General features: G+C 39.3%; 4 protein-coding genes and 2 long non-coding RNA genes across 15 annotated transcripts; 1 reads left to right on the forward strand and 5 right to left on the reverse strand.

Annotated features, from left to right (window-relative positions):
• Positions 1-4,387: 4,387 nt before the first annotated feature.
• On the reverse strand, positions 4,388-54,558 carry RFX7 (regulatory factor X7). Its single transcript, XM_039557598.1, has 9 exons — positions 54,260-54,558; positions 32,233-32,266; positions 25,023-25,105; positions 24,072-24,194; positions 17,938-18,054; positions 16,053-16,137; positions 15,172-15,379; positions 12,623-12,918; positions 4,388-11,719 (listed from the first exon to the last, which is right to left on the reverse strand). The coding sequence occupies exons 1-9, from the start codon at positions 54,406-54,408 to the stop codon at positions 8,408-8,410; spliced, it is 4,407 nt and encodes a 1,468-aa protein (XP_039413532.1). The 5' UTR covers positions 54,409-54,558; the 3' UTR covers positions 4,388-8,407.
• Positions 54,559-56,358: 1,800 nt separating this feature from the next.
• On the reverse strand, positions 56,359-81,453 carry LOC109143429. Of its 2 annotated transcripts, XR_005602766.1 has the most exons (4): positions 81,170-81,446; positions 77,027-77,785; positions 62,228-62,304; positions 56,359-57,599 (listed from the first exon to the last, which is right to left on the reverse strand). It is a non-coding gene; the product is annotated as an uncharacterized LOC109143429 (long non-coding RNA). The 2 variants fall into 2 exon arrangements; XR_005602765.1 differs by lacking the exons at positions 56,359-57,599; positions 62,228-62,304 and having other exon boundaries at positions 70,360-77,785; positions 81,170-81,453.
• Positions 81,315-105,317, forward strand: TEX9 (testis expressed 9). 3 transcript variants are annotated; one of them, XM_039557599.1, is made up of 12 exons: positions 81,315-81,408; positions 81,495-81,581; positions 82,399-82,462; positions 83,638-83,708; positions 87,461-87,509; positions 88,449-88,534; positions 90,028-90,206; positions 93,974-94,056; positions 96,361-96,534; positions 100,354-100,488; positions 100,977-101,111; positions 102,758-105,317. In XM_039557599.1, the coding sequence occupies exons 1-12, from the start codon at positions 81,365-81,367 to the stop codon at positions 102,833-102,835; spliced, it is 1,185 nt and encodes a 394-aa protein (XP_039413533.1). In that variant the 5' UTR covers positions 81,315-81,364; the 3' UTR covers positions 102,836-105,317. The 3 variants fall into 3 exon arrangements, with proteins under 3 accessions (XP_039413533.1, XP_010389160.1, XP_039413534.1); XM_010390858.3 differs by lacking the exons at positions 81,315-81,408; positions 81,495-81,581 and adding an exon at positions 81,654-81,747; XM_039557600.1 differs by lacking the exons at positions 81,315-81,408; positions 81,495-81,581; positions 87,461-87,509; positions 88,449-88,534; positions 90,028-90,206.
• On the reverse strand, positions 101,572-112,658 carry MNS1 (meiosis specific nuclear structural 1). The gene is given in 12 exon segments (XM_010390861.3): positions 101,572-104,399; positions 106,019-106,144; positions 107,043-107,300; positions 108,157-108,264; positions 108,343-108,559; positions 109,283-109,512; positions 110,331-110,433; positions 110,914-111,041; positions 111,243-111,332; positions 111,482-111,610; positions 111,613-111,662; positions 112,652-112,658. Coding segments are annotated over 12 exon segments (1,545 nt in total). The 3' UTR covers positions 101,572-104,300.
• A 1,814-nt stretch (positions 112,659-114,472) lies between these two features.
• Positions 114,473-120,769, reverse strand: LOC109143428. The gene is made up of 3 exons (XR_002043579.2): positions 119,386-120,769; positions 118,375-118,602; positions 114,473-117,194 (listed from the first exon to the last, which is right to left on the reverse strand). It is a non-coding gene; the product is annotated as an uncharacterized LOC109143428 (long non-coding RNA).
• A 16,176-nt stretch (positions 120,770-136,945) lies between these two features.
• Positions 136,946-187,012, reverse strand: ZNF280D (zinc finger protein 280D). 7 transcript variants are annotated; one of them, XM_039557551.1, is made up of 18 exons: positions 186,921-186,990; positions 185,930-186,160; positions 182,056-182,207; positions 178,232-178,297; positions 177,753-178,126; positions 171,838-171,955; positions 164,685-164,794; positions 163,579-163,808; positions 161,341-161,498; positions 160,791-160,891; positions 160,550-160,696; positions 159,840-159,974; positions 158,067-158,311; positions 156,743-156,883; positions 155,004-155,066; positions 154,327-154,445; positions 154,112-154,148; positions 136,946-139,460 (listed from the first exon to the last, which is right to left on the reverse strand). In XM_039557551.1, exons 3-18 carry the CDS (start codon positions 182,198-182,200, stop codon positions 138,824-138,826), a joined length of 2,826 nt encoding a protein of 941 aa, XP_039413485.1. In that variant the 5' UTR covers positions 182,201-182,207; positions 185,930-186,160; positions 186,921-186,990; the 3' UTR covers positions 136,946-138,823. The 7 variants fall into 7 exon arrangements, with proteins under 7 accessions (XP_039413485.1, XP_039413484.1, XP_039413486.1 ...); XM_039557550.1 differs by lacking the exon at positions 185,930-186,160 and having other exon boundaries at positions 186,921-187,012; XM_039557552.1 differs by lacking the exons at positions 185,930-186,160; positions 186,921-186,990 and adding an exon at positions 186,824-186,914.
• Positions 187,013-216,965: the final 29,953 nt, after the last annotated feature.

Raw genomic sequence — 216,965 nt, forward strand, 5'->3', positions numbered from 1 at the left:
ATGCCAAACGACACTTAATAGCCCACTATCCAAGAAATGTCCACATATCTTCAGGTCTGGCTGGCATAGAAAGTAATCCCACAAGAAGGTACTCCTAAAAACCAGGATGACTGAGAAGAATGTAGGGTTTTGTGCATGCTGTAAAATGATATTTATTAATTATTAGAGTATTACCTCTGCCAAAAGCAAAGGGAAATGCAAATATCCTCCTGTTATTATACAGCCACTGTTTTTGATAAAAAGGTAACCTCAGATAATTCTTAAAACACTAAAGTAATTTAAAGTTACGTGCACCGTAACAGGTCTCCAGTAATTCCTTATTAGTAAGCACTGAGATCTCCTATTTTGCTTTTGCAGAGACAGCCATTTTAGGCCCCAGCATTAGTTTTGCTGTCCACAACTAATCCTTGTCAGAGTAGATTTTAGTTATGCCATTGGTGCAAGAACCAAGAATCTTTGAGCAGGGCCTCTTGGACACAGGCACTTCATCATCCTTCTCATCTCTATATATGTAGCAGGAGAGATGGTTTTAATTTTTCAAAGCAATTTGAAATAGAATCAAGGAAAATTTTTTTCCAGTCAGAAATAATCATTGCTTATACACAGCTTTTTAAACAACACATTTCAATATGCCTCTTCTTGTCTCTGAGCAAGGAGTGATTTGGCTTGATCTCTCTGGGAAATTATCGTAGCCCTTGGAACAAGTGTTGCTTTGAAGTACTGATACACTGCAGGCAAATAGAACACTCAAGGGTATTCTTGATAGGGAAAGGAAATGACCAAGTCCTTATCAGTTAGTTTATAATGTAATATAAGTTACAGGGCTGTGTTTTCCCCTCTATACTAGAAACAAAAGGAGAATATTGTCAAAAAGAGAGCTCAACAGCTCTCTAAAGTAAGTATGTTGAGAAGTACAGATTTGAAGCAACAGGTAGGTTGGCTACCTGAGGAAGGCTGCAGGGACAGATTCTCTTGATTCCCACTAGCCACCTCCTCCACAAAGTGCTTCGAAAACTTGAGGCTACAGATGGACTCAGCCCCAGCACCAGTCAGGTATGCCCTGTTCTGTTTAGTCATCGCAAAAATCCACTACCAACAAGTTAATAAGTGGACATAAGGCTATCAACCCCTGAAGAAATAAAAATGCATTTTCAGTTTCCTATGCACCTTCTTCTTCCTACCTTTATCACATATGAAGGTTTTAAAAGCACATTCAGCTTATTAGGTATAATATATACACAACTTTAAAAATAATTCCATCAAAAAGTGGCCCCTTGTATGCCTAGGTAGGCTAAAATGAAACAAGCTGCTGAGGCTCATTTCTGTCCTTGGGCCAATTTTTCAAGTACAATTTTAACATTTGACTCAAAACCCCCCTACACAGCAGCATATGCTTTGGATCAGTAGCATACTGCTAACATTGCTTGAACCAGCAGCTTGAGATCCACTGAAAATTTTATTCTAATAGGCCTCATCTAATTAGGTAGTGTGGATAGGCAAAGTTCCAATGATACATAATTTATTATAATCCATATAAAAGCAGTTTATTTAAAAGGAAGCTGACAGCAGAGAAAAGATGAGCCACAGGGACAAAAATGGACCCTTTTAATGATTTCAGAGCTGAGGTATTACCAGATATAGAAAATGGGTAGGCAGGCCCAGGAAGAACAGATTCAGGAGGAGGCACGACAAAGCCATTGGAGAATAGATATGCAAATGTTCGAACACATTTAATGTATTTACATCACTAGTAGCATATTTCCTACATATCCAAAGCACATAGCAGAAATGTTATGACCTATCACGAACTATAATCATTCAGTTATGTATTCTGCATTATATCAAGGTGGTCTTTTATTTGGGGTATTTAAACACTGTAATCTGCAAGAAACAGCTGTCTTTTTAGCACTAAATGCTTTCTAAACAATTTTTTCCATGTCCTCAGTTCACTTCCAACTTAATTGATCTGGCTTTCCTGAGTTTATATTTCACTCTTCTTTTTTAACAAGTTGGGTAGGAAAAGCAAAAGAGACTGAAAGATTTGTGATTTCATCAGGTAATGTTAATTATGCACTAGGAGGTGTTGGTTTGTTACAACAGCAGTAACAAAGGCGCTCAGATCCTGTGAAGTAATGCTTAAAATGCCATTTGCTGGGGTGAGCACTACAAAGAAAGAGAGGACAGTAGAAACAGCCTTACACCCCTTCATATCCCCCAACTGTGCAGCACGGAATGGGCCTCCAATCCACACACACATCTTGTCCATGGAAGGGCTGTCTTATTTGAGCTTTTACAGGACTTTGCTACCAGAAAACAACTCTGCTCATTACTTCAAAGGTCAAGCAGAAAGGATATTCACATGAGAACTTCTAGCTGCACTTTAAGATAAGAGGCAAGGACACACAAGTGGCATCACTGCTGGCACTGAGTGGGAGCTGCCTGCAGGCTCTGCTGCTATGGCTACCTAGCCGAGGTTTCCCTGCAGCCAGAGGACAAACACAGCACAGTACAGGGACAGCATAGCCCAGGCCTGGGCACATTCGGGTTAATTGTTAACTATTATGTGGATCCCCAGCTCAGAAGCAGCTTAAGCATACAGTCAGGTCACTGCTCCTTCCTTAAGTTTGGAATAACTTCCCAGTACTGCTCCAATTTGTAAGCCTCACTATGTATCTTTCTTCAATTCTGTCTCTTTTCAAGCTTAACTGGTACCATTTTTAAGAGAGGGAGAAGGGCAGCAAGATCCAAGCCTTGGTTAACTCTGACTTAATGCATCAGAGGAGGCCCAGATATTTACAAGTTTTCTGTCAAATGAATTTGATAGTCATCAAATATTATGCTTAAACTTTACCTGAGAGCAGCCATGCTGCACAGTCAGATCCAGTTAGGTTTACTCAACCCTCCTGCCTAGATGCACATGCTGCTAAAGTGAGGTTGTAAGGGAGCTCCAGAGGTCTCCTAACCCATTTCCCCACCCTAATGCCAGCTCTAATGCACTGTCTTCAGATGGAGCTTCTGTCTCTTGAGTCTAGAACAGTTTCCACAGAGGCCACTTACTCTGTGACCACCTAATAATGCAGGTCTTCTTCTCTAGAGAACATGGTGGTATCATTTGCAGAGACACTGTATGGACTACATGAACCACTGCCTCATGTGACACAGCAATCCTTAATCCCAGAGGTGGAATTCTGTTTACTGGAATACCAGTTGCATTCATACATACAGATTTGTATTTCTGGAGATGTAAAAATATTTCAAAGCAATTGTTTAGGACTTACTCTGGATGTCTTTGTTAAGCATGTAAGCATCTAATAATTTGAAACCTACAAAGCTCATTATTTCAGTTCCAACATTTCTACCTTCTTAAATCTTTCCTGTTAGGACATTTCCCTTCACAGATTTGTTTGTTATTTTGATCTTTTTATTAACCATTAAGCCATATTCTTTCAAATTTACAGCTGAGAGGTGCCAATTAAAACCCATTATCACTTCAGATGAACTATACATTTCTAAAGTATTCTTCTATTATCTCCTACATTATATTTCATCTCACACTTTGGGGGCTTTTAATTTGCATTTTTTATGACTGTGGAACATAAAGAGTGTCTGTCAATTGGTCATTGAGAACTCTTTGTAAAGCATGTTTAGAATCCAGTGAGATATATTAACAGTATTTCCTCCAATGACATGTTAAAATTCATCTCCTTCTGATTCTCTTTCATGTATGTTGTCTCATGTCTCCCTGGTAATTCTTTTTCTTTGTTGATGAGCCTAAGTGATTCTATGCCACCATCAAATCTTGTTGCCCACCAGCTCATCTCAGCACCTCTATAGTGTGGGATGTAGTCTGTCAACCAGTGCCATCTCTTTGGCATGAAAACCTGAATATTTATCCTCATTATTTTGTAGCCAGTTCCTGCTCTGTGGCAATGCCTTTCCATCCTGTTCTCACAGACTGTGCTGGGTACACTGATGGGTTTACATGCAATTTTACAATCCAAATACAGGACTCCATAGATCAAAGCACACATTCTCCTTTTTATGTCAGCAAGTCAAGCCACCCTAACACCATCTTGTAAGAGTGCCTTACCAGCAGAGTAAGCATGCAAGCACCAACACAGTGGATGGCAACACCAGCAATGGGATGTTGTATGTCATAACAGCAAGAGCCAGCACCCAGGCATGAAACCAACACTTAGGCTAAGACAGACTGACCAAGGCACCCCAGCGAGGAAGATTTACCTTCATGCTCAGCTTTACTGGGCTCAGCAAATGCAGAACGGTTCAACTGGGCAGCTGTCATCTGTCATCGCACAAACTAGAAAGTTTTGTATTTTAGGTCAGCCCTAAAGCACATTTTCCACATAAAGAAAAAACTCCACAAATAATTTTAATATAAAATGTTTTTATTGTTTTTGAAAACATTTAAAAAACAATTTTTGAGCACTTTCAATAAAAAAAATAACTGAAATGCTACTGCAATATTCAACTACTGTAGTTTCAGCAGTACAACAGACAACAAAACACTGGGGAAGAGGGGAGAAACTGGATTTCCTGCACTAAATGAAAATGTGGAACAGGGATTTGTCTTTCCTTACGGTGCAGTAAATAAAGCACAGTATAGTACAAGACTATTATATGATCCTCAGATGCACTGCACAAGAAATGCTTTCCTTCTTTTCAGTTCGGAAGTCAGTGCTTATTGCAATTATTTGCAAATTATTTACTTCATGAATTCTTATCATGATAAAATGATGCAAAAATGTTTTCAACACCAGAACAATAAAAAATAATCCAAGAAAGGAACATATTCAACAATAACTAAGCTGAATTAGTTAACATAAAAAAAGTAAATAACTTGTGAATAACTATGCTCACCTGGTTAACACTGAACCAGCTTCAATACAGCAAAAGAATAAAAAAAATAAAAGTGGTTACAGGAATATATCTAGTACTGTACAAGATTAAGTCATTAACACTCATGCACGTTTTGTGATCATGTATTAACATGGTGAAGCAAACTAAACTTAATTTTTCCTGCTGCAATATTCTCATGTAAGAGAATCAAAAATAGAAATATCTCATTGAGATCAATGCACATTGCTACATAAGACAATTTCACCTGTCACTTTTAATGACATTTTGCCTTTTAATAATGAAACACATTAAAAAGTTTTTTTTGTTGTTTTGCCTTTTTTTTTTTTTTTAAATCTGTGGGCCGTATTTGTTGCATTTATCCTAAGGAATGTGCCTGCCACAGGTTCAACAGAATTTTAGTGCAATATATGAACCCAGAAAGTTTGCTGGACTAACCAAGCAATCAAATTTAAAGTGTTTGCTGCAATACTGTACACAGGGTACAAATTCACTAGTTTGTATACTTCAAAAACTGCTATCAAAATAATTTATTTCTTATGTTAGTCGGAAGCCAATAATGTAAACAAGGGGTCAGAACTGTCTCAAATTTATAGTTTTGGAGTATCTGACAAAGACAGGCTTCCATTTGTTAGGATCACAGAATTTTCCTTTGGGTATTGCATACTTTGGTGTGCAGTAGTGCTCTGTCTCAATGTATCATAAAGAACTAACTAGCACTAAGTACAGGGACCTAACATTAATTATAACACCAACACACAAACATCTCTAAAATGATACATACCAATGTACAAAGCTGTGCCTGTGCCTTGGATTTTACTTGAAACAATTCTTAACGAATTTAATACTTTTAAAATTAAACATATATTTGCTTTAAACTCACTGATTATAGAATATTTCTGCTAATTAAGTCACATGTTAGGCCCAATGTAATGCTTGCATTTAAAGATACTTTTAAATGCACTTTTAAAAACCTTTGGTGATGGCTGCATAATTTAGAATGCATCAACATTAAACCTACTCTTGCTTTTGTGAGAAATCTTCTTAAAAAAACTAGTAGTTAGGCTAAACCTTCCTTCCCCCAAGCCCCCCTCAGTGTCAGCGTCAGCGACCCGAGGTGAGGCCAGCCCGCCATGGAACACGGGCTGCTGAAGCACCCGGGCAGCTCCTCCCGCAGCGCTGCCACTGAGTCACAGAGTCACACAATAGCCGAGTCGGACGGGACCCTCCCCCCTTCAGCGAAGCAGGTTTCACCTATTCACAGTAGTGCTGGCACTTCACACAGGGTCAGGAAACAGAAACAAAAAGGTGCTGAGTGTCTCTCAGACCCATCCTCCCACCAGGGTGAGAGTATGTTCAGCACATCTCTGTCAAAAGGCCATGGGCAAGTACAGGATTCAAGCCCTGCCTTCAGCAACTTTAGTCTACAAGAAAAATGGTTCAAGTCTTACTGACAGACACCTAGCAGGACAACAAGCAGAAGGTTACTATGCAGCTTTTAGTCTCCTCCCCATTGCCTTGGAAGAATCACTTGGTCTTAAAGCAAACCACGTTATCGCAACATCCTTGTGCTTCAAGGAGGGATCAAAACTCTCCAAGTTTGTTCCTGATGAAGTGGCAAAACTTCTCATGCAAGCACAGTGAAATCAGGCCCCCATAAGGTGCTATAGCTTGGCACAACTGTTTGTCCCTGCAGAAGAGGCCATGAACTGGTGATGAACTGGGGCAAGGGCAAGAGAAGCCATGATATACCAGCACCTCCAGTGCCAATGCAGCAGCACAAATTGAATCAGCACTGATAAAAAAAATTGACTAGTACTGGGATCTTGAGTCATTTGCCAAAACTGAAGAAACAGAAGACCACTGAGACACTTAAAAACACCAATCACATGAAAAATCTGAGCATCTTCCCCTTAAAGAAATCTAGGGGGGGCTCACTGCATCTCCCCCTTCATAAACTGATGACCACTCATTCAAAGAAACGTAAAAGAAGAAAATTTTTCCTGCTCTATTTTCTACTTTGATTACAGGAAAAGTAATCCATTTTATACTAGGCTTAAGGGACGATATTGTAGCATACTCAGTGCACCACTTCTTTTGTAAAAACCTGCCTTTGCAAGTCCTCCTTGTAGCATCAGGGCCATGGCTGGTTAAATACCTCTCTTTTTTGACCATTAGAGAGATCCATGTGTGCCATGCTGATAAAATAAAAGGTCTTTTTGGTTTGAGTGAACTAGTGAGGCAGAAGTCTAATTCTCATTTTCTAGAGGGGCAGCAGGTTTTTTATCTTAAAAAAATAAAAATTAGACTCATCAACCCTGTCAAATCACTTTTGAAAATGGAATTCAGGCTTCTAAAACAGTAAGTACTTTTAAAAGAAGTTTTACCAAAAGAAAGAACACGTCTTACTGTGTATCTGTAAAGTGCCTGGCAGTATTATGGCTCTATATGAAATGTTTTTAGATTAACCGTATTTTCTAATATTTTAATAATCTTTTGTTTGAGAGAGAGTGAGCAAGAAAGACAGAAAGGCTCAACCTACCGAAAGAGAGAGAAAATAACATCTTCCTACACCCTCCACTAGGTTAGGAAAGAGCAAACTTAAAAAAAAAAATAAACCTTTAGAAACAGTATTTTAATGAGCTCCAGCAGCTCTCTATTAAAAAAAAGGAAAAAAAAAAAAAAAGAGGGAAAATATCATGTTCCTTCTCTAGCATTGATAAACAGTACCTATCACTTTAAAATAGGGTGTTATGCCTAGATTAAATCTCAGTGCTCAAAATATTTTTGCATTAATTTTACCTAATATAAAAACATTGACATGAGAACTAAAATATCAAGTATGTCATGAATATTAATGAATAACTACATAGATTTATTTCTCTTAAATAAAAAAATTTAGTGCATCTTTTTCCTTGATCATTCCTGTTAGCTTTTCCCATCTCTGTGTTTTACTGGAGATGCCAGTGGCACCAGTGCTACAGAGATTTCCCGAAGTTCACCATGAAGCAGTGCTCCAGACAGCTACACAATGATCAGGCATCTGCATGTCACCTGGTCCACTTGTACCCGCTCCCCACCACCTACCTACCTGCAGGCACCCTGCATTGCAAACCTGGATGACAAAGGTCAGTAAAGATCACCTACTAAGAAGTAACTACCAATACAAAGTATGGAAAGCCTACTAAGGAGCTTGAATTAAAACCCTCCCAAAGCATCAACCAGAGCTGTAATCACTGGCTGCCATTAACCACTTCTTTATTTGCTAAAACAAGAAATGTTGAATGGGAAACACTCCAAAATTCAAATTTTAATACTGGCTCTTTGATAGCCTATCAGCTTCAGATTTGTTTAAAATTGGTAAGACTGCCTTTTCCTTACTGAAGAATGAGCAAACAGGTACAGCAAACTTTTTTCAAAAATGCCACAATACATAGCAAGTGTTTCTGCTGCAGGAGGCACTTCCATTAAGACAAATACAATACGTCTGTCTTTTAGATACAGTGTGCTACATACATATTATAAAACAAGATTAACCCAACATTTCAACAGCAGGATGATCCTTACTCTCCATCCACTCAAAACCTGAAGCAGTCATTGAGTTAATGGACTCATTGCAGATTTGTTGAAACAAGGGGTCATTTTTTAATTCCTCCAGTGTAGCATCATCATCTTGTCCCTGCTGACGACCTGGATCAAACAGTAGATTTGTGTCTAAAGTGTTCAGATCGTTAATGCTGCCTGAGAGCTCGGAAGACAACCTGATGTCGCTGGGAAAGACAGATGCAACGTTATTGAGATCTGATGCCACCTGATTCACCAGCTGCTGGTTTGTTGGCAGACTGTCCTCCCCTAAAAGGTCTTTTACAGTGCTGCTAAAATCTAATTGCTGCTCTCCGATGTCTGATTGTGCTTGGTTATCTCCAGAAGAAAAACTGATCTGATCGGTGCTGCTATTTTTTGTGAGGTAATTTGGTGTTTGGAATTCATAAACTGAAGTGCTGGAATTGATCATACTTTGTGGGTTGGCACTAGGAAAAGCAGTGGATGTCTCCAAAATCTGAGTGAGATTCATCCTGGCTGTGTAATTTGAGGGCATGTTGTTCATTCCCAAACCTCTCACTGCATCATCGCTATCAGAATCAAGTTTGTTTAACAACACATTGGTTATTTTTTTAGTGTTTGTTTGTTTCTGAAGAGACGGGAAGGCCGTCTGCATCATCACAGTCAACGGGACTGACTGGCTTCTCTGTGCTATATTATTGGCACTGGTGTCTGCATGGATATTAGCAAATACATTGTGAACTTCAGGAGTCACTGGACTTCCAAAAGGTGTCAGATTAGAGCGTGGTATATTTGACACAGGGTAAACAGTGCTTCCACTGAGATTACGCTGGCGATGGACAGCAGGGCTCACACTTCGGCATCTCAGACTGTTGTTGAGAGATGAACCAGTTCCTTTGCTGTCCAAAGGAGCAGGAACAGCAAAGCCCTCCTGCTTGGTAGTGCTACTGACAGGGGCTGCCTGGTGCTGCACAGGTGAAACAGGAGTCACGCGACCGAAGTGAGTGTCGTGGTGGCGCGGCTGAGACTGGTATGACTGGCCGGGAACTGCAAAAGCGTGAGGTTTCCTGAAGCGATCTTCCACCAGCTCCTGGTAGCTCGTAAGGATGCCATGGTTTGCAACCGATGAATTACTAACCCCACTGTAGCCGTTATTCATCCACTCGAGCTTGGTTTTGTCGGGATGGGTAGCCATAGGCCGCTGCATTGGCTTCACAGGGCTACTTGATATGATGCTGGCATCATGGTAAGCCATACTGGAGCTGATGGGAGTAAATGCAAATGGGTTTCGGCATTCCACAGGACTTGGAGGAACACTACTGCTGCAGTTGGAATGGGGCGTGCCAATGGGTGTGTGCCGGCTGCTTCCTAGGGCACTGTCTACAGGAGTCGTCTGAGCCAGTCTTGAACAAGGGCTCTCTCGAGACATGGTCTGAGATCCAGCAATCATTTCGGAGGTGGGTGTTGGAGTCGGGGTGGGGGTGGGAGTTGGGGTGGGGGTGGGGGTGGGAGTGTGAATTGGAGTGCTGTTGTTATGGATCGAATGGTAAAAGTGCGTGCTGCTTGGATGAGATGACACAGGAGCTCCTTGAGCTGTGGCCTGACTCTGAAGTGCCATTCCTAGACAACCACCATAAGGATGGGAATTATTCATGGACATTTGCTCCTCCATGAGCACCAGCTCCTCCACAATGCTGTCCTGGGTAAGGTCATCATCAAATGAAAAGAAGTTTTCATTTGACTGAGGGACTGTATGCTCAAACTCTTTCAGCTCAGACTGCAGAGGTAACTGATTTGAAGACTGTGCTTGTATTTGATCCAAGGAGTCCTGGATCTGGCTCTGTAACTGCTGGCTGTACACATCCTGCTGTATACCTTCGCAGTGCACCGGCTCCCACGCCGATTCCTGTAAGTCACTAGAGCCAGAGTGGCCAGCAATAGCCATAACACTGATATCTTGCTGCTGATCACAATTCACAGATGCAAAGTCAGAGGTTTTGGTGATATGGTGCCATGTATTTGGGTTAAAGCTGCCATCAGATTTTGAATCATTTTCTATGATAAACAAGTTTCCTTCCAATTTTACTTTTATATCTGGAGATGATGCTGATGCAAGCTGCTGTTCTAAAGCAGGATCACAGGTATTTAAATTGGTGCTTAGAGAAAGGTCTGTTGCTAAGTTTGCAGCAGCTGCAGAAGGTACAGATACTGTCACAGGTACCTTGCCGGGAATTTGAGCAAGTGTTGCTGTATTGTCACTGTTAGCTAATGATCCAACCTTCAGAGCCTTCTTAACATTGTTAGCTTTTTGACCCTCCACAGCATTACCAGTCGAAAACTGCTCCACTAGTGGTTTCTTTACAGGTGGTAACTGGGAATCCTGAAGTGTGGAAGGTTGTCGCTTTCTTGGACTTTTAGTGCATGTTTTGTCTTTAATCATAGACTCACCAGTAGGAGGTGAACTGATGCTGGTGCTGGACAAGTTTTGACTGGCAACTGTGAGTTTATGAGTGCTTTGATTATTGCCTGCTGAAGAAACTGGCGTGATTTCATTAGACTGTGTCTTATATTTGGTCCCTGCTTCTTCAGCTTCCTGATCACAGCCCTTACCTGGTTTTAGGTCCATGACATCATCTGTTGAAACCTTCAAGGCTGCAACCTCAAAATTAATTAGCTGTGCAGGAGGCAGGTCAGGGGTTGCCTTTATGGATTTAGACACGTCAGAGCTCTCTTGGCCCTGCACCGAGTTCTCATCCAGCAATGCTTCCGGTTCCGTTTTGATCTTGACTGCAGGTGTGGCTACAACAGTACTAGGCTTGGATCCTGGAGACTGAAGTGAAACAACAGATCCATTTTTGATCTGTGGACCAGTCCTCCCTTCTTCCACTGCTCCTGCACTAGTGCTAACTGAAGGCGACTGTTTAACGGGCACACTACTGCTGCTCGGGGCAAGAGATATTGCTGTCATTTTCACCACATTTAAGGAATTCACATGTGGAGCTGGCACAACAGTCTTGATTGGGCTACTGGCAAATAGCACCGTTGTGGGAGAGCGGATGGTGAGAGCACTGGTGTTTGCTGGCTTCGGTAAGATCTGCTGGTAGCGATGCCGGGCAGAGCGGTCACCAACAGGGCTGGCAGGAACGTTCTGGGGAGTCTTTGGTGGCTGCTTGACTGATTGCATGTGCTGAGTGACCACCTGAACATTGAGCGGCAGGACCTTGCTATCAGATGATCCCATAGGACTTGGAGATGTCACCAATTGCCTGGTCCTTGGCACCTGTAGAGAGAGAAAAAGAAAAGGTGTGGCAGTGAAGCAGGAATTCCCCAAAGCCCACACACCACCTCAGCCCTAAGCATTTCAAAGGTGAGAAAGAACACAGCTCAATACACCAAAGCTAGTGCATGTGAGTTTGAAACAAAATAAGCTCCTCTTCTTGTCCAAGACGATTTCTATTTCTCTGCCTAAGGATTGGCAGTCAGACACATGCCTCCTATTTTTAAGGTGTGAGGCACTGGTCTACACACTAGTCTGCTCTTCTGCTAATGAAAGGGTCGTTCTCATACAATCCTTCACCACCTGGGACAAAAAGACAGACATACGAAGGCTAAAGAGGGGAGGATGTGTTCAAAATACTGCTCATTGTTAAGGTTTCAAAAGTGATTTAAATACAAACTCAGTCAGGCAGAAGAACTGGCTTACCTATCGAAATGAACAGCACAGTGAACATCTTAAAACCAAATAACCTTGCTGTGCTCCCCAGCCCTATTTTATATGACTGAAAGACAAAAATGTTCTGTACTACAGAAATTCATTCAAAATAAAATTGCACCTGTCACTAAATGCACTGGGCCAATGAAAGGTAATTTAGATTCCATATTAGGGTCTCAGTAACCCACACAACTGGTGTCAGCTCTCTCATCTGGTTAAACTTCATCTCAAGGCTCACTTTAATGCCTTCAGAGATGAACTTGGCCTATGTTATGTGATCAGAATTCTGCTGCCTCTGTATCAACCCTGTAACTAATGTGGTACAACACAGCCCAGACAGAGAAGCGTCAAGGCACCCAAGCCTTTGAATGGAAATTGTTCTTCTATGCCACTGACATCACTGCTTAGGTACTGGCAATGTACAGCAATTTCATAGGGTGGATTCTCTAGAGAACTGCTGGAGAGCATTACCGGTATGGGGCTGGGGACAGCAGCCACAACAATGCCAATAGGTGGAGGGGACAGAATGGCAGGACTTCCATTAGATATACTGGTCACACCGTTGGTTGCAGCGCCTTCTGTTTTCTTTACTGGAGACTCTCCTGGCAAAGGAGACTGCAGTTTCTGTTCTTGCTGCTTCTTCTGGATCTTACGCTGCAGCTGCTGCTTAGCATCAACAGGAGATGGCAGAGTTTTCACTTGTGGTTGAAAGGAATTACTTTCAGCAGTAGGTATAAAAGCTGAGGGCTGGGGGATCCCTTTTATTCCTGAAAACAAAAGAAGGAGAATGAATTACGACCAAACATACCCTGTCCGCTGTGGTGTCGCTTCTGTCTCTAACAGAGAATACATAGCAGGCATCTCCAAAACCATTCTGAGAACACCTCCTCCATGAGGTGCTCCCATCCAGTTCATGCTTAATTCTATTCAGCTTCAGTTTATTTCCACATTTGTGGCAAAATCTCTGTCTGTTAGACAAGCTGGGCATTAGCTGCTAAAATACTTTTTATGGGCCTCTTGTTTCTAGTACTGTCAAATGGCAACGTGTGCCAGCACAATCTGAGCCCGGTGCACTTCACTGAACTGGCAGCAGAGGGCGGCGGGCACGTTTCAGATGAGCCTTTAAAATCCATCATCTGCCGTGGTTTTGTTTTGTTACCTCTTCTAAGGCAGCTTTAAATGAAAAATGTTTCCAGAAAGCTGTGGGCCTGTGTCACAGAGGAGCAGCTCTGAGCAGATGACATTATCTGATGGCCAAGGCATTAAATACGGTGCATCTAATATCAGAATGGATCAAAGCCTCTGTGTTATCAGGGATAATGGTGAAAAAAGGGCAGTAAGAGAAGTGTTCAGGAAAAAAAAAGAAAAAAGATAAGAAGAAAAAGTTGAAAAAACAATGAAAATTAGAACAGAAGAACATTTTTTTTTTGGAGAAATTACTTCACTGATCACATAGCAAGCAAGTGCTGCTTTCAGGGAGAAAACAGAGAATTAGTGTCCTCTGTGCAGCTAGTAATAATTTCCCTTACAAAATCACATCACATTTATGATCTTTTGTTTATTAACAGTCAAGAGGATTAGCGTGCTCTTTAGAGACCAAATAACCTTGCTGAAATACCCCTTTAGAAATGCTCCAATATTGTTTCATTTACACTTTGAGGTTACACAGCTTTAAAGTAACTCCTAATTATAAATGAATCAACACCATTTTACTACTTTACTAGTTTTACTAATACTAATTTTACAATACTAAACCAAATTGTTTGGTTTTAGATGCCCAGCACATGCTTAGCAACCGTGGTCTGGGACCCCACTTTCTCAGGAGCAGTCTGCATGTACCACGAGGGGTTGAATGTCACAACACATCTCCACTTTCACAATTTCTTCTTCACAGAGCAGTGAAATGCCCAAATATATTGCAATTACTGGCACACAATTCTTCTATATGGGCAAGCAATACTGATAAGAAAAAAACCTCAAACTTTTCTTTGAGGGTAAAAGTTTGCTTTTTCCTCAGTTAATGCACAGAGACACTGCAGTTCCCTGCAAGAGGAATGGAAATATTTTGTTTGCCATGCCAGGAAGAACGTCTTCTAAAATGACTATCCAAGCCATAGAGGCATGCACTGGAAGTAAGTGCCCTTTTCCTTGAAGGAAATCATCTTGTCTTGAAGGAAGTGAGGGGGAGAAGCTACGTGAATACACTGAGTGTCCCTTCTAGCAGCACAGCAAGCAGAACCAGTGTAGCCAAGCAATAGGTCACAATAGAGCACACAGGCAGCAAAAAAACCACCCAGCACTGCCACCTGTCAGGTCCAAGTTGGAATAAAGGAAAGAGAGCCGGAAGGAGAAAGGATGTGATCCAGAAGGGGATCATCTGAACACCACTCCTCCATTTAAAATTACCAGTCTCAAGAGGCTGGCCTTGATCTGAACTCATTTTGCTTGATAGGCCTAAGCAGAACTTCTCAGAGGCAAGTCTGGGGGCATGTTGTGCACCTGCATTTCCCTTCTCATCCTTCGTTTTTGTATCCACAGTCACCAAAACACACTTTAAATGATTAAGCGACTGATTTCGAGCATGCAGAAGGAAACAAACCACAGAAAAAATCTGCTCTTGACAGAAAATGTTTTCCGAATTAGGGCAAGTTATCAGACAGAAACACAGCTACACGAGCAGTCTGTCTACAAACCAGCATTGTAACAGCACCAAACTCCTGTTCTAGCCAAGTATATAAATTCAGCAAAAGTACTCACATGCCCTGAAGACCAGGGTCCTCACCAGAGGAATGGGAGGATCATCAACTAAACCTGAGACCAGTGTTGATTTTCAGATCTTTATCCAGACTACCAGCACGAACAGTAATTTGCAGCAATGTGACTAAAATCAGGTAAATGAATGCTCAGTGCTCAGAGTCAGTGTTAAAGTTTGCCCTGAAGAGAAGTGCTTCCTCAAAGCAAGCTGTTACTACTCTCAGTAGGAAGATCCCCCATTTCAACATCCAGCATTATCTCATTACCTGCTGGTGCCCCTGCCATTACTGTTAAAGCTGCCATTGACTTGGTACCAATATAGTGACTTTTGACAAGAAAACGAGCCAATTCCAAGACTGTATCAAAAGGCTGGCTCAGCACTTTCTGGGCCCATTCACAAACAAGCCGACAGGCTGCAGAGACGACTTCCTCATCAGCACTTTGCAGCTGCCCAGATGGCTCTGCTCCATCCAACTAAACCAAACAAACAAAGGAGGAAAGGTTACTTTAATTAATAAGGGTCATTAAGGCATGAAAACAAAAATAGAAAGCAAATTATTATCAGAATCACACAAAAGGTTGAATAGTATGTTCACAGTTTTTTTTACATGAAGTTATGAGAATGAGATCACAACATCAATATCCTTCAAAATTAAATGTCTTGACAATAATCTACAGGTTGTTTCCAAAGGCATTATATGGAACTGACATTTCTGGAAGAAAATCACAGACAGAATCCTAATATTTGGACCACCAACAATTGATTTTCCCTGTATCCAGAGTCTTATCAAATCAGTAATCACTGTTACCCAGGAACTGCTACTTTCACTGGGGTATCTCTTCCCTAGCATTGACTTAAAATAATACAGTAAAAGCAAAAGAGAGTCAGAGTTAAAAACATGTATATGGTGGATGGGAACACTGTGGAAGTCTACTTCACTTCCTAAATTAGTTCAAGAGTATTGCAATTCATTGTGAACTTTACAGAAAAAAAAAATCAAACAATGATTCAGAATATAAGAATCATAAAGAACAATCTTAAAAGCTGCAGAGATCTTCACTTTGTTTTGAAAAGTTCTGACAGAAAAACAGCATAATAAATGTTAACTTGCAGAAAGATATATAAATAAGCAAATATATATCATACCCCATCTCCAGTTTTATGAAAGTCAAGGTTGGGCAGTGTTGGCATATGCACAAAAGCCTTCTTCCTCAGTCCACTGTAGCAATATGTGAACAACAATTAAGGTCTAAATTGTCTGCTTGTTAGTTGGGGGATAGGAGAGAAGAGCAGTAATTATTCTGATAATCCTCATAAGCTTTAAAAGCAAACTCAACACAGAACTAAGAATTCCTGTCATTAGCATGATCTCACAGCCAGCCAGAATCAAAAGCCTATCAATGGCTGCATTCTTGGCCAGGTCATTGGGCTTCTCCATCTATGCAAAGATGCTAGGTATGATGAATTTCATGGGATGACTTAGAACAAGCACTAAACCATGCCAGGCAATTTCGATTAGCTACTCAATATTCAAATCATTAACATAAATTTGGACTAAACTCTCTTTCTAAAACAAAATGGGAGAAGAAATTTCCAAAAGTTAATCACTACTAAAAAATGCATTCTCGAATTTAGGTTCTACTTTATTTCCTTCTCCTAAAGGACTTCCTCAAACTGGAGTTTCCCAGGACAAGACAAAGTGCCCGATGAGTACATTTCTTCCTACAATTTCACACAATTTTTGAGGCACTCTCTCCTCACTCATGATAATTTTTCTGTAAAAACACAGACATAAAGACCCAGACTTTTTCTTACACTGATCTAATCAAATTGGTACACAAAAATATACTCCCTTTATTAATTGTACTCACTTGTTTATAGGTCTAGAAATCAAATCAGCCTTTTTTTTCCTCTCCACAACATTACTCTGGGAGTTGACACACAGTGTCTTTTTGCCATGACACACAAATCCCTTCCAGGATCACTAATTTTTCACATTCTGAAAACATGTCTGTATTCTGTCCTAGGCCATGGAGCTTGACATTGCTTGCATTAACCTGGATGGAGCATAATTACAGTAAAAGAAATCTAAGGAGCCTGGGAATTACGGTAGGTGTGAGACAAGGTCACACTTCAATCATTCTGAATTAGAAACAGTGGAAATAGAACTTAAAGAGATCCCCTGGGTCAAGCTACAATTACATCATATGATTTCTTCCTTAACATTTCTCTAGCTCTATCCAGAACATGAGTACTGAGTTTTGGATCTCACTACTAGATAATCCAACACTGTATTTTATGAAACAGTTTAACTGACACGTAACTTTTCCATTTACTATGACATGGAAGGTTTTTTTTCCCCTCAATGGAAGACAAGCAATTCCGGGCTGCCCGCTAGAATTTAATTCTCTTTTTAAGTGCATGCTTCAAGTGAGACCTGGCAAAGACCAGTATTACAGCACACCCGTATCATTGCTGTTACTTCTTTTGAGTGGTTTTTAATTAGAACCTACGAACACCTCAGTGCCTTTTAGCCTCTTCACGCTCTCCCTTCTCTGCTTACTGCAGTGGCTTTGCCTACCCAGCATGTCAGGACGCAGCAAGAGCCAGTCCTGGGGAATGCAGAAGGTAGTACATTACTTCACCACAGCTTCTAAGGGTTTTCATGGGAAGGTGTAATTCTCAGCTTGGAAAAGAAAAAATTGCTGCCAATGAAAAAAATGGTTTGAAAATCACTAACAATTTTGGTTCCTTTATTCCAGTATCTCTTTGTACTAAATTATAAAACTTTCTGGATGCCTCGCTGCTGTGACAACTGAGTGTCAGAATCTAAATATAAGTACTCGTTTCCAAAGTTGTATCTTGCAACCTAACACTACTGCAATTAATAATTTTTAAAGAACGTTGGAAAAGTGTCGGCATTTTTTATTCAACATTACTTCTACATTTAGCTGGTAGTTAAGCCATAACGACAGATGTTCTCCAAGCAAGTGCAGAACAAGTTACTGAGAAGCGTTCTAGCAAAGGATATTTTGATTTGCCTCTTGTGCCTAGACGACGGGCCTTCATATTTGGAAAGACATTTTTCATGATCTTTCCAAAGTCAGCAGCACTTAATGGGTGGTAGCCAAGATTGTCACAATAGCTCCTGCAACAAAGAGAAAGAAAGCGTGAATGGAATCGAAGTTAATACAAGAGGCCAGCCTACATGCTAGACTCCAAAGGTTTTCAAAAGAAAACACTTATCCCCGTCCATATTTAGAACCACATTTAACATTAATGAAGCTATCCACAACGAATTGAATGCATTAAAAATGTATAAACAGAGCTATTTATACCATAGTTTTTGCCTTGTTCTCTACTGAGTTCAAAGACAAGTCATGTGAAGAAATAACAAGTAGTGGCATTATCTAGAGCACAGTTAAGATTTACTTCCACAATTCAGTTTGAAGCATATGTTTCAATTCACTTATTTCAGGACATGATAAAGTAGAGACCCTGTTCTAGCCAGAAGCACAACTTGAGTGTGGTAAGGCCTGAAGTCCTGCAGGAATATTTGAAAAGCAGTAGGTAAGAGATGTGTCAGTGTCCAGAGAAAGATTCTGCATATACAACTTCAATTTAATAGACCTTAACAGAACTAAACTTAAAAGATGCCTTCCCAGGGAACCAGCTTTATAGGTGTAACATAAGCACATACTGAGGACCCAGTCCTCCTACCACTGTGACCCCTACTGAACCATGAGAGCTGCTTGATTACAGGACCCTATTTAACAGTCCTAAATTAACAGAGATTCCAACTGCTGCTGCAAATGAACGTCATCATGCGCCTCAGTATACAACCCGAAGATATAGGGGAATAAAGAAACAAAAAGTAATTATTTCGCCAACTTTACTTATTCTAGTCAAATGGGCACTGTTTTCTGTCTTCAGTTCTCAAAAGCAGCAGGAAGAATTTTGTTTCAGCATCTGAGACATTTAAAAAATACCTGAGGCAGAGAACAAGAACTGTTGATTTTGCTGCAGAAGGTGAATGTTCTGGAAAATCAGAAACATAAAGCAAAGGAGAAAACCAGGACATGAACTGGAAGTGCTTAAGGCTGCACAAAGACAGCAACTCCCTGCACTGTTTCACGTTGATGTGCTGTGGCCTAAAACGTACCAGTAAAACCTTCTCAGTGAGATTTCCAACAGCCACAGCATCAGCACCAGATAGCAATGACCTCCTTTCCTGTGAGAAATCCTACCAGCAATATACAACAACAACCTGCCTCTGAAAAGGTGACTGTACATGATCCAGTGTGGTTATCAGCAGGAGAGCAGAAAAACAATGACTTCACACCCCAGAGTTGGCTGCTGCTCTAATCAGGTACATACACACAAACAAACCCCTGGAAACTCAGGCAGATGCAAAGAAAAAGCAGCAGTCTGAAACAGATACTTCATCCCCAGCATCACCTAGTCACAACCTGCATCCAAGGAGGCCAGTCAAAATGTTTTCTCTTCAATCTGTAGCTCTGTAGAAAGCTGTATATATTTCTTGAGATACTTCCATTGCCTTTACTTTCTCAGTAAAAACACTAGTTACTACAGAGCAAGTATCTGCTGCTTTTACCCTGGCTGTAGGTTGGTATCCTCCGCTCAGAAAGCGCCACCACAGATGTAATGATTTTGATGATGACCAACGCTCTTTGGTTCTGACACTCCTCTGTAGAGCCTCCCCCCATGTCTTGGGGCCACTCTGTCCAAACCAGGACACATTGCCTACAACCTGGTACACTAGTCAGGCATCAGTCTAGCTTTTATGTGGAACATCAAGAAGCTCTATATCCAATTTATATACCTACACATTTCAATGAATGTCACTCAGAAGCTGGATTCTAGATATGTCCCTCTGAAGTTATCACAAAGGAATTCTCTTCCTGCTTCACTGTATCCTCACAGGAATCACACTGCTTTCTGTGTAAAGATATGCAAATAGATCTCTGTGTGGTTTTTGTCCCTTGCATCTTGCCAGGCCTCCATGGATTCAAACTTTGGTCTGAAAATTCCTGGAAGGTGGGTCTCTGTTGCTTACTGATGCTGATTACAAGACTTTAAGTCTCAAATACCATTCAAAGGAGGACTCTCCAAATTTCTCTGCCACAGTCAGCAGTATCTTTGAAACTCAACAATGTCAGCAAAATAAAAAACCCAAAAGAAGAAGCTAGTGAAACACCAGGATTAGGGACCTACCAATCTATTAACTTCAAAGTTAAAATTAATCCCTCCCTAGGAGAAAATAAATAAATAAAAAGGGAATAAAATTATCCATTCCTCAAGTCTAGCACATCTGGTTTAAGACAATCACTTGCCAGCAGCAAAAACATACAGTCTACACAGCCCCCTTGTATCCATAGTGGCAGCTCCTGCAAGCTTGTAATTTCTGAGCCATCAGTATTATAATGGAATTTCAGTTTTCAGACAGATCATCCCACATCACCCCTCCCCCTCCTGGCTTAGCTGAGGACCTCCATGTCCATCTGTGGTCTCTCATTGACTTGACAACACATACCAGGAGTCTCTCCCCTGAAGCTCTTCTCTCTGCTACTTGCACTCTTGGCACATCGCTGAGCCCAGGAGCTGTTTTGCTCTTTGAAGGGTGGGTGGGAGGGAAACAGACCGGGGCGGGGTGGGGGGGGGGGTTGGAGGGAAGGTCTAAGCAGAGACAGGAATGACAACAGACACGTGGACGCTTTGTTCCTTTGTATAGAGCTCTCCTACATGATAAGAAGAAAATGATTTTTTTTTTTGGTAAGATGTTTGAATTGAATGTACTCCAGACATTAAATACTCTGGCAATGCACCTCAATTAAACCACAAGAAAAAAAAAATTAACCAAAAAGCTGATAAAGACAGGCTATGCAGCCCAGCTTACACAGCTTCCTGGGCAGAAAAAACCAGCATAAATAGCAAATGATTAAGAACCTATTAAATGAAACAAAACAGAGTTCTTGGTTTATCCAATCCCCAAAACAACTGGTCTCCAAAAATGGGTTAGAGCCAAGAACCTTAGAAAGAGGTAGGCTCTCATTAAACCGACAAACAATGCTGGCACATAAATCAGTCCAAATAATCAGGTAGGATGAAAACCATATGTCTGAAAACCGTAAGAGAAATGAAATTGCAGGTGGACTCCCAAGAACAGCAGCAGAGGTGAGAAACAACTGCTTTAGATGGAGTTTGATTAGCTTTCAAAGGAATATATGGATAGTTGCTTATGACATGGGACTAGACTTTGCAACACAAGAGGTCCCATCCTATTCCTATCCGGGAATTTTATATAAAAATACTGGATAAGCACTAACCAACAAGATTAGTATGTACCTTGTGTCCTTTATGTGTTCAACAGACATGGTATACCTATACCTACTGCCCTTTTCTGTGTTAGCTTCTGAATGTTCTTCTAACTTGTTGGTTAATATTCCTAACACTTAGTACATGTAATCTATGCATCAGGTGGCACCAAGTGGCCCAGCAGCCAGTAAAGCAAGGATTAATGATTTACAGACTAAAGGAAAGAGATACAGGACGACTCAAAGACCTCCTAATCCATATTAAGCGTATCAAGTGAATCTTCAGGACACCACACTTAAATATGAATGACTTTCTTCCCTTGCGTCATGGCAGTAAAGTAAGATAAGAGGACTCAAGTGTTTACTGAAGGCTCAACAAACTGTTTTGTGGGCAAATAGGGATTTTGGCTGCGTAAGTACTGCAGGACTGCATTTAGACTTGAAATAATAATTCTCTAAACTCAGCTAAATCTATACATGGCTATGTGCAGAAGAATGTTTTTTAACAGGGACAAGATATCCAAGTAAAATTGACTTACAAGAAAACATTGAAAGGATCTGATGGGAAGCAGCACCCATTCACTGCAGACTGGATAACATGCTGGGCACTTCCCCTTAAGCTCCCACACTTTCCAGCCTGTATTCCCACATAACTCCCAGAGGAAACTGACAGAACTGTGAGCACCCAACAGAAACCCAGCTTCTTACAGCTCAATGTATTCTGTCAGTACAAGCAGCATCACAGCACCAACAAGAGGTGAACCAGCTCTCATCTACCCCCTTTCTAAAATTCAGCTGCAAGCTCTCAGCCTTCCCAAGTGCTACTGCCTTATACTGTGATGCATTTTTAAGTTATTTTATCCCTTTCAAAAGAAAGATGAATCCACTCACTTTTATCCAGTTAGAGAGATGAATTCACACTTAAATTGAAGAGCAACAAAACAGAAAGAAGAGTTGCTGTACGGAATAAGCCCAGTGAGAAGAGGCTACTGAAATGTGGAGGAGCTGAAAATACTATCAACATTTGCCAAAGGTGAACCTGTGTGGAGTGCAAGCTTCTGTCTTTCCCTCTTCATAAAAAAACCCAAACCATATGAAAGGTGATGCAGAAGGCCAGTAGTTTTGCAAAATTTATTTCGACCAAAATATACAGCAGGAATGAAGATGCTGGTATGATGCAGCACTCTTCTGAAGCCTTGCACTTTTGATTTACACATGCAGAGTGCATAAGCTTACTCACTGTGAGCTCATGCAACATCCATCTCTGCACACAGAAGAGAGAAATGGTAACTGGTTAATATAACAGAAATGAATTTTGAGAGGTCTTAGCACCCTTAGGTAAAGAAAAAGGACTTATCAAAACTAACTCACATATTTATATGCCTGTTCCCCACATCCCACTCCAAGACTACTTCTCCTTTGGTGTGTAAGAATAGCTCATGAAAATATTCAAAGAAACTGAATGTTTTAAAAACAGAACAGAAGCTTTCAAAGGAGAACAGATTCCAAACATTTGATATTTTCCTGAATATTTGCTTACCACCCTTATTTTGTTAGGGAAAAAAATACAATACACAAATACTTGATGCAGCTACATACAAAGCCATCCAAATTTCACACTCCGCAATCTGTAGATGATGATATTTCCGGGCATCTGCAGCTTGGCACAGCATGGAAGCCAAGCAGATTTGTTGCTGAAGCAGGCCATAAATTATTTAATAAGAAATATATTTAAGAATAAGGCTCCCATCTCTCTCCCGCACAGCAGCTGCCGCTGTTGCTGTGTCTGTGCGAGCGGCTGCTGCTCAGGGATTGGCCACCCCGGCACGTCTGTGCCATTGGCTGCACTGCCAGGCTGCGTCACCGCTCCCGGCCATGGCAGGAGCTCAGAAATAGGTGTGTGCATGTTTATCAACCCCAGGCAAGCCAATGCCATCATGCTTCAGCTCAATCAGAGTAAAACACTTCAGCAGAGAGAGTTAATTAAAACGAGATATTTGCAGAAGGCAACCCTGCAATAACAATTACTATGGGGTGAATCCTGTAGGCACTTAGGAGGTGAAGGGATTCAGCTCCCTGCAAATTACTGTAATCGTTCAGATTATGGAAATACTCATACTAGATCATAAATCTGTTACTCATCTTCAGGCAACTGGGCTGAGGATGATTATTTCTTTCCCCCTCCCCCACAGGGTACATTCTGTAAATGAATTCAAATCCAGCTTTCATCAGACAGCTCCCTCTCCCTTGCTTCTAATTGCTTTCTCATTACACGGTAGCTTTGAGACTTGACAACATAGACTCACAGTGGCCTTGGTTACTGGTTTCATACATATTCAGATACATTGTGCCTCTGTAGAAATCAGGCTTGCTGCAGGAAGGCCCAATATTTATGCATTATTCTGGAAAGAAAGGTGTGATGGGCAAGATTGTACGTGCAAAATAGCTGCATCTATAGGGAACAATTCAACCCCTCACCCTTGTTAAGGCAGTCATATACGTATGCAAACAAGCAGACCAACACATATTGTAAGATAGTAACCGATGCTTTTTAACTGTGACACTCTGCCCACAAAACCAATATTCATACAGATATTTACTTGTTAAGAAGTACTTCCTTCAGCAATTGTACATGTAATGCACAATTTAAACACCACAGTCTTATCTCCAGAGGCAGTAGTAATGAATATAGTTTGCCACAGAGCAGCTACCGTATTCTCAGGTACAGCAGCATGGTCCATCAGGCTGCATCCACGCACACCAGTGGGGTACCTGCAGAGTCAGTGTCACACACCGCTGCACTGGCTAAAGTCCTATGTATGGCACTCACTTGTATTCATCATAAACCTCCTGCTTGGGAAGGGATGTCTCGGGGTGCTCTTCCAGGGTGTTGCGTATCCACGAGAAGGCATGCATCTGCTGGGCACGGCTGGACGACATGGAGATCTGATCACTGGGGAGAGAACGAGAAGTGCTGATGAAGACATGGCTCTACAGCTCCTCCTCACTTACAAGACTTAATAACTGTCTGCCCACACAGATGGAGAGACACCAGAGACAAAGAGGGCCTGCACCTCCTGCATTTACCTATTCCTTGAGCCATGGGCAGCAGTTTCTCCCTCTTTCATCCACAGTTTAACAAAGAGACTCCATGCTCCACTTCTTGACTGATACACAGCTCCCAGTACACAGTGACAGGTAAGAGTTCTACCTCCCCTCTTAAATTTATTATTCCTTACTGGCCACCTCTAAGCTTCTGCCCCCTTAGTTTGCCAGCTGTCCTCTGGAATCACCCAGTTTTCCCAGGAGATATTCAATGTGCTTCCTATAGGCACCTGCCTGCCTATAACCATCCTACCAGGAACACGTTTATTTTGTGACACTGATCTGCAGGTTGGTTTTCTAGAACTTCCTTTAGTCAAACAAGCATTACCAGAAATACCATCAGTTTTTTCTTTCACCCACCATCACATTTGTGTTGCTATTTTATGACTTCATACATAAACAGTGAAGGAACAATTACACTTACACTGTGAAACACTTTCTCTGATGACTCTTGCATTTTAGGAGATTTATAATTACACCTTTTCATGCAATAAAATAACCTAAAGTTTTAAAAAAACCCCAACACCTGATCTTCAGGAAAACAAGAGTACTTAATGTTTAATAAAGGTTGCTTCTGCTACCAACGTCATGTGAATGACTCCTCAGCAGTTAAGTGCCACAGGAAGTAAAGCAACTCTTCAGTACTAGCTGCTCACCCTTCCACTCACACACATACCTTTTGTCTCCATTGTTGGGACCCGAAGGCAGCTGAAGGTAGAGGTAGAGTTTCTCTAGATCTGTAAACTTCTCAACTTCTTGCTAGATAAGGTGTTTTGGTTTGGAAAAAACAAAAGGTGGAGAGAGGCAGGGGAGAAAAAAGCAAATAAGAATAGTTGAGCTTGACAGCTAAAAACTGTCATCTGACAAGTGTATTCCTAAATAATGTAATTTCAAACAAGAATATATTTACTTACATGAAAGAACATGACTGTGAGCACTATGTGACTAGAAATGTGATTTCCTATTTTATTTACACATCATCACACACCAGAAAGCACTTGTTACAATTACAAAATTCACATGCAATAAAAGTAGAATCTGAAAAAATGTCAACAACGGATCACTTCTGTAACCAGACATGTAACACGAAAACTTGGTCTTGTCAGAGCACACATGAAGCACCTCTGAGAATCCAGCTATGATGTAACAACATGGAATACCAGACCTGACACAGTGATCCACTATATTTACTAATAGTTAAGTGTCACAGGCTTTAATGAAGTCATTTTAAAACCTATCTATATACACATGTATTTCTTTGTTTCCTCTGGAAATCAGTTATTTGAAACTGTTAATGCACACAAGCCCTTCAGTTAACATCCATCTCAGTGGTGCCAGAGTCCTCCAGAGGACACCAGCTGAGGATCAGACATGAGGGGCAGTTTTACCCAGTGTACGCAGCCAGTGATTCCTACACAGAGACCAGCTTTTGGTCATTTGAAACCAGCTACATGGACTTAGAAATAGAAGGAAAATCAGTTGAGGTAAGATGCTCAGGGCTTGCTTGGCAGCAGTGCAAGGAAAGCCATGCAGCAGGGAGCACAGGGGGTTTCCTTCGGGAAGATGCTACAGAAGCAGTGCCCAAGGCGGTGCACCATCAGTAGAGTTGGAGACTCACATGATCCTTTTTTAAGTCAGAATGCAGCTTCTGGATTACTGCTAATTCTCTTTGTCTTTACTGGTGTCTTACTGCCAATTTAACATTTTCCAGAAGGAAGAGAAAAGAGGTGGGACCAACATGTAGTGGCTCACTTCAGCAGAATGGAGTGGGGAAACTAAAAACATAAACTTCACTTTAAACTGGGGCTCCCTACCAGACCCAGTCATGTCCAGACCAACCTTACTGGGACAAAACTGACAACAGTACCAGAAAGAGGAAGTCCCACTTCCTCCTCCCTAACCCCAGACCCTGGGAAAGGACTGGTGGGACACAGTATCCAGGGAAGGATGCTGGGAGAGCGCAGGGCCTCAATAATCCCGGCGAGCAAACCACACTGCAGAACTGCTGCACAGAATGGGGCCACCAGTGATGCAACAGACCTTCCCAGAGCCAAGAGAAACACTTCCAGCAGCACACAGGTAACAGACACTGGATGTGCTGCTTTTATAAGCTGCATCAAACCACACCATTTGGTTGGGGGTTTTTTCCTCAAACTCCTGAAATTTGCTGACACCAATTTCTGTGTGGCTCTGCAGCAGCTTACACCGCAGTGGTACTCAGACCACCAAGTATCCAGAGAGGTATTTCTTAATAATGGGTGCATTTTGTCAAATTCTCTGTTCTTCCTTTCCTGTATGAATCACAGCATTTAAACTGGTGGGTGTTACTTTAGCAAGCCCATTACTGCAAAGTCAATGTTCTCCAAAGAAAGAATTTACAGAAAATTAGTAATTTTTGAGAAGACAGAAATTTAACAAGAAAATTTTTACTTCATTATTAGACATTCTCTTGTCCAAGGAACTTAGCTCTTTTTGTTTTAAATGGCAAAAGCCCAAGCAGCACACCAAAGGGCACTCTCTGGGTAGGATTACCTTGCATGGTAAGCACTAATCCATGAGACAAAAGCATCCCAGGCAAAATAAATCCTGCCCCCTCCCCCCCCCCACCCCCGCCCCATGACTCCAACACTGAAGTGGAAGACAAGTTCTCCCTTCCAAATCTAATGTGCCCGAGCACAACACAGAAGGCAAGGGTTTAGAAGAAATATTAAACCTTTTATCAAAATACACTGCAGTAGTCTCAGTGCCCACCGCAGTTGAAGCCATTTCTGTGTCATGGCAGGAGGAAGGGGCTGCGTGAAGGGCCCTGTCTGAGCCACTCTACTACACAGGTCCCACCTGTCAACCCCCCTAATTAAAGAAAAACAAAACTTCAAAAACCCCCAACAAAAAGGGAAAGATTTGACTGGGATTATGTTAGCAGAACCTTTTTCAAAGGATGTGAGTGAGCTGGTGACTCTCCCATGAGCAAAACTGCATCCCTACAGATGAGGTGGCTGAGGATTATGGCTTCCTCACATCTTTAGCAGAGGCAGCTGGAGAGTGATGGTATCTCACTGTTTGCACTCACACCCCACTCCTTTCCATGCCTGGCCCTAGGCAGCACTTTCTGCACAAGTCCTTCAGCTTTCAGTAACAGTAGCAGAGAAGCCCTGGGAAGGCAGGACCTCCTCAGAACAGGAGAGTTAAGAGAAGTCACAGGCAGTTCACAGAGGTAATCCTACCTGGGTGATAATTAGATAAACCTAAGCTTATTAGATGAGACTGAATCTATTTAGAGAAAATCATCTTAAAACTGAAGAAGTGGCAGCAAGGAGATGGAGTGTGACAGTCAGTGCAAGTACATTCAGGAAACACTGCATTTTGTTTAGTTAAAATTTGTTAAACGTTGTTTTGTTTAGGCTGTTTTCTCTACACATTTCTGAAACCCTCAAAACTTGGTTAGTCTTGTTAAGTACAGTTTCTTCTTCAATCTCAGCTGACATCCACCAGTTCTCAATGCTAAAGGTCTGGTGAATTCAGTAGTAACTGCAGTTACTGTTACTGCAATTGTTCAAAGCATCAAAACTTTCCAATTTTTTAATGTAATCAGAATCACAGAATTTGGGAAATTGGAGGAACACTTCAGCTGGCCTACTAACTGACCAAGAAAAAGGTTCATTCATTCTGAGCTTTTCTTTGTGCTAGGTTGCATGCATGTGGAAATAAATAAAAAGAAACAACAACACAAAATATACTATAAATTCCCTCCCCAATCTCCAAATAGGTCAATAGAGTGGAAAAAATAGGTCATTAGAGTGGAAGAGGGTCACAGCATCAAAAGGAAGAACGTGATGCTGGCACCATCTTGGACAAACTCCCCTTTGTTCAGCCCGTTGAAGTTTATGCTACTGTTCTAAAAACCACAGAGCCTGTGCAACGTCTGGGGAAACCTTTTCTGCTACTTAAAAGGATCTAAGTAAAAATCCTGCTTGAAGTATCCTGACCTTAATTGACAGGTTCTATCACATCAGATGAAGACGGTCTAATTCTCCAAAGGCTACTTATAAATCATATTTCTTGAAGTTGCATTAGAAAAATGCACAAGCATGCTAAACTGCTTGCAGGACTGAGGTATAAAGCCAGCACAAAGTATCGCCTCTGGTACTCTTGCTCTTCACATGTTACCTTTATCTCCTGCAACTGCAACCATATAAAACAAAGGAAGATTCAATGAAGATGGGGAGAAGGCAGTGCTCATACTGATTTTCCCAACTTGGCTTCAATGTAGCCAAAAATCTATCAAGTACTCAAAATATCTCAGTGATCTTATATTCTGAGACAGAAAAACTAAGAACAAGGAATTAGAAACCTCAAGTCACAGCTAAGCAAAGACTTTCAGTAACATATAAAGGAACAGAAATATCTACTATTTCTGTTTTGACAGTTACCAAATATAGATAGGTAACTACAGAAATGCTTAAAATAAGCAGCAAACAAATTAAACCACAAATCAGTGGCCACACAGATCTGCTCCAAATGAATGTCCTTTTGCTGCCTAAGACTGACATAGAACAAGATTTTCATAGAAACAGATGCAACTTTATTTTTCCTTCTAACAGGCATTTTGATTGAGCTAAATAAACACCTGTGAAATAAACCAGGATGACCAAAATGTTGTGGGGTAGGGGTTTTTTTAATGAAAATACCAGGTTTTGATATCTGTTTCCATTCTGGGAGACACTAACTTGCCACTGCAGGTTTCCGCAGCACAAAGAGACAAAGACCTATTCAGCGTAGAATGAGGTTAAGGACTTCATCTGTGTTTCAGGAAACAGAATTTATTCATGTTTCTGCTTGAACCAGAGAACCTAGAGATTTGAACATGAGTCCCCAAAATCAACTAATATCTTTCAGGTTTCCTGACCTTGGTGGATTGGTTCTCTCCTTGTTTTCTCTGACTGCTCATCTACTGTTAGGTCACAAACATTAGTCAAGCTTCATTTTAAAGTTGTCAAAAGGGATTACCATAGGACAACTCCTATGTTGACAAGAAAATAAGCATGTGCTTTTTCTGGATTGTTTACCTAGTCAGGCCAAACTTTAAATAAGATAGAGGAAGAATATACTAAGGAACAGTCAGAAGACCTGCAACTTCTGTAATGTACACAGTGCAAATGTCATTCAAATTTGAACTATTTCAAATGTCCATAATGAAAGCAGAATTACAGGTTATTTCTGCCCTCGAGTTTGGGTAAGGAGAGCTGAAGGCCAGGGGGACTCTGCAAGCTTTACACAAGACTACTGTTTTAGAGAGCATGGACTGCTCTATTTCTTTCCACATTTTGAGTATTTATAGTTACACTCTAATCAAAGTAAAAAAGGCTGTGCCAATGGCAATGTAACCTGCACCTATGGGCGGAAAGGCCCTAAAATTTGTCATACTTCAGCAGAACAAACATCTATTATTTAACAACTAGAACTAAAAATAGCGAAGTAGTCAAGCAATCATCTCCCCACTCTATGAATAGAGAAACAAAAAGCAAAGGTTAAATAAGTTACTCTAGGTCAGATGGCTTGTCTGAAATATTACCAAGACAGAAAATAACTAATACTGTAAACACCCTTTTATTCTAGAAAGCATCTAACAAATACATTTGATATGCTTTATCTGAGCAGAAGCAGGAACATATTTCAGGTGCTAAACATTCCAAACAAGCCCTAAAAACACATGGCAGCTTTCTTCTGACAGTGCCCAAGCATAGCTGCCAAGGCTTCATAGAGCTTCTGCCTGTCTCCTGTAGGGCCCAACAGACAAGTGGCACCTTTGCTGCCACAGGACCGATGGACGCTGACCCAACACACCCTGCACCACCAGCAGCTCTGGTTTCCATGGCCATCGATCCAGCACTCTCACACCAGCACTGACCTCTTTCCAGAGGACTAAGGAAAGAAACCTTGGCCTTCTTGCTGAGTGATTATATGGAGCAGCCCAGTCTAAAAATCGGGTTCAAAAGTTCACTTAGTATGTGGCTACAAATATAACAAGCAAAGTCTTAAGAGAATCTACTGCTAGACATGTTTACTACAGTTAAAAAGATGTTATAATGAATTTTTAATGACTGTTTACACCACAATTCTTGCTAATTATCTTTTTTGGATTGCACAGTATACAATGATTTTCTTATGATGTCCTAGAAACTGACAGTATGTCAGAATGTGAGTGGTGCAGTGTAACAAGTGAAAGGCAGGTAACTCTAGACTCTTGTATGAGCAGTTGCAGTCCCAGTGCCCTTGCACTGGCTGCTTTCCACAGCCCTCTGCTATGGGCAACCTCCACAACAGACTGTTGCCACCAACCTCTGTTTCTTCCTAGTTCTCTCCTTGCTGAACTGTGTTGAACTTGGCAGCCTACAAACATTTGTGTGTGGCTCTGTACATGGGGGCTGTGACTGGTGCTACCAAAAGAGGGATTCAGAGCTACACAGCCACAGCTTTTCAGTTCAACGTGCTTTTAGATTCTGTCTTGCAGCTCGCAGCTTTCCAAAGCACCTAAAAACACAGAAACCATTTTGCTAGAATTCAGCTAAATTTTGATTTCGTCAAACTATTCTGATCTTGGATTTTTCTTTTTTAAACTACCTGAACAGCATTAGATCTACCTTTGCTAACCTAGAGTGGCTTTTCCACTGTTGACACGACTCCTCTGAACTCATCAGCAGGACAGACAAGGAGGCATCTGGAACAGAAAATTAGATCATCAGGACACTGCTGCTCTGTTCCAAGTCAAGCCATGGAGACGGCTTTGTGTCCAAGACTTCTCTGTCAATCCAATGGATGAGACCTACCCAGTACCCTCACACAAACTGATAATCCCTACCTCAGTACATAAAGTCCATAAATCTGCATAATTTAATGCAAAAATAGTCCTAGTGTAATTCCATTTTCTTAAAACAGACTGACAAAAGCAGATGACTGGTTAATCTCCTATTTATTTACTCCCTCTCCAATGCTACTTAGAAACACCTACACCAACTCCCATCTTTTTTCTACAGAAATACCTGGTGTTAAAAGTTTTACAAATGCACTGAAGACTCACATACAAAACAGTTAAGATCTTAAGGCACCTGCTTGGTGTTCACAAATGTCAATGAGGAATAAAGTTGAAAAAAATTACATTCTGCATCCCTATTTACATTGGGTGCATCCAAGAACTTTTAAACAGAGGTTAAATGGCGTCCAAAGTTTGTTTGCAACACAATACAGCTTTAAATCTTATACAACAATAAATTAAGACATTTTAAGGCAAGAGAATTCAGTACTGTCTGAATTAGCCTTTGATAATGTGACTTTGAGGAGTACTCTTAGTTAACTCAGCCATACTATTTGATAGTATCCAGGTGGTTGTCTATCACACTTTTTTATCTTATCCACTGGTACTTCTGGATGAAGTGCTGAAGGCAGAAAGTCAGGATAAGCAGTCCCTTCCAGTCCTAAGATTTATGAACTCCAGACTCTGATTTAAAGAAACTCGCAACCTGCTCACTATTAAAACCAAATAAAACCTCTTTGTGAACTAGTGCTTCCCAAAAATAATCTCTTATCACTGCCTAGATCCTGTTATTTTAATGCACAAATGAAGATGATGTTTTTGCAATCCAAGGGCCTTTCCCCTCTTCAAAAAACGATCTCTCTGCCCTAAGCAGCACAGCAGAGTTAACAGGACCTGTAGTGTTGCACATTTCTGGGAAGGTACCTGAGATGGTAACTAATTTTGATCACATTTAGTGGTAGTACCTTGAAGTACTGTTAAGGAAAGGTTTCATAATAGCTGTCAGTCTCCAGAGTCATCTATTTTGGTCCTGCAGCTCATTAAATATTGAAAAGCATTCTGGAGTTGTACTTACCAAAATGCAGTCCACTTTAGATTGTACAGTTTTGCTAGATGTGAGGGAAGAAAGAGAGAAAAGAAATACTGAATTAGTCTAAAATCAATGACAAAACCATTACATATTAGAATTTCTATCACTGCACTACAGGCTTTATATCTTGCTCTGAAATATCCTGCTAGTCTACAGAATAATACTCAGTCAGCTATTTTTACATATAATGTCACCCAAACATAACTATTAGAATTCTTGCTGTTCTGTTCTTTTACATAAGAACTGTATTTTTTTAATGAAATACCATTGCAACTGGGAGCTATTATCCCAAGTTGCAATGCATCCAGGATGGATATCACTATTTTTATTGTAGCTCTTACACAATTCAAATGCATTTGACTTGTTTATCCGTAAACACAATTAACATCCCCCTCTCCCCATATTACAGTAAATCCCACCACTTCAAGGCACTTATTTCTAGCTTTCCAAAGAGCTGCTACAAAGCACACAACTATTATTCCACTGTTAACTTTGGAGTTTTCCAAGTTAATCTCTCTACCTCCCAGTTGGCTTTTTAAGATGACACTGGGTGGGGACTGAATTGAAATGTGCCATGAATGACCTCAGTGCATGTGCCAAGGTGGGCAATCAGTATGGAATTTATTATACTTCCTATATCCACACCCATGAGCAGCTTTTGTGCTTCTTAAGGGTGCTGTACTTCACATGCTTGGTCTGACAGCATTAGTTGAAGGCATTTTATCACTGCTCTGAAGGGGAGCAGGAGGTTTCCCATACAGAAAACCCCAGTCTGAACACCTGAACACTGAACAAGCATCAACCAACCATCTTTTTGAGTTCAGAGAGCAATTCTTTTCCTAGTGAAATAAAACATAATTCAATCTCCTCACACAACAAAACACCTCATGGAAGTTATTTTACTTCTGTATGGATGCTATCACATACAAAGCTAGACTAAGGCAGCTGATGGATCTACTAAAATTGTAAGAAACAAGCAAAACAAACGCCTCTAGTGTCTGATGGTGATAGGAACCAGCATCTACTGTTGCATTAAATGCTCAGAGGCAGGAGTTTGGTTGTCCTGCTTGTTACATGACTTCCATTTTGGAACAAGACAGTCTAAAAATCTGGTTTGTAGAGGCTGCTAATAGTGATGCCCCTTCCCATACAAGAATTGCTCATGTTAGAGTGACAGAATACAGTAAAATATTTCAACAGGTAAAAATATTTTACAAGTTCACTGAAGTAGATACGTCAGCAGACATCCCCTCCAGCTGACTTTGTGTAGGAGAAGCCATCAGGTGGGTAGACACTCAGAACACCAAAGAGACAGTAAAGCAGAGCTGCTGGGGATTTTTAAGAACAGGGAATACTAAGGATGGTAAAATGGAAGCTTTGCCTTGCCTTGGAAAAGATGCTCACATATACTGTAGCAACTGAAGAAGGGAACCTAAATGTCATTTCACTCATCAAAAACCACCGTTTTACCAGAAAAGTCAAAGGACACCAAGCACAGAAACCTGCTGCTGCTGAACTTTGCCAGGGTGTGTCTGACCCAAAGCTGACCAAATTCATGGGGACACAGCTGCTCCAGCAGCACTTCTTCACCCCAGACTCCACCTATTCACTGCCTCCAACCCCTAGCACGGTCCCACAGTCCCCATGCTGCTACAGATCAACAGCCTCTCCTACAAAGCAGCAGGCAACAAGAATCAGGCCTGTGTACTCATTCTTCTACCTAAACCTCTTCTACAGCTTCACATGACAGCTTATGCAGAAAGAGTGCATAAAGGACAAGGGGATGCAGGGTAAAGACATAGCAAACTTAGCCCAAATACAGCCTCTACAGACTTGCAGACAACACCATGCACTGGGCTTTTCAGGAGAGCACACTCCAGCCAGCACAGCTTCCCTTCTGCCAAACTGAGCATCAGCATGCCTATTTGCATTAACATTTTCTTCTTGCAAAGAGAAAGAGGCAAGTTGCCAGAAGGCAGCTGGACAGGAGATCCCTAGAGCTGTCCTTTTATCTCCAAATATCAGTCTGAGTCAGGAAATATAAACTCTCAAATTTAGTTCAGTCTCTTCCAGCTGTGATCTCTGCTCCTACAGCACTGATCAACAGTGTTGAGAAGCTGCAGCAGAGGAGCAATAATAGGGCCAGTAAGTACAGCTTCGCTATGTTTCCTTTTCGTCAACTGGTGGCACGAAAAGGACAGTCAAGTTCATGTCCTCCAATCTGCAAGCAGATATTGTGACATTTTAAAAGGGAAAGGTCCCACTGCTTCAGCAGGGATAAGTGTGATCTCTATTTAAAAAGCAATTTTTTTCATCTCCTGCTCCATGCTCTCGAGTATACTGGGAGGACATAATTAAAATCTATTAGTGGTAAACTGAGGTTTCTTGCTTCCTAACCAGAGCACAGGTTAACATTGTTTCATTTTATTAAGCTTGTGCCTAACGATTAAAATGCTTCTTATTTCCCTTCCAGTGGAGGTGATCCACATCAAAATCAAGCAGTGGCAACTCTGAGGAATGAGCCCTTTCACTGGGATGGTACTGGGACAGTGACCTTCTCATGGTCCTGAGCACTGTACAGAAACACTCCATTTGGTGACACTGCAGGACATCACATCAGGAGATAAAAGGACACCAAGTGATAAAGGTGGGAAGGGGACAGCCATCCCAGATTACACCTGCCACCTTTGTTTATTTTGCCCTGCTTCTTCTTCACTAATAGGACATACATGCTTTGAAAGCTGAAGTTTCATTTACAAGTAAGTCTGCTTCTGTCTCTGTCAAGTGCATCCCTTACCTAATTACTACTGCAATTACAGTGCCTGCAACCAGCAATCCTAACAACCAGGCTGAATCAGGCCCTACACAGAGCCATTTCTAACATCTAGAGGCCATTACCCACATGCTTTGCTGTAAGCCTAGGAGTAGCTGCAGGAGAGTAGCAGGAATGATGTTCTTTTCTAATGAAAATAACCATTTGAATCTATTCAGAACCTGAGCCCATTGGAAACTCACAAACTGCACCTTAAGCCCACAGCCAGCATTGCTCCTCCTGAAGCTGCTCCTGGGGGCTCATTGAGATTCACCCCCATCTAGAAGTGCAGCTGGTGTTACTCTCTCTTATGTAGCTCTTCATGATGACAGTCTCCCTCCAGTTAAACTAGTTCACTTACTTGATACAAAACTTAATTCAGGCTACCTCATGCAGTTTTATCCAGGACAAGATTTATGATTCTGGGGGTAGCTGTCTCTTGTGAGTAGTAACAAAGGTGGCTGCTTTTACAGCTGCCTTGGATTTACCAACTTGTGCCCAATGACGCAACACAAGAACCTTGGAGCATAGAATTTTATATCAAAACCTTGTATGTGCCCCTCTCCAACCAAAAATTAGAGATGCTATCACAACAATGATACATTTATTCAGTGGGTACCATCCTATTGACTGTTTCAAAGTCAAGGCACACTGAGTGTGCCTTGTTGTACTGTCTACAGCAACGGTCCTCAAAAAATGTCAATTCTGCTCCAAACACCACCAGTGTGAATCAATCTGGTCACCTTTGGTCACCTCTAGTCACCGACCCATCAGCCACTCAAAAACATGCACCCCACTTCTACTAATTAGTAAAACAGCAGAGAAAGGAGGTTTCTTAGGCTGTGCTCGAAAAAGCCACGCAGGGCAGCTCCCTGCAAAAGCTGCGGAGTTTTATGGAGAACCCCAGACCTACAACTTCCCAGGGAACATGTGTTGGCTGCTTTGGGTCTGCAGAAAAAGCCTTACAGGAAAGGCTCCAGCCCACCTTAAAAGCCTCAGCTTTTGACTTTTAGGACCAAGACCTTTGAAGGATTCTTGAAGGTAATTTTTGAAGGCTGTAGCAATTAAAGTTTCTAAATGCTAAAGACAAACTCCTGAAATTATCTTTGGGAGAATGAGACAGGGAGAAATCAGATGAAAGTATTTCCTCAAACTCCTATCTTCTGCCAAAGTATGCATTTCTGTTTTCCCTGACCTATTTATGTATTTCTGCTCAGAACAGCCCTAACTTGGCATGGGCAGAATGAGGAGTGTGTTCTCTTCCCAGGTGAGCTGCTGAGTTTACCTTGAACTGATGGAGAGAGAGGGGAAAAAAGCAGGAAGATAAGGCAAGGAGATGCAACTCTTTTTTCAAGCGGCGTAAACCAGATGCTGCCAACCTTCCTCTAATTAAGCAATACTTTACTTTCAGGAATAGGCAGCTGAATTGCACTGAGCAATTTGGGACTATTGTATTACCAGAAGTGGCAGAATTCAGTTCCTCTGAGCACACCAAGTACCTCCTTAATGTTGCAAATACTAGAAGCCATATAACCACAAGGGATAAGAGAAGCCTTATGTCTGTAAGAGCAGAAGGGAGGTCATTGGAAGAAGTAAAAGAAAGCCCTCAAGTTTATTAGCTACTGCCTAGCTAACCCTGAGCCTTCCCAAAGCCTGCACAGCACTGAAAGTAACCCTTAGCAGCTTTCTAGTTGGGAGCATTCAGCCCCTATGATAGGCAGCAGCATAACCAACACTGTGGAAGCACAGTGAACACACCTCTCAACACCCACCCCGCAGCACAGCTCCTTTCCTGGGACACGTGTGCAGAGCAGGATGCTGCCAAAGGGGCTCACGGGCTGATGAGGGACAGCAGCACCTCCAGGACACCACTGTTCTGTTCAGTCAGGAGAGATCTCCCAACCCCAAAAGTCACACAAGACCTGGCTCTCACCATTCAGGCACTGGCAGTGGACTCATTCCTCAAATGGAGGAATATGTCAACAACAGATCCAGTTCAACCAAACTCAGAAGAGCAGTGGAGCTACAATTTATTGCGCAAAATTTAGTAATGGTTTGAGTGGGTGGTCAAATGTTGGAAGCCTGGAGTGATATTACCATTAGAAGTTTGGTGCATTCAATGAAATTGCCGGAGATACTCTGTATCCCATTCAGCCCAAGACTGAAAATATTTGCATGAACTGAAAAATCCTCCCAAAACCAGCCTCGGGATAGCTGTGCTTCATGTGCTTGGCACTCATTGGACAGCCCAGAGAAAATATTATTTCTGCCAAACCATAACACAATTGATGAAAAGGAACTACTTTCCATCACTGCTGAGAGCTGAGCCATACATCAGGAAGGCAGGGCATAACTCCTGACCAGACAGCAAGGGTTCCCCCTCTGCAGGGTTCCAGTTTCCAGTACTGGTGTATTAAGTTACATTATTACCCAACATGCAGGACTTATAGCAAAAAGTTGCAACTAATGGAAAAGCCTAGTGTGCAGTTACTTACTGTGGGCACAGTTACCTAGTTATCGTTAAGACTGCAAACCACCCTTTCAGCCATCTGAGAGAGAAAATGTTTACAAAGTTATAAAATAAACTTTCTTTGGAAAAATGGAAAAACCAAAACAAAATCAAAAACCCACCAGGATCTGTTCAGGCCACAGAAAACCTCTGAGTGGCTCACATGCAGCGCACATAACCCTGACAGTGCATGGTGACACTGCTGCCCTGGTATTTTTCTCACACCTGAAAACAAGCCTTCCACAACAGAAGGATACCCAAGACAGCAGTTAGAGCTGTCTGCCAAGGAGGATTGTCTTGGCCACATGGCCTTTCAAAAATTACTGAGGAAAGCCTCTAAAAAGCCTCCATTTCCCACTGTATCAGTCGTTCCCCCAAACCATCCCCACAGGCTGTTTGTCAAACCTCTTAGCAACAGGGCCTGCAGGTAGTCTGGAAGGGCTGCTCCTGTCGGGAGCAGTAGCACCTGAGCAGCACTGCCAGGCACGTGTCTCCAAGGCACAGGAGGCATTTGGGTGTTGACAACACCCGGGAACTCCTTCTCCTGTGCAGTGTCCTGCTGCCTCCTTGCCTCTTGCAAAAACCCACTTAAGTCCCCAAGGAAAGCAAGTCAGACTGCACTACAAAGTACCAACAGTGACAGTTTTGGCAAAGTCATGTTTCTAAAAGCCATGTTAAAATAGGGTGGGTCATTATTAAACTGACCACGTATCCTTTTGGAAAGATTCAATCTGAATTCCACAACTCTGATGACATCAGGTGACATTAAAAAAAAAAAAAAAAAATCTCTCTATTTACTCTGCACGCTGTGAGAAACCACTCAATAAAAGGATTACCAACCCCATTACAGTAAGTGGTACTATCAGAAAGGTACTATTATCACATCCTTACCACGACAAGCACTGTGTCCCAGCAGTGCCTGCAGGAATCAGCTCTTAATTCTTAATCTTACTGAATTAATGCTTCTCTTTCTTAGACTAACAGCTCTAAATATATCTTTATATAACCTTCCACTCAGAAGCACAAAGAAATGTTAAACTGGAGCCAAGGATCATCTAAGGAGAAAATTATGAAACAGCCGCCTATGTGTGCTGCTACTCAATTAACATCTTAACATATGCCATGTTACATTGTCTGGCTTGGCTCACGGTGATAAAGAAGTAAAATGGCTGTAAAAGCATTTCAATTAAATATTTAGAAAGCAGAGCTGCACAAGGTTGAAACATGTTTGAATTAGCAAAATGACGACTATCCATACTGCTCAGCTAATGGTGTAAGAGCTTTAGCACAGGGCACTGAGAAAGGAAAGCACACCCCAGCCGGGCAAGGCCCTGCACCCCAGGGCCAGGACTCCCCTCCCATCCACATCTCTCACCCTCGGGCGTGCAGCAGCCAAAAATCAGGTGGCTTCTGATGCCACCTAGGGGCTCTGTCCCTGCCTGCACTGCTCCCTCCCCCGGGAAAATCCAGTGTCATGCCCCAGACACCAGGCACTTGAGCCTAGCACAAACACAGGCAAATAGCGGCAAAACATTTAATACAGGACAAATTAGGTCTTTCAGGATTCAAATGCAGATATACTTTTATTCCATATAAAAGCCACAGGGACCATAATTGCATCCTAGAATCATGATGAAGTATCGTTAATTCCCTGAAGTATAAAAATAGAGCAGTGTTCACTGGAAATGTAGAAAAGTGTCCAACTCGCAGGCCTCAAAAAATAAACAAAGCAGGTATTCACCAACTGGTAAATATTGTCTCTTTCAGTTTGAAGGCAGATTCCTACTCAATCCCAGGCAAACCACCCTCCTCAGCAAAATCAGGAAGCAAAAGCTCAGCAAGCCAATAGAAGAGTGCAACGAGAAGGGTGAGCTGCAATTACTTCATCCTCCCTGTAACCTAATCCACCTCCTTCCACTTGCCAGAGAGAATAAGCCAGACCAGTTTTCCATCAGACACAGGAAGGAGCAATGCTATATCACAGTGCTGAAAAATGTAGTGGTTAGGCATGCCTTGAAGTTAATGCAGGTTAAAATGTGTCAAACACGTGACTTCAATACTTGTTACTAAAATAAATGCAATTAAAATAGTTCATAGAGGATAAAAATTTAATCCCTTCACCATTTCTGACACTATGATCATTTTATGAGTATAAATAATGCCAACTATACAAACAGCTGAACAAAGAAGGAAGATAAGGCTGCTAATGAAATGCCCAAATCTCAAATGTAGCCCATTGTAATGAACTGCCAAGAAATAATTAGCCAGCAGACATCAGAATACCTGCGTCTGAAATGTAGGTCTATAAACATCTCTTTCAGCTCTCTGAAGAAATCTAGTTGTATTCAATGCTAAAGGCTTGTTCCACTGTTCTTAAAATAACTGGGAAGAACTTGCAACAACCACACACTGCCAGGTGCTCTATTCCAACAAGACAGTCATTTAAGTTCCTGGAGTTGGGGGTTTTTTTACATTTATTTAAATGTAAAAGCCACAAGTTACTGTAATGAACTCTGAGAAGAGACAAAGAAAATGCTTTTACACCGCTCTCACCCTGGTTCTTTCAGCACTGCTCTGAATTAAAATCAGTACATATTGTTACATTCAGGCAAGAGATTCTGTTCCAAGGATGCGGTGCCCTCTGTACAGGATGTGGGAAGATAATATGACTTCAGAGGAGCCGCAGCCTATATTTATTACTAACAATCTACGATCTCAACAAAGCAGTATGAAAAAAGATTGTTTCAGTAGAAATTTTATCTCAGGAATGTCCCACTGAAAGCAGAAAGACAGAAACAGTCACCAGACATGCAGGTTTGTGGCTAAGCAGCAAATAATCCATTCCAACAACTCACGTATTCCACAATGAAAACTGTTGGGTTTAAAACTAATTATGAAAAAACAAATCAACCTTTGGTTGCTTCAGAATCCAGTCTATAGATAGCTAAGAGATCTGCTGTGCTATTTTCAGCCATGGTCAGCAGAAGCCCCATCACATTATTACTGAAGGGTCTGGACTCGAGGTGCTGTAAAGCCAACTATGAGACACCGGCATTCTTCTCCAGCCTTTGTCCCACATGGCTCCAAAAAGGATGCCTAGTGAAACCAAGGGGGTGACACTCCTCAGCAGCACTTGAAAACCAAACAGGAAATTAAGTGTACCTATAAAACACATGCACAAAATTGTTTCCCTTCCATGCCTGCAGAGCCAACAAGCTGAGGAGGAAGGCAGCACCTTGCTGTGCATCACAGCCAGCCACGGGGCACAGACCTGGTCCTCTGCTGCCTTTCCCTTGGGAAATGGTGGCTACAGACAGCTGATGGCAAAGCAAAACAACACTCATGCGAGAAAACAGGAAGAGTTCTACACTGTTTACACGTAATACACACCCATGAATGTACAAGTCTGCATAGGGCTGTGTTTGTCGTACATAGCTCAGAGCTCAGCGGAATCCAACAGAACAGCAGAACAGCTCCCAGTGTCAGCAGCTCTGCAGCAGCAAGGCTTTCCTACCACACGTTTTCCAATGCTGGCACAGGTGCCCAGATGGCAGATTTAAGCCTGCTGATAAAAACTGTGTTTCTTCTTTATTTCACATTATTTCCTTCAACATTTTCATGACCCACAGCTATCCTAGTTATGTTCTATTAACAGAGAGATTTGCTGCTACTGGTTGTACCTTTTTATTTCCCCTATTCATTTGATACCCAGGGGGGTGTCATCTGTTTTGCAGTGCCACAACCCAGTCCCCTCCAAGCCCTTCTGTGGCTTTATCCTGAGGGAGCAGACAAGACCCCCCTGCCCCGCCGAGCCCACACACCGCTCAAGTCACGACAAGCCAGCACTCAAACACCGCACACAGCCATCCCCTCTCCAACACCTGCAGGGTCAGCAGCTGCAGGTGTCCCACTGTCAGGCTGGAAAGGAGCCCCAGCCTCCACAAGGCACTGCCATCTCGATGCTCCCTGGGCCTGGCACGCACGGGGAAGCAGAGAAGCAATCCGGGGCTGCCCAGGCCTTTCACAGACACTGCACTGAGGAGGCCCAGCTTAACCCACAGGGTTTCCCTGGCACACTTTTCGTCCCTCCTCCATGCCACAGAGATCCATCTCTCCCCTCCATACTGAACGGCTCCCCCATAGGCATCAGCCTGTCTTTCTGCAAGCAAATCCAGCTTTTATCTAGCCCTCTCCTCCCAATGCTGCTTGCAACATCCTATTATCCCTGCTTCTGCCCTGATTTCTGGACACATGCATTCGTCTTTCTCCTTGCTCCCTTTTCTCTCATAGCTGCCCACCACACAGCTCCTCTGCACCCTTTTTTCCACTTGAGGAACCTGTACCCGATTGCTGACTCCCACGGAATGCAATTCTTGCAACCTCTTAGGTTTCCCTGTGCTGAGTAATGCTCTGAGTATCTACATGCACTCTCCAAGCACCTGCCTACTAAAAGGGTCACTCACTTCTTTCCTGCTAGATGGACATGGCTTCACTGCCATAGGAAAGGCAACTCCCCTCTCCAACCTGTGCCATGTTGCTCACTGGTACATTGCAGAACCCTCTCCTGTCCTTGACTTTTATCGTCAGCTGAAAATTTAAAGCTGAACATATGCAGGATGAACATGGCACTGCTGCCTGATGGTGACCACAGGTTCTTACAGGCATCCATCCTTCAGCCTTGCACCTGCACCGAGGCACTTCTCACTCACCTCTGCTTATCAGCTTCAACCCACTCTAGGCACAGAAACTGTCTGGTCTTGGCAAATAAAGAGCTGCAAGTAGCCAGAAGACTCTTGCCTATCTCAAAGGTCAGTTCACTGAATGCTAAAGCAATGTAACTCATCAGCTTTCCATCCTCTACTTCTGGGGGATAGAAAAAATAATCCACGTGGCAGCTTTTTAAATGGTTTGAAACCCTAAACTAGTACCTTCAGAAGAGTTACAAACACATGCTACTCCAATTCTCATGGATTTATTTTGAAACATTTGAGTTCCCCTAGCCTACAAACCAGGTAAACTTTAGTTTCCTTGCAGACTCAAAGGTTGTCTAAACCTGTAAGCTGCACTTGCTTAAAATTAAAGCTGCACAAAATTTAATTAGCCTAAAGCCTTGTCAGCTCATATGTGCATGCATCCGTATCAGTTTGCACCTACAAAGCTGAGTTTAAACACAACTGCACTCACTCCTAGGTGGCAAATTAACTGTCCAACAGGTACCTTACACAGCCCTGCAAGGCAGGACTGGCTGCTCCCACCTGGATCATGTTTGTCAGCTCTGGGGCTGCAACCATCAGGCCAGCCCAGCTCCACAGCAGCAGCACAGAGCTCCAGGGCAGCACTGCAGAACCTGCAGCGTGGGGCAGGCCAACACCATCCACTCCACCCACTGCCTCCTTTCCTGCCAGGCTGCCTCTGCAGCCATGATGAATGAACAAGTGAGTCTATCAGAATACTTCATCTAAAACCTGTTAACGAATGGAAATTACAAACAGCAAGCATCTGACGAGTATTTAATACCCACAACTTTAGCGTTCAGTTCTCTGAGTCCTCAGAACAGGGAACAATGCGTGCAGCCAGTTTGCTGCCTCTACAGGCAACCAGGGGGACAGGACCCAAAAACCTCAGAACTTAGCCATTTTCTTCTCAAGTAACATACCTGCTTTGCAGGCACAGCCTCATCCATAAGCATTTTGATATATATTTCAGAAGTTTTCATATTGTCATGGTTTTCTTTTGAAAATGCAGCAGAGGGCATGTGACCCATTCTAGTACAAAGTACTGAAGCCACAGCCACACAGGCCACTGAGTTTAGCACCCTATTCAGACAACTTACAGAACACTTGCATAGATTCATTATTCATAGCATTTATACTCCAAACATCCCAGGGAACTGCACAATTACACCACAACTTACTTAGTAAAAGAGTCAAAACCAGAAAAGGCTGTCCTTGATTAAATCTAGATCAGATTTCAGAAAAGCTGTACTAAACTTCTGACTTTCCAAAAATCGTAACGCCAGAGAATTATATTTAAGATATATGTAGACAGTTCTAAAGCAATACTAACTGAGGTCGCCACACTGTTGACATTCACCTGTAGGCTGCAGCACATTTTCAGCATCTAACAATACACTGAATTATGTTTCTGTAAAAGTTTCATGCTAATGTCACCCACAATTACTTGTCTGAGGGGTCCTTCCAGAAGGAGACATTGCTTAAGAGCACAACAGAATTAATCAGTCTGGATTTTCATTCCTGTGAATCACATCATGTGTAAACATTCCAGTGGGAGAGCAGATGTCCGCATTAAGAGAATGAAAATGTCCTTTCCTGATTATTAACACAGTTTGATTTCAATTTTCAAGGTGAACTATATGCTGCTTTGCCACTCCTTTGCTCAGCAGCTGAACTAATCAAGACAAAACTGCAGCTCACCTGAGTTTGACAAATTCCAGCAGAATACAACACACTCAAGCTATCTCCTGATCCTACACTGGACCTCACCACAAAGCTACTGCTATTTAAAGTACTCAGCAGTAACTAAGAACTTCACTAAAGTGACAAGAATCACTGTGAAGTGACAAATAACAATTATTAGTTTTGCACTGCAAACACTTACCCACTGCAAGTATTTTCACCCTGAACAGCTGGAGCTACTCACCAACAGCACCCCAGTGCACACATGGGTGATTTAAGCGTTCACAGAAGGGCTTCCACACATGTGAACCATGGTACGCATGACCTAAACTTTGGTTTTCAATTAAGTTACAAGTCTCACCAACTTTATTGTACAAACCATGGTGATATATGAACCCACATTCCTAACTCCTCCAAGAGAACCAAGCTAGCAAGAAAAAGAAGCAGTCCATGCAGATATGTTCCATGAGAGCTAAATGGGGACTGCTTAAACTCACTGGTACTAAATACAACAAAGTATTTTGTGTTTCGTTTTTATTCTTAGCCTTAGAGCTCAGGACTATTACCATTTTTTTAGCTGCTATTAACTGAAAACTGACTACTCAGTACATTCAGGCATGGATCTACAGGGTAATCAGACAGCTGGCTTCTACTCAGAAGTAATCAATAAGAGATAGGTGTGTGGATATCTTTGTGGAACACAGACTTAATTATATAGGTTACCAAATCTTAAGGGTCAGCATTTTGGCATTTTTTTGAATGATAAAATGATGTTCAAGATTAATTTTTAACTGAAAATTCACTATAAACTGCATTTAGACAAACCTTTGTCCAGTGTAATTAAACACACACAAACCACCAGCATTTCCAAATATTTTATTTGATTCAGCAAGCTATCTCCCAAAATTTGATAGGTTATGTTCAAAATATCCTTTTCCAGGGATATTTTTAGCATTTTAAAACTATATCTATCATTCCAATTTCGCTCACTTGTTGAATGGAAGAGGAAAATACACTTTTCCCTCAGCTGCCACTTCATTTCTCAACTTTTTAGGAGTCAGTGATTGAACTATACCACTGGAATCAAGCATAATGAAGGTAATGCAGAGCAGGCTCCTGGAGCCAAAAGCTGGTTTAGCTCTTCAGCAAACAGTGGTTCCAGGTGTGCAGCTTCCAATTACTGCCAGTGAGTAACCCGACTGTCTTTTAAATATCAACTAATTCATTTAGTTTATATGACCACTAACAGCAACTGTAGGCCCTCATCGTTTATCATGCTAATACATTAAAAAAGTCAAACCATAAAGAAAATAGACCAATTTTTTATACGCCCTTAATGAAAGGAATTTTGTCACACTTTGTCAGAGCTTGGATAAAAGGTTTTTGTGGCCCAGTCTGACTCCCACAAGATTAGTTCAAAATTATTTTTGGCCTTTTCTTCAGACAGTCCCATCACAGCAGAAGGAGCTGCAGCTTTCACCAAGGGCTGGCTGGCCTCACAGATGCCTCACCCACAGCAACCAGCTTCCACAGAAGCAGCGCATGGACCACAGAGCAATCACTGATCTTGCACTGAAGCACAAGGCATCTGAACCAAGCAGGGTGTGGGAGATGGGAGCCCTGAGTGGATGGTGCCAAGCACCAACAAGCACAGCTCTCTTTGGCAGAGCATCCTGTGTGCTCTTCCCAGGAAACTACTGCCTTCACACCCTCAGCACAGGCAACAAACTGGTTCTGCCAGAGGATGTCCAGCCCAGAAGTAGAAGCTTTGAGTCTCAATTTCAGATTGCCTCCAGACACCGAATTCACACAGGATCCAGAATCCCCTTGCAGAATTCTCCCCCTGGTTTAATAAGCAGCCAAGCCTCTTGAGTACTTTCCTCCAATGAATTAGCAATAAAACTAACATGTGGTTCTGGAAAAAGGAGTTGTCACCATTTTTCAGAGCAGATTAAAAAACAAGACTAAAATTCCATCCACAAAAAATATTAAATAAATGTTAAAGCTTTTCAGTTTAGAGGCCTTGAAAGAGTTACCACTTGTGGTACTGAGTAAGTGCCTTTCCAGTCTGTATTTTACTGTAGCAGTGTCTCTGAAGAGGAAGTCAGAAAGACTACTCCAGATATTTTCAAGAAGGCAGTAAGGCAAACACAGGAGAACAAACTCCCCATCCTATTACAGAGCACACTTTGCTCACAAACTAATTCTTGTTTGTCCAAAGGATGCTTGTGGTAGATACTTACAAGGCAACCTCGTTCATACTAAGAAAAAGTTCCAACAGTTTGTATTGCTGACCACTTTAAAAACAGTTATAATTCACTGCTTTATAGGCAAAGTCATGAACTGTAATTCCTACTGTCCAGTGCAATCCAGCTTTTTTATGCACAGGTGTTCCAACAACCTTATAATGGCACTTTGGAATTTCTGACAAAGAAATACAGATTGCCTGCATGCCTGTGAGGCCATCCATCAGAAAGGACAGCCATCGATCATGGACCCTGACATTTAACCACAAACTTCCTCTCAGGGGGAGATACAAACATGCCTCATTTAATAAACAAGTTCTCCCCAGGAACAAGATTTTCTTCCCAAACTTGAAGTACCTGACAATGGGCAAGTGATAGCACTCCCGGCCAGCTCCAGGGAAAAGCTAAGCAGGACTCATTGCTGCGGAGAAACACAGGTACACCTCCAGAAACCCACGGACACACCCCCTGCCCTGGAACAGCCAGTGCTGCCCATGCAGGGTGTCTGTGCGTTACAGCTGGGGAGAGACAACAGCTCACATCACACAAGCAATAAAGACAATAAATACAATAAAGACAATGCCCCTCACTGAGTGCAGGTCCCACCAGCTAGAGCCACCCCATCCTCAGCCCTGCAGCAACACCCGGCCTCCCCTCCCTTTGACAGGTACAGTGTCACCACAGCAACCACAAGCAATTAAAAAGAAGCAACAAGGAAAATATTTGGAAAGTTTTGAATGGTTTTTTCCACTGTCTTAATGATTAAACATTCAACAACACAAAACACTTGGCAGCTTACTGAAAGCCTCTTGATGGCACAGCAGCCGATAACAAGCATCCTACTTGATGAAAGATAATCCTTTTTCCATTAAATCAAGAAAGCATTAAAATTGAGATATGGCTAACTCCATTCGGAACAAAACAAAACAAACCCTCAAAACTCCCAAAGATCTAATGGAACACCATAAAACATCCCGCCACTTCCAGAATTTTTAGATTTAGGGGATTCTTCTTGCTGGCTTGAAAGCACCAATTTGTGCTGGCCTTTTGCTCAGGCTCTTGCTGGGTGACAGTGCACTCACTGCTTTTTCACCTATTCAATTTACCTTTTGAATCACCTGCTGATAGCTTTGTAACACACAGTCCAGCATTCCACCTGGACTGCTCCAGAGGAAAGCCAGGAAGCTTCCTCCCTATCCCCGTTGCCAGTTTAAAAATAAAGAGTTCCTTATTTATATAAGAGGCTTTGTAATATTAGATATTAGAAAGGCTTGAACCAAAAATCCAAATTTGGATTCCGATCTGAATTTTGCAGCTCTGGCCCTTCTCCAAATACTTCTGTTTGGCAAGCGGCTGAGGAGAGTAACAAGAGAAGGCAACATACATAAGTTATGGGATCTGTATAAAAACATTAAGCTCAACCCCTGCTCTCAAAACTACACACACACACACACACACACACACAGAGAAAAAGACTAACAAAACCACCCCAAGCTCCAATTAATTAAAAGATTAATCAGTGCTTCAGTGTAAGTCTGATTACCCCAACCTGAGCAGTACTGTCATCTCACCCAATTATACAATTTTTTTCTGATTAATTTATACAGTACCCAGAAACTTTTAGGGAGGGTTTCCAAGTGTTCTTCTCAGGTAGACATTTGGATTCCTACTTGGCAAGGGCATACAGACACATGTAAATCACACAGAACTCTCCCAAGTGGCAAGCAACCCAGTTACAGAGGCCTGGGATGACAATCCTGCAATTCTGTGCTTATTAAGAACTCATTAGAACTGCTGCTCTGAATCACAAAGTCACACCATCTAACTTGCTTCAATGAAGAAACTCCTGCAGTGGAAAGTAAAATGTTTATGAAACAAGGAATTGCGTATGTTTGATGCTGTGAAGTCAACAATTCCATGCACTCCAATGCATTCCAAATGAACAGCAGTAAAACTTCTCCAAATCTTTTATTACTTGAATAGTGCTTTCCCCCTGTATAGTTTTTAGATTCTATTGTTTCAAGAAACAAAGACAAACAAAACCCACAAACAAGAGTGAAAAATCCACTCTTCCTAAAAGCAGGTTTATAAAGACCTTTTTTCTGCAAAGCTATTCCCTCCAACTTGGAGCCAGGATATTCAATAAAACCTCAGCTCCATTCTCCAAAGGTTACATAAAGGTCACCATTCATTTTACTCAGGTTTATTTTCTAACCTTGTAAAAACGCCTGCAGACCAAATTGGCTTCCACACCTGCTGACCTAGAAACTCCACCACTGTGGCGGCCGTGCCCCGTTTTGGAAAGTTGCTTCTCCTCCCACGCCGCCCTGGCACCGACTGCTGCACCGCTGACCTGCCCGCTCCTGGCACCCGGAGGCTTTCCCAACAGCACAGGGATGCACTGCAGCAGGGAACAGCAAAAGCATCTGAATGCTGCTTTGCTGAGAAGGAATTCTTCTGGAAGGCTTCTCCCCAAAAGAAGAGTTTCCTGTACACAGGAATGTGTAGTAACAGGTAACGGGTGCACCTGGCCCTTGTTCAGAGGAGTGGAAGGTCTCCAAACAACCCACAGAGGCCATCTTCAGGAGAAGTCATCGAGCTGAGAAAGTGACAAATGGTGTAGGATTTATTCTGTCCAATTCATGAGTTCTGCACCACAGATGGCTACACCCCGGTTTAAAATTTGTTTGCAGTCAGAGAATTAGGCACATGAAGTGATGGGATGGATTGTTTTATGAAAACATCTTTCCTAAGAGCTGGCCCTCACCTCAGAAATGCATTTTTTTTTCCTCCACAATAACTACATGGGAACTTGTACAGAACAAGGTGGAGTGAAATGAAACAAATTCCACTTTCTGTTCCTATCCATTTGGGGAAGCAGAGTGTGAAGGAGAACGACAAGCTCCTAAATGCTTTGCCCAAGGAGGGGTGACCTTCCCTGAAATTTCCATGAACTACTCTAAAATATGGTCCACAGGTCAATTTTTTCCTATGTATTTGACTGCTTATACACCATAGCAGGCAATACATTCAGGACAGGCAAACCTCCCCATCACCTGGAAACAGTGGAACCAAAAAGCCAGGGAAAACTGAGTTAGTGACAAGAAATCTTTGCAGTTTTACACATCATCTCTCAGCTGAGGAGCTCAAGGTCCTTTTTCAAAGGAGATAAACACACTTCTGATGTCGCATAGATTTAGTGAAATGAGTGCAGCCTGTACACCAGTCAATGATAATGATTTGATTTTCCTCACAGAAATCAGTAATCTGTAATTGAAGAATTATAACCTGTGTTTCTCACCTCCAACAATGAATTAACCAGGATGAAGGAGGGAATGACGGCCATTGCATTTTGGGCTGAGGACACAGAATAACCACAATTACTCTGTAATCAGAGGAAATTTTGAGTTCTCTCAATTTTGACAGGCTACTTAACAAAATACTGAAGGTTACGTTGGGGTTTTTTTCCTTTATTTCCTGTCTCCCTCTCCCAAGCTACGAGAAAAAATGCAGATGGATTGGTTTACATGTTAATCCAACTTGACTCAAGAAATATTTGTTTTAAAAAAATACATACAGAAATTTCAACTGCAGAAAAAAACTACCAGAAAGGTATATCCACCTGCATTTGCTAAAAGCCTGAAACACATACCCCTCAAGCTTCCCTCTTCATTGCCAGGCATTTTATCAAAAATATCAAGACTGATATCAATTTTTTCTGCTGACCTAACTATACAAATAAGTAGCAATTCTTATTATGAAAAACCTTGACTGCATTTCCCAAGTTGCAGAACATTTGCTCTGCCAACAGCTAAGTGACAATCCACGTTTGCTGACAATGCCTAATGAGGAGTGATGGATGCAACTGCAGGAGGGAGCAGGAATGTTTTAAGTCATAAGAAAGAATGGAGCCTTCCAAAGATTCGAAAACACTGGTGTTACAACCAGCTAATCTGGTTTTCTAGCACAATACCAAGAGCCCAAAACTAACAAGGGCACAATTCACCTCCTACTCCTTCTTCAACATGAGACAAACTGGGCCTTAGGACTCATAATTTCGGCACTGCCTGGACTCGCTCATGGTTTTCCAATACAACTTCTAGCTATAAGAGTGATTTGAGGACAAAAATTATTGGTCAGAAACCCACACCCACGTCCAGCTGAAATGGCTGCAAATGCAATGCTTTGTGTTTGCCACTCCACACTGCCTGGTCCTCAGCTTGGTTTACACATGAGACACTGGGGCGGGGAAGGACAGAAATTAATCTCTCGAGCAGAATTGCTATATTCAAATCCTAACAGATGCTTTTAGGACAAAAAGAGCTGAGATGCAGGCAAGGTGAAAGAAGCTGGGGCCAATCCATGCACAGATGCAAGCACCAGATTACTATTTACAACAGTAAACAAGTGCTCATTGCAGAATCATCACCAGTTATTCGCAACAGTGAACAAGAAAACAAACCTGTCTGTTCCTTCAGTGTTCACAGCTACTGGATTTTGGATTAATACAGTGAGTGGAGGGATTAAATTGCCTAAAACTGTTGGTCTTTTTCTTTTATGCCAGTGATGACAGACCCTCAGCTGACACCACCCTCCCTGGGCCATCTCTGCATTTCAATCCTCATGCCACGCTGCTTTTACATCCATACTTTGCTGGCTGTCTTCAGCTGTAAGATATTCCTTGGCAAGTCAGTGTGATACTGAGTAGACTCTGTCTTCACCACCATATGTTTGGGTACAGAAACATCATATACAAATAACACACATTTGGTAATACAGCACCCTCACCCGAAGAAATAATTGAAACCCCATTAGTCTATATGCTCAGACAGCTGACTAGGGAGGTTTTCCCGCCTCGGGCTCTAACGTCTGGACAAAAAGCTATTAATAAATATGAAAGGTTTAATGAATCTAAAGAGAAATAAAAACAGACAGATTAAGGCCCAGTGTCCAGCGAGGACCAGGGCAATTTACAAACCCACCCATGCCGACACTAATCAGCCAGGCTGGGCTCCCAAAGACGTGTTCTCTCTGTCTAGACTTCTAATCCGTCAATGGGAAAAGACATCCAGTATTATTTCTGCCTGCTTCACCCACACCGTAAGAACACATCCAACCGCCTCAGCAACTCACATGCACAGCACAAAACAAAACCAGACACCACTTTGCTGCATGTGTTCCAGTGGGGCAGGCAGGACACAAATACAGATAGACAGTGATGAGCTTCAATTACTGTAACCAAATAGCAGTTAAATACCTGTATGGGATGCTGCAATGCAAAGAAATACTTCCTGATTTGTTCTTAAGCACAGCTAGGTCACTCCTTTATCTTCCCCTCCTTAGCTCAAACTAGTGGTCACTTTATATGCTAAAAAACACCCCGACCAAAAAAAAAAAAACAAAAAAAAACCAAAAAACAAACCACCAAACCCAACAGACTGGACACCTAAATTGCACATTTTTAAGTCTTCACTCACCACGTCTGCAAATGCAACCAGCAGGACATAACCTGTTGTTTCATACAAGGCACTCCAGATGTACACAATTACTTAATATGTTTTTGTCAACCTACATTTTAATTTAATAAACAGAATAAACTAAGTATGAGTTGAGATAATGAATAGCTCATTGTCCCACTCGCGGCCTGCATCACTCTCTATATTTACATTTGTCTGTAAAGTAGAGGGACAAGCACAGACTTGTTTGTGATCCTCAAGTCCAGTATTTCAGTAGCTGCTATATTTTGCTATACTACTATTTTCATTGACAATACAATTTGAAAACTGAATCCTTTTAAAAAACCAACCAAACAAAACAACCCTGTAACAAACACAACCAACTAAAACCCTCCATCCACTATGCACAAACACGTGTAGGAAAAAAGGAGGTAGGGGGAAAACAACAGAATACTGATCTGGATGTGTTAAACCCACTGGAAAGCAAAGGGGAAACTGAATGCACCAACCTGCCAGCATATGAAACTGGCACGGCAAGGGAAGAGGGGAGGAAGAGGAGGGAAGGAGAAAAGAGGAAGCTCTGCTCCACACATTACAGCTCGTTCTGTTAACAGCAGCATATTGCCATTTTCACAACCAGCCTTCCACAATCCCTCCCGCTGTTTATCCATCACCAGCACCCACTGAACAGAGAGCAGACCCCAGACTGCCAGAACAGGAGACTTTTCACTGTTTACTGGGGCGCAGTGTGCACAACGGCTCCAGCAGTGCTCTTCATCCTGGGTGCTCCAGAACAACCACCGCATCTCCAGGAAGACGCAAACTAACGTTAAACTCCAACCTCAAATGAAGACTGCTTAATCACAACAGAGAAACATAAGATTTGAAGACATCAAAAGAAAAGCTTTTCTTATAAAAAAATAACCTTATCTTCAAATACTGCATTTCAACAGCACAGCCTGCAGGGAATGGATGCTGCCTGAGAGCAGCAGGGAAGTTGAAGCCCGGTGCAGGAAGCAGGTAGCCAGGAGGAACACTCTGTGAAGGTGAGGAACGCCTGTGAAAGTACCAGGAGACAGGGCTGCAAGGTGCTGGCAAAACCTCTGCTGGTCACAGGCACTTGGCACCAGGCAAGCCACTCACCCCGGGCAAAACGCTACATTCCTTCGTAGCAAATGTGGGCTTGGGCTATTCAACAAGTTCACCTGAATCAAACAAGCAGCTTTCATTTCAGAAGCTAACATATGTGCTCTTTTTCCTTGAAAAGAAAACCCACAATAAAAGCAGAGGTTTTACTTAGTAGCCATTTTGTCTTCAACTTGGACATGATACCTAATCTGAATGCAATGTAAACATGCTCTCCGAGGCTCATTTCCAAACAGCATGTTCATGCAAAGAGAAGAAAACATGAAAAGGCCACCATTAAATACCATAATATATTAGGAGGGTGTGAAGATTTCATGATCTAGAAAGACAGAAAATTCTGCAGTTCATATTCCTTCTCTAGGTCACATTGCAGAGAAAACCAAAACAAAAGGTAGCAAGTGTGGATTAAGGAGAATGAACTATTATTTACCGTTTAAATAAATAAAAATAAAACAACTACCATCCCAATAATAAATGCAATTTCAGTATGCCATGCAATAAAAGAATCTGAAGGTAAAATTATATTTAGATTCTCTTTATTTTCTAGTGACATTCATTCAAACCATACAATCTAACTGTAATATGACGTAATATGCAAGACAGATCAGTATGTTTTTCTTGGGATGAGTATATGTATAAAATACACATGGTGTGTGTGTATATAAAGGAAAACATTATATGAGTAACCTGTATTCACAACTCCTAACTTTCACTACTCTTTATCAGTGCCCTCAGCCAAAAGCAGCTTTTAAAAACATACATAAAATACAAATGCTGCAGGTGACAGCCTCTTACAGGTATTTAAGAAAAAAACAACAAAAAACGATAAAGTGCTTTATGTGCAGCAAGCTAAACTCGATTCACCTCGTTCCCTCAATACACATAAAATAAAATTCTTAATTAAAATGCTGGTTTTACTAGGAATTTGAAATTTTAGGGGAAAAAATCAACAAAAAATAACCTGGCTTCCTATGCAGAAACTTGAAAACCATCGTAAGCTCCAGCCGAAACTGCATTTGAACTGCCTGACTGGGACTTCAGAAGAGCAGAGGTTTACAGAAGGCTGGACAATCGCACCCTTCCTGCCCGGCTCCGCAACCCCCGCTGCACCAGCGCCGTGGTGGGGGCTCATGTGCGCGCTACAAACACGGCCGGGAGCGCCGCGGGCCGCGGAAGATGCGCCCGGCTCCAGCGCCCGCGGCAGGTGACCCGCGCCCACCGCCCCACCACAGCCGGGCAGCGCCGCCGACCGCCCGCACACGGGGCTGGTCCTGCCCGGGTGGCATCACCCGCGGGCACGGCTCGGCCGCGACCCCCGCCCGCGAACACGCGTGTGCTCCGCGCTGCCCGCACAAAGGGGCCGCGCCCCCCCCCCAAACCCACGCAGCCCCCCGGCCCTTGCCCCGCTCCCCCGGCCCGGCCCTTACCAGATGGAGCTGCGGATCTTGTGCTGCAGCGCGCTGGCCTCGCCACCCTGCAGCCCCGGCACCAGGGCCGGCAGGGCCCCGCCGGGGGCGGGGGTGCCGGCGAGCCGCCGCGGCGGCTGCCCTCCCTCCGGCTGCTGCTCCTCGGCCATGGGACGTAAGCGGCGCTGGCCGCACTAGGCCTCTGCCGCAGCGCTCGAGTGAGTCGCCTTCCCCCGCTGCCCGGGGGACATCACGGGCGGAACCCGTCCCGCCGCTACGCCGCAGGATGGCGAGCCCGGCCCGCGGCTCGGCGCATGGCGCCCGGCCCCCGCCGCCCCCGCGCAGGGTCGCTCCGCGCTCCCCCGCCCCGCAGCAGCACCTGGCCTGGCCTGGCCCGGCCCGCCCCGGCCCGCCCCGCGCTGCTCCTCGCCCCGCGGAACGCCCGTGCCCGCCCGGCCGCCGAGTGCGCAGGCTCGGCGTGCCCGACACTCGGGCCGCCCCGCGCCGCCGCCGCCGCTGCCGCTGGGGAGGGGGCTGGGGCCGGGTCCGGGACCACGACTGGAGTCGGGGGCGGCGAGTGCAGCGAGAGCGGGGGGGCGGCCCCTCCGCCAGCCCCGGGACCCCGGCCGCGGTGGGGAGGGGGTGGACTGCGCCCGGAGCGGCGCAAATAACACACGTGTGTGTGTGTGTGCGCGTGCCTGCCTGCCTGTGTGTGTGTGTCCCCGTGTGTCACAGCGCCACACAGCCGTGCGGCACACGCCGCTGCCCCGCTGTCCGGGCGCGCCGCAGACACGTGAAGGCGCTGCGGCGGCAGCAGCATTACATCAGCTGCGGCACCGCGGCCGGGTGCGCCCCGCAGCCCCCGCGCCCGGCCCACCCCTCCGCCGCGGCTCGTAACAAAATAACAAGTGGCGCCGTGCTCACATGGCCCTGAGGAAGCCAGACACCGGCACGGGCGGCGGTAGGCCGGGCCATCGCTTGTCCTCGGGCTCCCTGTGTGTCCCCTAAACATAAGTGGGGCTGGGCTGCCTTTACTCACAACCTTTTTGTTAACAACGTTTTCCCAAAATGTAAATTGTGCAGCTAGCACAACTGCTTTCTCTAAACGACGGGCACAAACCATATTTCTGCTCCTCGAGATCGTGGCTTTCCATGTAAAAAGCCAGAGGAACTGCACAGCCTGGGATAGTGGACAGGTAAATACCTAAATTCAGGGACTCTGATACAAGGTGACCATTATTAAAGTAATTATTAGGAGTTGGACTCGCTGACCCATATGGGTCCCTTCCAACCCTGGGTATTCCATGGTTATTGTTTCTCTTCCTACTAGGGTTATGGAAACAAAGACTGCTCAAGCTGCCCCCCCTGTTGCCCCTATTTTCCCAGCCACTCCAGTTCTGGTCTGTTCCCACTGGAATTCACAACTTGGACACTCAGCCCACTTGGCAGGGGCATGGACATGCAGGTACCCCCCTCTGACACAAGGATGGAGTGACTCCCCAGCCTGTGCAGATCACAGAAAATGTGGGCTTAAAGGTGACTAATAATATAAATATACACATGGAGACACAGCATTGCTAAATTTAGGAGATGAGTATTTTGTCATCAACCAAAGCAAAGGCCTTTCAAAAATAAATATTTGCTTACGTCTCCACTGCTCCAAAATCAGAACATTAATGGCTATGACGATGATCTTACCCTTACAAAACCTCTCATCAGAAAAAAACCTAAGCTCTCTTGTTCTTGCCTCTTATTAAAAACATTTTTTAACGTTAATTGAAAATTTCTGAAGGTCATCCAAAAAATAAAGAAGAAAAAAAAAATACAAGTAAAACTGTAATCAGAAGTAAACAGAAAAGTAATCAATTTTAAATCTCTAACTGCTAGGCTTTTTGCAAGAAAACTGCATCACTATGCAGGTAAACTGGCACAGGAAGACAAGGGTGAATGTCCTTGGTGATATTTTCTAGTTTTGTGGCAATTTCCACTTAATAGCAACTGTATCAACACAGCCAGGGTTGCTTCTGTTGAGATCTTTTGTTGGACTCTGTCACATCTGCCTAGTCAGAACTTAAGCCACAGGGATCCAAGCCATAAAATCATTCTGGCCAATGCCTATCTATTAGCCCCAGATTGAAATTGATGGCCCTACATCTCAGAATAAAGTTCGACAGATGTGCATAATGTTTGTAGGATCAGAGACTATTACAATAAATTGTAAAAAATACACATGATTTCAGTGTTGCTTTCAGTCTAAACCAGCAGCTTGAAGACAAGTTTATTATTTAGTTCCTCATGAATTTAGTTCCCAGATACGTCCTTGTAAGCATGTTTATTTACAGCTGTATGGGCATCATATGACAAAAAGAATATTAATGAGTCACTTCTCTTCTGCAAAATCTGCAATGCCGTGCCAGGCTGGCACCCAAGGGCCACCAGTGCCACCCTGAAATCACACCAGGTGTTTTAGGGGAGACCGGGATTAAACTGGCAGAGAGATTAAACAAGTGAGCCAGATTCCCAGGTTGCATTTCTGTGGTCAAAATGGTCCATGGGCTTCAATAGCTATGTTTATGCTCCCATATCTCACCATCAATCAACTGTTCTATAAAAAAACCCTCTTTTTTTTCTGTGCCCTTTGGTGTGAAGCCTTTCAGCTGTAAGCCTGTTATTGCTGGGTTTGAGCATCAGGCCCAAAATAAGACTCCACAAAGGCCCAAAATGAGATTGAGGTACTATTTTGTGTAGAGATTTCCTTCTCAGGCCTAGCAATAAAAAAGAATTCAACATTTTTTCACAGTGTGATATTTGGAAGAAATGGGGCTGTGTTGTGTATAAGTACAGCAGAGAAGCTCACACTCTGCTTTCCACGAGCCTTTTCCTGTTAGGAGTAATTCTCCCTCAGTGTTTTCCTGGCATTGGCACAGGTTTGTTACACGCCTGTTTCCACACTGAGCAGAGAGTCTTGCCCTTTACACAGCAGTGGGCTCATAAATGGGGGCCATTCTGGCTGCCTCCCACACAACCAGCTCAACTTGCCTTGTGTTTGGTACAGTCCCTGCACCTGTGCAAAATGGGCAAAAATGGTGGTAACTCATACACAGTTTACATGGCCATAACTGCAGCAAAGAACAAATAGATCCCGAATTACTGTGGCGACGAAGAGCTCATGCTGACAGAGTTAACTTGAAGATACTGAAGGGAATTATTTAACAGCTATGAGATAAACAGCTATGATATGGACTGACTGGACATCTCCAGGGATTATCCACCAAGGACCACTATAACCACCTGCTGGAGTTCTTGTACCTAATGGCTCTGAAAATCTTCATTGATGCAGAGATTTAGCTCCTGGTCAGCACTGTATAAGAAACACACCAAAAGTAATACAAAAGAGTTAATTTAAAGACCCATTACTGTAAAGAAAGACATGTGTGAAAGTTTAAGCATGTCAGAAATCAGACTAGTGTTGGCACGACCAGGATCTTTCCTGTTCTTTCCCATTTTCCAAATATCTGCCCTTACTGAAGAGCACAGCAGCTGAACTGTTGAGTAGGTGGGGGCTTCCTCTCTCCTTCTGCAGACAGATTTTACTTGTCTAGAAACTGTTGTTGCTGTACTAGTACTAAAAATTCCTGTCTTTTCTAACTCAAAAGCACTGGAAGTGTCTTGTGCTGGACAGACATATTCATTCAAGGATGATCTTCAAAAGAAAATGAAAGAGCCATTTTGGAGAAAGAAAGAGCTGGCTGTCTGCATGAGGACAATCTCCACTGTGCAGTCCTGTGACAGGTGAGAACCAACTCCATTTTGCCAGGTTAATTCCAAAAGCTCTGTTTATTTCCCTTCCATTTCTGGAGCTTGGGATCTAACACAAGCCCTCTCTGTGGAGAAAAGTTGTGCTTAAGTATTGTCTACGCGATTTCCCAGGATTTTCTCTACTGCACTTTAGCGTGGCTTTGTTTTGTTTTTTTTCCATTATGAATTGTGTCTGACAGTTGGGGAATACAGCATCTCTCACTTTCAGGGAGGAATGCCTTGCTGCCCTTTCTCCAGCTCACAGCCAGCACAGAGGGGAAGGCGCTTTTCCCTGTCAGTAGAGAGGGATCTGCCGCCTCTTGTCTAGCACAGAGCCAGGGACCTGCATGCTCAGAGGCTAACCTGAGGTATGAGCCAGATAAATTATGAAATCTCACTATCTTTATCCTCAAGACAAACATGAAGCACATTCTGTGAGGATAATTGACTTTAAAGGCTTGCTAAAAAAAGACACTTCCCAAAAGCTTTAAACACCAGTTCAGTGAACTCCATTTTGATGCCTTTTGCAACTCTCCTTCCCTAGGGATCTGTCTCTGTGTATCCTGAGCTATGCCCAAGACATTTAGCTCTGGTTCTGTTTGTTTTGTTACCTCCATTCATGTGTAGTATCTGTAAAATCAAAGTGCAATAACTAGTAATTCACCTAACAAATTTTAATGAAAACTCTAGCTTTTATGGTTTCAATTATAAAAAAAAAAAAAAAAAGCCAGTTTTCCCAGCTTCAAACTCACATCATCCCAGCTGACAGAAGAAACTGGTCTGTGTTCAAACTGGGCAGTGAAAAGAGGGCTCCTTTAATTACAATGAAAGCCTGCTTGGCCAGAAATTTTCTAAGCTTTGCTGGGTCTTGCAGCATCTGTTTGGAGTGGGAAGGAGAGTTGTGTGGTGCACAGTATGGCCACTTGGCAAACAGAAATGTTAAAAATGTGCCAGGGAAGTCTGAGATAGGCCCCGTGATCATGAGTCCATCTCCAGCAAAGGATGAGCATTGACCACCCCTCTGCCTAGTGATGGAAATGGGCTTTAGACCTCTGCAGGGCAACTTTAGGGCACTAGTGAAAGGGATATTCATTATATCCCTTTCACTAGTGCCTAAAAGAGCACTTCCTCTGTGTGGATGTGGACGATCACAAGGCGCAAGACAGCGAGGCCCAGGCTCCCAGCCTGGCTATGGCTTGCCATGGCTGGTCAGATGAGGGTGTGGCATTTTGCTGGGGTAAGACACAGATCACTTGCATTCCGTAAGTTATGATGACCAGATTAAATTCCCAAGGTCTATCCATGTTCTTTGGTGATACAGATAGTTTGAAATTTCATTTCTGTAGACTGTCTTCTCTGTACAGTACAATAAATCTTTGTGTCAGTGTAATGTCAAATGGGCTCAGCTGCCGAGCTGTTAAAAATGGAGTGTGGTGTTCCTAGACACTGCATTCTTGTCTTCAAGCTGGAAGTCAGTAAGGTAGAAAAAGGCACCAACTACTACAGCCTAAGAAAACTACATCAAAGAGGGCAGTGGGTCAGGAAAGTAGTGATTCAGACTGTCCTGTACAAGACTGTTAAGTAGAAAGGAAGGGCTGTCACAGAAAGAAATACCGAAGTTTGGTACTAGGCTGAATGAGGTTTTAAACTTTTTTTTTTTTTTTCCCCATTTTTGGGGTTGTTGAATGTTAATGTTCTGCAGGTAGAAGCTCAGGGAAAAATATTTTCAGTCAGACCCCTATGTAGATGCCTGATCTTGTAAGTTGTCTCTTGTGCTGACCCAGAGACTCAGTTCTGGGGAGATTTTGACTGAATAATGGCCAAGGAGAGAGAAATATATGCAAGTGACATGTAACAAAGCAACCAACACTTCAGTCTTCCTGGGATTTCTTTCCTTTTGAGATCCAGTAGTAAACTGGAGAGGTACAAGCAAAAAAAAAAAAAAAAATCCAACATTGCCTACCTGCAGAACAGTTGGAGTGCAAGGAAGGGGTCAGCTACAGTTCACAGGGGCCTTGCCACCTGCACAAAATCATCACCCAAATTAGCCTGACACAGTAAAGCAGTGGCTCCAGGTATCTGATGGCAGGAAATGGGAGAGCACCAAATCCCCAAACAAAGAGTCACGTGGCATGGGAACCATGAATTTTAGCTACATTGGTTCAGTATTTGAATCCCCAGATAAACTATGGATGTCCTCAATCTTACTGACGCCTGAAGGATTTCTGGAAGATTTCCAAGTCATACAGCCTCCTGAGAAACTTGTTTGCATTTTCTCCTGTATGCAAATTGCCAAGGCAGCAATCCAGCAATACTCAAGTGCTTGCGATTATGGCGTTGCCCTTTGATTCCCCATCCTGAGAGCAGGTAGCATCTTGAAAGATCAAACCCAGCCTGAGGACATATTAAGGATATTTGTTCTGAGAGAAGTTGCCCCCAGAAATGGGGGAAAGGAAAATGCTCCCTGCATATTGTGACTACAGAGCAGACGGGTAAACCCACACCACAGTAAAGCCTTCCATTCGGACCTTCTTCTTTCAGCTCTCTCCCTGACAAGACAGTGGCGTGCCCTGTCAAAGATCAAAGCAATCACATCTCTTCACTACTGGTTTATGCCCATCTCGTTTTAACACTTCATTTCCTCTTGGTCAAAAGTCCAGTCCTTCCCCTGCTCATCTTCTGGCTGACAGCTCCACCACTTCTGAGCACCACTTCAGGACCCTCTTTTCCACAAATGCTTTTGCCCCAGGGGCTGCTTCATGGACTCTTCACAACTTTTCTGTCAGCAGCGCCTGCTCTCCAGCCTCGGTGGCTGCTGAAGGCATCAGTGCTGTGCCTGGGAGCGGTGCTATCAGTGCCTCGTCAGGACTCAGCAGGAAACGTCTGGCCTCCTCTCCACGACCATCTGCTAAAACCAGGCCTCCTCTGGCGGGAGTCCAACACAAAGTAAACAGAGTTTCACAGCCAGATTTCAAACAGCAAAATAACTGAGAAATATGGCTCGCTGCTTCTGGTTTTCAAATTCAAAACACTGAAGTCCCTAGAAGCAAAAATCCTTTATGGATCCTAAGACCTCCTGGTTGCCAAAATGAATCCATTGCAGCTAACACTACGGAGAAAGTGCAGTGATGTAGCAATTTTAGTTAGTTACACCTAATTAGTTCAATTTATGCATTTGGTAATTTTTAAGATGATTTCTTTCTCAAGATCAGCGATGGAGAAAAATAAATTTGTTAAACTGGAGATTTCAGCTTGAAATATTTGTATGGGTAACAGTACAGAGAGAAGAGTTCTGAATCTTGCTACTGTACAATATTTTTCATGGTATAGGAGAGAGAGGAGGACTCAATGAAGTGTGAAAGATTTTTTAAAAGAACAGATTGCCATGTCTTTTAAAATAGGTCAAGTTTTTGGCCTAGTTTCCTTTAGAGCATCCCTTAAAGCAATGGGGTTGGAATATCCATGATAGTGCCATTGCTTTTTTTGCTTTTAGCCATGTCTGTGTGTGGGTCTAGTTGTAACACAGAAATGTTCCAGTGTAAAACTCTGATGGCAAAGACCACATATCTCCAGGAGTATTTGTGAACAAGTTACACTGAACAATAAAATCTCAGCAGTGGCTGCATTTCATCCTTATGGGTAATGTTATTCTGAAACAAGCGACTGAGAAAAAACAAACTGTTAAATAAGATCATGGCCAGTGAAGCCAAAACCTGCAGACACAAATCCTGTCAAACCTAATTTATTAACCCTCCAAATTTCAGGAGGGTTTGCACTGTTGTTTGCTTTCCATCTTTAAATTGATTAAATCAATTGATTAACTTGATTTAAGCAGAACGGAGAACTATAATAATGACAGGCAGACTGAAGATACACAAGATAGCACTTGTAAGAACAAACCAAGGCCACCTATGTTGAATGGAGATAAAATACAACAGTCAGCTGTCAAAACAAAAAGAATCTGTATGTGTACATTTAAATTCTGAAAAAGGATGTTCAAGATATTTAAAGAGGGAGGAAATTCTGCAAGCAATATTAATTAATATGGAATAAATACCATCTGTCTTCTTTGTACAGAGCAGTCTGGTGTGTATTTTAATGGCTGCGTCTTTGCTCTATGAACATAACAGGTATAATACATATGTATTTATTATGTTACATAGACTTAATTATTCCACATAATACACATACCAGTAATTGCAGGTGGCCTTAGTGCAGCTATATGGAGTGAGGCAGGACATGAGGAGGATTTCCTCCACCACAGAGACCTGAAAAAAGGCCAGATACAAATCAAGAGTGGTTGTGTCTGGAGACTACAAGGACAGGACTTGTCACTTTACCTGCTCTCCCCTGAGGCTGAGACGGGTGCTCAGCACATCCCTACTAAGATGCACATTTTTCTCCCCACTAAGCTGATCCCTAAGGGATAGTACCCTTCAGGCACAGCCATTTAGAATGTACCTTGTTGTGGTGAAACTCTGGATTGACCTACTGCACAGCCAATAGTAAACATCAGTTGGCTTACAGTGTTGTACAGTAATAAACACACTGAAGAGCTTGTCAATGCACACTTTGGGAAAGAAGTACAGTCTGGAACAACAGGGCCTGTGCACACACTTGGAATACAAAATTTTTGCAGGCTGTATACTTCATTATGAAAACTGTTTGTGATTCCAGTTAAGCTGTGAGTGAAGGCAATGCAAAGGCTTCTCTGGTATTCATCTCACTATAGTGTGGAAAGATAAATCAACCTTTAATAATGGAGACAGTTTTAAGAATACCTTTCTTTTAATGATTATCATTATTTTGCACAGAGATTTGTAGTTGTAACCACCATCATGAGTGGAACCTTTGTTTTGTACCTGATCCTACTCTACATCCTTTGCTGAGCAACCAGTATGAGCTGTTACACACATGCCTTTGTGTGCACAGTTTGTGACATAAAAAGGCTCAAGAAGGAGAAAGAGGAACTTTCTCTTAGCAGAATATCACAAAATGCAGGAAAAGTCATCTAGAGAGCTCCTAAGGATTCTGACTTGTGAACAACTTTTTTTCACATACTACTCCCACTACTTCCTGTGAGACAAGAATATTACACACACAGGTTTGGTTTGAGTTTTCACACTGGCAGTTCCTCCCAATGCTGTTCATATATCAAAATCACTTTCACTTCATAAGAAAGCATAAATTCTTCCAATAATAATTCTAAGAATATTATTTTTGTCTGCTACACTTTAAATGATTGACAAAGATGCTGGGCAGATTTGTGATGCACTTGATATAGAGCAGGAAAATGTTAGTGGCTCTGCAATGATTGCACTTCCACTAGCTGGCAAAGACTTATCTTGAAAAGAATCTCACTGAAAAGTTTTCCTCAGCATGAATATGTGACAGCAGAATTACTCAGTAAGGAGTGGTGGACTAAATCTCATTAATTTATAATCTGGATCAAGGTGGGGAAAAGTCATATCATTTATTTGCATGAATTTATAAGCTTCACACAGAGTTTTACTCACCAGCATAGAGCTCAGTGGAGCAGAGACATTATACTCTCTTATCAGGGTGAAATATAAGAAATGAAAGATGGTTTATTTAGGATACTGTACAAAGGTCCAGATTTTTCATGCCTTCATCTGCCCTCATAAAGCACTGTGGGGTCCTGATGTCAGCAGCACATTCAGATTCCAGGTGCAAAACAGAAGCTGTGAGTGGAATGCCTGTTCTGTGGAACATGCAGAATAATTACACTGCATGCTAAAGTGAGGGAACTGGCTCAGCTCTCTGAAGGATGGGACTTTATTCTGTTGGGCTAAAGCAATCATCTGTGGGGTTGGAGCCAAGAACGTTGAAAAGAAAATGTTGTTCATAATCCATCTGGCTGAAATCTTATCCTATCTAAGCACTAGATGTAGTTCAGAGCCAAAATTAGACTATCAAGAGAGGTACCAGTCAGATGGGGATGAAGCCAGAAAGCTGTTGAGAGAACCTGGTCCCTGGGCAGATAAGAACATGTGAACAGGGTGACAGGAAAAGGCTGGGGAGCAGCTCCCATGTCAGATGAGCATGGCAGTGAATGAGTCAGCAGTGGTGGTTATGGTCTTCTCAGTACCTGTGGTCTTAACTGTGTTTGGGTTGGATGCTCAACCCAGCAAGAAACCCAGTATCAAATCAGTTCAGATAAGAGAATGGCATCCTTTATCAAGATGCTTTATCAATGTCTTAATTAGTGGAACAGTTCTGTATCACTACTCTTACAAATCAATACCGCATACAGCCAAGAAAGAAGCTGCTCCCACACTATCAGGTTTCTAACATTGCCCTAACAATTCAAAAGAAGAAAGAAAAAAAGGTATAAAGTTCAAGACAAGAAGCACTTCATGTCCTCTGCTGTTTTTAAGTGAACCTAAGGGATGACTCATGTATTTAAATAACTTTTTAAGAAATATGTGTGAAATTATGGAAATTTACATAAAAAGCTGCCACTTTACAACTTATATGATCTGGGGATAGGAGGAAAGTGTGTAGCTTATAATTAATAAAATACTGGACTTTACTATTTGGGATGGTGCTCCGGGTTCTTCAGCATTTCTAATCTGAACAATTTCTAGTGGAGTGGCCCAGTTTACAAACCAGTACACTTTGCAGCTGGATCTTTTATACCACCATGCAAAGAGTAAAATAAATAAATTGGTAGGTCACCTTTAACTTGATTTTCCTGACACAAATAATTTTCTTTCCTTCATGAAGCAAGGAACAAATTTCTTTCAGCATTAAGAAAAAGGATGTAGGGGCAGCTTTCCCTCTGCTCACTTGCCTTAACTTTGAGAATGAATTGATCACATTTTGTTCATAAAAATTTCTCATGTTGGGGCATTTCTTTGTTCACTTCTTTTCTTAGATTTTCCCCTTTCAGTTTTTCAAAAGTCCTCTCCTCAAATTCTAGCAGAACCCAAGCTCAAAAATTTCAACCACAGTTTTAGAATATTGCTATTTACACAATGTTGTAAGGGCCAATTAGCCAAGTGTGACATCAGCCCAGAAGTAAGGCTTGTCTCAGATACAGGCTGTGTTCTGTCCACATGCAGGATGTAGGAAAAATACTGTTTAGTCCTTTTATTAACTTAGCAGGCACCCAACTTAGAGCTGTGCCTGTTCAGGCGTCTAAAAACAGTTTGCACTAACCGTGCCCTCTGGCTTCCTGGCAGGGCTACTCCCATACCAGTAACTTGATACGTTCACTCATGGTCACCATAACACCAGCCAAGCACATGGAAAGAAGATCTTTAGAAAATACTTCAATGGGTTAAAAAAACCAGCAGGTCTCAGCTACCAAAGCCATGTCTGGGATTCTTCCCTCTGCAACACAGAGAGACGGCTTGATACCTTCTGGCTGTTTGCTGCTTGAAGAGGAAAAGGATGATTGTGCAGATGGCAAGTTTGTGCACAGAAAATCTGTTTTCAGATTTGCACAATTGACTAGTTTGAGTTGCTTTATTCCTCCAGCACCAAGGTAAGGGAGGGGGTAGAAAGGTATCAGCTCTCCGAATGGCACATAGTTTGATTAACTAAACGTTACAGGCCTAGATTCTGCCCTCACCGCTGGTGCAGCTTAGAGGAGGTGATGCAGTTGCACAGCCATGTTAGAGGACAAACACTGTCATGGCACAGTTACAGAACTTTATTACTAGTAATTTAACTGTCAAAAAGGAAACAATATACTGCATAAATGCCTGGTAGGTGGTTAGAAAAGATTGTGGTTTTAACCTTATCCACAGTGTATTTAATCTCAAATTATAGATGTAGATATAGAACACACTGGTGTTACTTTTAAACATTGCAGACCTGCATCTCTGTAAGAGAGTAGGGTTTTTTTCTGATTTTGTGTTCATTTTGAGGGATTTCTTGAATAGAAATTTCAACAATCACAGCACACAGTTGTCTGTTGCAAAAAAATATTATTCTGCTTTTCAGCAATCTCCTCTCTTTCTGAAAGCATAGACAAATTAATGAAGGATAATCATAGCTTAGTCATAAAAACAATCTGTCAATATTTACATGGTGCTCTTTCATTTCTTGGTCTTTCTTTGCTGGTTTGATACTTCAGCTAAGCCCAGCATGCATCACCAAGCCCTGGATCTAATAACTTGGGAAGATGGTATTTTGAGATGCATTTGCATCAGCAAGAGAAAATCCAAAGGGAGTAAGGAGAAGTGTCCTCAGCATGATTCAAAATAATTGCTGAATGAGAGGTCAGGATATAATAGGATGAAAAAAAAATGCAAAGGAAAATAAAGCAGGCAGCCAGAATCCAACTGGTGAGTCTGGTGAGTTGAGCTGCTATGTGCAGCAATGAGAAGGTCTGTGGGTGCACTGGCAACTTCCTCAGACACTGACTGTAAAACTTTAAATTGATTTATACTTCTTTTCAAAAAAGATGCAGCTAATACATAGCTATGTCAGGTCCATTTAAAACTCCTCTGCTCATCTGGGGTTTTGGTATCACTCTTTAGGGGCCTAAAGAAATTCTCCTGAGAAAGAAAAGGATTGGACCTTGAAAACTCCCAGCTACAACAGCTGGTGCCACAGGCATTGTCTGGAAGAAGAGCAGTTTAAGAGCTATCAGATGGCTTTTCCATCTCACCGGCATTACAGCTTCATAGTTCTGACTTATTAGGGATCAAACACAGATATTGATAGCTATTTGAGCATAAATATGACTTCTCAGACCAGAAGTGGGGGCTTTCAGTGCGATAGGAGCGGGCCCACTGCTTTAGCAGGGCACTGAAGCAAGACGAGTGAACGCTCAGACTCTTTTTCGTGGCAAGTACCTGAGTGCTGCTGCTGCTTCTGAAACCCAGCTGCTGTAGTATTGCAAAGAATAACTCAGAGCAAGTATGAAACCAAAAGTACTGCCACACAGACACGGCATATTTCTTTCAGAAGGTTTTTACCCAGAAGTATGGTTGTTAGCTATAAAAGTCTTTCTCATTCATGCTTTTTGGTTTTGGTTGGGGTTTTTTTTTCCATCATTCTTGCAAACCTGCTGCTTGGAGACTAAGCAAATAAATTTTATACATGGAACAGTTTTATCACAACTGATTAAATGAACATCCTCTTTCTTTCTTCACATTGAAAATACTTCTAAAGATTTTTACAGTTACTGGGGCTGGCAATAATTCACAGTCAGAGAAGGCTCTGAACACAGCATGATGGGGGTGCTTTCAGGGACAGCATACCTGAATTCACTTACTGAACTGGTGTCTGAATCCTCCAGTTCAGGGAACAAAAATATGACACACAGCTTCAAAGATCCCATAAATGGTTCCAAATAGTTTGTTTTCCAAATATTTCCAAGTGGTTTGCTTATTTTGAATTTCTGAGACACTTATGGATGACACAATCTTAGCATCAAATTATTGCCAAGTGTGCACAAGCCTCTTCCCAGAAGATCTGGCCCGGGGGTGAATAACGTGTTTGGTGCATTTGCAACACAATTACAAGGCAGAGGACAGAGCATGCATTGCCCTGCTCTGCAGTTTGCCTCAATTCAGACACTCTCAACTGGAGCTACTCGGGTAGAAGAAGCAGCTTTACAATTTTTCCCACAGTACACTTCCCTCCTAAAAATCTCCCACACAAGCATTCTTACTCCTGCAGCCCCATCAATGCTGGTGCCTGTGGGAGGGCTGGCACTTTTGGTACACGAACATTTGGACCCTCTATAGTGTCTGCTCTGCTCCCTTGAATACATTTGCACTTAATCAGAGCAACGTATGACAAAGGGTGGTCTGCTGTGAAAGGTACCCAGTGCACTTGGACTTAATATCCCCTCATTTCATGTGGATAATGATGCTCTTTCTTCCCCCCAGATTCTCTCTTTTCCTCAAAACTGCTGAGCGAGAAAGACTGGAAGTTCTGTCTGAGGAAACTGAAAACAATAAAAGCTATGGTCTACTTAGGAAAAGTGCTGTAAGAGAGCCAGGCTCTATATTATTATACTGTCCAATATATTGTAATAAAACATCATTAAAACTGAAACAGTTGAGTTCATTTTCAAATGGATAATGTGTGGAGATAAACATTCTTCAGATTATTCTCATTACTATTTTCACATACACTATACTGGTTTTCATATAAACACTGTATGATCTTATGTAGTATGTAGTCAAATAGCTGGAATCCATTAAAAGCATGCTCCAGCTGTGCAATCACTGTCCTCAAAAAGATGCATTTTTTACGTGTGGTTAATGCCAGAAAGAATCTACAGCTTCAATTATGAGAACATCAAAATATGTTGTTTATTGCAGAAAAAAAGCATTTGCAGCAATTTAAAATATCCAGTCAACACCACACTGCTAAATCTAGATAATAGAAATCCCAGAGAAATTTGAGCTAAATCTGTCTGGATTATAGCCATGGGATTATCTGAATGCTAAATTACTGTATATGTTTAACTCACAAACATGAGCACAGACAGTATAGGAATATGGATGACTATGCAGATCGCAATAAAACCCATCCCCACGGGACTTTTTCATACAGTAGGTAAACAACTCCTCTCAATTTATCAAGCATTCTGGATTGAATTAACGCTGTCATTTACTTTGCTGTTGCTGTGTAGAGGAATATGGTTTAACAGGAACAGCTTTAGCACTAGAAAAATAACAAAGGTTTTCTCTGTGCACCCTTCACAACATAGAGAGAGCAAGAATATTAATTGGCTGTGTTTGGATAACTGAATTAAAGAAAATACAACGGCTGTTTAGTGTATAATCAGAAAACCAAATTATATGCAATATTGAAAGAAAAGATTAACCCTGATTGTCTTATTAAACCTTCCTTTCCCCTCCCCCCTTGTTTACACACCAGTGTTTCTGGCTTTCTAAGGATAAACGGTGAATGAACCTGGACTGACCTGACACACAGCATCTCTCAAACTTTCCCCCGGATGATTCACACATATGTGAGCTGGGACCAAAAAAAGCAAAGAGGAAAAAGGCAGGGTACTGTACAGGCTGAGCAAATTTGGAAGAGGTGAGACTGTCCAAGTGTGCCATGCCCAATTCCCTCCTCCACTGCAAGCGCACAGCTACTGATTACAAACACACATTCCTTCCCTTGCCAGTTTAGCTCGGTTTGACAACTGCAAGTGAAATTAGCTTCAGTCCTGTTCATGCGGGAATTATTGTCATCCTTATTCATCTATCCCAATGTAGTAGTTTTTCTTGCTCTGTGGTGCTTTATTTGCTATTTTGTGTGGCCATGCTGTGTGCCAATGCACGGTGCAGCTCCGTGGTACGGGAAGCAGTCAGGAGGCCTTTCCTGGGGAAGAAGGCTAGACAGTAATTGCTGCTTCCTGTGAACAGCTACCAGCTGATGTAGATATGGCCACTTTCATTTCCCTCTTTCTCATTCAAATAATATTTGTAGCTCTGTAAACAGATGAAATGTAATTTTGGATCCTGGGAAACCATCAATATAATCCTTTGGTCAAAGTACGAACAAACAAACAGATCAGTCTTAGCCAGGGAGTTCAGCTGAATCCAGATTTTAAGATACATAGTTTTTGGCAGAAAACAAATTCTGGTAAGTCACCAAAACCTCGCTTTTTTACTGAGAAAGAGGGATTATTATGAATAAATGCCATGGAAATTTGGGCATGATAGCTGTTATTGTCAAACCATGCGCATGTGCCAACACATCGCAGTGTCAGCACTCTGGTGTTTGAGATAATGAAACGCCCGTTCCATTCTTCAGTTTTTCTCCCTCTACCAAAGGAGCGATTTCTCACTATTTCTGCCACTATTTTGTCTGCTTTAGTGATGAATGTCTGAAAACCAGCTGACCTACAACACAAAAGTTTGGTTGTTACATGAACTGTCTGTGGACTAAAGCTCTCATGAAGCTGAACCAGCGGTGGCAACAATGAGATATTTTAAGAGTAAAAGCTTAAAGTCACCTAGACACAAATATCACAGCATGACTGCAAAGCTGAGTTAATGAGCTCAGGTCTACCCTGTCTCAATGACTGCAATATGCATTGCAAAAACTCCAGATCACACAGTACCAGTCCCAAAGTGGGTCTCTGCATCTTAGCCTCCGCCACAAAAATTACATACAGAATAGAAAAACTTGACAAATAGATAAGGCAAGTGAAGGAATGCAGGTAGAAAACAGTTAACATAAACACTTTTTTACAAATTGAGCTAAACTCATGTAAAAAAGTAAATTCTAAAAGAACTTGGAAAGAGACCGTACTGTTTCATACCATGTTACTAACTCAAAGGATAAATAATTTGACAAACTGAAACATTACAAACAGATTTAAAGCAAAATAAGAAATATTTTTTAATTTCAAACAGTACAGCATAGCCGTAGTTAAAACAATAAAATAGGGTGCCTCATATTACTTGCAGGAACTAGATATGCTTCTCAGATCTCTTACATATTCATTACGAAATTTGTTCTACTGTAGCCCAGACACAATTTAAACTATTCCCTCTGCCAGGAGAAACCAAACTTTAAAGGCAAATATTAACTCAACTAGCATGGCTTTCTGGAAAAATAAATATATTTTGATTAGCGTGAGCAGTATTTCAGAAGATGGATCAATTTCCAGTCAAAAAGAAATGAACAAATCTGATTCAGCAACCTAGTTAGGTAACAGCTCACATGCTTATTACTATATAGGAGCTTAACCACTTTCCTGAAACAGAGTTCCAACATTAGAATGAATCTCCAACAAAACTCAAATCTTTGTTAGATGAAATCTAAAAAATATTATGCAAGTTGGGAAAACTATATTTTCAGGTTTACACAAGTATTTCTTTCTTCAGCATAGCCCCTTCAGGTGGACAAATGCCCTTGTCACTCGGGTACCTTTGTAAAACTCTGCTGACATAAACCTGGGCGCTGCTCTGTGAAACACTGAATGCTCAGACACACAAGCAGCCGGCACTTATCAAAAAGTTGTTCAACACAGCCCAGAAAAGAGGAAGTTAATTTTCATTTCCTGTTGGACAGTTGACCACATAAAGAAAAACATAATTATACATAGCATGGAATAACATTACATGCAGCTTCATGGTTAATGTCAACACAGTCGGAAAGGCTGGAAATTAAACTACAGCCTTAGTGGAGGTGGTTTCTCTCCTACAGGCCAGCACTTGCTCATGGTGCTAGAGGAGCACAGAGAAAGGATGCATGATTGCTGTTAATGCTGTACTGACTTCAAAAATAAAAAGGAAAAATGAACTTATTTTTTACTGCCATTACCTGCTTTTTTCTTCTTTCACAAGCAATACATTACAAAGATTTTTGAAGGCCTTAATTTTCCACTGTGTGCTGGTTAAGTGATTTCTTCTCTTCATGTGCTTGATTTGAAAGAGTCATCAAGCAAACTTCCACTAACTCTGCTCATTGCTACTCACAACTTGGGTGCTCAACTCTTAACAGCTCTCTCTTTGCTGTCCCAGCCTGACTTTGGAGACCCTTTCTTTAGATCATTCACCAAGGCTAAATGAGCTCTGACAACCCTTTCTGGGGATCTGTTTTCCTTTTGCTCAGTTCGTGTGATCTCTAGCATCATCTCCCAAATCAGCCAGAGAAAGTTCATTCTCTGATTTCCTCTGCACATGGGACAGACAGTATTGTACGGTGCCTCAGGCCAGTGAATGGAGCAGAAGAACACAGGAGTAACTCAGGCCTGCTGCAGAGTTGTTAGACAGCAAGAGAACAGAAACCAGGCACACTGTGAGCAAGCCCCTGAGAGTCTGATACTGTCTCAGAAACTCCTCTGCTAGACTGGGTTGTACAAAATAATACGATGATTTTATTGTATTCAGTATCTCCTTAACCTGATTTTAGTTTAAAACTACTCCACTTCTACTTGAACTACTAATCTTCTAATATTTAAAAAGAGGAGAAAGATTAATTAATAGACTTCAGCAACTTTCCATGACCAGCATCACACTTTTAACACATTACTTTTAACTAGATAGTTCCTAGGAAAAGTCTTGATGTTTGTTGCCACTGAATGCATTAAAATTCATGTCAGAGATAATGACTTCCTCTATAAACAGTGCATTTACAGTCAGTACAGTAGCTTTTCATGCTTCACAGTATCAGCTGTGGGGGTTTTTAGTGCACTTTTGGACTAATTTTGCATTAAGGCTATCTTCTGCTATACAGCTGTTAGTTCAGCCTGGTTAAGAAATGATAGGCAGGTGATCCACACAGAAGTGAAATCGTCATTCTGGAGGTATCAGTTTATGACAATCTCAGTCCAGAATTTATAATTTTAAGTTTTAATTCTACTTAAGTATCTTTTAAGACTCATTTTACAATGAAAATATGTACTACAGAATTATGCTTATAACCAGAGCTGTTCAGTAAGCATTAAAAATTATTAAATGCAACTTTACACTTAATGCCAAGTGTCAATTTTTCAATTTATTGATACCAGCAATAATTTTGCAATTAATATTTTCACTCTTCAAGCTATCTCTTTACAGTAAGAATTCAACTTTTCTTTTATCGCAAACATTTGCTTTTATCTCTACATTCCCCTTGCTGCTTCTTATGCAATGGCATGATCTTGCAAAATCTGAGCTGCCAACACTGAAGAAGAATGTCCAAATCTAAGTAAACAAAATAGCTGTTCCAATGGATCTTTTTATTTTCATCAGGTTTTAGGGAAAAGAACCCACCACCTAGTCTTTGAACTTCAACACCTTTGGAGTGCTCTTTTTACTCAGGACAGCAAAAGGTGTAAGAGTTGAATTCATTCAAAATTAACTTCAGCCAGTGTTTTATTCTCTCCTACCTTCTTATCTAAAGGTTCAGAACACTTGAACACAGACATTCACTTAATAATGCTAATAAACCAGTTGACAACAAATTTTAAAGGATTGAAGAGTCATTTATCTGTTACTACAATGTTTGTATATCTGTCCTAAAACACTCAATGAATATACAACACCTAAATTAAGCAGGGATTAATCTTTGTTTGAGAAAGAAAACAGTAAGGAGTGATGGGATGGAAGCAAGGGAATTTTCCCATTTTATTTGCATATGCAACTAATACATTTTGTATTTATGTACTTGTTTTTGTTACAGATTTGAAATCTTAAATACTTTGGTTTTGTTTGGTTTTTTTTCACAGAAGACTTTCTCCACTAACTGTTACCTCATGAGGCACAAATCCTGGGAAAACCTGAGTTGCAATAAGGGAAAAAAACCATTTTGACCACACAACAGAAGTCTTTAAAGCTCTGTCAGATAGGTCTAGCCTCGGAATTGAGCTCAATGTTCAGTCTGGGGTTATTTTTGCCATAGATAGTTTCTTCATAGGACAGATGTTTCCCTGTGCCTGAGTGTCCCATAGTGGTTATACTGCAATCTTACCTCTGCATTCCATCCCACAAAGCAATTCCCATTAGAGAAATTCTGCTCTAGTGTAAGCTAACTTGCACCTTACTACTAAGGCTGACTGCTGAGATGATAACCCGGCAAGTTTAATGAACACATTCAATATATGCATCTCCCAAAAGACTCAGTCCAATTTGTGTTCATGTATAGAAAACAAAGCCTCTGTGCTTTTCCTGGTGACTGTGCTCACATCACAGATGTTCCCTAATGCTGTACTTGGATCTTGAATCTGAGGGACTTCTTAGAGTGCTCTGGGGCATCTGCAGCAAGAGCTGACTTCAATAGAAATTATGGGGCTCAGCATGCCTAAAAACTAGGCCTTGTATTTTTAAAAGCTATCAAACATTCTGTTGTTAAAATAACATCTCTTTTTAGTGTGGCAGTACAACAAAAAGAAACCTCCTATGAATTTCTGCTGGTTCTGCAAAAACAACAATTGCTGTCGGCATTTGTTTATGAAAACAGGCAAAAGATAACAAACCAGCCTTCTCCCCCAAGCTGACAGGGAGCTGCACATCTTTTCCTCCAGCTAGCGAAAAAGTTCCTACCTCCCATAAGCCAAAAAACTTTTCAGTGCAGTTTAATACACAAACAAGTCATGTGTATGCATACTGGGGGTTTACACAGGGGCACAGTGCTTGACTTTTAATTCCTTTTCTTATACTGGCACAAGTTTTCTCACAGAGAGCAGGCATTATCAGGGACGCCAAGGCCTGAACTGGCACTACAGACTCAACGAGCACTTCTTTTATCAAGCAACACAGTATGCACAAAAACATGTGTGATTCTAGTTTAAGGCTAACATTGGATGCTAACATTGGCACATTGAAAATGTTAGAACTTGTTTGTACTTGATACATAGTATTAATTTGCTTGGCCATAGCCCACTATAGTCACTGAATATTTCAGAATATTTCACTGAACGAAAAATTAATAAAAACATGCAATTTGATAGTAAAGGCCAGATCTGTTGTGGTGTTGTCAACACAGCAAAGTAACTTTGAAAGCCCTCACCTGCATTCACCCTTGATATACATACTCAAATATATAACGTGGCAAATCCCATGAAAGCAACAGTATAAAATGCTTTTTCCAAATGAATTTACGCTGTGTAGCAGAACATAATCTTCCAAGTGGAGAGGAACTGGATGCAGGTGATGACACACCTATGCAGATAAAATATTCATAATGAGCACAAGAGTATTTGGCTCTTTCAGTCTCTGGGGTTTTGGTTCTAAATACTCAGTTGGGTTTCTTACTGACAACAGCAGGGACAGAAACAATAAATGCAGCCCAGCAATGAACGCTGTAATGAAGAGGAATAGCATGGAGAGATTTGCACTTGCTACTGTTATAACTGCAGGGCCCTGCATCTAGGTGACAAGATTGTTTCTTTTTCCAAATCTACCCTGTTAATTGAAAGCCTCTCTGTTGAAAATCAGTGATTTCTTAAAAGCACCTTGGTAGCTCTCTTTAAGTCAGGAGGGGTTGTCTTCCTTAGACAGAGATCTAAGATGTAAAGTGACAGTCTTTTGGAATTTCAGTGATCAAATATAGTGGGAAAAATTCAGTTTAATTTTGTTTCTAGTTTGCAATAAGTAAAATTAAATTTGTGGAGGAGTCACTGATCTGTTTCAACTCATGTTGCCTTTGTTTAAAACAGGATGAGGAAATGATCTCATTTAGGGAAAAACTGTATACTTCCAGAGCAGACCAATGAACAAAAACTATCTGGTAGGAGGGTCTAAGAAGTAGATTTTGGTCCATGAGTGACATACAAAATTCTTTCCTTTTTTCTATGTAACTTCACACATGACAGTGTTTCAGGCAGGAAATGGCGTAAGATTTCCATTTGCAGTGAAATGAAAGGTCACTCTGTAGCTTTGGGAACAAGCTTGGAAAAGCCTTAGCATATGTTGCAGCAGCCCTCTAAGGGTACCCTCCATTAGAAAGGTTGCCTCTTACACAGTAGGAGGAATTTCCATCATCAGTGAAAGGTATTTCTCCTTTACTTTGACATTGCCATGTTCTCAAATCCTCTGAACCTCTATACTGGAGGACCATCTGCTTTTTTAAAAATTTTCCACATGGCAGACCATCGCATTGATAAACTAACTTTTTTTTTTTCCAAAAATACCAGCTACCACAACAACAAAAAAATCATACAATTGTCACAACAACCTGATAATATTACAGTGGCCACTTTGAAGAGTGGTCTGAAGAGTATTTGCCAAACCTTTTGATCCCTAGTAATCAGAACAGAAGTGCCCAAAATCCAGAGATTAAAGGATTAGGCCTCAAGAAAGACTTGTGGTATTTCAAGAAAATGTGACTGATGCTCACCACTTATTTTTTACAGTACTGATGAGATTTAGTGTTTAAGGTCCTTTCCTGTTCAGACATAAAAGCTGCTGTAATCAGAGTATTACTAGGGAAAACTACTCTGGTTGGGGATTCAATATGTTTAAATTGTTGAGCCAAGGTTATTGTTTGGATTAGGTTAGGAAGGATGACACTGAAATAAGTAAGCCCCCATAGTGCAGTGAAGCAGAGAAGAACAAAGAAAAATGTTTATATTTTTAAATAGGAATCTGGATAGCACAAGTATGCTGGTTATAGTTATATTAAAAAAAAAAAAAACATTAGACCAGCCTAGAAACTAGGTATTGTATATGTCTACACAAGTACTAGAAATAGAAAAAAAAACCCAAACATTTCCATGGCACTGAAATCTATATGAAAGCAAAACTGGAGACACTGGAGATGGAAGAGACTTAATAGGTCAGCCTGCCCATCCCCCAGCTCTGTTGTCCCTCAAAATCTGTGTACCTGGTTCCCACATACCTCCCTGACTTCTGCCACACAAAACTTGGCATACACCACTGACATCCATCAGGGTTATCCTGCCAGGAAACAAAAGATACCAGGGTATAGTGGTGCAAAACCAGCTTAGTGTCTGTAAGTAAGGGCTAAAAAACTTGCACGGACTTCATGTATTCAAACAGCAGCTTTTTTACAGGAGATCCATGGCTATGAATAATACTTGGTCTTCTTCATATTTCAGGGAGCCATTAGAGACGCATGAGAAAATATCAGCACAAAAATATGTTCCAATATATAATCACGCCATTTCAAACACCATTGGATTATTATTACTGATTAGGGGGAAATATCCAACAGCTGTCTGGGGAATTCCCTCGACATCTGGATTATTGATTTAATAGCTATATATTGTCTAGATCCTACCATTCCACTAATGTTTGAAAATACTGTACACAAGTTTTTGGGTTTTTTTCCCTATGATTGCACAATAATAATGTATTTTAGTCTGATTTTTAGGTGAATTCGAGATTAGTTATTATACACTCCACACAACAGAAATATGAAATAGCAATTTTATCTTTTAAAGTAAAAACCAAGATAAGTATTTAAAGCTAACAAGAAAAAAATAATCAAAAAGCAAAACAAACAAACAAACAAAAAACCAACCGCAAACCAAACCAAACCAACCAAAACCCATCCAGGTTTCCAGAAATCTGCTAAGTATTAAATTCCACTTACAATTCATTCCAAAATTCTGCTCTTCCCTCTCTCCCCTCCCGGAAATTGGAACTAGAAAAATGAAGGAGAAATTTAAGGTAGGGAAACTATTCAAGGGTGAAGTGGCTGTAATGGTTACAGTTGCTTAGGTTACAGTGATATGCTTTGGATTTGACATCTTCTGTTGCACACTCAGAATAAATAAGTAAACAAACAACTGCCTGCTAGCTTGACGTTATTTGCCTTCATGTGTGAGCGCTGCAGTCAGCCTGTCTCTGGTTTCCTTCCTTGTGGCTAGGCTGAGCCTGCACAGGCTGTGGGGTTTGTGCAGTGTGAAGCTCCCTGTGCATGCCCTTCTTGGAGGAGGATGCTGTGAAGAGCAGCTCACGTCACGACGACCAGAGACGTGGCAGCGATGCAATGGAGCAGCCCCGTGGCAACACACACCCCTGCGAGGGCTCAGCGCTCTGCTCTGGAGCCCCGTGCCTGGAAACAGGGCTGCTCACTGAGGGAAGCACCAGTGCTCGGGCCTGAGAGAGGAAATATGGTGTGGGAAACAGTCCTTCTGGGGCTGCCTGGCCCGGAGCACGGTAATCTAAGCAGTAAAAACGGTCCTGGGCAAACAAACTTGCTGACAAGGAAGCATGGAACATTTTGAGTCATACTGCCTTGGTGAAGCATCCCTCTTCCCTAGGATGGAGGTACAGCAGGCAGCAGCAAGTCCTATGAAAGACTTTTTCTTCTAGAAGTGGAATCAACAGCTGTACAAATGAGAGAGGCCTGTAGTAACAGAAGGTTAATCAAATTTAGCTCTACCACATACCAAAGACAATATATAGCCCTTAATGTGATTCGTGGTCTAAAAATAGTATGCATTTGTAGCATCTATATGTGCTATTTATTTGTTCACAACGGGCCTTAAAATAAAAAAAACCACAAAAACAAAGAGCTTGCGCCAGGGTATCAGCTGTTATCTCTTTGGCCTGATACATTTGCAACGATTTTTATGGAAGAAAACACTGTGCCAAACCATTACTGTTCCTCTGTTTCTGACAAGTAAGGTGATATACAGTGAAATCCTGTCATTGCCCCTCCCCATTGATAGTTTTCTAGGTCTCTACTAAGTATCACAACTTTTATGAAATGAAAGGAAAATTCTGTGTAATGAATCTCTAAGCCAATAAGAAGATATTATGAAGAAAAATTGTGTCTAAAAGCATGAAGATAATAGGCTCATATAAAAATTTCATGCCTTTGTATTTTTGTTGAAGGAGGAAAGAGACATCACAAAAAGTGTGCCTGTGGAAGGAAGAGGGCCATGGGTAACAACTAAATAATGCATGTGCTGTGGTTTAATCAAAAGTAAACACTGTATATTGATCCTCAGCAGTCCTCTGCAGTAAACTATTCTAACATCCCAGCAGCTACACACACCCTTCTGTCCCAAACCACTCCTAGCAGCTTTACTTTTCTTCTGTTCTCTATCCTATCTCCTCCTTTGCTGGAAGAAAAACAAAGGCAACATAGTGAACAACTTCATTTTGAATCTAATGTTTCTGTTGGAGTAATTTAATTCTGGGATCTTATAATCCTCAGAAAATAAAAATTGAAACACTTGAAAAATACGGAATGATGATGTACTACTCTATGATGTACTACTCTAATCACTACTGTAATCACGAGGTCCCTAGAAAGAGGTCCCAAGTACAGCTCGTTATGATCACAAATATCACTCTGGTCAAAACCTGTCTCTAACCTGCTGTACACTTCACCTCAAAATGACAAAAACATTTTCATTTTACAGTCACTATGTTTGAGTCAACCCTTAAAAATGATTAAACGGAAAATGGGAATTTGCTAACAAATATTGTTGGCTAAATCTAATACCATTTACCAATGCTATGCTTTCAAATGCCTTTTTTTTTCCCTCCAAATAAATACTGAGATAAATTTTCCTATCTCCGTATGTATCTTCCTATTGGTTGGGGTCTCTAATATAAGCCTATTCTCTACCCAGTTACCAACTATGTATTAGAGAATTAACCACAACTGTTAAGGTCACATCAGGTCAACTTTAAAGTGATAAAACCTTAATGGAGTAAGGGATCAAGAATGTAACGAAATCTCTTATTTTTTCTAATTTTGTTTTCTACATCTCTGGAGAAATGCTTCAAAGTTCACTAAGAAATACATATCCAAATATACTGATCTTATAATATTATTTCAAATATTGAATTCTAAATCCAATTGATATAATATTTCCAAAAATAAATCATATTAAATAAATCATGCTGTGGATCTTAGAAATATTGTGCAAATCTGCAATCCTAAAATGTACATATGTTATTAATCCCAGGGGGGTTTAAACAAGAAGAACCTTGTTTGCTGTGTTTGTTAACATACTTAATAATTTATGATATAATAAATTACCCCTCTTTTGTTTATTAAGTCTTAGCTAAAAGCTGGCTAGAAAACCTGTTGCTCTAATCTCTCTAATCTCAACCAGTGATTTTGTTTCCTCAGTATCTAACTAGCAGAGATCTTCTAGCTAATACTTTTGGCATTTTAAGGTGTCATGCTTTTGTAGCTATTTCGTACAAGAACTTTAAAACCAGTAAAGACATTAATAAGACAATATTTTAGTTCTGCAAAAAGAAATAGTACTTTTGGGGAAAAAAAGTTCCTGTTTGGAAAGAGCATATTTCTCCTCTTAGCTTTCATCCTGCCAACCTTTGTTTCCTTCTCTAGTTCCCCTGTTTCTCTTAAAATCCCCCAGGATGTCACTAGAGAGGTTTCTAAAATGTGGCTTTGGTTATGATGTGTTAATGTCTCATAGAATCTACAATTTATTTCTTAACAAAATCTGTCTTTTCCCTGTGGAGGTTAAATCTCTACTATTGACCTCATCCTTTTTGTTTTTCCAAACCAAAAGCACAAATTATGGAGTTTAATTCTGGTTTGGTTTTGGTTTTTTTTGGTTTTTTTTTTTTTAATGCCACCATTAACCTCTTGCTATTCTTTTTAGTAAAAACACAAAAATTATGGAAATGGACTGACTTCTTGATAGATCACTTTTTTCAAAATCCCCATAACATTTTTCATAGGCTCACTGTTTTCCCCATGTGTCAATACTTTTGATTCAACATTAGTGTTAAACACTTTCATTTTCTATATTGGTATTTCTATTTTTTGCCTTCCACTAATCACATTTGTCCTTTCATTTCACCTTATTTATCCCATAACATTGCCTGTCTCAATGCTCAAAATCTCCAAGTATTTCTTCTGTCTCGCAAGTAATACTTCTGCAGAAATCCTTCAGCACAGACCTTTTATTTCCAGCCAGCTAAGCCCTTCTGATTTCCCTTGTGCAGATCTCTTAATTAAAATCATATACAGCCCACGTAACTCAGTATTGAACTATGTTATTCTTGCTCTATAGATATCTCGTGCAGGACAGTTGGCCTGCTGTCACATGGAGTAGCACAATCCGCTAGGAACTTGGGAAAGGACATGGGAGTGAATGAGCAGATGAGTGGGCAAGTAACCTGCAACCTCCTTCGTGGTGCTGAGCAATGGGACACGAGGCAACGGGAAGAAACTGACACACAGAAAGTTCCAGCTGAACTGAGGAAGAACTTCTCCGCTGCGCAGTGAGAGAGCACTGGAACAGGCTGCCCACAGAGGGCGTGGAGTCTCCCTCACTGGAGATATTCCAGAACCATCTGGACTCAATCCTGTGCCACGCGCTCAGGGATGACCCCACTGTGGTCCCTTCCAACCTGACCTGTTCTGTGTCTCTCAGACTTCGTGACAGACCAGAGTGGAAACAGGCTCATGGGTGATTGGAGGAGAAATGTAGCACAATCAAGCTCTGTGGGGGTGAGGGACAAAAATAATGGAGGGATTCAAACCAGTGGTGGAGGACGAGACTAAAACCAGGCGACAATCACAGAAAAGTGGGTACAGGAAATGCAGAGGCATGACAGCACCGTAGAGCTATAGAGAGGGTGGCACAGTTGCCGTCATGCCGCAAACAGGAGTTTAATGCACTGAAATGAGGGGACGCTGGCAGGACAACGTCTAGCAAGTCCAGAAGGGCTGTAATAAATATTTATTACACTAACAGTTGTAATGGCCCCTCAGCCCTTTTCACCTGCCCCTCACCTGAATCCGTGGCAGCCCAGCACCATGCCGGGTGCCAGCCGGTCCCTGCGCACGATCCTGTCCCCGCGGCTGTCGCTGGGACCCTGATACGGAGGGAAGGGAGGAGAGAGGGAAAGAAGGAGGGAAGGAGCGGGGGAGGGCGGCCGCCGGTTGCCCGGGAGAAGGCGACGCCATAGCGGCTTCAGCGCGGACAAAATGTCGGCGGTCGGCGCGGCCCGGCGGGGCGGGGACTTCCCCGGGTAAGGCGGCAGCTCGGGCTGGGTTCGGACTTGGGGCAGCGGCGCCGTGCCCAGCCCGCGCCCGCTCACTATCGCATCCTCCCGCAGGTGCGGAGAGCGGCCGGCAGCCCCCCGGCGTTCGCGGGGCCCGGCGCGCTGAGCGGAGCATGGCTGGCCAAGGAGGAGCAGTACAAGTAAGGAGGCCCTGCCCCGCTGGGACCAGCGCACAGTCGGTCCCCTGTACCCGGGTGCCGCGGCTCGGGTCCCGCAGAGGGCGGATGGCACTGCCCGGGGCCGCGGCACAGCGCCCAGCGCCGCTGGACACCGCCGCCCCAGGCAGGCTCTAGGCCCGGACATGAGGTTCTTCTGCACTTTGAACACTGACTTGAGTTCTAAATTATGACTATATAAAAGCTTAAGCCTGTTAAAAACAGCTTAAAAGCATGGAAGCTCTGGCCCTGTTACCTGTTAGTGCTCAGCCCCTGTGAATGGTGAGGGTGTACAGAGAGCTACGTCTCAAACTCTGGCAGTCACAGCACCAGGGGCTGTGTGTGAACATGCAGGAACACCACACTACTGTAATCTGTACATCCATATAGCAACACCTCTTTAATTACATGATAAGCAATGTCATACATGAGTCCTTCCCCAACCCCTGCTGCTGGGTATACTGAAGGGAAGGATTGTGTTAAATGCGGAAAACCTTTAGGAAATAAAGACATACAATGTGTATTAAGAAATGGCATGTCCAAAACCAAAGACATCCTTCACCTCCCACAATTATAGTCTAAACCTTGCTGTTTAATGGGTATATGTTTTATTACTACTGATTTGGCTGAAACACAGGAAATTGTTGAAACATAACTTTGCTAATACCCTGAAGTGTATTTCGGCATTCCTTTGTAGGAATCATTAAAATTTCACTTAGTTCAGGCAAAAATACTGTCATGCTCATATTTATTCCTTTTAAATCTTTCAAAAACGTAGTGACAAACATTCTTACTCTTTCAGGCGACTGAATGCAGAATTAGAAGCCAAAACAGAAAAACTGGTGCGTCAGGCTGAAGAACTAATGGTGAGTAGATTATGCAGACTGTTACATAATTTAGTCTGGATTCGCATGCACACAGGGCTGAGCTTCAAAAGAAATTTAGACCATGACTACTAAAAGCATGTTGCTTTCAAATGCAAGGTAAGCTTTACTTTATTTCTTCTCAAAGTTGTAAACTTCTATTGAAAACACATTCAAAAATAGTTTCTATATAATTTTATCAGGTAGGTATTCACACAGCTGCCTACAGCATTTGTGCAGATACATACATAAAACCTCATAAAAAACTTGTTTAGTTGCTTAAGAAAAGTATCTGTAGGTGGTTTTATGCCTTAAATACTAAAAATTAGTATTTGAAAACCAGATACTGTTACAGTAACCTCCTAGTGAAATAGGATCTACATTGTTCAAGCTGAAAGAGATACAAAGAATAAGCAACATAAATAGGTAACATGAACTTTGTAAGAAGGAAACTTTCTCAAAACAGAAAAAGTTCCTGTTTATTATCAGTATTATCGTTTAACATTGGTGTGGCTGTGTACCAGAGAGAGTCAAGACTTTATATGAAAGTTGGAAAAATGAATAAAAAGGGAACGGGGAAGTTACGGTTTATACCCAAAACAGTTTGGAGAAGGTGTTCTGCATATTAGAAATATTCATTGTAAGTACATTCATTCAAATAAACAAGGCTTAAAAAGCAAATTAGTAAGTATTCTGTAAAGCTGTACTTGTATGTACTTCTCCTACTGTTGAAACTTCAATTTTATGGCCTGTGAAAACATATTCTTCTCTTGAGCAGTGACAAGCTGAGCCTAAATGCTTGGCATTTGTACAGGAGCGGATGAAACAGCCAAAATAGCATCTAGTCTCTTTCCTTTAGAAAACAGCAACAACAAAACCACTGGTTTTTTCTTCTCTAAATATAGCAGAAGATGAAATATTCTTAGGACACTTAATATACCACATGGCACTGCCAGATTGCACAGATATACATTTAACAACAAAATAGCAACAGCATTTTCATTTTTAGACATCTTTTCCTGTGTTTCAAAAGTTCTTTTCCACAGTAGACTATAGCTTCCATTCTTTTCCATAGTAGACTGTAGTTACTGTGATTTGTGATTTACAAATAGGTAATTCATCTTTAATAGATTATATTCCCCCAAAATCAACCAGATTTTTTTCTTTTCTTAATGAAGAAAGGCCAGCAGAAGATACTATCCCAGCCAGTTTCAGTACAGAGTAAGTCACCTGAAGATGACAGACAAAGGTATGTGCTTTACAACTGCTGTGCATAATTGGTGAGGAACCTCACACTGATTCTGCACACCCTAAATTGTGTCCTAATCATGCTCCTGTTTTATCTGTCTTTGCTGCATACTGCATTGGTGAAGTCTTAAATTTTTTCCTATTATTTAAAAAAAAGTGATCCTAAGCAAGTGTTGTTCCTTGTTATTTCATGGAAGGCTTAATTTTGCTGGAATGTTCTATCTAAGATACTAAGATACTTACTACTTGTAAAAGAGCAAGGTAAGGTAACAGGTTTCACTGCAGTACCAAACAGTAGGCACTTGGCAGTGGATGGTTTTTAACAATTCAGCTGACAAAGTGAAGGAATAGATCCTGGTTCACATTTAACTTGGCCTAAGCGTTCCTGGGACAGGAAATGCCTGATGAATACAAACACAAAACCCTAAGACCCGAAAACATTGAGCTGCCACCCTCTGGAATGTGGATACCATTACAGTGCTGGGGCCCGCATGCCTTTGGCCTGGATGATCACAACCTGAGTGTTCAAACCCCTCAGCTCAGGAGTGGGGACATGGCTGTATTCTCTTAGTCATTCAGGGGCATTATTATTTCTTAGTTGTTCAAGGGTTTGTATATTGGTAGTGTGAGAAATGGGTGAATTTAAGATAGATTAATACACAGTTTATCAAGGATCTGATCTGTAGGTTCCTAAATTTATGATGCCACTAATTGGGATAAGAAGGATACAGGAACAGACTACAAAATGCTTCAAATATTAAGCTGCAGTTGGGAAACTTTTCAAATAGTGTATATGAAAGTCTGATAAAGATGATCAAATAGTTACTTTTGTGTAGAATAAAAGCAAAGACATTTTTTCTGAAAGTAAAAGGAGTTTTCCGTACACAAAAAGGTGTGACAGCAAGTCAGCTTATATGATAGAAGCCTGACTACCAGCAAAAGTTTGTTACTACAATTAAAATTATTCCTGACCTATTTTAAAGCCATAGCCGAGGGAGTGATGGGCAAGAAACTTAATGTGTTATCCATCAGTATAATCATGCTCTTTAAACAAATTCTGGATCTCACTTTATGTTCTGTTAGATAAATTTTGAACATTAGACGGAGAATTTTTAAGAACTTCAAACTGGAGTTGAGTTTTAGGGCTGCTTTATTAAGTAATGTGATTGGAAGATTCAGCCGCACAAAGGGAATTACTAGCTTTGATGGTACACATTAGAAATTAAAGTGTTGGAAGAATTTAAAAAAAGAAACAAGAAGGGCAATTAGCATGTCAGAGTATCAACTGGCCTACCAATTACGAACTTAAATTAAAACACCTTAAAACAACCACAGTCTGGTAAACATAGTGTTCTGATAAACATTTACGTGAGAGAAGATTGGAAATCGCATGCTGTTGTGAAAAAAACTGGAAATGTGTGCTAGGAATTAGGCACACTGATTATCCATGAGTGAACACTGAGGCCATTCAATTAGATTAGTTCCAAGCATTTAATATTTAATTAAAAATTCTTTTCTTTCTAAAGTGTGCAAGCAGATGGGCCTTAAATCTAAAGGAAGCACTTGAGGTATTTTTGAAATATCTCCTTGAAATTTCTATTGATTCCTTTAAGGAGAATGAACACTAAAGCAACTGGAAAGAAAGGGAGGAACTGAAGCAAAGAAAGAGGTGGTATCGAGGGGAAAAAAATGACAGGTTGAAAGGAAAAAACAAATGAGTAAGCGAAGTAGAAAAAAAGACAACAAATACTTGAGTCACTCTCCAAGTCAGCGTGTATTTTAAATGAAGTTGTTCTGGAGTTCTTACAGGATATTTTTTGCAGGGAAATTTGATTTACGTAGCAACACAGCAGCGCCGGTGAGAGCGCACTGCAACGAGCTTTTGTTTACACTTTCCCTCTCCAGCCATCGCCCGGCGGGCGCTGGGCCGGGCCGCGCATGGGCAGCCACGGCCCGGGCTGGGGGCTGGGGCGGGCCGGGAGCAGGCGGCGGAAAGGGCTGGAGCGGGATGGAGCGGGAGCAGCAGTGCGTGACCCCGGCTGCCACGGCCTCGGGCTGCTCATCTGTGCGCTTCTGCGGGATTTACACAGCCCGGGCTGCTTGTCTGTGTGCCTCTGTGGGATTTACACAGTCATTTCACCGACCGTACAGCCACACAGCTGGAAAGCAGGCTTTCAAAATGGGGTGTCAGGAATGGGGAACAGGAAAGAAACCATTAGGGTTAAACAAGCTAGAGGATTTGAGAGATACAGTGAAGCTGGGTTTTTTGTTTTGCTTTGTTCGTGTTTGGGTTTTTTCTATTTTGTATTTTTTAAGGCGACCCTAAGACAACAGATACAGTATGAGAAAATTAGTCTGTTGGGGGAAAGAACATACTTGTTTTCTTGAGTATAGAGCATGTTGTATTTTCAGGTTTTTTCAGAATAACATATAACTGCTATTTCTGTGGCAGCAAATCCTCACCTTCTGCATGCTCCTAGAGCTAACCAATAGGGAGGAAGCATGAGGAAAATAGGGTAAATAGAGAAAAACTAATCATCCTATTCTTGAAGTCTGTTGCCAGCTACACACAGATGATTTCTCCAGGTTTTTTTTTTTTTCGGGGGGGAGGGGTTGGTTTTTGGGTTTTTTTTTTTTTTTTGGATTAATAAAATATGGAGCTTTGTGCAGATAATTCTTGTTGATGAATGTCTGTGAAATTTTTAAAGGCAAGATCTAAACATTTGCTCAAATCAGCCTGGCAAAAAAATTAGGTGATTTGATGAGCCAGAAATTAAAATTTTATTCAAAATCTTTTATAAGCCAGCATTTTAATTGAAGTAAAAAATTTATAAAGGGTAGTTAAAAAATAGCCTTTCATTGCAATAATATACATTCACGTAACTCATTTTGAAAGCAAAATTTAATGTATTTATCTACATATATATATATATCTATCTATATCTGACAAGGTATTTGACCTGACTAGTAGACAGCATGCTCAATCTTTCTACTTAATTTCAATAGACTTGAAAAATAATAATTTAACCTGAAATTCAGTTACTAAGAAGCACAGTTTTCAGCCAAATAAGCAGATAAGAAAGCTGCTTTTTTTATTCCTGGTTTTATTCCGTGCCTGTAAAATGCATACCATATTTATAATACTTATTTCAGAGAAAATTCTGTGAGGCTTTATTTATAAATTGCTCCACCTCATATTCCTTTGACAGTCCCTGTCAATTGACCTGACAACAGTCAGTCTGACCCTGCTAGGACAGGTGGAGCTACCTGCTCACAGGACGTAGAGGATGCTGGTTTATCTTCACTTCGTTTGTATGAGTTTAGGGGTTTGTGTGTCAGGTAGGTGTTACTCAGTGAGCTGCTGGCAATTTTTGGTACTGGATTGTCCTGGGGAAGCTGTAACTCTCTGCTTCCTGGCTGAGTACTCCCTGGTACAGGGAATCATTGATCTAACAAGCCAGTAGCCTGAATTCAAGAGACAAGATCAGGATTCTGGTACATAAGTACTGTTGTATTAGATACCATAGACTCACCAGGTGATTTGGGTCGCAGATGAGGTAGACTGGGCAGACAGCGAATGAGACTGAATTTATGCTTGACCTCAGTATGTTCCTACCTTAGCTATATTGTTTATTCTAGACATATAAAATGTTATTCTCCTGATTCTGAGAGGGGAGGTTGTATTTTAACTGCAAAGTGTTTTTACAGTATTATAGATGTTCAGTGAATTAATTTTTTTTTTTTTTAATGCAGAGATCCACTCTGTCCCACAGTTTCATCTCTTACACACTCACTTGCCAAGGTACCAAAACTATCCTGGTTAATTTATTTTCTAGCATAATTTCAATATATAATAACTAGTGATTTTGAGGCTACACTGGGGCTTATGTGGGTGGCAAGACAAAGGGAAGTGATGCAGGGACAATGTTACCAGGGCTCCTCACTGCCACTGGTGGTCAAGGGAACTTACATCATGCTTAATGTTTATATTTTGTTGTCTCTTCAGCTGAGAGAGAAATACTGTGTTTTGAACATCAGATTAAGAATTCCAAGTGCAAAATATTCGAATATAATTAATTTCTTGCTTTCTTTCCTCCCTCACTTGTATACTACTAAAGGCAGTACTAGTGTCTTCTAGATGTAATAATAAACAGTCAGAGTAACTGAATTTAGAAAATATAATGGAAAAATGAGATTAGGAACAATCTCAATAGTCTCTAACTACAACTATATTGAAGCTTTCATGAGGTGAGCTGAAGCTTCTAAAATACCATCTGCAGTTATTTATCAGAATACAGTAGAAAACCCTTTTATTTCTTAAGAATATTTGGGTGAAAGTAACAGAAATATTGTTAAGTCTTCCTTCAATGGGGACATTATAAGATTAAAATAATTCATAAAATACCATATTTTTGAAGGTATAATGACGTCCAGTAATTAATACCTTGATAAAAGCTCAGAGCCTTGCTTGTGCATAGATTTATTATGAGTATGTGTGGAAAAACTCTCACAAGCCAATGACTATTGGGTATACTACATTTAGGGCATAGAGACATAGAAGTTGCAAGCTAAAGATGAGTGCAAATAAAACTGAGACGTCATTTTGAAAGTTCGAAAAGCATACTTGGAAAACTATTCTTGAGTATGGATATATGAAGAAGGAAAAAAAACCATAAAAAAACCCTAGAAAAAAGTATTTCAGTAATAATAATGCCCCACTCATTTCTGAAAAAACTTTTAGGTAGAAAACAAGAAGAAATTTCCTTCTGCGCCCACAGCTCAGAACAGACCATGGTCTGCAAGTAAGGGAAAAAGAACAACTTCAAGGTATACCAAACATCTCATTTGGTTTGTCATGAAATCTTGTAGTTGCTATTTTTGTCTATCAAGTTATTTTATACATGTATGCTTTTATATTTATACAAATAAATGTATCAAACTTTTGGTCCTCCTCAGTCAGCTCCACCATGTGGCTATCTTTGTTTACTTGCACCAAAAATTATCAGTGAACGTATGTGATTAATAATACACCAATGAAACTGTTGCTTTCTGCTTTAGCACTTCTCAAGGCTGACAGCTAAATTCTGTAAACTCCTTCAATGAAAGGAAGTCCAACGAGCAAAAATAGAGCACCTGAGGCAACCTGGGAGAGCACACTTGGGTGCTACAGCCTGATTTGTGATCAGACTGGTGCTGGGAAACATGAGGCCTTGAAGGGCCTCCTCTATTGTAGTGAATCTTGGGCTCACAGGACAAGAGGCTCAGTAATACAACACAGCTGTCAGGGGCTCCAAGCTGAGAAGCTTCAGCTCTGTAGGTAGCAAATTCAAGGTTGTAAAACCAAAAAATGGAGATCTGGACAAAGAGAGAAGAGTCAAAAAATCCATAAGATCCTGGGAGCAAATTAAAACTCCCATGGGATATGGCATAATACCAAAATAGGATGAAAATTGTCTTCAAGGTGGCAGGACATGGAATTGACAGAGGCCGAGACTGTCTTACAGGAGTTGGAAATCCCTGGAGGCCCTTCAGACCTCCTTTGGGCAGTTCAGGGGAGGCTGTCATGCTGGCACCCCCCATCATGAGATTTAGAAGTGGAATTGTACAGATGAAGAGCCTGTGGGGCAACCCCAAATTTGTGGGAGAAAGTTAGGAGCTAGAAGGAGTTTGGAGGCTGCACTGGAATGAGCATATGTTGGAATAAGAAGTTAGGAGCTTCAGATCCTGTGAGAACTAAGATTACCTTTCTATAGGAGAAAGCAGAGGAGATACCGTGTGTAGGTGATGTGTTACCCTGTGTTCTGGTTTTATGAAAATATTGATATGCAACCTCTAGGATCAGTGAAGTTTCCTAGGCTGGGCATAATGATGCAGAAATTGTGGTAGGGTAGGAGTACATCCAGGGGCAACAGAGTTCTACAAGATTATGTGGTGGGGGGTGGAAAGAGCAGAAATTAAAACAGAGGATAGTATCCAAAGCCAATAGAACATTCCTCTGTTTCTTTGCTTTACTCTGATTTAGTTACAGATTTGTTGAGACCAGAAGACCATGCCAGAATCTTCTCAGTTGAAAATGGTAGTGGTTTCTGTGTCTTCTACATTACAGTATGTAAGAATCCTATAATTATTTATGTGGAATATGGTAAAGGTATCTTACAGAAAGAAAATGAGAAATTGCCATTGATGCATCTTTCATATGAATGCAGGTAATGAAATTGCACTATGTAAATAACTTTACACTCTTAAAAATAGCAAATACAAAAAAAATTACAAAAATATAATGTATTATAAATTTAAAATCTAGATTTTTCATTTTTTAGTTCAAAAATAAGAAACATGGAAGTACAAAGTGCTGATGGTGTTGCAGTACTGGAAGACTGCATAGGTTTTTCTTTAACAAAATCAATAAGCAAAGTTGAAGAAAAACTAAAGAAAGGAGTCTTACCAGACTGTCAAGATGATGATATTATTCCAAGGGTTGGAAATGAAATGGGAATGGGTAAGTTTCCTTCCATGGTTACTACCTTTATTCTTGCTTCGTGACTGTTAGAAATGGGTTTTCCTGGGGAGAGACAAAAGGAGTTTCTGTAAAAATTACAGAAATTCTAAAGCCCGTAACTTAAAGGGAAAGAAGGTTTTTCCTCTTTACATAGTCCTAGAGGAAGATCAGGTCACATATGAATGATTATGTGGAAAAGTGAATTATTATCTTCCTTTTCACCTTTGTAGGGGGGTGTTTGGATGGTTATGTATGTTGAATAAATGCATAACATTTGATTCGTTTCACTGGGGAAACAGAAGTACATGATGCTAAGCTTGTATTTCCAAAAAGATGAGCTTCAGTCTCTGCACAGACTCTGCCTTTAGAGGCAAAAGCCTTTCCTCAGACCAGTGCTGTGGATCTTAGCAAGTGGCTGAAACGAGGTAATGTTTCAGCTACAGTGCTTGAATTTGAATCCTCCAGATATTTTCTCACTCCCAATGGTGTGTTAATGTCTGTCCTAGAAACAGAGCAGGGAAGGGATTGCAGCATTTGCCAGCAAGGCTAAAGGCATGACACACATCTGTCTTTGTGGCTCCGGTGTGATAAAAGTGAGTTTGTGTAGTTCCTTACAATGCTAAAGTGAGCATGAAGTCAGAGACTCACTGCAGTAGCACGAAGTGCCCGAGCCCTCTCCTTTTAATCTAACAGCTTGATGTCAACAAGCATGCCAACACAGAGGTAGCTTGGTTTCTAACCTCATATAATTCTGTGCATATCTTCTGTTACCAAGTCTCCCTAACCATACCCTCAGATAACTTTTTTATCGTTCTCTTCCTGAACCAAAAAACAATCGTTTTGCCTTGCATTGGAAACTTAAACCAAATTAATTCAAGGCAACTCAAGAAGAGTTATTGCTAGTGCCTTGTAATCAGGGACCAAGGGTATGTATTGGAGTATTGAGGATTGTTTCTGTAACTTTAATGATTAAATAAAAATCCTCTGGATTAATTTTTGCATTTTGAATTTGATATTGACTGTTTAGAACACTCTGAATGTCTCCTTAATGTGATGAATAAGCTATGACAGAGCATTCCAGCAGTGCCAGACTCCTCGAACAGTTAGAGTGTTCACAAGGAAGCAGACACAGGTATTAACCAGGCCCTGTTACAGAGAGGGATAATCCATAATGGATTCCTTAGGCCTGTGTGCCTGTGCCCATCTATTTAGGCCAACGTGCTGATAAGATTTCATAGCACTGTCCTTTCCCTGAGTTTCTTGCAGCACTCCTCCTAGAATTGGGTTCCCTGTATTTCATGATCACAGGTTAGCACAGTGCAGCCATTTTTCTGCCAACACAGTAGCTCAGACATCATTTTAGTCTGGGACTGTTTTTGTGGGTTATAATTCAAGTCTGCAGTAACCAGCAATGATAGAAGCACACAGACATAAAGAAGGCTGAAATATGAAAGTCTATTTTTATCTAATGATAAAACACATATGAATAACTATCTGAATTGTTGCACTTCATGTTAATCTTCAGCTTATCTCAAGAATTCAAGACAGCGGTTCTTTTTTGTAGGGTATCAGAGTCTCTCAGATGTCCTTTTCTTCTTTACCAGTCCCTAAATCATTGGTTACTTTATAACCTAAGACCATCCTATGAAGTGATACTCCCCCTTATCAGCCTCATCAGGTGATTAAAATTGACCAGTTAGGATGCTAATTGTTTAATTATCTTTACCCCTTGTCAGAATTCAAATTATCTGGATTATAGGCACCTCCCAAGAGTGATCTAGTTCTAGTTGTGCCCTTGAATTTTCACAAGTTTTACTACGAAGTGCTCTTAATGACACACAGCTGGATAAGACAGAAGTTTTCTGTGGACTAATAGCTGAGTAAAAGAGGAAACAAAATGGTGAAAAACAACCAGTTTTTACAGGTAGTGGTATAGCCCTAGAGGAATCTGTCATGGAGCTTACATTGAGAGCTGGTAAAGAAACTTGTCTGTGAAACAATGATTTTAGGGTAGTTAAAACTGATGCTGAAGTATTGCAAAAGAATCTCATGGTACTGAGTGAGGTGATGGAGTACAAGTTTGTATTCTGTATTAAAGAGTGCTGAGTAACACTGACAGAAAACACAGCTATCCAATCCCACCTACTACACAGCTCCAGTTACACCTACTACTGAGTGGATTTACCTTAATTAGTGATAACTAAACAATCTCCAAAAGCATAAACTTATTGCCTGTTCCCAGTGGAAAAGGCAAATTAAGTTTTAGAAGTCCTTCAGAAGATAACAGAAAACAATATTGTACTGTTACCATTATGCTATTATATAATTGATGCTACCCCATCTTGAGAATGGCACAGAGTTCTGCACACCCCATCTCAAATCCAGGATGTAGAACTAGCAAAGATACAGTTCAGAGTGTACAGTGCAATTAGAAGTGTAGAACAGCTTGAATTTGAATCTTTAGTTTGAAAACAAAACAATTAAAGGCAATATGAAAGATCTGTAACGAAAACAGTAATGGTAAAGGGAAAGCTGTCTTTCTCTAGTGCAAACACTAGTAAATGCCACATTAAATTGGATTTAAAGGGAGCTATACTAAGTGTTTCACATAATGCATAATTAAATTAGCCAGCTCATTGCCAAAGGATATGGTAAATGCCAAACTACAGTATGTTTTATGAAGTAAATCAAACAATTGTATAGAAGTACGTGAAAGGAGATTGTGGGAACATGAAGGCTTCATTATAGTCTCCATCTTGATAGCCACTAGTTACCAGAAGCTAGCAAGGATACAATGGGAGGAATAAAAGTCAGTCTGTATCGTATTTTTTCATGGTGTTTTCCTAAATTGTACTTACTACTGGCCTCTGCAGAGTTAGAGCTTAAGCTGCAATTGATGAGGGAAGGTGAGGGAAAGTAAATGAATTCCTGTTACAGCAAATGAACACATGTACCCATCCATTTCTCCACTCTTAGATCCAGATATTCCTCCTCCACTTTATTCTTTTCCCCTTGTAGCTGCTGTGAATAATGGTTATTCCTGTGTTAGTCAACTTGATCCTCAGACTGTTTCCATGCTTTATGCCTGTGGAAGCTCCTTGTGAATGATCCGGGAAATAGGAAGTATGAGAACAGACTGTTCACATACAGCTTGTTTCATCATGCCAGTCCATTTCTTAGCTGTCCAGGAGCAAGAAAGTATTTCATTTGAAAAAACCATCTGATTAAATGGATTTAATTTTAAACTATTAATTGAAGAATGTTAGCAGTGTACTTTAAAAAAGCATAGACTACTGTGTGGGAGGGATATTTACCTGTTAAGAGGGGTTTGCAGTCTACATCGAGTTCCTTGTTGTGCAGAGTTTAAAATTACTTTGGTTGTAACTACAGAAGTTGCAGCTCCAGCTGGATTGCAAGGTAGGCATGCCCTACAAGATAGTTTTGTTGACTTCAAACTCAGTAAGTGCTGTCATGTACAGCATGGTACGATGCAAGCTTCAATTTTGTGAATTATGAGTCTTTTAAAGATGTCAAGTTCGGTCATTAAAAGAAAAAAATCTGTACAAAGCTCTGCCTAAGAGTGAGAAACCCGCAACACCTTTTTAGAAATCTGAGTTTTTGTCTATTTCTCTTCAATAATTATAAACAATGTATTGTGTTTTTAAATACAAGATGAAAGTGAGTTCTTGCATCAGTTTTGGTTCTTTTCTGCATTGAATAATGAGTACTTGTATAAATATATTAAATGTAACTTTTTATGTTCACAGAAGCCCAAATCAGATTTCTTAAGGCAAAGTTACGTGTGACACAGGAAGACCTGGCAAGTGTAGTGTTTGAATGCAGAAAAAAGGTAAGAGATGAATTTTTTAATGTAGAAATGGAATAGGTTCCTCTTTAACAAATAAACACAAAACAGAATTCTCTCAACCTTTCCTTTTCAAATATTAAGAGTTAAAAGTTCTATTTTTTTTTAAATACCCTATGAATTTAGGGTCAGGGGTGGTAGTTTCTGTATGTGATCTTGGGCTAAAAGCTTGCAAAAGGCACTTAATGGAAAATAATTTGGGGCCAGAGAGAACCACTGGGAATGAAGATATGCCCCAGCTGTAGGGCCAGTATGGTGCTGCAAAGTCCTAAACCATCACTGCTGGGAAGGAGAGCAGAGCCTGAGAAAAAGAAGGAAGAAACAGTAGCAGTGAAATGCAGAGTGTGGTATGCAGAGAGAAAGAGAGTGGTGCCCAGAGCCAGCCGCTGGGATGAGATGGATGTTTAGGGTAGAATGAGAAATAGAACAGCTTGAGAAATACAAAAGCTTGAAAAATACAGTTGGGTGCTTTCGGTGTATTCAGTGGATCAAGTGTGGAAAGAGCTTCCATTTTAAGTGGAGTATTGTAATCAAAACAGAGATGAGTCTCTGTTCTCAAGAGTAGTACAGTTGATGCAGAGGACAATATTTGGAATTACATATTTGGGCAGATTAGACTGAACTTAAGGCATTGTGAAGCTACACTGATATTTCACAGTTAGAATGTACAAGTGAGTTTTATGATCTGCACTGTCTGGCAATATATTTTAAAGTGATGCTCAAACAGCTCTTGAGCTGTAAAACCTTAAGTAGTTCATATCTGTCTGCCAGAGAGATCACTTCTTATTCATGTATTTGTAATCAAGCAAGGTTTTTGAACAAACTTTCCATTTTACATAACTGGATTATTTTTAGTTGTGGTCTCTTAACTTCAGAATGTTTTTTTCCACCTATTCCCCAGGCCCAAATGTGATTATGACATTAAGAACATATGGCAAAACACCTATATGTTTTCTTACAAGCTTTTAATTTAGCATTAAGGAGCAGGATGATATTAAATGAGTTTTTTGAGATAAGTACATGAAGAAGATCTTCAGAAGTAATTAGATTTTGATATTTTATATCTGTACTTTATTTTTATCAACACAGGTGCTTCTGCATTTCAATACTTTTATGCTGTGATCGGAAGAAAGTTGTTACATTAGATTTTAAAGACATCTTCATTTTCAAATCAAGTATAATTTTGTCAGTAGCTATTGAACTTCATCATTCCATGCCAAAACCACTACAGAATTCAGTTACTGTAGCAGATGACAGACAACCTTGTACTTATTCTTGTCCTGCTCCCTTAGCACTTTGTATGTAAATGTATCATTTTGGGTTCTAGTTTCTCTGGTGTGAAAGTAACTTCATTACATAGAAGGTCCCAAAAATTTCATTTTGACAAAGCCTTGAGATAGATTCTGAGTTTGGTTCCAATTCACAGTCCAGTTGTTATAAGGAAGCAGTAATTCTGTTTAAATATAAAGAGGTGGGAGTTTCTGAGGTGCATGAAGTCATGAGAAGCTTAGGATAAAGCACAGATTTCCCAGGTGGGAAGCTTGTATTCCAAGGGGCTGAGAGAACAGCAGAGACTTTTTTCACATAAGTTCCATTTCTGTACGTGCCTGGTTTCTTTTTCTTAAAGAAAAGCAGGGCATAATGTGTCTCTGAAATAATCTAAATTAGTATTCACTTATAAAGTTTGAAAGGTTATAAAAGAAAAATGCCTTGAATTATAATGCTTAATGTGGGATGTAATTGCCAGTAGGTCATGAATCTAGTACGGGATTCACTTCATGTTAAGAGAATCTTAAATTTGAATACTTGATGTAGCCTGGATCATTAGCTTGCTTTTAAGTCAAAACCAGATAATATCCTAAAACATAATGGATTGGTTTATCAGTAATTACATTCTCTTCCTTTTCCCATAATTTTTCCTAATGTGTGCATTTAGCTATTCTCATGAAATTGCCACAAAATACCTATGTGCCACTGTTATTCATATTACTCTATAACATTTTGATTATTTGCAAAACCTTTGGGCCTATGAGAAATGTTTTACATAGTGCTACAAGACACTTTCAAGTAAAAGACTGCAGGAAATTAAATGAGACAAGTGTTACTGGTTTTTAAAGTATTAGCTTGGTACAACAGTGTTTTGTTTCCTTAGTCTTACTTGTTGCTATTTCTAGATCTACAGCATATATATTCTTACTACCTTTTATTTACAAGACATTATTACTGCATTACCATTCTGCTTCCTTGCAATAATTTAGCTGGGTTTTTTTGCTAATTACTGCCATATAGGATGATGAAAATCAGAATTTAGAAACTCGGCTTAAAGATACTGAAGAAGAAAACACAAGACTGCAACGAACAATCAGCCTGCAGCAGTCTCAGACTGAGAAGTACAAAATGTTGTCACAAGAAGCAAACAAAAAAAATGAAGGGTTACAACAAGAGGTCACTGCACTAGAAAAGGTATTGTAGATATTAGTCTCATTTATCTCAAATAAGGGAAAAACCCACATCAAATTACCCTCTGTTCCCTGATGGATTGGTAAGAGCTGTATCCAATGACCTGATTAGCATCTCAATGTCTGTTAATAGCTTTATAAATTGTATTTTTAAATGGCCTAATAATTTTTTTTAAAAGGAAGAAATAATATATTTTGCTAACTGCTCATCTTCTGCTTCTACCATCATATATTTCTTTGTTTTAAAATTAAATTCCTGTGTAAAAGACCCACAAGAGACAAAACTACCTTTTCAGAAACTGCTGTCAAATATAAAAAGGAATCCTGAAAAGTGCAAGGAAATTCCATTTTTCGGGTTTTAATTATAATTTTTTAAAAATTGCTTCTGTAAGTTCTATTGTAAGCTGTAGAACCTAATGAACATTTTCTTAAAAAGCACCTGCAGCTTATAATAGTATCTTCTGCAGGTAAAGGAAGGGATGTCTTTGTTGTTGCAAATGGACTGTTGGACAAGCAGGCACTCCAGAGTGGCTGAGGCCAAGTGAGCGTGGCTGCTGCTGTCCCACACACGCACAGTGGTGCCCGTGCCTGGCACAGCAGATGGCTGCATACACAGCTTTGTTTGTTTGGAACTTAATCTTAAGGGCAGCACATATTTTTCTTTAATTCCTCAGAGCTAGAGGGGTTGACTTCAAAACCACGTAATACACATAATGTTGTGTAGTACATGTAATAGAACCAGGAGAATGTTTCAGTTAAAAATTTGGGGGAAATAGAACTCAACTCAGCCCATCAAAGTCTCATACTTCCATTAAATCATATTATGGATTTGTGTGGGTATGCTTGTATCTTACTGTTCCTTAGTTCTGGCATTTTAACACTAACATGGTCTTCGTGTTCTTTTTGTGCAGATACTTGGAGGTTTTAAGTTCCCTTACACTGATTGTGATTCTGTCAGAAAAAATATTCAGTACCAGTATTTATCCTACTCATCAGCTCACAGCAAATAGGGCCTAGAGATTTACAGTCATTTAGTCCTTTATCTTAAAGCAAGACAGAACAAATTATATTCAAACCATCCTGGACATAAGATTGTTTAACCTGTACTTAAAGCCTTCTGGAATGGCAATTTCAACCATTTCCTTGCACACAGTCACAAAGTATTTAGGAAATGGGATGAAAAGTTTATTCACTTCCAGTGTACTGGTACCATATCCAGAATATGGTCACTTCCCTCACTGGTCTTTGCTTTGGATTTACCATCCTCAGTTGCTTCAATTATTCCTCATAGGTTGTGTTTTCTAGAATTCACCAAAGTTACCCATCAGTCATGATCATGAAAAATAGTGGTAATTCTTTAAAATACTAAGACAGCAAAAAAAGCAAATGGATGTAATGAAAGGTTCTCTAATTCAGAAGTTATTTTACATAGTTTTTCTGCTATAATAAATTATCTAACTGCAAAGACCATGCATGTAAAAATAATTTTGCAGTAACTGCTTTTATCTCTTGTGGACTTAGGAGTCTGAAAACTGCTCTATTTTTTAGATATGAAGTATTATTCAACCCTACTTAATTAATGTAGTGTAGTTCAATTCTAGACATTTAAAAGCAATTTCCTGTGAACACAGGCTTGAAATGGTGCTACTGTGCTGCTAAACTCTCACAAATCTTACTTGCGGTCTAAAGAAAGTTTTCTGTATAGCTGAGAGAGCACAAATGTAACCTCTGATTTTGGGGCTTTTATTGCTTTTTCTGTTGTTGCAATGTAGATGATAGTAGACCTACATTGTGATACATACGTCCCCATACTCCCTAGATTATCAAGTTTTTGTAACTTCATTAATGCCCCAGGTACTTTTTGTATGTGCCTAAGCAAAGATTCTCACCTGCTTTTCACAATTTACCTGAAACATGGTACCTACTTTGTTATTTTTACATCTCATTTTTTTGGTGTTTGGTCTCTGTAAACATTTCTGCTGCAGCACTCACCTAAGGCAGCAGCTGAATTCTGATGCTCCCAGAAACTTTCATCCATTTCTTTCCAGCATTCAAATTTTTTTCTATCTAGTTGACCTAATAAATGCTATCACCTCTCCCATCTCTTTTTCACCACTGGTCTACAAGAACATTCCTTCCTTTGTGTGTTCAGCTCAGCTCTAACATTAGATAGCAGTCAGGGGAACACCAAAGTTGTTCTCTTACTCTTTTTAGGCCTTTGTGCAGGGGTTTATCACTTGCCTTGAAGAAAGGCTTGATGTTAAGTACATGTTCTCTCTCAACTGTTTTATGGGGAGGTGTTGGAGAACTTCCTAAAGGTAGCAGTGCTGCCTGCACTGCTGCTGGGAGGATGGACGGCCTGGTGAGGGTTTCTCATAGGCTATCACAGCCCCTGCTGATGTCCCATGATGTGCCTCAGCCCTGTCAGAACAGTGGGGAAAATCCAGCAACTGAAATGGGATACAAATTTAAAACAAAGTAGTTTATTCTCTCCCCTCTTAGAGAAACATTATGTGAGAAAACTAATCCAGCTTTGACTTAGGCAGAAACCTTGCCTAGTTACAAAATAAGACACTTATTTCAGGCATTTTTAAGATTAAAAACTTGGAGTTGACTATATTTAACAAGATACCTTCACTGGATGACTTGCAGAAAAGTCCTTGATAAGGTGTTACGTGTGACAGTAAATGACAAAAATCCCTAAAAGAATTCTTAGAATTCTTTCATTAAATGATCTGATTAGTGGATAAGTAATTTGCATTGCATATAGACTATTTTTTTTTGGTCATTTAATGCTTTAAAGACTATATTCCAAAGCTTTTCATATTAATGCAGAATAAAATACATAGCACAAAAGATTCAGTTGACTTAATTCACAGCTCCATCATCTTGATACAAGACAAAGAGGTCAATTAGTATGTATTTCTTGGATAAATGATGTCGAAGTCTTAAGTAACCACCACAGAGCAGGTGTAGAATTGAGAAAATAGAAGAATTACTCAGAAATGAGGCAGTCTGAGGGCTGCCTCATTATCAGGAAGTCCCCTCTCTACCTTGAGTTGGTTAAAAGAAGCCCATTACTGTAAGTTTGATAGTTTAAAGAAAAAGTCTTATTTCTTTTTCATAAAACACAGGATGTGCTCTTTCTGCCAGAATTGTTTATTTCTTTTACTTTGTCTGTTATCTATATTCCCTGATCTTTAGTCTCATTATTCTGTTCCTCAACTTGGTCTCTTTCTCTCATTTCCCCACTTACAGCACTATGAAATACTGTCAGCAGAGTCAAGAGACAACTGTTTTGATGGGTGCCATAAGACTTGATGAACTATTTTCTGCCAGATGAAATAGTTACTACCCTCAGCCATCTTCAGTAGGCTGCTTTAACTTCTTGGTGGTAATTGCATGTAGTAATCTCTGGGGCAAAGAGGTTAAAGGAACAGGTGGGAAGAAGCAGCTGGGAACATGAGCCACCATTCCAAAATCTGCCCCAGAGTGGACACAGTGATTTTTTTCTCTTTTTCTGACTGATCATACAAGGTTTTTCAGTCAGTCCTGTGGTCTTACATGATCAGCTTCACAATTATTCCAAGAGAAGCTTAAAAAAAAAAAAGATGAGAAAGATCCTTTTTCAAGATTTCAAAGGAGAAGGGGATGTTTTAACAGTAGAATTGTCTTTGAGACAGATTCTATCTGCAGGCCAAAGAAGTTCACATACTTCAGCTTTCAAGGGTGAGCCTTTTTGTAAGTGTGTTGTTGATACAGGATTCATTAAAACACCATTAATATCATGATGTTTTTATTGGGTTTGTCCTTTCTTAAATAGGAATTGGAGAATCTAAAGCGTGCCCAAAAGCAGGCTGCAGCCACTCAGAGTGCAACAGAGGTTCGTTTAAACAGGGCCTTGGAAGAAGTGGAGAAGTATAAAGTGGAGCTTAATAAACTGAAGCAAAGCAACAAGGTACTGTGGCTTAGGAAAAGAAATTCCAGTCTGTAATCACTCAGTAATGCTAGAATGAGACAAAAAGCTTGATGGGCTTTGGAAGCATCATATCTCTTATAGGCAGCCCCAAAATTAACTCGGAACAAATCACAAAAGGCCCAATAAGTTATCTTAGCTGACACTACTGCAACCTCTGCAGGAGGAGGAAATGTACAGAATGAAGTTAAAGCCTTTCTGATTTTCGTCATTTGTGTGAAAATGAGACATGTTTAGAAAGAGAAGTACACATACATACTTAATACATACAAAGGCAAACCACAGCTCTTACTGCCAAGATTTTCTTTTCTTTTTTAAGCTTTGATGTGGGAGTATTTTGATTAATCCCATTTCTTTTCAGAAGTGTCATGTGTGGCTACTGTTTGTCATTTTCTTATGTAATGCCAGGTTTCATTGATTAAAGCACCACTTTCATAATTAATACATTTCTCCTTTTCTTCCCTTGGTAGGATGTAGTTAACCAAGAACTCAAAACGATTGAAGACTTAAAATCAGAAAACAAGAAACTGCAGAAACAAAAAGGAGAGCTAATTACAGGTTTTAAAAAGCAGTTAAAGTTAATTGATATTTTGAAGAGACAAAAGGTAAGGAGCAGAGTAGGGGTGTATTTCAGTTAACAACCTCTAGCTAAATGTGTCTGTTGTCCAATAAAGTAATATTGAAAACTGTGAGTTTACATGGAAGGAAATTAAAATGAGAGGAAAGTATACTAAGAGATGTTGCCCAAATTGAACAATTTTCCACTTACTAGTTCCATCACAGCTTTCACTTAAAAACTTGGGATGTGTGCAGCCATTTCTATCAGTTTTCATTCTGAGGCTGCATAAGACATGGAGAGCTATGGGCTGCATAGCTGTCTGGACAGAACCTTAACAGACTGGGTCACCTCCAATTTCTTACTCTGCTGAATCTCATGGGATTCATTTTGTGATGGAGTCAGTGCATTTCTTACACTCTCAAACCAAAGCTGTAAGACAGCTAAAGCAAGCAATGTATGGTGGCTTGTTAAACAGAACCCCCTTTAAGAAAGGCCAGCCTTAGAGATAAGAAAGTAGAACATTTTATTTACCCTTTGAGTACTCAGTGATCACCAGACATTTAGTAAACACTTTCGAAGCTGTTGAGCCCCTAGAGGAAGAACAGTTCTGTATGAAGTGGCAACTTCAGGGAGCAAAATACACACATTTATCCTAAGAACTGGGAATTGCAATATGAAACTACACCCTTGAATCTGGAATACTTCCCCAACACAGGGCAAAGGAGGACAGGTACATGGAATAAAAGGAACCAGGGCTGCTTGTGCATTTCCAGTGCAAGAGAATTTTTCTGGCAGTAACAGGATGCAGAGTAGATCCTGGGGATTCATCTAACAGCAGCAGTACTAGCTCAGCCTTTGGCTGGCCCTTCTAGCTCTGCAAGTTTATTTTGAGAATTAAAGCTACACAGCATTCACTCAAAATATGTTCTTATAGATGAGGTAGCTCATTGTCCTCTGGAACGTGAATTCACTGAAATGGGTGTCACAGAGCAGCATTTCTGTTCTGTTCTGACTGGGAACCAAACCCATCGTCTCAGACAAGTGTCACAAACTGCATTAAATACATTTTTAAACAATTACAAATGCTGTATCAGAACTGCAGATAGGAAAGAAAGCCACTTAACTTTTCTTACAAAAAGTGTTACTCACAGATGAAGGATGCTGTGAATTGTCCTTTCTGAAGAGACTGTGACTGGAGAAACGTGGATGAGACTGGGGCTAACCCTGTGCCTTGCAGCTTCTGGCCAAAGGCGCTGGGGAAGGGCAGCTGAAGCTCACATGTGATCGATACTCACAATCAGGGGAAGGACTTCAAGTCTGCTTCAAACAGGCCTTTTGTTGAATGAATTAGAAAAACCTTATTTAGGCTATTTGTGTAGTATTTGTGTGGCAGGTTCAGATGCACAGAGCAGACAGAGCCTGAAGAATGATAGAGGGAAAAAATTCCCTAAAGACATTAAATATCAGGAGTAGGATGATTTGCTTTGTAATAGCTTTAATGTTAAATTGTATATTGATCAGCTTGAAAGAACGTGGACCAGTTTTCTTACACGTGTTCTTTAGAAGTGACAAGAGTTGTCAGATTTTCAGGAATTTCTGTGCTTCATTAAAACACATAAAATATCCCAGTTATCCAGGATTTTGTATTGGTCATTCACACTATTTTACCTTCTGCTCTTTTTTTTTTTCCAGATGCACATTGAAGCTGCCAAGATGCTTTCTTTTACCGAAGAGGAATTCATGAAAGCTCTTGAATGGGGAAATTATTGATCCCATTAAATAGCAACTCCTGTTCGAAAGAGGAGTCAGACAGTACATTATTTTGAGATTGTATATGAGTCCTTGTTAATAGTTAATAACTGTATATCCCACTGAATTGATTTTGTTGATTTTACTTACGTTTAAATTGTTTAACTTTTGTAAGCCTGATAGCTTGTGTTGTAATGTCATATGAAATACAAATTTCTACTTCATTGCCAGGCCAAACTGCCCATTCTGTAAGGAGCAGAGAAGCTCAGACCATGCAAGGAATAGTCCAACAAGTGAACTTGGTTATCAGTTTGCTCTGTTTTAGCATTTAAAACTGTACCTTACCTATGGTAATATTCAGTCCAAGGAAGTCAGGATTTAGTCTCAGAAAACTCCTTGTTGCAACAGAAATAAATTAACCAGTGATCCAGTTGAGAAGAAAATATCATGTCCTTTTTAAAACACATGGTTGGAAAATTGGCCTTGTCTGTTCTCTGTAACAGATCTCCCCTCAAAGCTAGCTGGTCTGGCATCTAATTTAAGCACCAACAGCTCTTTTATAGAAACGACCATAACTTGTTTTAGCCATTACATCTTAGCCCCTGGCTGGCATAACTATACATGAGACTTGCCTCCACAGTCCCATAGAGCTGTATTGTGTAAAAGTGTTCCTTCAGTCAAGGTGAAAATACTAAACCTTTCCCTGGCCATCAGCTGCTGCTTTGGGATACAGGCCGGAGCGATGACTCCACATTCACAGGTGCTCTACAAGCATTACATCCTTAACAACTTCATTAGTCATCATTGTAATCAATAACTAGAAAACAGATTCAGGGTAGATGAGCTGAGCCTGTTGTGCATACATTAATGAACAGGAGCAATACAAGCCTGTGCTGCTTGCAGGAACTTCTGCCAGACCTCAGCTATTGCAATGGAGTCCTGCCTCAGAGTAAGTGAAAAAGAACATGGGATAAAAATTAGTCAGTTTATGCACTGAAAGAAAGGTATAAACAGTGGTTCTGACCTCAGAATGGAACAACATCTCTGCTTAGAACCTTCCAGTGAAGGACCTCAGACCTACCTCATGGAGGTAAGACACTACATTTGGATGAGGATTGTAGTAGTGTAATGTCAGGACAGCCACATGTTCCCAGAAGTAGTGCGTTAGGAGAATCCTTTAGTCCAGACTGGAATACACACGCGAGCTTAGGTTTCTGCTGTGTTGCTGAAGAAAACATTTCTAACATTGCTACATGACTAACTGAGAATAATTGAGAACTCCAGAACAGTTTATTTGTGAAAAATGCAAGTGGAGCACACACTTATGTAAAACTAACTGCTCATCACAGTTTAGAACTTCGGTTTTAAAAGCAAGGCTTTTAATGCTGCTAAAGAGGAATTCCTCACTGTTAACAGCAAATAGAAGTTTTCACTGGGAAGCAGCTGACACCTAGTGGTAAAAGCAGGAGCTGAGCTGGGGGAAGGTTCAGCTCTCTTCTGGAAGTTCATTACCTCTTCTCTGTTGGTACGCCAACCTGAAATCTTCTCCAAGCATGTTAATGTCATTTTCGTCTTTGAGTATTCCCTGCATTAATAGGAAAGAAACACACATCAGAAGGTAAAACAAAGTAGAGAGATTACTATGGATCTCTGAAATCTTCCATGGAAGCAATACTGCATCCATAATGGTATCCATAATACTGTTATGTTGCCTTCAAAACAAACCTGAAAATCAAGCCTGAAAACCATCACAAAACCTGAGCAGATGAGTTACAAATTGGTGCTAACCCAGAGACCCTTTTTGTTTTGCCAAAAGACAACATTTAGCTGCGTTCTCTTGCTCACAGGAGTGACTGCTCACTGAGTGACTGCAGTCAGTACAGCACAGGAGCAGGTTTAGTAAAATCACGCAACTGCAGTGAAAAGAGGCCCTGGCTGGGCTGGGGTTCTGTCTCCACCTTTACCTGTGTTGGTATTAGCTCATACAAAGAAATAACTTGGGAAATCAAGTAATGCAGGACAACTTAATCAAAAACTATGTTTTTGAGAAGAGAAGTGGGGCACCTGGAAATCTAAATTTCTAAAGTAATTTTACAGCTAAAAATATGTATGACCCACAGAACATACCTTGCAGCATTTAAAAAAGAGGAAAAAGTTACAAACTGCATTTATATTGGAAAGTTTTGGATTTGGTAGCACTTTGCTATTTAACCATTTTCAGTGAAGTAATGTGATATAGGAGCACCCAACTCAGACACAGTGTTGAAGCAGAGAACAGAAAAGTAGAACATCATACATGGCACATATGTGAGCCTTGGACATTGAAATTGCCAAGGCTTCCTACAGCAGCAAATTCAAACCAGAGAAGTATACAAAATGTTGTCACTCTGAGTTATCCTTTAATGAAATCTACATTAGATAACAACTCGCTCCAAGTGTTACAAATTCCTGCACCAATAATTGTATTAATATTTGAATAAAAATGAAACTCTGCTCTACTTAATGTTTTCCAGATTGCAGAATTTCTTTAACCAGCTGGATAGCTCCCTCCCTACTGTAAATGCCTTTTTACATCCCTAAGGCAGCTCTCTGTTTATTTGTGTACTATTAGGAGATCTTCCCAATTATGAAGCACAATACGAAAGAAATTGTAGTTTATTCCTATTGCAATAACTGCTTCCATCTTTTTAACTTTTAGAAATACAGGGACGAACAGAGCAAGCTTGGAAATGCTTCTGTAAATGCTGCAGTTCGTTGCACTACTGCAGAATCCATAGTTATGGAATATTTGGCAGACAAGCCAGAGTTGCAAGAAATTGCTGCCAAAACCCCAGCTGAGAAATTTGGTGGAAACAGGTTTTAAGATGTGGTGGACCCCTTTCTGGCTAGAGAAGCCCTGCTGTAGAACTCACATTCCATATTTCAAACACTGGATGTGCAAAATGCTGTGGAAGCTTTCAGCGAGTTCTGTACAAGGCATCAATAGTGCCAGAGAGCCCAACGCCCCTCAGCAGAAAGAGCAGTACTGTAAATGCGTCCCACCTCAAAAGAAAAAGGAAGAGGTGAGTGCGAGTGAGCTAACACAATAAGGACATCCACTGACTCCGGGAACTTGCACAGTTCTGCAACTTCACCTTGAACTATCCAAGAGAATATCAATTTACAGGACAGATATTAAAGGTGTTTAAAATACAATTCACTTACTCGAGGAAGATAACCCAGCAGTTTCCATGCATGCTCTTTCAAGAGTTTCTGTCTCTCTTCTTCAATAATTGCACGGATACTTGCTTGTCTCCTCTTCTCTAACTCTCTTTCTTCAAGTTCACGCTCCTACAATAAACAAGTTTTCCCAAGTTCTGTTTCAGCTCTTGTGAACATTTGTTTCCACCATTATCCACCACAGCATAAAGACAAAAATTTTAGTGGAGTAAATTTTGAACTTCCACTTACTAATTCCTGGTCACAGGAAATTCTCTTGAAAAGAATGGAAAGTGTATGTAAAAAAACCCCACAAAGCACTGTTTAAACAATACCTGTTTGGCAACTGGAAAACAATCTCATCTAGATAAAACAGAAAACTGAATGGCAAGTCATGGGATGAGTCTGCTGTCCAAGTGTTTGGTGTCAGAAGCCATTTTGAAGGCAGGCAATGTTCAGTTCTGGTGGCTTTTTGGCTCTCAGACAAGTTAGTCTGTTCCTGTCCTACTGCTCTAATCCAGGAAAAGGTGCAATAGGTATGAATTCTCACATTGATGACTGGAAATTGCAATTCACATTACACAGGTGATTTATACCCTATAAACAGTTATGAAAACAGCAGTATGGGATTCTGTGTCTTGCTTTCAGCTATCACCTTTTCTTCCTCAGATCTCAATTCAAGAGACTTAACCTAAAGACTCCTCAGACATCATTATCAGTGCAGCTGACCAGGGATGTGGAACTGGACAGCAGTTGTGTTGCTGATCTCATGGCTCCTGAAGAGGTATTTGCACAGCACATCAGCTACACAGTGGGCCAGGGATGGTGTTGACCCCAGCCTCCTGAGCAACAAGAAACAGTTAGCTCTAAAAATACTTTTCTCTTGTCAGAAACCAAAACAAAGTCCTGCTTCCCCCCCTGCAATTCCCATCACCTTTCCCTAGCAACACCAGCATTGTCCCTTAGGATAGCACAAGTATTCCCATATTAAACACTCTGCTCAAACCAAAGGTGCATATGAAACTCTTACTTTTTCTGCTATACACTGTTTGCGACGGTCCTCGAGAATTTTCTCCACGGCCATTTTGTGTTCAAGCTGTTTCATTCTCTGTTTCTGCGCGTTCAGCTGCTCAATGCGATCGTCCTCGGCAAACTTGGCCAAAATCTGCTGCCGGAGGGCTTCCTCCTCTTCTCTCATAGCTTGTTGTGCTGCTGCCTTCAGAGCAACTTGCTCTTCATATGTTTGCCTTAAGTCTAGGCGCTGCCTTATTCTCTTTTCAATTTCTGCCTATAAAGGAATTTAGTAAAATGCAGTATTACTGAACATTGAAAAATTCTGAGCAGCAGCAGCCAATCTACTCCATTTATCTTGGAATAAATTTACTGTAGTTCTTAACTTCTAACATAACTAACTGGAGCAAACATTCCATATCTGACAGTGCTCTCCAGTATTAATCAGCTTGGCAAATATCACATGATTCTGAAAATTAAGTCCAAAACAAAAGGAGATTTTTTTTCCCCCGCTATGATGAAGGGAATCAACAAGACAGTCATCCTGAACAACACTCTAAAAATAGCAGTGTTTGGTATCTCGACCTATGTTACGTTTTGTTTTTCACCCACAGCAAGGTAAGACAGAGTGTGGCCAGGCACATAGGAAATGGAAATGCAGAAGAAAAGCAGATAATTATACTACTTTGCTAAAACCTAAACTTCCAAGTTACTGGTATTCTCCTTCACACGATAAGTAAATGTATAAATGGGGCCATAAGGGTATTCAAAACCTTCACTTGTCTTCCTGGTTGAAATTAAAACAAATACATTAGGAATGGAAAAGGAAACTCAAAGCACAAATTTTTCCCTCCAAAACCTAAGCTAATGTACAAACTGCCTGTCTGACTGAGAATATTCAGGAAATAGAGTTGAAAATAAATACTTTGTGCTAGAACAGAATTGGGAACAATTCAAATTCATTTAAGACTCTTAAAACCGTATCAGAATTAAGCCTTTTGCTTTGAGATAGCTCACAGTCCAAAAAGGGCTCAAGGCGTCCCTCAAACACATCCCAAAGTCACAAAAAACACTGCAGACTTAGATATCCAAAGGGTGTAAAAAAACCCCTTCATGTACCTGCCAGAACTTACCATCTCCTTCTTCCTTTCAATCTCTTCTTGTTTTTCCAGATACAGATCTTGGCGGATTTGTTCCTGTTCTTTACGCCTCTGTTCTTCTCTCTCCATGGTCTTGGCAACCTATAACAAAAAGGAAAGGTTTCTAAATGAAAGACAAAAACATACAACAATTTTTTCTACAATTTCAATTTTTGATACCATGTTTTGAACTCTCTGTTTTTTCTCCTCAGTGTCTCGAACTTTAGCCATCCAATCATCTTCTCTTTGTTGTTGCATGTTGGCAAACTCCATAATTTTCCTATTTTCTTCTTCCATCTCTTCCTGTTTCCTTTTCCTCCAGATAGCTTGTTCTTTTATAAACTCTTCAATATATGTCTGAGTTTCTTTTATTTTATCTAACTTCCGTTGTTTTTCCCTGTAGAAGATGGAAAAAAAGAGTTCAAATAGTCATTTAACATACTGCAGAGTAACATTAAATCAACCAGATGCTCGCCATTAACAATATATTCCAGAAACTAACATTTAAATTACTTTCCTTAACCATTCGGCTAAAAACTAGATAGCTAAATTGAAAATAGTTAGTAATGAATTGCCTGAAGAAGGGAATCTCATATCTAACACCTTTCCAGAGGACAGACTGTACACAAAATTACTCGCTGCTGCTGCATTTTATGCCCCATCAAAGAGAAGAAAAGAAAGCCAAATGGCACCACAACTCCTAAACTTTTTATTTACACAAAACTCTCCCCCCCCTGCCAATACCCTGCCCTGAGAAACCTCCTTCCCTGTTCCTAAGACATGCAAACAAAGCATCTGGTGGCAAGGCAGGGACACAAGGCAAGGCAGAAATATGTAATATGCTGTCGTGTCCAGCATGATGGGCCCACTGGAAGCCCTCCTGCAAATAAAGCTGGATTTCATATTTGAGGAACAAGGACACGAGACTGACTGGGACATTCTGATGTTTCAACAGGAAAATTCATGCAAGTCAGTCTCTTATTAGTAAAATGTGACCAAGGAAAACTAAAATGGGCCTTACTCTATATGGAATAGGTGCATACAAATCAGCTTTCTGTGCAGAATTGTATGAGTTGTTATGTTTTAAATTAATAAATAATAAAAATTCAAAGTAACTAACATTTGGTCTTCTTCATAGATCTTTTTTACAATTTCATCAATCATGAGTTTCTCTCTTAGAAACTCTTCATAAGCCTCTTGCTTCTTCTTCTCTTGTTCCTCAACCTGCTTGTCCAGTTCTTGATGGTACATTTTCTTCTCCTGGTTTCGCCTCAGTTCTGCAGACATTTCTTCTTTCAGAAACCTGTTGTACTCTTCCTTCATCTCTTGGGCTACTTCATCCTCCCATTTCTAGGGGGGAAAAAGGCAACACAAGATTTCTTTTCATTCCCTGTACTACAACTTGTAATGAAAAAATGCACAGTATGAAAAGGAATTATGCTGCATTACCAGAAAGGAATGTCTTCCACCTCAGTCTATAAATATAGAGCCTTAACATGCTTAATAGCTTAATCTAGTCAGTAGAACCCTTGAAGGGCACCCTCAAGATTTAACCAACTTGAGGAGCACTAAAAGTACTTAAGGGACAAAGCATTGAGCACAGGTGGGACTTACATCAGCACAGTGACTGGAATGAAGCTGGGCTACAGAGAACACGCTCAGTGAGCACATTGCATTGAACCTCAATGAGCTGCCTGCATTGAACTCTGTATAGAGCATTAACATAATCAGAAGCATCTGCCTGATCACCAATATTATTCTATACATAAATACAAATTTGCAAGTCTTTCTGAAGTTACCCAGATCACTGTTTAACAATAGTAACATTGTTTTCAACAACCAGACTCTGAGGTACGGATTCACCACTGTAAAAACTTACTGTACAAAGGGTATCATAGTTTTTACTCAGATAAATGTTACAAAACCAGTAAAATAACAACTATAACCAGTCATACAGCTAATTCATTACTCCTTCAATTGCAATGGCAAAGTAAACCTTTTTCTACATCTAGTTATTACTGGTTAATTAATCCTTCATAACACAAAATATATTTTTAATAACACCGAATGCCTGAACAATATTTTAGATGAAAAATGTCAAAGGAAAAATCTTCTGCACAATCCACACAAAGAGTTACAGGACTCAGGAGCTGGGAAGCACTAATTACCATTTTCTCATCGTATATAGCTTTTTTTTCAGCAATCTGTGCAGCTCGTTCTTTATTCATATAAGCAGATTTCAGCTTTCTTTCTAACTCTCGAAGTTCAAGACTGGAGGGGGAAAAAAATTATCCTATTACAAGGGGGTAGGTATCTAGGGGAAAAAATTAAGTTTCCATCACTATTTAAACAGAATATTTTTCATCGGGGCAACCCTGATGAAAAGTACTGCTCTAGCTAAAGGGCAAAAAAAGAAAAAAATCCACTTAAAAACAAGAGTTTCCTATATTCCTACATGTGCTATCAACAGTTCTGCATACTTGACTTCTAACTATATAAGCACAGGTACACATACATACACATGTATGCTCATGGATATGCCTAAATGTACATATACATATCCTCAAAATGAAAATTTTGTGGATCAACATCTTTTATAGACAAAATTTGCTTAAAACTAACTTTTTATTATACCTGGACCTCAAACTAACTTTTCCTTCCAGGTCTGAGTCCTCTCCACTCCTTCTACAACTTTCCCAAATCATGATAACAAGCAGCCAATTTGATATAGCTAGGAAATGTCTGAATTACCTGTTTGCTCTGACTTGTTGCCTTATCTTCTCATCTTTCATTTTCTCGAGGTCCCGCCTCGCCAGCTCAGCCGCCAGCTTTTGCTCTCGCTCCAGCTGCAGTGCTCTCTGCTTTCTGTTCTCTTCTGCCTGATCAGAACAATTTCCTTACCAACTCTCGCACACGCACATTTGGAAGAAGGCAAGGAGACTGTGCAGTCAGCAAGACTATACAAGTTAGTAAATGATTGTTACTGGGGAAAGGTTTTGACGGGCAAAGGTAAAGCCAGGCGAACACCTCTCCTTGGCCTTCCCACCCCCCTCGAGCGCGGCCGCCCCAGCAGCTCTTACCGCCCGCAGCGCCTCATCCAGCCGCCGCTCCCGCTCCAGTTCGGCCCGCAGCCGGGCCGCCCGTCTGCCCCAGTCCCGCTCCTCGGACGCCTGCGGGCGACAAGGGAGAAGCGGTGGCGCAGGACAGCCGCAGGGACCCGCCCCCGCTCCCCATGCCGCCCCCGATCCCGCTCCCCTCACGGTCCCGCTCCCCATGCCGCCCCCGATCCCGCTCCCCTCACGGTCCCGCTCCCCCTCACCATCCTGCCGGCCGTTGCCGTGGCAACGCGTGGCGCCGCCGGCCTGCAGGGCGCGATTTCGCTTCTGGGGAATTGCCCCCGCTGATTGGCCGAGATGGCGACCCGACCCTGGCACGTGACCCCCGGAGCAGGCGGGGCCAGGGCCGGGTGACGTCATGGCGAGGGGCACCTTTGAAAGTTGCTATTTAAAAGCATTTCTTGAGTAGTGACTTTGAATTAATGCACTTGATTCACCTCTAAACACAAACCCCAGGTGGCAGCGTTTAATTAAGAATTTCTCTCCTTCATAGCTATGACGATGGATCCCCAACAGGTGTGGGAGATACAGGCACAGGGCAGAACACAACAGACAGAACATGAACATCACCAAAACAGATGACTCTACATGATTCTGGTAAGGGTACTTGGTACAGAGTATGCTTTATTCAAGAAAACCCAGCCTTTAATATTCCAGAAAGAGACCTTACACAGACCACAACTGCTCCCTCCAGAGTTTGGCTGGATTGACTCTGCTCCAGGAAGGAAATCAACCTTGGGGCACCCAACTCCCCAAACTCAAGCCTACCCACTTTCCTCACCTTTATGTTCCTTCCTACACAGTTAAGTAAAACTAAAGACATTTAAGCTTATTTAAAGCAGTATTTCAAACTCATTAATGTCACCTACTTTATAAAATTAATTAATAAAGCTTAAGAGAAGGTAAAGAATTAGGTTAGAAGTCTGCTTGTTTCTACTGATGCAGTGCTAGATGTGTCTATATCTATATATTTTTGGGATGAAAACACTATTTTAAATCTTTTAGAAATTTTCCCACAATGGTGGAATTCTTTCTGGAGCTTTGGTTATTCTCTGTCCTCTTAATAAGAAAAGTGTTTTCCCACAATGCTTGGGGAAGGGAGGAATAAACTACAGGAGACCATGTCTTTAAAAGGATACAAGCAGAAAGAGATGAGACAGAAGAAGATCATAAACTTTCCCTAGTTCTTTGCAAGTGGTGCTACCACTATACTTCTCTTACAAAAAACCAAAAAAACAAAAAAAAACCCCCAAACCAAAAAACCAAACCAAAACAAAAAACAAAAAACCGAAACACCCCAAACATTAAAAAAAATCACTTTCTTCACCATTAGGCAAGGAAACAAATAAATGTCAACACCACCCCCACCCCACCCCCCATTCCCCAGTCGTCCAATGATTCTAAAGCATTGACTTAGAAAGAAGGAATCTTTTAACTACTCTGGCACAGCAGTGACTTTTAGTGCTCAAGGTTTGGAGGTGGCAGGGCTGGGGGGGATAAAGGTGCAAAAGGTACTTTTGCTGCTCCTTCTCCTCAGTAAACAGATATGAGCTTCACTGGAAATAAATGGAATTTTCTTTCTTACCAAACAAAAGAACAAAATCAAGTCCCTGCCCTTCATTTTAGGAAATAAGAGCAAATAACCTTGAGACATAAAATGTCATCTTTGCTCACATGACACCCTCATTTTGGAACAGCAACCCTCTAAAAGGAGAGCACCTTGAGTCAGTCTCCAGGACAGCAAGGTACTCAGAAAAGTGGGAGTAAAAATGCTTGAACAAAATACATATCAGAGACCAATGAGTCAGTTCACAAAGTTATTTTTAAAATTAAGAGGTGGCTTATATTTGCATGTAAACTATTTGCTAGCAGCGTATCTTTCACAGAAGAGACAGACCACAGGACTAATATCCTGAAAGATTCCCAATGGGAAAATATTTTGAGGTTTCCAGTCCTTGGAACCTCACTATTCTTTTATTTCCTATACATTTCACATCTGCTAAAGTGTGCTTAAAATACAAAGAAGAAAAAAAATGCAACCAGAGAATTCCTTTATCCTCAATACCTTATGGCAGTTTGTGCTCAGAAACTCTTACCTTTAATGCCCTGATTGTTTTCCCCAACATAAGTTAAGCCACAGGGACAGCTCAATAAACGTTCTGTGCCTGCAGATTTCCAAAAGAAGGTAAGTAACCTTTCAGCACACAGTCACCCCACATAGAGAACCAGGAGGGGAAAATAACCCATAAACTCCACAGAAATACCCAATACGCCCTTGTCTTTTTCTTCCATTAAATGGAATACATAAGAGATGGAAAACAATTGTTTCCCTCAATTTAGATGCAACTACTGGTTTCATCTCTTCTTGAGAGCACCCCCAGGAACTGCAGACTCCTGGTCCTAAAGCTTGGGCATCTTAATTTTTTTTTTTTTGTTCCCTCCCTTACATCCAGCCAGAAGTTCCCCTTTTTCAGTTTGCAACCATTGCTGCTCTCCAGCACTGGCTGCATCTCCCTATTGGCTCTCCACACACCTGCACCTGGCCAAGCACTTCTGTGCCAGGCCCTCTTAGCACATCCCGTTCTCCTCGTCAAGGTCATCTCAGTTGGGTGCTCCTGCTCCACCTGAGAGGCAAGCACCTGTTTTTGCTGCTCCTCTTCCCAGCTGTGCAGTCACAGCAAGTGACCCCCCCTCCCTGGAGGGGCCTCCCTCGTACCTTCCTATTTGGGAAGAAATCAAGCACTGTGGTGAAAACAGACCTACCTTCTCCTCATGTCAAAAGCAGAGCTCCTTGATAGCACTGATTAATTTCTCAGTTAAAGACCTACAAATTTCACACATACAGAGCAGAGTTCAGTCCAGGCAGAGTTGCTCTGCTCTTCTGAAGAAGAATAAAAATGCACTGTTTTAGCAACCAGCTGGGTCAGACTTCTTAGAAATCCAGTGTGTTTATATTTCAGTTTTCTTTCATTACATAGCTTATGAAGTTTTTAGAAAACCAGATAAATGAAATATCTACCTTCCTATAATATGGAAAGGAATGAGTCCCTGCTGCATAATTGCAATCAAACTCTTGTTCCATAGAGCATTTCTTCTTGCAGCAGCCTGGTTACAGCTACAGGTCAGTGACCTGATTCTCATTCCTTTTTCCTAAGAGCATTAAACCCTCCTAGAGCCTGAAAAGCTTTAGGTAATCAGCAGCCAATTGTACAAATGTAGAGTTAAACTCAGCAGTCCTATCTCAGGGTTGACACAGCATCTTAATAAATGAGTCAGTTCTTAAATTCAGTATCAGCACCCACTGATGAACTCCTGACAGCAGAAGTGAAGACTGCTTAGGAAAGCTAATGGCAAAAATGATGAAATGGAGCATTAAAGGGAAAAAGTAAGTTCCCTTTATTTAGCAGTTTCAGTTGAAGGTGATGGAGGAACACACGGCAGAAAAGGTCATTAAATGAAAATGGTGAAGCCATTTTGCAAGTTTACATCTTTTCTAGGGCATTTTACCAGATAATCATAACATGAGACAGTGACAAATGCATTCCAGCTGAGATATGTGGGTCATGCTGACTTGGCAACATTATAAACCACTACTGGGGATAACACAGCTTCTCTGTGAGGTAGTTTACCTTCTTTGGATGAAAAGACAAATGCAAATTAACAGGGAAGAGTCTGAAACATCTGAGCTGTGCTATTGATCTACTAAGGACCCAGATAAGTCACAGAGAAACTAATGCTTGCATTGTTTGAGATTAGTGATGGATGGGATAGCAGATTTAGGAGCTAAGGGGCTATCACTGTCAACAAAGTCTTAGTACTAATTTTTTTTTTTTTTAAATTATACTGCAGTAGTAGGGAAAACACGTCCCATAGCAGCAGTAGGCAGAAGCAATCTTTTACTCATGACATTACAGACAATAAACAAAAATATTACAAGGAACAAAAATACTCAGTGCTTCTAATGTGTTCAACAAAAATACATCTGTTTCTGATGTGACAAATGTGGGTTTAGTAAGTATTTAGTTGTAGAACTCAGTTTTCTTTTCCTGTGAGTTTGGCACCACTTTGCCAGCATTCAGTGATTTGAACCCAATTAGAGAGCCACATCCACCGTGCTTCTTTTAATTCAACTAGCAAACACTGGGGAGCACGCAAGTGCTTTCTGCTGAGAATACCAGGCTTTCTGCTTCACCTCTACGAATTTTTTTTAAACACCTGGTCTAGGTACAGCAATATAGTTCTTCTATAAAGAATGTTGTAAAACATTGCTATAATGACACTTCTGGTTTTTTGCAGCAAGACCTTTATCCACTTACCTATCATAACCAATGAAAGAGAACAGAGATCGTAAATTCAAGCAAAAGGACCGAGTCCTTACTTAGGAAAGTGAATGGAGAAGATTTTTGGTAGAGAATCTGGATGTTTATGAGCATGAAAGTACTGTTTGTAAAAGGTTTTTAAAAGGTATATATTTACTGAGACTTTGACATGGGACCTCTGATACAAGTGTTTGTCAGAAGTGTCCTTCAAGACAACAAGCTTCATTTGTAGCTTTTAGTTTGAAAGAAAGATTAGATTTTTTCCTATTCTAGTCTATCCTTCTTTTCTGTGCGGGGTGCAGAGGAGGCATTTGAGTAACCAGCCTGCAAGCTTGTCTGCTAAAGTGCCCAACTGAATGGGCAGAGGGAAAACTAAAACCAGACATGGCCTCCACGCAGTGATCATCATCCCCCCAGCAGATTTTGGCTGTCATTAAGCACTGAGCAGATCAGTTTCCTTTTCAGTATTTTGTATGCAATGCCATCAGAACACACACCTCTGGAAGGAAGATTTATAATTTCCAAAGGTGAACGACATATTGAGAAATAAACTGTTAAGTACTAAGGTTTACTACTCTTCCTATAGCAGCACCCATAAAAAAGTACACACCAAGCAAAAGGGTGAGATGGCATATTCTTCCTGGGGACTGCCTATTTCCTGGGAAGCACCAAGTCCAGGTGTTGGCATGTGTTCTAACTTGAGTGGAGACTTGAAAGCACCAAGAAATGTACTTAGAAGAAAGCAGAACCCCTTTCATTCCTGCAAGATACCACCAAACACAATTAATTCCAAAGAGTTCAGTTCAGCTTTTGTGAATAATTAAAAAACTGAGGAGCTCCAAAGGGGAGCTTAGCAAAGAGCAGAATACTAAGAAAAAAGATGTCATTTGCAAACAACAGAGTATTAAACAAACTAATCCGTAGCCATAACCTCAAGCCAACCAATGGAGAGGGCAACTGAAGGGCAGTAACAGAAAACAAACATCAGTCCCAAAAGGTCAGAGAGCAAGGTGAAAGTCATTCTGCTGCCTGCATCCATCTCTTACACTGGCTCTTCCTCCTGCCCAGCAGCCTTGGCAGAGCCTTGTGATGAGCCCCAGGCTGGTGCAGGCTCTGCTTCCCTGCCCCACACAGGGATATGTCTGGAGGAGTCCTGGGGCATGTTTAGTAAATTCATTGATGTTTTATTCAAGAGCTTTTAGAGAGGAGAAGAGTACACAGTGGTTACCGATACATTTTGCTGCTGACAAAACAGCAATTTTGTGCTCCAACAAAAATTCCTCATGGAAGCGGTGAATTGGCTCTGCATTGCTGTGGGCCAGACAAAGCCCACAGATCTCTGTCCATGAAATGTCCCCGCCACAGTGTTACCCACAGGCTTTGCTATGCATCAGTCCCTGTGTCTGTTTCAAAAAGTGCTCCTGTAAGCCAAGCCTCATGGGTAGTACTGAGATGATCACAGTGTTACTACAGAGAAACCAGCTGATTTTGGTTTCAGAGCTCCTGCAGGAAAGCAAGGCCCTTCTCCATGTCTCCATTGAGATGAGGGAAAAAGTTGTCTCGTTTCACTGGGAAAATTTCAGGTCATCATATAGAACTGTTAAAAGTAAGAAAAGCAGTGATATTATAGAAGGATTTCCACCAGTAAGCAATATTCTCTTCCCCTTTGGTATCCTAGGACAAGTTGCTTCCTTGAAATTAGATAACAGTTTTACACACATGAGTAATGAGTAACTACAGAGTAAGTGTTGTGCTTATGCCTTGCACAATAAGGAACCTAGTTTTGTCTCAAGTTATATCTCTAGAATTTAAAAATCAAACCTAATTTAATTTGCTACAGCTGGACACCACCTGCAGAGTACTGTTTAAGTACTCTGAACATTACGTACTTATCTTTTAAATATTGATAATGCCATTTTTCATTTATGTGACATGAAGTCCCACAGGGAATAATTATGCTAATAAACCTTAATGATTCTTGCAAATAAATGATCAAAGAAAATTGCTACTGTTGATTTATATTAATGGATGCCTTTAGGAGAAGATTTGTCAGGATGTGCTGCTTCTTGAATCCCAATTCATCTTATTTAGCAGAAGAATGTACATAGTTTGTAAAACAGATTAAGTGTTTAAAATATAATGTGCTCATGCAGTTTTTGCAGTTCATAACACTCAAGCACTATTATCTTGCCTTATGGCAAATCTGCATTAAAGGCTTCTTTGTATACAACCTTTGTCAGTCCTTTTTTCCTCTGCTTTTGTCCCCTATGGCTAAAAAAGTCCTCCTTCAGAAGATCTCTAACTTAACCTTTCTGTCACTCATGCAAGAATCAGTGATCACTATGCTGTCGTAACAGATAAACACCACTGTTGAACAACTTCACTTTTACTGTAATTAGTCCAGAAACATTCTTGGAGCTTTAATAAGGGCACACAACCTGAACCTGGGTGACCTACAGAATTTTACAGGATATGTTAAGATGAGCAGTTTCTACTTTTCCTCTGCTATCAGATATGCTGGAAGTTCTCATTCCCAACCACCCATACTTCTGAAATTTTAACCAAGTTCATTCGGAAAACATTTTACATGGGCTTGCCTTCTAGATAGTATCTATGTTTGAAAGCAATACCAATGGACTTTTTGCTTTAGCTTATAAATAACCATTTCCTGACTCCATATCTATTCAGATGTATATTAGAGAGATACAACTGTAGTTCAAGTACATCATTTTAGTATTTTTGGAGGAATTATCTCTACCCTCTGTCATCTCCATTACCTGTTTAATATTTTCTTCCCATCCCACAGGTCTTTGTACTACAAAGTACTCTTTTGGACACTCCTAATTCCTCAATTTTTCCTCTTGTCATGAAGCATTTTTCAGGCCTTGCCTCACTTCATTTACATGTGAGTACTATTACTCCTCTTCCTTCTCTGTCAGTGGGTTGGGAATGATATCTCTCATCATGTTTCTTCAGGATCCAAAAGCTCTGTTGAGACCTCATTTCTGCAGACAGAAGAAGCAAAAAGTGGGACTAACACAGTATCTATGTTAAATGAGATTTTTCATTGCCCCTCCAACACAAAAACTTTTCTCCTAAACTGCCTCATCTCTTCTTTGCAGGTTGTTTTAATGTGTGGTGCTCGAGTGAACCCCATTGCACATGATTTCTGGTTATTTATTTGAAGTGCAGTCACTTCTTATTCTCATACCATCTGGCCAGAATGTCTGCTTTTATATACTGTAGACATTCTAATTTAAGATACTTGATCCTTAACAGTTAGTTCATGCATTTTAGCTAAAATTTATTTACAATTAGATGATGAAACATTCACTTATACCTTTTTCATGCATGTAAACTGAGATTCCAAATGGATGTCACTACCAATTTGCTAGGAACACATACATATTGCTTAGTGCTTATATGGTGGATTAATTCTGGTTTAATACTCATTCATTTTTATCTTGTGTCTTCTAAATAATTCATGTTTATTGATTACGACTTACAAGTACCACTGCACCAGGACTCTTCACTGGCAGCTGCATAAAACAAAATTGCTTTTACCCAGACTGCAAGATTTACTTTCTAAATATTTTCCTCTTTTAAAAACTGACTTGAAAGGAACAATTCATTCTTATCTGCTTGTTATGCAATGGGCTAGTTTCCTGAAGGAATATATGTTTTTATTTTATTTCCGGGGGGGTGCTTTCTTCTTCTGAAGTTCAATATTTTGCTATTCAGTATTTGAAAAACTTACTCTCTTTGCCTTCCAGGCAGCAAATACCCACCTGGCTCCCAAGGTGGCTTAGCAAGTCATGGCAAAGCATCCTGTTACTCTGCACACAACCTAGGATGGGAAAGGTGTCCAGCCAGACTAGACCTAAGGTGTAGAAGGAAGTCCCCCTGCACAAATCCTTCTCTGGACACCTTGAGCTTGAGGACAGAAGCCTGAGTCCTTGTAGCAGCTTGTCCTCAACTGAAAGCAAGAAAACAACCAACCAATAATAATCAAATTGTGCCTTCAAAGTGGTATGTGGAAATGTAGACTATAAAGTGAGATGTATCTTAAATAATAGATAATACTAAATAGCCAGTAGTTTTGGATGTAGAAGATCCATCTTCCATGCCCTCAACTGCATCAGATAGAGAATTTGTCCCATTTTCCTCAAGAAGCTGTGGAAAAAAATTAAGATGATTTTCATCCCAAAATGTATGGAAACCCTCCCTAAATAGTAATTTTCTGGCCAGTCCTAGTCAGTGATAAACAAATGTTAAGGTTATATCTATAGGCTCTACTAAGCTGTATTTTATTTTATCTAAGATTTGAACAGTTTAAACTGATCTGAGTAAAACCTGAAAAAAATCCTAGACATTTGCGGACAGTTATTTTCTAAATAATATTGCTAAAAATGGATAATTCAGCAATAAAACAGGCAGAGCTTACAAGCAAATGATATAATAATAATGCTAAGCATAAGCTTAGTCATGTCATACTGTAAGGCAAAGCTCTGTAATGAACTCAAAATGAACTATGGCAGAAACATAACGAATAGACAAGAATAACAATATCAGTACAGAACAAATACCAAACCCCACATTTTTGTGTCATGTCTACCTACAAGGAAAAGATGTTTACTGTGAATTCTTTTTACGCACTGCAGATTTCACTTACACAAAGTTTTGAACCTGTTCTAGTTGGTAATCTTCTAAGAGTAAGGAGATGCAGTAACTGAGATGCTTAAATGTAAAGCCATGAAATAACATGACATTCATGACATACACCCAAGCTTTTCTGTAGGTCTCTTTCAGGTATCCTTTTATTTGTTGATACCCTGGAAACAGTGACATTTTTTAAATGGGTCAAGTAAGTTTTAACCTTAATAAATTAGAGAATTAACATATTTATAGCATTCCATAACGTTCTTCAGGTGGAGGAGCTGTCTCTCATATTCCTCTTCAGGACTGACAGAGGAATAGAAGGTCTCCTCAGGCCACATTTTTGGTGCATATTGCCCAGGGAGTGAAAGTCACAGTACAAACACTGATTTAGCAAGGAAAAGAAAGGGAAAATGAGCTTTGGCACCTATTTGCATCAGACTGTGTCCAGCCCTGGGAGAGGATCCTGGCCTGGGGAGTGTCATGTGACGGTCAGCAATGGAAGAGACGGGGCAGATTGCTTGGATGCAAGAAGCCGATTTTATTGATACAGAGCTAAGTATTTATACCTTTTGAGCAGTAGCTAAAAATAGATTCTTCTATACGCAGCAATCACTATAACAACCATATCTATGTTTCTTAATAACATTGCAAAACGACAAGCTAGCACTAACCGGCACAGGTACATACCAAGCATGCCATTCCCTTATACTAGCTATTTCCTGGTAGGCCGTACTGCCTGCCATGGTTTGCGGCCCAGCAGCGTTAGCGCGTCCACTTCTGACATGAGTTTAGCAGTGCTCTCACTTCTGCTTTCTAGCTGTATCTCCACAGGGGAGGGCTCTTCTATTGGCACAAACCAGAACCTGAAACAGCACAGCAGAACCACATTCCTGGACACCACCCTCTACACCCTCAATTGTGACTCCAGTTGTGTGTGATGACTTGGTCCCAGGCTTTGTAACCACCTGCTTTTCTCACAGTAACATCATGGGCTATCACAGGCACTTGTCCTTCTTGGACCTGAGAGCAGAAGCTGCACTGATTACAGCTATCTGAATGCAGTGTTGCCTATGTCTGCCTGAAGATGACCAAAGTGACAGTTTTCCTACATAGTATATCTTTAAAATTCCCAATTAGAAGACATGAAAATACACTCTAGGCCTTGGCTTAATTTAAGAGTTTTGCTGTACCCTGCTCTTCCTTTAACAGAAATGCCTTGTTTCCCTGGACAAGTTTCTGTATGACTCACCATTTCCATAAATTCAGCCTCACATTCATGAATGCACCAAGGCTATTGAATATTTATCAGATTTTGGACTTTTTTTTCCCTGAAAGATTTGCATTTAAATAAATGACAACAAAAGAGAGAGCTGAAAAGAGCCTTCCAGAACTCCCCCACATTACCTCCTTCAACTTTTGTACCATCATTGCAGCCATTGTCTACCAAATCTTCCCAGGCAGACAGAGAATATATTACTGTTGCAAAAAGCAAGATGCAATTTAGGAACAATAACTGCATGTGATTACATGAGTTTACAACATGCATATTGTTATGATACTTAGGTTAGGTTTTTATTGCTATTATTAAAATGTCTACAATATTTGCTTAATCTTTCATTGAAACTAATGTTGAATTTGCCGTTTATAACTTTTTTGTTATTTTATTTGATTTCTTTTTCCTGAAAGATGCTCATCTGGAAAATGTGAACTTATCTTCCTTTAATTCATTTAAAATTAACTTCCTCAGCATAATATTTTTCTATCCTCTTCCTGAGTGATAGCCACTCTTCACACAAGAGAGTCTTCTGGCAGCACTCCCTCCCCATTTTCGGTGCAAATGCCACCGGTGAGGACCTGCCACTCTCTTTGGTGCCAAGAGAACTGAGAGGTTTCTGTTGGACTGGCTCCAACAAGGGTGAAAATCAGAGCTTCTGCATGTTCCTTCAAGCAACAAAAAAGAAGCATCAAGATCTCACCTGCCTACTCTTTGCACAAGCTTTTCCTTTCCCACAGGCATCCCTGCAACACCAAACATCCACAGAGCAGTGAATAAGCTCAAGACCAGAGATATGGAGACTTGTGCTGCCAATGGAAATGGCTGCTCAGGACACAGAAAGCTGTGTGGAAAAGCTCTGAATCCATTTTCCCTTCACCCTCACTCAGTAATGCAGAAAAAGGGAAGATGAAAGTGGGGGAGAAAAAAATTATTTAAAAAGCAATTTAAAACAAGAGCAGCTTTGAGAGCTTGAAGCTGCTTCTGAGGGTCTGCAAAACAGATGCAACCTCTGCTAAACATCTACTAATCTCAGAGCATTAACTGAGCTCATCCTCCTGCCCCTACCACTACCCAAACTCCACAGAGAAACAAAGAGGAGCAACCTGAGCCCTTTTCTCCTCTCCCCATGTCCCACCCTGAGGAAACCTGTACCAGGTAAAGGCAGCACCAGAAGATGGACCAGAGGCATTTGGGTGTGTGATGCCACATAAGTCACGCTCGTAAACAGATTATTTCAAAGGCAGGTTTTGCTTTTGCAAGGGATTTTTTGGCCTTGCTGTTACCATGATGTGTTTAGAGGGCCAAGGACAGAGCAGCAATGACTCACACAATGGCATAGCTGGGGGATAGGATGTCTGTAAGAACCAGAAATCCCCTCCCTTTGCTGGTTATTATACCAGTCCTAATGTACCTGCAGCTGCTAAACTGCATTGCAAGAATATTAAATTTGTATAGCTGCTTCATGCTGGCAATTGCACTAGGTAAGAAAGGTATTACAAAAGCACAGAGAAAGGCTGGATCTATTCAATTCCCAGTGGGGTACCATGAGAAAGTTCAGCAACTTCCAGATCATCACACTGCATCTGTTCTGGTGGCAAGTGCTAACGTTGAGGGTTTTCATTCTATATATTTACTAGAACTACTCCATACCTTTGTAAACTCAGAGTAATTTCTATCCTGAGGAATAGTGTCTTCTCATTCTAAATCCGCTTTAACGATCACGCCTACCCCATTCCACTGAGACCTTTCAGAGGGAAGAGGCTCTAATCTATTTAGCTTCACGAAGGGTTTCTCTCTGACACGTGCTCTCCTAATAGACCATTTATCAGGATGAAGGGTGATCCCCAGAGAGTGCAGACAGCAGGACTGGCCTAGCCTGAGTGACAGTCTGTCCAGCAGAGATTGACTTTAATGAAGCACAGAATAAACAGGAAGATTAAGAGAGTGCAAAAATCAGTGACAAGTTTTGAGTCCACCTGGGCAGCTTACTGTGCAGCACAGATCTGTCACTGAGTTATAAATGTTATATATCTGTTTGGTTGCTAAGGATCAAACACAGCAATCCCACACACATTACAACAGAAAACTTTCCCCTCGAGTCTCACCCTTGAGAAAGGGTACCTGCTTTAAACCCAGAAACACAAGCTGAGGGTGGACTGGACTCTGGCATTGTTCTGGTCTGACCCTCTGCTCAGAGCTGGGCCAGTTTACAGTACGTTGCTTGGGGATTTTCCAAGTAATTAATTTTCAGTTGACAATCCTTTGTAAATACTCATGATGGAGTTTCTTTCTCTGTGACAGAAATGTAGTGACAGCATGGCTGTATTGTATGGGATCCATCTTAGCAAAGTTCAGACCATAGCATCTCCCAAAATCCTGCTACTGAAGATGGATAGAAGGCAGGTGTGCCGGCCAGTTAGAAACATCTACCTCAGGGTGAGGTCATGTCAGCTCTCTGTACTGGCTGTTAATGGAAAAAGATCAACTCAGACACAGACACCTTTGGACAATGACTTGCATTCACAAACATCAGGCTCTTAGCCCTGAGGTGTAGCCAAGGCTCATTCTTCATTGTGACAACTGTGACTCTTACGCCAGACATCTCTCCAGCATCTTCAAACTTCTTTCTTTTGTTGGACTTGGATAGAAATTCATAAATGGAGGCTGAAGCTACAAATAGAGAGTTTTTCACCTAGTGATAACAAGCTTCAAATGTGACAGGGATTATTACTACTACACCACCTCACAGCTAGAAAAGCCCGATTACAGTGTACATATCTACTACCAGCAAGTAAGAATCATGTTAAATCTTGTCTCTGGATGAGCTGCTGGATGTAAAGACACCACTTTGATAAAGCAAAGAAACTAATCATCTTTCTGCAGAAGCTAGTCTTGAAGAGAGCACACAATACTGGCAAGATACTTTACTCCCCCCAAAAAATGGAGTTTTAGCTCTAGTTTCTAGAGCAGAATTAAGTCCCTATTAACTACTTTCAAACAGTTTTGCTCATGCAGGTCAAACTCTTTACTGAAATAAAGCAAAAGTTTCCAAACAGAAAACTACAATACATACTGTTGCTGCCAAATATCAGGACCACCTAAAGTTTTTGACATAAAGTGGCTATGTAAATCAGCTTTATAGATGCAGTTCTAGAGTCCACACTGTCTAGTTTATTTCCCTGTAAAAAGCCTGTTTTGTCTGTGCCAATATTCACATACGACATCCAGCCCAACAGACAATGACTGCTCCACTGTATAGACTTCTGTATGTGTTTGTTTTTTCAAAGCACAATACATAAGGTGTGAGCACAAGAAATGAAACTGGATGTGAAACAAGCAATAGAAGAAGTATTTCAGGATCCCCATCTGCCCATGCTGCAATTGTACATGGCCAACAGATGATGGCACCAAAATTCAGTCTGTTAGCAAATGCTACTTGGGAATTGACAAAATGTTTGAGCAAATACATCAAAATATATGTACTGACATGTAGCTAATTTAAACTGCATAAAATAGACACAACTTAAGGGAGGATGGAATGCACCTTTTACAGTAAACCATCACTTTTCCCCTGCTCCCTCTTTGCCCACATCTCAAGGACTTTGTCTTTCAAAGTGTGCACAGTCAGGGTCTGACTTCTGAGGGACACTGTGGACAGATACTCATATCAATGGCGTCATCATACCTTCAGCCTTTGCTAATCTTATGCTATATACAGCAATAAGAATGCTCTTAAAAGCACAGGCTAACTACAGGATCAAATGTACAATCAAGAATGAGAAGCTCAAGGATTGTACTTCCAAATGCATAAATAATTTGGCTGTTAGAAGTCACAAATGTACTACCCCATCATGGATATTTCCATGAGTTTCTTCAATCTTTCTCAATTACTCTGGTTTAAAACACCATCAGTTTTGGCTAGCACTTAAAAAACCATCTGGTATATAAATATTCATAAATTAATTTATGAGAAATACAGTCTCACTGCTTCGCAGGTAAACATCACATGGAGCTTTAAAGAAGCAGCAGCAGAACAGTTTCAAAGTAGCAGGAACTGTATATATGCTTTAAGATTGGACAACCTGATTAGCAATAGTATTTCTAATGCTGATTATACCTAAAAGCAGGAAGGAGGCAGGTGTTAAATAACTAAACAAAGTACAACAAACAAACACTTCAGTGTTTAACAAGTTACTGGGTTTAGTTATTCCAGAGGTTTAATGGAAGCTATGTTGTTTTAATCTATGAAAAGTGTCTTCTGTTTGCCATATGTTTGCAGAGCCATCATTAAAACTGTAATTTATTATTGGAATGAACCTCAAAAATATTATGACCCAGCATCACATCCTGGAACCAAAGGTCAGATCAGCATTTTGTTCATGGTATTAAGCTCTGATATGCCTCAAGCAAGACAAAGAGGTCCATTAATTCTGGAAGGCCAACCCCTCCCCGTCAACTATACTTGTTAGAAGTCTAATTAGCAGGTTGAATTCTACAGTCCATAATAATGCTAGCGGCCACACAGTTTGAAAGGGTAGAACTCACTGATATTTCACAATGGGTATTTAAAATTTAAAAAATACTACAAAGCTTAATTATGGAATATAAAGAGTAAGACATTTTTTGACACCTGATACGTTCATATGTTCCTATTGCCAAAATGACTGCATTGAAATTTGAAAGCTTAAAACTGCATCTTCTGTGTTCAGAGATGACCGTGAAAGCAATTTCTATAACCTGTCCATTTATCCCTTCTAGCTCATTCATTTACTGGTAGGACTGTCATTTGTTGATAGACAGTAACGAAGGTATTAGTAGCTGGTTTATCCTGCTTTGTACATTTTAGATACCTTCCTTCATTAAAGAATATTTTGACACATTATAACAAGACAACATATTCTTTATGCTTAATGCACAGGTAGTATCTTTATACTACTATGTGCCTATGTTAAAAGAGAGTAAAGATTTTTATTATTAGAAACTGTGCACTCTCTGCTTTTATGTCAGGAAAAGGTTTTAGATGAGATGTCAAAATCTTGCTATTCAAATATGTAAATGAGTTTTACACCATCGAAAATAATAACAAGATTCAAAACCTACCTTCTTTATTCATGCAAAATATGTTGTAGGGATTTTTTTTTTTTATACCTCTGAAGTTGTCTGTACTGTTCCAAAGTAAATCTTCTGTTCTATATGACTGATGCTTCTGCCTGTATTTGGAGAATTACACCTTGGTCATTTGCTCAGGAACATCCTTGTAAATGAAAACACTGGAATGGAAATTAAGGAAATACTTTGTTTCTACAAAAAGTACTATATATTGTCTGCTTAATCTGATTTTCATTGAGGGCTAATTTTAGAAAGTTACTTATTCTCCATATTTCAGACTTGGATCCATTAAAATCCTTTCTTTTCTCCAACCTCTCACTGTCAACTTTTTACAGGATTTTTTGTTATCTAGATAAGAAAAGTATACCATATTTATACCATCTATACTGGGTTGGGCTTCTGCATGCAGCTGTGAAGTGAAAAATGACAGTAAGGGTTGGGATTAAAAGGCTGAAGTTGCACAGTTAAAATAGCAGTGTGTAATTACCAGTAGCTAAAATAAAAAGCCAGGACAGACTAGAAGTGATTTTGTACAGATGAAGTATTTTACATCTTTTCCTTGCATTACTTTCTCACAAGACCATAAATCAATTACTAAACTACCAAAATCTATCCCCATCTTTGTCAACATCTAAGTGATTAAGTACCACTTTATCACAAAAAGTGAGCCTTGACTGATGAGAAGGCAGCCAACCTCATATAGGCTGTAAAATCCAATATTATCATGGAATCATAGAATGGTTTGGGTAGGAAGGAACCTTAGGGATCATCTCACTCCAACCCCCCTACATGGGCAGGAACACCTTCCATTAGCCCAGGCTGCCCAAAGCCCCAGCCAACCCAGCCTGTGGCAATAGACAATGCTGCACGGCTTCACAGCTGTGTCTCGGACTGTTCAGCCGCCCCTCCCTCAGCTTTACCAGTCACTGGACCCGAGTTATTTTGCGTTCACTCGTGCAAATACAAGGCTGGCATCCTGAGCTGCCTGCTCTGTGGATGAACGAAGGCAGACAAGACTGGTTCCATAGGAATCTCAATCAGACATCAGGTGAAAACACCCATCAGCACATCCATTTACACGTAATTTGCAGAACAAAGGCCCTGGAATTAGTAATCCCTAAAGCAATACAATACTTGCCCAATATCTGCCTAAACCCTCCAGGAAAGTAAAACTAGCAAAGCTGCAATTCCAATGAATATAAACTGAAGGGGCACGGGAGGAGCCTGTGAGTGGTAGTAAAGCACCAGAAGTATAAATGGAATTAATTTCTCCACTCCTAGAACATAGCTCAGTGATGAAGGGATAGGGAAGATGAAAATCTCAGGAAGAGCCTCAAGAGGCCACACCCTACTGGCCACATAATAAAAAAAGTCTTTTGTTTTAAAGAAATGCACAAGAATTATAGTGCTGTATTTATCTTTGTCCATCTTTTTAATCAAAACCAAAATACCATCCTCTGTTCTTCTGGGACAAACGTATGTGTGTTCATGTATGTGTGTATTTTAGTAATTTATATAGACTAATCCAGTGGTGTGATGAGAAATGCACATTACATTTAAATGAGCAAAGGGAATAACAAAGAAAAGAGATGAATCCCATTACAGGTGTCTGTGAGGAAGAGAATACTGATGTGAAGCTCCAGTTTGAGAATTTTAACAGCTGTCAACATTAAAATACCCCAGTGGGAATTAGAAGAGTAAAGCCTTTAACAAATCTTCCAGGTTACTGATGTTTGGCCTATGCATCCACAGAGGGTTGAAATTAATGGAGCAAGGTTTAAACACAGTCGGTGGTTTAGGATAATTTTGTATTCTGGTAAAACTCATCTTCACCACCCAGAATGAATGTCTGTCTTTTACCAAGAGAAATCCACTAAATCTAGCATTTTCAACCTTCTGAATGTTCAGACCAATATATGCAACCAGAGGACTAAAAGTACTGTCTTGCTCTTAAGTGTAGCAAGATTTAAGTTGTAAGCTACTGGTAGCTTGCTATTCACTTGCTTTAGTTACCCCCCTAGAAGTGTGAGCAAGCTTCAATAATAGAGCATACAATAATGTTCAACGAACTCAATTTCTGTTAATTACAAAAAAAACCCCAAACAACCAGAGACTCTCCTTAAGAAGAGATATTTGTCTTGGTTACAGAAAGATTTGCCTTATGTTTATCCCCACTGCTATGAAACATCGTTTCTTACCTTCACACAAGTGCTCTCCAAAGTTCCAGCATTTTGTGCCAAGAACTACTGTGTGGCTTTCTGCAATATGAAGCACTATACTCAATATTCAAACAGAAAATAAATGCTACAGGATCCAAACTACAGCAGGATTTGGCTTTCAAGATTCATAGATGCTTGGATTTTAATTCAGTATTTGAAACTATACACATGATTCTCAAAACTTCTGTAAATAATGGATGGTTCAGACAGAGTTTCTGTCTGCTCTAGTAACAAACAATTTTCTTTCTAGTCACTTGCTAAAAAAGATTCTGATATTGTGTTCTTCTTCTCTTCATTAATCTACCCAGGTAATTTTCAATTAGTAAATAATTACAGGTCCAAGACGACATAATTCTTATTTACAGTTTTGCAATCCATTAGAATACTCACTGCAGAACAAAATGAGACCCTCCTATGCTCACTTGTCCTTAAAAGAAAAATTATAGAAATAAAAATAATAATAAAAAAATATTTTAAAGCAGTTGATGTTAATGTGTTTGTGAGAGAAGGAAAGAGTAGCTTTCACTTTCTATGCCAAAGGTGATAAACTACTCCACTGGTAAAGTCAAGCCTGTTAATTGTTACTTTGAAGGTTATTCACAACTATTGCAAATGCGGGCCCATTTTCAATCACTTGCAATAAAAGGGATGTCCAAAACACATATCCAGAAATGGGTTAAGAAACATCATACAAATGAAAGGTAATTTGCACACACACAAAATCTCACATTTGAATCCAGAAATATCTGGAATTTAAAGTTCAGCATTTTGAAAACATAATAGAACTTTCGTAAAAGAACATGTTTTTCTAATTGTCAGCCGTCTAAGTGAGCATGAAAGATTGGGTCCAAGAGAGGCTCTCTTCCTAGAGTCTACCTTCTGCGATGAAATCTAAACTATGGTTAAAACCAGGTTTTTAGCTAACTACAATACAACACAGTAGTATTTGGCTAAGCCTACAGATCTCCAGGGATTATTAACCCTTTGCTAGTAAATGTAACCTTTAAATTAATTTTTTGCAGACTGAGGAAAGCAGAAAAGAAAACATCGGATTGAAGATCTAAGGTGAATAGAGCACTGGTCTAATTTCTTAAATGAGCCAAACCTATCCGGTGGCTGGAGCACAGGAAGCATGTGCTACTCATCCCAAAGCTTTCTGAAGGTTAAGTGAAAACAGGCTACATCTTGCAGCACTAACTCATCAACTGCCATGGGGAAATCTGCTTAAGTAGACTGCTGGGGATGGTTTGTAGCGTGTCCTTTTCAGAATGTTGCTAGAGAAATGAGGGAATTACAAGCTTATTTGAAAAAGAAAGGACCTGACTGTAATTAGGGAAGAAGTGTGCACTAGAGGCTTTTAAAATTTAATTTGGATACCAAATTACATCTTATTTCTCTTTCCTTAACAAACAGCAACAAAAATCTTATGACCTAAAATAAGCTTCTTTAAAACCTAGAACAGCAGCTATTACTCAGTGGCTGTATTGTACTATCACCCTGAAAATACCACCCAATGAAGTCTTACTGTACCTGCCCTACAAATATATGAACCAATCCCTGCCCTAAAGAGTTTGTAGTTTGTATGTTACAAAGCCTAATTATAGTGTGAGCATAAACCACAAACCCTCCTACAAGTGGCAAAATTCCGAAAAATCAAGATAATTACAACCCTTGCTCATCCTGATTTTTGAGGCTACTTTTAGAACGGTATAGGCTGATGTGCTCTGAGCTTTTTTATATTTGCATTAAGTCCTCTGTGATTCCCCCTCTGAAATGTGTGCATATGCTGAGTCCATGTGAGATGCTACCACTGGCACTTGTCAGAAGAATTAAATCCCTCTCAAGCTTGTTTACAGCTCAGCACTTGTCATACTGCTCCCCTGAGCTTCATGCCTGGTTGGGTTTTTTCTTTCTCTTTGGCTTTGTGAAAGATTTAATTTCTTTTTTGTTTATGTGTGTACTTACACTTGCAGGTGCAGAAAAGAAAAAAATCACTGTACCCAGATGTTTTGAAGCTGCAGTAGCATACATACAGCTGAAATTAAGGAGAAAAACTGTAGCAGATAAAACCAACTTTCTCATACATTCTACAGCATATTTAATAAACCTATCATGTTTCATTGACAAGAAGACTCTCAAATTCCATTTTAGGAAGACCAGAATATTTTACAGTTGTTTTCTTTGCCCTTTTGCAAAGAGCTTTTTAATATCTGATGATGGTCCAATTACTCCTATTTTCAGTTTCACTAATATCCTCTTGTAATGGTTACAGACTCCATCACCACTACAGCTACTGCAAACCAAGCTATCTTAGCCCATTACTGAGTTTGTTGAAGCTCAGAGAGTTTCACCCAAATTTTCACTAATAATTTGCAAATTATATTGTATTGTTAAAACAAACAAAAAATAAACAATAAAAAACCCCCCTAAACAACCCTCTTGCTTCTGTAGGAATAGAAGTTGTTGTCTGGATTGCCTGTAGGGACTCCAGTTCTGATCTCTCATATCACATCTAGTCAAGCATGTCTCCATTTCACAACTGTCACTGGTTAACCCTGCAATTCATTTACCCCACCACATACTGCAACAGTCCATAAAAGGGTGAAAATACCAGTGAGCTGTGGCTTCATAGGCACCTACTGCAGCCATCTCTCTACACACAGAAGCTTGTCTGCTTCACCTTCACAGCAGCTGCAGGCAGAGCCTTTCCCAGGCAGTAGAAGGGCTGCTCATACCTTTGCTCCAGCTCAGCACCTGTATGGAGAACCTTTTCGTATGCATGTTCCCAGTCAATTCAGTTTACTCACACAACTACGTGTGGAACAAAGAATTCTACTGTGAACTTCTTTTAAATCAACTTTTACCTTTTGACTTTTCTAGTCATGCACAATTTGCAACACAGAACTTGCTGATGGATGGGAATAACAAAAATATAAGCATCTGACGCAGAACCCACTGGAATTTTAAAGGGCACTCTTGTGAAACCTAAACAGATGAATCTGCTTTTTTTTGTAGCTGTTTTCAGCTTCAGTAACTTCCTCTAGAGCTCCACTAGACACTGTGTGGAAGAGCCTGATCAATGGTTCTGTGACATGACCTCTACAATCACAGCATTCTGTCTGCTGGCACAGTAGGGAAGTCAATTTTTTTACGTTTATACCCAAGTATTTGTTGGGTTTTCTCTGGATTTCCAGCAAGCATGAACATTTCCTGCTCTGCATGTTCAGCAGGGTAAATGAAACATAAGAGACACTAGTGGATAACACAGGTGAGGTGCAGAAAGTGCTTTTCACCTCCCCTGAGCCAGACACTGCAATGATATATACTTCACTTGATGGACAGGAACTATGTTTGGACCAAGTGACCTTTGTCAATTACTGATCTTTAACTAATTGGTGTACATCATACTCAAGACTATCAGTTTACAGTCAGGTCAAATCTTTGTGCTGTGAAGTGGCTGGTAACAGTTTTGTCAGATGCTGCTCAGAATCTCATGCTTCTTGATAGATATATCTACTCTCATTAACCAAATTCTCACTAAATAAAAGACTAAAAGTAGAAGCATTTTGCTTGTACATGTTCTATATTCCACTCACAGTAAAGTTCCCATTTGCTGCTGCTTCTTATTGATCTTTTATTGCAATGAGACATCTTGATAATCCAATGACACTCTTTGTTAGGTGCTTTGCATTTTCTCTGGAGATTCTGTTCAGAATTCCTATCAGCTTTACCATCGCCTATAAGGAAGAGAATGTGGCTGTTATTGCATGGAGTCAGTTCAGAGTGGATATATTTTACCCACTCTAATTACGGATAAGCAAAAGACTGACCTTCTAAACATTTTTTTCATAGTTTCCTCTCCTTGTTCCATGTATGTTTTGCAGGGTAACATACATATAAAACAGATGTGACCAAGAAATTCTTGTAACAGTGCAAGCAGATTGTAAGCTCTCTCAAACAATACTTTTTTTTGATGGAAAGAACCAACACATTTGTAAGGACTGTGTAAACACATTAAATAAAGAATACATTAATATAAGCCACTAATTATGTGAGAGGACAACAGATATATTTTTATTACTAGCAAAATACAAATGGCAATAAAGAGGCAGTAATATGTTAAAAGCTTCCAAGATAGCACTGCTGAACACCAGTTCCCCAGTGCACTTAAATCACTCAGTGATAGCTCAGAGTCAGGAAGGGGTCCACTTCTATGCAGAATTATTTTTAATTTTATTTCATTTCAACAATGAATAAACCTTCACATATATACCAGTACTCATGAATCAACTGTACTACGAAGGGCCAGCTTTATCCTGGTGGAAGTGCACAAACCTAGCAACAGTCTGAGAGGCACAGTGGTCGTGGACAGGAACAGTGCTTCCCAGAGCCCTCAGGGAGCCCTGCTTCCTTACTGCACATCTCACCTGCTTTTGTGGAGAGCGGAGATGAAATCCCATTTCCCTTCACTGAGTATGTCACCTAGTCAGAAGCGTGCTTGGATTAGCAAGATGCTCTAATTCAAGTATAATGGCAATTTTAGAACAATCTGTTTAGACAACTTTATACTCAAAACAGCCTCAGGATTGCTGCTGAATTCTCCTCATTTTTAACGTGATAAAAAGCAAGATCGCTTTTGTGTTTTATTACTCTGTTCAGGTACATCAGGGAAAATAAAACCAAGTTATATTTTCATTATAGTTGCACATAAACAACTCTGTGTGTGTGTACACAAAGAAAAGTAACGGCAATGCAGGAACAGACCAATGTAGCTAAGACTTCACCTGACTTCCTATACTGCCACCATTTCTCTATCAAGTTCAGTGTTTCTGAAGTTTTCCTTTAAGGCTGAATTCTTCCTAATTACTCACAGTACTGGGGATTCATTTTGACGCCCTCTAGTCTGTCCCACTTAAATGATATCTAACAAATACACTGGATTTCATTAAACAACCTGGGAAATTATATTATGTGCCATCGACTTGCTAGCCCCAAGAAGTAGTGAAGTCTTTCCAAGAAGATTAGGTGGAAAGACAAGTCTCATCTGAAAACCTGAGAAACTGGTACACAAAATTCAATCCTCATTTCAGGCAGTAAACACACAGGTAATTTAAATACATTCAATTTAAAAACTATTAAGCATTCATGTTCCAATTCTACAGCACTAAAAGAGAGGAAAACAAGGGCTTCAATTTGTTGCTAGAATATCATGATGGATCCATATGAAAAACTCACAAGAGGCTGTAAGAACAGACCCACATGTGTTTTTCCTTTAGTCAAAAGGATTAATTCTTAATTACACTATTTATGAGCAGAACATATGAAGGTTATATTTTCCAGGCTACCACACTGTCAGTATGAGACAACTTGCTTCATAAAGAAACCAGTATATTCACAAAAGTTTTTGTGGAAAACAGCTCTTTTGACTTAAATGCCTAACACTAAGACTCTAGTGAACTAATGTATGAAATGCAGTTTCTTTACATTAGATTCATAATATAAGCAACTTAGTAATGCTGCTTAAAAATGAAGAATTGCTTCCTGAAAAGTTACTGGCTTTGATCATGGACTTGATCTTATTTTGGCCAGATTACAACCCACACATGTAATTTGAGCATTCAGTTTTCTTAATATGAAGATAAATTTGTCCAAACATAAATGCAGATATAGGTGTAACATCACAGTTATCTTTCTGGTTGTCAGAAAAAACTCAGCCTCTCTGATATAATGGTTTCAACAGTAAAAAGCCCCTCAACAAACCCAGCATATTTTTATGTCAATAAACACATTAGCTTTATAACACCTTGAAGGCACAACTACATTCACCTCCCTCAAAGTAAGTGTTTCACAGATAAACATTTTCCACTTTTTTGTTTTCTTTAATCTGGTGCAAAAAGGAAATATCAGCTTCACAAGGTTAATTTGGGTCAATGAAATGACTGAATAAAAAGTTTTAATTAGTTGTCTTAGAGCTACAACAGTGATCCAAAATTCAAAGGAACTCTCTGCATAGTATCTGTAAACTAGTATGAAATACCAGTCAACATACTTTCCCTTTCAGCACGGAATTAATAAGGAAGATTAGAGTCAAAATCCTGCATAAAAACATAACGTTCAAAGGAGATAACATGCCAGCCTTCAGTAAGGAACTGAGAACTGTCCTTCTGAACTACATTGAAACTGGAATTAACATTTTATTAAAAGCAAAAATCATTCAATGTAATCTTGTAACATACTTACCTTTTTTTATTAAGGGCATATGAAGCATACATCAAAATATACAGAATGCAACTAGACAAAGTAAGTTCATAAGCTGCAAAAATCAATACTAATGAAAACAAAGAGAGAACAATTATGTATAAATTTGCCCTACACAAAAATTTCTAAGTGGTCTGTAACAAAATTCTGCTGTGATAGTCTATGGTCACAGTCTTTAGTTGAATATTTGTATACCCAACAACATAAAAAAATAACTGCTTTCTGCATGCCAGCATATAAATAACAATGCTTAATGCCTGCAGAAAAGCTTTAAGATCTTTTATTTAAGGTTTTGCAGAATACAAGCATTACTCAAGATTCTTTACCCTGACCTTTAGTTTCTGATTCCTTCTAGAAGTAAAGCACCACAGAAATGAGATTTAACATGTATTGTGCAGGGTTCTTCTCTCTCTCACTCTGCCCCAGGAAAAGAAAAATAGACATATATTGTTATAAACTTTCTTGTTTAAAATACATCATTCAATACTTAGAATTCAGTATGTGCTACAACTGGATTTTTTTTTTCCCCTGTGTTTACTCAGCCATTCCATTTAGCAAAATCTGAACCACAGGTCAACCAAAGCTTCTCTCCCAAGCTGCACAAGGTAAACAGACACTGGCTGCACTTGAGGAAGATCCAAGTGACTGAGCATTCACTGATCATGACTGCTGTTCTCCATTAGATGTCAATAATGTAGACAGCATGCACATGGCACACGACTTCCCTAAAAATAAGCACTATATAAACAATCTGCAATGATTACTCAAGCAAGTATGATAAAGCTCTTGAGATGAGGGGAAAGGGTGATTCTACTAAGGACACCAAGAATTAAGTGACTGTTTTTTGGTAAGGCAATGAAAACTGGAACTGAAATGTCTTCCCCAGTACAAAACAGAGGTGACAGAGTGTAAGAACTACTGATGGCTGGATGGAAAAACAACTTTTAAATAACTCAGAAACACCAAAATGAATCATGTGAAGTTATGTTGAATTAACTGAAAATGCATTAATGAAACTTGATCCTCCAGAGCAGCTTCTACCAAAAGTGTGAATTTAACTTATCTCAGGGAAACCTCCCAAATAACATGATGGAAATTAATCCTTGTACTTGTGCAGTTTCCTACAGCATTTAGGGAGCAAATCAATTACTTCATATAGGAAAAAGAGTAATGAATTTTAGTTTTTCTCTTCACAAAAATACTATGCCAGTGTTTTCATTATATACCTTCCTTGCCTATGAAAAGCTATCTGATGCTCTTGCTAGAACAATCGAGTTCTTTCACCTCTTCCTTCAGAAGGACCAGAAGATATTTGAGTGGTTTATCCCTAACACTACCCTTTGCATAAGTATTGTCAACATGGTTTGAAACAAAAAATGCTTGATATAATAAGCATCTGAGATGATCAAGATATAATTCTGCCAAATATGCAGATTTTTAACTTTGAGTTCTATTTTCCACCTTTTCTCAACACCATGTGGCCAAATCCTTCCAAATTCTTATTAAAGTGGTAAATGTTTGAAAAATTTAATTGCATAATAAAAGATAAATGTGAGGAAACTGCAAGTATTGCAACTGGTTCCAGTTGAACTTAATCTTTTCTAACACCACATATCAGAGCATTATTCAAAATATATAATTTGCATGGAAGATCATCAACTGGATTAAAACTACTACAGATTTCCCTGGCTTTCAACACAGATGCATTCAGGAACTCCCTTGGTAACATACACATCCAGTTTTGTAGCTGAAAAAGTGCTTTAAACTGCATAAAATAAAGCATTGCAATGAGTAATCTTCCATGTGTAAAAGCATGAAGACATCAGACCGGTTAACCAAAGCACTATTTAATGATTTCACTAAAATCTTTAAAAAACAAAAGAATAATGCAACTTATTCTTCTCAGCTTTTTCATCTGTCATGGTATTTGAAGTTCTTAAAGTGGCAGATCTCAAAGAGCTGTGAGTATGTAAACTGTTCCACTTTTCTTTTTTAAAAGTCTTCTACACATGCATGGATGACAATGAAGATGCAGTCCAAAATGTAAATCATACATCTCTTTAGAGCTTGAAGGAACTTTTGAGGCTGTTGAGATCTGGTTTATTTAGAGGCTCCAGTAGTAAGCTGGATAGTCTCTCGATTTTAATACTGTTAGACTCACTTAGCAGCTGAGCTCGGTGAACTTAAGAGGACAGAGGAAACTTCAGTTGCAGGCTGATGGGCCAGAAAAATATCTGTATAGTCTGGAAAGGTTAGCACATCATACCACAATACACAGGTACAAAAAATGTTTATGCATAGGCACTTGCTCATTTAAGTCTAAAATAAAATAAACAAACCAACCAACCGAAAACTAACAAAAATCCCCAATGAAACATACATCTCAAATTCACAATATTGAAGTTACTTATTTTTTGGGAACTGCCACTAAATCTTTTTAAAAAATGGGAGAAACCTAAGCCCAAAGTTTCCAGCTGAGCATAAAATTATACACAAAGACAAACTTTTGTTGCAAATATTTACTCAAAAAGTAATAATTTACAGCAGTGTTTCAACAGCTGTTCAAAACATTTAACATTCATTAAAAACAAAACTGTAAGTCAAAAGCACATTCTGAATGTTTCAAATGGAGCAATGAAATCAAAAGAGCAAGCTACTGTTAATCATATGCATTCCTAAATCTAGCTAACTAGAAAACAAAAAAAAAACCCCAAAACAAAAAAACCAAACCAAAACCAGCAGCCATCTTTCTGTACATAACTTAGACTACAAAAAGTCCTGAAATTAAACTGTACAATTCTGCTTTATATGCCCTTGTGTTCTATTTTTAAGTTAGCCAGTAGCAGCTGCAAAATGGCAGAACTCATGCCAGGTGGTGTTTCCAGTTTGGAGTTTTCCTTATTTCTGCTTAAAACCATTTTTGCATTAAACCATACTTTGGTGTGACTTACAGACCATTCCTATGGGTCTACAGCTAAGAATAATTAAACCAATAGTAAAAGCCTAACAGCTACAGTACTTTCAGCATTATGTCCTACTTTATACAGTTATGTTCGGTATTTCTGCACAGCCTGCACAGTGAAAACCCCACAAATATATATTTTTATTGTAATAATTTCACTTTCACTGAAAGTTTATTAAGGTAAGTTTACAGCCTGGCAGAATTACACCTGTACAGAGGTGCACAAACTAATATACTTCTGTTTACTTGCTTTTACAGACAGGAATGTGACACCAAGTCCCAAGGTTTATATTTACCTAAGCTATCAGCAGACCAATAACCTTCATTACAAGTGTGCTCCATATCAGCATCAGAAGTTAATTCCTACTCAATCCCCAGTTCAATGATATTCACACTGAAGAATTTAGAAAAATACTTTTTGGGCGAACAAATCACCGTATCCTGGGCTAGTTAACTATAAAAAAATTAGAATTTATCCCTCTTTTCAAGTATCAATCTAATAATATATCACATCCAAGAGACAGAAAGATACATTTGAACGTGTTACCTTTTTGAAGCCTAATGAATTCAGTCATACATACACATACATGCCATCTCCATATGCAAACTTCCCTTTGGTGTCCCTTTCTCTTCTCTTCTCCCTTTTAAACTTTTTAATATTTAGCATCCACGAGCACACTTATCAGGAATGGTCCATGGTGTTCTCACCATAGTTTAAAACAAACAATAAAATTAACACAATTTCAGCTTGCTTCATTTTCATCTGTCTTGTTTACAGTTGTTTCCATTCTGCTGGGATTGCTTTCTCTAGAAGTCTCATCTGTTTGTTCAGCAAGCTGTCCTGCTTTCTTTGATGAAGGTGTGACATTACCTTTTTGGAGAATTTCAGTAGCTTCATGCTCTAGTACTTCTGATGGAGTTAGAGGTTCCAAATGAATACTGCCTTGTTCACTTATGTCTGAACTAACAGATTCAAGTTCGTCCCTCTTTCTCAAGAACTGCTCAAAACTGACATCTTCACCCAAAGTCAGCTTTAAGTCCCTCACGTTCATTGCTGAAAGCGTAGTTTCATCCAAGGTACTCGCTTTAGTCTGCTCATTCAGGACAACGTCATCTGAACTTTGGCACGTTTTCATCTCACTTTCATCAGGAATACATTTTTGTCTCTCATCTACTAACTGTTTGTTATTGGCTGAATCACAGTATGCTCTTTTCTGATGCAAAGAATTCTTTGAGCTGTTGCCAGGGAGTTCCAAACTAGGAACATTTTCTGTATTTGACAGTGAGGAGTCGTCTTCACTCTTTTCAATGGATGCAACTTTTTTAGTTTGATTTCTACTGCATTCTTTTGTTTCATCTGAAGAGTCATGCTCTTGTTTGCTGAAAAAAACCAAAACAGGTTATTTTTAGATATGATTTTTATATTTTCATATTATAAATGAAATAAAGCAATGCATGGTTATACTCTGCAAAGTGACACTCAGAGGGGTATTGAAGATTTCCTCTTTGGGATTTGTCATGAGGCTTCATAGCAAGAAAGGCAGAATTTAATTAACAGCTGCATTTTTCTTATCCATTTACAAACTCAGGTTTGTATTTAGCAGTCAATTAGTACTCTAGTTCTTGCATTTCAGCTCCAGAAAGGAAGGTTGCCTTCGTGTGACACACAGAATTTCCCAAAACAATACCTATAGTTCTTCTACCTGCACTGCCTCTTTGACACAGATGCAGATAAAAGTGCTTTATACCACCAACTGACTCTGTAATACTCATGAGAATAAAGCTAACAGCTGGAAAACTAAATTAACAAAACTAAAATTTATTTAGAGCAATCACAATCTGGATTCACTGAAAAAGTGAATCTGTGAAGTAGTATTTTAATTCACCTTTCAGAGTAAAACCATGTGTTTATAAAGAGGAAATACAGAAATAGAGAAGTTCAATTTTTCCTGTAAAGATGAAATCTGGTAAAAGTTTAATATAATTGTCAATCAATCCAAAGTTTTTCAGAATGATAAGCAGATTGAATTACCTAAAATGATGATGATGACAGACAAAAGAAGGTGTGGGGGACAGGAAAGGGGAAGCTGGAAGAACAGTAATTTGTCTGATTTCAGATATAAATTGTATCTAGAAAGTGAAATTAAGAGCAAAGTCTCCCAAATGAACTATTAAAATTTAAATTGAAAGTAGTCTCTGAACAGTAACACGCAGAAAAAAAGCTGTGAGGAACACAGTTATCACCAAATATCTCATTAATCAAAATGCATTTTTATTTTATTTCTTCAAGAGGTTTTAAAGAGTGGTTTGAAACAATTTTTGGCTAAAGCCATTTAAATTATGTAAGTAACACACAGTTCAGAACTCTTAAAAGGAAGAACCAATTCTTTGCTACTAGGTTTTTTGATATATTTTCAAGCTGAAAACCTACCTGTGTTCTACTCATCCAGGAATTTAATACAATTCAAGTGATTCATTTATATGATAAATGATATTGAGTTCTACAGAAAATGGTTATTCTGGAAAAGGAGCTACAAACATTCAGAAATCTCTTTCCAAGTTTTACTTTCATTTATATAAACTAATCCAAGAATATTCCACTTCCTACTTCTACTCTAGGTCAGAGGAACAATTTGAGCAGGAGTAAGAGACTGTTGGGATATCCTTCAGTGGTGAAATCTTATTGGTCACTGGGGTAGTCATAAGAATCTTTTCATCCTGTTACACCGATTTTTCATTCATAGTAAGGAATGAACTCAAGAGATAGGCCAACCTCTTTAACAAATTACAACCTACATTAGCTACTTTTCTCAAACAGAAGTGTTAGGGCTTGGGGTATTTTTTTCTCATTTAGTGGACTACCTAAAGTGTAGGTGACATTCTCGAATACACAGTTTATCTATCCAAGTTCTTTTCTCTCAGACATCTAGAAAGAAAAAGGCAAAAAAGGTAACATTGGAGGGAAAACTCAAGACTAAGTTCCAGCATAAAAGCCAATGCTCAGGAGCACCCATCAGCTGTGGCTGACATAACTGGTTTGCCATAATTGTTCCTAATTTCTTTATCTATTCCAGAGAAAGACTTCAGTTATACAGAGTCATATAAATACTAGTTCAATATTTAGAATTGTTTACATATGAAAATCTAGTCAACTCTTCATCAAACAGTGTATACACATATGACCCCTAGCTGCTATTTTTCAACAAGCAGCTTGAGGGCAAGACCTAGTTGCAGAGCTAACAGGCACAGTATTGTGCTTTATGTGGGAAGTTTTGAACACAGATATACAAAACCCCAAAAAATAGGTTTTAAATAAAGGGATGAGTAATGCCTACTTATCCCACAAAGAGCAGCGCTTCCACACTGAAAAACCCAGATGGATTACACATGTGTATACACACACAGAGACAAGATTCACATCAAGAAACTCCTCAAAGGACAAATATACCCTTAACATATAAAACAAATTCATTGCAATCTTCCTCATCTTCTAGTAACCAAAATCCCACCTTCACCTAAACCCAGCCCCTTATTCTCAGTCATTTTTGGAAAAACACAGAGAGGGAAGAAGAAGTAAGTGGCGGGGGAAGAAAAGAAATATATACCCGTATATATATGTAGTTGTGCAACAATCACATCGCAAGAACAATTATCCACAAACAACAGCGATCTTTCAGACTGCCAAGCACAACAGTAAGTTCCTTTAGACGGAACAGCTCTCCAATGAAATAATTTGCCTCTGCTGAGAACTGCAGATGAATCGGCAGACCCTAGTGATTGTGATGCACTAAAATACCACAGTAAAAAGAAAAATCATACAATATTTCAAGAATTAATTCGGTTAGTATGTCAGTAGCTGAAAAAGAAAAGCCTTTTATCCAGTACTAGCAACTGAAAGTACTTCAGTACTCTATGTGCAGATAGGACTGGTTACAGTGTAAGAGAACTAAAAATTCAGGCATCAAAAATACAGGAGAATGCAAGAATATTAACAGCTGTATTATACAGAAAAGAGGATGTCAGTGAACAGTTAGAATGCAAAATCTGACTTCTGTTTAATGAAACCAATGAGTCCAGGTTCATGACCTGACCACCAAGCATGGGATATGTTAATGAGCTGGCTGTGATAGAGTCCATCTGAAATCGGGGCTTACAGTAAGACTACTCCAAGGGAGCAGCACAAGCCGTAGCTCTGAATCCAAGAGAGGAGTCTACTAAGTAGAAACATACATCTACATCAGGATACAGAAGCTTAAAAATGAAAGCAACTTAGTTTTCTTTTTTCTCATTGTACAGAAAATGCAAGATTTTGGTGCCAAGTGAGGCTGAAGAAAGTTAGGCTCTTATCACTTGTTTCAAAATCCTACTAGCTCAAGTTTTTTTACTGCACTTTATTTAGAGTATTTTATATTGGTATATCATATTAGGATTTTAAAAATAATTCAGGGAAAAATTCTACAGCAAGCAAGAAAAAAAACCCCAACCCTATAAAATGAATGACATTTACATATCTACAAACAGAGTAGTTGCAAAGTGCGTGCAAACACTCCCTTCAGTCTGCGGAAAAGTATTCCTCCAGGTAACAAAACTTGTATTACAGCTGCATTTACATTAACAGTTTGATGTGATCCATTCCTTATTGTTCCCACATAACTGGTTTGGTTTACAAGGCAGTACTGGGACATGCAAACTACATTTCTTTTTTGAGGAAAATGAACTGGAAGCTCTGATCCACAAGTGCTCCAACCCCTAACGGAGCTGAGTCCTCAAGAGTCCAAACCAACACAGGATGTTCCACACAGCTCTGCATGCGTGCACAGCATGAGAACTCTGTTCAGGGATCATGAGTCTGGTCCAAAATAATGCCTCTGAACCTCAATGCAGTGAAAAGATGCAGCATTTTCAGTGTCAAGTGCTTTCATTTACTGATCTGCTCCTGGAGCACTAATTCCTTGCTACTATCAACATAACTACCTTGGGTTAATAACAGAGAAAAGTGTGAGGACTGAGAATCTCTAGTGCTAGAGCTACAACACTCCAAATGTCTGTCTTAAAGCCTATGAAATAGCATCAAAGTTTTCGTCAGAAAGCACAGATCAGATTTATATATTAAAATTATTTTTGTCTACTTAGACACAATGATAAGAAGTAGCACATCATATTCAATTAGAATTACAGTGACCATTTACTAATCCGTAGCCTAAAGACAGAGATAACATCCAACACCTGAACCACTTAGTCTCAATTATTAAGCCAGCATTTTATGGAAAGGCAGAATTTCAAATAGTTTGACCCACACTGCATATGACAGAATAAAAAGTGATGAAGCAGACAGAGATACTCTGAAAGCAGTTAGTGGGTTTTTTTATAAGACACTATTAATGACTATATAGCAAATAACCACAATTAAGTTTTGACTATGTTTTTAAAGGTAAAATTTGCACCAACAATTGTGAAAGATTACTAAGTGGGATAATATATTTCAGGCTGTTGAATCTGGAATAACTGTAAGTCTATCCACAATATGTGTCACTAAAAGGTGTAAAATTTCAATTCTTTTCCCAGACTGGCATTATTTAAGTGTAGAGCTGTAATTATTAGTTAGCCAAGAATTTCACATATTTGCTCTGCTAAGAATTTGGTTGAGTACGCTTTCCATAAATGACACAGGTCTTTAAAGGCCTAAAGAAATAGACAAGAATTAACATGTTATACTATATTTTAAAATTGTTTCCCAATAGCCCCAGTAATACTGTCAACTCACAGAGAAAAAGATAAAAAAGTTTCTTTTAACCATTTGGTCAATTTATTTACTATCCTATGAATCTTGACTAATTTGCCATTTAAGCATTTCTTAAAATGTGTTTTGACACTTGGAATCTAAATTCTCCATGTCTTGTTGAGGAAGTACCTTACAACTGCCACTGAAAAATTTCTATCATAGCTAATGTTATGAAAATACTAATCAAACATTTTTTGCCCAATTACCTGATATATAACACAGCATGTGTTATTTTATGCACCTGATTTCAAGATGCAGCTGATCATTGTATTTACCTTTCAAAAGCTGGTGTTTCTGTTTTTCCTTCAGATAAACTAGGTCTTGAAATTTTCTGTAATAATTAATGATATTCCTTTTATTTTACATTCATGAGCAGCTGATGACAATATAAAGTTGTAGAAGTATTTTCACACTGATATTCCCACAAATCTGTTATGTAACAGAGATTAAGCATGGATCTCAGTAAAGATGTCTCCAAATAGTCTTCCAAATTAAAAAAAAAAAAAAATCACCAAAACCCACAGAAACAAAGCAAAACTAGAAAGCAACTATTGTAGCTTTTTCCATAAACATGCAATTTAAATTATGCCTTAGTGAATAGGATGAAAACTAAGTCTGGACAGTTTTATATTTGGACAGAAAAAGTTTCTGAACTAAACTTGTGTTCTGCTAGCACAAAAAGGGCAAAAAAAGTCAAAGAACAGCAAGTTGAAGTTAATACATTTTTAAACATTATACAGTGTTTGAGCCCTCCAAATGCTACTACATTAAGTGTAAACATGTTGAAGAGTCAAGAGAACGCTTGTCACAGAAGAAACTTTTGATTCTCTATTAAAACTTACCCAATGAAATAAACTTTTTAACTCTAAACAACATGAACAAATTAAATTTTCCTTCCATTTTTAGAACAGTAGAAAAGCACTTGAATGAAAACTGCCATTTAGAAACAGCCAACCAGGCTTTTCAAAGCATCTTCTTCTACACTATAGGGCATCTTACTCATATATTATTCTTATTTAGGAAATACAAAGTGCCTAAGTGACAAAATTAATTACTCAGATTTTTTTTTCTGTCTCAATACAACTGAGAGTTAAATTTGGTTCAAAAATAGGAGAGGTCACTGTATATAAAGATGAACATTTAAAATTATTATTTGTATCACCTCTTATTTTAAACTACATAAACAATGCTACATACTTTTAGCATAGTAACTTTTCCCCCACAGAACTGGTATATTTTGTTTCAATGAGGGCAAATTACATGGCAAGTATTTGAAAATTGTATGGCAAAGTTAAGCTTCTTCTATATTATAAAATGCCCTTTGGAATATGGTTCTTGTACTTTGTTCTATTTCTGCCATACAAAACTCAAACACAAATGAGCCATGCTAAGAAACCATTTCCAACTCAAAATTATTGCACTCTATCTTCTCCTACAGAACCTCCTTCTCTACCCACCACTCTTCTCTGCCCTGGCTGACCTATTTGCCCCTGAGAACTATGAGGAAAGAAAGATTTCTTGACTTATTTCTTCAAATTTTAAATGTTATATTTTTAAACTACCTGATTCTTCCATTTGTATTTTTGGTTCTTCAGCACCCTAAGGGTCTGTCCTTTGACCTCCTGCCGTGTATTTCAACAAACATCCAAAATGTCAAGCATCTGGCTGCAGCAAAGTAACAGGCATTCCATGACACCTTGGAAAAAACAACCAAAGGCTCCACATGGCCCAGACCACACCGACAGAGCAGCAACTCACTGTTCTGAAAGGTCTGTCAGATGCTCTGTAAACTCAGTTAACATCAAAGTAGCTTTTTCTGTTCTGTGTTCTCCATCTTTTCCAACTGTAAGAGCTACAGTGTGGGATTTGAGTTTAGTTATGTTTTTATTTGGGTTTAGACAGAAGAGGTTGCATTTTTTACTTTTTAAATGAAAGCCAGTATTATGGAACACAATTTTGTTGAGAAAAAAGTGCAAATTTGACATCTATAATGCTGAAAAACTATATGGGATAAAAAAGAAAAACTAAGAGAAAACATACCAGAAGTGGTAATGGAATTTATGGAAAAGGTGTGACTGTGTAAGACAATCTTTCTTAACACATTGGAATGAAAATGAATGGTCTTCTCATTTCTACAAAACCATTGTTTCTGTTAAAGAAACTCACCAAAATCTTTGCATTTTGGAAAGCTGGCAAGCAGTGTTACAAGACAAATCTTTCCCAGGTCTGAGGACTTCTCCCACTCTCTGACCATCTGGGATTTCTGTAACAAGACTGCCCTTTCTGAAGGGCAACTTCTTAAAAAAAAAAATCTGTAAGATCAGAATCCAAAGATGATATTTTCAAAAAATGTTAATATGGACTGTGAGATCATTTAGATTTCTGATAGGCCTCAAAAAATTACAGTTCAGAGTCAATATTATTTCAGATCTCACAGTTAGCAATTTCCAGGTTCCCTGAATATGAAGATACACAAGGAAAGGAAACCATTCTTTCATTGGAGTCTGACATTCAACTCAACCAAAGGGACTGACTACAAACTGCACATCTCTGGGGTGGCAGCCCCACCAAAGATATGCCTCTGACACTGCCCAGCTTTCTGCAGTAAAACACAGAGCTGGATTCTTACACCATGCACATCGTCTGAACACCATGATCAGTAATAGAGATAGATATATAGATATATATATATATAGTTAAAGAATTGTCTTGGATCTTCACACTAGATACAAAGTTCAGACATACTCTTAGACTGTGTGTAGAAAGGACAAGACATTACCCCCAAGTTAGCTTCTATCTCTCTACTGGAGATTTCGGTGTGGATAACAAATTAAGATTCAATGTCTGAAAACACTGTATGGTTGAAATAGAGATAAGGATGAAAATACTTACAGTTAGAAAGCAATTTGGTAATCTGAATCTGATTTTTAAAGTTGATACTTATGCTGAGCTTAAACATACTTCAGAATTTCGAAGTGTTTTATTGGGTGTACAGAAATTAGAAGATAAACTTGTTTTATGTAACCTCTTCCAGTTATCTTGCCTCAGGAAAACCAGCAAGCAACATTCTTAAGACAGTGAGCATTACTTTTATTCTAATTATACCTGAGGAATGATCTCCTCACCAGAAAGGCCTTTTAAACCATAACTGAAGTATTTTAAAGATCTGAAATGTTAAATTTAGTGCATAAAGCTATCTGACAAAAAAATTCCACAGTATAAGCTCAGTTATCTTTTACTTGTCTACCATAACCCAGATACCCAGAACAGAGCTGTAAGTTTACTTTAGGACAACTGTAAAACATTGCAGCTGACCTCCAACTACTATCTAGAGGGGATGCTTCCTGCAAAATACCTTTACAGGCACAGTCCATACATTAGACGAGCTATAAATTATTTAAATTCATTGACTTTTAAAACCACATTAATTAAACAGCTTATCACAACATCACCAAAATTGATTTTCTGTGTTTCTATAAGAAAATGTTATCGCACAGATAGCAAGAAGCATCTCCTACAAAACTTCTTAAGTCATCAGTTCTAACAAAATCTAACCTTTCAAAGGTTTCTTATAGAAGAAAAGCAGAACCAAACAAAGCCCTCAAAATTGCTTATGCCTGTATCTTCTTTGTCGATGCTGCATTAAAGCAAATTTAATCTGCTGAAGTACGGTGTCGCCTCTATTATATTTAGATAACATTATTAATCATAAATTAAATTATTCACAACCTCAGCAAGTCTTAATGGTTGTCTACAGGGTGCAAAATACTTGACACAAAAAACAGCTTTACCACTTAAATTTTCTGAAAACTGTATACAAATATTAGATTGATCAACCACATGTACTTTCCTAAATCCAAAAGAGCAGCCTAAATCCACACCTTTTAAAGAATTTAAGCACATAGAAGGTATTCATAATGTGGTGAAACTAACATTAATGCTCTAGGACCTAACCAGCATCTTAAACTGTAGCATAAACAACTACACATTATTATTATATCTTACTCTGCAACAATAGATGGCAATAATATCTATAAAAAAGGGTTGGTTTCAGTAGCACTGTAAAAATACTCTTCTAATTAACAGAGAAATAATCAGGATAAATCAAATGAGAACACATTTTTTGGGGTCAGGACTTAAATACTCTGAGGTATTTAATCATGAGTAGTCCCACCAGTGGAAGACGATGCAACATCAAATACTTAGCTTAGCTTTACTGCTTTAATGATTTCTATGCAAGAACTTAAAACAAGTATGTTGGAAATAGCCATTTGTCATGTAACAGTCACTCCTGAAAGACCAGAACAACTTAGACACAAATATATCAAGTATTGTGCATCCAAGGACAAAACTGTTCTTCTTGTCTCAATAAATTAAAGTTTTGCCACTAAATTAAATGGATGTGAATTGAATCCAGTATCTATTTTATTTTAAATCCATTATAAATGTTACTTCACATGATCCAATTTGAGAGATTTCTGTGTTCATGTTTTATAGCTGATAGAATGGATTCAAACTGGCTAATTGTTTATGCTGGTTTGGAAACGAGCAGAGTTTGTAACATTTTGTAGTAACCATATCTTTGTTATTATGGTTTACCTTGGATACATGATGTATACTCGCAACCTTAATTTTGTTTAGGAATAGTTTTAGAAAGCAGTTCCTTCTAATTTGTAATTGGCAGAAGTTGCATGAATAGACACTAAACCATAGAAAATTATCACCTTGTGATGTTCCCAACACTTTTATGCTACAAGAAGTCTTACTTAAATCCCATAGGTCTCAACATTGACAAAGGCAATACTTTCTTACATCTGTGAAGTTACAGTGCTTCTGGAAAGAACATTATGAAAATAAATATTTTGACCACCTCCAGTAAGTACAGCCTGTTGGTCCAACAATTTTGAGCAATTCTGAAACCTTTCTAGAACCCTCCAAAGATTCTTCACTCTACAAAAAGTTCTAGTTAAGAACAATGAAAACATGCCCTTTAATTGTCAAGCCTTTAAAAAAATTGCCCATAAAAAAGGAGCACCTGAGCACAAAATTTCACCTTGAGATAGTCAATAGAATGGATCAGCCATAAAACCAAAGAGATTCAGAGCAAAAGTCAAATAAGAAAAATAATTTAGACACCTTGAAGTCTAAATTCAGTTTGATCTGAAACTTTAGTCGAGAGGAGAAGAGCCACCTAGGACTAAAGGAAGAGACCTGGAGTCAGTAACAAAAACTAGACTCTAAAATGCAGTTAAGGACAAATAGGAGTACTCTACGGAAACTCAGTCTCATTGCTTGCCCTGCTCTCACATAACAAAATTCTGTATATTTGCCCACACACAGAGCTCAAATCAGGAGGCACTGTCTTCCCAGCAATCTCTCATGTTTTCTTACTACCAAAGGCTCACTGGGTAAGCAGAACAAACTCAGCTGGAATCTTGCCAAATATTTCTCTTTTGTCCACACCTAATCAAAAGTAATCTTTTCTGGGATGACTGTAGCTTCAAGAATTTATAGAAAGCAACTTTGAGTGACTCAAGGTATCTTCCAGACACTCAGTTGAATCATACCCAGCATTAATAAATTTAAATCTATTCACACCCAAAAGAATGAAAAGGTCATTGGGTTTGGGATTCTTGGGTGTTGGCTTTTTTTTTTAACGAATCCCACCGTCTAGCAGAACTTCTCTATTTTGACAGATGTAACTTTAAATGCTGCACAATTACACGTAACAATTACAGAAACAAACATTTACTTTGTTTGTAAGACTTTCAAAGCAAATATTAGACATAACTGGCTAGTCAAGCAATGACACTCAATGTCCTAGAAATAACAAAAAGAGAGGTTAAGGTACATACAAATGAAATCTTAAATTTTTGACCATAAGCTAAACTGGTTATATTATGCATATTCATGCTCTGCCCTTGCAGAGATGGTCTAATATATTGCATTACTCACATAAATTGTTGGGACCATAAGACAGATTTAACACTAAGGCAGGCAGGTTTATTTGCATGATTTAGAAGTGGTTTTATGAGTTTTCCACATGAGTAACTTTCCCGAGATCCTCACACAAATGGAAACAGGATGTCACAAGGCCAATTGAGTCTACATGAACCATTTCCACAAATCTTTCATATCTGTAAGTAGAAGTAGTCTATAATTTTTCAAAATACAAGTTTGGAATCTTAATTTCTGTATCAAAGCTGCAAAAGAACAGAAGGATAATACTCCAAATAAGCATTCAAAAGATGTATAATTCATATAACTTAAAATCCAAGTGTCTTTCTAGTGTAATTTCTGAGAAATTCTTAGAAAATGTTTCTGAAAGCCACAAAAACCTGCAATCGCATTCCATTCTTCTTGTTGTCGGAAACCTGAATGAAAGTGAAATACGGATTCAACTTCCTCTGAAATGAACAGCATGTTCACAATGAAAACACAAATCCACTATGCTTTTTTGAATGCTGCTGTGTCAAAACAGAATTAAGTCCTGCAAGAAAAACCTGTAGTAGGTAAGTGATGCTTGAAGCTGAACAGCAGCAATCAAGAAGGAACACAGCTTCTGTCAGAAGGAAAAAAAGTAGCAAAAAGAACAAGACTTTAGAGTACTAAGTGTGCAGACGCTCAGTCACAAAACAAAGAGACAACGGATGACAGGATCCTTGCCATTATTAGCAACACTACGATGGCTGCAGAAGCTCACTATCACCAGACCTGTGACTGTTTGAGTACTAAAAGTCAAGAGGACAAAAAAACTGGTCAAAATGAATTAATCTCAGAGAATTTGATTATTCAGAAAAAGAAAGTGCTGCAAATCAAGAACAGCTTACATTCACCAAAACCAAACTCTTGCAACTAGGAAGTTATATCAGTGACTTATCCTTGAGTGAGGTAAGCTGTATCTGTTATGTTGCTTGCAGGCTAGAAAATGAGAGATTCAATCAAGATATATCCACTGTAAACAGGAGGCTGAGTTTGGAGGAACATTAGATGTTCATCATGGCAAAAGGAAAGCTCATCACATATCCTGATGGATAAACTTGCCATAGATAATCTAGAACTGCAGATTAAGTCAGAAGCAGTAAAATCAAAAGCAGCAGATGTCTCAGCAGCTTGAGTAGAGCATCCTTGAAGATGAGACATGATACCAAAAGAACAAGGTGTGAATGAACTGGAACTGTAGCTGCTCCACTCTCAGAATCAAGGCTCAATAAATATATGTACTTCCATTAAGTGCTTTCCTCCTCTCAGTATTTTGGAGCAAAAAGAAGCTTACCTACCAGAGAGCAAAGCAGCTAATAAATTCCTTTGGCCAAGACTCAGTTTATGCAGTTAAATGCAACAGAAGTCATTCAAAGCATATTTTGCCACTATATACCATAAAGTCACTGGCAGGAAAAAAATGCAACTTACTTGAATATTAAATAGATCAGGACTTGTATGCTTTAGTGTACACCCAAAAAGAATGACAAAGCCTTTTAGTTTCAGAAGGTGGGATCAAGTTCAGAACAAAATGGGCTTTGATATCAGCTCATATACATCCCATTTACACACTACTCTAGCTTGGGATGATACTGATAGACTGGAACAGGGAAGAAACACTGCACATGAGCAGCAAAGAAACGCTGCATCACATAAGTGAAACTCCTGGTAAGCCTCTCTTCAACTGGGTACAGCCCCCAAAAAGCTGCAAATCAATGCTGCAAAGCAGAGAACATTATCAAAAAGGGCCTTTGACTACAATATTGGGAGAAAAGACCAGACCTGCTGTCTAAAAGATGCAAGAAGAGAATACCACAGCTTCAATGCATGAAGAAAAAGGAAAAGGTCTGGTCAGATCCTTGTTTGCTTACATACCAAAATAATCCCAAGCTGGACTGGGTTCAATTTTCTGGTCCACAATGATGTATCAGTGAGCCAAGGCAGTATAGGATACCTGCTCACTTTCAACTGCCCTGCAACAAAAATGTCTGCTGTCAGTTCATTTAAAAATATGTTAATGGTTGTGCAAAGCAGAGAGTTGAGCATTAGAAGAGTACTCGCATAGTTATTACATCTTACTCCCTCAGCACAAGGTAGATCACCAAATAAACAAGGAGACTCTCTGTAGATTAAAAATTTAAAAAACAAACTCTTCTGGAACATCCCCAGCTAGGTTATCTGTATTACTAATGGCAGGATTCTGGTCCAAAGACAGGCTCTGTAACAGTACAGAGTTCATGGAACATGTCTGATCATTAGCAATAAAGATGAGTTTTAAAACACATACAGACAATCCAATATATAATAAAAGACACCAAAAGACACCATCAGAGATGCAAGAGAAGATCCAAAAGTGTTCAAGATTGTAATTGTGAGTCATTGTTTCCAGTGATGAAGTGATTCTGAAGAGTCCCATAAACAAGTCATTGAGTTATAGGTCAAAGAATTGGAAGGAACATTCAGAGATCATTGAGAAACTATACAGCAAAAGTTATGAATATTGTCTGCAAGTTCCTCTTCTTCCAAAGCAACCAAAGAGTACCACTAAGAACCAGCCCGCAAAAAGATGAACATTTTTGTTTGTACTCTGTACAGCAAATTATGAATTAAAAATCTGCTACACACGTATACTCATACTCTTCAGTTTAGCAATGATACATTCTTGCCCAAAGTATCAGAGAACTAGTATATGGAAATGGACAAGATTTACTGAAGTTAATGAAGTCTATGAGCCTGACAGTTCCAAAAAACACCATCAAGGATTTTATATCACTTCATGTGGTGCCAGTAACTAATTTTATGTTGGCATCAGAACTCCCAAAAATAATGGCTATCTGCATCTGTCCTAACCTAACATCCTGCAGAAACAAACCTGCATATATTCTTGACTTTACTTCAAATCTTTGCAGTGCTTCCCCATCTGCTTCTGAGTAATACATATATATCCGTATATCCAACATTTTTACATATTTCCATATATCTCTGTAATGTATTCAAGACAGCAAGATCCTTTTGCAGTACTGACAACAGCCTGCCACAGCTGTACATCTTCAACCACCATTCAACACATTTATAACCTTTCCTTCCATGCAGTTCAGCAAATACTAAATTCCCAACACCTAATGCCAGCTCCAAATACAAAAACTAGGATTTCCACTAGTATCATAGCTCAACACTTTATTTTCTCATTGTTTGAGTTGCACTGAAAGATGAACTACTAGAGGACCCCCTTCTTACTAGCCACTTTATGGAAACTAAGAAAATACCTAATAAATATTAAATAAACTATTTGGGATATTCCCAAAGCTCAGTGAAAGCTGATTTATCTTTAGAGGCCTAAGAACTTATCCCTCTGTTGGCAGAGTTCTCACCATACATGAAAATCTAAATTCCTTCTAGAATCCTGCTAAAGGCTAGATGGACTCTACCAGGGTTACACTATTTTCTTGTATCTTTTAAAATAGTTCTTTGCAGTCTAATTGACATTTTTGATTCTGTGTTCTGAAATGGTTTGAAGAAAACACAAATGTTTGATTTAACTGACCTCTAAACCTTGAATTAAGGCATAAACAGGCTCATAAACTATACTGCAAAGCCTCAGAAACTGTTCCAGGACAATCAGGAAGGGCTTAGCATGTCTGATTCCTCTAAGGTTTAAAAAGACCCAAACTAACACAATCTGAAACAATCTCCACAATACTGCAAGTTCTCTTTCAAATCCTTAAAAAACCCTGATTAATACATACTAATTCTTCTTTGAAAGAATAAAAAAAACTAATACAAAACAGTATGCCTCTGTCATATAAAGAACATAATTTTGAAAATAATTCCTAAATATTTTTACATATTAAGACTGAATTTGTCCTATTTCAGTAAAGGACATTCCTTTTTGCATTCATATTCAAATTACATAAAGAACATAAACCAGTAATTTGATAAAGCTAGTATTAAGTAGAAGTAACAGTCTCATTGTGTATAGACAGGTCAGAATTCAGGAGTTCCAACATTGCAACAATTATTTATGTCTCTCCAAACTGAGCAAAAGCCTGATTTTGTTTTAGCTGCAATAGGTAATAATTTTATCTCTTCATTCTTGTAATTGTGGACATGGTAAGATGAAAAAGCACTAGTACAGTAAAGGCCTGTGTTCATCCATACATTTCAAATTCTATGGAATTAAAAAAAAAACCAAGTTCAAAGTGCAAATTTTGGCCATCTATCACTAAATTAATAGAAAAAAAACATTAAACAGTAAAATAAAACTTACTGAGACACTTGTGCAGCAGTTGGGTTATCTGTGGAAACTGAAAATAAAAACAAAGGACTTAATTAAGAATATTTTAAAGTGTGGAAATACAGAAGTACTCACTGTCAAATGCAAGTACAGAAATAATGCAGCTCAAAATAGGACTGCGATAACACAAGAGCTATCCACAGGTAAGTATTTATATACTGTATAAAAAAGATACTACATGTACTCACCTTTCTCTATAATAACTTGACACGTATGAGTGTGGTTCTCACTCAGATGTGCGGCCATGCTATCCAAGCCAGAAGCATCAGCCAGGAAATCACAGTTAAGACACACTACAGTCACACCTCTAGGAAATACAAAGTAAAAAGGAACTGTAAATACAACATGGTCATGGAAACACTTTTCTTAACTTACAGCAACTGGACAGACTATTAAAAAAAAAAAAAAAATCATTCAACTTCAGATGAGATGATTCACAAAAACATAATCTTACTTTTTCTACTGCAACTAGTATCAGGAAATTCCCATCAATGAGCAGGGCATCTCCATGCTGGATATAGTACAAAGAACATGACTTTAGACAGAAATTTATCTGTAGAGCATGAGTTTCTCTGTTCGGATGGTTGTTTTATTCTTTCCCTGACCCCCTCCCCATTTGGCACCTTATGAATAACCAAAAAAATAGTAATAATAAAAGAATTTAAAGACTGCTCAGAATTAAGTTCATAAACGTGGACAAATAAGTATATGTCACTGACCAGAACACTGCTATTGGAAAAGCTAATGGTTTTATTTCTTTGCTCTAAATTGTGGAAATTCAAGACGTTATAATCTCAACTAAGTTATTAATTCAACATCAGAAAGTAAAAACATCATGATCTGTAACTGAAAAAAGCTGAATTACCGTAGCTCTTCTGAGTGCTTCTTAAAGATCCAAAATCTTTTACTTGGACGAGCACTGTGAAAACTAAATATATGAAAACATTACCACTTAGACCGGTTTTCTTGAATACATTACTCCACATATCCCCTCTGAAAGGCTGTGTTGGTACAGTGACTTTCTTCACCTCACTATTCATGGTACTGCAATTTGCTTATGACAAGACATGAAAACAGAAGCCTAAGTTACTGAACTGCATTATTCTTAAACATTAAATTGCTTAAAGCTTATGGACTTGTGAATCTCAGCTCTAGCTTAAAACATTGTCTCCCTTGTAAATGAGCTTGGGAGGTGAAAAGATTAACTTTATTGGCACAGTCTTGCAAGAACATACTTCTATTGCTTCCATGAGCAGTTCAGCTTTTGAAGAACCATGGCTGTAGTTATGGAGTGCACCACAAAAGAGCTAAAACTTCCTAAAGACATGGCTTTCAACGAGAAATAAAATTTTCAGATAACCTGTAAATTGTCTCTTACGCAGGTTAAGTATGTGCCAACACTGTTCTCTCCCATGGAACAACGTGCAGGCAGCTCAGTACAGGGGCTGCTCCTCCACAAACACCCTCCCTCTAACAGTCCTCTTCCTCACCATTACTTTTTCCTTACACTCACCAAAAAAGAGGTGATGATAGGTGCTGCAAAGGATCAGATAGGAGATACATTAGTGAATCGAGGGGACAAAGGACAAAAGATTGGCCAATTTACTGCATGGATGAATTTGACCTGCCATCCAGACCACTGGCAACAACAGGAACAGTTTACCTTAGATTCCTTTCCCCTTCCAGAGTAAATTTTTTCTTGTAAAATTGGAATTAAGCACATTAATTTTGGGGGTTTTTAAGCATGCAAACAATAGATTATACACATAAAAGCATGTAAACTATTTCAGCCTAGGACTTCCATGAGCATTGAAATTAGTGTGCATAGGGTCAATATATATAAAATATATCTAAAGACTTAGGTCACAGATTCAAGAATTCTAGCATTCACAAATGTCAAGGCATTTTCTATGTATATGAATTCAGAAAGAAAATCACATTCAGTATTTTCCACAATACAGTTGGCTTGTTCAGGGCACAGGATTAACAAGTAGGTTTTTAAAATTTTGTTTTACTGTCACTGCTACGTGACCTGTATCTAATTATTGGACAGTATAATTCTATGGCTCTGAAAACTAACGCATTTGTTTTCTTAACAGGCTTTTTTACAGCTGTCATCACTAATGCCCTACGCTGCCCCACAACTGGTGACAAAATGAGATGTTATGTCTATGGATGACCAGAAGTAGCGTAAGAAAAAGTATCCACTTGAGTTTGCTGTTTGAGACATCCTTTAAATCTGAGCACAGATTTCACTAGCAATAGCTGTGGCCCATGTGCATTCAGCACTTGTAAAATCAGATGAGGCATTCAATCTGAAACCCAGAGAACATGCAATCATTAGTCATTATTTGACAAGTCAGGCTGAAGTGATCAAGGAATATCCCACAGAAACTCTGAAGCAAACGTGTAATACTGCCTGAACCACTGATTTTTAAAGCAAAACAGGAGTTTAAGCCTTCATTACAAAGTAAAAAATCCAACCTTACACATTTCTCTGCCAGTCTGAGGACCCACTTCAAAATTCACCTAACAAACACTTCACACCTTACATGAACTTAGGAAGTATATGCTAAGCCACTAAAAACTTCGAAGAGTTCTTACCTCATCATGTGATTCACATAGGCTTTGCTACAGCTGGTGTTGTATCTGCATAAGCTACAGTGGACGTAAGCAGGAAAGTGACTCGCAAAATCTTTTATTTCTGAGAAACACTCAATGCATTTGTGCGTTCCCATACGATGCCTAACAGTAACATGAAAAAGTTATCAGTTAATAGCAACACTTCCAGAAGAGATAACTACTTCAAACTTCTTGCTTTAGGTAAGTAGCAAACTTGCCTACACTAGGGAAAACTGAGAAACTTAAAAATGCATCAGCTAAATACTTTTAAGTTACACTAGCATACATGAACAAAACTTTGCTTTACTTGAACTATGATTTCATTATGATCCTAATAAAAATGTGCAACGTAATGTAAGCATCCATTATTGGCCACTCCTGGAAACAAGAGATAATGCAGTGGATAAGAACCTCCAACTTCAGCTGCTGCTGTTGTCTCTATACACTCGAGAAGTATTTCCAATAATTGTTTCCATCCATCACAATGCACAAAAAAAGTCTTTGGCTTTTCTGTCACCCCAATATTACCCACAAGCTTTGAAACATCTACAAAGCAAGAATGTAATCCTGCTCTTCCCCAGTTTTGCTGACTGTTTTTGGATGTCTCCCAGAGCTACACACTGAGAAAGTTAGAAACTGGAGGGGTGACATCTACCATCTTTGACAAAGAAAAATGCTAAGTCATCATAACCAATGAAATTACATTCTAGTCCATAAAACACCCATGAAAATAGTAACATAAGGACAGCAAACCCCAATAAATTGTAAAGACCAGGACAGTATTCTCCTAATAGCTTTTTTTTACTTTCCTGATTTCTTTTTTATTAGGTCCCCAAAATGGGGTATCTCCTAGGATAGACAGGATTTAATCTTTTAACTAACAGGTTCAAATAAAACTAAAACAACAACAACAATAGAAAATAGTTTCTCTCCACAAGAAAACTTCCGGAGAACACCCAGGCAGATGTATTCCTCTCCACAGGTAAGGTCTAAACATAAATCTCAATAATGAGTCAGTATTTCAAGAGTCTGTGACTCCAAGCAGAGAAAAGTTCTAAATGTGACACAGAGAAGTTTCCAGAACACTTGTTCTTCCATCATAAAGTAGTCTGCCACCACCAAAATCAGTGAATGAAGATTCAGAATTATAACCACAGTAGCAGTATGTGGAAAGTTTATGCATCTGCTTTCTCAGCAAACCTGAGGTGTCAGATCTTCTGTATTACAGTATTAAAGTTACTGAAAGACCATCAGATGATTTATATTCAAAGTGTACTTAAAGACAATTTTAATGCTAGTATTTTACCTTAGATTATGAAATGCTATATTTGTAGGTTCTTTTTTTTTTCTGCTGTTCGTCCATGCATTTTGTTTCTTTGATGTAGATTGTTTTGATTTTCCTCTTGACTTACTTGTATTAGATTTGTTATGATTTTTAGTGGTTTCATTTTTAGCTTTAGGTGATAATTGAAATGTGGAACTGCTTGTACTAACAGAAGATGTAGCTGATGATCCTGACTGATGAGATCCCAAAGATGCTCGAATAGTCACCTACAAGTATGAAATAAAAAAAATTTTGTTTAGATTTAAGCTCTCCAAGTTCCCACTTCTATTTGTCTCAAAGTTTAAGCCACTTTACAGCACAAATCATAGCATAAAAAAACTCTCCTGATTAAAGACTACTTTGAAGAATACAAAATACTGAAAATACTGTTGGCCTAGAGTTAACCTCAAATAGCCTACTGGATGCTTAAAAAGCTCATTTTGGTTGAAATGGGAAAACACAGCTTTCTTTTCAGAGCTGCAACTGGCTATACCCTGCTTTCTTAAATGAAAAAAATAAAGTAGCAGAAGTCTCAGGCCAATCAGCCCTACTAAGATGAATATCAAACCACTCCATCAGTGCCCGGATTTAACAAAAATGTCCCGTGTCTTGTTGCCTCATGATGAGCCAGTCTACTCCCTTCAGGTAATTTTGCTCATCCTAGAACTCCAAGGACTAATTCTGGTTTCTGACCTCTCATCTGGTATTCTCCAACTCCCTTGTCATGCTCTCAAATGTGGTTTTGACTCACAATATGACTCCTAATTATATTTCTTACCCATACTCCTAGTTTAGAAGCACCTTGTCTTCTAAACCTGATTCCAGGTTCTTCAGTATTATCATTTGCATCCTGTCAAGGTCTACTAACATGAGAATTTCAACATAATCTAAGCTTTTATTAGGTCATGAAGACCCTGAAATCTTGAAAAAATTGAGGTATTGTCATAGTGTAAAGAATCAGTGTTTTACATTCCTTCTGCCAAGAAGGACAATGAACAGCAACTGCAGTCACTTTCCCTTCCTGACTCTACAGCAAATGAACTGTGAAGAGCTGATCAAAATGTTAACTTTTCTTCTTCCTTGCAACTAAAAGGACATATATTTAAACAGTCTACTAAAAAACTGTTGGAAAAAGTCCCAAAATCTACAAGAAAATCCTAGTCTAAGTAGCTCCTTCTTGAGAAATGGGAGAATGACTTAAAGACAGCGTAAGTGTTCTGAGAGGATCTAAGTTTCCTTCAGACACCTTCAAATGCTGAACCTAAAGAAGACCTGGTGAACTCAGTTTTAAGCATACATATTCTATGCAGAAGGAGGTCTTGCGATTTTAAATGGTTTTTTGCCACCACCTTCCGTAAGTTGAAAATTTTTCACAAGAAATGATGCAGAAGAAACTCCCAGCACAAGAAAGCATGAATGGGAGGGGACAAATAAACCATCAACTCAAGAAAGCAGCAGCTCTGGCTGGACTACTAGCATGCATGTAGGTGTATGGAACAATGGGACAGAAAGCAAAACCACGCATCACCAGGAAGAAACCATAAATTGTGCCTGGTAATTCTTGAAACAGGAGCATTTTTTCAGAGTTTTAGTTTTAGAGGTGAGGGAAAAAACCAAACCACAACACACACAAAACAATACAATCCCAAACACTTTGTTCGGGAAAAGAAAGGAGAAAAGCACTTCTTTCATTCTACTCCTTACCAAGGCTTTTTTTCCCTTTGTCCCCTCTAGTTTTCCTGCATGAACTCTCACCTTTGTTCCAGGAGGCAAGCCTTCTAATTGCTTGGGTTTCCTAAATGTTCGGTGATGCTGAGTCTTGTGATCCATTTTTTCTTTGCATGTTAAAAATTGCAGTCTGCATTTAGTGCAACGGTATATTCCCTTTTTCTTTTAAAGATAAATGACAATCTATAGTAAGCATGGATGGCATGACAAACAAAACTCTAGCCCTAGCTTGTCTCAAGCAATGCTTATGCAGTTCCTAAAACATCAACTAAATAAACAAACTCCTAATACTGTACAAAGACAGGATACTCTGTAGGAATTAGATACTTGAAAATGCAAGGCAGTACAACTACTAAAAGGAGGAGGAATCAGATTACCAGTTACAAGACACAGTAGTTCATTATCTTTTTCTTTATTTGAACTAGTGGCAGGTTTGCTATGGTAACCTCAAGAAAAGCAGAATCATATCACTGCAATGTAACGAAGAAACCAAATAGCAATAAGATTCTTTCAAGGACATTCAGAGATTATTTTAAACAGGGAGCTGCTATCACACAAAAACAAGACCAAGTCTAATAATTAGTTTAAAGACTTCTACAATTCTTCTGAAGTATTCTTATTAACTATTCTTATCCAGTAACCACCATACAAATCAGCTGTGTTTCTTTTTTCAGAGGGAGATTCCTTAGATGTGTTTAGCATTTTTCTAGCATTAATGATTGAAAATACCTGCTTACCTGATGCCTCATGTAATGATGCATATATGGTGCTCCAATTTTAATTACTTTGAGGCAAAACGGGCATAGCAAATGTTTTGTGTTTTCATGAACTGTTCTAAAATGCGTTTCTACATCTGAAAAAGCTGAGGATCTGTAGTTGCACACCTAAAATAGAAAGTTTGACTTTTTTGTTACAAGTTTATTGACAGTGAAGACAGGGGAGTGGTGTCATCTAAATACAAAAGTCACTCTGAGATACCTGGCAAACATACGGCATTTCACCTGGCTTATGATTGTCCTTCATATGTTGCAAAAGAACTTGCTCTGTTTCAAATGATAATTCACAGATTTTACAAATTGCTAGAAAAAGCGAAAAACAAGAAAAAGGTAAAAATTTGATAGGGGTCATATACAGATAAATTATAATACATATATAATGTGAACTATATATATCACTAAACATAAAGCAATCTAATGATTATTCTATACTTTAGAAGAAATTCCCTGCACAATTTCAGAAGGCCAGGAAGGCAAGGGCCTTAAACAGGAGTTCTTAAAGTAAAGCTTTCAATTAAAAATAAACAAACAAGCAAACAAAAAACACAAGGAAAAAATCAAAAAGCTTTTTAAAATGCTTTTTTGCACATACATTGCTCTTAAAAACGCTCTGTTCCTATATTAAATCTCAAGATTATTGTTCTTTAAATACAATAGCTTTATTCTGAAATTACAAACCAGGAAATAAAAGTTGGAAAATTTCTAAAAATTTTGGCTTAGGAAAAAATTCATTATGATAGGTTCCAACTCACTGGACGACTCATAAGGCGTGTGTGTACTCTCAATGTGGCACTGCAGCTGGAATGGGGTAGGGAACTGTCGGTAACAGTGCTGGCAGGTGGTGTGGCTTTCCCAACTTTCATTGCTTTGCTTCTCAAGCTCCAAGTGATGTTTCATGTGGTTCATAAACCTTTAAATTACAGTGAACAGGTGCAAAAACTACATTTTAACATTCTCTATACATATCACATGCAAAATGTACAGGACTCTTTAGAAACTTTACTCTGTATGGACTTCTCAATTTCAAAAAGAAAAACCAACTAAGTAATAAGTGCTTGCTAAAAAAAAGGCAACGAACTTAAAGCTGACTAGAAATCTTTGACTTTAAGGAACACACAGCAAGTCTAAAACATGTTCTAAGACTAAATAATCTATCATTTCTCATGTCTGCTTAGACAAAATTCTTGCATTGGAATAAATGGAAGTAAGCAAAGACAACAAGAATACATCAACTGTTCACACTTCATTCGCCATCAGCAATCTCAAAGCCACATTCTGAAACAAGTGTAACTTTAGCTCTGCTGAAAACTATTAAGTAGCAAGAACATATCCGCAATTTGGACATGATAGCTTTATGTGAAACCACGTCCATTCAAAACTGGCAGGGCTCCAGGAGCCTTCTTTGTCTAAAGCATTTAGGCCTGACATTGAATTATGAAGGACAGTTTACAAAATGTTACTGTGCAGCCAATGTCAAAAGAGTCGATGGAGAAACTGGTATGTTGCTGCTTTAAGTTACCAGCTTTTCCTCATTAATCTGTCCACCTGTCTGAAGTAGGAACCTATTCTGGCTGAGAAGTCCAGGCACCCACGACAGCATCAGCAGGTCACTGTTACTGGCAAAGCAGCACAAGGACAGGTTAGCTGCAAATCCATTACTGTTCAATTTCCAAAATTCCTGTTTTGAATGCACTTCATTTCAATACAGCCAGAAGAACTACTAAATGTAGGCCACACTCAGAAAAGGAATGCAGACCTTGGAACTGGAAAAACCAAATGAGCAAGGAGAAAAATCTCTTGAGCTCAAGCTCCTAATATCGTACAGTTGCTTGAAAACCAGAAACAAGAAAACCAGAAAAAGCCAACCGAGTCTATCCAGGTTCCTAAGCAGACAAAAAGAACTGACACTATTACTGCATAATGCCTTAACAGAAAATTACTGTAATGGTATGTTCAATCACAGATCGTTTAAAGAAAGCAGGGGATTACCATGATGAATCACTTTCTGCTTTTGATTTCGGTCAAAAAACTTATACTTGAACGATGAAGGAAATACGTACTTATTTTGTCTGCTATATATAAAGGTGCAAAATACACCTTGAAATAAAAATTCTTAAGTTACAGAACTATGGAATAAAGCTACAAAGTTACAGCCAAAATTAATATGGTTTAAGTCAACCCTACAGAAATTGAAAAGAAAAAAAAAAAAAAAAAGGGCTCGTACATTTTTAATGACTTGCTGTGGAACACATAGGCACCAAAGCAGCGATTGCTTACAGTATAATGCTGAGTAAAAAGTAATGCCTATTTAATGATTAATAGCAAATGTCACTGCTTTAATTACAGAAAACTTGGGGTTTTTTTCAATAATACGTTGTCTAATGTTAGCATAAACCTGTTCACTTTAACTTGCAGACTGTGCCCTTTGAAACAATAGTCCATTTTTCAATTTTACATTCTGCTACTTCAGCTTCCCTTCAATAGTGCATGTAAAAAAGTTCAGTGACCTTAACTTCCAAAGGAACGATGACACAAACTTGTCTACCTACTAAAACAGCTTACGGGGGTTTTATCAGCATTTGGAAGTAAAATTACTCCAACAAAATAACAGATGTTACATAAGTGAACGACTGACTATTAGTCCTTGGGTGTCCCTAAAGAGAATTAACACTCGCATCTACCAATATAGACATCAATCCAGACGGCAAATTGTAAAATACTTTGTGTTGCCCTTTCTAACCCCAAAGTCCTACAACTGCTCTTATCAAAATTCTGTGTTTATGTTAGACACCACTAAAATTTAAACTCTAATCTGTAAAAGGTTTCAAGTTATGGCCATACATGCAAAGCAAAAATTTCTTTTCAGTTACCCAATATTATCAGTTTTCAGTATGAAAGGAACTCTACTCCATAGAGACAAAATTTTAATACATGAGACTACTATGGGTTCTAAATGATTAACAAATAATTAAGGAAGCGAGTTCAAATACCTTATGTTATTTTTCAGAACTTTGAGACAACTGATGCATTTAAATGTCGTATGAGTCTTCTGCTCTTGTTGTACCTGCTGGAGGTCACCTTCATCCTTTCCATAATAAAAGTCATTAACTAACATAATCAATTTTCCTTTCTCAGATTCAGCAGCCTTACTTGTTGTGTTCAAACACTCTGTTTTGATCACTCCTGGGAAAAAGTTATTTACCATATCTGGACAACAATACTGGATGCAAACAGGGAGAAGAGATGAGACAGAGAGAAACAAAGGTATCAGTCTCACCAAACTGCATCAATGAGAAAAGCATTTTAAAAACTGAAGGCACTAATGAGAGATAGATGCGAAGTTTAATTCTCTGACACACTGACCTTAGTCATATTCAATTTTAAACAGTGACTCATCTTTAACTAGTGTTTAAGTAATAAAACACTATATATTATAAAACTGAAAAGAAAGATTCTTAGAGGATCAAGTAAGATAGATTTAATCAAGAAAACAATACTAGTGTTGCCTTACTCTTGAGAAAAATTTCTATTTACATTTAATAACGAACAAAAAGCAGTTTTCATGCAAGTATTTTGCTGACAAGCATAAGTTTATTGAGAACAATGTTTTCAGAAACAGTAATAAGTAGTTTAATAATCAGATGAAGTGATGCTCAGTTTTCAAAAGTTTTGTTTACCACAGTATTTAAGTATGAACTACAAATGAAATTCTTCCCCCCAGCTTAACAACTTTTTTATCTATTAGGTATGAAGTATTTTTATCTTGATGTACTAAGTGATACATCAAGACAAAAAGGTACATTTACACTGTCATCTTTGTGTCAGCTGCAATCTTATACAGATGTGGGTCACCTGGCTGCCTATTACCATAGACACTTACCTTCAGCACATTGGAAAAATGAGGCAAAAAGCAAAAAGATTTAGAGCTCCCCTACTCCTGTTTTGCTTTTCATGACTGCAAGACTTTGAGCATTTGGCTCCGGTTGGTACCAGACAGAAGCGAAACCAGCTTCCTATCAAACCAAAGCACTCTTCCATAACCAAAGAGAAGCCCATAAAGTTTGTTCTAATGCTTACCAGCCCCAAAATATTTTACCTTCATATGATTTTTTAGAGGATCCATAAGATTGAAATGTATATTACACTTTGGACAGGCCCGTGGAAAAGGTCCTCCATTTTTAATGGTGCTGGATGGAGCATTTGTCCCTGTAAAATTTAAAACATATAACTCAGAATTCACAAGCAGAATACTCAATTTAGTAGCAGTAGTAGAATTCTAGCAAAATATGCTATTTCAAATGAAAACTATTACCATCAATGAAGCTGTAGTAACCGTAAGCAAGGCTTTACAAGCATCTTTTAATTACTCTTCCTTTTTCCCCAAACTGACTTGGAGTTTGTTCTATTTGATATAGACTGATAAAACAGATTTTACAAAATCTTATCCACAAACAAGGAGAAAACACATGAGATAAAGGTAGCATGGTAGGGAGAAAGCACTCTTTCTGTGCACTATCAACCCACCCCATCCTGGACAGGATGGATTTTTGATGCTTTTGTTTTACAAACTTTAATTTTCAAATGAACCCATAAAGCCTGTTTACTGCCATGACCCGATTATCATCACAATAGGGTTCAGATAAGTGGTTTTGGAAAGGAATTTCGCCATTTGGTTCTTAATGATGAGGCTATCTCTCTCTGGATATTTGTTGGAATCCAGGCCTATTCAAATGCATACTTTCTGTTAAGCAAAGGTGTCTTTGGAGAATCCAGAGAATAAATCCTCTAAATTAATAATTACTCCCAGTAATTAAAGGAAATAACATTCTCTTATCAACATAAATGATTAATGCCTTTTGAACAAAAGAGAAGTATTAAAGCTTTGCATTAATTTAAACTTTAATGAATAAAACCAAGCTTCAAGTTTTCTCCAAACTGCCAAAAAACATCAGGGCAAGAGCTACTTTTCCAGATGAAATTTTCTTGCATTCTCAAGTCATTCACAGATCTGGAGGACTCCATACTAAGTAAGTTGTTTAGAAGTTAAACGCAGAAAAAACATCTCAACAGTAGAGTCAACTGTTCCACAAAATACAAGGGAATGAGTAAATGTATGAGTTAAGAGATGACCATGCAACAGTGCTATACATTTTTACACAAAAATAGTCCTGTCTAGACCATAGGTGGTCATTAATTTTCCTTAAGATAATAGTCTTGCTAAGAATCATTATTAAGCAGAAAGTCCTTCACATGAGCGGATGGCCATGTAAAAGATGCACCACTAAACAGTGCTGCAAGTCTTCACTATTACAGTTGGTAAAACATTTTGACACATCACAGCTACATGCAAACTGAGTTGAAGAAAACCAGTTCTGCAGCAAAATGTCATGTTCTGCAGTGCTTCAGTGCTGGATTCTGCGACAGATTAGAAATTGCTATGCCAGCCTGGGATGGCTTAGAGACAAACTCAGCAAAAGACGGTTTTCAGTGAATATGATCTACTTCTTTTTTTACTGAATTTAGCAAGATCCTTCAGTTATCTTTTATTACAGGCTGCAGCACAGTATCTAATTTACCCAAAACAGGGCGGAGGAAATTTTTTTCCTGCGATGTTCATGTTATAGCCACTTCCTTCTGGTTGCTGGAAAGACCAAACAAGCTCTAAATAAGACATGCATAAAAACTCAAATCTGGAATTATTCCAAACAATCATTTTAACATTATAGGAGAAAGGATGTCTTGGAAATGTCTCAAAGTCAAGAATAAGTCCTTGCCTATTGCAATCACTAGAAAGCACCTTTTGGCTCAGGAGAAAAAAATGCCCCTAATTGTTAATACTCTGAAACAGCTAGACTAGCTCTCTTCTTGCAGGGAAGGAAAGATCTTTCCAAGAATATTCCCTCTTTGAAATAGACCTTCTCCCCTCACACTGCTACTTCAAACTGCATCAAAAACTGCTGCTGCTGCAAGAAAAGGGGGAAAACTGCAAAACGCACTTTGCAATAGTTACTCAAAGTACAGAATCACAAAATAATTTAGGCTGGACCTTTGGAGGTGGTTTTGTGCAACCTCCCATTCAAAGCAAGTCCTCTCTTATGCTCAGAGCCATGCCCTGTCAATTTCTGAATATGTCCAAGGATGGGGATTCTACAATCTAAGTCATTACTGCCTTGCCTGGCATTGCTAGAATGACTTTTTTTCCTTCATCTAATCAGAATTAGTTCATAAATTCAGCAGTCACAGAATCAACTCAAGAATTCCTTCTATCTTGACTTTCTGGTTGGTTGTGTTTTGAAGTTTCAACCCCCTACTCGCTTCTTTGACATAGAAAATCTGAACTAAGAGAATGAGGTCAGGGGCATTTATTTTTATCATCTGTCTTCAAGTGACTAACTATTGCTCTACAGAATTCAAACCTACCTACTAAACAAAGGTCTAAAATTTGAATAGGTAATAACCTCAGATGAAATAATTTGTAAAGCTGTATAAATCCTTGCATAGAATAGCTATTTTTATTTTATGGCATAAGAACAGTTACCTACTTACACTGCCTTAAGAGCATTAAAAACACTGACCAACTGAAACACTACAGATGTGTTAGCTTTTTCCATGACACAGAGGCATGGACTGCCAGCCAGACCATTCCATCTTCCTATGGCTTGAAGATACATTTTGTGTCTGTGTAACTGTTGGACAGGTATCTGTAGGTGAAACAGCGGAGTTGCTTCTAGCACCGACCTCATTAAGCTTGGCCTGTTTTGGAGTTACACTGTCACCTTCAGAAGTAGCACGAGGTTTAAATACAAAACCACTCTCATGTAGACCTACGGCACTTTAAAAATAAAGAACCTCGTTTTTTTCCCATAGTCATCAAAACACATTAGTGATACCTGCAATTTAGACTCCACACAAAGCAGTTTTAAGATTTTTCCTAAACTAATATGCCATACCGAAGTTAAGAAAACAATATCCAACTCAGACTTGAAGGCCAAGGCCAGTGAAGCAGGAAAGAGTAAATGCAAAGAGATAGACCCACATCTGAAACCCCAGTAAATCATACTATGGCCACCTGAATTTATTTGGCCTACTTTTCACATCTTGACCCACTCTAATCTGAGACAAGGTGAGTTCAGAGTAATAAAGTTAAGCTAAGCAGCTGGTTTCTGCAGCACCCACTATTTGGAACAAGATCTGCACTTGTGATGAAAAACACCTTCTTTTTTGGTTCTGTGTTAATGCTGTTTTAGTTTGTTACTTAACTCTGTAAACTTCAGTTTGCATGCAAAACGAAAACAGTGTTGTAACTTCTAATGACCAAGCACAGCACATCTATCTGCTCTCTTCTGAAAGAACATCACACGTCCTTATCATTTGCAGTATTTCTTCTGAAGAAAATCAATAAAAACAAAACAAACAAAAAAACCACCAAAGCAAAACAAAAAACAACACACCTAAAAAACCCCCCCAAACCCCAAAACACCCCACAACAAAAAAATCCCCCAACAACTTTGAAATTGGGAGGTTCAGTGGCTGATTAACATGCCCATAAACACTTGACTCCATCTTGTCAGAAACTCATGTCTCTGTCACTTGACAATATAAACTCAACACAGACATCAGTCCTCAAGTAGACTTGAAAGACACAGCTACGAACCAAGTAGTCTGAAGTGCCAGCACTAGTCTTGTAAACCTCTCACAATCACAGACTGCAAATAGTCTTAAGACTATAATAAACTATGTCAAGGGCTTCAGTTCTGGACACAATGATCTAAGGACATTCTGGTATATCCCCCACCCAATGGTATAGCTGCTTCAATGATTTCTCAGAGTGTAACAAGAAGCTCAATACATAGAGATACCTTGTGTCACATAAAATTATTCAAACTTCTGAGAAGAAACTGAACAGCCCCCTGGCACCCACAGTTGTGTGTACTCAGTGGGAACCATCTACACTTAGCCAAGAATATGGAGAATCTCCCCATTCAATGCACATAGGCAGACTCCCAGCAGGGAATGCTGATGAACATCTTGGAGAATTTGCAACACTGTGCCTCACACATGGGAAAACATAATTCACTTGATATATAGATACTTAAACATCCAAACATTCTGCTTTGTAGCACACCTTTCCTTCTTTTTGACATAAATGAACATGTTAAGCTCAAATGTCTCACTCTATGCATTGTTTGCCTAAGGTTCATTCATTCACACATTCACAAAATCATCAAGTTATTAATCAGATGCTACTGCTTCCTAGGGGGTTTTAATTCACTTATACTCACCCTCATAGGTATATGAGCTGCTTACATTGACATATATGTCTTGCTCAGCAAAGGCTTCCAGGGAGCTGTACAACCCTTAGCATTCTTTGTATCACTGAGGCTATTTGAGCATCCGGCCATCAACCTACAGCAGGAACTGCTGCTGTATATTAAACTATGTGTAGCTGTGCACATAGTTTTTACAGGGATCTTCAGTGAAGTATTTTATTTGACTGTAGAAAACCCGATTTGGAAACAAGGACTATTTTCATATGTTAACAAAATTGTTCATAATTCAAATTTTAAAAGCTTAACACATCTGTGATAAAAATTTTGAAGACTCTTTTATATATTGATAAAGGCAAGTAGTCTTGGTCTATACAACTCTGATTAATAAATTCTCTCAAAAGAACTGTAATACTAGAAGAATACACAGGTTTACATTTTAATTCTGTTGTTGGTTCATGTAAAAAAAAATTAGGCCTATTTCGAAAACTAATCAAAAGAACTCCAAGTACTATTTAATATCTTGCTGGTATAAATCAGATTGACCCCTCTTATCATGAAAATGCCTCTCTCAGCTGGAGTGTGGACACAAGAATTCCTTGTATCACCCACGTTCCAGACTAGTTTGTCCAATCCTCTACACAGCAGACCACGGGCACTCCAAGTACTCAGGACAGCAGGGAAAAGCAGCAGCCAAACAATTCTTGTTTGGTCACTTTGTGCTCTTAGTGAACACTTCTGTAGCTACTACCCAGCAGTCGGCTATCCTTATACACACAATATTCCTGTGTACCACATCCACGATGACAAAGCAGCAGCAAAGTATACTGCTGCAGCACCACCTCACAGACAGGTTTCTGAACACACAACACCACTGTAAAAACCTTAATGTTGCTCTGTGCATCTGTGCTGGCTGGGCCTGATTTTATAAATGCTGAAAAAAGACATTAGAAATAGTAACTTGGAATAAAAGCACCAAATGTACCGTGATAACAGAATAGGCCCAGGAAAGCCAAATTGCTTCAGGCCTCTAGTGCATTGTCCTGCACCAACACCTCCTGTTAATCAGGAGCTACGAACTCATGGATGCAGTCCAGTCAACTCCACACAACAGATCTTTCAGTTACAGCAATTTCTCATTACTCCAAGTGGGTGAAGTTTGTGGAAGAACATTCTCACAATATTCTCAGAAAGCCAGCTACATTTTACATACATCCCCCCCAGTGCCATCTGACCTGCAGGTAAGAGCTACCAATGCTGTTTACCCAAACACCACCACCTATTTAGCAGCCTAACAAGATGCTTGGTTAGCAACCTGTCATTTCCCCGCTTAGACCTCAAAAATAAATATTTTTTCTATACTGAGCTAAAAAATGTCTTTAGTGATCCATATGCGTAAGTTAAATTGTCCTGCAGAGTATCAAAGGCCAGTTCCCAAAAGGATTTTGTTTTTAAATACCATATTCCAGAATGTCTCGTGCCCACAGTGCTGCATATGAATTAGGGAAGCATAGCACCAACACAGGCAAGTAGGTTTTGGCATACATGAACTTGAATGTAATCTCATTACATGGCCTCACCAAGCAAGCCAAACCACAAAATACACAGACACTTCCTTCTCGCAAAGTAAAATTTATCTTAAATTTGCCTTCTGTGTCATAACAATATTCATGTTTCAATCCACAGTAATAAAACTTTTATTTTAACTTTCAAATCCTATTTCCATCTTACAGAAATAAACATAGACTAAGTATGGCACATTTAAAATGCTTTGAATTGCAATCCTCAATGCTTTTAAGCATTTTATTTTTTTCTCTGTGAGAGACTAATACGAGTAATTTTTAAGTAAGCAAGCAAGTCTCCAAAGTTAAAAAACTTAAACCCACAAACAATTAAACTTTAATAACTATTATTTGGACAACAAGGGCTGGAATACTGAACCATTTGCAAAATACAAACCATTTCCTTACTTGACGAAAAGCTATTTAACCCAAGACAAGAATGACACCAACAGAATGGCTGGACACAAGCAAGAAAATACACTACTAAACCTTCATCAACACATATGTGGAGTGAATAACTAAACTAAAAATGCAAAATCATCACATGAAGCTGAGCAAACTAGCTATCCCTCTGTCCTACGTAACTTCTTAGCATGACCAGTAAGGCCATTCACTGCACTTAGCCAGTCACCTCAGGGAAGAATCAGAAGTCATTGTCACCCATAACTTATAGACAGAATAATGGGATTCTGGCCAGTTATCACAAAAGTACAATCCTTCAAAAAGGAGGAGGGAAGTCCCAAGTTATAGCCTTCTTGAGACTGAATACACTGCATGCTTCACATCTATTTCATCTGCTGTGACACACACACACACACACACACAAAAGTAGGTTTTTAAGTAGGTTAAATATTTACTGCTGGAATACAGTTTAGCTAGTTGAAAAAAGAGGGTTTTTTGTCAAATTACATGCTCTCTCCCTTCCCTTCCTTTTCAGGAATGATCCTTTTGATCCCATCTACTCCAACTCCTGCATATAGCAGTCAGAAAACCAAGATCAACATCACAGGGAATCCATCCAGCAGACTCAGTTCTTCAGGTACTGTACAGCCCCTCTTTTGCTAACAGTCTTTCCTATTCCCACTGGCCAAAGAGCAATGAATACATTGAAAACAAACCCTTACCTGTCAATAAAGATACAGTGGATCTGGCAATGCTTTTTCCCACCTAAATGAGCATTATAAGATGACATCAGTTGATTTTATAGTCAGTCTAATGCACTGAAAAGCAAAGTCTGACAACACAAGACTCCAAAGTTTATTTAATTAAACATTATACAGTGTTATGTACAGGGGGAAGAAAAAAGTAGCTATACTATATTCCAGAAATCCTATTTAAAGTTGTAACCCAAAGATCTGCACTAGAGTTAAACGACAGCAGGTTGTTTCTTTCTCTTATCAACTACTACAGTTATACCCACCTGTTACATTCACTGCTGGCCCAGTCTGGTACTGTGGAACTCCCGAGTTCTGTCTCACACCAAACAGTATACCAGATGTATTATCTGGTGCATCTGGTGGAGAATCCATAATATAATCCTAATAAGATATTTTCAAGAGGGAAAAGAAATTTGAGGTTTAATATTTTTTTACTTACAAGCTTCAAAGGGTTTATTTTAAAAACATATGATTGCTTAAAAGTACTCAGAAGTACTCAACTGAAAATCAAGTTCATTACAATCTCCCCAAAATAGTTTCTTTTGACACTTCACTAAGGTTGCAATTCTCACCAGTGTTTGTTAATTTTTCATAGCTGTGTATTCAGAACAGTAAGAACAATCCTAAGTCCTGTGAAAGACCATTTAATGAAATATCACTAATCTGTTTGAATTGCTAATTGTAAATGCTTTTGTTCAAGAAGTCTGATGATGTTTCAAATTATACTTGATTATCTTTCAAAGAGACAAAATACTTTATTCCTTCAACCTAAACTCAGGCATTTGCCTGTTACTCCTACGTAACACCTAGCTGCATTTTAAAAGATCGAAAACCAGAACTCAAAAAGTAGCACAAACTTGTAGCAAGCAGAAGCTTCTCAAAGCAAGGTGATATTAAGATCAAATTCTACTAAGTGCTCAAGCTTTAATGAAAGTAAGGGGTGTCTATAGCATCTTGACTGGGAAGGGCACTCATTCCTGATATCATCAAGGGTTTTTTTCTTTTATGTAGAGTAATTTTGTAAGGATTTATGAAAAGAATATAATCAAACCCTCTTTTCAAAGCCCAGCTAACCTAAAAGCTGGTTCATGTTTCCCAGCACCTTGTTAAATTAAGTTTTGTGCATCTCCAAGTACAGGTATTCTTTTATCCTTCAGTTTAAAAGGTTTGCCCTTCAGTACATATAACCTAAAAAACTAAATAGTCCACATTTCTTGTCTCCAGCACTGGAAACTGTTAAAACTAAACAATTCCACTGATCACCCAATAGGTAACACTTGGAGGAAAAAGAAACATGAAATTTAGCTCTCTTTACAAATATTCAAACTTAAGAGGGTGAGGTAGGAGAAACATTTTTCAAGATTCATCAATACTAGTGACATTTTAATAGGCCATTCATCCTAGCACAATCTGAAATATGAAATATTTTCAGGAATAGCAATAAGCAGTTAAGGAAAACACAATAGTTAGGTTTAATTTAATACTAAGGTAGAAATGGAAAAGTATTGGCAATTTCAACTCTGAAATAATTCAAATGGTTACACTTCATCAAGCTGTACTGTGAAACAAAAAAATTGACAATAGTGCTACTTTCCTAAAATAAAAAAAAATAAACAAATGAGGAAAAACACCCAATACACATACAGAGACCATGTCATCAGTGGTTTTTAACTACCACCATGTTAACCAAACTGAACGGAAATAAAGCTGAAGGAGCACAAGTACACAATCAGGTATGATAATCTGATTTAGGACTCCTAAATACCAGAACAAAAAGAAAGATGCTGCTCCCCAACCTGCCTTTTTCTTGCACATCTCCTTAACTGAAGACCCTTCAGGACCTTAATAAAGAGCTATTCTTTCTTCTGGTGAGACACCTAATCCACTCAAACCAAATTAAAGATAGATGTTCAGGAGTAGCTGTAGAAAGTTACTAAATGCCTGTGTTGTATTTGCTATGAGTAACAACTACATGAGTTGCAGTCACAATAGAGGTGTTACTGTAGTCACAGCAGTTTCAGAAGAGCCAATGAAAGGACAAGCAAAGCAGCTCAGCCTGCAGGCCACACCTCAAGCACAACTAATGCCTGTGGCAGGCTCTGAGTGCAACGCCCTGTGCACACCATTTATATTTGAAATGTGACCAATACAACAGCTACATACAAACTCTGCATCTCTTACTAGTTTGTAGTTTCTTTGTTTTTATTTGCCAACATTTTAATTTTCATCAAGATCATAGTTTGGGTATTTTGATGGCATGGGAACATCTCCCCAGTATATATTAAACATATCCAGCAAGCAAAAAAAGGTAAAAACAGACACACTGAAAACTCCATCCCCTAATTTTCAGAAAGTCCTTTTCTGTTCACAAGTATTATTTTAATGTAATTTGGCTCTGTCATTTTACATACAAACCCCCCCCAATACTGTCCAATGCTTTAGGAAACAAAAATATTTAAAAAAAACCAAAACAAAACAGCCTTACGACGTTGATGAAACAAAAAATAAATCAAGCTAACATGTACAGGTGCTCTCACATGCAGACAGGCAAAACCCTACATCTTCATAAGTTAATTTCCTAGGGCTCAAGCAAAGTGAAGTAATATACCACTACTTCTAATTTTCTAAAGGACTAGTGAAAATATTGGGTTCATAGTCTGCATCCTAGATTTTCTGACTGTGGAAGCCCATACGGTAACTGATAACCAAACCCACCCTGAAAAATCACAGTGCATAGTACTGGACCTTTGTTCTCTCAAAATTACGTAGGAACAACCAGAACCTGAATCACACTAACTGAAGAAAGTGCCTGTTAAGGGAAAGAGAATTGGCTGTAGCTTAGTGGAGAGCATTCTGAACACTGAATTATGGAACATCTTCACTGCTAAGGACAAATTTTTCTTAAAGAAGAGGACAGTCCTATGCTATGAAATGCAACAGTAGCTCTGACTGAATTAAAACTGCTGTAAACTGTATGACTGAAATAAAAATCATGTCTGAATTTCTGGAACTGCACAGCAGTTAGTACATAGCATGTAGTACAGTAACAACACAAAAAAATAGACTGACTTACTTAGGAAGTCAGCAAATCAAGCTTGTGATTGGAAAGGGGTATTTCAATGATAAAACTGGAATACCAAACATTGACAAGAGCCAAATTATAGATCTGTTGAGAAATTGAGGAGGTGTTTCAACCCAGTAGGCAATCAAAGGCAACCAGTTCCCAGAGGAAAAATCTTTTGACATCCTAAGATTAAAAAATATTGCAGTGTATTTAGAATGCAAAGGCACTCTGAAGGATGCTCAGCTAAAAAGGGGTCCTGCCAGTGTCTAGTCAGTCATACCTCACAGTGATCTTCACAACATGGTATCTTCAAAGGTAAGTTTCAACACCTGGAAGCTGAAGATCCAAATGACAAACACTCCCCAGAAAAACTTATTTGAAACTTTTGTCACTTGGGAAGAACGAAGTTGGGAAGAAACAGAACATGTGTGAACAAAAATGTCACAGAAAGCCCAAGGCAGAAAATCATCATTATAAAACAGCAGCCCCCAGTGAAACAAACACTAGATGGGGAGGGGCTGAGGAATCCAAAAAACCCTAAAGAGCTCTTGAATGAAGAAAATTCAAACCAAGGACATGAGCCAAAATACAGGTAGTATACACATAACACTAAGAAAGCAAATGACAATACAGCAGGAGTGATTAAAAATCACAGAACTTTGCCCAAGAAACTAAACTATAGTACCTCTCAAGAAAAAGGCACATCAACCAAGCTTCTTCCTCCATAAAAAGTGTAACATCCTCAAGTAGTAATAACAATATAAACAAGAAAACAAATTCTAGATAATGCTGAAAGTGAAAATACAGTTCTGAATCTAGAAAAGTTAAGCTGAAGAGATGGAAGATTTACCACGTCTTAAGCAAGGGAAAAAAAACACAAACAAAACTTCCTAAAGGTACTCAAGAATTTCTTAACATCCAAAACACAGTATGTTACATTTAAGATGCTTTAAAAAAATTAAGAGTTCATGAAAACCATGATCAAAATGTCAGCACTGTAAAGAAACTGTAAAAGACGATAATTTCAACTAACAGCAGAAGTTTTAAGAGACCACAGAATCTGTATGCACTGGTTATCCCAGAAAAGGATGCATTACTTTCTAAAGCGTGTCAGTCTAACCTGGAATAGACAGAACTGATTAATACACAGTTAAAGAACCTTTTCCATGTCCTATTTCAGGCTGCAACTTCTTCAAATAGCTGTTTCTCTACTCTGCCATGGAAAAACAACCTGCAGATTTTGACAAAGTAACACTATAAATACTTAACTAAAGCCTCATCTGTGACATAAATAAACTCAATGAATGAGAAAGAAGTCTCACAAAAAGAAATGCACTCTGCATGCTTTCTTTAAAGGAAATCACTGTCTTGATGAGCTACATGCAGCTTACATATACCCCGTGGAAAAGTTCGGCTTTCCTACCTCTGTTTACTCTGAGGTTTTGGCATAAAAACAATGCAGAAGCCCCTAACCAGTTTTGTCTGTTAGAAGAAAAACATGAGCATGTATGTGTGAGGGAAGTAAAGGAGAGGGCTTTCTTTTGCAGTAAATACTCTGCAGGACATACTAGCACATTTTTAAAGGATTTAAATAAAGCATACGATGTCATCAGTAAACTTGTAAAAAAATTCACAGATTTGAAATATGTGTATACATCATGTAAAGTAGCAATCCTTCCTGTATTAATCTCTCCTGCTTTAAAAAGACAGGTTTAAGAGGACTAAAGAAGCAACCTAGATATCCTACTGATATCTGGACTTTTAATTATATCATTTCTTAGGCCTTCTTAACAGTGACAGACTAATTTAGCTAAGCCACTTCACCAGACACATCCACAATTTCTCTCTGCAAACTATCAATCAACTGCTGAAGACTCAAAATCGGCAAGTATGAGTTTTTTCCTACTGAATTTGCCAAAGATGTAGCTAGCCAGTTGATAGGCAATGATTACATTGCATTGTTTTAATTCTGTTTTTCTTAAAATACAGCCTCTCATCAGCAATTATTCATCCACAAGTCTTAAGAACACCCAATTCCAGTCCGTATGTTTTAATGGCCTAATTAACTCTGTTCATTCAGACTGATCGCCCTGCTCAGCAAATGCAGAATCCATTAGGCTGCATGATTTTTATTTACACCAAAAGACTAACAACTGAAACAACCTCAGGTATGGCTATTTGCATGGACAACTGAGATGGTGTGTACTGTAAGGCTTCATTTTAACCTGACATAGTAGCTAGTATTATAGGCACATTGAACAGTTTCAGCGTAAATTATTTTCAATAAAGGTATTGCATCATAGTTTACCTCATACAAATATGGAATTTTAATCCTCATTCTTTCTCTCACACGTGTCCAATAGATAATGCAACAAAACCAGCATCTAACTCAACTCCTTCATGGCAACATTCTGGGGCTCTGTGGCAAACCAGGAAGGTCTATGATACATGACCTAAGTGCACAATTCCCTTAGACTTTTCAAGCAAAACAAATATGTTGCCAAATTGTCTCAACTGCTGATCGTGCAACTTTTGGTTGCTTAAACATTTTTACCATACTATTGTTTCACAATGTTTTCATTCCTGTGCCACATGAATGAAAAGCAAAAACTCTCTAAGGAGCTACCACTACAGCATGCTCTTTAGAACCAAAAATCCCAAGCAAGGCACTGTAAAAAACAGGTGGAAAACCCACAAAGTTGCTTTACACACTAAATGCAAGCTATTTAAAAATGAAATTATTTTATCAATACAGAGGATCCATCTCTGAGCAAAGAAATCTGCAAAATTTAGAGAATGAATTTGCATCATTTCTCCACAGAACACAAAGAATCTAAACAGTAGTAATTTCTCTAGCATCTAGGATTTTCATTTAATGCCATTTTACTCTTACTAAAGCTATCATCTTTGAGTCTTCCAAATCAGTATTTCCCAATATATATTTTAATTTACCAGTGCAAGGTTATGGTCCTAGCATCTTTGCAGTTTATCTAATGCTAGTCAGTCTATAATCTAGTCCAGATCTTTAAAACACTAGGCTGAGTCAGTATGTTCTTCATTAATTTATTCCAAAAGTAATCATACCTCTTACATTTTAAATGAATAAAGATTTACCTGATTGAGTATCACAGGCTGCGCTGTTGCAGTAGTCTCTGGCCTGGATACAGGTTGAGCCACTACAGGAACTGTGATATTTCTTGATGCTGGCTGTGTTGTTACTGGAATGGTTACAGGTCTGCTAACAGGCTGTGTTATGCCAGAACTTGACCCAGGCATCTGCTGTGTTGACAAACATCCAGCAACTGGTCTCTGCAGTATTTGTGAAGTTCCTGAAACATTCACTGCTACAGCCAACTGCTGAACTCCCACCAAGCCAGTCGCAGGTCTGGGGACAGTTGGAAAGACTGACAGAGCAGGCACGGCACCGGGGCTGGAGGCAGGCGTCGTGTAATGCTGACTCTCAGACTTGAATGTAGTGACTGGACCTGCTGCAAAGGATTCCAAAGTTATCTTTAAATAATTCTGCAATCTAATGTTTCATAAGTGTTGTGGATTTTTTTGGTTTTAATTACCATATTAGGACAATAAAGTACCTCTACTGGGTGCACCATTCTGTATCCCCCTTCGTGGAGAGCTGAGGTTGACTCTGTTCAATATATCTGTCAAAAGTTACATTTATCTTAATTGCAAATAAATTAATAGCTTCATTGCTTTTCAAATTTAAAAGCTGTATTCATATACATTAATTGAGCCAATTAGGATTTGACTTATAAATTAAAATACTATTTCTACAACAAAAACCTGGTAAAACCAAGTGTAATTTGTACAAATTAGGATACGATCTTCCACTCCTCTTTGGTTAAGCTAGTTCGCTTAAGAATCTCAGTGTTCATTTTCTTGGAGACAGATCAACACACACATAAGAGTACAAACAACAACAAAAAAAAGGACATTTCATTAACATTTTAATTTGCTGATTATAGTGCATTTATTTACATCTCTTTCTCACATGTATGTAATGTTTCCCAAATACTAGAACTGCTCTACATTAAAGGATGCATTTTCTCTAAACCAGTAGTAACACAATTTGCTTCTGTATTAGCAAAATACAGCACTTACAAACTGGATTTTAGACTTCATGATAGCCATTTTCCAATGTGAAAGGAAAATCAACAGATCAGCAGCCAAAGGAGTCATACTGGAATTGCATTACAAGAGCACTGATTTTCTTACATATCCTACATGGTGATTTGTGTCCAGAGTTCTAGCTCAGCAGAAGCACATGCAATTTCTTAAATTACATTTACTCCCTAACTAACGCCACTGATAGTCCCTGACATTTTATGACTTAGTCTGAGGTTTCTGACAATTTCAAAACATTACAAAAATACTCATCAAATCAAAATACTTTTCTACTCCCAGATTCTTAATTCCACTAGTGTTGCTGACAAGTTGCTCGCTCTGACCTGTGAAAATATGCATATGAAATTAGATTGATTCTCCAATATCTAACCAGCAAGGCTTGAAGTAACTTCTCAAACCAGGGTCAAATTACATCAGGTTCTCAAACAACACACATTAGAGTACCTACACATTGTGTTTAATAACCTTAAGGCTATTTCCACCAGCAATGGCTCATTAGTATACATTTCTCAAGTTGATAAATAAATCTAATAGCAGTAGAATTCCGAAGATCACAGCTTTCAACCTGCCACCTGCATTTAGATCACACTAACAAAAAAGCAGCTGCAACCAACATATTTAAACAGGCTTGCATTTTTTAAGATACGATGAAATTTGGTCCTGTAACAGTAATACTATATTTACTTCAACATAACAGTAACTACAAACGATGATTAAATTATTTTGGTATTTAGCTGAACTCATACATTTTGTGATTGTTAACAAATCTATATCTCATATATGAATTCCAGAGTGAAATTAAATTAAAGTATCATTACCTACAAAAGAAAAGCTATCCTGAAAGTTAGGTCTCACAAAGCATAGTCAAGACAGTCTGATGTGGACACATGCTAATTCACTAAGGCAAGTTTTACTGCTTTTAAAAAGAACATTTCAGGAAACCAGTTATTTGAAATTATAAACTACATTTACACAACTCAACTAATTCATCACAGGCTTGATGTGCACTTTCCCCTCTTCCATCAAAGAGTTATTTGTCCTGTTCAGGTAAAATACCACTGAAGCATAAGCATGCTGACATGCAGAATTACATTTTAAAGCAGTAACAAATTACAGGTTTGTATCATTATGAAAAAGGAAGCAAGAACAACAAGTAGTAACCGTAGGAATAATAAGCAGTTGCAGAAAAAGGTAAAGGGAACAAAGTGTGAACTACTTTTCATCTCAGCCAAAATAATCCCCCAGTACATCAGGAGGGACACTTGATTCTACACCACTCTCTGCCAGCAGGTCAAAGTTGGAGTTTTAACTATTTCCTTCAAGTTTTCCACACAGTCTGTACAAAAACTAGCAATTGTACTTGCAGGAAAAGGTTAAGAAAATGCAAGCATTGTAGAAACTACACCTTTCAGAAAAATTAAGACCTACACGTGAGTTTCTATTTGTCATCAATATTTCATCTGATCAGGTGCAAACTAAACAGTGATAAGCGAAGCTGAGTTCACGGTATCTTGCCTATCACCAATAACAAACTGAAGCCTGACTAGTGCCAGGTAGTACTACTTACAAGCCAGAGAAGAACTGAGGCCATTCTTCCATAGCTGTTTTTGATAGTGAAGTAGAAGATTAAAAAGAGAAAAGTTGAGGAAAGGGAAGGAAACAAGATAAAGTAAAAAGTCATACCATAAGTGATTTTACTTGTGTCAGGACCGACAGCACTAGAATAAGAAGCAAATATTTTAAGTCTCTATCTTTTACCAAAGTTCTTGAAGTTCACAGAATCATACCAAAATTATAGTTTTCACCTGAATTATTTCTATCCTTTGACTACAAAAAAATCTTGAGGCAACAATTGCAATCAAACTTGGCATATTTATTGTTAAAACACATGCTAGTGCCTTAATAGCTGTCCTATGCCATGACCTACTGCCAATGACCAACAGCAATCAGAGGTCTCAGGACCTTCCAGAAAACAGTTAGAATGTATTTCAGACATCCTAAAAGTTTGTAACTGCAGAAAATGTAGAATAATTTTAAAATATTCTTCACATTTTTCAGGGTATCCAGAGTATTTTTAAAATACTCTTAAAAAATATTTTCAGGTGAGAGAACTTAAGTATCAGATTCAGTATTCTTTTAGTATTTAAAATCATGCTTCCACTTTTTTAACCTAGTGTAAGAAGCCTTAAACTTACTATCCTAGTGAGCAACAAAGTAATAGATACAAGATGAAAGTATTGTGAAATAAAAGGACTGAACAGCTAATAACAGGTCTGAAATCCATGCAACAGTGTGACAGACAGTCTAGTGTAACATTGTGTCTTGAGATCCTTCACTGCAAATTACAGGCCTTCAGAAAACTACTAGGAAATCTTGGATACAAGCATAGCAGAGATGAGGCAGAAACTGCGAGCAGTAAACCTTACCAGGCAAAGTCTTGGGTATGTGACTGCTAAGGAAACCTTAAGTCAAAGCTCTTGAAAATTGATACAAGATGGATACACAGAAATCAAAAATTACTAAAGTTAATTAAAGTAACAACAAAAAGAAATGTTCCTCTTTACTCACCTGCCAAAGCCCAAGCATAGGACAAACGTGGAATCCAGACACATCTCCTGTCATCACAACCACCTAACCTCACTCCCTGCACTGCCTGAATTTAGGAGAAAATTCCAGAACTTGATGAAAAAAACCTCTCTATTTCACAAAGGATGGGTAAATTTATCAATAAAAAAAATCTCCTACTTCACAGATGAAGTGAAATTTTCAGAATTTTCATATTAATCACTTTCCAGATTCTGCTTTTACTACAGACACTTAACACAGTTACCTTGGTTTTGCCAGAATGATGTTCACCAACATATGAAATAAGGGGTGGAGGGAAAAAAAAAAAAGACTGTAACAGGAAGACTTAAATTCATGCATATTCTTTCAGCAGGCAGAGACTCCCAAATATATAACTAAATATTAACTATACCGAGAGCAATTGCATGCATGGTTTCAGCCTTGTATATACTGGCTTCTAAACTCTGTCACTAATGCTAAAACCTTCAAATGTCCTTATTTTGACCTCAGAGATTTACGGTTAGAGGTAACCAGAACCTGGGGTTCAGATAGATTTCTTAAGAATTCTAATTTTCAGTGAGACAGACGTACAGCTTTAAGATGTGGAATTTCTTAAGTCATACTGTTAAAAATTCTATACTTTCAAACTAAGTTTAACTTTCTATACCTTGAAATTTCTGTTTTAAATTATGGAAAAGTGCTGTCTTACATGTAGTAGCTGGCTTCGAGCTTGAGATTTCCCCAACAAAGATTGGCTCATCATCATCATCCTCATCATCCTCTTCCACTTCTCTCACTCTCTTTTGCCAGGGTTCTAGCTCTTCTTCTTCACATTCCATAAATAATTCTGCCATCTTGAGACTAGACAGTAAAAAAAACCAAAAAACACACATAGGCAAACAATCAGTACTTTCATGAAATGCTTCACTGTTCAGTAAGGAATACTGCAGTTCTCAGTAATTCCCATAGAATGGTCTCCCTCCCTTCCTGTTCTTTATAGATCAAACATGATCTGATACAAGAGATCTTCAAAGATTGATGCCACATCACCATTCTGACAATTACTTGAATGCTCATCTTTCCTATTGAAAAGACCAAAGACATCTTCCACAGAATTTAACCTATTTTTGTATAAAACACCAGTAACTATCAGAGGAAGCCTCAGTGGAAGCCACAGTGAAAGGTATCTTCTAAAAAATACTCCTATTCCAGGTAAGTAATTCACAAGAAATGTGAAGGGCCTTCTACAAAGCACATAATTTACCTGGCACAACTGACTTAGTGAAACACTGATCACAGCTTTATTTTCTTTGCATCTTAAAAAACCCAACACAAACAAAACAAAACCCCACCCTAATCCAAAACCTACCACAGCCTCTGGAATTCTCCAAGATTTTGCCTGGGCTTCCCATACAGTCACATTTTCTTTAAAACCCAACAAAACCTACACAAAATTCCCAAAAACCCACAAAACAATATCAACAACAACAAGCAAACTACCCACAAAAAACATTTGAAACAAAAAACTACACAACAGCAAAATCCCCAAGCCATACCTACAATGCATTGCATACTGCTTTCATTAATGAGATATATGAGAAATTTTTATCGAGTCTTAATTGATAGAGTCCCTCATGCCTGTAGACTTTCTGTTGCAGTAAAAATAACTCATGTACAAATACAGTAAAGAAAAATATGCACCTTTTGGAATTAACCAAATTAATACCAGCATCTCCTATCACAACTGGTTTTATTTGTTTTTTAAATGAACAGAGATGGCAAATAAAGTTTTCTTCTTTCTTTTAACATTCTTTAACATAATCTTGAAAGTATTTCTGAACAGAACAATAAATAAGAAACTTTGCTATTTCTTTACAGAGTACCAATAATCTAATAAGACTGCAGAAATAATTAGTCTGTAACATCACAGGGAAGCAGACAGAATCATCCTCTACTGGTATGAGAATGGGAATGCTGGTGTTAGCACATGTTAAGTCTTGAGATAAAATTAAGTAGCAAAGCTAAACTCCTTCTTTGCTTCCTCCATCAGTTTAGGGCGCTGAAGCTAGACATGGTGCTAGGAAAGAAGAGAACAAGATACTAAACTAAATTCTTATATGGGGAAAAAAGGAAGATTCTGAAGTGAATTTCCACTTGACAGAGATGACATGGGCTACATGCCAGGTCTTGGAAAGAGAATCAAGCTTAACTCTATAATTTCTTTTCTGTAGGACACTCTTTAGAACATTTTTTTTTTAATAACACGAAGTTTAACAGACTTTAAGGCAAAATAAATTGCTATTTCAGAGACTTCTTTTATAGAACAGACAACATAAATGAGCAGTTTTTATTTGCGGAATTTAATTTTACTTGACCTCAGGGGAAAAAAGTAATAAATTATAAAATGTGCTTGGAGGATGCAATGCAATTTATATTAAAAACACAAAATAGGCACAAGCAATCCATATGTTAGCCGAATTCTAAAAAGACACATGTGATAACCTCACCTACACTGTAACACAGCTGATTTTTTTCTTAAATACAGTTAAAAGTAATTTGATAACATAGCCATGTGCTTTTAGAAAGTGACACAAAGTAACTGGTGACACCTCTTATAGATACTTCATTTTATGAATCAGGAAAGCGACTCAAAATGCAGAGCAGCTTTTAAAAGGCAAGTATCAAGATTAATTTCACATCTTTTAACCTAATTTTTAAAATTTCAATGCTATAATCTGAAGCCAAGCTTTCCCTGACTACTTCTTTCCTGGGAAGAAAGCTGGCCTAATGAGTTCCTGCCCGGCTCCTGCACTGCTTCCTCAGTTGTGCCAGCACGACTTTGCACAAAACTATGGTGTGAAGCAGAGCAGGTTAAAAATAACCTGGCCCAGTAAAAGTTTTATTGGCACAATTGAGAGGTCAAAAATCTGTAGCCTGAACAATCAAAATTGCAGTAGGGGGTAATGGATTTGATTAGAGGAGGTGTGCAGGAACAGCTCCTGCAAGTGGTCTCCATTGCCAAATGAAACATCTACATCCATTTTTAGAGTACAAACAGCTTCCAAATTTTTAGCTTCTTTAACTACATTAACCCACAAAATGTGTTCTAGGAATCCTGCTAGCAGCTGCTCTCAAAGACAAAACCAACCGTGAATCCTTCCCCCATCCTGCTCAAATATTCCCAGCGGAGGTGCAGACACCAGTATAAGAAAAGCAAAGCGACTGACAATAGACTTTATCTTCCTCATTTTTTAATATGTATAAGCACATATATATGTTTATACACACATTTCCTTAAAGGTAGTCCATGCATCTGAGAGATCCAAAACTCCAATGCAATGCTGTATGCATAGATTCAAAGAAAGTGTTGAAACCAGTATTGTAAGGTAAAGCATCAAAATCATGAACAAGTCCTTTAAAACATTTTTAAAATATCATTACGTTATGTCAAGATATTGCTTTAAAAGCAACTGCTCATCTAAAACTAAGCATAGCCATGGAAGTTCATCAGGCAGGCACTAATAACCAACAATCTGCAAAACTGCAAGTCCCTGGAACACTATTATAGTTACTAGAAAAGTGGTGAACTAAAAACCTGATAAAAGACAAAAAATGAGAGCTCGTTGCACAAAACAGCAACAAGTTTCTGATAAAGTAATTGTTTTAGAAGCACTAGTTTAGCCATCTTTATGGTGGTAGTTAGATTCAAAAATACCTAACTTTATTAAAAGCTAGTTGTATTTATAACCTCTTTTTTTAAAGCTAGGACTTAAAAGGTCTCACACAGAAACAACAAAAAAAGATATAATGTTAGTAAATGTATCAAGAGTAACACCTGTAGTGAAAACAGCAGAATGATCTGTAGAAGAGCACCCTAAGGATGGACAGAAACTGGCACTACAGAAAATCATGGTAGATGCAGCCCCAATGGGACTTAAGAATTATTGGAAAAAACAGTTATTACTTCAGATGGAAATTTATCTGTTCCACTGTTAAGCTCAAGTGAGCCTTGCAATACTCAAAACTTCCTTGGATTGGCTTAAAATCAAATAACTAATATGAAACTGATAGCGAGCTTAAAGAGTGAGGACATTTACACTAACCACAAATTTTTCAGACTAGCCTTGTCACCCTTCCATAATAGAATCATAGAATATTCTGAGTTGTAAGGGACCCACAAAGATCACAGTGTCCAACTCTTAGTCCTGCACATGACATCTCCAACAATCCCACCATGTGTCTGAGAGCATTGACCAAACTCTTCTGAACTGTGTCAGGTTTGGTGCTGTAATCACTTCCCTAAGGAGACTATTCCAGTGCCCAACCACTCTCTGGGTGAAGAATCTTTTTCCAATATCTAACCTAAATCTCCCCTGACACAACTTCAAACCATTCCCTTGGGTTCTGTCACTGGTCACCACAGAGAAGAGATCAGCGTCTGCCCCTCCTCTTCCCCTCATGAGGACTGCAATGAGGTCTCGCCTCAGTCTCCTCTTTTGAGGCTGAACAGACCAAGTGACCTCAGCCACGCCTCGTAAGACTATCATCTGTTACTCAAGTAATTTTCCCCCCCACTTTAATACCTGCATTTCAAATGCCCAGAGAAGTTATCTTATTTACAACACAGATGATACAATGGACGACTACACGTTGTATTTCTCAGATAACGTCCCATACAGGCACATAAATTTGCACCACATTATTTGATGAGGGTGTGCAATCCACAGCTCCACCGAGACTGGGAACAATTGGCTTTTAATCGAGGGCTGCATTTGTTTAGTAACGAAGAAACAATGACCAAGCTGAAACTGCACCTGAAAATTGTAAAAAACCAAAACATAAACCAACTTTCCTCAAACACAAACCTCACCAGCCAACGCTGCCCTCTGTGCCATGAGAAGGCACAAGCTCCGCCTAGGGAAGGGCAATATCGGCGGTGCCAGCCCGCCAGCAGCTCACGCCGCCGAGCCGCGGTGGTGCCAGGCCGTGGGAGCAGCGGAGTCCCGAGGGCAGCCGAGCAGCTGCCGCTTCAGCCTGACCGCCCTGCGTCCCGCCCCCCGCGCCGGGTGACCGCCGGCACTGGGCTCGGGTTGCGGGCTCGTGTTTGGGCGAGGCCCGCACGGCAGAACCGCAGCAAGCGGGGAGGAGGCCGAGCCAAGCCCCGCCGCCAGCACCGCTCTTGCTGTTAACGCCCGGGGCCCATAGAGAGCCCCGCGCGGCCAACGGCGGGAGGAGCGAGCCCTGCCCGGGCCGCCCTCGAGGGCAGAACCGGCCGGGGCCAGCGGGGCCCGCGGGCGGCTCGCGGGAGCCCTCACAGCGCGGGGGCCCCACTCGGGGACGCCAGGCCGCGCTCCGACCTAAGATGGCGCCGGTCTCGCCGGCGACAATCCCCCCGTGCCCGTCCCCGCCGAGCGCGGCTCCCGCCGCCCAGGGAGCGCGGCAGGGCGGGCCGGGGGCACGGATCGGGCTGACCTTACCGTGCTGCGCGTCCGTAGGGGCCGCGGCGTGGCCGCCGCTCCCTGCCGCCCGGGTCGGCGGGGGATGGGGCAGCGCCGGCTGAGGCGCCTCACTCACCTCGCCGGGGCGCGGCGCCACCTCAGCAACAGCAGCAGCAGCAGCAGCAGCGCCGCCGCCGCCGCCGGGGGAGCGCGGGCAGGAGGCGGGGGCGGCCGCGGCCCCGCGCGCTGCCTGACGGGAACCGCGGGTCGGAGACATCGCGGCGCCCGCGATCGGGGCGGGGCCGGGGCGGGGCGGGGCCGGCGCCATGTGCTGGGCCTCACACCCCGGGACGGCACCGCCGTCGTGTATCGTGCTTTACACCCCGGTACCCGTCATATGCCGGGCCTCACACCGTGCTCTAGCACCGCCACCATGCGCAGGTTCTCATATCCCCAGTACCTGGAACTGCTGCTGGTTTTGGGCCTCAGGCCCCAGTACTGTACTGCTGCCACGGGCCAGGCCTCATGCCCAGCAGTCCCAGCCCAGTCTTGCGCTGGTTGCTCACCGCTTTGGTGAGGGCACAAAGGGCCACTGCCATGCTATTAGGGAAACCAGCCGGTATCAAGAGAGGCTGAAGACTGAATGGATCGAGAGCAGCCCTGCCAGGAAGGACTTGGGAGTGCAAGTGGATTCAAGGCTTGACATGAGCTGTCAATGTCAGACAATGTCAGAAAGCCAAACATGGCCTGGGCTGCATCCAAAGCAGTGTGGGCAGCATGGGAGGGAGGAGATTCTTCCCCTCCACTGTGGTGAGGCCCCACCTCAAGTACTGCATCTATTTCTGGAGTCCCAAGCACAGGAAGGACATAGACCTGTTGGAGCAAGTCCAGAGAACGCCACCAAGTTGATCAGAGGTACAGAGACCTCTTCTATGAGGAAAGGCTTGAGAGAATTGGGATTGTTCAGCCTGGAAAAACAAGGTTTCAGAGTAACCTAATTGCAACCTTTCAGTACCTGAAGGGAATTTATGGGAAAGATGGAGCAAAACTATTTACCACAAGCATGTAGTGGCAGGGCAAGGGGGAATGGGTTCAAAATGAAAGAGAGTAGGTTTGGATTAGATATTAGGAAAAAATTCTTTACTGTGAGGGTGGTGAGGCCCTGGAATGGGTTGCTCAGGAAAGTTCTGGCTGTCCCATCCCTGGACGTGTTCAAGGCCAGGTTGGATGGGGCTCTGAGCAACTTGGTGTTATTGAACATGTCCCTGCTCACAGCAGGGGAGTTGGAACTACATGATCTTTAAGGTCCTTTCCAACCCAAACCATTCTGAGATTGTATGCTCCACCACCCAGGAACCACTCTGGCTGTCACATTTGCACCACTTGAGCTGGGACCAAAGCCCCTTGGTAGCTGCACCTCCCACACTCACACAGACCACATTTCCTTACCAGGTCGGCCACAGGTCTCACATAGCAATCTCTCAGACATCCTGATCCTTTCCTGATCCTTAAAATAATTTAATCATGGTGTAGAAACTGAATAATAAAATAGCAACTCGAGCTGGGTGCCTCTCAGGAGGGCCCTCTGGGTTTTTATACCCTCACAGTCTAAGGGCACAAAAGTCGGGGGGTCGTTGGTTCCTGCCACGTCTTTGTGTGTACCTCACCTGGCCAGGCCGCAGGTCCCCGGGCCATTTGTTGGGCAAAGGCTCGGCAGTTCATGGCTTCTTGCCGGAGCTCTCCTGCCCGCTCAGAGCTGAGCCTGCAGCTCCAACTGCAGCTGCCGCCGGAGCTGCCAGCCCTGAACGGGTTCCTCAAAAACGCGGCCCGGTCCCGGACGGGCCCCAGGGCCCAGCACGGTTCCCCTCAGTGGGGCCCCCGGCGCAGACCCCGCCCGCCGAGCTGGCGGTGCCGCCGCGGGGCAGCCCGGGGGGCCGGTCAGGCCTTTCCCCCGAGCGGCAGCACCAGGAACTTCCCACAGCCCTGTGGCCGAACAAAGCCAGGGACAGCTGTGCCCAAAGTTAACATCCAATACAGACAGCGGAGAATATAGCACACAGCGTGCTGCTGCAGTCAGCGGAGCAGCATAGATACTAAACGCTGTTCAGACTGAAGGTTCGTTGTGCACCTGTGTTCTCATATACCCGCTGGGTTAAATATCAATGAAATACATGATCAACTGTTCTAAAGCTTTATTGAGTAAAACATTCCCATTATTTTCAGTGGGATGTCACAGAACTGCTGGACACAGCCTTACCTCGGCAATGGAGCCACAGTCGCTGGAGAAAACAGCCCTGGAGCACAGCACCTCCAAGAGCTGCGGTTTCACTCGCCTCGGAATTTGCATATGAAAATCTCTGAATCGAAAGGTGACTAAGAAATGCAGTTTTTCTCAAGCCTTTTTGTCTATAGTGCGGTCTCCCCCTGGCCACCAACTAAGAATGCTCCTGAGTTTGAATTTGTTTTTTTTTCCAGTTTTGCTGTCCATTCTACACTAATTAAAAAACAAAACCCAACAAAACAAAGAAGAAACAAAACCAAAACCCAACCAAACAAAAAACCCCAAACCAACCAAGCAACCAACGAACCAACTAACAAAAAAAACCCAAACAAAAAACAAACTCCCACAACAACAACAACAACCAAAACAAAAAAAACCAAAAACAAACCAACAAAAACCACAAAACCCATACACCAAAAAAACCTCCAAAACCACAAAACCCAAACATCAAAAAACCCCAAAACCAAAAAACCCAAAACCAAACAAACAACAAAACCCACCACCAAAGTATGATCCTTTAGTAAAATATGAAAATATTTCTGGTCATTTTTAAAGATAAATAATAGAAAAGAACTTAAACATATGTAATCTATATCTCAACTTCTTCAGCCCATACTTCTCACAACTGATTGTTGTATTATCTACCATAACTGCCTTCAGAAATACACAGTTTAGTTAGTGTAAATTCTCTCTCAAATATAGGTATTTTTTCAGATGAATAAGTGTCCAACCCTGTGTGAACTTAAGCTCTAAAATTTGAGTACTGTGTTTAGCCTGGAAAATATTCTATTCATTTCAAATAATATCTTTAGCCTTGAGATGCTTCCAGAGTAGTTTGGAACCTTAGAGAAGTGAAGGAAAAAACCCGTTAGTAATTAAATAATTGCTGCTTTGTGATTATGCCATTAAATCATTTTTTTATTGCAGTTTAGTAGTTAAACAATTACTAAATTGTGCCCTTCTGCCAAAGAAGGAAGAAAAAAGTTAGAAATAAATATTCTTAGTATTTGGCAGAAAATGGAGCAAAAGGTGGGAACCAGAGAGTGGAACTTATTCTAAGCAGTAGTCCGTTTACATGAAACATGTATTTTCAACTACTAATCTACCTACTGAGAAATCATTGCAGGTGTTTATGTTCCTTCTAAAGCAAGATAAACATAAAGAGGATATTAAGATTACAAGGTAAAACATTGAAAAATTCTGAAATAACAAAACGAATATCAACTCTGCACATTTTTGTAATTAAGTTTGTGCATTCCAGTGGTGCACAATTGCATACTGTCTGTTCTGCAAAGCCCTAAGTCCTTGGACAAATTGGTTTGAGTGTCATGTTTTCACACCATCCCAGAGAGGTATGGGAGCAAACCAGAGTTTATGAAGTGAGAATTAATATGCATTCATAACTCTAAAACACAAATTAATAAAGCATAGTAAGTAGTCCCCATAATTACAAAAAAAACCCCCCAAAAAACCAGGGAAAACTGCAAACATATGATACACTCTAAAGAAAAACTTAGCAGAAGCTGATAGAACAATTGTATTTCATGCAGTTAGGCAGCATGCATGCACTGTTGACTATAGCAGTACAGCAAAGCTTGAAAGTTAACTAGTCTGAATTACTTCATCTGTTATTACTGTTTATTGGCCTGGGACTCACTTGCTAAAGAGACGTTCCTTCGCCTCTAGAGGTATTGACAGCAATCTCTCATCAGTTTCTGGGTTTTGTCTTAAAAAGCACAATCTATGCCAGAGAAATCAACTGATTGCTGTATCCCTCAATGGTCCAAACTGCTTCTATTGCTTGTTGCAGGTTAAAAGAGCTGGGGAAAGCACTACTAAACTATAGTGACAAATACACCTAATGATGATTCTTTTATTACTATTTTTATTTTAAACTCTGCTAAACTCCATGTTGTGTCTGGTCACTATTTGAATGTGATCTGGGAATCAGAGGGCAATTGTCTCGTCCTGATTTTGTATGTCAGTAAAAAACCTGATTTTTTATGTCAGTAGCAGAGTGGGGAGGTCTTGCTCATTAGCACTGAAGTTTGGGTTTGTTTAATATTGTTTGTTATTCTTTGAGGCTCTAGACACAGACAGCAAGTACCAACCTGCATGACATTGCAACTGTAGCTGCTGCCAAAGCTTCATTAGAATAGATATGTTCAGATGGGAAGACTGTAACTATGAATGCACAAACGGATACTAAATGAACATCTGCAACACAAACACTATTCAACACATGTATGGTTTACTCATATATTCCATAAGGTACACTTGTAAAATTGATTGCATTTAGTCTGCTGTGGCTTGTTCTTACAGTATCATAGCTTCAGGAATTTGGCACAAGTATAAACACTAAGGAGTGATCTAATCTGTTTATAACATTATTTTGTAATGCTTGTTAGGCACATGTAACATGTTTATAGTGTCCTTTTTGAGACAATATGAAAGTACGCAACCCTGAAGAAAGCATAAGCTTCCAGTCTTTAAAAGTATGCTTCTGTAAATGAGGAGAAAAACACCAACCCAAACCATAAATTACCTTTTTAAACACTTCCAACATATCATTATGCAGAATAATAATAAAAAATTAGCATCTAGGAGAGGCAGTGTCTCATCAGCGTGTATGTATTTCTCCTGTCAACATTACCCTAACTCACCAGATGAAAACACAGTCTAAACTGCTTGAAGTTACAAGAAGTGTTTGAATTGGATGAGCTGTATCAGAGTGAAAATGGCTACAGAGCTACGAATCCAGTTTTTTCATTTGGAAGCAAAAGAAAAATCTTTCTTAAAATTTTTTTTTCCCGACAGTTTTTCATGGTAACTTCAGGTTGAAAGAAGTTCAGTAGATTAACATAAAGAAATAAGACTTGAGATAATTTAGTTTTTATTTAAGAAATTGGTCTTGGAAAAATGATACTATGTACATCCATTTATTGCAACCGCTCACCCAGTTCTCAGAGCAGAGACACAGGGCATACACTGTGTCTATTGGATTTTTATCATTCCCGTTTGAAGAAATTCAATCCAAAATGTCTACTGCTGTGTGTAATCCACGTAGTAAAGAAAATCCAAGCAAACAGCTATTTGGTTTAGCCTCTGCATCCACTTCACTCAATTAAGTAATTCAGTAGTAAAGAACATTGTTCCACTGAGTTGATGCCAGACTTTGTTATATTGGCAGAAGCCTTAAATAGCATGAAAGGTGACATAACACCAACTCAACAAATGACCTGGAGACCCCTGCTGAAAAATTACACTACTGGGTAAAGTTTACAGTCACATTTACTGCTTTTTTAAAAAAGTGAGTAATATATATCTATTGGAGCAGTTGTCTTATTGACAGCAGTTGTCATACTGACAACAGCTATACTGCAAGAAGCCTACTGCTAGATTGGTTTGCCTCTCTCACAAGCCTTGTCAGAGAAAGAAAGATATGTTATTTTACCAAGATAGATATTGTAGTTCATTAAAATATGGTGAACAGATATCCAACAGCATGTGCCCTTGTTAACAGGAAGTGAAAATTTATTCTGTGATGCTTCCTTTTGTTGTGATTTGTAAAAATTAATTACCTCATGCAAAATATTAACCATTGCTCATATAGGATCCCACAAGCAAACCACATTCATTTGAGCAGACAAAAGAGGATAATTCCGGAAAAGAAGAGAGAAGAGAAGAGAAGAGAAGAGAAGAGAAGAGAAGAGAAGAGGACAACTCCGAAAGAGTGAGTTAAAACATTGTAGAAGTACAACGTTCCAATGCACCTTTTAAACTATTGCAGATAGTACTGGAAGTGATAAATGATATTTCTACTTTGAAATCGTAAAATAACTCACATTACCTCTCAATGAGTTGCTATTGGGAAGATATTAAAAATACCTGAAGAATAAACATAGAAACACATTACTAAGCTTCTAAGCAGAATTTTCTCATCATCCAAAACCCCAAAACTTAGAATAGGCAATAAAGAAAGAAAATCTGTTAAATGTAATATTCCTTTAGCACAATATTGTTCAAAATTTCTGCTGAGGTATCAGCAACTCTGGACCAATCACTTTCTCCTTAAAGTGACACACTGTTACATTGTTAAATTTCTTTATATTCTTTAATCATGTGTTCGCTTCGCAGTTTCTGTTCAGAAAATTAGAACTGAAACTAATTTCTTGGCATTATCATCATGTCTTAAAACTTATCCATGAATTCTGAGAAAATCTGTGCCAATAACTGATTTTTATTTATCAGATTGGCTGCCAAACTGAAAGGAAAGAAAATATTAGGATAACAAAGCAGAAAACAACGGGGATTGCTGTTTTGTCCAGTAGCCAATCAGTTACAGTCCGTAAGGGGAGACATCTTACTTTTCGTAGGCTCAACACTTCCCACAGGTCTGATATAACCAGAGTTTTGCAGGATATTTGGGGTGCTCTTCTCTGATTTAGCTGTTCCACTTTAAGAATGTTAAATGTCTGTCTGAACAAGGATTAAAAGTCTAGCATGCCCCACCTCCCCAGCTCCTGGTTTACGTATCAGACTTGAGTCATTCTGACTCAGTGAACACTTACATGAAACAAAACAAGGAGGTTTATTCCAAAATCCCTACTAAAAATCTCCTCAAACAGGCGCAGGTCTTCTCTGTCTAGTGCCTTCTCCCACATGAATGCATTAGTGACTGGACTTTTGGATGAAAGGCAGTATCACTTCCAGTTTCCTTTTCTTGCTTATGAATCTAGCCAGTTGTGTCCTGGGGTTTTGCATTCACACTGCTTTATGAAGTTTAGGAACCAGCAAAAGAAAGTATTGCCCTCTTAAATATTCTGCTTATTTCATGTGACTACTGTATCATTGCCTTTCTTTGAACAGCTTTTTTTGCCAGGTTCTACTGAGAACAGTCTCTAGAAGATAAACATTTTTTCAGTTTTAGAAAGTTCCCCCATAGCACATGAATGATAACTTTAAAATAGTAGAAGTATATATTTTTAAAAACCTTATTTAAAAAAAAAAAAGACTGTGCTGTTTTGTTTGGGGTTTTTTTTGTCGTAAGTTTTGTGATCCACTGACTGCTATTTATAAAGCTGTCCAACAGGCCTCATATCTACACAGCTATTTCCTTTTTGCTTCAGTATTCAGAAGTCAACTTGTTTACTTCATGGTCCCTTCTCTTGGGCATGTAGTGTTCTTAGGAGAAGTTTTTTGTACTCTTCAAGAAAAGCTACAAAACAAAGTTGTGAGCAGCAACTCTAAAACAGAGTTGATATTATCAGGGCTCTCCGTCATCTCCAGATTCTTGAATATTTGGTCCTTGACTAAAATTTAGCCAGTTTATAGTTCTCTTGCCAAATTACAAAGCAGAATACATGCATCCTACCTGGACTACATGTGTCTGACAGCCTGGAGTGGTTTGTACTTCAATCAAAATGTGAAATGCATCTGAATGTCATGGTGATGCATGCCTGGTTGGTGTCAATATTGACTCAGCTCTGAAGAAGACAAGGCAGTCATTTGCTGGGGAATATCTCAGGTGTTCTAAACAGCTTGATGGAAAATCATACTTGTCATGTAGAAGCATGGAGAAAGAGTCAAAAATTCATGTAAAGAATATAATTTCTTATTTATTCCTGTACCTTTGAACAGTAGAAGTAACATGATATTAAATTTGGTAGGCTTGTCTACAAAAAATTATTTTTTTAAAATGTCATTTCTAAAAGATTAAACTTTTATTTGGCTTCTTAGAGGTATTTGGCCCAGTTTACTAAGGAAAGCAGGTTTTTGCAACCATAGCACACATGCCCTGTTAATAGGTTTTGAGCACATAGACTGATTTGAGACAATTTTGATAGAAGAGTAGATACTCCTTTAAAGTAATACAGAGCTTCAAATTTTTGTAAAAGAAAATACCCAGGGTGAGACTTAGAATGAAGAGATGCTCATTCTCTCCAGGAGAGGTCTGAGAAATGCTACAGCTGTGGCTTCCATCAGCTTGCAAGCAAGAATCACAATTCATTGTGATTCTCACAGACCTGAGTTCAGAAAGGGAAAGCACCGTTATATCCCAGTAACTCCTGAGCTCTGAGGCCGCGGATGGCACATGAGCAATCAGAGTCTGAGTTGGCTCCCAAAGAAGAGCTAAAGTCCAAATGACACTCTGTGTGTCATTCTATCACCTCTAACATTTCTTAGCTGTTTTTCACAAACAGAACTATTTTGCTGAATATCTGTGTATTACTTTTCTTAGTCCTACAAGTATTCTTAAAATAATGATAGTCTTAAGTCTTAAACTAGAACTTACAGCTCTTTTTATGCAGCATACGTAAGAGGGAAAGAAGACCATTTCTGTGCTAACCTTACTTCTAGTTCAGTATCTTTGCTCTGTTTCCTGTATCTCAGCACTCCATGCTGCTCTATTTCCGCTCAATATACCCTATTATTATCCCTGTTTCCAGGGTTGCATAAATGCATAAAATGAGTAAAAATATCCTTTAATTTCTCACTTCAACTTCTGTGTCTGGCTGGCCAATATAACTTTTCAGCCCAGCTACAGTAAAGGTAATAGCTGTGTGTTGTAGACCCACATAATGGGCTGGTAGCAATAGAGGCCAACACGTCATCAGAGCAATAAAAGACTGTAGAGCTAAATCTTAAACAGTAGAGTTATAGGACAACAAAGTTTGACAGATGCTTGTTTGATCTCTGAGTGAGGATTCATGGAGAGAAACTGAAATTTGATAAGACATTGCAATTGATAGTATTACATAGGCACTAGCTGAAAATTCTTGGGTCTGAGGACAACAGAAATGCCATTCTGGTGTTAAAACAGCTAAAGATTAACTTTACATTATATGAACAAGCAGCATTAAATCACAACAATGCAATGGCAATAAAATCCATTCTGACAAAAAAATACAGATGAACAGAAGCAGCACAGAATTCTTTAAGGGATCTTGATCATAACAGTCTGCATCACACAGATTTCTAGCAAATGTTTTTTATGTGCCTGCAGCAGACATTTGCAGGGTGATTTCCTTAATTATGCTACTATATTAGTACAAATCTGTGTGAATTAGAAGGTTTTTTTTCTAGACCTTAAATACCTAGCAACACACTGAAGCCCTAAACAATTTGTGGTTTGCAGATAATTTCGTTGTCACAAACAAAAAGATGTCAGACTAGTAGTTTTCTCTAGTGTCCCACTTCTAGGGTATGGGTTCCTTGGGAAGCATTAACAATGAATCAGTCAACTGCTCTGTTTAGACAGGTAGAGTACAGGTATTAACCTTCTACAATAAACAAGATACCTATGTGAATCTGACAATTTTAAAAAACTGCATTTTGGCGTGTTTTCTAAACTACTGTAAACACTGTGCATATCCTTTACTATAAGCCAGAATTACCCACCGGATCTGCCAGTCCCCAGAATCAGTGTTTTAAAAGGCCAATGTACAAGTCAGTGAAAAACAGCTCATCATTTTGGTGGTTCAAGATAGGGTAATATTTTACTTTTCAGGAAAGAGAAGTATGAGATCTCAAGAAGAATATCAAGAAGTGGTATATATGAAGCAATGGTACTTAACCTTCTGTTCAGAGCTGTTATTCTAGAGAAGACTCATTGGCATTGACAGAAAGTTAATTTTTAAATAAAATAATTTTTTTGGAATTTAACCAAGTGGAGTTCACTTACAGATTTAACATCACACCTTGCTTCTATCTATATATACTGTGTGGACTAAAGCTGCAACTTTCAGACAAAATGCCAATACCCTGACAAAATATATTAAAAAATGTGCCTGTGAAAAATTGGGCATTAATTATAACTGTCTCTAGTGGCTTAAACTACAGGACTGCTCTTGTTGTTCAGTAACAAAGTGCTCACTTGGGGAACTTGTGTTATTATTTTAGAGCAGTTTTTCAGATGAGTTTTCTATTTCAACAGCTAATTGAAAACGATTTGCAGGAGCAGCCGCATTCATTCACATTGTTAACCACCTAATGATCTATAATAGGGGAAGAGATACTGTTTCCGTGGAATCATACAGTCATCTAATTCTTCTAAGGTACTTTCAATTTGATATTATTTTGGAGAGGAATGAAATGTATCCACATGATAAACTTATCATTTTAAACATCCACCCCCAGATATTCTTGTGTCCATTAACAAACATAGCTTCCTCACCATATAAAAATACAATATTGTGCTGATTTGCATAAAAATTATTTAATTTTACTAATTTCTACTGTAGCTTATTAAAATAAAATGTTTCTAAGTTAGAAAGGTTTCTGCAGTGTCTTTACCCAGGTATTTATTGTTTTGGTTCCATTTCTTATGAATTTTAGAAAATACCAAGGAAAGGGCAACAGATACCATAAATTAAAATCCTGTCTGAAGAGGAGTTAAACAACTAAATTAAGCAACTAGAAATTAGGCAGGTGCAGAGTAGCAATAATTGTGATGACATCAGTTTTAAGTTATGCTTTTCTTCTATGGTCTATCCATACAGATATAGGACACAGCATCTTCAGAATTTTTTCATAGCAAAAAACCAACCCAAATTTATTTGGTACTCTTTCTGCCTAACTACTTTTTCTCTTTTCATCAGTCATTAAGAAGTCAATCATCCAAATGCAGCATATTGCAACCTAATTCCATTTTCTAATTCCCGGTAGTTGAAATCAGTGCTAAGAACACCCTGCACATGATTTCCATGTTTTTATGAAAAGTCAGATCTTAATTAGACTTCATGCTCACCCTTTGAAAAAATACATTAATTCATTCACCATTTTCAAGGAAACCACCTCTCCAATGCACATATTGTGCTTGATTTCTGATTACTCTTGTTGGACTTTTTAAAAAGGTATAGTGAGAAAGTGGACATTATGAGAATTTTAAGGAATAGTCTGAAGTAAGTCTTCTTTTTGACTAGTGGAAAAAATTGCTATCCTGTCTGTCACCTGGACACAATCTCAACATGAGGCTGAAGTGAGGAGGAAGGGCTTCATTCAATGAGGAAAAAAGCTTTAAAAAATGCCTTTGATTTACTTTATATCTGCAGTAGTCAAGACCCAGATGGCGAGATGGCTGAATAAATGGAAACTTGGGCACAGGAGATAGTCTGGTCTGTGGCAGAGCCTCACAGAAGTGAGAGAAGACCCATGAGAGATGAAAATCAGCTTTTGCTTCAGCAGACCCAGGTGGACTGCTGTGACTTACAGTGCCACGAAGGCAGTAGGAACCAGTGACTGCCACTGCCCTGATCTTTGTCACTGGTGGCCCTGAGAACATTCAGCAGCAGAAAAAAAGGTGGGTAGTTCATTGCTATTTTGGCAGAACTCTTGCTTTTACTACATGAGATGAACCACATATTTCACTTCACCCCAGCAACTCAGAAATAATGTCATTTCGTGTTCTTCTTGGCCACTATATAATAAATTTAATTGTTCTTAATGCAGCCTATGTCTACGGTTGCTGCAATTTCTTTGTTGCATGAGTAACTCTATTGGTCTCACCAGATGTTCTGTACAGGAAATCTGACTTTGTAATGATTTTCCTCTTCCCACAACTGATTTAAGATTGGCAGAGCTTGACCTGTAACACAACAAGAAGTACTTTGCAAGCTTGTCTCTGTATGTCTTCCTACGAGCAATGAATGTTTTGGGCTGCTGTTCTATTTTTATGTCTTGCTTATATCAAAATCCAACACTGATTTGCTACATTTCTTTAAATGGCCAATGAAACTTTAATTTCAACCTTTGCAAATATACTGCCAACCTAGAATTAGCTCTTTTGGTGGGAAAAGCTTACCTTAGGAGCCATAAAGCACTTGTCCTTCTTTTTCCATATATCACCTTGTAAACAAGGTGTTGTTTTTCTCACACCATGGATTTCTCTTACAAAAAGCACCAATACCAAGTGAGTAATCTAGGAGGCTTTCCACTCCCAAGTTCTTGCACTGACTACCAGATACTATAATAATCTTCATTCAGCGGGTTAACACGTTAACCAAAGATCTCACTACACGATTCTCGGTGTTAAACCGTAATGTTTTATACTATTCCATTTTAAGTGACAGTATTGCTCTATACACCTTTGTCTGAATCTGACCTTTCTCAAAGAATATTAGAAGAATTCATTTTAAATGTGAGCAAGAACCTAAATAACCTGAGGGTCATTATAATCTGCAAGAAATATATCCCATACAGTAAAATATTAAATTATAAACTTACTATATGTTGAATACCAACCAAAACGTCAATTTTAGGGTGTAATCAAACTGATCATTTTGTACCAGTGTCTCTTTAAATAATATGCAGACTTATTGTATTAAAAAAGATGGGCAAAGCCTTTTTTCACCAATGTTCGTGTATAATAATCTGAAAAACCTGTATTGAGACTTTGAGAATAACTCTTGCAAACCTATGACTGCTTTAGGAATTCAATTCCATCTGTATATTCTACGAAGGTCTCTTTTCTACAGGTATGTCATATATTTTACAATACTGAAGAGGATAACAATGCAGCATGCAACAAGGGCACATTGCTAATAATCCCGTTCCTATTAAATATTTAGAATTCTGTCATATTTCATAATTGGCAAATAGAAGTAACAAATTAGAACAACTCCATGCTGATGAAAATGACTAGTTAAGTATTAAAAGCTGTGCGAGGAAGCCATTGCTTAAAAACAAAATCCTCAAAGGGAGAAAAAAGATGCAGTTACAGTAATTTCTAAATGTTTCTTCCCCTTGATTTTTTGTTTTCCTGTTGCAGTACTAGGGCAAGAACAGAAATTTCTGGATATTCTGGACATGTCTGTAATACCAAAAGAAATAATTTGATCTCTCTCATCTATAAAATTGAAATATTACAGCTTATATAGGCTCGGGGCCGTTCTCATGAGAAATGGAAAACCTTAGTTTGCAGTGATGCCCCTGAAGTTTTGCACTGAGTCAGACCCTGACACAAATCATAGCAGCTCTAATGCTGTTCCAGCTGAAGCAATGGGTACAAGTAGTTGGCTCTGTAGCTGTTACCACATCATGAGATTGGAACTATTAATGAAAAATTGGAAAGTACAAACAGGAAGAGCTGCAGCCTCGTCGGGTTCCAACGAAGAAAGTATTTGAGCTTCTCAGCTCTCAGACAGTTTTTAAAGGTTCAGCCAGAGACCCTGACAAGCAGTACAGAGCTGCAAAGCTACATCCAGTCTTTGGCAGCACCTGCGTGGGAGAAGGGCAGCAGGGCCTCAAACACATGCAGCAATGCCAGGGATTTCTGCTTCCTGTAACCCACCCAGATTTGAGATTGCTCTGTGCAGTCAGATCAGAGCAAAGCAGATGGGCCGGGCTCCACAAGTACGGAGTAACACTGGTTATAGCTTTGGATGACAAAACATTGTCCGTTTTTCTTTTAGGAAAACATAGATAGAGAAGCACCCACAATTTCACATTATAGATGCTTTCTAGTCATCTTTACTTTTAAAGATCAGTCTTCGATAATCGTGTTTGAGCTACTTCCTGACGAAATCTGTCATAGTCCATCTATGCCTTTATAGGGGTCTACAAATTAAATGAAAGTAAAACATCTCCAAATATCATAGTTGGATATTCTAAAGGTTTAGGAATATTCTAGCACTTATATTTTAAATCTTATTACAGAAAATGTGTATTTCCAAAGGACAACACAATTTTTATTACCAGATATCCAATGGATTTCACACTGCATTAACAAGTTGTGAACAATTAACAAGATTATTCTATTCTTTAACTTCAGACTTCAGCCTTCTTCCGGCTGGAATACCAGTATTTTAAGATTAGTATTTTGTATCTGAACATTAGAAATAGAACTAAAACCAGTTAAAATCCTTTAAATTAAATCACAAATCATACCCAACATTAAGTTGATATGGTGCAGCACAGAGCGGTCTACAGGGAGTGACTTACTCCGTACTATTCATAACACATGGTTTTATCATAAGATTCCTTGGTCTGCAAGTGTAGATGATGTGGATTTCCTGAAATTTTGACGTACACATTAAGAGTTTGATTTAGAGTAATTTTCAAAATGTTTACTTGCTTTGCTTAATGTGAAAAGAAACATTTTGAAATTTAAGAATTGCTGAATTAGGCTCTAAATCTCTTACACTCTCAACCAAAAATGCTGATAGTCACTCATGTCATGTAAAATACCTCTTAGATGATTATCCTCAGGGACACCCCAAGACACCCTCTCCTAAGCAATATGTTAACATCCCACCAGCTCTTGAGTAGTGTAAGAATTTCAAACAGGGACTCTGGGCATTTGTTCTATTGGTTGACCTGGTTATGCCTGTGAATGGCATCAGATAGATCAAATATAACGACAGAAGATTTATAAATGCTTGTGTAACATAGAAAAGTCTTCCTGAGAAACAGGGAACCTCTGGGCCAGCATAGGCAAAGCTCCAATAACATGGCTAAGAAATTGCCAATTAGTTGTGGTTGCTAATCAGCTGTTGTTAGGTGCTGGTGCTAAAACCAGAACCTTTGCTAGAAAAATGTAGACAAGAAACAAGAATGCATCATAGAGCTTTTTTTTGAAGTAGGTATTTCAAAATATCTGCAAGATGTTATATCTTTATCACCTGCTCAATGCAAGAAAGAAATTGAGTGTTTCATGCTGGGATTTATAATCTCTGTGGACTGTACCATGGTATCAAAGATTAAGTCAGCTACCATCTGCTTCATTTTATGCAAAATGGATGTGGCCCTTGAACTTCTGGAAATTTTCTAATTCAATCCTCCACGCAGATTTCTAACACTCCTGTTTTACAGGATTTGCTATTACTTATCTCAGACAGTAAATTTTACTAATCGTGGTCAGCTATTTGTTGACCACGTAGACTGTGAGGGAGTGGCAGGGCAGAAAGGCTTATACTCTTGTTTTTCATGAAAGTCCTAGAAGAGTGTTCTGAAACAGTATGTATATGTACACTTTTCACTATAATGAACCAAATTCATTCTTTACCACAAGATTTCTGCAAGTGTCACAGGAGTGCTTGATTACTAGGTTTTACTCTTTTAAACTTTTTTTTTGAATACACAAATCCTGTTAAAATTCAAGACTAAGGGCTGAGAAAGATGATAATTCAAGAAGCCTCATGCAAACAAATATTTTAGCAAACTCAGCCATGTCATTGCAGTAAACATTTTGATTTTGAAGAAAACTTGCAGAATTTGAGATCTTTTTCGGGGTATCATTCAACTTCAATAATGTAAAAATATAATTTTTCTGAATTGTCAGTACTGCTTAAAAATCTTTATTCAGTGGTTAGATTTTTTATGTTTATCTTCAAGACAGCATTTTATTACATGAGGCTGAGGTAATACTTTGTAGTTACTATTAGGAAAAACTTGTAATATTTCTATCTGCAAAGATTCCAGATGTGGTGGAATGCTGTGACTCTCTGTTCAGAATGCACTGCAAATTAACACTGTGTTTGTTACATTTCAGTGTGTGAAAAATGCTATTGACATTTGACTTCATTTAGAAAATTCACTTGTGCTTAGTTTTGCATTTATTAAAAATGAAACACAGATTATTTTCCCAAAAGTCACACCCTGATCTGCCTGTAAGATATTTTCTTTTTTAATTTAAAAATGTTGGAACAGGAAGTATAACTCCAAAAAGCTGTAATTGTTTTCACATTATGTTTTTAAATTTTACTATTTATTATTAGGAAAGATAGAAATCAAGAATAGCAAGCATACAAAGGTGAAATTAATTCACCTTTTGAACTCTCAATGTACACATATTTAGGATTCGATCCTGGTAGCCCTAAACAGTTTATCAAATCCAGGGACCCATTCATATTCAGATAAAGCTGTGATAGCCTGGCATTTCTTATCTTCAAAGAAGGAGAGAATTCAGAATCTCAATAGAAAGAAAATCTCCACACTCCTGATAAGAACTGTAACTGTTTCCTTTGAAGACTGACACTATGAAGGATTCCTGTTCAGAGAAGCCCAAGTGATATCTTTAAGTAATAATTTCTGGACTTAGATGTCACGCACTGCAAAATGCAAACATTTTGATGAGAGAGCATGCTAGAATTTGGAACTTCCAGGAACTGCAATGGGTACAGTAGCAGACTGAACTAGAGCAGTAGCATCCTGGAAGTGGCAGTCTAAACAGAGCTCCCATGGTTACCAGCATTTTCCATTTGTTGTCATTTCACTCTCATCAGGGAGACATTCATGTCACAGTGACTACTGATAAAGGAGTCTGCAGCACGACTGCAATAGTGACTCCAGGTTTGAAGGACTGATGGCTTTGCAGAGACATTCCTAGTTTAGCTGCTTATGATGGATTTTGGCATGATGCCAAGACTTTAATTTTGCAATGTATTAAATAAAAACCCAACCAAATAAAAAGAGCAAAGTATTAGCTATAGTACAGATAAGGCCCCACTTGTCTGTGCAATTTTTTTGGCAGAATGTTTACTTTTCAGGCTATTATCATGACCAAAACCAGAAATTCTAAGGCTCAGGTAGGTCCAGGTGCATATTTACTGTCACATCTCTCAAAAGCTGTTAGTCTATTGTCCCTTTGTTAAATGTTAAGTCAAGAAGTCTGTAAATGCTGTGAGGCACAGAATGTGTTCAAATCGTCTTCAGGACAAGAAGGAGATTATGTGCTTCCTAGGGGCTACCTGGTAGATTCTGGAACTGAAAAGGATGCAACAGAAAGCATTTGGGAAGTTTTGCAGGAGACCGTATAATGTTCCTCAAATGTTATTCTCATGCTATCTCATTCCCTTCTAAATTGTGCAGTTTTGACCTTTAAATTTTTCCCCAACTTCCTTCCAAGAAACGTTTGAGCCCACAGGACAATTTTGAAGATGTTTGTCTTCCAAACTTACTAACTGAACTTACTTTGAAGGGGAACAAGGCTGGCAAACACAACAGAGAAGTTATTTTTCCCCTATAATGATATATCCTTTGATGCACAGACAGATGGTCATGATCTCGTCCTCCTCCACCCATGGATTTTTCTAAAATGACACCCAAGTTTTTCTTGGCAGCAGTTAGAAAGTCTGGCAAACACTCACTTCAGCTCCAATTATATTGACCACATTAATGCAGAAGATCAGCAAATGAAATGTTCCATATTCATTTGGAAGAGACAAACTAGAATTTGCAATGAAATAAAATAAACATGAATTAGAAACAAATGCCAGCTACTTACCTCCACCCTTATATCTAAGGATTTCCTATGGCATCTTTTTTTTACAGAATGAATGCTTCTTAAGGCAGTAGCACTTAATAGAATTAGATTTCTGAGAATGTTTTCATGGACAGAATAAAACCACTTGCTCTGAGTGTTTTAAGGAATATTAGAGAATAACACTTTCCTTCCAATCTCCAGGGACACCAACTCTTCCGATGAATGTTATCTCTAGATTTAATATCAAAGCTTTTCACACTTCTCTGTGCTTGTCACAAACTCTCTGGGGCACAGGAAAAGCAACCAAGAATGTGACTATTTCCCACTCAAAGGCTTCTAGCTAAATATTTTTTTCAAGGCAGTACCTACCATCCAAGATATATTTCTTCAGCAAGGCAAAAATGAGGAAATCTTGCTGGCAATTCTTTTTCCACACAGTTACAAGTTAACTTTTTGCTGGTACTGTGTGCTGTGACAACTGCACGTTAGCTGCTGCCTGCTTGGAACTGCTGGGCAGGTTAGTACTTCTCTACCAGTATATGGACCATCACAAACAGCTTTACCTGTGGCAGCTAAAGAACAAGGACAAGGTATATCTTAAGCCAGTTATAATTATTTATTCACCTGTAATCATGACTGAAGGCTGACCACATCTCTTTAGAAGGGACAGTAGGTAGAACTGTTTAGCATCTGCTATACACATACATGTATGTATGTAAATACAAAGAAATCTCATTTATAAAAATCCTATTTTTTTCTACAAAACTTTAAATACCAACAAGTACATCAGTGAAGATGTCTTGTGATGATAATTTGTTATTCCACCCAGGCCATCTGATGATCTGATTCTGAGTCTGATTTGTTGGCATGAATAGTATCAAATTAATTGTACTCAAGGTGTTCACGGTTTAAACTATCTAAAATAGATTTCTAATTCTTAGATACTAAGTTATCAAAGCCTTCTGATCATTCTACTTAACAGGGAAACTCTTGTGCTTGTGCAACTATGTTTATAACAATTGGACCTGGGCAACTGTAATTGCCTAATTCCCAGCATTGTATTTACACACACTAAAGCAAGTTTATGAATCAAATATCTTCTTTCAGATCTCTGAATATTTTAAGGAAATGCCTAGTATTGAATCACAGACAACAGGATTTGAAATGACATCTTAAATCTCAAGCACGTCCAGTCCTACTTTTTCATCAATTCTTATCTTTGCCATAAATCACACCCTCCTCTGCTGTAAATATTCATTACACAGCTGCAGCTCCTCCTTTAAGCTTGCTAGCACAGCTGGAGCTGGAGCATGCAGACCAGATGGCCAGTCACACCCCTACTTCCTATTGTCTGCAAAACACAAGAACTATGGCAAATAATCTCTGCTTCTGGGCCCATATCTTGTATGTTTTAACTAATACCACCATTCTTCCCTCAGTTAAAAACTGGCCTGTATCACACATTCAACACCATCATACTTCCTTAAGGGCTTTTTCTACTATTTTATTAGCATCCTCAACTAATTTTTCTTCTTTTATTTTTTCATTAGAAAAGTTTACATTTAAAACACAGGCTTTTTCACCTGTTCTAGCCATATTGTGCAACGGAATTCTATTGTGCATTAAATCCAATATTTGTCTACTTCAGCAAGAGAGCAAAAAAGAAAACAGCTTTTTTTTTTTTTGCTCCACACTTGACACATAATTTCCACAATAACATAAACATAGTAAAATGATATATATATATTAAGAGCAAATTCGTGAGGAGTTAGAGAAAGCACCAGACTTACGGTAGAAAACAGGTTTGGCAGTTCCTCTACAGCAGTTTGTAGAAGCGTGCCCATGAGCTTGAGTAAGTGTCAAGACTCCTCAAGGAGAATAGTGGCAACAGCAGCTTGTAAAAGAAATGGATGAAAAAGCTTGCTATACTGGAAAGGTAACAAATGGGATCATTTTTCTGGTGGCGCAGGGAAGCTGCGTCTTGGTATATTAATGCCTCAGTAATGTTATACTGAAAGGGCTGGCTAAATACATACTCAGTTTTTATTAAGGCTTTAACATTTGAAATAGACAATACTTACCATTAGTTCCAATGATATAGAAACAATATTTAAAATTACTAATGATTTTTCTGTCTGTTTGGGTGTTGAGGTTTTTGTGCAGGTTTGTTTGGGTTTTTTTCAATTACTATCATTTGAAAGGAGTTTGAAAAGCATAATTAAAATAAACCCAAAAACAGTCTGCTCACCTTGGGAAGTATAACATCAAAATCTCTAGTTTTATTCATCAACTTTTTAAGTGAGCCATTTTGTTGGCAAATTTTTTATTAAACAGGTGCACTCCTCCAAGCCAGTACAGCTGAGGCCTCTCTACAAATATGTTTAACTCCATGTGTGCAAGTTTTATTGCTAATAATCTAATCACATTTTATGAGTCCAGCCTTTCTGCTGTACCTGTTGTTCCATTTTCACAAGTATAAACCCAGTCCCCTAGTCATTTTAAAGTATCAATCATTTTCAAGTGCAACTGTTGTTAACCCCTGTGCTCACCAGTTCTTTCTTTTTGAACTGTTCCATTTGAAGGGAAGCCAAACGTTTCTCTATGGGTAGCTTTTGAAAAGGGGGAAAATATTCCATCACATTTGAATGGCCCTTAATCTCTAACAATTAGGGGGAGAAAACAGAGTCTAAAGAAGCTGAATTTTAAACTGTTTGGAACATAGAAAAACAAAGGATGTTTTCAACCAAAATACTCACAATCTTTCTCATTCTTTGAAATTACCCTTTCATAAACCAGTAATGCCTACAAACTCTGTGCAGCAAACAGCAGATAGTGCTTCTCTTCAGAACATTTGAAAGAGTAAACCCACTTCTAATTCCAAAGAGAATCTTCTCAGCAACATCTCTCTCCTGTGAAATTCCTGCAGCTTTCTAGACTTGCTCAAGTTAGCAACACCTGCCAGTTAAAGACCAGAGGGAGGATGTGCCAGTGGGGAGAGATGCTGGCAGACAATCCTGCCAGTGCAAGGCAGCTCCCTCTGTCACCTCTGCTGCTCACCGTGGAACAGAGAGGAAGAGATGTAGTCTCTCATTTAGGGCAAATCCAGGATGGTAACACGTAGTTAGCCCAGTTCTTGTAAGACTCCTCCTCCAACACAACCAAGTCAGGATGAAACACTATGTGATTTGTTTGATTTTTGGTTTCTCATTTTCACCGTTAGGTTTTAACATCTCAGACAGCTTCATTCTCTCAGTGGTCATGAGGCCTTGCCCTATTGAATCAATTACAGTATTCCAGTTTCAAAGTAAAAGGCATAAATCATGATGACTGCATTAAGGAAGGTAGTCTAATTACAGAATCACAGAATAGTTGAGGTTACACCTAAATAGTGGAATGAGTTACACTTAACTTGTAGATTCAAACAGCCCTGCTCAAGGGGGAGCAGCTAGAGCAGGTTGTTCAGGGCCATGTCTCCAAGACTGGAGACTCCACAACTACTCTCAACAATCTATTCCAGCATTCAGTCACCCTCAAGGTGTTTTCTCATGTTTAGATGGAATTTAACATGTTTCGGTTTATGCCTATTTCCTCTTGTCCTGTCATGAGCACCCCTGAGGAGAGTCTGGTCATGCTCTGCTTGAAAAAAAGAAAAAAATATATTCCTGATCCTTTTGAAGTGTAATTGTTTAGTAGCACCTGGAAGTCCAATCTACCTCCAAAATTATATAAACATAGGTATGAAGTGATGTGGTAAGCCTTCAGTCATGATTACAGGGAATATCTTCATGCTCATCATCCTGAGCATGTTTAGTAGTGTCTATAGTATATAAACAATTCATAAAGGGTAGTATGAAAGACAGTGTGAGCCCTGAGACGAACCTTCTCATGGCCAGGATAGAGGCACTCCTTAGTGCAAGAACTGCAAGAAATCTTATTCAATAGGTACATAATTCTTTCCTGTAGCAAATTGCTGCTCAATGGGGAGGCTAGAGGAATTGGAAGAGTAGTACAAATTATTTTCTGTTGTAGTTATGTTTTGGCTATAACAGATGTCAGCAGCTTGGGAAATGCTCTAATACTTCCTACTTTCCACTGGGACTGGGGTCCCCCTCATCACCATTCCCAAGGGTGCTGTGGTCGCTTCCCCCATTAAGACCAGCAGCTATGGTTGGGGAGCTGTTGCATCATGTTTCCCTCATTCTATCCTTGCTGTCAGCCCTGCGTCTTCCCTTTCCTTGCTGACTGAGAAGCACAAAATTCAGAAACACAGAAAATCTGTCCCTTTGAACTTGTTCCCTGTACGCGGTGAGATGTGATTTTTAAGCCGTAGCTTTATTTTACCATTATATGATATAAAGAGAAGGTATGTGTAGAGAAGACAGGAGAATATTTACATGCAATTTCCATTCCTCAGTTTCATTGTTACTCCAAAACAGTCTTTGGATTTATTCCACTGTACTTTAAGATATCCAGAATCATTCTCCTCCTTTTGTAACATTTGGTGAGTCATTTATGAACTTTCTGATATATGGTGTCCCAAATGCTCATAAGCTTTTGAAGACCCTTCATAAGTGATAAATTGTCTTATAGCTGCTTCCAAAATGTGACAGACTCAATTTCCTTGATATCTCTTGCTTTGGTGTCTGTGGATGTCTTTAGGAAGCTCATTAAACTACAGCTATATCTAAATCTATAGTAAAGAGACTATACTCAAACAACTACTTGAGACATCTGTTGAAAACAAATATTGGTTTAACGAATAATATTTTTAACAATTATTTTATAGTATGTCTTTTCAAATACCTTTTGCTATAGTTAACATATGTATATGCAGATAAATACGTATTTAAATGATTGACAACTGCAGCTACATTCTCATGTGTAAGTGGTCTGCCACAAAAATTTTCATTTAATGATGAGGAATAGACAATTCTAAGAGCTAAAAGTCTATCCTAATCACAACACATTATGAAAGAAGAAGGAAAAAAAAGCCTAGTGTAGAAGTATGAGAAGATGACAATAGTTACCTCTATATACACAATATATGGATTATTTTCACATCCTCTCATGCACACAAGAAAAACCTTCTATAGTGCCTAAAGCTTTAAACATATTTAAGTTGTGAATTCTGACAGCCTTCCTGCACACAGGGATAGCTGTTGTGTCCAGCAGTGGCTGAAAGCAGAGGGAGCCCTGTCTACATCAAATGGTCACCTGTTGGAAATACTAACTGTGTACTAATACTAAATGTACTCCAGCGCAAACTTGGTAACTGCAGTCAGAGCCAAGAGGGCAGTCAGTGCAGCTCTAGAGACCATTCATGAAATGCTTTCTGGTGCTGAGGCAGTTAGGCCTTGTGCTTTTTGAAGCTTCTCACTGCACAGAAAAATACTCTGTTGTGATTATTATAGAAACTTACGTAGTTAGTAGTCCTGTATCAAGTGTAGTGTGACTTTCTGTACAGATTATTAGAAAGATGCAAAAACCCACTGGAAATTATGTTTGTGAGATAATCCTAGTCTTGCTCAATGTGGGTTGAAATTACAAAATCTTCTGAAACTGGTGCCTCTAGAAGCAATTGACAGATGGGTAACCTTAAATAAAGTGGGCAACAGTGGGAGCCACTTTGTCAGTTCTTGAAGAGCTAACAGATATCATCAAGAAAATTAAATCGTACAATACAGGAAATATGTCTCTGAATGCATTGCTTCAAAATAGGAAAATATTTTTGCTCAGTGCCTCATCTGTTTCATGTCAAACTTCATTGACTTTGTAAAATGTATTCAGCCTTGTGAATTGTTCCATGATGAAATTTGTATACAATATTTCTTCTGTTATACTGATAAAATTCCAGTGAGTGGGACCTTCTGTTCTGCAGAATTAAACTATAACATTATGGTGATTCTTAATGTAGTATCTCTAAAGATACAACTCCTTTTAATCTTCACAGAATACATACATCATGCCCATAGGAGTAATTCATAAAAATAAATCACAATGACACATTCCATGATATCTTGTAAGGCCCTGCAGGGTGGCAGTGGCTGCAGCCACTTTTATTTAGCATGTGTCTATTCCCCCAAAAGCTTTGTGTCCTACTTTTAATTTGGCTTTACATCATGCTAAACAGTCTCTCAAATGTAGAAAAAAACCTTGAAACAAATTGTCTGATATTTCATTGCTAACCTTTCTAAAGGCTGAGTAGGTCAGAGACATCAGTCCATCCTCTGTGATGAAGTTCTGTATACCTATAGAAGTTTTCCATGTGCAGTTTCTCTGCTGGTGTGAGGTCTTATTAGAAATGTTAAACCAACTAGTATGAGGAGTCACAGGACCACAAGATCATAGGGCAATTCACATTGGAAGGGATCTCAGAAGGTCAATGAATCAAATGGTATGTCGGGATGACCAGCTATCCAGATACAGCAGAGCTAAATCAGACCAAAAAAGGTGGCACTGAGCCAGTCACTAGACCAGTATCATGAGCACTGTGAGATAAATGTAACAGCTCTGGTATTACCTCGTGTCGTTGCAGTTGTAGTTCCTTATATACCAAAGTATCGCTGGTTATCATTCCCTGGTAGTCTGAAAAGCAATGCCACAGGAAACGGGTCTTGTCTCAAGAAATCTCTTTAGGCTTCTTAAAACTGTTTTCTTATCAATCAAAATTAAGTCTCTCCCATGGGTGCCTCTTTTTAACAAATAGAAGCTGTCTGGTATTATGTATTCTGTAGTGGGGAGGTGAAAAATATGCTCTGAAAATGTGAAATGCAAATAAGTAATAACTCATAGTAAAGAGCTAAGTTTTATTTTATTTATAAGCTACAAATGACCAAATAGCTGTAAAATTTACTATGAAAAAAATTTCCTGCTTGTTTGGAGTTGCTGAAGGAACAGCCTTGTCTCACAGACTAAGGAGTAAAACATTTCTATTTTTAGATATATATACCTCATGCTATTTTCAGTTTAGTGACCATAAATGCAATATAAACTTATATAGCTGCAGCATGAACACAAAAATACCTAACAAACACCACCTCTTCCCAGCAAGCAGGTCTCACTCAAATGATATTCTAATAGTTTCTCTTTTGTTATTCAATTTAAGGAGAGTTTAAAGGCTATATTGACATCGAGTTGCAAAATGTTTTACAGGGTTTTTATAATATCAGGTAGAAGGTGGAAACATAGAAACTGTTTCCTATTGAAATGAATACATATTTTAAAATGCGATGAGTGAAATTGGGTGAGTGGAATTTCACATAGAAAACTAAAGTTAAATTCATGATCTTTGCATTTAAAAAATTAGAAAATAATTGCTTTCACAGGTAATAGAAACTTAAGGTATTCTTTAGGTATTGTACAGGTGTTAGGAAATGCAGGTCATGTGTATAAATTCTAATAATACATCTACAGGCAGCAATTTTTGAATATATTTCTCATAAAGTTTGAAAATATATTTAAATAAGTTGTAGGACAGAATGTCTTCAAGTATTTGTGTATCAAATAGCAATAATGAGGGGGGTTTAGATTAACATTATTAGCTTTTTAAAATGAAGGTAGTATATCCCTAGTGGTAAACTGTATAAATTATCTAAGTTTTTTCTTGATATACATCTACCCTATAATCCAAAATTAAAGTACAGTCTTTTAGGTATGTAGAATGTTTCCCAGTTCTAGTTTTAAATGTCAAATTACTTAAAGTCTTTTTTATTATGTGTTTCATTTGAAGATCTTATAGTTTCTTTCTTCTTGGCAAGCCTTTAAGGGAGGTTATTGTCTACTCCTATTTTACATGTGAGGCAACTGAGATAAAGAAAATGAAACTGACCTACACGAAGTTACTTGATTATTGGCTGAGTTGAAAGCCCAGAAAGAAAATCATAGGTCCCCTGAAGAGAAACCTAAAACTTTGAGATAGTTCTGGAGGGCAAGATTCTGCTGCAAGTCTTCTACTTGTGCTGCTAAAATGTTTTCTTTACCATTAAAAATAAGAACAAAGATGGTAATATTTAAAACTATGAACTGGAAGGCAGTATTCAAAATCGTCTACACAACAGTAGACTTTTAGAAACTTTAAACTGAGTCTGACATTGAAAAAAAGTTGCAAACTGTACAATAATTCTTGCCTCCCAGAAATAAAAGTATGTTCTTAACTTCAGCTTGGGCTCAGCAAACCCTCAATTTTCAGTTATGAGCCAGGACCCTGATGGCAATGCAGCTGCTCAGGTCTCTAATAACCATCACTTCAATCACCATCAGCAATGAATGTAAACTTTGGAATTGCCTTGAGCTATATGATTAATTTAAAATTTTTGTGCAGTTTGAAAAAGAGGGGATTAATACAAAACAATGTTAGAAGAAAAATCTCGTGACTTTGAAATAACCATTTTTCTTAAAGAACATAATGAAAAATTTCTGCATGTAATGTGAATTATTTTGACAGGCTGTGACATTTCTGCTGGAAGTAGTTCTGAAGGGACACTGGATGGGCTATACTTTGGTCCTCCTTTGAAGCCAGTAGCTTCATATCCATCGACTTTAATCAGAACAGTATTATGGCAAGTACCTTTTATAACTGCTTTATTCTGGTTTTAGATTATAGAAGATAAGTTTCTGCAGTTTCTGCACTACCAGTTTATCTGTTTGTCTTTCCAATCACTTTTAAATATATTTTCCAATTTTAATTCAATTTAATGGAGGGTACTTGTCTCCCAGATAGTAAATTTCTACCACTTTCATGAACATAAGAATCTGGGTAGAAGACCCTGAGCCCTACTAAGTCAAATGCAGAGAGACACTGACCTTTAACCGTTCACCTTGGTCTGCCCAACAACCGAGAGGCAACAGCTTGCATATAGCAGCAAACTAACCATGATACCCTGGGCTAATCACAGCCTGTTCCATATTATAAAACCTCAACTTTACAGCTAAAGATAGGGTGATACAGGGAATGTAAAGTGACTGACCAAAAGTTCATATTTTCACTTGGCCCTTACAGCTTTCAATGGCAATATATTTATCCTGTATTTGATGAAGAACAACCGCAAGTCTTCCCCATCAATACTAGGATCTCCTTTACTGACTTTCAAAGAGTCGCCCTCTTGGAGTATATTTACCCCGTTGACAGTATTAAAAAGTTTCACTAGTTGATGACTGGTTTGTCATGATTTCTGCAAATATGGCTGCTGAGTAGTTAGAATAATTCAATATGAACCAAAGAAATAAATGAAGGATGAGCTCTCAATAGCCACTAAAAACAATAATCAAATGCAACTTCTTGCTTGAGAAATTATTAATTTTCTTATTGGCAGAATGGGGAATATGTCAGGTACAGGATTACTCCGCTCATGCCTGGTTCTTACATACTTCCCTGAGTGTCCTGCACTGGCTAATGATTGATCTTTCTCATTAATCTGGAAATGATGCAATACCAGGAACGGGCACAGAGCCAAACCCATTTCTGCTCTCCAGAATCCCACTGAATAGTCACTACATTGAGAACATATGAGAGACTAAACTGAAAAGAATAAACACTATACTGGGCTGTTATTTTGGAAATAGGCTACTGGCATAGGTGGACCTTTGGTCTGAACAGCATGGCTTTCTTATGTTCCCTGTTCTTATAAGCTGTTGAAACTTTAAGGTTGTATTTCATTCAGAAGCCTGTTTGCCACAAGCCAGCTCCCCAGAACCTGCAGCTATGGTGGAATTATGGCCCTGGAGGTCATAACTACTACTATATAAGCACAGAGCAACTGAAAGCATAAATATGCTGTTTAGAATGTAAACTGCTCTTCAGAAAAGAAAGTTAAAACTTACATCTCAAAAATTCACTTTCTTTGAAGTGTCCTTTAGCTCTAGACTTGAGACCTGTATAAAACTACTCTCTACATGGTATAACATTCACATTTTCCTATGTTAGCTTCTAGTTTGAGAGCAGACGCAAAATTTCTGATGGAGATAATTTTGAATGGGATGCTATACTGTTCTGTAGCATCTGGAAACTATGTAGTTGCAATAAGTATCTGAATGTGACTGTCAAAATCATGTGAATGCATAAGACAGCTGCATATGATAAAAGAGAGGTTCAGATGAGATAATACAAACTAGTTCATCAAAAGGACAGGTACCATTCTTGAAGTCATCTGGCCTTGTATATTTGCATGTCTGTCATGGAAACATTTTATGATCAAAATAGCAATATGCTGTGTACAGTAATCCTATCACATTATTGTTTCTGACACGGGTTTTGGTTGTTTGGGGTTTTTTTTCCTCTGAAAAAGAATAATCAAGATAATCAAGTAACTTCAGTAATTGAGACAACTCCCCCGGATTTTCCTATGTTAAGAGCCACATAAAGGCAAATTATAGGGGACAAGATATATTTTATGAAGCTTAATCTTAAATGATTCATGTAAAAAGAACGTTAAATGTAGTCAATCAATAGTGTTATGGGCAGAGCACCTACAATACTGTTTCTTATTTCGAACAGAAATATTTATGTTAATTTCAATGAAATTATAAATATGTATGTATCATGTATGACAAGGAGACTGTCTCCAATGGCATTCCCAAATGAAAATTAATCTGATGTATACTGCAGATATTGTTGGAAAAAATAATATTGATAATATATGAGGAAGGAAATGCTTTTGTATTAACCATTGTCTTCATACAAGAGTCCACCTATGATGTAGCTGCAATGGTACTCAAAATTGGATTTAAACTCTGAGCTTTGTTTTTCTTCCAAAAGGCTTAAACAACTCCATATTATCATTCTACTGATTTAAGAAATTAAGCTTCTTTCAGAGTAGTTTGAAGTGTAGTTCTATATGTGCTTGGTGTAAAGATTTCCTACTATTCTTCAAAGTTGTGATTTTCCTCTGTAAATTTGGTCCTCTCTGTCATCCATTAGTTCCCCAAAGTGCATCATCTGATGGTCCATTAGCTGTGTGACAGACAGAAACTGTTCCCGTCAGTGCCAAGCAGGGAATTAGTGCTGGGTAGGAATCCCATGCATGAGGGACCCATCTGGATCTGGGACTGGCTGATGCATGGCTGTAGTCAGACTTCAGTTAAACTCTTTCAAGCAATTTTAGAATGTAAAACATTATCTGTGTGTTATATGGCTCTTGATTACTTTGAAGCAATTATTTCCTGGCTCTTGTGAAACTTGGGAGATGAGGAAACATTCAAAAAGTTCTGTGTAAAACAGATGGCTGATTCCACTTCCGGTGGCAGACAGAATACCAGAATTTTTTCTGCCAGAAGGGAACTGCTTAAAGTTACCTTGCCCCGGCTTTGCATCGCTGGGTTCTTTGGTCACTAACAAGGATTGACCTTAACTACTCCTTTCTTCAGTAGATGCCCTAAGAGTCTCCTTTTTTTCTCTCCTTTAATCCTTGCTTCCATTACATGCATGAATGTGATCTAATTTTCCTTGGCTGAAATTAGCAAGTAAATTTGTGATTTATTAAGAAATCTCATCCATCCCCATGAACACAGTGTGGTTGTCTGCAAGTGATTTCCTTAGGAAACCAGGCTAAAAGTGGTGATACTCATGTTTTATCCTTTCTGCAAATTAGCTCTATTCTGACTACCTAGCCAGCATGAGAATTTAAGTGAGAACTTATTGGTGGAAGATGCTTTGTCCCAATGGCTTGCACCAGTAATAATCATCCTAGGGATACTTCAAAACTGCTCACGTTGAACTGTGTGATGTGATCATCATAAAAAAATGTGTAGTGACAGGCATATAGTTCACATAAGAAACTTAAAACATTGTATTATTTCCTCACTGAAAATAAGTCCCTTTTATAACCTCAGTTACATGATTCTTTGTTGTAATCTCTGTCTTCTGAGCTTATAAATGGGTTTTCTTAAAATGAAGTAGTTCAGAGTGCTGCAGCTGCACAGCCCCTGGACTGTTTTTGCCAGCAGTCTGTCCCTCAGGTAGCGGGGCCGTGCTGCCTCCCACACCCCGCACCGGCCGCTCGGTGGGACTGGCTGGCTGCGACACCACGCCGTGGAGCCGGTGCTCACCTCCTAGGAGCAGTCGGCATGGCCATGCTGAGACCTCCTGAACAGAAAGGTTGAGATACTTGAAAAAAACCACACTTTCTCCAGGGATATCAATCTGCTTTCAATTTAATGAATGCTTTAATTAAACATCTAAACACGTTTCTATTAAGCTTTAGATGACACTGATTTTTTAAGCCACCTTTGAAGACAATATAATTTAGATTAATTTTATTAAGCTTGTGTAAATCTCTCATGACTACTTGCTTCCCTGTAAGTAGCAAAGTACTGCAAAAGGAAGAAAACCTTACGTTGCTTTTAGCATAAACTTGTTGATTGTTTTTAGGTAATTTAAGTAATATTGGCTTAAACAAAATGACTACCCAAGCCAGCTTAACGTCATTTATTTATTTAAACTGCTTACTTCTTCACTGGTGGTATTCAGGTTCATTTCTTGAGCTAGGGGAAGATGAGAAGTGTTCCAGGCGCACATGGCCACGAGCTGCGCCGCGCTCGTACGGAGCCCTCGTCCCGCAGGGAGCGGGGAGTGCAGGGCTTGGAGCACCAGCAGGGAATACGGGAAATCAGACCTTTCCCCCCCAGACGAGCCGTTTCCAGTGCTGCTGCCCCGCCAGCCCCGCACAGTAGCCAAAGCGGCAGGCGCAGGGCGGCGGGGACGG

Source organism: Corvus cornix, chromosome 10 (genome assembly GCF_000738735.6).
Source record: "Corvus cornix cornix isolate S_Up_H32 chromosome 10, ASM73873v5, whole genome shotgun sequence".
Classification (NCBI taxonomy): Eukaryota; Metazoa; Chordata; class Aves; order Passeriformes; family Corvidae; genus Corvus; species Corvus cornix.

Excerpts from the sequence above, each read along its gene's own strand:
- ZNF280D (XM_039557550.1), bottom strand. The coding sequence starts at position 182,200 with ATGGCAGAATTATTTATGGAATGTGAAGAAGAAGAGCTAGAACCCTGG. Across the intron at positions 160,892-161,340 it reads CACGCCTTATGAGTCGTCCA|CAATTTGTAAAATCTGTGAA; the intron begins GTGAGTTGGAAC and ends CGCTTTTTCTAG. Across the intron at positions 139,461-154,111 it reads ACTGCTGCACAAGTGTCTCA|CAAACAAGAGCATGACTCTT; the intron begins GTAAGTTTTATT and ends GGTTTTTTTCAG.
- TEX9 (XM_039557599.1), top strand. The coding sequence starts at position 81,365 with ATGTCGGCGGTCGGCGCGGCCCGGCGGGGCGGGGACTTCCCCGG. Across the intron at positions 88,535-90,027 it reads GGAAAAAGAACAACTTCAAG|TTCAAAAATAAGAAACATGG; the intron begins GTATACCAAACA and ends TTCATTTTTTAG. Across the intron at positions 100,489-100,976 it reads AACTGAAGCAAAGCAACAAG|GATGTAGTTAACCAAGAACT; the intron begins GTACTGTGGCTT and ends TTCCCTTGGTAG.
- RFX7 (XM_039557598.1), bottom strand. The coding sequence starts at position 54,408 with ATGGCCGAGGAGCAGCAGCCGGAGGGAGGGCAGCCGCCGCGGCGGCTC. Across the intron at positions 32,267-54,259 it reads AAGATCCGCAGCTCCATCTG|CAAAACTGTACAATCTAAAG; the intron begins GTAAGGGCCGGG and ends CCTCACATCTAG. Across the intron at positions 15,380-16,052 it reads TTCATAAAACTGGAGATGGG|TTGGATGGAGCAGAGCCATC; the intron begins GTATGATATATA and ends TGTTTGGTTTAG.